At 46.6% G+C, this 265,853-nt stretch overlaps 1 protein-coding gene across 1 annotated transcript; it reads right to left on the bottom strand.

Annotated features, from left to right (window-relative positions):
* Nucleotides 1-53,685: 53,685 nt before the first annotated feature.
* Nucleotides 53,686-232,888, bottom strand: XKR6 (XK related 6). Its single transcript, XM_064709946.1, has 3 exons — nucleotides 232,161-232,888; nucleotides 75,180-75,376; nucleotides 53,686-56,469 (listed from the first exon to the last, which is right to left on the bottom strand). Exons 1-3 carry the CDS (start codon nucleotides 232,886-232,888, stop codon nucleotides 55,505-55,507), a joined length of 1,890 nt encoding a protein of 629 aa, XP_064566016.1. The 3' UTR covers nucleotides 53,686-55,504.
* Nucleotides 232,889-265,853: the final 32,965 nt, after the last annotated feature.

Below are 265,853 nucleotides of genomic sequence, written 5' to 3'. Positions count from 1 at the left end.
TTCTTCCCACCTCGCTCAGCCCTGAAAACACCATCAGGATTAAGAGGAAGAAGTTGAGGATGACCAGACAGAATCCTGTGTTTGAATGGAATTTATGCATCATGTAGGAAGTGTACGAATATGCAACAGGCTGTTGTTTTTAAGGGTCAATCCTCTGTTAATGTGTGTCCTTTTTCAGGCTTATTTTTCCCAGAAAAAGGTACCTGGACATCCATAACTCTTTGTTTCTATTGTCTCATATTGTCCTAATCCAAATTGTCCAAATTATTATTACTCTAATTATATTACTATTTTTATAACCATTTTATTACTATGAAACTTTAAAAATTTTAAAAACAAGTGATTGGTATTTTTCACATAACAAATATCTCAAAATGCATCTTGGCTGTTTCCAAGCCAGGGGAAGGGGATGAGCAGCAGTCGCTGTGTGTGGTTGGAAATAAGGTGCAGGGTGAATATTCCAGGGAATTTCAGGTGCGGATGAACCTGGAGTTCCCCAAATTTCACTGTCATGGGAGGCAATTGGGGATAAATACACAGAGGCATCTTGAGAAACATCCCCTTCCTGCCTTTCTGTGAAATGCGTATGTGGTGGGGAGAAAAAATATTTTTTTCATTTTTGCCACAAATGTATTTGAGGAGGGAAGCAGCCCCTCTGATGAGTTCTGAATCAAAGCACTTCTATACAGAAATCTTTTTTTTTTTGTAGTTATATTCTTGAGTCCTTGGTCTTTCATATTTTCTGACTTTTAGTGTGAAAAATGTCTATTTTATGATTGGCTTTTCTCAAATATTAAAATGAATACTGTATGTGTTATATTAGAAAGTTATGCTATATTAATTCTCTTAAGTAGTGTGGTAAATATAGTTTTGGGTTATGACATAAAGTTAAAATATAAATGATGCTATGTCAGATATTTTTTAAAAGAAAGGACTTGCAGCGAGATAGCAGCCACAGGACACCTAAATCTTTCAGAGAAAGAGAATTTATTGCTCTATTATCAGAAGAAATGAACTTCTTCCTGCCTTGCTCAGCCCTGAAGATACCGTCAGGATTAAGAGGAAGAAGTTGACACTGACCAGACAGAAGCCTGTGTTTGAATGGAATTTATGCATCATGTATGAGATGTATGAATATGCAAAAGGTTATTGTTTTTAAGGGTTAATCCTTTGTTAATGTGTGTCCTTTTTTGGGCTTATTTTGCCCAGAAAAAGGTACCTGAAAGTCTTTAACTGTAGCCTTTCTTTTTATTGTCTCGTATTGTCCTAATCCAAATTGTTCAAATTATTATTACTCTAATTATATTGCTATTTTTATAACCATTTTATTACTATTAAACTTTTAAAATTTTAAAAACAAGTGATTGGTGTTTTTCTCAAGGGAGATGCTCCAGGGCCTACCCTATCCTTGTTGCTGGGCCTGCTCTGGGAGCTCCATGTCTCTCCTGCCCTGAGGAGGCCAGAGCTGGACACAGCACCTCAGATGCACCTCACAGGGCTGCGCAGAGGGGCAGGATCACTCCTGACCTGCTGGAAATGCTCTTCTTGGTGTACTCCTGGATCACTTTGGTCTTCTTTGCCCTCTGGGCACTGCTGGTCAAGGACACCTTCCACTATCCCAGCTTGCTCCAACCTGGCCTTGGACACTTCCAGGTAACCAGGGTCAGCCACAGCTTCTCTGGACAACCTGTGCCAGGGCCTCACCACTCTCACAGCCAGGAATTCCTTCCCAATATCCCATCTATCCCTGCCCTCTGGTAGTAGGAAGCCATTCCCTGTGTCCTGTCCCTCCATGCCTTGTCCCCAGTCCCTCTCCAGCTCTCCTTCAGGTACTAGGAGGCCACAATTAGGTCACCCCAAAGCTTCTGTTCTCCAGGCTGAACAAGCCAAATTCCCTCAGCCTTTCCTCACAGAGAGAATCAGGACAGATTTCCCACTGCTCTTTCTCCATCCATCCTCCCATCTGGATGGCAGCTGGGTTGCAGCTCCCCAGCTCTGCTTTTCCCACTGCTTTGCCGCTGTGCCTTTGGATTTATGTTACAGTTCCCTGTTTGTTTTGGGAACACTGTGCAAGCCAGTTTTTGCAAGATTTTTTGTCTTTTCTTCATAGACAAAGCAAACAAACATTTGTATCTGTGTCTGTTCCTCTCAAAGACCCCTTCTGTCTTTCAGCAAAGTTGTGGTGGAGCTTGATCCTGGCAAATATCTAACTTTATAATTAGCCTGGTGATTTATTTTTAATAGTTCATATTCAGGTCCTATTAAACTGGCTGCTCTGGCTGCCCCACTTCCTCCTTTGAACAAGAGTATTGAACTGGTCCTTTTATACTTTTCTGAGGCCATATCCCACTGCCAGGAATCCTCACAGGGTTTGCTCTCCCTAGACGTTATTGCCATTTATTGCCAGTTCTCTGCACTTTCAGGTCACATTCATCAGGCTCGACTGATGTGAAAACAAATAAATACTGCCCACACCTTCACTTTGTGGCAGAGAGATATTTTCCTCTTCAAAAGTTTCACTTAACACTTTTCTCCAGGAGGAAATCCTTGGAGATCAGAATCAACCATAGAAGAGCCCTTTTTCTGTGTTCATAGGTTGGAAAAGGCCTCCAAGATCACTGAGTCCAACCTGTGACTGATCCCCACTTTGTCATCAGCCCAGAGCACTGAGTGCCACATCCAGACCTTCCTCAGACACCTCCAGGGATGGGGACTCCAAACCTCCCTGAGCAGTCCCTCCAATGCCTTACCACCCTCCCTTTCCATGGAGAAATCCCTCCTGATGTGCAACCTGAACTGAAATAGCAGTCTTTTTGAGTTAGGTTTTATAAGCTTTTGGAGATTTGTTTCACATTTAAGATAGCTTAGCTACTTTAGAAGGCATAAAATTAATAGGATGGCTTTTGTGGTAGTGTTGGAAACAAAAAGGTTTTAGTAAAAGGCAAAATAACAAACTCTTTACAGAGAAAAACCAATAGGTGCAAGAGGCCCTCTTGCCCCTAGTAAAACACCTCACAAAAGTGATTTTAATTTCTTTAAAAGTGATTAATTTCTTTATTCTCTTCTTTTTTTTCTAGTAAATTGCCTAGGTGAGACTTTTTGGCTTCTGTCCAATTAGCTATTCTTAATTTTGAGATGAAGTCCACCAAGTCCTACGAGGAGTCTTTTTCACCTCATTGAGGAGAGAAAATTTTAGGCTTATTTCCTTTTTAAGGGGACAAAGCATGGTTTTGTCACTCCATCAACAAGGGGCACATTCCTGTACTGAACCTCCCTGGCACAGCTTGAGGCCATTTCCTCTCATCCCGTCCCTGTTCCTGGGAGCAGAGTCCGAACCCCCTGCTTAGAGTGAAAGTGCTGGGAAAGTAAATGTCTCTTAATTTCAAGAAATAATTGTGTTTGCTGCCCTTGTGCTTTGTTATCAACAACCTCCTGGGAGTAAAACATCTCAGGGACTTCTCCACAGGGAGAAATACTCAGGAAAAACCATAGAAATTCACTTTCGAAGCTGTGATTGAAAAGAAGGGCAGCTGCTCAGCTGGGGAATGTCAGATCTGCTGGAACCCTTGAACCAGAATCACTGAGGCTGGAAAAGATCTCCAAGACCACCAAGTCCAGGCATCCCCCATCACTTGGGGACATGGCTACCACTGAGCCATGTCCCCAGGTGCCACATCCACAGGGCTCTGAAGTCCCTCCAGGGATGGGGACTCCACCACTGCCCTAAGCAGCTGTTCCAATGTCTGATCACCTTTTTCATGAAGGATTTTTTCCCTCATGTTCAGTCGAAACCTCCCCTGGCAGAACTTGAGGCCACTTCCTCTGCTCCTGTCCCTGTTCCCTGGGAGCAGAGCCTGACCCCTCTGGCTGTCCCCTCCTGTCAGGAGTTGTGCAGAGCCACAAGGTCCCCTCTGAGCCTCCTTTTCTCCAGGCTGAGCCCCTTTCCCAGCTCCCTCAGCCCCTCCTGGTGCTCCAGCCCCTTCCCCAGCTCTGCGTCACTCTCATCTGCTTTCCAGTGCTCACAGGTCACTCACCAGCATCTTCACAGAATCACTCAGGTTGGAAAAAACTTTAAAATCCAACCATCCCCCAGCACTGCCAAGGCCACCACTGCCCCATGTCCCCAAGGGCCACATCCACATGGATTTTAAATCTTCTCAGGGATGGGAGGAGCAGTGCCTGGGCAGCCTGTTCCAATGTTTGACCACCCTTTCAGTGAAGAAATTTTCCATTGTATCCAATCTAAACCTCCTCTGGCACAACTTGAGGCCATTTCCTTGTCCTTTGAGGGAGTTGTAGGAAGTCTCCTTGTCCTCTTCCACCACACCCAGGCACTCTCTGTAGTGGTCACTCTTTGCTGTCATTTGGATCTGAAATAAAAGAATTTATCCCTCCCTTAACCTTCCACCTGTATTCCCTGATCCACGTTCCCTTCCTGGCAGCAGCAGCCATTTCCGTGAATTATACCTCTAAGATCTTTTTTACATCAATGAAACTGTACTGTGTGTCGGGTGTTTGGATGGTCACTTGTGTGATCCACTTCACACCAGCCAAATTCTGCTCTGGTTTTAGTTTTGGCGAGGTTTAGGTCTCCTGGCTGAAAGCTGAGTGCTGTATTTGATCGCTCCAATAGGGAGCAGCATTCCCCACGTTTGGAACAGTTTCACTGTGGTATAAAGACATCACTGGAGGTGGAAAATGTGAAGTAATTTCTGTTAAAGGATGCCTGGAGGTTGAGATTTTTTTCTCTTGTTTGGTTTTGAAACTTAATATTCGGCTGCATCAGAGCACTTCTGCCTCCAGAGCTCTCACTCCTGGCTGGCAAAGAATCTCGACTGCAAACACAAAGGAGGTCGTACTTGATTTAATTATTATTTAATATTTGCTTAATGGGAAGCTTGAGGTCAAGGTCCAAATTATCTGACACGGCTCTTGCAAATTAGGAGTTTATAAAACAATTAAGTCCACGAATATGCATAGGGGCAGTGAAATTAGGCAGAGAAAAGGTTCCATCCAGGGGCAATGTGTGTTTCCCAATTACATTCCTAACTAAAAGCTGATGTCACAGGAAAGAAAAATATATGAATGTTTGAATATATATTTTTTGTTATGGGTTATTCTAGCCCTCTGAGAAAATACCCTAAAATCCTGTTTTCAGTGTGCTTGGGGAGGTTGAGATGTAGCTCTGCTCTGGAAAATAAAAGGATAAAGATGCCTGGTGGGCATTCCGTTTGGAGCTCTTCCTTGGAAAGAGCTGTTTCCCTAGAGCCAGCCCCGCAGGGATCACCCAGGGCTTGGAGTCTGAGCAGGGAATTTTCCTCCCAGCACGTCCTTACCCATTGCTGTCAGCTCCAGAGTCCCTTCAGGCTTTGGGGAATTCCTTTGGTGCTGCTCCCAGGTTGGACTGGGGTCACAGGGAAAGATCCAGCTGGGATGAAGAATCAGCAACATGGGAATTGAAACAACAGGAAAGTGAAGGAGGGTTGGAAGCACTTCTGAGCCTGATACTCACCTTGCCCTTTCTACCTGGGGGAGACCTTTGGGAGGAGAGAATTACATTTCCCAGAGCTCTGTGCCCTGCAGAAGGGCCCCATTCCAATGCCCCATAAACCAGGGAGGTGTGAGGAGGGAGAGGTGGTCAGGAAAGGAGAAGTGGGGAGGAAAAGGAGGAAGAAGAGTCCCTTCAGGCTTTAGGGGATTCCTTTGGTGCGACTCCCAGGATGAGTTGGGGTCGCAGGGGAAGATCCAGCTGGGATGAAGAATCAGCAACATGGGAACTGAAACAGCAGGAAAGTAGAGAGGGGTTGGAAGCACTTCTGAGCCTGATGCTCAACCTTTTCCACCTGGGGGAGACCCTTGGGAGGAGAGAATTACATTTCCCAGAGCTCTGTGCCCTGCAGAAGGGCCCCATTCCAATGCCCCATAAACCAGGGAGGTGTGAGGAGGGAGAGGCGACCAGGAAAAGAAAAGTGGGGGAAAAAGGAGGAGGAAAGCCAGGAAAGAAATAGGATATGAGTCCAGACTGTGCAACAAGTCCTTTGTGAGGCAAATCAGCCTCTGATATGAGGAGAGAGAGGTGGCCAGGAAAAGAAAAGTGGGGGGAAAAGGGAGGAGGAAGAGTCCCTTCAGGCTTTAGGGGATTCCTTTGGTGCCGCTCACAGGATGAGTTGGGGTCATAAGGGAAGATCCAGCTGGGATGAAGAGTCAGCAACATGGGAATTGAAACAGCAGGAAAGTGGAGAGGGGTTGGGAGCACTTCTGAGCCTGATACTCACCTTGCCAACCCTTTTCCACCTGGAGGAGTCCCTTGGAAGGAGATAATTACATTTCCCAGAGCTCTGTACCCTGCATAAGGGCCCCATTCCAATGCCCCATTCTTACTATGATATTTCCTGAAAAATCCCTTCGCCAGGATTTTTTCTCCTGGGAAGCTGGGAAGCTTCAGCCTCTCCATGTTTTACTGGTTTGGAATGTGATTTGGAGAACGGTTTATTCAGCATGTGAATTGTTTTAACTTAATGACCAATCAAAGTTGGCTGTGCTGGACTTTCTGAGGAGTCACAGGTTTTTTTATTATTCATTCTTTTCTAGCCTTCTGGTGTATCCCTTTTCTCTGTTTCTTTAGTATAGTTTTAGTATAGCATTCTTAATATAATATATAAAAAATCATATCTATAAAATAATAATAATAATAATAATTATTATTATTATTTTTTAACATAAATCAGCCTTCTGAAGAACATGGAATCAGATTCCTCATCTCTTCCCTCATCCTGAGGATCTCCAAACACCACAACCAGGGAGATGTGAGGAGGGGAGAGGCGACCAGGAAAAGTGGGGGAAAAGGAGGAGGAAAGCCAGGAAAGAAATAGGATGTGAGTCCCGGCTGTGCAACAAGTCCTTTTGTGAGGCAAATCAGCCTCTGTTGTGCGATAAATGGCCTGAGGCCAGGCTGGAAATGCTTATTGAGGGAGTCCTGGGAGAGGTGTGATGGAAGCACAAGGGACAAGGACTGCCTGGAGACCTTAAAACGACAAGACAGCTTTGATTTCGGACACTGATTCGAGGGAGCACACGGATTAGAGGTGAGCTCTGGTGGGAGAAGCCGCCCATCAAGCGCCAGGCAGGGAGCAGGAGATTAACAACGTGTGACCCACGGAGCAAAGGATGTCACAACGAGTGCCCACAGCCAGGAGACACGAGGGGTTCAAGGAACAGCTACTGGGGCACTGAGGAGCACGAACAGGCTCAGGGAGAGGGGATGCTGTTCCTGGAAGTGCTGCCAGCGCAGAGCTGGGCAGTGGCTGGCTGGGAACGCTGGAGGGATTGTGGTGAAAGAGGCAGCAGAGAGGAATTCTGATGATTTTTCTTCTGTTTCATGAGTGCAGTGTGATGGTGTTCACAGGGGTTCTTGGATAAGGTAAGAGACGAAGATCTGACTCCATGGTTCAGAAGGCTTGATTTATTATTTTCTGATATATATTACATTAAAACTGTACTAAAAGAATAGAAGAAAAGGTTTCATCAGAAGGCTGGCTAAGAGTAGAATAGCAAGGAATGATAACAAAAGCTTCTGTCTTGGACAGAGAGTCCAAGCTAGCTGACTGTAATTGGCTATTAATTAGAAACATCTCTATGAGACCAATCACAGATCCACCTGTTGCATTCCACAGCAGCAGATAATCAATGTTTACATTTTGCTCCTGAGGTCTCTCAGCTTCTCAGGAGGAAAAATCCTAAGGAAAGGATTTTTTCATAAAAGATGTCTGTGACAGTGCAGTGTGTTTATATTCTTATGATTGCTCTTGTTGTTTCATCAGCCTGGGCTTTATGGGATCATGGAAACATGGGGTGGTTTGGATTGGAAGGGATCTTACAGCTCATCCTATTCCTCCTCCTGCCATGGGCAGAGACATGTTCCACTATCCCAGGTTGCTCCAAGCCCCATCCAACCTGGCCTTGTTCTCACCTTGATGCAGGTGAGGAGGTGAAAAGCCCATAAGAAGCATTGGCAGGAGACTGAAGGCTTTGAAGATTTCTTGTTTTCAGTTTTTACAGTGAAATCTGGAGTGAATTTAATGGTGAGGGTTTGGGAGTAGAAGAAAATTGATGTATCCACTTGGAGGTTTGTGACTCAGGGAAAGGTCAGCCTGGAAATTGTGAGAACTGTTGTGTAACAGCCTTTGAATCAGTAATGATCATACTGGGAGGAAGGGTGGTGGAGTTCAGGGAATTGTGGAGGAGCCACTTTGCCTCCAGTCCCTGGGAAAACCCTCCAGAAGTTCTTCCATAAATGGTTCGATATTTGTGCACTGGAGAACAGCAGAGTGTTGAAAAACACCTGAATAATTCACTGGGGACCATCCTCCATAAACCAACCCAAGTTTTGTCTCTGACCATGATAATGCTGGTTTTGGTGACTAAGGGTCAAAAGGAAGCAAAACGTTTCATGTGGGCACCAGCTGAGTTGGGAAAATGGGAATGACCAAAAGGCACCAACACTGGAGGGAAATAAAAAAGGAGGAAGGAGTAAAGCTTGAAAATAACAAGTGAAATGAAAACCTTTAGTAGAAAAAACTGATGCAAAAGAACAAATTCCTTTCTGGACTCATTACTTGTGATGGAAGAGGATAATTGCTCCCAGTCTTGGAGATGAAAAAGCCCCTGTTCTTGGAGATGAAAACACCACTGTTGTGGTGTTGTGAGGGTCCCCAGGGTGAGGTGAGAGATGAGGATTTTACTCCAAGTTCTCAGAAGGCTGATATTATATTATATTATATTATATTATATTATATTATATTATATTATATTATATTATATTATATTATATTATATTATATTATATTATATTATATTATATTATATTATATTATATTATATTATATTATATTCTAAAACTATACTATAGAAAGAGAATGGAGACATCAGAAGGCTTAACAAGAATAATAATAAAAACCTATGACAGACCATAGTCCTGACACAGCTGGACTGGGATTGCTTATTAAGCTAAAACAATTCACATGCTGGGTAAACAATTCTCCAAATCATATTCCAGAGGAGCAAAACATGGAGAAGCTGAGGCTTCTCATCTTCCCAGGAGAAGAAATCCTGGAGAAGGGATTTTTCATAAAATATCACTGTGACACCCCAGAACTGTAACAATGTGCCCATATCTGGCCACTGCACTTCAGGAAATCAGGGATGAGCCAGGGATGGAGCAGACAGGAGAGAAAGGGACACAAGCAGATGATTGAGAAAGATGGTCTGGGGAAGAACTTGGATGAACTGGACTTCTTTGATCAAGAAATGAAAATCACACAGGTGTCGGAACCCAGGACATCCCTCTGGCTGTCCTGAGCAGCCAAGACCCCTGCCAGGGGTCTCAGAGACCCTGGCACACAGCCCAAGACACCTGTGGTTTGATTATGACCCATGGAGAAAGTTACCAACCTTAGATGAAGATCTGCAAGCCACGACAATTTAAGTAGAATGACCGTGAATTTATCACAAGGTGAAAAAGGAGATTTTTTTGTTTTTAGAATGGGGTTCAGGGGGGCAAGATGGAGGGATCTGGGTGTGTCCAGCCTTCCTCCTTCTTCTTCTTGGCCTCCATCTTCTGCTGTGATGTTGGCACTTTTGGATTGGTTTAGAGTAGAAGCTCGCTGTCTACAATAGGTGATAGGTATTGGAAAGTAATTGTAAACATTGTATATGTAACTTTTAATATAAAGACATAACACCACCCCAGTGGTGGGCAGAGTGCCTGGACTGTCTTGCTGAATAGACCTCAGCTGGACAGGAGAAAAAATTTTATAGATAAGATACAATAAACAACTTTGAGACTGAGAACTGAAGAGCTCTGACTCCTTCTTCGAGCGCCAGGCTGGGAAAAGAGACTTTGAAACTCATTTTGGGGTCACTGTGACCAGTGAGAGGCCCCGAGACACACAGGAGCTCCAGCAGTGCAGGCTGCTAGGAATGGATGGGTTTCCTTGTGCACTGGCACCTGGACAAGCAGGACCCAACATAACTGGGCATGTTGGACAGCAGGCAGGGTACAGAGCACCTGGGAATGGCCAAGGGGTGCTGGGAGTGTCTTTTTGATGGTCACATTTGTCATGGATGCAGTGTTTCACCTGAGCACAGAATGGGGAAGGGAGATAGGTGGCTGCCCAAAGGCTCCTCCAGCTCTCCAGATTTTATCACTTTGTGAGTTAATTCAGGAAGCCCTCTGAGAAGGCATCTTCCCTCAGGCCTGATGCAATGGCTTAACCACAAAACCAACCCTGAGGTAATTGCTCCTCTGTAAAGTGCAGCTCACTCTGCAAAATAAAGTGTCCCATTTAATCCCATGAAGCACTCACTTGCTTTGCTCTGAGATGGGAAAGGAAGGAAAAAAAAATTATTTCCTGCAGATGCTGGTTCAGATTTCAAAATTAATCCCTTTCCACACCATTGTGTTCTTTTTCTGGGAAGCAACCAGGCAGCAAATTTCATTTGCACAAGACATTTGTTGCCAGAGGTTTGAGTGTTATTTACCACACATGTGAGATAAGAAGAAAATGGCACTTTTGTAGAGACAGGAATCATGGTCATGAAGCACAAAAAGAAATTTTGAGCAGCACAAAAGCAATGCCAATGCTCACTTCAACAGAACCCACAAAAAATATCAGGAAGAAACTGGTAAAATAAAACAAACCATCCCTGCCCCAGATATCTTTCTTCTTTTTTTTTTATTTGCAGACAGTTGCAAGGAAAGTTCATTGCTTTCCACAAGGAGGAGGAAATGCCAGGCCCAGCAGAGCGTGTTTGATATATTATTCATAAGGAATTATGTGCTGAAGACTTGTCAGGATCCAGCACAGCAAACAGAGGTCAGCAGTGAAGAAAGCAAATAGACCTGCAACGGGTTTTAAAGGGTTTTAATGCAGCCAATTTCCAGCCCCTTTTATTCATTAGCCCTGGTTGTCTGGGATGTTCTTGTGGCAGGATGGAGGTTCTTTCTGAAGGTTTCAGAACCAGCACTGCTCACAGTCCCAGCAGGGCTCAGCTTTGTAAACACAGCAAATTAGATTTAGGGCTTTTGAACAGAAATAAAGAGGGAAACCCACAAGGACATTGCTCACTTTTCAAAGTGGAGCTGCACTTTCAAGGCTGACCCAGTACTGTCATTTTGGGGCTGTTTGAGCAACCACTGGAAAATAAAAGAGCACTAAAAATAGCCAAGATGGGCTCATTAGCTCTTTAATTACACATTGGTTTTCTTGTCTCTCATTACGCTTTGTCCTGTGAGCTCCCCATTGACAGTGACTGGGGAATGCCAGGTCTGGGGACATCACTGTCATTCACTGCCAGCCCAGGTCCCTGTCCTTACCTTTTCCACACATTGGAAGAACAGGATTCCCTCATGAAGCCCATGGAAGCATCACAAGCATCAAGGAATGATGCTGGGAGACTTGGAACTGTTCATAATAGGGAAGAGAAACCTTCAGAGAGACCTCAAAGCTCCTTCCAGTGCCTAAAGGGGCTCCAAGAAGCTGAGGAGGGACTTGGGACAAGGAATGGAGGGACAGGACACAGGGAATGGCTTCCCACAGCCAGAGGGCAGGGATGGATGGGATATTGGGAATTAGGAATTCTCCCCTGTAAAGCAGGAGCTGAGCTGGAGCTTCCCTTTGCTCACCCATCGTGCGGTCAACGAGGCAGGGAATTTATTGTGGCACACTTATCCATCCCACAGACACTTCCAAATCCACAGCTAAAGGAAGCAGCAGCACTACCAGTGCCTGTAAATACCACTGTTTGTTTAAGGTTCTCTGGAGCTCTTGGAAAAGTGCTCAGCTTGGGAAGAAAATCTCCACTTTACTGCAGCACTCTGGTCCTGGCTTGTTCTAGGGAGAGAGAAATTCACAAACAGGTGAGATGCACATGCACATGTGGTCAGAGGTTTTGTAAGGCCAGAGGTTTTGTAAGGCCAGAGGTTTTGTAAGTTGTAGGCAGAGAACTGGAAAAATCAATTTAATCTATTTAGGGGTTCCCCTAACAAACCCTGGAGCAGTGTCCCCTTTACTGCTGACACAAGGCAGGACACTGCCACCCACACCAGTCCTGCTGAATCATATCCAACCCCTTCTTCACCTCCACTTGGGAATGCTCAGGTCCCACCCACAGAACCTCCCCAGTGTCCTTTTATCCAGCCAGGAGAAAGCTGCTCCTGCTGTCTCACCCCACATTTCTTTTGAACCATTTCTTGCTCCTTTTCAACCCATTTCTTTGTCCTGAATATTTTGTTTTCTAGTCTCAGCATGCAGTTTGGGTGTGGCCATGCTGACCCACTCCATGAGTTTTCCTACAAAATCAAACACTGGCAAAGTTTCCAGGAAATTCCCACTGAATATCTGCTCTAGGTGGAGGCAGCTGCTACCTACCTTGTGCTGTAACGTGGCAGGAGTTCTCTCCTCAGGCAGGTGAGGGACAGCATAAAAACCAGCCAGTTTGTGGGCTATGCTGCAGTTGTCCTCTCCAGAAATTATTCATTAGCAGCAAAACAGGGAAAATTATTAGGAAAAGTGCTAAAATGGCAGCTGGCAGATTGATGGAAGGGAACAGGGAGCCTGTTTTGCCAGAAAGTTGTCCTGGGATGGGTGTTAGCAGGAGAGAAGTAATTTGCTGTGTGAAGTAATTTCTTCACTTTTTTTTTCCTCCCTCAAATGGGAAAAAGATGTTTTTTCCAGGATTGCTGCTCTGCTCTGGTCCTGGTGCTGGTTGAAATCCCTTGGAATTCCTCCCTTGGAATTTATTTCTGCCTCCCTTCCCACTCTTAAGGAGTTCCTGGCTGTTTCTGTCTTCCCTCAGGTTCCTTCTCAGCTTCTCCCACTGTTCCAGGACCTCTTCAGCCGCATCCCTATGTTCTACTCCTCTTCTCTCCCTTTTCCTCCACGTCCCAGCCTCAAAGACCCCATTGCAAGAGCATTTGGATATGTTTGTGCCCCAGAGTTGCCATTTTATGTGGAAAAGTGCAGGAATCTCAATACTCCTGACACATCTGGGGAGTCAAGGGCATGGAGGGGTAAGAATTTTTAAATTCAGGGCTCATCCCTCAGCCTCTCCTGGTGCTCCAGATCCTTCCTCAGTTCCATTCCCTTCCCGGCACGTGCTCCAGACGCTCAATGTTTTCCTTGTTGGGAGGGTCCCAGAGCTGTCCCCAGGGCTGGAGGTGCCCCAGCAGTGCCAGCACAGAGGACAGCACTGCCCTGGCCCTGCTGCCATCCCAGAGCTGGCACAGCCCAGGTGCCATTGGCCTCCTGCTCACCTGGGCACACCTGGCTCATGCCAGCAGCACCCCCAGGGCCTTTTCCAGCTTTCCAACCACTCTGCTCCAGTCTGTGTTTGTTGTGACATCTCCAGAGAGAGAAATTTGAGTCAGAATAAAGGACACTGTGTGCAGTGAGTGCCCACACTCACCTGGTTTTCTTCCAGATGCCTCTCCATAACCCATGAGCTCTCTTCTCTGATGGCTCTCAGGTGTGACACTGAGGCTGCACAGCTTCCCAGCCCTTCCTCCTTCCTTTCCCACTCAATATCTCCCAGCCCTGCCTTCCAACCAAGCTTTGGTGTGTCCTGAAATCCAGATCCTGCCCAGAGCATTTGGGAAGCACAAAGATGTTTGGTTTGAGCTCTTGTTGTGTATGAAACACCTCCTTTCCTACTTTGTATTCTTTGATATGCAATGAAATACTGGACCGTCACAGCTGTGGGGTCCTGCCTGCTGCAAACTGGGAGAGTTGTGGTACAAAAAGTTCTTTTGGGGAGTTTTTGAAGATGAAACTGGTAACTTTTGGGGAAAATCCCCAAGATTTTGGGACATTGCTGTACCAGAAGTCCTTTTTCCCAGTCACCTCCCAGGATCAGGTATTTTGCAATGGAACTGGTACCAAACTGGCAAATTTGAGGAGAAAATTTCCTGGAGTCTGTACCAGACATTCATTCTGCTTTGAAATATAGGGATGGAGCAATTTTGGGTCCATATTTCCACTGCCACAAAAACCTCCACCAGAGGGAAGAGAACAGCAGTTTCTTGAGGGGAGCAGCTTTGTACTTCAGTCATGGAGAATATGATCTGCTTTTTCTGAAAAGACCCAAAACCTGCCACTAGAAATCAGCACCCAGTGGGCTCTGCAATGAATGTCCCCCCTCCCTTGTTGTTGTGTGCTTTGGTCCTCACTACTTGTATCTAAAGCAAAAAAAAAAAACCAATGCTGGTTTCCAAACACTCCTGAGCAGATTTGGGCCAGGTCACCTGGAAATGTCCCAAATAATCCTTGGACTTGCCTCAGGAGTTGGAACAGACCATTCCCAATGGTGGTTTGGATGTGACCCCTCCCCTCCTCTGGAGTTTTGGGGGCATGGACCTGGCCAGAGGTGTCTCAGATCCCAGGATGGAATCAGCATTTCTCTCGTGGTCACAAAAGAATTTGCTCTTCACATGATACCAACTTCCAGCACCTCACCAGTAGGTTCCTGTTCTCACAAGCAGCATGTCCTGGGTGCCCATGGACAGGAGTTACCAGGACATGGCAGATCCAGGTGTGAGGGAGGACAGCTTCCACACATTGCTTAATATGTGGGTTTTCCCTATGGAGTGATGGACTGAGGAGTCAGTTATCATCAAATGTGTATTTGGGTTCAGGAGTGGGCTGGGAGAAGGACCCAACAGGAGACACCAACTGAGGCTGGAAAACTGGAGCAGAAAATCAAGGAATGGTTTGCTTTGGAAGGAACTATAAAGATTTTCTTGTTCCCCCCTCCTACCGTGGGCAGGGACACCTTCCACTGTTCCAGGTTGATCCAAGCCCCATCCAACCTGGCCTTGGACACTTTCAGGGATCCAGGGGCAGCCACAGCTGCTCTGGGCACCCTGTGCCAGGGCCTCCCCACCCTCACAGGGAACAATTCCTTCCCAATATCCCATCTAACCTAAATCTCTCCTCTTTTAGTTTACAACCATTCCTGTTTGTCCCACCACCATCTATCTGTGTAATAAGTTGTTCTTCCTCTTTTTTACAAGCTCCCTTTAATTACCACAGTGGAGTTGCCCTGGATCCTTCTCTTCTCCAGGTGAACCCTCCGAGCTCTCCCAGCCTGGCCCCAGAGCAGAGGGGCTCCAGCCCTTGGAGCATCTCCGTGGCCTCCTCTGGGCTCTCTCCAGCAGCTCCAGATCCTTCTGCTGTTGGAGCACAGAGCTGGGTCAGCTCTGCAGGTGAGGTCTCACCTGAGTGGGACACAGGGGCAGAATCTCCCCTCCCCTGCTGCCCCAGGACTTGGGGGGTTTCAGGAATGGGTCATGTCCAGCTCTCACCCACCAGCACCCCCAAACCCTTCTGCCAGGGCTGCCCTCAGTGAGTTCCTCTCCCAGTGTGTGCTGATGTGGGATTGCCCCAGGACAAAGGACAGAGAATCCAAAGCACAGCTCGTGGGGAGCAGCAGAGATGTGTCCCCCTGTGTGGGTGAGGGGTTTGTGCACCTCCCTGGGCAGGGGCTGGAGGAACAGCAGGGAACAAAAGAGGAATAGCTGAATTTGGTGTAGGAAAGGGTCAATCCTTACTTCGGGATTGAGTGAGTGGGGATGAGGAGGGCCAGGGCAGGTGTCAGACACTCAGTCCCTGTGCAAGTGGCTCTGCTGGGTCTCAGTGCAGGGACCACACTGCTGCCAGAGGATGGAAATGGGACATGTGGGGTGATGGTGGTGCCATTCCCTGTCTGGGGACTCCACAGGGTGTCACATCACCCAGAGCCAGCAGCAGGCAATTGGATTTCCAGCTGCATGTGGGAACCCTGGACTGTTCCTATGCCCAGGTCCTCTGCTCTCTCAGGAGACCTCATCCCATGGTCTGACCCAGTGCCTGTTTGGTTCTCCTGGAGCATCCTGCCCAGGACACACTTGTGCTCTGGTCTAAAAACCCCTCAGGATTGTCAAGATCTAAAATATTTCTTTTGGTTTCATAATCTCTCTGTTCAATGTGGAGTGGAAAGGAAAGAATAAGAAGACACAGCACACTGCAAACATGTTATTAAAATGAACTGTTTATATTATCTCGGTTGAGTCAATACATTATAATGTATTAAAATGGAAAGGTACAAAATTGAAATAAATACTTTCTGATTCATGTATAAATCTTTTGTCAAGATGACATTTTGTTTCTTTTTTTTTCATTTTTTTTCATCAGTACATGTTTCAATAAAACATTTAAAATGACAAAATATCATTTAAAATATGGTTCATGGAAGAAAAGGTTGAAATCAAACAACTTTTGGCTTGTTTTGGCATGAGATCTTGACACAATCTGGGTTCCCCAAAACCACGTAAATGGTGGTAAAATATAAATGCTCAAACTTATTTAAAAAAATAAACAGGCTTTACAAAACCCTCTGATCCTTGACTTAGCCACTTTTCTGTATAGTCTGCACTTACGATATATACATTCATTATTGTCCAAGGGAAGACAGCCACTGACGTTCACTTAAAGAGCTTGGTGGAGAGGCTTAACAAACATTTTTGCAGCTGACAACAATTAAACACTGGTAAAGAAACTCCTGACAGTGCAAAAAAGGAAAAAAACAGCTCAGAAACCAAAGCCTACAGATGGGACAAGGAAGAGGCAAGTGCACCAGCCCAAGATCTGATGCAAAAGCTCCAGGCCAGGTCTAACAAAACAGCTTCTTTTCCAAAGGGGAACACAGGCTTGGAGATCAGCCCTGATGAATTTTGGGGCTCCACTGCAGCTCCCAGGGGTGTTCATGATGCCAGGAAAATCCCCCCTTGGCACACAGGAACCTTCTGCAGACTCCTTCCTCGCTGGTGGTGAAGCAAGAGCCGAGCTCAGTGGAATATCCTGGAGCAAGCCTGGCCTGGGAGAGGGGGCTGATGTTGAGATGAGAAATCACAGAGTGAGAGGAGCAGAGGGGGAAGTGTGAGTGTGGGCTTGGGACCTTGGAGGAGAGGCAGTGGGGAATTCCCTCCTGGGCAGCAGGTTTTATCAGGATTGCAGAGCAGGCTTGGAGGTGTGCTTTAATCTCAAGTGTGCTTTTTGTCTTTGTCACTGCAGCCAGGGGCTGCCGTGGTCCCTCTAACCTCTACCATGTGCTTATCATTCTGGGCAATGGGCAGGGTCCTGCTGGGGGCTGGGTGTGGGAGAATGGGCTCCCCTGATGGGTAATGGTGACTTCTTCCCAATTTCAGCATGCCAGGAACTCTTCGAGTTCCACTCAAAAGGGCAAAAGAAACGTGGCTATGTTAAAACGGAATTAAAGAGAATCTTCCTGCCAACCTCTGGATTAAACTTCTCAAGGCTTGGGTTGTTTTGCTGCCAGCCAGTGAAACCACAAAAAGAAGAGGGTGGATTTTCTTCGTTTGCTTGGTTTGAAGGCAGTAGAAGATTTTGCCACCTCAGAAAGGAGGGACAGCCCCATCCTGGCTGGGTTGAAGGGCAGCCAGGACTTGAGAAGGTGCTGCCTGTGCCGTTCTTGGTGCTCCACAGTCTGATGGGGATTAGATCCTCCTGGAAAGCTGGCTGTTCCCATCCTGTGAGGAAGGAGCTTGTGGCACCAGCTGTTTGCAGTGCTCTGGATGTTTCTGCAAGCTCTCATATCAAAGGGAATCCCGTTGTAAAAAGAACCCTGTAAATATGTGATAGATGGTCAAGATTTGTGAAGAAAAATTGTTTTCTCTCCCTCCACAAGAAGCCAGTGAGTCACAGTTAAAACTTCTTGGGAAATGCCAACTTCAGGCCTTTTCCTGTTGGAAAATATCACATCCGTTGGGAAAGGAATGACGTGATTTGAAGCTCTTGGAGGTCTTCTTTGACATTTTCCTTCAGTTTGTTTACTTTTCATTTTAGAAAAGCTTTTGTTTCAAAATGCAGGATAATTTATAGATTAAATTTAAAAAAAAGAGGATGCAAACAGGGAAAGATCAAAACAATCTCCCTCCATGATAGCCAAACTGTTTTTGTTGGCATATACATTGTTTTGCATGTTTTTGTTTCATGTTTGCTGTTAGCCTTGAGGTTTCCATGTCGGTTGGAAAAATAAATTCACAGAAATTCTTAAGGGATGGAACAGTTCTTTCCTGTCCAACTCCCCTGTGCAGAGGACTTGATTCACCTTATCTAAAGCCCTCCTCTTCTCTAGTTTTGAATTCGTGACTCCGTTTTCAAAGGCAAACAAAGCAGAAGTTCTCTGGGTGCTGCTTTCCAGTGGGAGGGACCCACTCAAAGCTGCTCCAAGAACTTCCACATACCAGTGTGGCTGGAAGGAGGTCATTTGTCCTACTGTTTTCCCTGAATTAAACTCTTTTTTGTGCTCCTTTTCCACCCCTGAGAGGGCATTTTGCTCTTTTTTCTTTAATTTTTTACCATTTTGTTCCCTAATCCAATTTTCTTGCGGCTTTCAAAAGTCCACCTCAGTGGAGCTCTTGAAGGAGCTAGCAGAAATTCTGAGCAGAAATTCCTGCACTTGAACAGAATGGTTTTCACCCTGCTAACCACTCATTCTGATTAAGATTAAACTTGAGATAAAATAGCATTTTTTTTTCTGACTATGGGGTAGGCTAAGATGGTGACAAAGTTTTCCTCTCCAGCACCAGTTGCTGGGATTCATGTCCTAAATCTTGTCTGTTGGAGCCTGAATTCATTGACTGAAGTGTTTACAGTCAAGGAGAGGCTGGCTGAGGGTGCTAAACTCCTGCCAAAGCTGAGAAATTATTTTAAAATTATATATTCCTGCACATCCTTTCAAACAGCAACCAGCAAACATTTCCTGAGCTGCTCCTGCAGTGCTGTAGGACAGCCTGGACTGTGGCACAGAAAGCACTGGCATCATTTATACAGACAAAATTGCACTTGCACCATTCTTCAGTGAGTTTTGCAGTCCAAAGGCTGAGTTTGTGGTGGAAAGGATGATTTGGTTGTTGGTGGTGGCTTGGGAATGTGGAACTAAATCCCTTTGTCCATGGTTGTGTTGGAAATTTTATGGATTTCAGGAATAAGAGCAGGAATTCCCATATCTGATCTCCTCTACATCTCACATCTAGCCTTGCCTGTGGGATGTCAATAGAAATGCCCCAAATTTTGGCATCAGATGAAAGGAATGAATAGAACTCCTGGTTTTTGCCAACAAGGATGTGTCAAGGCAGAGTTTGGGAATGCTGATGAGCTGATCCATGAATGGTGGGTGTTCCTACCCCAGACAGGGGTCTCGCAGCAGCCCTGTGAGGTAGATGGTGGGCAAATGGAGTCACACAGAGAAGAAGGAGGGAGAAAGTGTGAGGAAAACCTACAGCAAGGATCCAGGGATCCTGGATACTAGCCTGCTGCTCCAGGGAGATGAGATGGGTCTGTCTGCTGGAAGGTGGGAGAGACACAAAAGGAACTCTTGGGACAAGGTTCATTTTCCTGTTTTAATTCCAGTTTTTGGCTTGTTAATGGTCAGAAAAGCACACGGCATAAGACAGTGAAAGAGGGAATCCAGAAGATTTGGGAAGTCAGGTTTGTAATGGGGACAGGAAGAAAAGCACTTCCAAAAGGCTGCTCCAAAGGGACATCTGTGGGGTCTTCACACCCTCAAGGGAGCTTTGGGGCTATGATGGAAAGTGCAAAGGGATTTGATTTCACAGATTCCAGTGGCTGCCAGTGGAAGCTCCTCGTCTCACAAGAAAGAAAGAGGAGGAAGGAAAGAAAGGCAAAGAAGGAGGTTGATAGAGCAAGACTGGGGAAGATATTTTTAAAAAACAAAGACAAAGAAAAATTTAAAAAAGAAGAAAAGAGAAACAGAGAAAAATGAGAGAAAAAAGGAGACACAGAGAGAAAGACAGAGGAAGAGAACGACAAAAAAGAAGGAGAAAGAAAGAGAAAAAAGAGAGAAAGAGAAAAAAGTGAGAGAAAGAGAGAGAAAGAGAGGGAAGGAAGTGGCGGAAGGAAGGAAGGAAGTGGCGGAAGGAAGGAAGTGGTGGAAGGAAGTGGCGGAAGGAAGTGGCGGAAGGAAGGAAGTGGCGGAAGTGGCGGAAGGAAGTGGCGGAAGGAAGGAAGGAAGTGGCGGAAGGAAGTGGCGGAAGGAAGTGGCGGAAGGAAGTGACGGAAGGAAGTGGCGGAAGGAAGTGGCGGAAGGAAGGAAGGAAGTGGCGGAAGGAAGGAAGTGGCGGAAGGAAGTGGCGGAAGGAAGGAAGGAAGGAAGGAAGGAAGGAAGGAAGGAAGGAAGGAAGGAAGGAAGGAAGGAAGGAAAGGAAGGAAGGAAGGAAGGAAGGAAGGAAGGAAGGAAGGAAGGAAGGAAGGAAGTGGCGGGCGGAAGGAAGGAAGTGGCGGAAGGAAGGAAGTGGCGGAAGGAAGGAAGTGGCGGAAGGAAGTGGCGGAAGTGGCGGAAGTGGCGGAAGTGGCGGGCGGAAGGAAGGAAGTGGCGGAAGGAAGGAAGTGGCGGAAGGAAGGAAGTGGCGGAAGGAAGTGGCGGAAGGAAGTGGCGGAAGGAAGTGGCGGAAGGAAGTGGCGGAAGTGGCGGAAGGAAGGAAGGAAGTGGCGGAAGTGGCGGAAGGAAGGAAGGAAGTGGCGGAAGGAAGGAAGTGGCGGAAGTGGCGGAAGTGGCGGAAGTGGCGGAAGTGGCGGAAGTGGCGGAAGGAAGGAAGGAAGGAAGGAAGGAAGGAAGGAAGGAAGGAAGGAAGGAAGGAAGGAAGGAAGGAAGGAAGGAAGGAAGGAAGGAAGGAAGGGGATTAAGAAAATGAAGAAAAAGTAAAGAGAAAGGAAAAGAAAGAAAGAAGCATCATTTCCCGATTTGCAATCTGCAAAGGGGGTGTTTTCCCTTCCAACATTCTGCAAAGTGCTGTGAGGCAGAGACAAAACAGGGAGACTGTCCCATGCAGAAGGTTTGGGAGATAGCACCTGGCACAAGGTTTGCTACAATAACTTGGTTATTCTTTATTGCGTTGGAAATAAAACAGTCATGGAAAGTCCTGCATAAATCCACAGCCATGGCCTGCAAAATCCCCACCTCATCTTGACTTTGCTGAATATTTTCAGGGTTTAGGGCTTGAAGATTTTTGATTTTTTTTTTTTAATTTTGTTTAAAGGATGGAAATTAGAGCTGGTCATGGCATTTGTTCTTCTGAGGGCAGGAAGGGCAAATTCTGTCTATACAGAGAGATTCTTCTGATGTGTTTCTGGTGAGAGTGAGCGAAGTATGTGCCCAGCCTGTAATCCAGGTCAATATTTTTAAGAGGATTTTTATTTTATCCTGAAACATGTTCCTGTTGAGCAAACCAAAGCTTAGTGGACAACTGGAAGATGAACAGCTGTGGAGAGCTGTGCCATGAGATATTTCTGTGGAATTCTGGTAATTTATGTCAGATCTATGGTTAATTAATCAAATGGAAGCATTCTCATGCTGGCCTTGGGACAGGGAAGGAGGATGGGCTGTTGGAGACTGACTCTGCAGGAGGCTGCTCTAAAAGCCAACTCCTCTTGATATCTGTGGGACCACAAAGAGGCAGATGGGCCAAGGGCAAGGAGACACTACAGGTACATAAATCTAGATGGCATCTCTCAAGGAATAAACTTTTTCCTAGCAGGGCACAGCTCCTTCTCCCAGATGTGCTGGAGATACAGAAGGCCAGCTCTGCAGAAAGAAAACTGATGGGAAAAGCTCTTGTAAGGGATTGAGTGCTGATGTTCTCCATCTGAGAAGGCTCCATAACCCTGAGGGGTCTGGAGCAGCTGAGCTCACAGCCTTTGAATGCAAGCTTGATTCCAGCACCAGCTTTTCTAAATAAAAACCTCAGACTTGGGATCAACTGAATTACTTTTGAGGGGAAAGATTCACCAAGCACCACACCTCGAAACATCAACCAGGAGATCTCCTCCTTTCTCCAGAGAGCCAGTGTTGAGGCATTTCCACTGTTTGACTGCAGTAGCTCTGGACCTGGAACAAAGGAAGAACAAAGCTTACCAAGCTGGGGAGATGAGCACCACGAGCAGCTTTTCAGAGATGCAGCCAATCCTGCAACAAATCACAGGATTTGCAGTCAGCGGCAAGGCCAAAAGCCGGCATCCATCGAGCTGTAGAATTTGGCCACAGGACAGTGCCTATATCTGCATGCCAAGCAAGGATTCCTGCCAGTGCCTAGTGTCAGGCTGTTTATTTCTGTCCAGATTAAAACCAATTAGAACATCAAGCGGCAAAATCAGAGTGCAGCTGTCGTTTAAAAGATGTGGTGGAGATCAGGGAAGACTGGATGTTAATTGGTCAATGACTAGAAGGAAGGTAAGCAAAGAGAGAGGTATGGAGTTGTTCTATTTCTGGAGCTGGGAAGGAAATATTTGTTCCCTATCCTCCTGTGTGAAAAGAATATTTTAAAAGCTTTCAGGAAGGAAAAAGCTGATGAAAGCAAACTGGAAAAGTTTAGCTTACTTGGACCGCTTGTGGTGTGAGGACAGAAAAGAAGAGGGGGACTGCTCAGAAAAGAAAAACTAAATGAATCAATCTGTCCTCTTGGGTCCCAGCATGGGTTTAGCTGGGATTTGTGCATGTTATACCTTTGCCAAGTCCCCCCAAGGGTGTGATCCACACCTCTTGCACCAGACTGTTGCATAGAGTGGCCGTGGGCTGGCGGGGTCACCCCAGAGGTGGCTGCAGGTCGCTAACAGTGCTCTGCCACTTTACAGGCTGCACGAGTAAGATCGTGTTATGCTGGAAAAGCCCTTGGAGACCCTCTGGGGTGAAGGACTTGAAGAAGTTGGATAGATCTATATATTCAAGTCTAGCTTTGTCTTGGTTTTGGGAAAGGCCACCGGAGATTTTTCAGGCATTGAGAGACAAGAAGACCTGTGTTGGCGTTGACCAGCACAGGGAGGGCAGTCACGCAAGCCATTAATAGTCAATAGCAAATTTTGTTGTTTCCTGCTGGAGGCTTGGAAATGTCCCCATTCTGGTGATTCAGCAGTAGCAAAGCTCGGAGAGAACGGGGAAGAGGTGTGGTGGGGGCAGGAGATGTGAAAACGAACCATGGCCTTTGCCCGTGTGGTCGCCTCTTGGATGTTTGGTCCTACTAACTGTCACGATGTCCATCAGCTCTGCAGGATGCAGAGCCAGCTCCTCTGGAACATGGAATTTGTGCTTCTGGAAGGGAACATGGTGCTTATTGCAAGTGCTGAAAGCTCATTGTGTTTCTCATGGTGGCAAGGGCTGGTTGTCCACACTCCGCTGCTGCCGGTACCCTGTGATTTCAGCAGTGTGGAACGGCTGCCACAAAAGCCAAATTCATCCATTAGAGAGCTGGGAGAAAGCCCAGGGCATGCCTGCTGTGATCCTGATAAAACACGTGCTGCCGAGAGGAAAAACCCAGCTTTGGTGGTTAAGGATGGACCAAATCCTGCCCTCAAACCCCTCCGTGGTCAGAGACCACTGGGCCTGGCGCTGGTGTCCCACTGGAGCCACACCCTCGGATCCTCCTGTTCCCAGTGGCACCTGCAGCCCGGCCTGGAGCATCTCCCCGCCGTCAGATCCCAAGGGAAAGTCAAACCTGGACTTCACAGCAAATCAAATGGAACGCAACTGAACCACGAGCGTGATGCGAAAGATCGTTTTGGCCGGACGGAACGCAGTTTCCACAACCTGGTTTTAAGGAACAGTATCACACAGAAATAGATACACTATGCTAGGTCTGGAGGAAAGAAAAGAAACCAATATGCTAAATAAACTAAGACATACAGTATAGGGGATATTCTGATCAACGAACCAATCACCATTAGAATCAAAAAGTAAACCAGCCTTTCACTTAGGACCCTAACAACATTTCTCAATGCACTAAGTACATTTTAAACCATGCAAGTTTACACAAACATCTTAACTAGGTTTTTTTTTGTTTTTTACTTTTTAAAACACCAACATTATGCATTTCTTTGTTAGTTATATTGGTTAAAGTTGCAGCCGTTCACTGCCAAATATCAGATACATCATATACATATTTTTATACAGAATCTGGACAACACAACATTACACAGCCTAAATAGAGAAAAAAAGATTATTTGTTCCTTTGTTTGTTTGTTTTTTTCAGTTTTGTAAAAAATATGAAATGGTGATAGGAAGGAGGGAGAAGGTGTGGGAAATCTTCTACCAAATTAAAGGATTATATCAAAATAATTCCCAAATCACAGTACAACAAGGAAAAAAATGGTTCGAACTCAGCTCCACATTTAAGATTCTCTTAGCTAAGAAACAAGACTTTACACACAGAATGTATCAGTATTTAAAAATAGAAAGAATTGCAACACCATGCTGTGATTCCAAATACATCTTAGTTCGAAAAAATGTTCAAAAGGGGAAGGTTAAAAATAAATAAATAAATAAATAAATCAGTCAACAAACTCAGTGATTGCAAAGTTATCTGGTTGGTTTGGATTTCCTACCTACTCGCGATGCATTGCCGTGGGATGGAGCTGGACGGCCACGGCGGCCGGAGCAATGCCAGGATAAGAAGGAATGACTCAGGAATCGCTTGCTGGGTTCTGTTGGGGCAGCTGGAACTCGAAACGGGATCTGAAACCATCCCAATGGTTTGGGGGGGTCTTTGCTTTTCCTTCTACTGAGCTCTGAACAAGAGCGGGGCGGGGACCCACGTGGCTCCCCCACGGCCATACCCTGCCCATCCACACGGAGCAATGCATGGGTTGGATTAGACGGAAAGGAAACGGAACCTGGAAATCAACCGTGGAGGATGCTGTGGTTGACATGGCAAGTATACAAAAATGCTAAAATTTCAGATATAATCAAAGATACAAAATCAGTTCTGACAAGAGGTTATTTTTTTGTAGTTTTTTTTTTTTTAATAGCAACCATTACAGTGCAAGGTTTTAAAAGTTATTATTACAGTAAAAGGTGTGTATCTGGTTTTACAGTAACTGTAGCACTGATTTTTGTTGTGTATAGTAGGTCCCTGATGTAAAGTGTATGCACCAGTTTGAGAGAAAACCCCGCACAATAACGGCTCTTTAGCTTTAAATACATTTTTCTTTTTTTTTTAACAGATACAAAATAACACATCAAGTTCACAATTTCACAAGCACGGACTTTTGCCTTAATAAAAAGCATGAAAACTTGGTTGAAACCCCAACATTTAAAGAAATGTAAAAACCATTCAATGAGGGACGCGAGTGTGTGTTTGAGTCACGGCTTTCTGCCACCCCAGCTCCTGGATGAGTCTGTGCTGTCCAAACTGCTGCTTCTTGCTCACCCACCAGCTTTTTTTTTTGGCCAGGCAAAATGGTGTTCAGCTTCCCACAGCTGGGATTTGAGTTTGTGCATTTAACATTATCAACAATCTATTTTTTGAGTGGATGAGTTCTGAAAAAGAAGGATCATCCACAGAGGGTCTGCGACTCCAGGCCCCAGGTTTATTTGGAAAGGGCTCTTTTTTGGAATGATCAGGATGAGATGCAAATGACTGCAGCCCTGCAATAATTCTTGGAAACTGGTTGGAAAAGACCTCTACAATCATCAACTCAGCACCATGTTCACCATTAAACCATGTCCTCAAGTGCCACATCCACTCTGGTCTCACTGCACCCAACTTTGACTTTTCTGAGTTAAAGAAGCTTTAGAATCATAGAATCACAGAATATCCTGAGTTGAGAGGGACCCACAAGGATCATGAAAATCCAGTTCCTGGCCCTGCACAGGACAGTTCCAAGAATCCCACCCTGTGCCTGAAGCGTCATGGTAACTCACTGATTTAGTCAAACACATTGATTTTACTTCACAACCAACCTGACTTGTCTGAAAGCAAGAAAACAGTAATCAGAAAATAGCCAGGAAAATCTGATAATGCAGTTTAAACCCCAGCTCCAAGAAGAGGGATCCAGCTGACATCATAACCACCAAAAACACAGGCTTCCAACAGAAATGTTCCTGTCCCTCACCAGTGTTTCAGGAATTTATTTATTGCATGATTTTACAATTTCTACCTTCTCAAGTTGTCTTTTCTCAGGTAAATAATATATTTTTCATCTGAGTTCCAGTAATTGAAGGACCCAGAAAAGTGGTGGGGAATTCCTCTCCAAAGCTGCACATCTCCTTCCACTGATGGTAGAGGAAGCAGATGCAAAAAACTCAGACCAGACTCTTTAAGGGAGAGAAAGTTAAGTGGGATTAATCCCACTTTTGACTTCTCTCCCCACTCCAAATGGATGGGTAAGTAAATATGCCATACTCAGGTGGGAAAGGCTGCAGAACTTCTTAAAAGGAATGTCTTATACAAAAAACCACCAAACATATTTTGAAAATTGCATCTGCAATCCTTAACAAAATGCAATCCCAGCCAGAGGCTGGAGGAGGTTTGATGAACATTGTGAGCTCAAAGGGGATAAGAACAAATGTTTTATCAAAGTTCTTCCATCTCGGCCTCCCTTTAGATTTTATTCTGGACATTTGAGGGACTTTTAGAAGCAGCAGGAGTCCAGCACAAGACTGGGATGCCCTTGGCTGTGTCAGTCACTGTGTTTTAGCTGTCTGACACTACATCCTCCCAGCAGATTTCTGCAGTCAGCTCCACCACTGCCCCTCAGCTCCTCCTTGCCAATTCTGTAGGAATTCCAAGTAGGAATCCCTCCTTTCCCACAGTACACCTGCACATTGTCCTGAGGAGCTTTTCCCCATGGCAAACCTGCACCTCCGTTTCCCAATTTTTAAACACTGCCTGCTTTTTGAGGAGAGCCTGACTCTGCTGGTGGGATCTGCCCAGCACTGAGGGAGCTCACAGCAGTACGGCTCATGGAAAAGTAAAGAGCTTGACAAAATCCCTGGTCGGGAAGATTCATCTCTTTAAATAGGAAAGTTTTCATCACAGTGCTGCTCTATCCTAGTCTTTAATTAACAAGACATTCTCTGGAAGCTTGATGGGCCAGTGGAAGAGCAATCCAAGCACTGAGGCCTGTGGTAAGCCAAGAATCCAAGCATGGAGGCCTGTGGTGTTGTGTGGTGCCCCACAGCAGGAGGGATTTCTTTATGGTCATTTTTCTAAAGCAAAAAATGCCTTTAACAGACTAATTCAACAAAAACATCTGCAACCTTGTCAAAGGAAAAGCATGACTCCTTCCAAACTCTGAGCAACAAGGCGGTGAAGCACAAGCCTAACTACAAAAAGCTGAAAAGTCAGGAATTCCATGAAAACTTCATGGCCTGCCCAGAAAATACTTGGACAATTAAAGCACAATCTTTCAAGCTGGAAAAGAAGTGGTGGAAATCAGATAAGCCAAGTTGCTTCTATCAAACTATGTCAAGGTTTGGGATCTGAGACTGTGAGGCTTTTTGAGAGGGGTAGGCTTTGATTATTCCAGGAAACAATGAAGATCCCTACTTTTTTTGTAGTGTGATTTTGCCCCTTGGTGTTAATGTCTGAACTTCTCTGATGAATTGCAGATGGAAGAAGGACAGCAGGAATGTTGCCTCATTCCTACACAAAGGAATTTGCTACATGAGTACTGAAAATGGCCTGTGATCTCTACATTGTGTTAGAGGATCACTCCTTTCTCCTTCTGTAGTCAGTGGAAGGAAATTGGCATTTCCAGAGCTTGATTGATCTCTCCTGCTTTAGATATCTCTGCTAAGAGGGGTGAGTGTTCTTCTCCAAGGATCAAAGACAAAGTTGAGCAGCACTAGTTAGAGTTTGGGGAGTTAACTTTTAGTTATCTTAGTCAGATAAAGTGAATTTTACCAGCAATTCAGTCTTAAAGGTTTGTGGAGGTCTGGATTTTTTAAAGTACCAACACATTTCCATGCTGGCTTATTCCATCCTGAATTTATTCATCCACATTGGAGCAACAGCCATCTTAAATTTATGTTCCTTCATTTCATGCCAGGACAACAGAGCTGCTTTTCCCCAGTGTTGTCAGCACAGTTCCTCTCATCCCACTGCACCTGTAATTGTTTTCCCACTTGGGTCTCCCATCTGCAGCCCTGGCCAGTGGCTTTGGGAACTGAACACCTCTTGTTCTTTGAGTCATGCAATGGTTGCTGGAGCATCCCACAGGGTCCAGATTCCAGAGAGATGTTCACAAAAAAATCAACAGGATCTGTGCTTTTTGGAACATGGGAAATGCCTCAGCACTGGCTCATTGACATTAATACTCTAAAATCTCTTTGGAAGGTGGAAACAAATGATGCCATTTGTTCTGCCAGAGAAAAGATGTCAGCTTTGAGCAAGAGATGTGGGTAGACTGAAGAGAAGGATTCCTTCTTCAAAAACAAGGTACCAGACATGGCAATTCAAGCCTCTGAATTGTTTTCACATGTTGCAATAAAAATCTAGAAGAGGAGCTGCAGGACCTTGCAGTGTCCCTTTGGAGGGGCTTGGCAAGCTGATCTTGTTCAAATTTATCTGAATTCCCAAAATGAGCAAAATTGGCTGTGGCCAAATCTGGACAGAAGACCGACAGTGAAAGCAGCTTGAGATTTTCAGCAGGTAATACATCTCTACTGATACCCTGAGCTGGGGAAGAAGATGAAAATGTGGTTGTTCGGGATGAAAATGAGATTGTTTGGAGGTGCTGCTGTATAATTACGGTGTTAAGTGACCATTAAAGTTCCAATGAGATCTTTTACAGAAATCAAACTTTTAAATACTATCAACTTGAGCCACAGTGTCAAAAGTGAGAAGTTCTTTTCCTCCCATAAAGATTGGAAGAAACAGGAGATCACCTTGACAGGTGAGCAGTCTGCAGGGCACACTTTAAAAATTGATTTGATCTTGGGACACTGGGAGCCTCATTATCTGAACAAACAGAGATCGATGCCTGTGTTTGAGTTGGTATCTCAGACTCCTTCTAAAGTCATGACAGATGCAGGCATTTCTAGGTCATGATTCACCTGACAAAGTGCAGGCAGCTGCTTTACAATGACAGGAATTGCATTCAAGAAAGGCACACTCCTTCCTAAATGTGGCATCCATTCATTAATCTACACAAGTGGGACAACCACGCTGTAAATGTCTAAAATTGGGTGAGTCAAATTTCACCTTCATTGCAAAGTTATTTCACTTTTTTTTTTTTTTTTTCCTCCCAAAGCATCCAGGATATCATGGAGCAAACACAAATCTCAAGGACCAATCCTATTTCTATGGGGACAGTCAGAACCCTTAAAACTTGAGAGATTCCTGCTGCAGCTCTGTGGGAGACAATTTCTGGAAAAAGAGCAAGGGGAAGAAATAAAATTGCCCTGAAAGAATGACAGGGAATTATTATCTTGCCTCACACACCCATCTATGGTGTACAGGGGTGACAAATGGTCACGGGAATGTAGATGAAAGATACCTTAATAAAGAGCAGAAAACAAACCATGTGCTAAAATCTTCTGTTGCTGCTGTTAAGAGAAATTTTCAAAGGACAAAAACAGCTGGGTATTCTCACAGGTTTCTACAACTATCCCAAATTCCTATAGTGATAACCAGGTCTGGACACACCTGGGGAAGGACATCTGGCTGCTAAAGCCTACAGGTTTAGGGATTTATCTTCTGGAACTCTTCAAGTAGCTAAATAAATTAAAATGTAGCCATGAGATGTGAAAACAATCAGATTTCAATTGTTGTTTAAGTATTTCCAGATTATACCAAATGAGAAATGAGGACAGAATAGTTTCTTTCAATACCTGGTGTCATTTTTAATACCAGATTGATTCCAACTCTTTTTGCTTCATGCAAACCAACTTCTTCTTTTCCTGAGAAAACAACTGAGCTGCTCAAATAAAGGGTTGCAGGTGATCTCAGCTGTTTGAATTACCAAATTTTGGCTGATGTGGATGGAGGTTGCTCTTGTCATAAGAAGATGCAAATACATTTGTTTTTTCTGCTAAAATGTGACATTTTTATAGAAAACCCCTAATATTGCAAAATAACCTGATGCACTGAACACAGGAGCTGATGGAGCCAGCACAGAGGTGATCCAGAGAGTTGTGCAGCCAAATCTGATTTACCAAATCTGTAGACTTTTAACCCAACCTGAAGTTGCAAACACCTCCCCAGGCCTCACTTGATGCAAATTCTTTCGGTGCTCTTGGCTGTGAGTTTTAAGAAAGCCCAAGGCTGAGTCCTTAAAGTGAGCATCAGAGCTGGGGAATCAGATCCCCCATCAGATTTGGGCAAGAAAATGAAGAATCTTATTTTAAGTCAGTTTTGGACTGCAGAAAAGCCAGAAAAAAAGCAAGAAAATCTCCCCCTAGCCTGAAAAATAAGGAATTATTGCAGGGAAATGTAGCCAGCTCTGAAGGTGCTGAATTCTGCAGAAATATCTCACATATTGAAGGGAAATGGACATAAGCACAGCACTATTAAAACTCAGGCAGCACTGTGGAGTCGTTATTTTTTTAAAAAAGCAAATGTAACAAGGCCATATGCTGTCCTTGAGGCACTGCTGGCAGCATAACAAAGGGAAGGCATGGACCAAAAAAATTCTGGGCTCTTCTTGGAACATTCTGATCTCTTCAGCTCCCACAGAAAGCAGGGATGGTATTTTGGGACTTAATAAGAAACCTTTGGCACCTTGTAAAGTTGAAGCCTCTTGCTTTGGTGTGGGATAAGAACAGGGTGCAAGTCAGAAGGATGAAATGGGCCACAAAAGTTTGTTAACAATAGAATGACAACACTGGGATGAAAATGCATTTTTAGACATTTCTGAGCACTTTCCAGTCACGTTTTGGGATCTGGCATAGTCTGAGGTGATACAAGATGCATGGTTTGAAGGGGGAGGTATTTTAATAATAAAATATATATTTCTTGTAAAAGATATGACCTCTTCCCCAAACCTTGGCTCTCTCTTATTAAGCAGGAACTTGTTTTCAGGTTCAGTGTGATATCACCTCCTCTTGACTTTTGCACTGTTGCCTGTCATGACATCGAACTGAAAGCTGATAAGGTTTGTGGTGACTTTATCCATAATAAATTAAAAAATCACTGTGACAGTGGTTCTTTCTCCATGTGACAGTGTCCCTGACCCTCCACCAAAGGGTGCCCACAACCAAAGTTATCTCCAGACCTGCTGCTAAATCCTCACAGGGGTGAATCTCTGGGTCAATATTCACTGACTGCAGCCCAAAATGTGACAAAAACTGAAAAACTTTTGACAACTGAGTGCCACATCCTGCTCTGTGCAATTCCTTAGTGTGAGTGGAGACAAGGAATGCAACAGGAATGGGAGAATAATCTGGGTGTCTTATTAAGTTTAGAGTTTTTGCCACTTCAAAGCACATCCAAAATGTTACTCAGCCCCTCATCCTGCATCTCAGGGATGGTGATGAAGAGACCCCAAGCAATTCCATCAGGGAAGGAGTTTGGTTGCTCATCTTGAAGACTGAACTTGGCTGGGCAGTGAAACTCTCATCTGGTGCTCAGGAAGAGCTGTACCAAATTCCCTGCCAAGTGATGTCATCGGGGCTGAGCTAATGATCCAAAGAGGGACTGGCACCAAGAGCTGAATGTCCTCACAGCCAATGCCATTAACACCTCACAAAAGTCACTCAGGGTGCATTTTCAAGACTGGAGCCAGCCTCGGAGATGGGGCAGGCACCCTGAGGAGGAGGAGGAAGATCATCCTTTGAGTTTCTACCAGCCTTACACCTCCTCCTGGCATGCCTAGTCCAGGCCAGGCAGCACTGTGTGTTGATGGTGAGACTGCTTTGGTGAGTGCAGGCTAGTTCTCCTCAGCTTCAAGATGATCCATCACTTGCTTGAACAATTATCTTTTCCTGACAGGAGAACGAACATAATTCACAGTTGCCCCATCAGGCATTTTGTCCTCAGCCTCCATTGCTGAGTCTGTATTTCAGAGGATAATTTCATTGGGCTAAAATTGCAGCACTTTTTCTATAAATGTTAAGTTCTGGTATCTTTTGTAGGATCTTCTGATGGTGCACTGATCTGTCCTTCTTCATGAGAGCCTGGGCATGCCCTGATGCCCAACCCTCAAACCATGGTTTCACCCTCATGCCTTGGACAAAATTCTGTTTCTTGACTTGAGCTGAGGAGTGAGTGAGTCAAATCTGACTCTGTGCAGGGCCCTATGCCTCCAAACCTCGGTAGTAACACAGAGAAAATAAAACTGAGTACTGCAGCCTCTCTCACTGTTCTGCTGCCTAAAGGATCTCAGGAAAAACCTTGATCCAAATCAAATGACTCTTGGTTTCTGTAAGAGCTCCACAGTCAGAACGTGCTCAACATTTTACCCAAACCTTCTCTTTAGTAGGTGAGACAGCAGAAGACATTCCCAGTGCTGTTATATCCACTTGTTGTATCCCATCTGTCATGCAGCAGGCAACACAGAGGCAATTCCTGCTCAAACAGCACACCCTGCTCACTGATGGGGGCTCTGCTCTAGGCCAGGATAAAAGCTGGGTCAGCTCCATGGAAGCTTTCCCACATTTAGCAAGGTGGAATAAGAGGAAAATTTTGCTCAGGAACCAGCTTTCAAAACAAAAGGGATCTTTATAGAAATTAACACTCCTGAAACATGGAAAGGAGCAGATAGCCCAGCAGTGAGCACGAGGCTCCTCCACAGAGATGGAAGAGACACAGGAAGATTCTCAAAAAAGCAAAGCTGATGCTCCAGAAGGACCTAAAACCTCAGAGTTGGCATTAGGAAATCATTGCAATATGACCACAGTAACAAACCAACCAGCTGGGACAAGGAAATGCTTCCATGACCAAAACCAAACCATCCCATCAGCACCAGTGGAAATCATTGTGGAAATAAGGGAAGAAAACCTGAGCTCCCTTCAAAGAGATGAAGAAGAAGGAATGCTGAATAGTTCCCCAGTTCATCAAACCACCACCAGCCCTCTGAACATTTAAGGACACTGTTGATGCTGCTTCAGACATGAAGTTCATCCAGCACCTGCAGCTCTGGAGGGCAGAGAGGATCCACCAGGAACCTCGTTAACATTAATTAGTGTGACCCAATCAGATCCACAACCTGGCTCTTCCCAGAGCACATTTCACTGCAGATGAGAGGAAAGCCACGCTGTCCCTTCCATTTACTGCACAGACTCTTTGCCACTCAATTAAAAGGAGACATTTTTGACTTCACAGCAGGGATTGAAGGCAATAACCACAAAGTACAAAATCCAACCCTATTTCTGAAGCAAATAAAGAACAAATAAGGCCAGGAATTCCATGTGATTTCTGAACAGAAATTAAAAAGCTGCATCTCTCCCTTCTGCCTAATGCAAGATGATTAATGAACAGATTGAAAGGATTGCGTATTTTATGTCAAAAATTTGGGGATTATAATAGGCAAAGATTGAACTACCATAATGGACCCTCAATCAAATTATAGCAGTTTAACAATAAATTGTGCTTTTTGGTATCTCAAGCTCTTCTCAAACTTCAGAAAGTCTCATTATCTCAAAATAAACCTTTCAAAAAGCTCAGTAGAATGACAAAATGCCCAAATTCAAACACACACATTGGAAGCATACTTTTCATATAGGTATTTTTCTCATTGTTAGGTTAATTCTTTTTCCAATTCAACTCCAACCTGTAATTCCATCTGCTATACAACTTCATGAACACATCTGTATTTCATTCCAGATAGACAAAATACTACACCATAAAAATAGAAATAGGTGGGAACAGGCAACAAAAATAATCAAACCGAACCAAAGAACAAGCCAGATTTGTACAGACACCAGATCAGAATGAGGAAAAAAATTGCTGTTTGTACTGAACAATTGTGCCAGTTTTAGAGAGAAGACTATGCAGAAGGGGTCTCCTGAAACCCAGTCTAAATCTGTGCTTTGCAGTCCTGTCTTGTGCTTTAAGTGAAACCCAACAACATTTTCTCCACAGAGATTTATTCATCTTTGGGTTTCATTTCCTGCTTCTTTCTTTATTTTATTTTCCTTTCTAATTTTTTTAAAAATATTTTTATTTCCTAATGGAACAGCTGGATTTATATTCAGTAATAATTTTTCTCCTTGCTCTTAAAAAATATGTCATATTCCATTTGCGTCCAATCTGTCTGGTCACTAATTTTTTGTTTGCTTTGACAAAGCAGTGGGGGAAAATGTTGCATTCCCCACCATCTGGTGTAAAGGAAATGGAGAGGATTCCCCCTCATTTTACTCCCAGTAAAGTGAGTTACTGATAAATATTTCCTAACCAAGCTAAGAATCCCAGTATTTGGGGGCTTGGTGCTTTTTTTATTTTCTAATTCCAGTCTGTGGAAGCGGTGAGGACATTGCAAAAGAATTGCTCTGGACAGTGTGTCCTCACATTTCTGACAGGAGGATCAAGCTGTGAGGCTCCTAGAAAGGTTTTCCTGGGAAGAAACAATTGAGAGGTCCCATCCACCTCAGCAGCCCTCTCTAATGCTCCTTCCCACTGCCAGAATTTCAGTGCCAGATGTTGGTCATTGTGGCGTTCCTGGCTCCAGGGTCCAAGGACATTTTCCTCCAGATAAGCACAGGGCAAAGTCTTCCTCACTTTGCCAGGACCTCCCACATTCCTTGGGTTTCTCTTGGGCTCCCTTGTGCTTCCATTGCTGGAGCACGAGGATCTGTGTGGCTCAGAATGATGCACGTGACCAAAAAACGAGGAGTTTTTCACTTCCCAGGATATTTGTGCTCTGACCATGGGAATTTGGCTTTAGCTCATCAAGGTGAGATATCCAAGATGAGCCTCAAGTCCTCATTTCCAGCCATACTGAAGGAGATGCATCCCATATGCCTTTGCCAAGTGGTGATTTGTCCTGGGGAATTCTTTGTCTCTCTCCACTCCCACAGAAAGGACCTGGATTAGTGACTCTGGGTCAGTGGCTGCCATTGGATGGACAAATCTTTAATGAATGTGGTCCCATGGCTCGGGAATATGCCACATTCCAATTATTTCATATAATGGACCCCCTCTTCACCCAAATGGAAAGAGATGAACATATTTTTCCTCCATCAGCCCTAAAAGCCCCTCTTTGTCTGCTCCCTGTCTGCCAAATTCAGTCTTGAGGTCAGACAAACCAAAATTGAAAGATCAGGACTGCAAATAATTTTCTTTCAATTTTGCTGTTTGATTCCAGTTACAAACAGTCTGTATTTGGGGAAAAGAAAAATAGTAAATTCATGTTTGACAATTCTGGTGTCTATCTCACATCTCAAAAACATCACTTCAATGGAAAAGGAACAGAAATAATAACCATTCACTCATGAACACAATATCGATTCCAGTGTACAGGAAAATAGGATCCAGACAGGATTTTACAACTAAGAAGGAAACATTACAATAAAGATTATGACATTTTATGAATATTCGTGTTATAGCTTTGAGCTTTATTGCAAAGCAAAAAATATATATTTGTATATATATATATATATTTTTATCTACATATCACCTCTGACATTGTATACAACACTTAATCACAAGAAATCAAAGAAATCATAGTGAGGTAGATACAAAACAAAGGGATGGTGAAGAATCCAGCTGCTAAATTTGGCTTAACGCAACTGTCATTAACATCTGTATATCCACCACAGCAGTGAGCTTTGATTCACAGCTTGATCAATGGATCCTACTAACATTGATATTGATATTAGAGCCCATTTAGGAATGATGCCATTTGGGGAATGGGGAGGAAAATAAATCAGAAGCGTTTCCTACAAATCAGTCGTCTCCGAGGGAAAATTTTCCATTGATTTTTCATGACTTTTAATGTTGATAAAACAGCTCTGAGAAATAGCCTGTGATCTAGGGGTACTGGTAGTGCCTGAGGGCAAAGAGGGAGGACTCTCCAGCAGGGGAATCTACTGGGGTTGAACATAAGCAAAAGCAAAATAAACTATTCTCCCTTTCTTTCAGGTGGCTGAGAGGAAACAGCACACCCGGGAATGCTGGAGGCTGCATCCACAAAAGCGTGCTCGGGAATATCAGCTTGGACTTGTTGATGATGGCCAACAAGGCTTCAGCAGGAGGGCAGCCCCTGGATGGATCCTGCTGCTCTTTTCAGGCAGCAGCATGTACGTGGCAAGAAAATTGGTGCCACTGAAGTGACCGGCGCTGGTGGGACCGGTGCTGGCACCTGGTGGGGTCTGGCTGCTTGCTCTGCATTCCCACAAGGAGACTTGTTAAGGCACCTGGATGACTTATGGGGCTCTATGGGTAATTCTCAGCACAATATCCCAGAATGGATTTGGGACAGCCTTGGGCTTTTAAATTTAGTCTGTCAACCCATGCGACATGTACCTGGTGCTTCCTTCCATGAGTGGAAGGACAGATAGGAGAAGCTGTGAGTTTAATGTTAGCCAGGGGAAACCAGTCTGGATCCAGGGAAAGATTTCCAATGTGTTTCCAGCACAGGAATGGTTGGTAAAAGTTCTCTAGGCCATTGTACCACCTTCATCCAGGGGTGGCACGTGCAGCAAAATAGAGATATGGCGCCCTTATCATACAGTAGCCATGAATTATCAGTGGTGTAAGGAGCTCTCAGTGCTCTATGTCCAACACAGACAAAAGCAAGTTGGATTTTCTGGACTAGGAAGCCCCTTTGCTGCTGCCCAAACATCTCCTAATCTTCTTGCAAAGGGAGGAAGTAACACCCTGGAAGAAGCACGATTCCCCAGCTCTCATGCAAACAGTGGCAATGTGAGCTTGATTCTTCTATCATTTACAATGTCATGGCTGGATTAAAGAAAATGAGGAGAATTGACCAGAACAAATTGCAAATGAGCAGGAGGAGAAGCCAGTGTGACTGCTACCAGCTCTCTGTGTGAATTGAACAAGACACTGACAGAGAATGACCTTATCCTTTAGGAAAACACACAGAAGGTTATTGCTTGTGCATTCATTTCCAAGAGATTTTTCGGGAACCCCTACAGTGACCAGAAGAGGGTCACAGAAAGTGTGCAGCACTTAAGAAAATCAAATTCCCCCATTTCTTTAATTCCCCCATACCTTTAGTCCTGTCAGGGGAATGCCTGATGTGGATGTGCCACTTTGGCAGGGGCTGCAGAGCCAAATTCCTGACTCCAGAGCTGTGTTGAAGGCGATAATTTTGAATGCTCATTAGCAGAGTACAAAATTCTCATGAGAAGCTGTGGTGGAGAGTGTCTTGGAAGCATGGTAAATCCTGTCCAATTTGGATGTGATTCAGCTCACCTAAACATAACCAAATAAAGGCCACACAACAGATCTGAAATCAACTGGGATGAATTCCTACTTGGCAGTGTCCCTTGAGAGAATGGATCTTGATAACTCATGGGATACCCAGATCTTATGACTACATTAGAGGATTGGATCCCCTTCACATAAAACCAAGGAACTTTGGACAAACCTCCTTATCTGAGGGAATCTGTCAAAAAATGCACCCTAGTCTTAAGCTCTGGAAGCCCGAAGTGGCATTATACTTGTCCACAAAGTGAATTTCTCCTGTTCTTTCCCAAAGATGCTGCTAAAGATTGGGGCTTTCATGTCACCAAAAAAAGCTATTTGGAACTGAAACATGGGTGTACTTTTATTGATACTCTAAAGGGTGCCTTGCTTTGATTTCAAGAGGCTGGGTAACACAGAAGGGAAAAAAGTATTGCCAAGCATCTTCCATTCCAAGCATTTCTTTTCCCTAACAGATTTTCTTGGTGAGTCATGGAACCAGCAGCTTTTGCAAGTTACTTCCTTGAGGAACTGGAGTGTTCTTAAGTATGAACTTGAAATATTTTAGCTGCAGTATTATAGATTGAGTCAAACTTACCTTCCAGGTTCCTCTGCTCACTGAATTTAGCCATTAGGAAAGTCTCCAAAATTTTTTCCTTAAAACTTTAGAAGAAATTGGGGCAGAGAATGACTCCACTTGACCTCTCAGCACTGCATTTTCAGGAATGGAAATTCTAACTTAAAGTGAGCTGGGGAGGGGGGGAAGTACTCTCTTTGAAAAATACTGATTAATCATGAATTAATCATTAATAATCATTAACACAAACTGCAGATACTGGCATCCACCTTTTCCACTACAGTTGTTTTCAGGTAAATGTGGCTGTCGCTTGAGCAGGAAGACTCACACCAAGTTCTTGGTGAGGAACCAAATGCAAGAAGATTGGCTTGAAGAAGCACCCTTGAAACCACAGAATGATGTGAGCACTTGTGTTCCCACTGATACATGGAAGAGATGCCACAAATCCATTCCCTTCATCCTCCCCACTTCAGAAAGGGCCCTTTCTGTATCTACAGCTGTTCCTTGGTCACGTGGAAGAACTTCACTAAGTTAGGTGCCCAATGAGTCAGAAATGGGATTTTATCTGTCCCACCCCAAGAAGTTCAAGGTCACAGAATCATTGAACTACAGAATATCTCAAGTTGGAAGGCATCCATGAGGATCCTGACCATGGGGTCTGTGTGCAGGGTATAGGATAAGAGCAAGTTGACAGCAGCAATCCAGGATTTTGCTCTCAGCCAAGCTGTGGATGAAGAGAATCTGATAAAGGGATTTGAAGAGTGTCACCACAGTGGGCCACGACTCCCAAGGATGGGGAGGCCTTGAGAGGAAAGAAGAAGAAGCACAGCCAGAAGATAAAGATGAGGTGATGAGGGAAGCAGCAGTGAGCTTTGAGAACAGAAGAGAGCTGGAGGACAAGGGGCAGGTTGGTGAAGAACTCACCATAAACTGGCCCGAATCGCCTCCCGCTGGCACGGAGAGGGACCCCGCAGGGCGTGCCAGGGAGGACCAGGAGTGCAAAGTGCTTAAAGGCTTGGTCAGCAGTGGCAACCCCCATGTGACAGGCACAGAGAGGTGGGAGTGACGCGCTCAAAGCCGCAGGGGAGCCGGTGGTGGGCGTCGGGGGACAGGGCAGCCGCCTCTGGGGCTGGGGCCGCGTGCGGTTTCCTGAGCTCATCACTGGACGACCCTGTTTCCTCACCAACGCTCTCTCCGTGGCAAACTGGGGTGGGGGAAGAAAAGTTATCAAGACTGAATCAGTGAATTCCCCTCCCCAGGAATGTTCACTGTGGATAATGGGTCGATTTTCTGCCTTTCACCTAAGGACAGGGGGAATTTTACCCAGTAGACCCAGGCTATTTATTACAGCTGAAAGAAATACAGAACCTCTGTTTGGATGGTGTAGATGGGTATGATCCTGGGTTTGGATGTGTGTCTATATTATACACACCCTCATGTGGACATAGGCTATTATATATTTCTATAATATATAATATAGTATATAATACACACACACACACACACACACACGCACACGCACGTGAGATACTCAAACACCTGAACTCCTCTTAAGTCATGGAATCAAAAGGCTCTTCTTTGAGGGGGACACTCACTACATTTTCTATATAGACAACTTTGTACATACAAGTCGTAAAGTGCGTTAAAAAGCGCGTAAAATTTTCTATGTAGAAAACTATGTACATATAGCACACACATGTACTAAAACACTTGGAGTTAAGCCAAATTTCACCTTCATCTTCACATCCCCAATACCTACAATACGAAACCAGAATTAAAAAGAAAAACCAAAACAAACAAAAAACAAAAGGAACCAAACAAAGAGAAAAATTTCTAAAACCCAAGAGAGAGAAATGAATCAAGAAAGGAAACCAAACCTGAAAAACAGTCAACAGAAGCCTGGCACATGTAGAAAACATTGATTCACTTAGAGAACATAAAGAGGGTCATGTCCGAACCTCCTTTTTCTTAAAAACAAAACCAAACCCCTTTTGTTTGTCTGTTTGTTAGCTCTTATTGTTTGAGAAAAGTCACAGTAGCACTCTCACCTTGAACCAGAGTTTGGAACTTTTTGTGTTTCTTTGTACAAAAGAAAAAACGGTTTAGGTTATGGAAAATAGTTGGGAAATTTGAGGTTGGAGAGAGGAGATAGAGAGAGAAACTGGAAGATTGCATAGTTGTGAACAGTGGCTTCTCATCAAGGTGAAAAAGTGCATCATCTGATAAAATAGCATTTGATTATTATTCTTTTTTGTTCGGTTCCATACTTTTTTTTTTCCTCAGTCAACTGTACATGTCACACATGAAAAGGTATTTACAGCACACACACATGCTAACATTAAACGTCTGACACTGAAACAGCCATTCTTTAAAGGTTCCATCAGAGTTTGTTCCATGCAAATTTGTATTCTTTTTAAATACATTTTTTGCTACATCCTAAGACCACAGACTTGTCTAAGCCCATCTCATGTAATTGTGATCATTAGCAACACAAAAAGGGGAAAAGCACCAAAATGGCTCGGTTTGATCACCAAACCTCTGCTTTGACTTCTTTCTCTTTTCATTTTCATTCCTTCATCACTGCTGGTTGTTTGCTTTTTAAATTTTTTTTCTCTTTGTTGTTGTCATTTGTTTACATTAATTTTCCAGAGATGGGAAAAAACAATTGACTTTTTCTTTTTTTTTTAAAGTTTTCTTGAGGTAAGAGTTATGCTCAGGACCTGGGGCAGGCAGCAAAGCTTTCAAAAGCATTTGAGAGATGAGGTGTGAGGCCAAACACTGCCACCAACATTGTAAACTAACAATGAAATAAAACAAAACAAATAAAATTGAGATGAATATTCCAGGTTTCTGTCCCAGCTAAACCTCCCACCCTCTTTCAACCCTCTGTCCTTTTCCAAAAAACCACAAATGGAATGAAAAGGAAATAAAAGCAACTTGGCACATTCCCTCTTGCACCAGCCAAACGAAAAAAGACAGGTGTTGTGCATTAAAAAAGATACTTCAAAAGCTTTTCATGCTTGCTGCCTGTCTCAAGTGCATTTTAATATATGTCTGATCATTTACATTTATATAGGAAAGTCATATTTGTTACACTTTATACAGAATCACTTCATTTTTGTCCTTTTTAAACCTTTTCACTTTTTTTTTTTTGTCTTTTGGATAATGAGTTGGTAACAATCTACAGTAAGGCTGCACAGGAAGAATACTGTGTGGTTTATTTTTTTTTAATCTCTAAGAACCAAAGTATATAAAATGAGGTTTGATTCTAGCACCTTTTACAGTATTATTGGTGTTGTTCCCTTTAGGAAAAAAAATACCTTCACTCCACATCTGTTTTATCATCTCTCTTTAGTTTCAGCAATACTTCAAAGGTAACAATAAGGGGGTGATTGACCCAAACCAGCAGTCCTTTGACAAAAAAAACCTCTCCCCCCTGAAGTCAGGCAGAACTGCTCATATGAGCAAAGCCTTAGCCAGCTTCCCTCCTGCCTGCCAGTGAGGGCTGGGGCAGCAGTTTGCTCTGAGCAGCACGGAAAACCGAGCATCCAAAGAGGGGAAAAAACCACACCAAGTTGCTGGGGCAGCTGAGATGGAGAGGCTCGACAGCAGATGGTTGTGCTCGGGGTGGGGGCAATAACACTGCTTGCCGCAAGGCGCAGAGGATGCTGCCTTGGGATGCTCCCCTGGGATGCTGCCCCACCGACCCCATCGTCCTCCTTCCATGGCAAGGGGAGTCCTCCCCATCCCGTGTGAGGAGGAAGATGTGGCCTGGCAGCATCCACTGAGGAGATTTGGAGAAATTTTTGTAAATTTCTATGATGTGAAATAGCATCTTTCACTGAGAGCGTTTCTGGGAGTTGGGAGGGGAGAAGGAAGCTGGAAAAATAAAGAACAAACCATGGGAAAGAGAAGCTCCTTGCCAAGGTTGTAATGTTTTACAGGACGTTTGTTGGTTTCATTCGAGCAGTGTTAATCCTGCAGAGGAATGGTCCATTCCCCTGACAGTGGCATCAGAACCTCAATTATATATATATATAATTATAACTATAGCAATCTATCTATCTAGCTATCTATCTATTTTTATTTATATAAGTATACATTAAAGTCTGTTACTGCACTGGCACCTAATACAGAGGAAAAGTACTGGCGTTGCTGCTGGATGCAAGTGGTTGCCTTGACTGAAGTCCTGTGAAGGGTGAGCACCACAAGGAAAGGCACCACGAGGCTTTGAGAGTTGAAATGTTGCTGCCCTAACATAGCCATCATCAACAAAAATAAAGAGCTTGGTGGAGTTCATGAGGGCAGGTGGGGCCAGACTGAATTCTGGCCTCGCTGATGACAGAAAAAACAGAGTTATCCCAGAAAAAAATACTGGGGTTTACACAGGGTGGCTGACGGTGAAATTGAGACCAGAGTTTGGTCTTTTAAGGGGCACGTTGATTTTGCGAGCTCTTATGTAGCACTTTGGACACTTTTTATCAGCTTTCCTAAATTCAGACAACCTCTTTGTGCCATGTTCAACACATCTTCACCAATGGAAGGAAAAACAGGATGGAACTTTGAGCACTCAGGGAATAATCTAACACAAAGAGGGCACAGCCTGCCGTGGGCTGCCTCCTGGGATGGGCTGGATGCCTTCAGCTCCCACTAAACCAGGGGAAGTTGAAGGTGCTCAGTGAGTCAGATCTCATCCCTCTGCGTAGCCCTGTCCTGAATATCTCAATCCATCACACCCCAGGAGCTCAGAGAATAAATTGTCCTGGACACAGGCAACAATTTTGATGGGTTGGCAGAAGTCCTGCCAGGCTGAGGCAGAGATGAAACCTGCATCTGTCTGGTTTTCCGAGGTCTTAGCCTGTGCTTCTCATTCCCTTCTTACTCAATCAACATTTCCGCTGTGCTAAACTTTTGTGTTGGCCCTTGCTCTATTTCTTCTGCTCATAAACTCAAGCACATTGCCCTGCAAGATGTAGAAAACCAAGGAAGAGCTGGGAATAAACCAGAGCACATCCTCAGAGCCCTCCTGCAAAACGAGAAGTTGCTGCAGACACTGCCCATCCCCAAGGGGCTCCCTGTGCATAAGGTCATTGCTTGGTGATCGAAAAAGAAGAGACTCGCAGGCACTCGATGCCAAGTTAAGAGCACAGGTTTTGCATCGTGTTGACACCTGTCAGCCCATCCCATCTGAAAATCCCGAGCTCTCCCGACAGCTGCCCCCGCTGTCAGCGGCATCGGGCCGAGGCAAGGACAGCACCGATGAGCTTGGTGGAAATTCGCCCGCTGGACAGAGAGGAGGGGCAGGACTGTCCCCAGGACTGTCCCTGGCCACTTCTGGCCAGCTTAGAGCAAGGGTGGGTGGCAACCCCATGTGAACCAAGCACTGTGTGTGTGGCTTGCTGGAAGAAGCCAAAAATGGTGTTGGGAGACCACTGTGGGGGACTAATGGAGTTGCCTGCGGCAGGACGTGACATGGTTTTCCTTGTTCATTCAGGTAAACTTTTGGGCATCTGATTTAGATCCCAGTCTTTCTAGAATCCCAGGAAGGCTGGCTCAGGAGCAGAAATGACCTAGGAAGAAGCCAGCCTCTCCCAGATGAACTGAAAATCCTTGATCCTAACTTGGATGGATGGGCATCTTCACCTGCAAGCCACGCTGGGTTGGAATGGCACCGGAAGGAAAACTTCAGATGAAGGACCTGGGTTCAGAATGGGCTGAGTTTGGTTTATAAGGCAAATTCAAGGCATGGGCATGACCAAGTTTCAAGCTTAGCTGACAAAAAATGTACTTTTTACTAGGAAAGCTTAGGCCATTATTCCTGACTGACGCACCTGATCGAGAGGGTCTGGAGTGAGGAGAATTCTTTGGAATTTTTTCAGCCAGGCAGGATTTAGGGTGGGAGAATAAGACACAGGAGGGATGCCTGTGGGATGAACTCTTGGGAATCCACTTGAGGACCCATGTGCTCTCTCCACCTCTGCTGTCAACACCCCCATGGCCCAACAGGACTGTGCTAAATCCTTGGTTTCTCAGTTGACTTCCTTGGATGCTTTCCATGGGAAAGAGGGGAATTTCAGAGGATGGAGAAAAATGCCTCCCAAAATCTTATTGTGACGTTTCAGAACGATCTGCCTGTTTATGTCTGCTGAACCAAATGGGGACAAGAGGAAGGTGATATGATGGATTTGTCCTGCTCTGCTAACCACCACCATGGTCCCACAACACTTTTGATATTAAGGACTGGAAGCACATCACCAACATTGTCTAAATAATCCTCTCATCACGCTTGTGAGGGAACCTTTATCCCTTCCAGTTTACAGATGAAACATGGAGCAAAAAACCCCCAAAACCCCCAGGTTAATCCTGTAACCCTAACAACTTATTTTTACCACTTTGTAGTGATTGTGGAATTTGTTCTCCTTGAATAAGATTTATTTGAGGAATTAAGTGCAAGAGTGTTTTCCAGGTTTTGAGTGTTAACGTGTTCCAGTAGTGATTAGTTGAATTTCAATGTTTATGGGAAAAGTGGCACTTCTGCAATGGAAGTATTTAAATTGTGCTATTCTCTGTGGCTGTGCCAATTTTCCAGTACTATCAAAATTCACTAATCAAAAACTCTCCTAGGATGACAGCTCATTTGAGAGTTTTCCGTAGACTTTTAGGATTCCTTTCAATCAGAAGAGCTTTGCAAGAAGTAAGATTGACAAAGATTTTTAAATGCACATTGCAACACCTGGGGTAAACGTGGCAGAGATCCAGGGATGGAGGTGGCATCAGACTGACCATTCCCATATCACATGCCCTGGAAAACAGGCCAAGGGCACCAGGGAACATCTTACACCTGCCAGCAGACACAACCCTAAAATCCTCTTTGACTTCCCAACCAACAGCCCATGGCAGAGATGGAGAGAGAAAGTGGATCTTCAGGCACCATGATTTTCAAAATAAATCCAAAAATATTCACACCACAGGAAGGGCATTTCCTTGCAATCAGAAAGTCATTCAAAGCCTCCAGAATACAGAGCCTTCCTGTGATAATCCTGGTTTTAGGGGAACAGCTCCACCATGGAATATGCTGTTAGATTCCCAAAGAGATTCCTTGGTCCTATTAGTCTGGAAGAAGGAACACACAGAAAACCAAGCAAGAATGTCACCCCAACTGTTATCTCATACTCTTTTTATAATAAGTGGCCACATCAGATTTAGTGGAATGGTCCAAACTTGGCCCAGTGACAGGAGTCACCAAAGTGAGATGTGAAATAGTCCTTCCCTGAGTAAATAAAACACTTTTAAAATGAATTCCCATTCCTCGTTGGGACAAAAGGCTGAAATGGGAAAAGTTTGCAGAGCAGAAACCATTTTTTTTTTTTCTGATAGGAAAATATTTTCTGTGGAAACCCCCTCAAGTTTTTGATCCATTTTGGGAAGGGACATATTTTGTAGCTAATGGAAAATTGTGATATTCAAGGTAAGATCTTTTCCTTCTCACTCTCCCTACAAAGAAAAGATGGGAAACAAAGGGATTTGTCTGTGATACCTATTTAGACCCTCCTTCAGGAAACACACATCACAGCTCTCCTCCAAATGACTGCAATTACATCAAATTTAAGGCTTATTTAATTGCTCGAGTAGTTCTGGGAAGTCTATGGATAAGTGCAAACCAGTCCACTTTCCCTACTACTTATCCATCATGAATTTGTTGGCTGATACTGAGACTTCAATAATCATTGAAAAAAAAAAAAAGGTTGTAGGGGTATGGTTTGAAATTGAAATAAGTTGAGGGGAGCACTTTGTAGTTTCTCCCACAGTGTCAGGTCATAGAATCACAAAATATCTTGAGCTGGAAGGGACCCCCAAGGATTATGGAAGTCTAACTCCTGCATGGGACAACCCCAAGAATCACCTGGTTGAAGTCAAGAGGTTTCTTCTTTAAGCTGCTGAAATTCCTGTGGGTGTGTGTCCCTGTGTGCACTTGCATGCCCTCAGAAACTGAAACCAACCCCTCAAGAGAACAGATTGCAGGTGTAATCAGCTGGCATTTGTCCTGGATTTTCCCTAGTTAGGAAGGAACAGTGTTTGGTTTTAGAGTGGAAGAAGGAGAGGAAAGGCGGGGGCGGTGTGCAGGTGGCGTTCAGCTGGGGCTGAGGGGAGGAGGTTCTGGCACTGGCAGCAAGTTTTATTGGTAAATACAGCTAGAAAGGAAAATATGAGCTGCTTGTCCTTGTGACTGATGAATGGGAATGACATCTGGAGGCAAAACAATAATCATTGCCTTTGAGTGGCATTTGGCATTTGAATTTTAAGGGCTTGAAATCAGATTTGGAGGGTTTACTCCCTGCAAAGGAGGGCCCTGTTTGCTGCGTGTGTTGACAGGGCTGCTCTCATTGCTGTGCTGATACTGGTGAAAGGAGAAACCATCTCTTCCTCTGGTAATGCCAGGGACTACAAAGCCCCCACAGAGATCAGGGATAGTCTACACTCAGATGGCTTCTCTTGGAAAGATACTCCTGCTTTTGCCCAAGTTTTGCCTGGGTTTTGACAAACCCTACAAGCTGAAGCATGAAATCTATTGTCACAGTTGAAGGAAAAGACCAATAGGGCCCTGTTTGGGCTCCCCATACCAGTAGAAATTGGTGCTTTTAGCATAGATAGTGTAAGGAGGCACCTGGCCATCAGTGGAGCTCTATTGATTTATCCTGATGCTGTGTTTGGCCCTCATGTTTTGTCAAATTTGGTTTCCAAATTTCTTAACAAGTGGAAGATAGGTGGGACAGCATTTCCTCAGGACCTTAAGCTTCTGATGGTCTTTTAATTTAAAAACAAGAAAAAAAAAAACAAACCTACAAGGAATGTTTATTTCAACCCTGCTTGCAAATCCCAAATTGCTAGCACCTCTCACCAGGAATGACCTTCCTCATCTCGAAAAAGCCCTTTGGAATTCACAATGTGTTCATATATATTAAAACATATATACTGCTGCAGTAACATGGCATGTATGCTCACCTATATTTCCACGGGACTGGGGATATAGACTCAGACATACATGTTGATTAATCCCTTTAATCCTGAAAATTCATAGGCACCCTCTTCACTTCAGGCTTAATATATAGTAGGAAGAATTCTCTCTCTTCCTGCTGTTTTACTCTGACTGCCAAAGTGGGTCATACCAAAACAACAGGGTGCAAGTACAGCCAGGTGGTTTCCCTGTTAAACAGAGCAATTTCAGGAGAATTAAAGGGTGATTTATCAATAACGTGAACTTCTTGTCTTTTTTTTAAAATATATATATATATATTATAATGCCCTCAATACCTTATAGGCTATATCCTATTTAATTCCTCGAGGTGGGCAACAACGAGCTTTGAAAGCAGTCTGCACCAACATCTTTTTGCTCTACCAGATACACATGAGACTTTAATTGCTTTCAAAACCACACTTGCCCTCTCTCAGCCCTCTCAGTCCATCCCTGTTCAAGACACAGATGTGTGGTGCTTTTTAGGACAAAGAGGGAATATCAGTTTGTTGGCCAGCATTTGGTTGGGTCAAACAAAGCAGTTAGCATAGCACCGAAGGAGTTACATTGCTGTTTTTTTTCCCAACATCAATCTTTTTTTTTTAATTTTTTTTTTTTTGAACAGAAGAAGTAAAAAGAACCCAGATGCACCAAGCTGAGTGCTTAAAACAGGGCAAAGAAACAGCTGGGGAGAAGGACGGGGAAGAAGCAGACCCAAAGCCGATGCGGATGAGCAATGGCCCATCTGCAGGAGTGGGGCTTCTAAATTAGCTCTGCCCCAACAGGAAGATGTGCAGCTGCCTGGAAATTCAGGTGGAAGAGCCTGGCCCCTGTAGCCAGGAGATTTTGAACCCCCTCCCCATGGTGGATACGGGGAAGGGACAGGGAAGGTACGTGGCAGACCAAGCCAGAGCTTCCTTCTTGCTCCATGCAAGGCAGGTCTTGGGCTAGAGAAGACAATGGCCACTGAAACTCCTCCCAGTGATCCCAAACAGACCAGACTCCACAGTCCTTACTCAGGACAGAAAAGGAGACCCAACAACAAAATCCAGGAGTTTTGCCTGAGTAAGGAGTGCGTGAGCAGACTTCACAAAACTTCTCCAAAAAAGGGAGCAGGGAGTCCTGCCTGGCATTGCATTCCCACAAGAGACATCATACAATGGTCAGGACACTTAGACAATAAATAGACAAAAAAACCGCTAAACCCCAGGCTTTCTATCACACGTTTTTCCCTTCTGAATCATCTGACCAGTGGTGACATTTGGAGCAATGAACTGGATCCCTTCCCTTGTTCTAAAGAAAGTTATCCTGGCTTTCACCCACGTGGCTTGGGGCTCAACCAGGGACGAATCCACCTCGATGGACATGGAACCAACAGCCAAAACTCCCACAGGTGGCAGAGGAAGTTTTGCCTGCAGGAGGACGGTGAAGGCAGCCCGGTCTGGTCTCTCTAGGTGTGGCACAGGTTTTTTCTCCAGGAAAGCAGGGACTTCGGGAAGAGTTGCACGGGAGCAGCGTTGGGTCTATTTTATCCTTTCACATCCCACCTTCGCCCTTTGCATAAGGAAACAGTTCAAAAACCAAAAAAAAAAAACAAACCAACAAAGCTACTGTACAACCAAGTAAACTGCAATTTTTGTGCTGTCTTAGGCAGTCAAGGAACTCAAAAGGCAAAAACAGAAAGAAAAAAAAGATTTTTTTTCATGTGTTTATCAGTTGAGACACTAGTTTTCCCATGCCTACAAGAGTCCTCAGCAATACCAGCCTCCCAAATAAGGTCCAGGCTATTCCAAAACAGCGTGAGCAAATTTTTCACTGTATTCAGATGGAAGCTGATGACTGAAAGATTAGTGCACATTTAACCGTGGCTGATGAGAGCAACTTTTAAAGAAATTCAAGTATTCATCAGTAATCTGTTCGGTTCAGAAATACTTTTGTCATCTTTAGTTTCAAGTTTTCAGAAACAGCAAGGAAAAGGGAAAGGTCACCTGTTGTGTAAGAAAATAATATTGCAAATAGTGCTGTTACATTTGACCAGGAAAGCAAGGCTGTTCAGTTGGCGCACAACAATTTTCTCCGTTCCTTGCTTTTGGGGAGAGAAAACACTTCAAATCACTTTCTCAAGGCATGCACTAGCAGGTTTTCCTTCTGCATGTTGTAACCCACCCCTTCACTTCTCATCCCCCACAACAGCACAAACCCAGCAAGAATGAAATTTTCACGGCGCGCTTCAAGCACCTCTCACACGCGTTAACTTAAGCCTCACAACACCCCTGTGAGGTAGGTTAATATTATTATACCCATGTACAGATGGGTAAACTGTAGGCACAGAAAGGTTAAATCACTTGCCCAAGGTTACACAGCAACTTCGTGGCAGAGCTGGGGTCAAAACCCAGGAGTACTGTCACCCAAAAATCTGCAATGACTTTTAGACCGTGGCCACTTTCTATGCTCTCTGTAAGAGACCATCTGACAAACACAGCATTGCACAAATCCAATTAAATTAACTCCGCGGATTACAAAGTGCCTGGCTTTCAAACAGTTGCCTTGCTGCATGTGTCCCAAAGGAATGGGGAGGGCACAAGAAGGTTTCTTCTCTCAAATAATTGTTTTTTTCAGTTTGCAGGGCTTGGTTTTGTTTTCTTTTTAGGTTTTTAATATAGGACTGGAAAAGGTATCCACATTGTTTTATTGACAACATCACTTTCCAATTGGGTTCTGTGCATGTCTGAATATACATTGAGGTCCAGATGGTTTATGCAGATTTATTTTAATAGTCACCAGTTGCCTCCCTCCTCATCAGCGAAGAGCCAATGGAACATATGCAGCGATCTGTCATCTCATTTTCCCATTTTTCTCATTATCCCACTGTCTGAGCTTCAAGTAAGGAACAAGGGTTGAACACAGGCAATACCCAGCACAGCAGGAAAGCTCCTCCCTTTCTTCACATCACACCTCAACAGGAAAGAGTCACCACATCGTTATTCCCAAGTTCAAACACAACAGAACAATGAAGCGATTCTGAACGTGCTCATGGAGAATTAAGTGGATTGCAACAATCTCTAGCGGTACCCAAAGGTCTGGAAATGCGTTCTGCACACAGTGAAAGGTTTGCCCACGTCTATTTGGGATAGCCTCAAATCTCCTCGTTCAAACCAGGCTGAGATCCTCTGCACCAGAATACACCTGAGCTCCAAGGAAAAATAAAACCAGCAATCATAACCCTGGGAAAGCACCATTCCCAAAGCCCCCAGGGCTTGAGACAACTGCCAAAAGAACAGCATGCAAGCTCCAGCAAGCAAAGGGTCCACAACGGAGTTCACATCATCCCTACCGTCCTACATCAGCCACCTCAGCTTCTATGGGGATTGGCATAGACCTTATTTTGTCATGGTTATTTGGGTTTTTTGTTTTCTGGTGGGTTTTCTTTTGCAGGACCACATTCGATCTGAGCAGAACCCAGAGAAAAGCAAACCCAGTAAAAGGAGGAAAAATCCTAGGAAAGCCTGTCTCCACAAATTTCCACCGACTCCGGCAGCTTCCAAATTGTCTCCTGCCCAAGCTGCCCAGCAAGCAGGCACTAAAAGGTTTTGCAAATGCACAGTAGTAAGTTTTCCTTTTCAAAGCACCTCTGAGCTTCAATGAAATCATGCTGGACTAACCTCAGACCACATTTTCTTCAGGAGGTTTAGTCATGCTGCAGGTGTGCAGGTGACAGGTGCGACATGCAGGGCCAGGGGTGGGATAAATTGTGAAGTGAATCTTGTGTGTACAAAAATATATCTATAGAGCACGGGGTGATTGCACTCTGAAAGTCAATAGTGATGCTCCACATGTGAGCTAGGTTTTAGCAGACGATTCACTAAAGCTTGGAATTAATTTTGCCATTTCATCCAGTCAGCTTGAAATAAAAATACATGCAAATGACTGCTGACTTTTGGCAGATGCACAAAAGGACAGGGTGAAGCAGAGAAGTAGCTCCACTGAAAATATATATATTTACACTTGAAATGGGTGTCTCACTTGCACTTTGGACTGGTAAATATTCACCATTGGCTCCTCTTCTACAATTCAGGTTGGATTATCTGCAGATGAAAAATGCCTCGTGTGGGTGGCAAAGCATGACAAGGGCATGGGCAGGGACCTTGTAATTCCTGTGTTTCCACTGTTGATTTGCTCTGGTCCGAATGATTCCTGTCTCTGAATTAGCTGCCTATGGATGTGTAACACTATCACAGTAAACATGCCATCCATCTGACATAGATGGAGGGATGGATGGGTTGACATCCGAACCATAAAAGTGATGCAGTTTGCAAAACAACCTCAGCAAAAGGAACAAAGTGAACTGAAAAATAACTTGTCCATTGAATCAGGAAGAAAACAAAAAAATGCCAGATCGGAGCTGACGTTCTCCACCACCTTCTGCATCCTGGTCTGTGGCATGGAGTTACATCTTTGTCAGGAAATTAAGCACTTCCAGGATCCATTCTGGCCACGAAGTCTACTGAGTAGTGCTGGCCCCATCCTGAATCCAAAAATCTTCCACCCCTGATATGGAGCAGCTGCGTCCAAACTGCTGACTGGGGACGGTCTCTGGCCAGTGCCAAAGCCTGGGCAAGCTGTGCCTGAGCCCAGGACTCCTTGGAGTGGATCAAAACCATGCCAGGGGAGGTTTGAGCAATAACAGTCGGGATGGTGGAGCCCTCATGCCTTGGCATTGCCCTGGCATGGCACAGTTGGCTGGTTTAGATGATCCCAGGGTGAATCAAGCACCACAAATGTGCCAGAGAACTTGCCCACCGGTCTTGTGAATAGATGCAGGCTCAACCCTCTCCATGGCAGTTTGAAAAGCTCCTCACGCAGCATCTTCTGGCCAGAAGGTGGGATATGGTATAAAAAAGGTACCGGGGAAAAGCTGAGGAGTTAAAATCAAAGTGAAACCAAAAGAAGTTGCTGACCATCCTGCAAAAGTGCACACCAAAAAATCAAAGGGAAAAAGATAAAACAGGAGGAGAGGACGAGACTCTTAGCACTGGGATTAGAACCAATAAAAGGTCTGGGGTAGTTTTCCACCCTGAGCTTTTGGCTTGGCAAAAGGCGCTGTTTGGCAACAAGATCACAGGTAATCCCAAAAGGAAATGGTCACCACCCCAAACTGTCCAGCAGGAACATGTTGGGAGTAGTGGCAGAGCACGTGCTTTATGTTAAGGCTGTAATGAAGTCCTGGAAAAAGAAATAGTTCTTCAGGGAGGACACAGGCTCTCCCTGGAAATCCTTAGCTAAATGAAGATGCTGATGGATATCATTCAAAGAAAGGAGAAGCAGAGGCAGAAAGTTTATGCAAGTAGTGAAACAGTCTGAACTCGCAGTGGAGGCACCTGCCTTTGTTGTTATCCACACTACGAGCCACGAAGGAGGAGGACTTTGGAACAGGGACGTGTCAAGCCCTTGGTTAAGCTGGTTTGGTTGTGAGAAGTTAGCACTGCATTGAGAAGTAAGGACACTTCCAGAGTGTTTTGCCCCTCCACTCCTGGCGCGGGGCGGAGGCGACGGCTGTTGGTGTGGTGTTGTGGAATAAGATCCTGTTCCTGAGGGAAGGCAGGCTGGAGTTGCTCTTGAGAGGCAACACTGAAGGGTCTCCTCCTCCTGGCACCTGGTGACTGTGCCTTGGCTCGTTGTCACTGTCCTGGTGGGAAGGGTCTGGCTGTTCAATGGGGTCAGTGATCAGCACCACATTTCCAGACCTCAAGGTTGATGAGTTTGGGGAGCAGAACCTTCTTAGGGTGCTTTAGAAAACAAGAATGCCACCTCCTGGAAAAATGGTCCCCTAGGAACAGCAGGGCTGTTTGCCATCCATTCCTTTCTCATGCTTTTGCCATGGAAATGCAGATGTGAGGAACAGAGCTCTTCATGCAAGGACCAAGGGGAGCCTTTACATGGGGAATTAGATCAAGATAAGTCTACACTAACATTAAAGGCAAGTCAAAAGAAAGTTCTGGAAGGAGAAATGCACGCCTGTAGCTGGAGGATGGGCACCTCTGTGTTTTAAGGACTCAGTAGGTGGGGACAGGGAGTTCACTTCACAAATTACCTCTTTTTATGAAGACTGCACATTGAGGGGAGAAACAGGGTGAAATGTTAGTAGAACGCTTGATAAGGAACTGGCTGTGGGGCACAGACAATGGAGAAGGGAAATGAAAGCTTTTCACAAATATATATCAGTTCATGTATATATATATATACATATATGTCTTTATGTGCACAGCAAACAAGAGACTGGGGAGTTAGACAGGGGATGACAAGACCAAATCCCTCCCTTTGCTTGAAAATGTGACCATCACATTGGTTGTAATCAGAGCCCAGAAACATCTGCCTGAAATGGAGTTTGACTGGGAATTACAGTACCACTGACAATTTGGCTTTGTATAAACTTTGCCGTGTGTCTATAGTTTGGCGTGAAGGAGTCCTGCCCTCCTTGAAGGGGACAGACACCAGTTGAAAGTTTCCTTTACAAAACAAAATAAAACAACTGAAGAAATCCCAACGTTTTCTCAGAACACTGCAAAGGATCACTGATTGAAAAAAATGTTTCTCTTCAGGTATATTCAGGCGAAGAAAGCATTCAGCTTCTTTAAACTGTTATATAAAATTGGTACTAGTTTCTTTAAATACTATCATAATTAAAAAAACCAACTGATTCCTGAAATTAAAAACAAATAATAATCATAATTAAAAAATATCCCTCCATGCTGATCTTCTCTTCAGAATAGGTCAGCATGGGAGTTTTGCACCCTAGACAGTTACAGTATTTCTGGAATAAAAAATTGCAATTACACACAGAAAATACTACAGCATTCACTTAAAAATATCTCATTTTGTTGTTGTTGTTTTTCCCCTCCCAAGTAGAGGGATGGTGGGATTGAAAAGATGCCCTGAAACGGGAATATTCCTTTAAAGGAGCAATACTCTCGAAACGGAAAAAGGGTGTCGGATAGACGCAAACCCGGTGATTTAACTCGAAAAAAGAAAAAAACCCAAGATATTCCAGCACAGAAACAGAATCCGAGAGAGATGAGAATGTTCAGACACCGAGCGGGTTATTTGGAAATGTCAAGACAACCCCACAGCTTTGCCAGCATCGGAGGTGGCAGCATCTCCTGGTGGTGGAAGGCTAAGCTAAACCACGGCGCTCTCGCTACGCTCTTGGGTTTCCTCTGGTTGTTGTTTCTCGCCATGTACTTACAGTAGAGGGTGACACGAGACAGTTTTTATCAGCAGTTCCCCACACGTAACCGAGTCGAAGAATTTTTCTCAGCTAAATCACAACAACAACATCAACAGAAATAACAAAGCACCAAATTCATCTCGAGACGTGAGTCAGTTTTACAGGTTATTACCGTTTGAAGAAGTTTTGTTGGTTGTTTTGTTGTTGTTTGTTTTTTGTGTTTTTTTGTGTTTTTTTTTAATCCCGACTTTTCATGTTTTGTTTTCCTTAAAAACAAAACAGAAACAAAACAGAAAATCAAAACCCAAAAATCCCCAAAATGGAACAAAGGATGCTTTACAATCACTTTAAGGCTCGCACTGAATGAGACATGACAGGTCTTACACAAGATTACAAATAATACATGTATGCCTTTCACAGCCTTAAAATGATACAGTAGGTCAAATTATTTTGCCAGTCACTGATCAAGTATTGTGCCTTTAAATTGACTCGCTTTTTGCTACCATGCTGAGTTTTATTATTACTGAAATAATTATTAGATATGTGGAAATGTACTTTCAGATCATGTTTTTTTGGTTTATAATTTTGATAATTTTCACATTTTCCAGAAATCAAGGTGGCAGGCCTTATTCTGGGCTCAGACTGTTGGTATTTCCTCCACTGGAGACAGTGGGGCTTTAGCATGAGCGGTTGTTGGGAACAAGATCAGATCCTGTGTTTTCACTCTGATTTGTTACAATCCCACCTTTGTACAGGGTCCATTTCCTCGAGGAAAATGGTCCCAGGGTGGGGTTGCCTTTATAACACGACTCGGTCAAGGCTTGGCCCAATGGTGTTATAAATTCCTTGCCAAATTATCTTACAGACCTGATTTTGTCTTTCAGCTGTTGGAAAAATCAAACTCCACTGGGGTTGTCTTGGCTTTGCTTTCTTATCTTTTCTTTCTTATCTTTAGACATTTGGAGGGGTTTTTTTCTGCTAAATCCAATATGAGCAACAGGACTTTTTTTTTTTTCATACATTTCTCTCTTTTTGTTGTTGTTAATTTTTTTCTTTTTTAATTTAAAGGTTTGCATTTCAGTTGGATGGTTGGTTTTTCTTTTGTTTTTTTCCTGGCATATAATCATCAAAGAGTTTTGCATGAGAAAGGTGACAGTACTTAATGAAACTCAGCACCTAAGGGCATAAGGCAGTTGTAGGTTTGTTTGTTTGTTTTTTTTTTTTTATTTTTCAATCAGCACCAATCCCATAAATAATGTTCTACACTTGGTGTACGGTATAAAACTGATGTGGAGATGCCTCCTTCTCCACCTGTGAATCCTAGGTGTGGAAGTTGAAATACTGTTTCTTGTGTGTAAAAAACAAAAGAAAAGTTTTTCTTTTTGTTTTTACTTACAAAACATAGAGAATATCTTTTTTTTTTTTTATACATACAGCAACCAGAAAGAAAGCTTATCTGAAGGTTTGTGTTTGTTTCATGATCTGTGTTTACCGTAAACAAAAATAAGGTCCCCTCTTTTACTTTTGCTTTAAGGAGCTTTAAAGTGAAGATTCATATTGTAGCAACTCATATAAGAGAGGTCCATCTCTATACCTAATACCTACAGCTGTGGGGGTGACATATTGGAGGATGTTGATAGTTCTTCTTAACCTCCTGTCTACAAAATGAGCATCCCAGGCAGGATATCTTTTTCTTGGGATGTCAATCTTAATGAGAGGCCCCTCGGGGGGGTAGGGTCGCCCAGATGGAGTAGATGGTACCATTGCTCTCACCTGGAAAACGGGCAAGCAAGTGTCAGCTGTGAGTTCCTCCTGTTGCTCCGTGACCGCTCTGGTGGGCGTAGCCTGGGCCCCCCGGTACCCAGGGGTTTGGGGCGCCATGGGCTCAACATCGGGGGGCAAAGGAATGCCCCAGAGCAGCTCGGCGCAACAGGAGCTGGCAAAGATCTTAGCTCTTGGCCCCATGGGATGCAGCACACCATAATATAACAGCATCAAAGCTATCCCAGCAGCAAAGCTAAGAAAGACACAACACAGTGCTGGCACGGCATAGGAGTCAGTGGTGTCAGGATCTCTGTAAAAATACCAAAGGAGCGTCAAGGCAGCGTTCTCCGTCAGGACCACCGTGTAATACGCAAACATTCGGTATCGAGTCCGCCCTTCCTTGACATTAAACCAGCAGAAAATGTACACAATCCCTACCACCATGTTGAAGAGGATCTCCTCCCACTTAGACATGCAGAAATCTGTCCCACCATGGATGATCCAGAAAGCCATGGCACACCAATGGACCACTACAAAGATCCCAAAGTAGAGCTGGAAGATGGAAGCAAAGAGAGCAAAAGAAATAACTCGGGATGAGATGGTGAAGAGGCGCCAGAAGAGATGGATGAGGGCCCCTCTGTAGCTCATACTCTTCTTGTCGTCCCTAGAGTCCCGAAGAAGCTTGTGATAGGAGGCTAGCACCCAAGCCAGGGACATCAGGGAGGCCACAGAGGACACACCTGCCGGAAGACACACAGATCCACTGAGTTAGACAGGAGCTTTGGTGGAAAACATCATCTGCTCACTAAATTATTGCATCTGGGGCAGGCTCTGGAGCCTGAAGGTTCAACTCACGTCAGGTTGTCCTTACAGTCTGGAGGAGAGAAATACAGAGATATCAGTGCGGGAATTGGAAATGGTATCCAGGAGTTCTCTGACTCCTTGTCCTTATCCTCCTGTGCCACTAGATCGGCCACCCCACCCTGGTAGTTCCAGTAGGGAACAGCCTCTGTGCTCATCCTGACTGGATCCACATTGGAGAGTTTGAAGTCCAGATCCCATCTAAATGCTAAAGCCCAAGTGTGAAAGTTACTTTCTTGGACAGCAGAATCTCTCTTGGAATGCACCAAGGCAAGAGCAGGACACCTGTATTTCCTGCAACTGCTTGGGTTCTTTTTAATCCTAAAATACTATTATTTAAGTGACATTCCCATTGATTTGTATTACTCAGGGTTCCCCATTTGTATTTGCCTTTCAGAAAAACAAGGTTTTTGTCCCATGCAGATAAATCCAGGGAGCATCAAGACTCATCAATACCCTTGAAAGAGTCCCAAAACAAAGGATCCGATCTCTCCAGCAAATCCCTGCCTTGTTTCTGGGATGGATCCAAGACCTCTACTGGAGGTAGCTCTTCTCCAGTCTTGCCTCCTGCCTGGAGCACAAATCCAAGTGACAGTCATGTCAGAGAGGGCACAGCCTTCACTGGGGTCACCTTTAGCCCCCAACACATCCTGCTGCACCCTGACATGGGGCAGAACACCCCATGATATTCCAAAGGGACCTGGTCTTATTCTCCATCCTAACACTTACACGATTTATTTCCTCCAGAAGATAAAATTGTGGGCCCACCACACTTAAGAGGCTTTTAAAAATATAATTCCATTGATTTTCACAAGGGTAGATTAAATAACTCGTGGAGCAAAGCATCACATTAAAAAAATATTTGAGAGATTCCTGGGAAAAGAAAGAGGTGCTGGCATCTTATTCCTTTGCCCACACTGCTGCTCACTGAACAACTGTTCTGCAGGTGGGGACACAGATGATGAACCAAAATCTGTATTTGGGAAGCTCAGTAATTTGGTAGATATGGGTGGTTTGGGCCTTAGCCAAAGATTTATCTGGGAACATCACCTTTAAAGTCCAAAGGAAAAACTGCTAATGGTTCCAAGCAAAACAGTGAGAAATGCCCCTCCATCTCTGATGTGTAACTGGGTGATAGGTCCAGATCTTACTTGGCTTTTACTTCTTTAAGAAAATGCAAGGAAGATCTTGCTGCAGCTGCTCAGAGTTAAAAAGGTAAAATGCCTGAAAAACCTAAATTTCTACATCTCCTGTTTCCTTTTCTCTCTGCTCACAGGGGCCTGGCTTCCATGGGAACGCAAATAAGGTTGACTGACTCCTCAGATCTCACTCTGTAGAATTTATCTTGGTTTTGAGGAGCCCACCCCACAGTGTGGCAGGGTTAGATTTCCCTCCTTCCAATCTATCTGTGTCTGGAGGAGGGATGGTGGAGAAGAAGGTCAGGAAGGATGGCAGACTCCAACTCCACCCTTGCTGGAATTCTCACAGCCTGAAAAGTGCACCAAAACTACACCTTTTAATTAGCTCTCAGGTTTCCCTCTGAATCCCTTGCATTTGGGCTCAAATGGACATTTGAATTTCAGAATGAACTTTGAAAAACAGCAAACAGCAGAGCAGTGAGAGCAGTGGCCTTATCCAAGAAGGAAGCTTTAAGCCACCAACTTTAAGAAAGCCACTATTTCCCTTGAGTTCTAAGTCCACGCTAAGAAACACTTGCACATAGGACTTGGGGATTCCAACCACAGACTCACAGAATGGTTGGAGTTGGAAGGAAGCCCTGGAGATCGTCCAATCACTCTGTCAAGGTAGGATCACCTGGAGCAGGTGGCACAGGAACACATCCCAGTGGGTTTGGAATGTCTCCAGAGAGGGAATTCTTTGCTCTCCCTGGGCAGCTGTTCAGTGCTCTGCCACCCTCAGCTAAAGAAGTTCTTTCTCATGTTGAGGTGGAACTTCTTGTGGTTTATTTTATGGCCACTGCTTCTCATCCTGTCACTGGGCACCTCTGCAAAGAGTCTGGCACCATCCTCTGGCACCCCTTGTAGGTATTTATACGGATTATTGAGATCCCCTCTCAGTCTTCTCCAGACTGAAGAGGCCCAGCTCCCTCAGTCTCTCCCCATTATGGATGAAAACTCTTAAATATGAACAGCCTCATACTCAAGCAGATGTAGATTAGATTCATTTTTAACCTACAAGATGAGCTACATTATTGGTAGACTATTAACAGTTTTGGAAGGATGAGTCATGCCACAAAGTTTTGTTATGTGTATAAGTACTGTTTGTTGCTTTGCCTCTTGGCTATTCAGTTTAAAAACTTTCCATGATAAGCAGAGAAAAAATATGTCACTTATTGCCTTATTTTAGTGCTGTTTTACTAGAAACTTGTTCAGCATTAGCTGTACCTGTACAGCGAAACTCAAGCAACACCAACCCACAGGAGACAGATGTGTCAGCCTGGATTAAACATGTTTCTATTGGGCTCATTTATTCCAGAAAAGAGAGAGGAATAAAATACACCCAAAACAATCCCCCAGTTTGCACATAAAGGCTTTACCTAATGTTTTCAGGGCAGAACCCTCCACTAATCACAGCCCTTGCTGTAAATTGCTCAGAGTGCGTGCGTTGAGTCACTCGCACGGCACCCGGGCTGCTGACAGTCATCTGAACGTCTCCTCCAGCCAGCAGAGAGAGGCAGACACCCCCAGAAAGTGATTCAGCCTGTCCTGACACCCGTGTGTGGGACAGGGAGGGGTTGACTCATGCTCCCAAGGTGTCTGACTCCATCCCTTGCCAGGGCACTTGCGAGCACCAGCAGTCAGGCGGGATGAGCCCCCCCAGTACAGAACAGCTCATTGTCTCTTCATCTGCACCGAGATCTGAGGGAGGCAATGAAGGATCTTTGGGCAGTTTGACATATTTTTGCTGTTGTCTAAAAGTTCACAAGCCTTGTGTTGAATGTGAATTTGGGCACCCTGGTGATGAGCAGGATCTGGACCTGGGTGTGAGGGGGGAGATCTGTAGGTGGACGTCAGCAGTAACTATGGAGTAGTGTTAAGACTTTTACATCACTCTTACTTACTGCCACAGAAACTATTCCCTAGCTCTTTCATACAGACCTAAATGACACAGCACTTTTGTCATCTTGACCACAAGTTTCCCATTCCCAACTTCCCCTGTGACTTCTAGCCTGTGACATCTTAATGCAGTTTACAATTCTCACGGATGGTGAGATAAACAATCCCTTTTTTTCCTCTCAACTTCTCCAGACTTTATCTCTAAGCAACTTAAGACATCTCTTCAATTATAACTAAAACAAACAGTCCTGAAAAGTTGGATCACATGAGCAGTCATTTTTTATTTTGATTCTGACTCTTGCATGTGGTAACTGATGCACCTTGGTGGAGCATGAGTAGGTTTCAACTCCCTTCTAATGTTTGTTTATCAAAGAGATGAGGTTGGGTAAACAGTGAAGTCACTTCGAAAAAAGCCCACTCCCACTCTTCCCACTCTGTTCCCAGCCTTGGGAGTGGAACATCCCCACCATGCACAACTACATCTCTGCAGGCATTCTCAAGTCAGGTGCAAATCAGCTCCTGTGGGGCTGGAAGCTCTGGGATCTGTATCCCACCTGCTCACAACGAGTCAGACTGGCACAGACTGGGGTTCTTTTCAAACCTCTCTGCCCTATGAAGCCATGGGTGACACACAGGCCAAAGTCAGCACTATCAAGAAGTCAAGTCCCTGTGTCTTGAATGACACAGCACAAGAAATAATCCCCCAGATTCCTTTAGGGATGAACCCTGAAGTTCTGGCAGTGAGACATCTGCTCACCTACATTCAGCATGAGGAGGCAGAGCTCTACAATGTCCCTTTTGACAGATGAAGCACCAAGATTTGAAGGATTTACCCAAGATCTCATATAAAATCCAAGCTAAACCAGGGAGTAGTTCTCCTTCACATCACAGTGAGCTTGACAAGACATTTCAGACAGGATTCAGCTCCTACTGTGGAGACTCACCCCAGGGTGTCCTTGGTTAAATGATGTCTGTTTGCTCAAAGGAGGATCAAAGCTTAGTGAAACCATCACAGGTGGGAATCCAGCAATGTTTGAGGTGCGTTGGGATATTCCAGACCACCATGTGGAGCTGGCAGGTGTGACAAACTTGCATGCAGAGGACAAGAACATTTCTGAACTGGGAGCTGGGGTGAAGGAAGGCACTCAGAGCATTTCAGATGACACCAGCTGAGACTCAAAAAATTCTGTCTTTCTCGGGGGAGCTCATGATCCCTCTTCAATGATAAACACATGTGCATCAGGAAATGGCACAGAGAGTTGAGAAAGCAGTGGGAAATAAGGCAGGTGTATAAAAGTTAAATTTCTGAGAATGTCAGGCAAAGGAATAGATTCTCTGAGAAAGGGAAACAAGAGCTGTTGCTTTGGATCATGAAAGCCTGGTGGACTTGAGTACAATGTAGACAGTGATCTGATACCAGAGGAGAAGAGCCTGAATGACTCTGAATTCAAGGGAAACTGCAGAAGCTCACAGGAACACCCTGAATTTCATCCTGGTTTGGTTTTCCTCCTCTGGTTCCTACCCATAGTCCAGAAAAAGCAAAGGTCATCTCAGATTTGTAAAAAGGCTCTTTGGGAAAAAAAACCAATCCATCCACATGAAACAATCAAAGCAATGACTCCCCTGAAATTGCCATTGTTGCTTTTAAAGCCTGGGAACAAAAACAGTGCAGGGAAAGCCATCCCTGTCTATCTGGCCTATTCCTGCTATGCAGGGTTTTACAACCACTCTAATGGAAAAAAATCACACACACACACACACACACACACACACACACACACACACAAATGAATATTTAAAATGAACAATACACCCATTCTGGCCTTACTCAGTGCTGTCCAGCTGAGGAGAAAGGATTTTCACTAGGGGTAGGTACAGTTTTCGTCACAAATCCAGCTGCAGGTCATTGGCTGCCCATAATTTGGATGCAGTTGCTGTAGCACATTCCCTGAGCATTTCCTGTGGTGCCTGCCCCTTTAACGCTGAAAATGATGCCTGAACAGTGCTCTATTTCTTTTTTGACATTAATTCTCCTTAAGACTCCACTAAAACAAAATGGGAAGATACCAACATTTCTCCCGGGTGAGCGGGATGGCAAATATTGAGCGTGACACGAAACCTTCCCTCAGCCCCAGTGCAGAGGCAGCTCTTGCTTAATGCCAAGTGCCACATTTCAGTTCATCCCCATCCCTCCCTGGCTGCTCAGGCCCCTGTGCTGTGAACCCTGTTATCCTGTTTTCCCCTTTGGGTGGCACGTTCCTCCCTGAAGCTCAGTAGGAGACGAGGAGCAGGCTTTCATTTTGATGCACACGGAGTGAAAATGCATTTATACACAAAAGAGATCAAGGCAGATCCTGCTTTTGTAACAACAGGGCCTGAAAGTCACTCTCCCTCATTTTCTAATCAGATTTAATTTGTTTGTGTCAGAGTAAAAGGGGTCAGAATCAGACCCCAGGTCTGATTTTCATTGTTTCCTGATGGATTTTGATGCTTGATCTTTCTTAATTCTTTCCCATCAGAGGAGGGAATGACTTTTGTTTTTTCCCCTTTATTTTTCTTCTTTATTTGTCTCCTTAAAGATGGAAAAATACAGAACATTGCTAGTATATAAATAATAAAGGTCTGCACAGACTATTTTGCCTTTCATTTTCCTCACTGGATTTCAGGACACTTCCTTAAACAGTTACTCCAGTGTGCCACCATTCCAGTATGGCAGATGGGAACTGTTCCATCTATTGTGAACATGATGCAAAAATCTGACCCAGGAATGGCCTCTTCCCGTTTATGTGACACCTCTGTGCTCTACTAAGAGCTGGAATTACCAGGGATGAAAATCCAGATCTTTACACTGGGGAGACTGGGAAGAAATACCACACCAGTGTCCTGCCCTTTGCTCTTTTCTCATGGAAAATATTTTGGTTTCATCAGGTGAGGGGTGAGTTTCACATCCTCAGCACCTGCTCCCTTCCTAGGGAGATCCTCTGGGACCTTCCTCCACGGGGTATCACATCCCCATTCTCCAGGATCCAGCTCACCTGGACATAGCATCACCATTCCATGAGAAATAAAAACTGCTGATGACTGGGAAAGGCAGGATGCAAAGGTAACTCCTTTCAGGGACAGATTTCCAAGTAGGTCTGGATAACAAGAAAGTCTCCTAGCACCAAATCCCACTGGAATGCCACACAAGGCTTGTGCTGAGTTTCTGTACAGGATAGTCCATGTCCAAGCTGGCACAAGGAGAGCTCTTGCACATTAGACCAGAGGCACATCCATGTTCCCAAACCTTTCTCTGTGAGAAAATCCATGCCAAGGCAACTCCACAAAAGCTCACTCACATGGAGATTTGCCCTCCTGCCCCTCAACAGTTAAAGTCTGGCTCATGTCCTGAAATGCTGCTTCCTTTTGCTAAATTAAGATGTCCTTGGTGACCCCAGAAAAGCCGAATCTCTCCTTAGTTCCTCCCCCAGCCCACGCCTCAGCACTGCCTTGAGGAAGCATCCATGGGGTCACCAGGGATTGTGTTTCCAAAGGCCTTGCCTTCCTTGCCCTTTCATCCTGCTGCCTCTCAGCTGTCCCCAGTGCCCCTTTTCCCTGCTGCAGGAAGGGGTGTCCAGCCACAGTCATCTGATCTGGGCTCTCATTATCTCGGCTGCTTCTGTCGTGTCTCCTCCTATTCATGTTCTCTGTGAACTCGGGCACTCCAAACCAGCTCCAACCCTGCAGCCATTGAGCCTTGGATCTCCTCCTGGATGCAAGCCAGAGACTGATCCTGCTGTGGGAGGCACGAGCACCCCAGGCCAAGCAGAGATGGGATAATCCACCCTCTGTTTGGGATTGTCCTTGAACAACCTCAGTGAAGTGTCAATCTCCTGTTCAAAATGTTGGCTCACCACATCATGACTGGCAAAGCTTCCCCACTGTTCTAAAACCCTCTGTATGAAGATGCCCTGTCCATCATGGGCCTCAGTGTTTATTTCATGCCAGGAATGCTGTCAGACATGGGATGAGCTGTCTGGAAATGCCTCTGTCTCTCCATTGACTCCTCCTGGTGAATCATGGAATGGTTTGAGAGGGAAGGGTCCTTAAAGCTCATCTCATTCCAACCCCCTGCCATGGGTACAGACACCTTTCACTCTCCCAGGTGGCTCAGCCTGGCCCTGAACACTTCCAGGCATGGGGTTCAAACTGAAATAAACAAAGAAGAACATGGTAAGATGAATAGTAGGTAACAGAGGTTTGACATCCACCAGCTCCCCACAAGAGCTCATGGGGGAACACTGAGTCTCAGTGAGGTGAAGAGAGGAGAAAGGAGGATTGCTGAGACCTGTTCCTGGCTCCAGGATGAGCAGAACAGCCCACAGTGACTCCTGCAGAGCAGAAGCTGACAGACCTGACATGATCTGGGCATATTCAAGTGACAACACAATGAATTTATACCACTGAAGGCCAAGCAGGCAAAACCAGCCCCCAACACCCTCCTGATGTGAGAAGGGTGCCATGGTCAGCCAGAGGACATCCTAGAACAGCCAGACAGAGTTACCAACATCCTCAAGGGGTAGAAGAAAGAGAACATCCCTCTGTTACATCACTGAGAAGAAGGCAGGTCTCCAACAGGCCTGGTGTACACAGCCCTCAGCAGCATGAAAATTCACTTTTTGCTTTCCATGACAGCCTTGCCCCTTTCCCAGGATGCTGACTGCAAGTATCTCAGGTTTTACCTATCTATGTAGGGAAAGAAGCTGCTGACACCTTTTCCAGAGCTGGAACATTTCTGGCTGGGGGAAATCTCAATCCCTGTATAAGCAGAGGTCCACAAACAAGCCTCAACTCACTTGGCTAACTGGGTTCTGTGATCCTGTGTGGTGAATTGTCACCACAGATTGGCTCATAAAAACCAGCAGAGAGGAGAAGGACACATGGGAAGAGAACCTGGTGGTGGTGTCTGAACCCCAAATGAGAAACAGGATTATTTGTAGACCCTGAGCCCAGCTGGCAGAATCTTCCATGCCCATCCTGTTAAAATCCCTCCGGAGTTGTGTCCAACCTGCCCAATGGGAATGGTTCCTGGACTATGTGAATTTGTTTTCTCATGCCTGGGAAAGCTTTGGGAAAGGGCTGGCAGGCAAAACTCTACCACAGACCAATTTAGCACAAACACCTGAGTGCCAGTGCTTGGGCTCCAGCACTGTTTGTGTTACAGGTATAGAGAAAATCTGATCACAGTTCTCTGTTTATCACAACCATGGTCGTATAATCTTTTTCATAATGTTAAAAATAACGTGGAAGACCTTTGGCTCAACTCCTCAATGCCTGGAGATAAAGCTTCTCATATTATCAGATTTTCCAGGCTGGGCAGAGTAAATTAGTCCAGGTGGCTGCTGTGTCTGGACAGCTCTGGGGAGCCCAGGCATGGCAGGTAGAGCTTAGGTAAAGTGTAATGCAGATGTGGGGACAGCTTTCTGCCAGAAAAATGTTATTGTAACAGGACAGGGTAATCCTTCCAGGAATCTGGTGTCAGCTATGGTCCCAAAATTATACCTGAGGAAAATGTCAGTGTGAGTCCATTGCTAGAGACAAATCCTGCCTTCTGCAGAGCAGCCTCTTCTGCAACAGCTCCACCAGAGCCTCTGATGGGACTCTGATGGTAGAGTTCAAGGAAATGACAACACATAAACTCACTTTTCAGGGGGAACAACGCATGGCAGATGTCTAAGAAATCCATTCAGGAATTTGGAGTGAATTTGGTGATTTGGCTCAGTCCTAAAGAAGCTGGAGGCAATCAGGGAGCAGAGAGACACACACAGTCTTACTTTTGGAGTTCCTGTTGTTGTGGCATAAATGATATTAAAGTATTTATAACAAAACACTATTTTGTTTGAAATGGCTCTTCCATTTTGAAGCTTCCCCTAAATGTTAAGAAAATGATATGCAAAGGATTTACTGTTTTTCTTTCAGCAAAAGCAGATTTTTTTTCTCACTGAAAGAACCCCCACTTTATCAGATGCTCCTTTGAGGGTGTTCATGAAGAACAGTTCTTTCCTTTGTGATTTTTGGAATCAGAACTCTCATTAATCCTGCTGAAGGTGTTTTCAGTGTCAATGTGGGGCTGTATGGATGGTGTTTCCAATTAGAAGAGCTGCTGTTGTCACATAAATTTGGGTTAACCCACATTGCAGCAGCAAGGACTCAAGTGACAAAACCTCTCAAGGATCTTTCCACCATGCCTAATTTCACCTTTTCCCAGTGCATCCTCCAGAAATCCTGAATCCCACAAATCCCTGACTCTCAGGTGGGCAGGGATGGCACTGCAGCTGATAGAGACACTCAGAACCAACAACCATGTGCATCCTTGCCTTCTAATGAGCCACAGACACGAAGGAGAGATGGTCTGCCCTGAGCTTGGTCTAAATCCCTCCAGGCACCAATCACCTGGGTTAATTCTGCATTAGAAATGTGCTGGGAAAGCAGCAGCCAGGATTTCCCGGGCACAGATTAGCTTGTTTGGAAATAGAGCATGAGAACTGCTCTTCGTGTCTATTTTTGTCAAAAGCTGCATGGATTGCCACTCTTTTCAGGCCGAGGTGCCCTCTGCGCAGCCACCACTGTAATTATAAAGACTGTTGAGTTAAATCCATGTTAATCTGAAGCCTTTAAGTGCTGTCTCAGAATGACGCTGACAAAGAACCCCACCTGAGACCCTAAAAGTGAACAGCCACACACGAGAGGATGCAAAGCTCCTCAGGAGACCCCAAGAGGTTTCTTTGGAAATGCTCCACCAGGATGCTCTGGCAACACCTCCAGCAAGGACAAGATTTAACTCTGTGCAAACAGAGCAAAATCCCTCTTTGTAGCGTTAGAAGGCAGAGCAGTCACAGAAACCTGGCTCAACCTGACAGGAGCACAACCATCTCTAGAAACTTCCACTGCTATTTCCTGTTGAGAACTTAGTTTTTGTCCCTTTGCTAATTAAAATTGTCTTTCTAGAACAACAGGCATAAAAACCCCACCCCAAACATGGTTACTTCAACAGGTAAGAATAAGATGGCAAAATCCAAGAGGGGTTATTCTTGAAGGAAAAAATCACATTTCACATTCAACAGCTGGTTCTTTGTGAAGGGCACTTTAGTTACAACTTCTAGTGGCCAATTGTTTGCTAAGATTTTCAAGTATAGCAAATCCAGCAGAGCTGCTTCCAGTTTGAATCCTGAAAATATCAGAAGGAGCCTCCTACACTGAGATTTTTCAGATCTAATTATATTTGAACTTTACTGTTAGGAACCCTTAGAAGAGAAACACACCTAAAGGAACCACTTGCATGCACTGAAATGGTGAAAAAAAAACCCCAAACAAACTGTTTTGCTAAAAAAAACAACACATGGCTCCATTTAGCATAAAATCTTTTCTCACCCATTTCTATGAGTAGGGATGGTTGTCATGAAACAGTAGGAGTCCACAAACACGTACAATATATGTGCATTTCAACACTGCAATCTGACATCTGCTACAGCATCCCTAGCCTGTCACTCCTTTTCTTTTTATTTCTCTTTTAATTTGGATGAGGACCGCAGACATTGGGAAACATGCAAACCTGCCTACTACAAGTTGAAAGCATCCTGTAATTCTACAAGTAGGGGTTAAAATAGTATGAAAAAGAGAGGAGCATCACCCCAGTGCTGGAAAGGAAAGCCCAAAGAGTTCCACTGTCTGCTCTGGAGACCAAACACAAGGATCTCTTTTTCCTTAGCCTAGATCTGGGGCAGCATTGCACCCTGCACCCAGAAATCAGCAACTAAGCCAAGCCTAATTCTGTGGACTGCCGAGTTCTGTCCCAGCCTTTGAAACCGGATGGCCCAGAGTGCTTGGTGGGAATTGTTCTTGCCATCACCTGAGCCAAGCATGGGAATTGTTTGGGTTGGTGTTGGCTGCCGGGAGCTAAAAATGTGCCAGGGACTGATAATTGAAGCAGAGGATGAACAAGAACTGGTGGCTGTGCTCATGTTCTGATGTGTTTTGGTTTATCAGCAGGGATGAAACCCAACAGACTTGTCCCAGGATTGGGAAAGCAACATTTCCTGGCAGGGTTTTGTGAGGGAACTTCCTGCTGAAAACAGCTCCCACGGGCTGTTCCTTGGGGATGAGACAACATCAAGGCAATGCTCAAGGTCTGTGACAGCACCAAACAGGGATCCTGAAAACCTCCTCTGGTAGGTGGCTGGGCCTGGATGCAGAAAGCCTGCAGGCAATTAGGGAAATAACTTCATCCCAGCTCTGGGAATGATTTTGGCCTGATGGGAAAGAGGAAGGGACCCAGTTTGGATCACACTCACTGGCCAAAGAAAGAGGTGTGTCAGCAGTGCACACTTTGTAACCTTACAGTTTATAAACCTCTGATGTTGTGCAGGGGAGCCTTTGGTGGAAATGCCTCAGCATAATCCCAGCCGAGGGGACTGGTCTCTGGAAAAGAAGGAGCCTCTCAATATTCCTGGAGAGTACATAGGGCTGACATCAGTGAGGCAAGTCTGGCAGAGTGTTCCTGTGAGGGGGAGTGACTAAGTGGCAAAAACGGATGTGGTGCAGCTGGTGCTGTCTCGCAGTGGGGTACTGAAGGCACCAGGGACACTGATTTCCAAGGATAACAGCAGGAAACGCTTTCTCCCTCTGCTTCCCACGTTTTGTATGCTCTGCAAAGACCTATGTGACAGGTAGCAGGTCACAACTTGGTGTCCAAGTTCTCCAAGGGCCTGGAGTGACAGGACAAGGGAGAATGGCTTCAAATGGAGAGAGAGAAGGTTTAGACTGGATTTTGGGAAGAAATCCTTATTGTGAGGGTGGTGAGGCCCTGGCACAGGTGGTCCAGAGAAGTTTTGGATGCCCCTGGGTCCCTGGAAGTGTTCAAGGCCAGGCTGGATGGGACTTGGAGCAGCCTGGGATGGTGGGAGCTGTCTGTGCCGTGTCCTTCACACATTAAGTCATGTTCATCCTGGCTATGTCCTGGGTGTTTTTGCCTTCTGCAAATATTTTTGGGACCCCAGTGTGCACTAGACAAGGGCTTCTGTGCCTGGTGGCTGTCCCCCCTCAGTGACCCTCTGTGTGAAGACATGAATGTTCTGAGGGCACTGAGAGCATGAGGTTGGTCAAATGCCAGTTGGGACAAAAGTAATTTCAGGAGATTTCTACTGACTCAGTAATTTTGCTGCATGCACAGACTCAGAACTGTCACCCCAAGCTAATCATTAAAAAACCATTAATGGTTTCTGAAGTGAGACAATTATTTCCTTCAAAACTCAATGATTTTGAGTTGCATCAACCTGAACTGCTCCACCTCTATCAGGGGTAGAAGCACAGAGTAGTCCCTACCCAGCAGAGCATCTTTTCCATGTTTGTCTGCACATCCCAGAGCCTATGTGCTCATTGTTTATCTGTGCTCTCCTAAATGCCTGACAAGAATCCCACACTAGAGCAACCTGAAGCTAAAAATAATTGTATTTCACTAACCAACAGCAGCTTTTCCTATGATTTTATCCCAAAACTCCCAGAAAGCCTGCAGCATGGAGTCACCCAAAAAAGTCTGAATTTCCTGCCTGGAATCTGCTTGACAAGAACCCAAACTTCTCTCCATGCCTCGGTTTCCTGGCTGGCCCCCAGCTCCCGGGAACAGCATGAGCTAATGCTGTTGTAGTGCTCTGATGATGTAACCCTTTCCCAGTGATTACCACAGTCTGACAAAGCCTAAAATTGGCAGCATTGGCCCCCTGCCAGCTCTGTCCCGTGAATGGTGACTCATCTTTCCTGGCTGTGCCGTGTCCTGTGTGTGACGGCGACACGTGGTACGGAACAGACGGGGTTTTATCAGCACTCCAAAAATAAGAGCCAGAGACATGGTAAGGTGGTGGACAGAGAAGCTGCAGGTGGGGATGGGTGAAGGGATGATGTCTTTCTTTGGGCTGGCTCCAAACCCTGCTGGAAAAAGAAAAAATAGCTGTCCCTGGCTCTGAAGGCTCCTGGATCCCACCGCACCGGGACAATACGACTGATGATGGGACAAGCTGTCCCATGCCAGCGTGCCTCAGGCTTGGCCTGCTCTCAGCATGCCAGAGCAAGGCGTCCTCAGTGCCGCTGCCAACTGTGGAGATGGCTTTTTGATGCTGCTGGGAATTGGCCGGGCACCAGAGGCTCCTTTCCAGCAGGGCACCAAATTGCTCCCTGTCATCCGGCTTTGGTGGGAAGGAGGGGAAGGCAGGAACAGAGCCATATGCCCCAGTCTGGCAGAGCACTGGAGTCATATGAGTGGCCTCCCAGGCGAGCTGCTTATGAGTTCAGAGCTATCTGGGCCTCCTTGGGCTGCTGGTGAACATTTAAAGGGAAACTGTGGTGGAGTAAGGACAAATTTTCAGGGCAGATCCTCCAGGCCCAGCAAGAACATCCCTTTCCCACATGGCAATGAGCAACTGCTTTTCTCCTTGTGCTTCTTCTGTCACAGAAAACAAGGCCTGGGTGATGGAGACGTCTCCTACTTCTTTTAATCCCCAAGGAATGACATGAGAAATAAGGAAAAAAGAAAAACTGCCTTTGGGCAAAGTTGTAGCATCTCTTTTTTCCTCATGACCTGTCACAGAACCTGAGCTAAAGCCCAGAATGTGGCCCTGGTAGATCTTGTCCCCACCTCATCTCCTGTTACTGAGGACTTTATAAGGCAAAGACTTCTTTAGAAATACAGTGAAGTTCTCTTGGTGGATCTCAGGAAAAATGCACCAGTCAGGAAGAGGATTTCTGCTTTGCAGACATAGGACTTTCCCCCACAGAATCTGCAGATGCAATATTGAATTTTGCACTGATCCCCATGGGATCGTGTAGAATGAACCCTGGTTTATTTATGAGGTTATGGGACTCTGCACAAATGGGGACAATTTTGTGTTGTGAGGTCACAGAGATTGAGTTTGGGGGTTTGGATTCCTGTTTGAACATTGTTGGACACACCTGTTTGGCCTAGGCCAGCATGAAGGGTCGTACACTAACTTTGAGTGCTCCTTCAAGTGGTGAAAAGGATGAAATTTCAAATCTCATGAGTCTTTTTTTCACTTTCACTGGAGCCCTGTGGATTTTAGTCTCCTCAGTTGTGTTCAGTTTTGATATCACTTGAAACTCACATTTTTGAACACCTACAGGCTGAAGGTCCCTTTCTAACTCAGTTGACCAACTGAGTCTTCTAAACTAAGTGACAGGAAAAATGATCTTTAGTTCACCCCTGCAAAAAGGAATTATAAATGATTATAAATGGTCCCCAGACATGGCACAGATGAGGGAGAACGTGATTAAAGAAATAGGAATTCACTTTGGGAGGAACCAGATGATTTGCAAACTCCACCAGGATAACTCTGCAGCCAGCACACATCTGTATCTGAGATGTCTGAAATCCATTTTAAAGCCTAATTTGTATCACTCTGCTTAAATAAAATGACTCCCCCAAACCCCTAAGTTAATGTTGCTTTTCCTTAAATACATGAGCAGCTTCAGCCTATTTTTGAGGGCTGTGGAGAGTGCAAACACCTCCCAAAATCCCAGAGACTCCAGGAGGACTTTGCAAAAGGAAGGCTTATGCTGCTTATCTCTCTCAGATCAACTGTAGGGTTATCAAGGAGATGGACACAGCATCTGTGGAGAGATGTGGGGTTTTTTGGAGGGAGAGACCCTGTGCTGAAAACTGCAGCCTCATACAGGCAGAAATCTTTGTTTAAAGAACTCGTGACATGAGTGGAAGGACGTTGGTGCTTCAGCTAAATCTCATTAAGCTTTAAAGAAGCCATGTAAAAAAAAAATTAAAAATTGAGTGGAAGCAAACCTCTTTAAGAGGAGATTTATGCCAGAAAAACTGGAATGCCTCTCACCTCCCTGTCTGTCTAGAGGCTGAGTGTCTCCTTTAAGCTGGTTTGATCTGCTCCTTCCCACTTGGCACGGAGGAAGCAGCACCTCTGTGGGGTGAAGGGGTTAAGGATGGTTTGTTCTGCAAGGAGTGAGGTGGATTATCTGCTGTGAGTGATTATGGAATGAGGATCTGGGTTGCTGAGTTTTTTCTGTTGTTAATGCTATGTTTTCCCCCTGCAAATACATGATTTAATTAATGGGGAAGCCCTCTGGCCGTTGTTGCCCAGGAGTCTGAGGATGGACACCCTTTTATCTTCTCCTAAACCTCAAACACAGTGAGGGTGACTGAGGGACAATGCTGCATCCCCTCCAGCATCCCTTCCCCTCCTTCAGCCTGACCCCAAGGATAGGTATAAATGCATCAGATTCCCTGGAGAAAGGGGCTGCTGCCGGTTGAGCATCTCATCCCACCTCCTTCAGCTGCTTTGGGCATGAGCTGTTCCACATGTTGGATCCATCCTTATTCCCTCACCTTCTCTTGACTCTGCTTTGGGCTCACCCAGCTGTGGTTGTAGCAGATAAATCCTCCACAGAGGGGCTGCCTACCAACACCAGCTCCTTCCACATGGATATTCAGGAGCTGATGTTGCTCCATTTGCTCCACCAAGCAAATAATTCCAGCTCAGGCTCTCAACATTCACCTTCCACTGCCCACTTGATGGAGTTCTCACCTCTTTTCTCTCAATGCTCCCTTCTGTTGTTCCTCAGACAAGGGCAGCTAAGCTGGGATCTGCTCTGTCTTGTGCTGGGGATATGATGAAGGAATGAATCCTGACACTCATGAAATCCCAGCTTGAATCTTGTCCCAAGTTTTACTGAGGCTGGGTCTTGACCTCAAATTCCAGCCCCAGCACTTCTGCTGCTGGACATTCTCACTTTTGAGTGAAACTCCTCTGTTCTTTGGGTACTGAAGGAACAACAGACACAGGTCCCACCCAACCCTCTCACACAGGTACCTCTGATGGTCAAAAAGCTCTTGCAAGGCATGATGAAGTTTTTCTTTCTTTCTTTCACCCATCCAATAGATTGAAACCCAGGAAATTAAGCATTATCCTGGTTGTATCACTTCCTACTCATCCTTCCAAGATCAGCCCTTTCTACCACCATGCTGTGTGGCAGAAATGCTTTGGAGGAGATGCTCTGGATGTGAGTAAAGACACCCAATCTGTTCACCCTTCTTTCCTCAACAGCTCCCTTAACACAGGAATTAGGAGACAGAAGCAAAACCTCCTGATAGCCATTCCAATGATTCCCTTTCTAAAGCTCCTTAAATAGAAGTTGTTTGGGGAGAAGTGGAGCCTGGACTTGGCATTACAATCCAAAGAGCAGGGAGGGCTGGGGCTTGGAGGAGGGATGTATGCCACAGGAAATGGTGAACTGACCTTGTCTGGCACTAAATGAATCCATAGGAATCTGTGGGGGAAGTATGGAAGCAGCTGGAGTCTGGACACATCAGCAGGGACAGTACCTGGGCTTTTAAGCCCTTCCCTGGGCTGTTTTCTCATTCCTCAGGGATGCAGCTGATGCTGTCCCTGTTTAAAGGCAGAACTGGCCCCTTCCTGTGACGAGCCACGCTCCCACAGACTCGGTGAGCCAGGAGAGACTCGATTTGATTTTTAAACACACTGCCTTCCTAACAGTATCCATCTCCCTTCACTTTTCCCCTGCTGGAAGTGAAAATCTACGATGCTCCCTTTCACAATGGCTCCTCTCAGCATTTAATTTGCTTTTATATAATTATGGACTGGCTGCGAGGAGGAGAAGGAGAATGAGAAGGAGGAGGAGGAGGTGGAAGAAAGAAGCACTGAACGTGCATGGAGGAGCTCTAGGAATCCTTGCACCGGCGGAGTCAAGGAGTGCTGAGCAAGCTCCGCTGCTCTCATCCATCAGCGCCCGCATCCCTGGCACGGGCGGGGAGGGAGGCAGGGAGAGGATGCACTGGGGACCTGGTGAGCTCGGCTGCTGGAGCGTGGCGAGCAAAGAGCCCTCCAGGGCTCGGGGAGGCAGGCGGGGACGTGCGCTGCCTTGGAAGAGAGCGCTGCCTTGGAAGAGAGAGCGCAGCCGGCTCGGCGCGCTGGATGGAGGAGCGGAGGAACTGCAAAGCCCAGGAAGGGAGGGGAGGGGGATGCTGGAAAAAAAAATTATGCAGCTCGTTCAGTGGATTAGGCAGCCGTGCCTGGAAGTGGCAAAGTGAAAGAGCCACGGATTTGAAAGCCTGGAGGGATTATTCTCCCGCGTTGTCTGACTCGCGGCACAACACAGAGGCCAACAAACTTCACCCGGCGCTTTCTGCGGCGAGCCCAGCAATCTGCAGAACGCCCTGGCAAACCTCCTGGGCTGTGATTTCTGCATTTTCAGTCGGGTTAATAACGTTGGAAGCAGCAGGAAAAAGGGGGCTGGCAAATGTGAGCCATTCTAGCAGGAGTTGTAGAAAGGCATATTCATCATGTCAGCACTTTGGAGGCCTGGAGAGCTCGTGATGAGAGGTTTCAAGAAAAGACTGCATAAATAGGAGGAGGGAAGCTTCTATAAACAACTGTGATGGACATGCTGGCAATACAGGGGAAAGGGAGCGTGGCTGGCCTTCCTTGATGCTGTAGATAGTGGTGACCTTGGCAAAACCAGCAAAATTTAAACCCCAAAGGAAATTCCAATTTCAGTTCCTGCCTCAGCTCCAAAAACTCCTCAGAAATGACAGGCGTCAACCAGGCTGTCTTTGGGAAGCTGAGTGTCACCCTATGGTGCACGAACTGAACAGAGGCTGAATAACCAAACAGCTCCACTGCTGGTCCTTGGAAAGGATGGTTGTCCCTCAGGCTGGTCATGCCAGGGCTGGGACAGGGCCATGTCCCCCTTAGCTGGGACAGATGCCCCATGCTCAGCACATCACAGTGGTGGACACTGTGGTGGGCACCAGAATTGGCAAAATATTCCCTATGGAGGCTTCCAAGCCTCCTCTTATCATTTAATTGCCTTTCCAACTAAACCTCCATAACATCCTTGTCCCTACACAATCCTCTCCACTGCCTTCCCCTTCTCTTTTCCTGGGCTTGGTGAGAACCATGGTACCAATGATAAGACCTTTAACTCCTGGGCACTCATCAGAAAAGGCCCTACAGCATTTAGCTGTTAAACCCCCCTTTTATACACTTAACACCATCAGAGCATTGCATAGGCATTGAACCATTTGTCCTCAAAACACAAACTCAAATCTGGCCAGTTTTATCACCCTACTTATGTAAGGAGGGAAACTGAGGCAAGGAATGGTCGTATTTGCCCAGTGCCAAGCGACAAACGAGTGGTGCCACAGCAGCAAAGCCTGCTTGCCTCCTCCTGACACCACCATCATTCCTTTAGCCTGGACTGGGTGTGGAAGAGCTGAATCCCATCTTTTCCTTGACACTGACTTTTTTTTTTTTCTCCTCAGAGGAAACGAGCAGAAATTTTACCCAGCGAACTCAGCAGAGATTTGTCACAAAGCGGCAACCCCCAGCCAGGGTGGGAAGTGTGCAGCACATCCATCAGCTGCTGGGCACTGGGAGCAGAGGGGAGAGGTTGGAAAGGTGGGGAAGAGAGGGACCACTTACATGGTAATGTTTCTGCACGGTTCTTTTGGATCATTATGCAGAGCTGTAGCACCAGTTGAGGGGCGCTCTCGAGGAACGTTTCCAGGAGGCGCAGCATGTTCACGTCTGCATATTCGTACATCATAGCCCAGTAGAAACGCCGCTGGTGTTCCTTCCTCCTCTGGCTCTGGATCCCCAGGTACATTGTTCGGATATACCTGCAGGGAACAGGAGGGAAAAACTGGGTGTGAGATGTTGGAGTTGCAGCAAAATCTGTTTCTGGGTTTCTGGGGAGACATTGGGGTTTGCGTGGTTCTTCCACTCCTGTCACTGTCATATTTTCTGAGAAATCCCCTTGCCCAGGATTCTTCTCCTGGGAAACTGAGAAGCCCCAGAGGAAAAGAAAAATATTATCTCATTTGCTTCTCCTTTATTTGGAATGTGGTTTGGAGATTGTTTATCCAATATGTGAATTGGTTTTATTTAATGACCAATCATGGTCCACCTATGTTGGGACTCTGGAAGCTTTCATGAGTTTTAATTAGTATCTTGTTAAGCCTCCTGTATGTATCATTTCTCTATTCTTTAGTATAGTTTCAGTATAGCATAATATAATAGAACATAACGTAACATATAATAAAATATTATATAATATATAATATATAATATATAATATATAATATATAATATATAATATATAATATATAATATATAATATATAATATATAATATATAATACATAATATATAACATATAATATATAACATATAATATATAATATATATTATATATATAAAAATATATAAAAATATATATAAATTAGCCTTCTAAGAACATGGAGTCAGATTCATCAATTCCTCCTTCATCCTGGGACCCAGCAAATACTACATGCTCCCTCCTGTCAGATCTAAGGAAAACTTTTATAATCTGATTAATCATTAATGTTAGAAAAGACCTCCAGGATCATCAAGCCCAGCCTTAAACTGGTTGCCACCCTGAGAACAAGACATAATGAGGTGCATTTGCTGTTGCAAGGGTAGAAAACTTTAACTGCTACCACCCAAACATGAAGCTTGGGAGTAGGAAATGCTTTTGAAACACAAGAAAACAATCCCTTCACCTTATTTTCATCACAAGAAGAGAACCCACATAAAAAATACTGATCCTAACTCTTGGAAGTGTCTTGACAGACCATCTAAACCCCCTCAGCACTCTGGTAAGGAGCTTCTTACAGACTCCAGAGCTCAAGAAGTGTTTGCACCACGCTCTCAGGCTCATTGTGGGATTCCTGAAGTTGTCCAGGAGTTGGAATCTGACAATCCTTGTGGGTCTCTTCCAGCTCAGGATATTCTGTGATTCTATGATTTGACCCTGTTTCATCATAGGTGGAGCAACGAGACACCACCTTCACCTGCAGCATGTGTGTGACCCACAGATGTGAAAGGCCACAGTTTGTCACTGGTCAGCTTTGAGACTTTGGGCAATGTTGGAGTACAAGGAGGTGTCTCATGCATGGACAGGCACAGCTCTACCATTGCCTCTGTCTCAGGACTTGTGGCATTTAAGAAAAAATCCTAACAGAGTCCTTTTTAATGCCTGTTGATATCACAGAATCCCAGAATGGTTTGGGTTGGAAGAGACCTTAAAAATCATCTTGTTCCAGTTCCCTGCCATAGGAAGGAGCACCTTCCACTATCCCAGGTTGCTCCAAGCCCTGTCCAGCTCAGCCTTGGACACTTCTAGGGATTGACAATCCAATATTGTGCCTTCTTCCTTCTCATCCTGAATGGTGGCTGTAACCCCGTTTGGGATGGGAACCATTTCACCTAATGCCGACCCTAAATCTGCTCATCGGAGCCAGTCAGTCGTCGGAAATGTCCCCTCCCGGGACTGTTCATCTGTCCCAGCTCGGCTGCCAGCGCGGCAGAGGGATGAAACGCCTTCTGGAGGCTCTGGGAGGGGCTCCCGGCACAAGCTTTGGGGTTTGGCCAAAACGATTAGATCATCCCCTGCCTCTCGGGCGAGACTGCACAGCCGGGCAGAGCAGGAGGGAAGGGCGAGAGCCTGGAGAGCCTCCGGATCTCCGAATTGCACCAGCAGGGAAGGGGAGCTGGGAGAGAAACAGGGGCAGCTCTGCGAACCCTGTCCTTCATCCAGCATCTTGTCCTTCCTGACCGGCACAGGAGGCGAAAAAAATCCCAAAAAGAGGGACCGCAAGGACACCAAAAAAATGACGCAGGAAAGCCGCCAGATGGGGCTCGACACTCGAGAAAATGCTGCGCCAGTCATACGACACTGGTGACACTGGTGTGACATCCACAGCAGACCCCGATGGGACGGAGATGGCCATGGGGCACCTGCTCTCCCAAAATGTTCAAATCCACCACCTGCATTTGGAATTTCCATGGAAAGACCCCAACCCCAGGAGCTGCAGCATGACACAGGAATCCTGCCTTCCCTTCAGCCAGGAATTAAATAAATGCAGTTTAGCTGGAAAGGCAAAGTCAGGGCGAGTGTAGTGGCTCAAGGAGAAAGCAGAGAAAAGGAGAATGCAATGGTTTTTGTAATGTCAGTGACACAGGGACAGCAAAAACCAAGTGGTGGTGCCCATAATGTGCTGCCCACTGGCAAAAGCTCCATAACCTCTGCCAAATTCCACCAAATCTGTCCTGTAGTCCTGGATGGTTTCTCCCTCCCCATAAGCTCCCATTCCTGCCTGTACACAAAACCAAAACTCCTTTTCAGAAGGTTAAACCACTCATTTCTCATCACCTCAGCCACAGACAAGAAGAATTTGTTGCTTTTCACCCTGCAGCAGTCTTTTACCTGTTTGCACATAGTTGCCATGTAAACCTTTCATTTCTCCAGATTAAAAAAAAAATCACAGTTCCATAGAATCATAGAATTATTAAGGTTTGAAAATATCCCTAAGAACATCGAGTTCAACCATTCCCCCAGCACTGCCAAGGCCACCACTAACCCGTGTCCCCAAGTGCCACATCCACATGGCTTTTAAGTCCCTCTCCCTGACCAGCCACTTCCAATGCTTGATAACCCTTTCCCTGAAGGAATTCTTCCTGATGTCCAACCTGAACCTTCCCTTGTGCAATTTGACGCTGTTTCCTCTCATCCTGTCCCTTGTTCCCTGGCAGTAGAGCCAAATCCTCCCAGCTGCCCCCTCCTGTCAAGAAGGTCCCCCTTGAACCTCCTTTTCTCCAGAAAAGAAATTATTTCAGTGCCTTCTCACAGTTCCTATTTCCTACCCCTCTACTCTCCCACACTGCTGTTCCCAGCAGCTGTCTCCACTTTTGGGTTATTTTTAAGACCATCTTTACTTTTCCCAGCCCCCCATTTGGCTGAATCAAGCTGCAACAATGACACTGGGCCAGTCAAAAAGATCAGGAGGAAATTATCAGAAGGGACACAATGTTCTGCAATGACTTCTCCTGGATCCCTGGGGTAAGGGTGAATCTCTAGGGATTCACCACCATCCACAGTTTAAGCACAGATTTTTCTTACTGGCCACAGAAAGAGGATATGACACCAACCCATGGAGGCAGAATGCATGGGAAAATATTCAAATTCATGGGATTGACACAGTGTCCTGATCCTGTCTCCATCAGTGGCAGTGGCACAAACACCAAGTTCTCCCTGACTGCTGAGCCCACAGCCTTCAGCAAAGGTCACCTGCATTGTGCCTCTTTCATGGAAATTGAGCCAGAGAGCACCAAAGAGATGCTCTCAAAGGTTTTTTTTTAGCATCAAACCTCAGATCTTTTAGTGCTGTCCCCTGCCTCCACATGAGTGGAGCACAGCCCTACCAGCTGATGCTCCTCCATCCAGAGTGGACATAATTCCTTCCCAGCATAAATCCCAGCCCTGCCCAATCTGACCCTAGAAGACAAATCTGTCCCTATCCTATGGGGCTGTGACTTCAGGAACCCCTTGGCAAATGTTGGGCAGTGTGAGCAAAGCAGCTCTGAGGGCCATTTGCAGCAAAAAGTAAATTAACTTCATTTTTCTTCCTCTTCGGTCCATGAAAAAATGTGGTGCTCTGTCTTCAGCATCCTTCAGCCCCAAATCTGGCAAAGAGAGGAAAGGAATGACTGAGATCCCGTTCCTTCCTCATGCCAGTGGGTTGTGATAAAAGTAATAAAGTAATATTTCCACCTTGTGGGCTTTCAGCATGTAATAAATACCTACTTAATTTCTACTTAATTAATCAACATTAAATTTCACCCAGCTCCAACATTGATAATTCTTAACCCTATTTCCAAACACCAATGTACAGAACTGGTGTAAACAGTTTTATTCCAGGTCATCTGTTTCCTTCTGTTATTTTATTTACTTGAGGGTCTTTCAAACCTTTCCTAGCATTGGTTAAGTGAAGACAACTTAAGAAGAATTAAGAAAAAAACTAATCAATGTCATTTCACCTGAAATTCATTGTTCCCGGTCAAGCTGGTGGCAAACAGGCTTCTATAATTAGACTTTAAAATCCATATTCAGGCCTGATCTTCAATCTTTAGCAACATGATGCTTCCTCTTATGTCAGTGAAAACCATTCACTGCTCTGTGCTTTTGAAAATCAGGCTAATTTATTTATTTAAGAGCTTAATTTTGGATACAGGAGCCTAACTTTGGGCTTTTTTTTTTTTTTTTTTTTTGAATGCTGGTTATTTTTATATAAGAGTGTGTGTATTTGTGTGTATTTTTAGTTCTAAGTCTCATCACTTCAAGAGATAGAACTAATTTGGGGTTGGGAGGGGGATTGGGGTGATGGTTTTTTTTGTTGTTTTTTTTTTTTTTTTTTTAGTGCACAAAGGATTGGCTGTCCCCTCCCTCCTGGCAGGGCTCCCAGAATTCCTGTTGGTATAATTACCCTCACTCTTATTTACTACACATGTCACAGCAGCACACGAACTGCTGGGGTCAAAGTCACTGCTGTCCCCGCTCCAAAGTGCCTTTTTAAGGAGCCAAATCCACCAAATGTGGTCAAATAACCTTTGGAAAGAGCTGCAGGAGCCCACCAGGAGGGAGAAGAGGAGATGCGATGCTCCTGCTGTAAAAACACAGCCCACCCTGAGCTCTGTGGACAAAGCTGCTCCATGGGGATGACAGGGGATGGATTCTGGAGGCTCTGGTTTTGTAGCATGAAATGAAGCAGTCCCCGGCCAGCTGCAAGGCTCAACTCTGTGTGGCTACATCCATCTAGTTGGCCCTGGCCAAAACTTCCAGGGTCTGTGTTGATAATTTTACAGGGTGAACTATTGCAGGGTCGTGCCTGAGCCTTGGCAGGGTTGGATTTGCTGAGGTGGCACCAGGAAATGTAGGAGGATGCCTCTGGCAATGGGCTAGTTGAGGGGAGGAGGATGAGTGTCAGAACCCAGGAAATTCCTCTGGGGGGAAAATTCCCAGGAAATTCCTGTCCAGGGACTCAGAGACCCTGGCCCAGAGCCCAAGACCCCTGTGCCTTTGATCTCGACCCATGGAAAAAATTACCAACCTTATATGAAGAATTACAAGCCATGAAAGTTTAAGTAGAATGATAGTGAATTTGTCCCAGGGTGAAAATGGATTTTTTTGGGTTTTTAGAATGGGGGTTCAGGAGGCAAGATGGAGGAATCTGGGCATGTTCAGTCTTTCTCCTTCTTCCTAGCCTCCATCTTCTGCTGTGATGGTGACACTTTTGGATTGGTTTAGAGTAGAAGCTCATTGTCTAACATAGGTGACAGGTATTGGAAAGTAATTGTAAATAATGTACACGTAGTTTTTAGTATAAAAAGATTCTGAGAGATGAGGATGTGTAAAAGGGTCAGAGCTCTTTTGGGAGCCCAGAAAGGCACATCAGGACAGGCCCTGGGCTGTGCTTTGGGGGCAGGAGAGTCCTGGTGGCCTGTCCCACACAACCACAAGCTGACCAAGGACAGGAATCTCAGGCTGTAGCAGTCTGATCACCTTTCCTGAGGCCAACAGGCCAAGATGCAAGAAATGAGCTCTCTCATCCTCTAAAACCAGGAAACTTCCTCCATATACAGCATTGGGAATGATTCCTGGCCCTTGTAGACTGCTGAAACCTGCACAGGTTGTGACGACTTGGGACAGTCTGAATATGACTGGACCATTCTAATGATTATATTCAGATTTTGGCATGGAATCACAGAACATCCTGAGTTGGGAGGGACCCACAGGGATCACTGAGTCCAACCCCTGGCCCTGTACAGGGTGTGGTGAAGTTGCAGTGCCCATGAGCAGGTCTTGAAATGACCTGGTTTATTGGTACACGTACATGGAAAATGGATTTTGCTCGTGCCCAGCCCTCTGTTGGGGTGGAATGCTGGAGAGACAGCTCTGATGATGTGATAGCCAAAACATTGGGGTGTTACCAACACCTTCCCAGCTCCAAATGCAAAGCACAGCAGTGTGGGGGCTGTTGTGGGGAAAACAAACTCCATCTCAGCCAGACCCAGAGAGAGAATCACACAATCTCTGAGGCTGGAAAATATCTCTAAGATCAAGTCCACCCAACATGTCAGCATCATCATGTTCACCACTGACCCATGTCCACAAATGCCATATCCACACTTCTTGAACACTTCCAGGGGTGGTGGCTCCACAATGTGATGGTGATGCCACAATGTGTCACAGCTTGAGGGCGTTCCCTCTCATCCTGTCCCTGTTCCCTGGGAGCAGTGCTCAAACCCCTCTGGCTGTCCCCTCCTGTCAGGAGTTGTGCAGAGCCACAAGGTCCCCCCTGACCCTCCTTTTCTCCAGGCTGAGCCCCCTTTCCCAGCTCCCTCGGCTGTTCCTGGTGCTCCAGCCCCTTCCCCAGCCCCATTCCCTGCCCTGAACACTCTCCAGCCTCTCAATGTCCCTCTTGTCATGAGGGTGCCAGGGCTGTTCCCAGCACTGGTATCAGATTAAGCCCTTTTCTGACCCAGAGATGGGACAACTGAGAGGCATTTAAAAAACTTTTATTCCATTTTCAGTCTCATATGAAGGGTGAGACAATACAGATGTTATAATTCATGCTATCACAATCTCTACAAATCCATTTCCCACACACTGGAAGTGCCCCAGCAGTGCCAGCACAGTGGACATTCACTGTCCTGGCCCTGCTGGCCACACTGTTCCTGGATATTCCAGACAGGAACCCCTTGGGTTCTTGGTCACCTGTCACTCTGCTGTTCAAAAATGTCCTGTGGCACTACAGGACCGTGGTTGTGACCTTGGTGACGTGGCAGCAACACCCATCATATGGATGGGTACCATCCCATGGCACCAACCTCCTCCATGGTGCTCCCTCCTGGAGGAAGAGGATGGGAATGGGGATGGGAACGTCCTTCAGCTGAGGGCTCACCCTCCTGCCACCTCATCTGCCTATCAGGATTTTTTTTTTTTATTTTCTCAGTGTTTTCCCAGGATTTCCTTGGAATTCAGTGTTTTTCCCCTCAGTGATGACCCCTAGCACAGCCCTCAGCCCATCATCCCCTTCATGCTGAGAGCTGGCTCCATGCTGACTTTCCCTTTGCCCTATAGAGATTTTTAGGATTTTCTCAGGATTTTTCTCAGATTTTCTCAGGATTTTCAGGAGATTTCCCATATTTTTCCCTGGAATTCTGTGTGGTTTTCCCCAGTGATGACACGGGGCACGGCCTTCAGCCCCTCATACCGCTTCATACTGAGTGACAGTTCCCTGCTGATCCTCCCTGGGCCCTATTGGGGTTTTCGGGATTAGATTTTCATTGAATCGAGGTTTTATGGATTGGATTGGGATTTTTGGGGGATTTTCTCAGGATTTTTCCCAAAACTTTCCTGGAATTCAGTGTTTTTCCCCTCAGTGATGACCCCAGCATGGCCTTCAGTCCCACATCCCCTTCACACGGCGTGATGGCTCCTTGCTGATCCTGCCTGTGCCCTGTTGGTTTTGAGATTACATTTCCATTAAATTGCATTTTTTGGGATTAGATTAGGATTTTATCAGGATTTTCTTGAGATTTTACCATAATTTTCCTGGGATTTAGGTGTTTTTTCCCTCAGTGATGACTCTGGCGGGGCCCTCAGCTACTCGTCCCCTTCACATTGAGTAACAGCTCCGTGCGGGTTCTCCCTGGGCCCATTTGGGTTTTTTTGGGATCAAATTGGAATTGGATTGGGGTTTTTGGGATTAGATTGGGATTTTTGGAGGATTTTCTCAGGGTTTTCCCAGAATTTTCTTGAGATTTTCCTGGAATTCTGTGCAAGGGACCTCGTGCACTGGAGGGTGTTCCCAGATTAAAATCCCTCTCGTTGGAGGGGAGGAAACCAGGCCATGAGTAACTGCTGGGAGCAGAGTCTGCCTGAACATCCCCTTACAATGAGGTTACGTGAGGGCAGATCTCAGCTGGAGCGAGCTGGCATCCACAGGGCTCTGGCAGTTTACACCAGCTGCGGCTTTGGCCCGCTTTTTTAATTTTAATGAATTATTTTCATTCTAACTGATGTAAAAGGAATGGGAGATGCAGCACTGGAGCAAAAGGGGAGTAGGAAAGTGAAATGCTGTCTATTAAAAAAATCAAACTCAAACTTGGATTTGCCTTCACCATTAATGTGCTCAATATCAACATTTGCTTGTTATTTTCTTTGTTATAATGTCACATGCCAGTGATAAGGATTCACAGATGGATTGTTATTGTTCCTAGTTTGAGTATCAAAATAGGAATTACAGGGTCTCATCCAGGTGCTGATATTCCACAGCTTTTTCTGGCTGCTCCCACAGCATCTCACTCCTCCAGAACAAGGGACTGTATCCAAGCTGTCTCTAGGGAGTTTTTCCTGGTCTGGTCTGAACCTTGAAGGGTGTGCAGGATTTGTTTTCACCAGTGCTGGTTGTGTTGGGTCAAAACCATGCTAAACTGGCAAAAGATCACTTTTCACCTCAAAATCAAGAAAGGGATCCTTATTTCTGCACAAACTCTAATCCAGCCTCCTCACAGGTCATCCCATCCACATACACACCTAAATAATTATTTTGATGACCTTCATCAAGGCCCTGATCTTCAGAACTGGGGTTCTTGATGCTTTCTGACAATTTTGGGGGATTTTCTTATATGGTTTATATCTAAAAAGTCAATAAAATGCAACAAAAAGTGTGTTCATCAAGGAGTTTAACCCTTCTGCCTTGCAGTTTCTGATCTAAGTCTTATCTACTTGTTTCTATCAGCTCCCATTAAAGAATTAATAATTTGTATTACAAACTCTCACTTTCTGCCAAATTTGCAACTGAAATTTCTGTTTGAAGGAGTGATTGCCTCAGACTTCTGCTGCACAGAAGAAACTGTTACAATTTCATATTCTAAGCCAGTCTGAAGCTGTTTTAAAGCACAGATGGCTTTACTACACACAACCGCAAAAGATGCAACTGATTTATAAAACTTATGTTGGGAAGGATCATATTGTGGAATCACAGAAGATTTTAGGTGGGAAGGAGATTTTAGAGGTCTGTGGACCAAGGCTACCATCCAAGCAGAGATAACTGAAGTTAGGGAAGGCTGGTTATGGTCTGGTGCAGTTGAGTTTTGAAAATCTCCAAGGATGGAGATTCCACAGCCCCTCTGGACAACCTGTTGCAGCATTTAACCCCAATCCCTGCAGAATCATGGAATCATTCAGCTTGAAAAAGACCTCTTGAGTTCAACCATCAACCCAGCATTGTGGGCATGACCAAACCATGTCCTCAAGTGCCACATCCACTTTTTTTTTGAACATTTCTGGGGATGGTGAAATGATTTCCAGCCCAAGATCACTTCCACTACTTGAAGAAAGTTTACAAATCAGCCCCTCCTTGGAAAAAGTAAATTTCATCCTTTAGATGGAATTTAAAAAAACAAATAAAAGCATGACACTGTAGCATTTTTAGGATCTGGTTCCAACAGCTTTGGTATTTGCAGGCTGATTTAACTCATGATAATCTGGGGATTCTGATACATAAAACAGGGCTCTGTGATTGATAATTCCTGAGCAATGTCCCCAGCTCTTCTGAAATTATTGCTGGTGAAAGGGACATAAACCTACACCCCCTCCTCTGGGGCAGCACTCCTGGTCTTGGTTCAAATCCCTTTTTCCTGATGGTTCAAGTGGGTATTTGGGACTGTGAGAGCACAGGCAGAGCTGCAGGTGTGATTTCATCCTGCTGACAGACACTGGGGTCACAACCTCCAGCAGCTGCACAGGGCAGGAAAGTGGGGCAAGGGCATCACTGCAGATAAAACTCCAGAGGCCAAAGGTGCAGGAGCTGCTCGTGCTGCTCCATCTGGGAGATGTTTCTGGGATTTGTTTCTGTGACTGCTCTCCTTCCTCAGCTGCAGAGAAATTTTCTCTGACTCACAGGCTGAAAGATCACAACCAGAAGAAGAGAAACAAATCATAAAGAAGTGCTAGCCCTAAACAGCCCCACTTTTTGGCACTGATTTGTCACTCCTTCCCCAGCCTGGCTGTTACTGAACTATCCTTGCTTAGCCAGAGCCTGTCCAGTGTTTCTTTATTTGCAAAGATAGCCATGAATGTGTTATTGACATATTCCAAAACCCTAGTTTTGGAAGCAGCCAGGCAGCCTCTCCTTTCTGCATCCCCATGGCTGAAGGGTTCCCCTGGATATCCAGGTTGCAGAATCCCCATTTCCAGGTCTCTGCTCAGTAATTCAATACAGAATCAGAGAATAGCTTTGCAGCAGCAGCTACCATTGTTTCCACCCAGACTCCTAGAAATCATGTTTGTGTTTTCATTTGTTAATTATTTTCTGAGACATAGAGCTCTAAAACAGGAATACAAACCCTAAGACCTCTCCAGCACCATGGCATGAATGCCCTTTTTTAAAATTTCAATGTGGAAACCATCTCCATGCTGCATGAAGGAGGAGGCAGAGCAGCGGGGGCTGCCAGAGAGGGTATCCAAGTGATGGGTGCTACAGAGACATGTCACAGCATCTATCACACGTGGGATGGTCCTAGCACTGAGCCAAATGCTCTCTTTTATCATGGATTCCCCCTCTAAGTTACTGATGAATTCTTAAACCCCAGTCCCTTCCCTATTTTGCACATGCTTATTTGCTTTAAGGATACTCCAACACTTGATGCTGTCGCCTCCGGCAAAGCCTTCTGTTTTAAATCAAAGCTGTTAAACAGCTTTACACGGGGACCAGGAAGTTGGACTCACACTGAGCTTTTGCTTCAAGTGTGTGTGTGAAAATAAGGTTTAGTGTCAGGGCTCTCCTCGTGGAAATGAAGACGGTCCCAGTCCAGCCAGTCCTGCAAGAGCAGCTGAAAGCCTTGAAAGGAAGCAGGGATGTTTCTAAATGACTTGTCTTGGCTCCAAGCAAGGGAAATTCCCTGAAATGCCAAAGGAAATCCCAAGCAAATGCCTGAGAACACCCAAAATGTGATCTCAGGGGCACACGGGAGCAGTCACCTCACCCTTTGAACAGGATGGGTCACGTTACAGTGTTTTAACCCAGATGGTCTTCAGAAGAGATTTGGGCATCACCAGAGCCATGGGGTAGCTCAGGGGAGTAGAAGTTGGCATTGCTCTGGGATACCAGTCAGTGACAGGGACACGTCTTCATCTCCTCACAGAGACCCCTTGGTGGGGAATGCAGAGCAGGAGAGGGGAAAGAGAATTTTTGCTATCAGTAAGTCCTTGGAGATGGACATACTTGTGGTTTTCTCGTCCAAGGTTTTCTCACTTCTTGGAGGGTTTAACAGAGAGCTGAACAGACACTGCAGATTCCCTGTGGTCTGCACCCTCAAAAGCCAATGTGGACCCCAGGATCACAGTAACAAAACTGGGAGTTTGTTCCCTCACTCAGAGGGAGACATTTCCATTCCCACTCTGGCTGCTGGAAAAGACAAGGGGGTCACCTCTGTGTCTGGGAGATCAGATATGGATTCTAGGAGAGCATTCACTGAATTTACAGTATTTACTCTCTCCCCAGCCATCAGGGTGACTGATGCTTCAGCAGGACCTGAAGTCACCAGACAAGCAAAGCAAAGCCTCTCCTAACCCTCCTTTGTAGAGCTGAGGAGGTGGACGCTCCAGGATTTTCAAACAGCATGCCAGAAAAACAGCAGCCAGGAAGGGTTTAGGGGAAAAGGATTCTGCTTAGGAAAAGGAGAACTGGTTCTTGAGGAGCTGGTGCAGCTGCAAAGAAGCTGCTGCAGAGCTGCCAGGGTCAGAGCTGTGGCTCGCTGCCAGCTGCAGCGCGCTCTGCCCGCCGCTTGCATCCAGAGCACCAGGGCTCCCAGAAAATCCTCAGGATGCTGTTCAGCAGCTACCAGGCATTCCCGAGCCCTTCAGAGAGCCAGGAATGTGCCTTCAGCAGCACATCCCCGTCTCCCCTGTGCTGCAGGGGTCAGAGGCATCCCTGGAGCAAAGCTCCTTCGCACGGGGGCTACGACTGTCGCCTTGGCTTTGCCATCCCTTTGAGGAGAAGGAGCTAAAAATTGGGTGAGCGCCTGTGAAATCCTGGAAGAACAGCCTCAGATCGTGGCTATTTTTAGTTCCACAGAAGCTGCTGCATACATTAGTGAGGGCCTGCCTTCCTCTCCGGGCTCGAGAAATCACACGGTGTCCTCCCAGCCTGCCAGGAAAGAGTTTAACCCTTGTTGTCCCACCACAGTCAGCCCCAGACAGCTGCACCGTGATGGGGACCAGAACAAGCAGGAGAAAGGTTTTCCTGGGCATTTTGGCTCTTGCAAAGTAAAGGAAGAATGTCTTTGTCCCATGGGCCTTGTACCATCATGTGTGGTGGGAGGAGCAGGGACTGGAAGAAAATTCCAGCACAGAAATGGGATCTGCCTGCCACCACCATCGTCCCTGTCTGAGGAGCAGCCACACTCCGGGCTGAGAGGGGCAGGGAGCAGCTCAGAGTCTGCAGAACTTGAGAGTTCATTCCTCAACTCTGGTGACCTCTCATGGTAGCCAGGACAGGTGACATTCACGAACTGCCACGTGTTGCCTTCAATTCACCCACCACAGCATTACAGGCTCACAGAATGTTTTGGGTTGGAAGGGAATTTAAGGAAATTTAAGCCTCATTTTGTTGCACCCCCTGCCACTGGCAGGGGAACATTCCAGTATCCCAGGTTGCTCCAAGCCCTGTCAAACCTGGCCTTGGACATTCCAGGGATGGGGAAATTAGGCAACACGAGCTACTTAATCCAAATCTGCAATCTTTTAGCCACACAACCTCCTGGGAAACGAAACCTCATCACCACACAGGCCCCTCAGATCCTTGGTGTCGCATCTCCTTCCTCCCACTGGCTGTGTATCTGCTGCTCCAGACACATCACACCAGGAAAACCATGGCTGGGACACAGAAAGGAAATGAGGCCAGGGATGAGCTCACCAGCCCGCTGGAACTGTGATGCCTTTCAGCGCACAATTAACAAAAAATAATTGCAACGCTTATTCCTCCACTTTTTTCTCGGAGGGATGAGGAGCAAAGCCTGATCCCTGCACTTCACACCCACAGTGCCTGTCAGCTCCGCTGCCCGTGCACTTCCACATTTTTCCAGCTCTTTAATATTTATTACCTCTGCTGCTTTGTATTACTCATCAGCTATTCCTGGCCAGAGGAAACGATGTACTGGTGGGTTCTGGAGTGTGCACGTTCCCTGTTCCTCGAGGGGGCTGTGAGTACAACAGCACCTCTTAACTCTCACTCACTGCTGGGCCAGTGCAGCCTCCCATGGCTATGGAGGGTGGATACTCAGACAAGCCTAGCCATCCCATCACAAGTGGCTTTCCAAAGGCCACCAGGATGTTTTAGGCCATCAGCAGAGGAGACACAGCCTTTTTGGGAGGTACAGGAACCTTTCCATGGGTGTATCCTGCTGATCCCTGCAGGAACATCCCTCAGGAAGTTCACCTGCGCATCCTTCCCTTCTTCACTCATTGTTCTTTTCCAAGTCTCCTCCCAACCCTGTGGTTAACCACGGGCCTGCCAGCCCCTTTGCCTGCAGGATTTCTCCCATCTGCTGGGGGCTCTAAGTAAGGATATGTATCATAAAACTCAGCAAGTCAGGCTGTGCAGGAGCCTGTGTGTGGCAGCACTTGCAGTTGTTCCATTTAACAGGCAGCTCAGGGTTAAGACTGGTTCTAAACAATATCGCAAAGAGGACCATCTTCTAGTGGTCATGTTCAGGAGAAGAACCAGCCCAGGCACTGCACTACCCAGTACAACAGCATTTTTACATTTTATCTGTTCTCCTACTAATTTAAAATGAGCTTTCTGCTTGAAACTTAATAAAAGTGAAGCCACCTGACCACATCCTTGCTCCACCACCCTCCGGGTGCAGCTGAGTCCTCTCGTGCCAGCAGCCAGCTCATCCAAGTGACACAAATGAGGTCACAGGAGCTTTCTGCCAGCGAGCAGCATCTGGGAGGTGAGGTGTGGAGTCCTGCAGCTCAGCCCAAGGGAGGGATGTTCATGCACAGTTAGGTGCAGAAATGGAGGCAGAGAGGTTAAGTGACTTCCCCTGGGCAAGTGGTGGTTGGTGGGGTTTAATTTAGAATGGGATGGGATGGGACGGGATAGAAATAGGATAGGATAGGATAGGATAGGATAGGATAGGATAGGATAGAATAGAATAGAATAGAATAGAATAGAATAGAATAGAATAGAATAGAATAGAATAGAATAGAATAGAATAATTTCAGATGCAAGGACTCTGCAATGACCATCAAGTCCAGCTTCCAGTTGGGGAGGCCCTTGTCTCTCTCTGCCTGCTGGATGGGCTCCTTTTGGAAGTGCTTAATCCAAAGGAAAGAAAGCCTTTCATTTTCACACACGTTCCTTTCAACCTCCTGCTGCTCCAAATGCTTTCCCAGCCCATTTGGATGCCTCTCACACACCTGCTCCAGCCCAGGCAGCTGCCCTGCCCTGTGTGGAGGATGTTTGCATTAACATTGACTGTTGAAGCTGCTTGGATGAGATCTATCCCAGAAGCACCAATAAATTGCTGAATGCATTGATCCAGACGTGACTCAGGAGCCACCACTGGATAATCTCCCTCTGCACCTTCCCCTGGCTGAGCCTGGGCAGAGTTTCTGCTCCCCTCAGCAAAGCAGTGGAGGACTCTTCCATCTTTGCATTTCTCCAGGGGCAGGCCTGCTTCAATGACACGTGGGGGTTATTGATTTCTGTAATGAATGGATGGATTTTCCCCTCCTGCTCTCACACCTCCTCCCTCTCCCACGGAATAATTCAGTGCCTCTGTCATTTACTGCCCAAATGCCTCTCCCAAGCACAAACATGCAGCCTTTCCCTGCTGGAATTGTGTGCTGCCTCCAAAGCTTTCACTGTTTTCTCCTGATCTCCTCTGATCTTGCCTTCAGGAGGGATGATTTAAAGCAGTGCAGGTAGGCAAGGATACCAGGCAAGGAGAACAGGAAAGTTTTCCTCTCCAGAGGGAAGGTGTGTGGCCAGAGTGGTTGGGAAAGCTCAGGCTGTGAGTTGGAGGTTGCAGAACTGGCTGGGAAAGATGGTGGAGATGGCTGTTGGGATGGAGCTGAAGGAGATTACCACACTCCAGGGATCTTAAACAGGAGCACAGCAGATGTTTTAGTTGTTGAGGAGATGAAGGAATTGCAGGTGGGGATGTTGTAGTTGTGGATTGAAGAAAAACTCTGGTGTCTCTGGGGTTAGCTGAGAAACTACCCAGAGAAGTTTGGGATTCTCCATCCCTGGAAGTGTTCAGAACCAGGATAGATGGAGTTTGGAGCAATCTGGAATAGTAGAAGGTGTCCCTGCCCATGGCAGGGGCTGGAACTGGATGATCTTTAAGGTCCCTTCCACCCCAAACCACTCTGGGATTCAACGAGGGTCTCACCCCTAGCCCAAAATGCACATTCCCTGCTTCCTTCAGTTCCTCCCTGGATATCCCCCTCTCATCTTTGAGTTCTCCCCAGCCAGGTCCCTGCAGCTCATCTGAAGTGCCACAACCCATCTCCTGCTTGTGGGACCCTTCTCTTCTTGCCACTCCACCTTCAAGTGACATGTCCTGCATCCTGCTGCTGGTGGCTCTTGGCCACAGCTCAGGGGACAGCTCTGCAGGGGATGGACATGCCAGCTCACTGTGCACATGTTCCAAGGAGCCTGGCACTGCCTGTCAGCCCTCCTGGCCCTACAAATCCTGCCTGACCCTCCACAGGAGCCAGGACCTCAAATATCACAGGATATGGCATTTGTCACCTCCTACATTTACAGAGATTTGGAAAGACCAGCAGACCGGGCTGGAATGAGGTCCAAGACATGTCCTGCCCATAAACCTGGAATTGCATGGGGAGCTGGGATTTGACATAACTTCTGCATTGCAAACTCCCAGTCTGGCTCAGGTTGCCCTTTTCCTCCACAGCCTCACCAGTTAAAAATTTGCAGGTGACTCTGAGCATGTCAGCCCAGGACACAAATTCTTCCAATCCTGGTCTAAAACTTCAGGTATTTGAGCCCTAAAACTTTAGATATTTGAGCCCTAAAACTTCAAGTATTTGAGCCTTAAAACTGCAAGTTTTTGAGATCCTTCAGCAGGTAAGCCATGGCAGGCAGGCACAGGAAGGCCTGGCCAACACCAGTGACTGTCCTGAACCACTAAAAGATTCGTCATTTCATTTTCCATCCTTCCCTGCCTCCAACAGACCATCCACCATGTTAGCCCAGACCTCAAAACCCAACTAAGATCAGTGTCTGAGTGCCCTCTCCTGCACTCAGGAAGGTGTCCAGATGGGTTCAGAGCCCTTTTTTTAGGTTCAAACTCCTTCCTATGGGTTCAAATTTCTTCTTGTGGATTCAAACTCTTTATTGTAGGTTAAAATTCTTTATTGTGGGTTTAGATCCCTCCTTGTGTGTTCAAATCCCCTTTTTATTGTTTCAAATCCCATCCTGCGGGTTCGAACCCCTTTCTGTGTGTTCAAATCCATTCTTGTGGGTTCAAATCTGCTTCCTGTAGATTCAAATCCTTTCTTGTAGATTAAAACCTTTCTTGTGGGTTCAAATCCCTTTTTGTGGGTTCAAACCCCTTCTTGTGGGTTCAAATCTCTTTTTGTGTGTTCAAATGCCTCCTTGTGTGTTCAAATCTCTTCCTGAGGACTCAAATCCCTTCTTGTAGTTTCAAACTCCTTCCTGTAGGTTCAAGAGTCTTCTAGGTTCAAACCCTTTCTTGTGGGTTCAAATCTTTCCTGTAGGTACAAATCCCTCCTTGTGTGTTCAAATCCCTTTTTATTGGTACAAATGCCTTGGTATGGGCTCAAATTCCTTCTTGTGGGTTCATACCCCTTCCTGTAGGCTCAAATTCCTTCTTGAGGGTTCAAATCCCTTCTTATAGTTTCAAACCCCTTCCTGTAGGCTCAAATCCTTTCTTGTAGGTTAAAAACCTTGTGGGTTCATATCCTTCCTGTAGGTGGAAATCCCCCCTTGTGTTGTACCAATAAAAAATCCCTTTTGTTGCAATCCTTCCTGAGGTCAAATCCCTTGTGTAAACCTTTCCTGTAGAAATCCCTCTGGGTTCAAAATCGTATTCAAACCTTTCTTGTAGATTAAAACTCGTTCCTGTGGCTTCAAATCCTTTTTTGTGGGTTCATACCCCTTCTTGTAGGTTCAAATCCCTCCTGCTGGATTCAAATCCCTTTTGTTGGTACAGATCCCTTCCTGTGTATTTAAATTCCTTCCTGTAGTTTCAAACCCCTTCCTGTAGGCTCAAATCCTTTCTCATAGGTTAAAAACCTTGGGTGTTCAAATCATTCCTGTAGGTGCAAATCCCTCCTTGTGTGTTCAAATCCCTTTTTATTGGTACAAATCCCTTTTTGCGGGTTCAAACCCCTTCATTTTGGTTCAAACCCTTCTTTGCTACACGTGAAGGCAAGAGCTTGACCTTGGCCATCGAACACCCCAGACAAACCCATCAACCCCCCCTGAGCCGGCCGAGGAGACAAAGCTCTCAGGTTCCCGTGTTGGGGCTGCTGGGCAGGATATCCAACACTGGAACACCCCCTGGGACATGGCAGAGTGTCAGGAAGGCTCTTCTCTGCTGGCTCCAAGGGTGGCCTGGTCTCGGGTTGCTGCTGATAATTGCTGCCCCGAGATGTGCAGGATGTCTCTGCTTTGGCCCGTGCAACTGAAGAACGAGTCTGGACTCTTCACTTTTCGGTCTTGAGATTGTTTATTAATTCTTATGTATAAAATTTTCTTTCTGCTCAGCCGAGATCTGCTCAGCAAGGCAGCCACAAGCACTCTGACCGCCCCTGAGGTGGTGTTGTCCTTTTATACTACAAACTACGTACAACATATTTACACTTAATTCCCAATACCTATCACCTATGTTAGACAGTGCACTTCTACTCTAGGCCAATCCCAAAGTGCCAACATCACTGCAGAAAATGGAGACCAAGAAGAAGAAGAAGAAAGGCTGGACATGTTCAGATTCCTCCATCTTGTCCCCAAAACCCCCATACCAAAAATCCTAAAATCTACATTTTCACCCTGTGATTATTTTGTTATTTCACTATTCAAACCTGTGTGACTTTCATGTCCTCATACAAAGTTAGCAACTTGTTCCAAGGGTCAAAATCAAATCCCCAGGTGTTCTGGGCAGCATGCCAGGGTATCTGAGCCCCCCAGCAGGGTCCTTGGAAACTCTGGGTACCCGGAGGGATGTACTGAGTTCCGACATCCCGGAGAGGATTTTGCTGGGGCTCGATTCCCTGCCGTTGGAAACGCTCCCTCGGCCGGGAGCCAGCGGGCCGGGTTTCCACCCTGGTCTCATGAGGACACTCTGCTGGAAAGAGGATGCTGCAGGCTTGAGTCATCTCCAGGCTCTGGAGGGAATTAAAGTCTCCACCTCCCACCCCCCTGCCTGCGTGTCCTGCCACTTGAGGTGACAGAGCCAAAAGCAGGACACGGAGCCTGCGCGTTTTAAAGTCGCTTTGGGATTGAGTCCCTTTTCCCGTGCTGTCCTGGTGCAGCCTTTCTTCTTGGCATATATGGAATATTTTGTGTCATATGTTCCCCCCCTCTGATACCCCAGGCCCCTGGTGTGGCCCTGGATGCTCCAGTTGTTCCCAGATTTTTTGTGAAGCTCAAGCTCGCATGATTGGAAATCCTCCTGGAGACACCACAGTTGACCCAAGTCCCCTCAGATGAGATTTCCATTCCTCATCTGTTGAAAAATGGGAAAGCTGATCCAAACTCATCATCTCAATTCCCTCTTTTATCAACAGAGAGAAGGAGAGAGATTTCCAGAAAGCCACTCATCCCATCTCCAGATAAGTGTCTGCAACACCTCCCACGGATTTCCTGTCTCCTTCCCTTGACTACAGAAGGGTCCAGACGACCGACTGAGAGCTGATGGCTGATACCAGATGTCTCCCATCTCCTTGGCATCATTTCCCAATCAGATGCCTCTCACCTCCTTGCTGTCATTTTGAGAAGTCATTTTAAGGAATCACTTGTACTTCCCCCATGGAAAAGATCTGGGGGACATGGAGGCTGCGGTAGTGCTGTGCCAACAGGTAGGAAAGGAATTTTCCTGTGGGAAGTAAAGTCCATGCTAAAATGGAATGCATTCCCATCTGACAGCTGGAATGGGAGCTCCCAGAGCTAGCTGGGATTTCTTTTGTTCACATCATCTCTTAATTTGGCCTGTTTTTTCTCCTTGCGGAGCAAAAGCACAGCTGTGTGTAGGTGACACATGCCTTGAGTAGTTCTTGTCTAGAACAGAACAGATTTTATCCCATAGTTTTTATGTCCTTCCCACCTGGAGGAGTGGTGCTGCCTTTCAAAGGAATCCCAGTGGAGATCAATCCCATGCATTATCGTTGAATCATGGAATCTCTGAGCCTGGAAAAGTTCTTAAAGTCATTAAGTCCAACTGTTGACCCAGCAGGGTCAAGTCTGCCACTGCCCCGTGTCCCTAAGTGCCACATCCACGCATCTTCTAAATCCATCCAGGGATAGGAAATCCATCCAGGGATGGGGAGTCCACCACTACCCTGGGCAGCTGTGTCAGGGCTGGAGAGCCCTTTCAGTGAATAAAGTGTTCCAAATATCCAACCAAATCCTTCTATGCCTCAAATTGAAGGATTTGTTTCCCTTTGTCCTGTCCCTGTTCCCTGGGATCAGAGCCTGACCCCCCTGGCTGTCCCCTCCTGTCAGGGAGTTGTGCAGAGCCACAAGGTCCCCCCTGAGCCTCCTTTTCTCCAGGTTGAGCCCCTTTCCCAGCTCCCTCAGCCACTCTTCACCAGAGTTCAGTGCTCCAGCCCCTTCCCCAGTCCTGTTTCCATACTTTGGAAAAGCTCAAGCATCTCCTGCTGGCTTCTCCAATCCATCCCTGAAGATGATGGAGATCAGGGGCAAGAGTCACAGGCACCTTAATTTGAATTTGAATTTTTCAGAGAATATCAAAGAGGATATCACTGTTTCAGAGGATATCAAAGATATCCATGGACTGCTGGCAGGTGGGATACAGGGCATGAAGAAGACCTCTGCCCTTCTAGGCCCACACCTGAGGGTGCACTGAGCTGCCAGAGCATCTTGAACGGCTTGGACAAGGGAATGGAGCTCCTGAGTCTCAGTCCAGAAGGGGAATCTCTAAAGCAACAGGACATGGAGCCAGGCAGGACAACTGGCACCATTTCCTCCTCTTCCTCACTCCAGTCATTGCTCCATCCACAGGTTTCCCGTGGGAATCTTGCCCTTGCTGCCCCAACCAGCTGGAAGAACCCCTTGCTGTGAGACTGACAGCACAGTCTGCATGTCCCTGCAAGCCACAGCTACTGGGACCTTCTGTCCTTGCAGCCTCCAGAGCTGCTGGTCCCCCTGTCACCAGCTCAAAGATGTCACTGCTCAGTGCTTAGAGGAGGGGACAGCACCCAAAGGGGGTTTGGGAGCTCCCTTGGTGGGTTTGTAGCAGCAAAGAGGAGAACATGGACAGAGTAAATGTCCCTGGACAGCTTTGCTTGTTATGGGAGCAAATGGAGAAGGCAGAGGAGTGTGAAGGAGCAGGATGACAGTCATAGAGTGGAGCCAAGACACTTCCCATAAATCCTTTGCTCTGGTGTTGAAGCAGTTCTATGAGTAAGTGCAATGCCTTCCATTTTTCCTTTAGGACTTTTTATCAGAAAGCCAAATCTAATTCATATTATTTATTCCCAACTGGCTTTTCAACTCTTGCACCCCATAAACCCCACCTTAAAGTCATTCATAAATAGATCCTGTACTCCTCAACTTTCTGACCACTATTTCAGACAGTCTTTATTTTAGAAACAGGTCAAATAAACTCATCCCTGGTTTCAGTGCAGGGTTGAGACACCCAGACAGAGAACCCAGGAGCCCTGATTCCCAGGTATCACTGATATTTATAGGATAGCAATGTTAAAAGTCTTCTGCTGAGATCAGAGTTGGATTGTGCCGAGTCTGGAGCGCACACAGAGTAAGAGACAGCTCCTGCCCCAAAGGATTCACAATCTAAACTGACAAGGACAGAACCACAGCAAAGGAAAGGATGTGTTATTAACAGCAGGGGACCCAGGCACTGAGATATGCAATAAATTGCCTGCAGTCACATGGGCAGCTTGTGGAGGAACCAAAACCTGACCCTTGGTTTCCCACCGACGCTGCCTTGTCTCAGCCATCAGGGAAGGAGCACACTGGGAATCTGGGTGAGTTGGGAATTCTGCTGGTGAGTCAGGTGAGGTCAGGAACCCTGCCAAAAGACACAGCCCCTCACAAAGGCATTCTTGTCCCTGCCCCAGCTTTATTTGTGTATGGCTGGGAAGGAGGAGAAAAGCCCTTTCTGACACCACCGCCCCCAGTGTCATCATCATCCCAAACTGGTTTTGTTCTCTCAGACAGGTCCCCTCCAAATCCTCAGGGCTGAGGCTGATAAATCACTCCAGGTACTTTTACAGACTGGCAGTAATCACAGAATCATGGAATCAATAAGGTTGGAAAAGACATTTATGAATGTCAAGTCTAAGTGTTAGCCCAGCCCTTGCACACCACTAAACCACGTCCACACAATTTTTGAACACTTCCAGGGATGCTGATTCCACCATTTCCCTAGGAAGCCTCTTCCAATGCTTTACAACCCTTTCTCTCAAGAAATTTTTCTTAATGTCTAATCTAGGAAGAGGAAACTGAAATCACTTTTCCTTAGAGGAAATTTGCCAAAAAGAGTGGGCTTCAGGGGACACCTGTGTAGAGTGACCCACAGCAAGTTTGCTCTGTTGGGCATAAAACTGGACTGAAACATGTCGGTAATTTCTGGGTCAGGGCATCTCAAAGCACAATGAGATTGTCCCACCTGTCTATACACACCTGCCCTGCAGCATTCCATGTCCACACACCTGAGAGAAAGCACGTGAGGAAAAATAAATTTCCTCTGTCCAATTATGCATAGGCTCCTACTACATTTGTCATGGCCTCAAGCTGTGCCAGGGGAGGTTCAGGTTGAACATCAGGAGAATTTTCCTCATGGAAAGGGAGGTCAGACATTGGAACTGTCCAGGAAGGTTTGGAGTCCCCATCCCTGGAGGTGTCCAGAGAATGCCTGGATGTGGCACTCAATACTCTGGTCTGGGTGACAAGGTGGGGATCAGTCACAGTTGGATTTCATGGTCTTGGAGGTCTTTTCCAACCTGAGTGATGCTGTGATTCCATGATCTTTGAGATTTTGGTCTGACATAATTTCCTGTACCATTACGTAGCCTGCCAAAGCTCCTTAACTCTCAGGGATGGATTTGATGGTTCCTACCATAGCAGTGACACACAGGAGACTTCTACCATTCAGTGGAACCCCCAGATCTGAAGAGTTTACGATTAGGTATAGCAGGGTTTGCTTTCAGTTGAAAACAAACAGTAAATTTAGGTTCTTGACTCACCACATCCAGCTGTGTCTCATTTAGGTGCTTGTTTACCATTCCTGGTCCATTCCAGATATTTGGTTGTCATGGAGTCACAGAATCATTTAGATTGAAAAACACCTCTAAGATCAGTCAGTCCAACCATCCACCTAGCACCACATGTTCACCACTCACCCATGTCCCCAAGTGCCACATCTACACAGCTTTTAAATCCCTCCAGGGATGGAGAGTCCAAAAATTCCCTGGGCAGCCTGCACCAAGGCCTGACAACCCTTTCAGGTAAGAATTTTCTTCGTAATATCCAATCTAAACCTCCCCTGGCACAGCCTGAGGCCATTCCCTCTCCTCCTGTCCCTGTTCCCTGGGAGCAGAGCCCAAACCCCCCTGGCTGTCCCCTCCTGTCAGGGAGTTGTGCAGAGCCACAAGGTCCCCCCTGAGCCTCCTTTTCTCCAGACTGAGCCCCTTTCCCAGCTCCCTCAGTCCCTCCTGGTGCTCCAGCCCCTTCCCCAGCTCTGTTCCCTTCCCTGGACATGTCATGACACTGGTTTCTGTTCTGAAGCTGTATCCACCAGGACTCCACTCCTCAGACATTTAGGAAGATTTCCCCAAGATTTAGGAAATCAGGGTAAATTGCCCAGGGTCTTGCACAGCAAAACCCATATGTTGGGAGATCACCCTACCTTGGTCACAGAGTCATCTTTTTGTGTAACTGCCTCCTTTTCTCCCTTTCCCAAGAAACCAAGCTGGATTAGAAATGGTTTTGATATCAATAAATGCTTTCCTGCTGTGGGTGCTCACAACATCTGCGTGTGAACCCTCAGATGCAGCCACGGCAACAGAGAATTCAAATGTTCTGTCTGATCTCATCCTTCTCCTTGCAGGAACAAACATTCCCATGGATTACTTGTATCAAATCCTGGAGTTTCCATGTGCTCCTGAGTACAAACAGGCCCTCTCCTTACAGGATATTTATGGAGCAGAACCATCAGGTGAGAAATGAGCAGTTTTAGGGCTCATGTCATTTACTTGTCCAGGAAAAGGAATTGTTTGTAGCATCAAGCTTTTTTCCAGTCTCTGGGATCTCATATAAAGTAATTAACCGAGAATTTCAGGGTCAGTGTGTGGCCCTGAGGCCAACAGGAAGAATCTGCCCACATCCATGCTACAAAACACTACAAGCCTTCAAAACCAGGTGGGCACATCCAAATCCTGCAGGGAATGGGATGAGCAGGGTGGGTGTGGGCATCAGGGCAGCTCCTCCACAGCTCTGCTCTCATCAGACAGGGAGGACAGGATGTAATAATGCCTTGTGCTGATTTATTGTAAACATTTCATATTGCCAGTGATCCATGGGAAACCACCTCTGGTGCCATGAGCTTCAGGCAGTCTGAGAGAGCTGCTGCCTCTACAAAGCCTTAGTCCTGCACAGGATCCTGTCCCAGGGCACTGAGAGCCTGCACATCCCTGAAGAAGGGTAAAATCTTCAGGATGTGACCCCACAACTCATTACTGCTGCTTCAAGAGGTCCTTGGGTCTAGTTTTCATCACAATTAGGCTGATTATTTTGTGTTTTGCTTCTGATTCATCCCAGCACCAAAAACATCGCCTTGGCTGAAGCAGATTTTTGTGTTTGGGTTTTGCAATCTGCCCCCCTCCCTCTCTCCTGGCCTCCCTTGGTGAAAGTTAATTTAGGACGGCAGCCTTAGAGTGAAAAATGGTGTTTTTCGGGAAGCACCAACTGAGGGCAGCTGTCCATGCAGGAAGGGGCAATCCTTGCTTTTAGGAATATCAAGGACAAGTCCCCAGGAGGCAAAGTCATGCCTGAAATTCCTGCTGTTTTCCTGATCCAAGTCAGGGAGCTTCTTGGTGATTGCCACAGCACCATCCCCACCAGAATCTTTTAAAGAAAAAAACAATAAATAACCAACAGTAACACAGCTTTTCTTCATGGATCAGATTGTTCTCAACCCAGAAAACATTCCCTAATAACAGGATTCCACCATGATGGTGTCACCAAAGCCTGGCAATGCCACTTGAGAGCCCCTGATCTTAAATAAAGTATTTTCCTTCCCAGCAGTGAAAACTGCAGTGCCTTCACCCACTCCTCTGAATAATGGGAGTGTTTCTGCAAGCTTGCCATGGTAATTTAAAATCAATTTTACTTTGGTTTCCCATTATAACTTTTGCTATAGGAAATTAACACTTTAGTAAATCACCTATCGCCTGCAAAAACAACAGAGTGCAATAAATGGTAGTGCCTGTGAGGTTTGGTTTGATTGCAATGAAAAAAAAATCCCAATGGATATAATAATATAATGATGTGATAATTAAATATGTATTTTGGTAGAATCAGAGAATCGTTTGGGTTGGAAGGGGCCTTTAAAGGCCATCCAGTGCCATGCTCCTGATGTGGGCAGTGACATCTTCAACCCAGATTGCTCAGGGCTCTGTCCAGCTTGGCATTGGGCAGCTGCAGGATGGGCTGTACCCTTTGGATCTACCCTTTGGAGGAGCCAGCATGATGAAAGCATCATCCCTGTGTGTGCAGGATAGTCACCAGCCCCACAGACAGTGCTGGGGTGGGATCTGAAGGTGATTAATAAAACTTACTCCAGCCTGTGGCCCAGCAAATAGTTTTGGAGAATATCTGAGCCCAGGCCTTCTTGCTGTCTCAGTTGGCTTCACCATCTCATTACAAGGTACAGCAGAGGATCCTGTTCACCCTCCTGTTTTTGGGAAATGATGCTCAACCCCCCTGGTGATGCTGTTGTGAAAGCAGAGCTGTATCTCCCATGGCAAATAAACTGCTCCATTTCTTCTGGAGTTATGGGGCTTATTTTCTGATGGTTTCCTGCCTGTTTTCCCAGCAGTGAACAGGAATTACAGAATATACCAGCTAACTCCAGCTCTTCCCATGACTACCACTTCAATAAAAAACCATGCAAAAGAGATTATGAAGAAAAAAAAAAAAACCCCACAACTGTTTCTGAGTTCCCCATTTAAATTGTTACAGCCATTCAAAAGCAGGTGATTCCTGCCATCCAAACCCACAGATTATCCAGCCCAGCTCTTTAAATGCATAGGACAGGGAAAAAAATATGTTAGGCTGGGCCTTCATCTCTTCTCCTGATGATTCCTGCTTTCAGCCCTTGCTGTCAGCAGTCCCCTCCCAGCACCAGCAGAATCAAAGGTGGAACCAGCTCCGACAGGAGGAATAACAAAAGCGCCGGCACCGCTCGCGAGTCATTTGGAAGTTCCTGCCTCTCTCCCAGTTGCACGTTAATGAGCACAGGGAGAGCTGGGGTTGGTTTGGCTCTGTGTTTGAGAGCCTGCTCAGGAGCTGGAGCTCGCTGTTCTGTGGCTTTCACAGGTAAAACACTCTCCTCCCAGGCTCCAAAAATCCTTGTCAAAACTGGCGTGTATAGGCGGATCCAGAGGATGAAGATGGAGGATGGATGGGGATGGATGATGGATGGCTTCTGCAGAGACAGGCTGCAGAAAGCCCCTCTGATCTCTCCATGTGTCTCCCCTCATTTCCTCTGAGGCATTTTGGGGTGGATGTGTGAATTTTAAGTGTAAAACATCTTTGGGATTAACACCAAGGGTGCAGAACACAAACAACAAATGGACAAGCCAGGGTGGATGTTGAGTGTGGGCTTAAGAAGAACCTCCTCAAAGGTCTGGAGAACCTGGATGGGATAAAGGGTCTGGTTTTTCTTTCTCATCTTAGGACTCCTTATAAAATAAGGGCCAGAAGGTAAAATTGGGACAGAACGGCTACACCTACACAGGCAAATCTGCCTTCCAGCTGTTGGTCTCCCTCTTCTCTGGACATGTCACCATGGTATGGGACACCTCATCCCTGATGGACATCCCCAAGCTTTGAAGATGCAGTATGGAGACAGAAGACCATCTTGGTCCCAAAATAAAACACTTCCCATGAATCCCAGAATCACAGAATGGCTCAGGTTGGAAGGGATCACAGAGAGGGGGTGATGTGGTCCAACCTCCCTGCTCCAGAAGGGCCATCTCAGAGCACAGGGCACAGGATTGTGTCCGGACAGTTCTGGAATATCCCCAGTGAGGAGACTCCACAGCCTGTCTGGACAATCTGTTCAGTGCTTGGTCACTGCACTGCGCTCCTTACCCAGAGGGAGGAGCCAAGCATTCCTACCTGGATATAATCTGGAGATTCTGGAACACCAGCATGGCTTCTCCACTGGATTTCCCAGAGGAACAGCAGCTGCCTCTTCCACTGGATCTTCAGAGGAAGACTACACCCTTTTCTACAGGATCCCTGCTCTAGCAGAACCACACCTGACACTCTAGGAGGGCTGCAGCCACATTTCCAATTGGATTGCTACCAACACCCTGACCCACAGGGTGTCAGGTTGTGTTCTGATTCTGTCAGTGTTGTTCTAGTTTACTTCATTGTTTATTTTATCTTTTTATTTTTTCCCTATTAAAGCACTGTTATTTCCTCCTCCCATATTTTTGCCTGAGAGCCCCTCAATTTAAAATCTATAGCAATTCGGAAAAGGGAGGGCTTTCACATTTTCCATTTCAGGGGAGGCTCCTGCCTTCCTTAGCAGACATCTGTCTTTTGAAACCAAGACCTTCAAGAAAAAACCTTCAAGATCTAAGCCCAACTAGAAAGTTAAGACAACCAGGTCCAGCACTAAACCATGTCCCTAAGCACCACATCTGTGGGACAGTTCTCAGTCCAGCTCATCCACTCTTCCAGTCCACATTTCCTGAGTTTACCCAACAGAAATTATGGGAGACGGTGTCACAAGCCCTGCTGAAGTCCAGGTACACAAAACCCACTGCTCTCCCCTTGTCCATCCAGGTGGTTGTCTCATCGTGGAAGGCAATTGTGTTGGTCAAACATGATTTCCCTTCAGTGAATCCATGCTGACAACTCCTGATTGCCTTTCCTGACACTGGTGTTTTCCCACTTACAGCATTTCCTTTTGACAAATGGGCATCTCCCTTCGGGGGACAGCAAACAGAGTCACTGGAAAATGCCTCCCTTGTGTTAATGAGCATTTTGCAGATGTGCAGGGACCCTCCCAACCCGTGGGGGAGAACACAGTGATGCTCTGAGAGCTCTGCAGAGCCTCCTGGGAGCTGGCAGGATCTCTCCCAGACTTCCTGGTGCACAGCAAGTCCTGTGGGATTGCTCGTGCCATTCCACACCACTGTGGAGTTGGATGGACAGGCAGGTGGAGAAGGAAAAGCAGGAATAAATTAAACCTTCCTTGCCCCATCCTCTCTCATCCCAAATCAGTGAGAGGCTGCCAGTGCCTGGGGTGCCACGTCCAAGACAATCACAGCTGACAGTGCCTTCGAGGGACGCTGTCAAAGACTTTTAGGCTCATCATTCAGCAATGGGAAGATTTCCTGACCGATTTCATGGGAAGGAGTCCCTTTGCAGACACGCTGGGAGTGCCACCTGCAGCCGGTGTGGCTTCAGCCCTGCTTCCCAGAGCTCCAGGATGGTGCCACCACCCCTGAAGGTGAGGGCTGGGTCACAGGAGCAGGAGGAGAGGCGTGGTGAGGAGCCAGGGATGAGGAGGTCTCTGTGGAACACTTTTGATGGGTGGATGGTGGCCATACCATGGTGCAGCCACACCTGGTGGGATGGGGAGATGCCCTTTGCTTCTTCTCCTGGTCCATGTTTTTGTCATGGTTTGAGGACTACAGGTATTGGCAGCACCTTGGGATTTCTGAGGTGTTGATGCTCACAGCACCAGGTAATTCCTGTCTCCAACACCAGATGTCTGATGTCAGATGGGAATACTCTGAGATCAGGGAGAGAAAGGGGCAGATGCAGAGGGTGACACATGTGACACAGTCAGCATCCCACAATGTCATCCTGTGGAGGAATTGCTCTCTGGGATGGGGAGAAGGAGGATGAGGTCGGACATCTTCCACTATCCCAGGTTGCTCCAAGCCCTGTTCAACATGGCACAAGTTATCCACAGTTTCTCTAGATAACCTGTGCCAGGGCCTCCCCACCCTCACAGGAAACAATTCTTTCCCAATATCCCATCTATCCCTGCCCTCTGGCAGTGGGAAGCCATTCCTTGTGTCCTGTCCCTCCATCCCTTGTAAATGATCTCTTCCCATCTTTCTTGTAGGCTCCTTCAGGAACTGGAAGGCCACAATCAGCACATCCCAAAGCTTTCTCCAGGCTGAACAATCCCAGTTCCCTCAACCTTTCCTCACAGCTGAGCTGCTCCATCCCTCTGCTCATCCTGGTGCCTCCTCTGGACTCTCTCCAGCAGCTCCAGGTCCCTCTGATGTTGGATCTCAGATCTGGAGGCAGCTCTGCAGGTGGGATCTCACCTGAGAGGGACAGAATTCCCCCCTCCCCTGCTGCCCACACTGTGGGATCAGCCCAGGGCATGGGGAGGTTGGGATGGGTCATGTCCAGTTCTCAGACCCCTACCTCAAGCTGAGATAAATTATGAATTAATTTATGTTAAATACCTCATTGGAAAATCTCTCCATTGCCAAAGTACCAAGTGGGGTGAACCCCCACACTTCTGGTCCAGCAATTCTTCTGTTTATTAAATACCCTCCATATTCACCCAATTTCTTTTTCCCGCACCAGACCCTTGCACCACTTTCACCTTTTCCAGGATTTTGCCCACAAACCTTTCTACTTAATGATTCTGGATTTAATTTTTAAACAGTTTTGATATTTTCTTTTTACATTTATGACTGCCACATTGGACAATGCATTCCAAGGAAAAATGCATAGTGAACAAACACCCCATATAATATATATAATCATACCTTAATATATAAATTTCATCTATAAATATACATATAATATGTAAATATAGTAATATATAAATATATAATATATAAATTCATACCTTAAACATAGACATAGGTGCATATTCATGTGCAAACCTATATGAATCTATGGCTTATTTATTCATTTGAGGTGCATATACCTGTATATAGAGAGGTGTGTGGCATATAGAAATAAAAGAAAAATGTCTGATTTATGAGCTATATATTTATATAAGTAAACCATATATGTTTATATATATCATATATATGACCACATTCATGGTTTATTTATTCATTTCTACATCTATATGGACAATCTCTTGCTGGCAGAGAGTTGAAACCAGGCAGTGCTGTCTGATGCAAAGATGGGGATTCAGTTTTGAGGTCAAACTGGAGTAAATAAATGAGTATTTTGATGGTTTTGTGTAAAAAACCTTTGTAACTATTCAGAAAAGCCCTTTTTAGAAATGTAGGGAATGTCACTTCTTGGCAAAACTGTTCTTCCTGGTTGTATCTTGTTTTTTTAATCTTCACATTCAGTGCCTGTCATTTGTAGTGACCCATTACTGTCTGACATACTATCATGGCACAATAAATCATAAAAGTACACAAAATAAAATAAAATAAAATAAAATAACAGTAAAATAAAATAAATGAGTATAGCTTCATACGGGTGTCATTATTGTCATTGGAAAGCCAAAGGGTTTGCTCACAGATGATGCAAGGAAGCAGCTGAAGATAAGGAGAAATTTGCTCTTTCAGGTTGCTGCTCCACATGGAGGCATCAGGAAACCATGGCCAAGCTCTCTCTGTCCTTTCCCCGTCCCGACATTCCCGGAGACGTTACACGAGCTGAACTTCGCTCAGATTCTGGCATCTCCCTCCGTGCTCCCATTCCCCCCTGCCTTTCTCTGGTTTCCCTCCCGAGCTGCAGACGGCGGGTCTGGGCAGCAGAGATCTTATCTGTGCTCCTGGATGCTGAGAAGGAGGGAGGGAGGGATGGAGGAGCCTCTCCCGCCCTGGATGTGAGATGGGATCAGTGCTCAGCCACTCCATCCCCGCATCCCATCCCTGCATCCCCTTCTCTGCCACTCCCATCCCCCAGCCTTGGCTCTGGGAGGAGGTGTAGCTTTAAATTTGACCTAAAAAGAGCATTGAAGTGACTCACTGGATTATAGACAGACCCACACGTGGATCCCGGGCTGAGAGGAAGGAATCTCGCTCACATCAGTTCATGAATCCAAGCTCAGATGCCGATCTGACAAACTGTGGGTGAGGAGAGGTTCCCCTCCTGCCACCCCAGCCCTGGGATTTGGTTCAGATTTTGATAATCTCAAGACTAACAGGGCAGAGGGGGGATTTTATTAATGCATTGGTGTTTGGGGAAGGGGGAAAGCAGCCAGAAATCACCAAGTGCAAATCAGGGCAAAGAGGAAACATTATCCACCATGGAGATGTGGCTGTGCCACCCAGGAGAGCTGGAGGATGATACCATGGGAAACAGTGAATATCCTGCTGTGGAGGGAAGGGAAAGAGCCAGGATCCAGCCCTTTGCCTCTCCTAGAAAATCACTAAAGCAAGCAATAGTAATTGGAGAGCTACTTGTAAGCTGGGCATCTTCTCCCCTGCTAAAAGCTTTGCCTGTAGCGCCGAAGGAGCGGCTTGTGATAAATATATATATATTAAAAATATCTGCTCTGACAAGCGTGAAGCTGGAGAGGCAGAGAGGCAGGGGAGGAGGTAAGGCGGGTAGGAAGCATAAATCAAAATGTTTTGCTGCTCCTAATTAAATCCATCAACCTGTTTGAAACAAAACCCACTCTTGGTCAAGGGGAAGATTGGAGGATGAGGAGCTGACAATGCTTGATGGCCACGGTGGCCAACAACTCCCTGAGCCTCATGTAGGAACAGGGGGGAGTCCTTACTCTAGGATCTGAGCTCCAGGAAAATCTCCAGCCATCTGTGCCAGAGGAGGCAGAGCAATCACAGCCAGGCAGGGAGGAGAGGGGGGAAAAGCAGTGCAGGGAGGGCTGGGAACCTTCTCAGTGCTGCACATCCTCTGCAGCCAGACGCCTGCAATGTGCTGCTGCCAGCCCTGCAGCCACCACGGCCTCTGCAGCTGGGATTGGGTCAGGAAGAGCAAAATGGGGTAAAAGGGAGGGCTGGGAAGGGGAGGAGGGGGACAGGGAGTCGTGCTGCTGCTGCTGCACTGTCCAGGATGTGCCTGCAGTGGGCTTGTGGCCCTCACTCCTCTCCCAAAGGAGGTGCAGAGCAAGAAAATACTCAGAGAAGGATGGTGAAGGAGACTGGGGGGGTGGAACGGTTTCTGTGCATTCAGGAATTGTTTGGGTTGGAGGGGACATTTAAGATAATCTCATTTGCCCCCCTGCCATGGACAGGGACACCTTCCACTATCCCAGGCTGCTCCAAACCTTGTCCAACCTGGCCTTGGACACTTACAGGGATCCAGGGACAGCCACAGTTGCTTTGGGAAATCTGTGCCAGGGTCTCACCACCCTCATAGGGAACAATTCCTTCCCAATATCCCATCCATCCCTGCCCTGTGGCAGTGGAAAGCCATTCCCTGTGTCCTGTCCCTCCATGCCTTGTCCCCAGTCCCTCTCCAGCTCTCCTGGAGCCCCTTTAGGCTCTGGAAGGGGCTCTGAGCTCTCCCTGGATCCTTCTCCTCTCCAGGTGAACATTCCCAGCTCTCCCAGCCTGGCTCCAGAGCAGAGGGGCTCCAGCCCTTGGAGCATCCCCATAACATCCTCAGGACTCATTCCAGCAGCTCCATGTCCTCCTTCTGCTGAGGACTCCAGACAAATGTGTCACAGAGACCAAGATTCTTCAGGCCAGAAAAGGGAGAGTTGATGTCATTCAAGAAAAAGAGCTGTGAAATCCAGAGTCCCCTGCAATGAAGGATTTCCCTCTGTATGGGGTGGTTGGTAACAGATCAAACCCTGCAAAAGAAAGGCTCCTTTTTTCTATAAAGCACAGCTGAATTGGGCAACTCCTTCTCATAATGCCAAGGATTTAGGAAAAATGAATAACAGAGAAACTCAACCACCAAGGAACACTCTGTTATTAAATCAGCAGCAGCACATCCATCTCAGAATCATCCTGGGATGCATCCCTGTGTGCTTGCCTTGTTCTTGCACCCACCTGTTACTCAACCTGCTCCTGGTGGACTTTAAACCTGGCCCAGCATTACTGTTGGGTTTTTTCAGTCCCAAACATGGCCCATTTCAATTTTTTTCAGCAAATTCCACCCAAAAGTTGAGTTGACAACTGCAGGGCAGCCTGAGCTGAGTCTGGTGCTTGTGACTGAAGGAAATTACCCAGTGCCCTGAAATCCTGAACAGGGATGGTTTTGCCCTGGCTTTCCCAGGGCAACATCAAAATCTGCCCCAGCTGAAGCAGGTTTGGCACAGAGTTGGTGAGAATGAAACTGTGTGGGATGATTTCTCTCCATCCCACATCCTGCTTGCAAAGGGCATCACAGACCTGATGTGTTTTGGGGCCACCTGCTGTGATCTCTTCATCAAGGAGTGGTGCAGCTGCTCCAAAATCTTATAAACAACCTACAGCCCTTCCCACTGTCCTGACCTTGCTCTATGCCTTGCAGTGATGGTTTCCACAAGGGGAGTTTTATGGGGAGTGAATGCTCTTCTAGGGCTCATATGAACTGTGAGTGGAAATCTGCTGAGCTGTTGGGAAGAGAGGGGGTAAAGGAGCAAGCTCTGGAGAAACACAGAGGCTGCTCCTGCTCTTCAATCCAGCCAAAATTAAACACTGTGAAAATCCCACAGGTTGGTGGAGGTGCTAAATATTGCTGTGAAGTGGGCAAAGTGAGAGTGACAATTAGATACTTAATAAGGGTTTGTTTTATATTTAAGGGTTTATTTGTTTCTTTGAGGATGCATGGAGTGGGAGGTGATGTAACAGGTCAGGAATGAGCTTTGGTGTGATTTCCCTTAGCATCTGGGATGGGGAATTTCACATGAGAAATGCCATCAGACCTCTGGATTTGGCTTCCAGAGCTATCCAGGTTTGATTTATCCACACAAATAACGGAGCAAAAAATACCCAGGGTCCCTGCTGGTGATTTGTTCCCATTACTGCCTTCCCACGCTGCTGGAAGATGTGGAGCTTGTTCCAAGCTGGAATTTGACTGACATCCCTCTCCAAACACTGGAGCTCACTGGGTGATTTTATCTCCTGCACAGAGCAGAGATTGCCTTGCTGAGGGTGAGTAACCAGTGGTGCCCATGGCAGGAGTGACTTCAGTGCTTTCAGAAATCAGAGTTCACCCACTGGGCCTGTTCTGACTCGGGAGACAGGAGCCATGGGAACCATTGTTAGCATTTCACAGGAGAGTGGGTTGATATTTTTTAATCAACATTTGCATGCTTAAAACTTCGCCTCTATTTTATTTTTATCCACCTCCTTTCTCCTTGTACATTTTCCAGCGCACAAAAAAGAAGGAAAGAAAGGAAGAGAACTTTTTAATTAAACTTTTGAAGAAAACTACAGTACAAAGCTGTTCTTTATATTGCAGGAGATAAATCACTGCAAACATTTGGAAAAGCCCAGGCTTTGGTGCATTGTGCCAGTGAAATCACACATCAGGAATGATCTGAGGCCCAAATTTGGCTCCTGGTTGAAGGGGCCACTAAATGAACTTGGTTGTCACTGCTTATCAGCTAAGGCACCAAGGGAATGTGATGCTGGACATGTCTTGGCCAAGCTGGATGGGGCTTGGAACAACTTGGTCTGGTGGAAGGTGTCCCTGCCCATGGCAGGGGGTGGAACTGGATGAGATTTAAAGATTCCTTTCATTGCAAGGCACCTTTAAATAAGCAAAATGCTAAAGCTGAAAAAGCAGCAAGAAATGAATAATGTAATGAGCTGAGCTGAACTTTAGGTGAGTAAAACATGTGCCTGGTTCTGAGGTGTTTGCTCTAGATCCTTCCAGCTGGGATAAATCCATTTGTGTCCTTCAGGCACAGGTGTCCTTCCATAACTGTGAAGGAAACTCAAGGGAATGCTCAGAAATGTGTCTCCATTTTGGAGATTTTCTTCTGCTAAGGTGACTCTTGTTTTCCTTGAGTCCAACCATTAACCCAGCACTGCTGTGTTCACCACCAAGCCCTGTGACACCTTGTGACACCTTCTGGACACTTCCAGGGATTCCAGTGCGGATTCCACCACTTCCCTGGGCAGCTGATCCAATGCCTGACCCCTCCCACTACACTGGAGCTTCTGCCTCTGCTCTGCTGTCAGTGATGGACCAACTCTATCCACACAAATCAATGGCATGCAGGGTTATAACAACCTTAAAGAAGGATTTTTTCAGGAGAAAATGAACAGGGGGAAAAAAAATCCCTCCACTCTAGACAATGTTTCCTCAACCCCTCCTCAGCTGGCTCATTTAACACAATGAACTCTCAAAATATCCCTCCACTGGTTCCAGTGAAGCTCTGCTCCTGCTTCCATGGACTTTGGAGCAGCATTTTTGTCTCCAGACCCAACTCCCTGAGCAGTTTGGCAGCAGCCAGTGCAGCTCATGGGCAAGGCAGGGAGGGATGCACCCCTTCCACACTCTGGCTCACACACCAGCTTGGGTTGATATGGGGGCTGCAAAGGTTTTCTGTCACACCCTTGGCTTTTGTAGTGCAATATTCAGGTGGAAAAGCAGATATCCTGTCTGGTTGGGGTTGCAGAGAATCAGAGAAGTATTGAGAAATCTGGAGGTCTCCGTCTGACCATCACCTGATTGGGTCAGCCAGGACTTGGCAGCATCCATGACTCCAGAGCATGCACAAAGATGGAGATTCCCCCACTTCTCTGAGTGCCTCTTCCAGTGCTGCACAATCTCCTGTGAAAAAGCCTTTCCTGCTGTTCCATCTGAACATCCCAAAATCTTGGAGAAGCAGTCATGGAGTCCCAGAATGGTTTGGGATTTGGGTTTGGGTTGGAAGGGACCTTAAAGATCATCCAGTTCCACCCCCTGGAATGGGAAAGGACATTTCCCGCTATCCCAGGTTGCTCCAAGTCCCATCGAACCTGGCTTTGGACATTTTTAGGGATCCAGGGGCAGCCACAGCTTCTCTGGGCAACCTGTGCCAGGGCCTCACCACTCTCACTGGGAAAAATTCCTTCCCAATATCTCATCTAAATCTCTCCTCTTTTTAGTATCCAACAATTCCTTACTAAAAAAAAATGACTGAATGGAAAAAGGGAATTTTGGTATCAGTTTTGCATTAGAAATAAAATGGCACCAAAGAAAGAGCAGAGAAGTGCAAGAATTTTAGACTGACATTTCACAAATCAAGTGTTTCAATCTCCCATGTCAGCAGTTAGCTCAAAAGAAAATGGAAAAATTACCCTGAAACAAAGGAACTTTTTTTTTTTTAATATCCTAAAGCAGAGTGTGAGCTGCACTGGGAAGGGGAGGGTCTGCCTGCTGAACATGGAGAGAGCAGGAGCACTTAAAATCATGTAGTAAAATCAGGGATGGATCCCTCTTCCTCCAGGTTTGCTCCTGGATTTTCACCGTGCTTGAATTCAGCCTTGAGCTAGACGTGGGTTTGCCTCTCTCCACGCTGCAGCCCAGCAGCAAACCAGGAGTTCAGAGACCACAGCAGGCATTATGTCATCCTGCGAGGAGGAGCTGGGCAATCCTGCAACCACTTCTTTCCAAACCCCTTCATCCAATCCCTCCTCCAGCAGCATTGCTGAAAACTGAGGGGAAAAAAGAAAAGAAGCCTGGCCCCGGGGGATGGGTATGACAAAAGGAGATCCCACATCAGGATGTCCCGATCAGCATCCCAGAGGGGGAAGAGCTGCGGTGCTGGGTTGAGAGGGGTGGAAGTGCCTCCCTGGCTGTTGTTCACCTGCCAGATCCCTCCTGCTTGCAGGAAAATCTGTGTGCAGCAAAAGGTGATGTCATCCCTTCCCCGCTCCTGAAATCCAACTCCTTGCTGAATGTGGCTCAGGGCTGGTGTTATTAACACTGTCTTTGACACATCCTGTGCTCTGATTATTTCTTGCTTTCTATTTATTTTATTTTACATTTTATTTCTATTTATTTTATTTCTATTTTTTATTTTATTTCCATTTATTTTATTGAATTTTTAAATTTCTAGTTATTTTATTTTATTTATTTTTATATTTTATTTATAATTTTATTTTATATTTTATTTTATTTTATTTTTAATTTATTTTTATATTTGATTTTATTTTATTGATTTTATTTTATTTCCATTTAATTTATTTAATTTATTTTATTTATATTTATTTTTTAAATTTTATTTTTATATTTTATTTTTTATTTTATTTTAGTGATTTTTTAAAATTTTTTTTAATTTTTTTTTTTCATTTTCCACCCCTCTTTTCCTCCTCTTGCTGCACACTGACCAGGCTCCTGAGACTCAGGTTGATTAAATTTCTATGCCTTGCAGCTTCCCTGGAGTCCACATAATTTATGTAAATACGAGAGATAAGAAACGAGGGGGAATCACAAGAAAAATGGAGCATTAAGCCGCCAAGATCCATTAAATTCTCCATCACCCTTTTCAGAATCTCAATGCTCAGCCGCACCCCCCCCCCATGTTTTCCCTCTGCCACAGCAGCGTGGATCAAATTGACGCTGTTGGGATGAGGAAATCCACGGGATCATTCCCCACTCCTGCCTGACACCGGGGTTCTGCCCTGCCTGCAGTGGATCCATGCAGGGAACCAGCCCTGCTCCTGTTGTGGTGTGTCCAGGTTGTCCAGAGAAGCTGGGGCTGCCCCATCCCTGGAAGTCTCCAAGGCCAGGTTGGACTGAGCCTGGAATAACCTGGGATAGTGGAAAGTGTCCCTGCCCATGGCAGGGGGTGGAACTGGCTGAGCTTTAAGGTCTCTTCTCATTCCAGGATTCTATGATTCTTTACCAAAGATTTCTCATTTTTAGTAATTTATCCACATTCTGCACCCAGCTGTGCCCAGCATCACACAATTTCAGCCAAAATGGACCACCCTGGTGCTGCTCATTTCCAGCACAAAGTGCCCTCCTGTGTTCTGAAACCTCCTCCCCTCCATTCATCCCATTTTATCCCCACTTCTGTTCATCACCAGCCACAACCAACAAGGATCAAAGGGGCTCCAGAGCCATTATCCCAAACTCCTTATCCTATCCTCAAACTCCTGCTTCTTATCCTTATTATCCCCTCGATGGCAGGGATGCTTGTCGTGGTGTGATTTCAGGGTTTACCTCAGAAATCTGGGTCTTTCCCTGATACTTCCCTTCCCAGGTGTGCCAGTCACATCTCCTTTCTCTCTCTGACCCCTCCCAGCACTGTCTGTCAATCCTGGAATCCCAGAAGGGCATTGAGTGATTGACAGATTCAAAGGATGCCCTCTACCCCCAGGGGGACATTGGGCCATCCAGGTGTCCTTTGTCCCTTAAGATCTCCTCTCCTGTACCTTGGTGGGATCCCTACCCCTTCCCTCCTCCTCTCCCTGGGGTTAAAAGGAACAGCAACCACACGGTTTGGGGAGTTCTGTTGGAGGAGTTGCTGGATTCAGAGGCCTGTGGGCCAGAATAAAGCTCTGGATCCAAACCCTCCATCAGAACTGACTCCTTTCCTTCACCACCACCTGTGGGAATTCAAGACATCCCTCTGGCTGTCCTGAGCAGCCAAGACCCCTGCCAGGGGGTTCAGAGACCCTGGCACAGAGCCCAAGACACCTGTGACTTTGATTATGACCCAAGGAGCAAATTACCAACCTTAGATGAAGATCTGCAAGTCACAACAGTTTAAGTAGAATGATAGTGAATTTATCACGGGGTGAAAAATAGATTTTTGGGGTTTTTAGAATGGGGGTTCCTAGGGCAAGATTGAGGAATCTGGGTGTGTCCAGCCTTTCTCCTTCTTCCTCTTGGCCTCCATCTTCTGCTGTGATGGTGGCACTTTTGGATTGGTTTAGAGTGGAAGCTCATTGTCTAACATAGGTGATAGGTATTGGGAAGTAATTGTAAATAATGTACACGAAGTTTTTAGTATAAAAACACCGCCCTGGAGGCAGGCAGAGTGCCTTGGACTCTCTTGCTGAGCGGACCTTGGCTGGACAGGAGAAAGAATTTTATAAATAAGAAACAATAAACAACCTTGAGACTGAGAAATGAAGAGCTCTGACTCCTTCTTCGATTGCTAGGCTGGAAAAAGAGACTTTCTAACACATCCTGGGGTGACTCTGACCAGCTAAAGTCCTGAGACCCCCCTAAAAGATTCTCTGCCAGAGGGAAACCTGAGGAGCAGTCCCTGTTACAGGGAAAGCTCCATCCTGCAGCCACCAGAACTCCTGAAAGCCTGGACTTGCCTCCATGCACCCAGCTTCAGCACTCAGCCAGCCAAAAGTGTCTCTGGGGTGAAACACCACAGTTGCCATTATTTGATTCAGCACCAAGAGCCAGACAAGCACAGGCACAATATTGGTAATTACTCCAATGTGCTCCAGAGGCAGGTGGAGCAACAGCCTCCCTGCCCAGCTCTATCCTGAGCAGCTGGAGCTCCCTCCAGGAAGGGATGTCACATCCCAAGAGACAGAGTTATTCCTGGGTAAAGCAAGGTGAGCAGGGTGATGCAGTTTAGGATGCTCAGGAGAGCTTCTGCTCTCCCCACATCCTTGGGCAGCACAAGAGCCCAGCGAGGGCTGCACCCAAGATGGACTCAAAATGGTCACCAAATGGACAACCAGTCACACTTTTATAAATTCTGGTTCATTTGCATATTGGAGTTAATTGTCCAATTATAGCTTTAGGTTATGAAGGTCTCTGCACAGGATGTTCCTGTGCTGTCAGCTGAGCACAAGGGCATGACCTGAACATGGCCCCAGATCAGCCTTTCAACTCCAATTCCTGGAAAGTTGTATTGGGAAGGAGTAGGGGTTGTGTCAGCAGCCTGTTGTCCTTCTTTGTACTGCCTCTGCCTTGCCTAAGTCCCTTCCTAACCATCCTGATAGATGGAACCCCCTTCTCCAGCCTGTCCATCACTCAGCAGGGTAGGTCAGGCTTCCGAGCCAGTAAAGATCTCCCTGGAATAATTCCAAGGAAATTGGCACTGCAGTTTGGTGATCTGGCTCATTAAAATGTCTGTAGAATCGTGGAATAGGTTGGATTGGAAGAGATATTAAAGATCATCTCATTCCACCCTCTGCCATGGCCAGGGACACCTTCCACTATCCTGGGTTGCTCCAAGCCCTGTCCAGCCTGGCCTTGGACACTTCCAGAGATCCAGGGGCAGCCACAGCTGCCCTGGACAACCTCTTTCCTGGCAGTATTTTGGCCCCTAACAAGGAGCAAAACCCAAAAATTAATCCTGAGGTTTGTCTGGGAGGTGTCCTGGAAGGGAGACAGTTCCCAGTTGGCAGAGTGGATGGGAATGCTGTTTTGGGAGGGATACAAGGACATGAGGGATGGGAAACGTGGCAGACAGGGCATGGCCAGATTGCACCAATTGGCCTCAGAGCCAGGAAACACCCCTGGGAATCTGTTCTGAAGGTGCACAAGCAACTGGTAAACCCTGTCCCAGGCCTGGCGCAGGCACCTACACATGTGATGCCTCAGGTTTTAGCTTTTATATTATTTAGATTCTGCACTGCTTTAGTGTGTAATTCCGAGCTTCATATTAAGGAATGGTGAGCTCTCTTCACAGAGCAGAGAGATAAAACAATTACTTTTCTAGCTTGGGACCAAGGACAACTGATCCAAATCTCAGGCCCAAGAGCATAAACAATGTGGACTGAAGAGAGAAAAACAAGAAGGATGGTACTTCATAACCTAAAGCTATAACTGGACAATTAACTTCAATATGCAAACGGACCAGAACTTATAAAAGTGTGAGACCTCATGACTGGTTGCCCATTTTTGTGACCATTTTGGGTTCATCCTGGGTGTAGCCCTGGCTGGGCTCTTGTGCTGCCCAAGGTGTATTCATTGAGGCCTTTTAATAAATCCCTACTTTGTTCTTTAACTCTGTCCAGTCTCTGTTCTAGCTCAGCCTTCACAAGGCATCACATGGACACACACATGGACACCTCTGCCTGCTCCCAGGCCCAGCTCAGTCACCAGAGCCACAACACTCCCAGTCAGCAGCAGGGCTGGAAGGGCACCTGCCCCCACGAGTGACAGCTGAGACCTCTTGTGACAGCACCAGGAGCCTCGGGGCTGTGCTGTCTGAGACTCACTCAGACCCAGAGAGCTCCTCTGAGACACAGCCTCCTGCTTCCCCGGGACTTCAGTCCTGCACAGAAAGTGCAGTTAACCCCAGCTCCTGGGAAACCTTTCCCTCTGCCAATGGATGGCATTGGGAATAATGACATAGATTTTTTTTATTTAAGTTTTGAGCTCACAGGTACTTCTTGAACTGCTTTTCTTAAGTGTGATGGAGAGAAACACCTCTTTAATGGAAGCAGAGAGTCTCCAGCAAAAATATTATTTCGGGATGCTGGAGCTTGAGAAAAAACCCACAAATCCTGAGTGGTGATGGCATCCCAGGAGCAGAAGTCACTGGCTGTCCCTCAGCCCTGTCCCTAACCTGGATGCTGTAGCAGTACCGTGGGTGTTTCTGCCTTCAGAGCTCTGCAGAGTCAATCCTTGGTGCCTGTGCCCAGGGCACAATTAACTACTCCAATAATCTAATATCAACTTATAGATCTTTCAATAGTCATCCAGGATCATGGTCTAATTAAGACTACAAATGAGTTAATCATGTGTGATGAAGTCTTCTAAGAAAATTACACCCAAGACTTCCATTCTGCTGGAGCAGCAGATACTTCTGACAGAGCTCCAAAGCAGAGACTAAAAGAGTGGTGATTAAATGGAGTGATGGGCATGAAAAAAACAAAGCTTTGTAGATTTCAAAGAAGGAGGCTACCTATAATCTGCAGCTTGGAGTGCTGAATTATTTGAGACAAATTTGATTTGGCAGATTCTCTTGAAATATCTGATAATTTTACAAACCACTCAGTGACCAGCAGTTAAAAGAGACCTATTGAGTCTCTCCCACTGGAGCAAAATATCTAATTTTGAGAAGTGGGGCAATGAAACACAGACCAGGACCACCAGTGATCATAACCAAGAAGGGCCAAGGAGAAGTGACAAACTTTTTGAATCTCCAAACCAGCAAGGGGAGCGACCCAGCCCCTGTAAATAAATGGGTGCCTGACATTCCACAGGGTTTGAAAGGTCTGTGCCTTGGCCTCATCCCATGCCATGGATGCATCATTTGCTGTGCTCTCACGCTAGAAATGACTGCAGTCATTAGGAACAATTTATGCTCAGGGAAATAATTATGGTCATTAATGGGGCTGCAAAGCAGAGGCTCTCAGGGAGCAGGAGTGGAGCGGTGGCAGCCGCCTGTGCGTGCGCCGGGACTGATGGGCACAGCAATTATGGTGTTCCCAGGATTGGGCATCCCAAATAACTCAAATCCAGCCTCAGGAGGCAGCCAATAACTGATTACTGCAAGGGGTGTTTGGGGAAATCCAGTGGGATCACAAGAAAAGCCACAGCAGTGCCTGGGAGAGTTGGCTGGACGCAGAGCAGGGGTGAGTCCCCAGAAGTCACCACTGACCACAGCTGGCATTTTTAAATCTGCTGATAATAATTAGTGAGTGGTGATAGTGGCTATTAATGAGGTCATGTCTGGCTTTTGAACCACAACTTTGCAGAAATACAGTCCAACATGGAATGGGAAATGTTTGCAAATGTCTGCAAAGAATCCTAAGCTGGGTTCCCAAGTCTTTGAGGCAGCTGATGGCATAGGCAGGACCCAGCTGTGTGGAGGAGATGGCTCATCCTCTGGGATAGCTTTCCCAGTGGAAAATAAAGGTTGGAAGAAATCTGGAAGCATCCAATGGTAATGACATTTTCAGGTCAGGTCACACAATGTGACCCAGGGAACGCTGATCTAAGGAAATCAGTAAGAACAGGAGGAGCCAGACTTGATGATCCTAGTGGGTCCCTTCCAATTCAGGATGTTCTGTGATTCTGTGTGTGATTTCCAGGAAAGTCCTGCCTGGATTTCCTGTTTCTGTGGAAAACACAGGATTATTGGCAGTTAGCTAATAAAGCTCATTTGGATTGTCTGGACAGTCTCCTAAAGATTTAATACATTACTTAAAAGAGTGGATTTGGAAAGGGGCACTGGTCAGTGAAATGGTTGATTGATAACACAAATATGTTGATCAATAACACAAATATATGCTGTATTCACTGAGACCAACTAGGAAAGGAAGTTTAACCCAGCCCATGGCAGCTGCTATTTAAGGCAAATCTCTTCCATCCCCTGAAAATGAGCCTGAAATCAGCCTTGCTGGGCACTCTGGCCACAGCTATGAGTTTCAGACCATCTACACCCCTTGGTGACCAAGTTATACCCTTGGGGACCAAACTCCCAGCTGCTTTTAGAGCCAAACTGAAAAATATCTTGTTTCTTCAGCAGAGAAATGACTGATCCTGTTTGTGTCCCTGTGTTGCTTGCAAGTTCCTGGTCCTGCATTGACTTCCAGGCTGAATTTTGCCAATTCAGCAGCTGGGATCTTGTTGTGATTGAACTTGATAAATTAAGCAGCCTTTTAGGGCAGGGGATGTCCCTGGTGTTTATTTAGTGAGCCAGACTAAATCAATCCATGCTGTTGTACACAAATGGGGAATTGCACTGTCCCCGCTTGCCTTGGGATTCCCCTTGGTGACAAGCAAGGTGTGACCAGAGGGAGAAGCAAACAAGCAAGGGTTGGTGGGGAAAGAAGGGGCTAAAATCACCACAAAAGGTTATGTCCTGCCAAACTTCCCACGTGGCTGAATTAAACAAAATTAACGTAAAAATAAAATACCAAAAATTAACAAAAATTAACTTAAAAAAATTAACTGGCTTGAGAATGATGGTGTTGTGGCCACTTGTCTCCAAGGGCTCCTTGGTTGGGAATGAAGGACCAACAACATTGTCCCACCTTCAGTAAGATCCTGAGTGCCAGTAGGATTAATTTATTAATATAAACAATAATAATAATATAAATAACATAATAATATATGTATATTATTATATTAGGTATGCAAAGTGCTCAGATGTTACCAAAATACAAGAGGTGGTGCCTCCAGCTGCAGGATGACCAGAGAGGAGGGGAATTACCACTGTGTGGTAAAACAGGACACAGAGGTTATGTGGCTTCTCAGGCCTTGGTGTTGCCTCCCAGGCTTCAGCATTTCTCTAAATAGTTCATTTAATAAATAGATCTTTTGGTTCTGGAGGACTCTCCCTGCTGCATTCCAGCAGGTATTACATGAAACATGGTGGCAGGAGGCAGCATGGAAATGCCTAATTAACAGGGAAACCACCCAGCAGCCAGGAAGGGAATCTGAAGAGGCAGCGTGGAGAGATTAAGGCAGCCAGGATACTGCCAGGGAATCAATCCATACAGGCATGGGAAGAAGAACTGAGGCCAACTGCAGAGATGAACATGGATGGTAATGATCACAGAGTCACACAGTGGTTACAGTTGGAAGGGACCATAAAGATCACCTCATTCCAACACCCCTGCCATGGGCAGGGAAACTTCCACTGATCCACATGCAAGGAAAACACACATATTTTTATCCCTGCATTGTTGGGAACAAAGTGACACAGCACCTGAGTAGGAGTGGTGCCAATGGCAATTCCCAAGCCACACCTATTTGGTGACTATTTGGGACTAAAATTAAAATTGGGGGAGTTGACTGAACAATCTCCTGAGGGCCTTTCCAAATTGAAATCCTCTGCAACTCTGGGAAATGCCTGCAGTGGGGAAGGCTGTGTCCAGTCAAAGCCATGCAGTCCAAATCCAAATGGGAATGTGGGCTCCAGGAATCCCTTGCAAAGAGAAAAGCAGGCAGCCCTGCTTGGAAATAGTGTCAAAAGTTTGAGAGCAAGGGCAAAATGCAGAGAAATTCCACAAACTTGCTTTCCACATGGATTTGGGCACCAGCTCAGGAGAAAGGCTGAGAAACAAGACTCTCTTTCCCCTGGAGGTTGGTTCCTTGCAATGTGGCCACAGCATGGATAGTCCCCAGGAGCAGGGAGGAGAAAGCCAAACCAGCCAGCCTGGCATTAAGAACTTTGGCCCCTGCAAGCCAAGAAAAATATCCAAATGGAAAGATAAAAATACAAAAAAATAAAACATGAAAAGGAGAGGTGTAATAGCCCACATGGAGCAGAGGAAGCCAAGCTGCAGACGCACAAAGTATCCTAAGGCTGTTTTCCCTGCCCGAGGCAGCAGAGCTGTGCTCACCCTGGCTGCCCTGCAGAGAATGAGTTTAGGGCTGAAACTGTTCCATTTTAGGAGCATTTTGCTGTGCTGGTGCTCAGGGCAGAGCCGGCACTGGCCCTGGCTCTGTTCATGCTCCCAGGGCCAGGTGGAAGTGGCATCTCCACAATCCCTGCGGGCAGCGAAAGTGGGTGAGGCTCCTTCCCTGTCCCCTCTGCTCCTGCCACCATGCAAGGAGTGGGAGGCAGGATGACCTACTTGTGTCATGCCCTGGAAGCCTCTTTTTGCTCCAGCCAAGGCATCTCCACGCTCTGAGGCTCCTGCTCTGCCTGTTGGAGCTGTCTGAAAGGATTTTTTTACTCACTTCTTCCCTCCCCTCCTGTCCCCCACCCGTCCCCTTGGCTCACCTGGGGCTGGAAGGGCTGAAAAAGCATTTTGAGAGATGCAGTAGGAACAGAAAGCAGAAGCTGGATTGTTTTAATCCCATAGTTTTGCTGTGGGAGGGGGAGATGTGGTGGAGGAGCATCCCTTGACATTGCATTCCTGAGAAATAGGGATCCAGGTTCTCTCCTTGATGAGAGATGTAAATCCATTGGTATCATTTGTGTCCCTCCAGGCTGAGGGCAGGATTATGGAAATCATTCTCTCCTCTCTCTCCATGAGGAAGGATGGGAGAACTGGGCTTTTGGGGATATGACTTTATTTTTTTTTTTTGTGGTGATATTTATTTATTTGCCTGCTTAGCCAAAAATACATGAGCGATGAGCATTTCCCAAGCTCTCAGAATCAGCAACTCTGCTTCTTCACTGATTTTGGAGGTATTGCCCTTGTTGACTTCTGTGGGAGCCGAGGTAGCCCAGCTCTGCAAAATTCAGCCCCGAAAGTATAGTATAGTATTATATAATAATATATAATATATAATATATAATATATAATATATAATATATAATATATAATATATAATATATAATATATAATATATAATATATAATATATAATATATAATATATAATATATAATATATAATATATAATATATAATATATAATATATAATATATAATATATAATATATGATATATGATATATAATATATAATATACAATATAATATATAATATATAGTATATAATATATAATCTTGTATTATATTCTCTTATATACAATATATTATATTAATCCTTATTTTTAAAAGATTTCTATAAAAACCATTACCACACACATTATCACAGGTTTTTGGCCCAGCCCCTACAAAACCAAAGACATTTTCACTGCACCTTGTGAGGCAATCATAAAGAATCTACTGCCTGTGTTACTGAGCTCTCAGAGATATTTCTTGGTCCTTTACCTGCAGCTGTGGCCTCAGAGCTGTGACAGATTTCATTTAAGGCCCTCTATTTCCAGCTATGTTCTCATTTAATCAACCTTGTCCACCCCCCTTCCCACCTTCCATGTGGGAAGAAGCTGCTGCTGGAGCTGGGAGACACAAGGAGCAAACCCCACAATTAGACAGACAGGTAGTGACATTTTCCCTCTCCCATGGGTGAAGAGTGTTTGTCATATTGATTCCCTGAGGAATAGGCTGGGGGACCTGGGGGTGTCCAGCCTGGATAAGGCTCCAGGAAGAGCTTAAGGACATTCCCAGTACCTAAAGGGCACTTAGGAAAAGAGGGAGAGGGACTTTTTACACAGGAGGATAGTGTTAGGATAAGGGGCAATGATTTTAAACTAAAAAAGAGAGAGATTTAGGTTAGATGTGAGGAAGAAATTGTTCCTTGTGAGGGTGGTGAGGCCCTGGCACAGGGTTTCCAGAGGAGCTATGGCTGCCCCTGGATTCCTGGAAGTGTCAAAGGCCAGGCTGGACAGGGCTTAGAGAAACCTGGGATAGTGAAGGTGATGCCTCAGGTTTTAGCTTTTATATTTTTCAGATTCTGAACTGCTTTAGTGCGAAATTCTGAGCTTCATATTAGGGGATGGTGAGCTCTCATCACAGAGCAGGGAGACAAAACAATTCCTTCTCTAGCTGGGAACCAAGGACAAATGATCCAAATTTCAGGCCCAAGAGCATAACCAATGATGGACTGAAGACAGAAAAACAAGAAGGATGGGTCTTCATAACCCAAAGCTGTAACTGGAGAATTAAGTCCAATATGCAAATGGATCAAAACTTCTAAAAGTGAGAGAGACCTGTTGTCCATTTTTGTGACCATTTTGGGTTCATCCTGGGTGTAGCCCTGGCTGGACTCTTGTGCTGCCCAAGGTGGATCCATTGTGGCCTTTTAGTAAATCCCTACTTTATTCTTTAGCTCCTTCTAGCCTCTGTTCTAGCTCAGCCTTCACAAGGCATCAAAGGTGTTGTGGTTGGAATAAATTCTTTAAGTTTCCTTCCAACCCAAACCATCCTGTGATCCTGTGGCTCTCTGCTGTTGAGTTTTCCCTGGACAGAAGTAGCTGAACACTCTGCACACCTCCCACTTCCTCTGAAAGCGTGTCTGCCTGGGGATGGGTCAAAATGGAGATGCCATTCAAGTTTTGTCCACTTACTGTCCGCTAAGACAAGGCCTTGTGACAAGATCACCTGTGCTGCCCTTCAGGACACGTGCTGGGAGAGGGGCCCTGCCGCTCAGGATTGTGTCCAGATGGATTTTAATAATCTCCAGGGAAGAGACTCCACTGGAAAAGACAAGAGGAAACTAGTGTGTGGCACTGAGAGCAGGATCACAGTCAGACCATCCCACCTGGTCACTGATGCCTTGAGAAGGCTGACCTAGAACAGAGGCTGGAAGGGGTTAAAGAATAAAGTAGGGATTGATGAAAAGGCCTCAATGGATACACCTTGGGCAGCACAAGAGCCTAGCCAGGGCTGCACCCAAGATGAACCCAAAATGGTCGCAAAATGGACAACCAGTCACGAAAATTCTCACTTTTATGAGTTCTGGTCCATTTACATATTGAAGTTAATTGTCCAATTCCAGCTTTAGGTTATGAAGTCGCATCCTTCTTGTTTTTCCCTCTTCAGCCCACAGTGTTTGTGCTTTTGGGCCTGAGATTTGGATCATTTGTCCTTGGACCCCGGCTAGAGCAGGAATTGTTTTGTCTCCCTGCTCTGTGAAGAGAGCTCACCACCCCCTAATATGAAACCCAGACCCACACACTAAAGCAGCACAGAATCTGAAACATACAAAATCTAAAACCTGAAGTATCACCACAATCACCTTATGCTGTGAAGTGCCCAGAGATCCTTGAGGAAGAGCATCCCTGAGAGGTGGGATCCCAGCACAGCAAGGTAAATTTGTAGTTTCTGGGGGAAGAGCTGTGGTCTTGCCACCACCTGGGGATGCTCCATCCATCAACACCTCCTCCCTCAAAGAGTAGAGCCCCTCTCCTCACTGCAGACCTGGCTGAGAAAGCCTGGCCAGTGTCTACACATTAACATCATCACCACAATGATTCCCCCTGGGAGCACATCAAAAGGAAGTTAATGTGAAGGGAAGGGCCTCACCATCATCTGTTCCAGAAGTGACAATGATCCCTGGTCAGCCTGATCTCGGGGGGACTCAGTCCCGCAGCCCAAGGGTGGCTGTGCAGAAGGTCTGACCCTGCTGCACTCCAGGAGCTCACCCCAGGCCACGTCAGTGCCAGCCTCCCTGGGGACCTGAGCTGTCTCACTTGGTCACATCACAGGGGCAGCAGACAGATGATTTACAGAGAGTTCCCCTCCCTAACTTCATTTATTTTGTATTTCCCTAATCTTGGTGCTGCTCCAGAGCTCTCTGGGTAGTGCAGCTCCTGACATTTCTCAGAGCAAAGCCTGGACTGGGCTTCAAAGCATGAAGAAACATTTTCCTCATGAGTGTCCCACCACCCAATCATTATCCCTGCCCTGTGCTAATTCCAAAAGTGCTCCTGGGAATCACCTGAGCCAATGCTACCAGCCCAAAATCACCCCCTGGCACTGCCTAATCCATCCATCCAGCTGGAGTCTGCAGGTGGCTCATGGAAATGCTTGAACAGCTGATATCTCAAGCCACTTTCAGGCACTTTTAAGGCTTTCCTCTCTCTTTTTTTCACCTTTTTTTCCCCCTAAAAGCAGAGTGATTTTCTTTATGCTGCTGCAGAGTTGGAAACCTCTGGGGTAGAGCAGGGGGTTCTGTGCTCCAGCACTCCAGATCAGTCACTGATGGGACCTCTCCTTTCTCCATCAATAAATCAGGACTATCTGCTTTCCATCTCCTCTGGGAATGTCCAAAAAGCCCCTTCCTGCACTCAGGCAGGAATTCTGTTTAATTCATGCCAGTGGGGAATTTCCAAAACAACAATATCACAATCCCATCAAGCTAAAGAAAGGAAAAAGAAAGGGAAGACCCCCTCCCCATGATGGAGAGTACGAAGTCTCTTTGACAGGTCCAAGCACACCTGATGCAGCATCAGGGAAAAGAGGGGTTCACTACCAGCATTTTGGGTTCTGCAAGTTAAATATTCCACAGAAAATATCCAGTTATCCCTTGGATACCCAACATGTGTGCTCCACACTTTGATCTCTGGAATGATGCACACACACAAGAAGTGAATTATCACTGACCCAAACAAATCCCCAAATCTGCACCACCCCCATCAGAGCTCAGACACTCCAGGGTACTTCGCTAAGGCAGCTTCCACAAGGAAAATGCATGGAAATGTTGGAATTAATCCAGAGGAGGCCACAGAGATGCTCTGAGGAGTAGAGCCCCTCTGCTCTGGAGCCAGGCTGAGAGAGCTGGGAATGTTCACCTGGAGAGGAGAAGGATCCAGGGAGAGCTCAGAGCCCCTTCCAGGATATAAAGGGGGTCCAGGAGAGCTGGAGAGGGACTGGGAACAAGGCATGGAGGGACAGGACACAGGGAATGGCTTCCCACTGCCAGAGGGCAGGGATGGATGGGATACTGGGAAAGAATTGTTCTCTGTGAAGATGGGGAGGCCCTGACAGAGGTTCCCCAAAGCAGCTATGACTGGACCTGAATCACTGGAGGTGTCCAAGGTCAAGGCTAGATGGGGCTCGGAGCAGCCTGGGATAGCAGAAGGTGTCCCTGCCCATGGCAGGGTGTGGGACTGGATGATTTTTAAGATCCTTTCCAACCCAAACTACTGAATCTCTGATTATACCAATTATGTAACATCATTATTAAACAGACTCCTTTATTGTGTGTATATTTTGGTTTTTGTTGTTTAGGTTGTTTTAGATTTTTTTGTTTGGTTGGTTTTGCATTTTTCAGTTTTGGTGGTTCTTAGTGCTCATGGTACCTCCGATGAAGCTTCTTGTTTGTTTCAAATTTTAAAATTCTTCAGCTTTAGGAAAAAAAAAAGTAAAAATAAAAGAACACTAAATTAGTGATTAGTTCAAATCATACACCAAGTGGTAAAAAAATAGATAAACTCTCAGAACTGTGCCCAGAACAAAGCTCTCCCAACTCCTTGTCCCAGTCAGGCTACTCATCTATGAAATCTTCCGTGCAGATTTATTTTCGGGAGGAAAAAATCACTCTGGTTACAGCAGGAATAGAGTTTAGAGTAGAATTGCTATTTCCCAGTGGTGCTGGGGGCTCTTACACTAAATCACATTACTGCAATTTAAAATACAACTGCACATCTGCTGAGGCTTGGGTATTGCTCACATGTGTGTTTTTCAGTCCGAGGCAGGTATTTTTACGTGGATTTTTTCCTCCTCTCTGGGATGTAAAATGAATTCCTTTACATTTTCCATGGATTCTCCTGCCTATCCAGCAGGTTACCAAAGCTCAGTTGCTTTGTGCTAATTTCTTAACCTGGTTTTGTGGCAGGGTCCCAGGTGGATTGAGCTAATTTGGAATAAGGCGTGTCTGATTCTGGAATAGGAGCATCAACACAGGGAATTAATTATGAACCACTAATGTCAGGTGCACAGTCCAGAATAAGTCCTTGGATAGATGAAGCTTAAGGCCATCATCTCTAATTTTTCTCAAAAGCAAATTTTTTTTTTCCTTGTCTGTCTCTTGATCTGCCTATCAGGAAATAGGGTTGGAACTGGAGCGGGGGGTTTGAAACTGGATAATCTTTAAGGTCCCTTCCAACCCAAACCATCCTGTGGTTTTTTGGCTATGGAATGGTCACCCAGATGTTTTGTCCTCACCTCATTCCAACCCCTGATCACTCAAGATCAGCTCTGTGAATGGGGTGCTCAGTGTGTAAAGTCCTTCCTATGCTCAGGGCTTGATCTTGGCCTGGAAGTCACTGGGATTACTTGTCTAAAATGTTACTCAGATCACAGAGCCCACCTTTATCAGAGTTCAACCAAATTCAGATCATAGAATTCCAGAATGGTTTGGGTTGGGAGAGACCTTAAACATCACCTCATTCCAACCCAAACACCTTCCACTATCCCAGGGTGTTCCAATCCCATTGCAACCTGGTCTTGGACAATTCCAGAGATCCATGGGCAGCCACAGCTTATTTGTGCCAGGGCCTCACACCCTCACAGGGAAGAATTCCTTCCAAATATCCTAACTATCCCTGCCCTCTGGCACTGGGAATTCATTCCCTTCTTGCCCCATTTAAAGCTTTGTTTAGCTTTGGGTGTAAATTACAGCACCTCCTGTGCAGCAGCTTAAGGAGGTAAAGTTTTAATACAAAAATCTTTCTTCTCATGAAAACCTTGGGTTGTGGGTGTGTTGGCTGACAGAAACTACCCTTTTATCCTGGGACCCCCATGCGCTGCATTTCCATGAGATTTCCAAAAGTCTTTTCCAACCCCTTCATTCTCTTCTTAGAGCAACCACTGTCCTGCAACCTGAAAGGAATTTTCCACTCTGGTTCTCCAAAATCCTCCTTGTTCTCCTTGAGAAACTTCACACCTGCAGGTGGCTGCCATGAATGCACAAAGTTGCTTTTCTCAACCTCCTCTCACCATCCCACCTCAGCCCCCAGTGGCTGAAGGACAACAGCCCAGGACTGTGACCTTAATCAACCCCACCAGGCACTTCCACAAAACTGAGGACAGCAAAAATTCATCAGTCTTAGCTGTAAATTCCTAGAAACAGGGAAATCCTGAATTTGGCTGTGAATTCTCCCACCCTAAGAAATCTGCAAACTTTGGATTTTCCTCCTTTGTGTTAACCCCATTTTCTTTTGGGAAAAAAAAAAACTGAAGGAGCTTAAAAAGATGAATTACCTGATCTGCATATTCAATGGAGCTCAAACGCTCCATAAGCGCGACATGAGTTTTAACAGTATTTAATGGTTTGCATTAATTAATAAGTCTTTAAAGATGTCAGACATTTGTAGGTTTAAAAACTTTATAACTTTCAATAAATTCAGTGGGGCTTAATGAATTCCTGCCAATTTACACAGCTTTGGAAATACACTCCCTCTCAAACAACATCACCAGCGTTTGTGATTTTAAGAGACAGGAAGAAAGACAAGGAGGAAAAAAGAAAAAGAATGGGGAGAAAAAAAAGACAATTTATTATGTTGTGATTTACTATGAAACAGATTTATTTTTCATTTCAATATTTGGTTACTTGATTGATTTTTTTGAGCAATTCTCTGAAGAACTGTTGATGCAATGAGGTGTGGGGTGCTCTACAAACCTCCATGTCTCTGTACACAGACTCAAAGGATCATTTAGGTTGGAAAAGACCTCTGAGACCACCCAGTCCAACCTTGGCTGATCCCCACCTTGTCACCAGCCCAGAGTGCCATGTCCAGACATGAACACCTCCAGGGATGGGGACTCCAACACCTCCCTGGGCAGCCCCTTCCAGTGCTTGGCAACCCTTATCAGGAAGAAATTTCTCCTGATGCCCAACCTGGTGCAGTTTTAGGTTCTGTCCTCTCACCCTGTGCCTGTTCCCTGGGAGCAGAGCCTGACCCCCCTGGCTGTCCCCTCCTGTCAGGAGTTGTGCAGAGCCACAAGGTCCCCCCTGAGCCTCCTTTTCTCCAGGCTGAGCCCCTTTCCAGCTCCCTCAGCCCCTCCTGGTGCTCCAGCCCCTTCCCAGCTCTGTTCCCTTCCCTGGACACCCTCCAGCCCCTCAATGTCATTCCCAGAGCTGTCCCCAGGGTTGGAGGTGCCCCAGCAGAGCCAGCACAGGGGACAGCACTGCCCTGGTCCTGCTGCCACCCCAGAGCTGGCACAGCCCAGGTGCCTTTGACCTCTTGTCCTCCTGGGTTCATGTTCAGGCACTGTTGACCACACCACCAGCACCTCTACTGGGCAGTTTTCCAGTCAAACATCTCCATATCAGTATCTGGATTTGTATGCATACCCACACAGCTGTGCACACACACACACACACACACACACACAAAAATATATATATTTAATATCTAAATTTTGCTGGTATTTTTTCTGAAGGAAACTACTCCAGAAATCCAATTCCACACACGTATCCTAAAGGTCAGCTTCTTACATCCATTTGGGATGAACACAAAGAGTGGATATTCCAATTCCTCCCCACACCTTTGGTAATTACAGATTTCTGAGAAGCTCTTTGCCCAGAGGGAAGCAAAGTGAGAGGCAGGGGCAGGGCTGACAGCAGAGCAGGGGGAGGAAAGAGAGCATAACTCATCCTCATGGGTGGCATATGTGTATGAATGGGCTGGGATTTATCCTAAAACAACTTCCTGTGCTCATGACGGAAGAAAGACAAGAGGAATCATAAAAACAATGAGTGCAGAGAGGGGAATGAGCCTTGGCTCTGGCTTGTACAGGGAATTCTTCTCCCAGGCATCTCAGCAGCCTTCTAGTGAGGATCAGTCATCCCACTCCTACACACTGGATGTGAAAATACCAGGAAATAGTCCCTGGAATGCTGTCCCTGACTTTGTAAAGGCCACTCCATGAGGGATGAGAAGGAAATGCCACAGGACCTGTTGGCTGCTCTCAGGTGATGGGGCTGGGGAACAAATCACAGAGGGGAATCACTGCAGGTTCCACAGGGTTGGCGCTGCCTTTTCTTACTCATCATCACCACACAAAAATCAGAGCAGAGGCCCCACAAGGAAATGGGATGGTGCCAATGCACGTCAGGATCTTCCCACAGATTCACCAGCAGGAGCATGGAACAGGTTGTCCAGAGAAAGTGTGGCTGCCCCATCCCTGGAAGTGTCCAAAGCCAGGTTGGACAGGGCTTGGAATAACCTGGAATAGTGGAAAATGTCCCTGCCCATGGCAGGGGGTGGAACTGGCTGAGCTTTAAGGTCTCTTCTCATTCCAGGATTCTATGATTCTTTACCAAGGATTATCTCATTTTTAGTGATTTATCCACATTCTGCACCCAGCTGTGCCCAGCATCACACAATTTCAGCCAAAATGGACCACCCTGGTGCTGCTCATTTCCAGCACAAAGTGCCCTCCTGTGTTCTGAAACCTCCTCCCCTCCATTCATCCCATTTTATCCCCACTTCTGTTCATCACCGGCCACAACCAACAAGGATCAAAGGGGCTCCAGAGCCATTATCCCAAACTCCTTATTCTATCCTCAAACTCCTACTCCTTATCCTTATTATCCCCTCGATGGCAGGGATGCTTGTTGCGGTGTGATTTCAGGGTTTACCTCAGAACCTCGGGTCTCTCCCCTGATACTTCCCTTCCCAGGTGTGCCAGTCACCTCTCCTTTCCCCTCTCTGACCCCTCCCAGCACTGTCTGTCAATCCTGGAATCCCAGAGGGGCATTGAGTGATTGGCAGATTCAAAGGATGCCCTGTACCCCTGGGGGGCATTGGGCCATCCAGGTGTCCTTTGTCCCTTAAGATGTCCTCTCCTGTACCTGGTTGGTGGCTCCCTACCTCTTCCCTTCCCTCTCCCCGGGTTAAAAGGAGCAGCAACCACATGGTCAGGGAGTTCTACTAGAACATGTAAAAAGATTGGCTTTTCACAAACATTAAAATGAATATTATATGTGTTGTGTTAGAAAGTGATGCTGTATTAATTCTCTTAAGTAGTGTGGTAAATACAGTTTTAGGTTATAACAAAATGTAAAATAGAAACTGTGCTATGTAGGATACTTTTTTTTTTCTAAAGAAAGGACTTGCACTGAGATAGTAGCCACAGGATACCTAAATCTTTCAGAGAAAGAGAATTTATTGTTCCATTATCAGAAGAAACGAACTTCTTCCCACCTCCCTCAGTCATGAAGACGCCCTCAGGATTAAGAGGAAGAAGTTGGCACTGACCAGACAGAATCCTGTGTTTGAATGGAATTTATGCATCATGTATGAGGTGTATGAATATGCAACAGGCTGTTGTTTTTAAGGGTTAATCCTTTGTTAATGTGTGTCCTTTTATGGGCTTGTGCTGCCCAGAAAAAGTTACCTGGACATCCCTAACTCTTTGTCTCTATTGTCTCATATTGTCCTAAGTCAAATTGTCCAAATTATTATTACTCTAATTGTATTACTATTTTTATAACCATTTTCTTACTATTAAACTTTTAAAATTTTAAAAACAAGTGATTGGCATTTTTCACAGAGCAGTTGCTGGATTCAGAGGCCTGTGGGCCAGAATAAATCTCTGGATGGAAAACCGACTCCTTCCCTTCACCATTGCCTTAAAGCTTCTCCATCAGGGGTAAAAACCTGAGGAGCAGACCCTGTTACAGGGGAAGCTTCATCCTGAAGCCACCTGAGCTCCTGCAAGCCTGGACTTCTCTCCACTTGCCCAGCTGCACCACCCAGCTAGCCAAAAGTGTCTCTGGGGTGAAACACCACAGTTGCTGCTATTTGGTTCAGCAGCAAGGGCCAGACAAACCCTTGGTAAATATTCCAATGGATGCTCTTCCCCCCTCCCCAGCTTTGGCAGGACCCTCTGTCCAGCAGGCAGCAGGAGGCTCGGTGCCCATGATGGAGCTCACAGGGATGCTGCCCATCCATATGGAGATCTGGGTACGAGATTTGGGTACAAATTGCTGACGTGCTGCTGCCTCCGCTCATCCGACAGACCCCGGCTGTGCCCCTGGCCCCATCCTGCCCTCATTTGCTGACAGGGATCGGCTGCTTGGACTGGCAGCATCCCGGGAACTTCCTGGCTATGGGCTTGGCTGGGCACGCTGAGTTGGGAGACTGACAGAGGAAGAGTGTGTAATTGCAACAGAGGGGAAAGCTGCAGGGGAGTTTGTCTCGGGATGACGAACAGGAGCTGGAAAGGCTGAGGGGAAGGGGGTGAGCAGTCACGAGAGTGGCCTGGCCTGCTTTGAGGCACAGGAGACAGCCAGGAGAAGGGGATGCATATCTCTGTCTTTGTCCCTGAACTGATCCAGCAGCACCAAACATGCTGCTGTGATCACCAACTCACCACACCTGTGCATTTCAGAGCCGGACTTGAACTGATGTTGAAAAAGGTCTTGCCAAGACCAGAGCAGCCTGATGGACTTTGGTAAATAACCACTAATTAATGTCTAATCTGTGGGGCTGTATCAGAGCTGTGCACTCATGGGCTGCTGGGTCTGTGAGCACTGGGAAACTGAGGCACAGAGCAGTGACCAGTTTGATCACAGAATCACAGGATTATTGTGACCACTGAAGGTCCTCTAGACCAACATCCCTGCTCAAGTAGAATTCCCTAGAGCAGGTTACTCAGGGTTGTATCCAGACAGTTCTGGAATATCCCCAGTGAGGAGACTCCACAGCCTCTCTGGACAATCTGTTCGGTGCTCGGTCAGTGCAAAGGAAAGAAGTTTTGCCTCCTGTCCAGGTGGAACTTGCTGGGATCAGTCCCTGCCCGTGGCTCTGGTGCCATTGCTGGGCCCTGGAGCAGAGCCTGGGCCCTGCTTTGAGCCCTCCCTGCACACAGAGAAACCCAGGGCTGAGGGCCCCTCTCAGCTGTGTCTCCTCTCACCCTTTCCTCATCAAGAAGACACTCCAGTCCCTTCACCATCTCCATAGTCCTCCACTGGACCCTCTCCAGGAGCTCCATGATGATTCCCTGAAGGAAATCAGCCTTTCAGGGGCCTGTGGGAAAGCACAGCAATGCTCTCCCAATGGAAACACAGAAATTCTGCTCCCTGGAAACATCACATACTTCACCTGCCAGCTGCAGCTGGACACCAGACTGGCTGGTTTGGCATCACTTCTCTTGCCCAAGTCCAAAGGGAACATCCCAAGGCAACACAAGTGGTTGGAAGCACCAAAAAATGGAAAATTTGAAGAGCTTTTGGGAAAGAGATAAAAATTTTCTTTCAGCGCCGCCTTCTGCCCTGTGTCCCTGGTCCTCCTTGAAGGTTTGGGAACTTGCTGTTCTGAAGCTGGGGTGATAAAAAAAAAAAAAAAAGCCTGTGCCCTTTTTGGATAATGCAATAAAGACTTAGATGCTTTTCGGACGTCAGCTGCTGCCAGTAATCAGCGCTTCGCAGCTGCTGAGTCACAAATAGCTTGAAAAATATTTCCAGTCCTTGCTCTCCTGAGAGCTAATCCCAGAACGGGCAGTCATAAAAAACCATAAATCCCCAAATTACCAGAATGGCCCCAGAAATCTCTTTTAAGGCGATTAGTTCGATGTCGGTTCTGGATTTCTGGATTGTCTTTACCTCGTTGTTTCTCCTCTATGTTCCTCTCTCCTCCCTTTTCCCTGGACATCCCCACATGCCTGGAAAAGGTCATTCCTCTGTCCCTCTTTGTCCAAACACTCCCTAACACCTTATATCTGTTCTCCTCCTGGCATGGACTCTGTGCCCCCTCCCCACACCTGTCCTGTCCCCTCTGTGTGTGTGTCCCTGCCAGAAGATGAGATAAAACACTAAGAACAGAGAGATTCTTTTTATGGGGGTTTTGGGGGTGTTGTTTTTATCATTTATGGTGAGAACAAAGATGTTCCCTTGTGGGCTTGTCCACAGATTTTTCACCCTTCAAACCAAACATAAACCTTTGCCACGGCTTTCTGCAGGAGACCTTACCCTGGTGTCCAAAGGGCTCCTCCAAGTCTGTATTTATATTTCAAAATTGCTTTATCCATTATTATTAAGAAGAAAAAGAAGAAATAACAGTGTCCTTCATGACACTTTTTTATAAGGGAATGCCAGGCACGCTGCAAGAGTCGTCACCATTAATTAAGCAGAAGAAAGGGCAGCTGAAGCCCACGCGAGCGTGTCCATGCAGCTGTTGGCATCATGTTAGATAAGCAAACATATAAATATAAAAACTACACCAATTTCATAGAAATTCATTTCTGTTTATTTATTTTTTAATATATATGTATAAGTGGGTTGCAGAGAAGGCCATGGAGATGCTCTGAGGCCTGGAGCCGGGATGGGAGAGCAGGGGGTGCTCACCTGGACAAGAGAAGGCTCCAGGGAGACCTCAGAGCCCCTTCCAGTGCCTAAAGGGGCTTATGAAAAAGAGGAAAAGGGAGTTTTTGCACAAACAGTTGGTGATGGGACAAGGGGGAATGGTTTTAAACTAAAAGAGAGGATATTTGGATTAGATATTAGGAAGGAATTTTTCCCTGTGAGGGTGGTGAGGCCCTGGCACAGGGTGACCAGAGAAGCTGTGGCTGCCCCTGGATCCCTGGAAGTGTCCAAGGGCAGGTTGGACAGGGCTTGGAGCAACCTGAGACAGTGGAAGGTGTCCCTGCTTATGGGACACTTTATAGGCTTATAGGTGGTTGGAATGAGATGATCTTCAAGATCTCTTTCAACCTAAATAATTCTCAGATGTGGCAGAGGATCAGGAAGCATCAGGTAATCCTTGTCAGATAAGTTCTTTTGTAGGGACATGATGTGGTCAGATGTTGACACTATCAGTTTGAAGCCATTCCCCCTTGTCATTCTATGTCCTTGTCCCAAGTCCCTCTCCGGCTCTCCTGGAGCCCCTTTAGGCCCTGGAAGGGGCTCTGAGCTCTCCCTGGATCCTTCTCCAGGTGAGCACCACCAGCTCTCCCAACCTGGTTCCAGAGCAGAGGGGCTCCAGCCCTTGCAGCATCTCCATGGCCTCCTCTGAAGGGAGGTGGCTGTACCCAGACACTTTTGTGGCCCATCAGTGCCAGGACAAGGAGCTGTGCAGGCAGTGGAATGCAGACCCCATCAGGGTCCCAGCACTGCTGCATTTACTGATACAAACTTTCTGTGGCTCTCCCTGCTTTACCCTGGGTGCCCCACTTCTCTCTCCCTCTCTGCCTGTGACCCCAGGTTGGGGCATCCTCAGTTCCATAAATCTCGTTCCCCTCCCTTTCCCAACGACTCAGTACTTTATGTAAGAATGGGAAGACAGGATCCATCCACACTGAGACAGCCTGAGAGCAGCACAAGCCTCTATCACTCAGCAGAGAATATTTTTAACATTAACAATAATATCCGGGTGGCCTGGCCTACAAAACGCTGCTGCTCCAGGGCATCCATCCCAACGTGGCAGCGTTCCCAACCTGGCTGCTGGGACTCTCTGCACTAAGTTTAGCCCTGAAATGAGCTCAGACCCCTGGCTGAGGTCTCTGACTCGTGCTCCCCTGGCTGGGGAAGCTTTGCTGCTTCCCCTTCCATCCCTTGGCACTGAAGATCCTTTGCCACGGGTGGCTCGGCCTGCGCCAGCCGAGAAGACGCAAATGCACCCGTGGGACATGGCAGGGACACGTCACTCCCGTGGTGACAGCACCAGGCCCTTCCTGTGCTGAGGGCTCCAAGGCCTCAGCGGCTGCCCTGGGTTGCTCCCTGCTCTGGTTTTGGCTTTGTTCTCCTCCTTGCTGCTCCTCACCTTGAAATAAAATCCCAGGGACAACATGGGAGTGTTTCGGCCTTGCAGGGCCTTGCAGGATCCTGCCCCAGGGTCACAGCAGCACCCAGACTGGAGGAGACAGCCAGGGAAGGGCTCTGAAATTCACCCCGGGTGCCCTGGGTTGCTCCCTGCTCTGGTTTTGGCTTTGTTCTCCTCCTTGCTCCTCCCCACATGAAATAAAACCCCAGGAACAACATGGGAGTGTTCCTGCCACCAAGAACTGCAGCATGGCCTTGCAGGACCTTGTGCCAGGGTCACAGCAGAATCCAGGCAGGAGGACACAGCCAGGGAAGGGCTCTGAAATTCCCTGGGTGACATCCCAGCATCACCCCGGGTGCCCTGGGTTGCTCCCTGCTGTGGTTTTGGCTTTGTTCTCCTCCTTGCTGCTCCTCAACAAGGAATAAAACCCAGGGACAACCTGGGAGTGTTCCGCAACCAAGCCTGCAACCAGCCCTGCAGAACCCTGGCCCAGCCAGGAGGAGATAGCCAGGGAAGGGCTCTAAAATTCATCCCGGTTTCCCTGGGTTGCTCCCTGCTGTGATTTTGGGTTTGTTCTCCTCCTTGCTGCTCCCCAACATGAAATAAAACCCCAGGAACAACATGGGAGTGTTCCTGCCACCAAGAACTGCAGCATGGCCTTGCAGGACCTTGTGCCAGGGTCACAGCAGAATCCAGGCAGGAGGACACAGCCAGGGAAGGGCTCTGAAATTCCCTGGGTGACATCCCAGCATCACCCCGGGTGCCCTGGGTTGCTCCCTGCTGTGGTTTTGGCTTTGTTCTCCTCCTTGCTGCTCCCCAACATGAAATAAAACCTCAGGGACAACCAGGGAGTGTTCCTGCAACCAAGACCTGCAGCATGGCCTTGCAGAACCCTGGCCCAGCCAGGAGGAGACAGCCGGGGAAGGGCTCTGAAATTCCATGGATGACATCCCAGCATCACCTCAGGTATGGGGTCACCCACGCTGTGTTTGTCACCCCATGGCTGCCCTGATTGATTCTCCCCCCAAACCCTTCCCCTGCTACAAACACAATGGTCAGAGCTGAGCCTGCCCCCCCTGTGAGCTTTGCACAGACCAAGAGGCCTTCAAGGACATTTTTACAAAGTATGATGTGACATGGATAATGAGGAAATAAATAAGGAATAAACTGGGGAGGGAAAGCACCCTAGGAATCTCAGAGCCACCACTGGGGCTGTGCACGGGCACAGGGGAAGGAGGGGCAGTGAGGAGCCAGCTTGCTATTTTAAGGACAGGCTCCAATAGTAAAGTAATCATCTCCCCAGCAATGCTATTTTCTGGATCCGTGCCCTCAAGTCAGCACGAAGCCACCGTGCTTTCTATTCCGGTCACAGCGAACGCTTCCCACCGATCTATCCATCTTAATCCCGGCAGCCGCACAGCCCCAACGGGGCCGAGGGGGGTTTGGAGCTGGGTGCATCCCTGCCAGCCCATCCCTGGGCACACCGGACCATCCTCTCCATCCTTTCATCTGCATCCTCACTGCTGCTGCTGCTGGACAAAATGCCTCCCACGTAATCAGCTCCCATCCTCTTTCTCTTCCTCCTCCTCCTCCCCCTCCGTGGTTCTCCTCTCTCCATCCCCTCCTCTGGCGCACCGCGGATAAAGGGATCGGTCCTGCGGCGCTGGGGTCATTTCAGGAGCTGTCGCCGCTGGGGTGGCGGGGCTTTGCACGCACAGAATTACAGAATTACAGAATTCCCGTCCCCACTGCAGCAGAGGCTGGGCATGGGCAGCCGAGGAGCTGCCAGCATCCTTCACCCGAGTTGTGCACCCACATCCCTGCTCGGGGACATCCCGACCCGTGCTCCGTGCCTGCCCCTTCCCCTCCTCATCCAAAACGGATTGCTGGGCACGGAGACACCGCACAAAAGCTGCTTCATCCCCTCCAGGATCACCACATCCCATCTCTGCATCCCATCCCCTCACCCAGGGCATCCAGACCACAGGATCACCTCCCTCTCTTTTATTTTTTTCCTTTTTTTATATCGGTGTGATGAGGCAGAAGCTGCACTTCCTGCTGCAAGGATTTCCCTGCGGATTTCACCTTCAAAAGCACCGGGTCCCCAGAGCCCCCGAGGCGCGAGGTTTCCCTCTGCTGAGCGCTAAGAAGTGGTCAGGAGCTTGGGGTTTTGGTGCTGGTCCCTAAATAGAACATCCCTTCAGAAGCCCAAAAAGATTAAAAGCTCAGCTGATTTCCAGAAAAAAATTATGTTTATACAGAGCACAACAGGATCTGGAGTTTAAATGTATATATATTTACACAAACACTTACATAAGGACCCTCCTAGACACAAGTTAACCTCCAGTTATGCTTTGGGAGGAAATTTTCCCTGGGATTTTGGTGTTTTTTCCCTATCCAGACAATTCCCAAGTACTAGTCACTGCAATAAAAATACACTGCATTGTAAAGCCTAAAAATTGTCTGGTTTTGGTACTTTTTGCTCACAGACTTGGATTTGAATTCCTTTTTTTTTCCATCAGAGTGCTCAAAAGCCCTGAGCTCCAAGAGGTGCGTCCCTCTGTGCCTCAGTTTCCCCAATTTAGAAAAGGTCCCCACGCTGGCCAGGTGACACTAAAGTTTATTACATGTCCAAGACCTGTTTCTGATAGAAAAATCTACTGCAAATTAAAAGTCAAAACTGAGAAAGTGCTCCAGGGAGGCAGGGAGGATGGTTGGAGTTTTTGAAGGTGGGAGAACATTTTTGAGGTTTGGGGTTTTTTTGAGAATTTTCTATAAAACAGCACAATCTAACAAAACCAACCAAAAACAAACACAAGAGACCCAAAGCTTTAAAATGTGACCTCATAATTCTTCCCTAAACCACAAACCAGCTCAAATAGGAGCATTAATCAAGTTCCATCACCAAGAGATTTGCAGTCCACAGATGACTCAGATTTAGTCTTTACTTTGATTTCCTCACTCCCATTTCCCCAGTTTGCATTTTTTTCCTCTTCCCACCCTTCTGTCTCAGCTCAGCACAGCATTTAACAGGGCAATACAATTTAAATATACTGATAAATAAATATTTATTTATGTGTTTAGTGAATGAGTTTGGGTGAGTGAGGCTGAGGAGGAGGAGGAGATGGGATGGGATGGGATGGGATGGGATGGGATGGGATGGGATGGGATGGGATGGGATGGGATGGGATGATAAAGAATGGCCATTTTCAAGGGGCTGCACCAGTGTGGGAGATACACAAATATATAAATTATGTCTCTAAAAACACAGATATACATAACTACCCAAACCCAGAATTTGTAAGGGTTTTTCCCTCCCTGTAAAAAGGTAAGGAAAAAAATATAAAGAAGAAGCAAAAAAAAGACAGAACAAGCCCAGTCCTCTAACAAAAATAACAATAGGATCCTGCTAAGGAGTAATTCCAGGTCTCCTGGACTAAATTGCAGCAGGTTCCCAGGAGTCAGCAGAGAAGAGGCAGAGTGCTGCAAGAGCCAGTCACACACCCTGCAGCTGGCAAAATAATAATAACAGTAATAATAATAATCAGCCATGTCCAATCAGCCCTAATATCCATTACCACCATCAGGTTCAGTGCAGGATTAAGAACTGCAAGTGAATAAATATGCCTGTGATTTCCACCGTGTTTAGAGGCTGATTGGAAGTCCCAGTGGAGGGGTGTTTGCAGCCATGGATGCATTTTCCAAGCTGGGAATGCTGTTGCTCTCTCTTGGCTGCACTCTTGATTCTTGACACCCTGAAATCCCGGAATGGTTTGGGTGGGAAAGGACCTCAAAGATCAGCTGGTTCCACCCCCTTCCACTATCCCAGGTTGCTCCAATCTGGTCTTGGAGACTTCCAGGGATGCAGGGGCAGCCACAGCTTCTCTGGATAACTTGTGCCATGGGCTTACCACCCTTGGTGTGGGAACACATATTCCAAACCTGGATATGGATTCATTCCTCAAGTTGGCCAAAATTTTGAGTTGAACCCACAAATAAGACCTTGCGCTGCTCTTTGTGCAGTAAATGTAATATTGCTTAGGTACCTCCTTGTCACCCATACCCTGCTGTGAGGACTTTTAACCTCATAGTTAAGGAATAAGATCACAGAACTTCATTTCCTCATGGTGGTCCCATCCACTCTCCTAGGAAATTAAATTCCCTCACTTCACCTTCTGTTACTCACACACCCACCTGCAGATTTCAGTGCCCTGCCCCAAAATAGCATGGAAAGTGATGGGAACATCCTCATCAATGCAATGTAGGTGAGGGAAGGTCTGGAGAAGCTGGGCTGGGGTGGTGTTCACAGGGGTCTCAGGATGAGGGAAGAGATGAGGATCTGACTCCATGTTTCAGAAGGCTTGATTTATTATTTTATGATATATATTATATTAAAACTATACTAAAAGAATAGAAGAAAGGATTTCATCAGAAGGCTGACTGAAAATAGAAAAAGGAGGAATGATGACAAAGGCTTGTGGCTCGGACAGACAGTCCAAGTCAGCTCACTGTGATTGGCCATCAATTAAAAACAACCACATGAGACCAGTCACAGATGCACCTGTTGCATTCCATAGCAGCAGATAATCATTGTTTACATTTTTTTTCCTGAGGCCTCCAGCTTCTCAGGAGGAAAAATCCTAAGGAAAGGATTTTTCATAACAGATGTCTGCAACACTGGGCCATGAGGGGGATCTTGCAGAGGAGTCTCATACTCCACCTCAGCCATGTGGCAAGAGCCAGTCCTGAGTTACTGCCACACCTGTAGGATCTGATTTGATTTTCCCACCCAAACCTGCTAGAGCAACCCTTGGCACAGCTCATAGCAGCCCAGACCCAGCCATGCCTGACCCTGGGGGTGAGCAGAGCCCTGAGGATGCCCCAGAGTGCTGTTCCCAGGGTCACAGCATGGGTGCAACGTGGAATTCCCTCCTGATGTCCACATGTGAACCTCTGCTCTGTGCCACTGTCACCCCTGAATCACAGCCAGACTCAGCCTTTGGTGACTTCCCCAGGGTCTCCTTGGGGGAAACCAAACATCCTAATGGTCAACAGAGTCCCGGGGAAGGATGGAAAAGGGACAGAGGCCCCCACACCAACAGCAGGACTGTGCCCTGCCCACCATGGCCATGGTCCTGCGTCACCTCCATGGTGTTCCACTTCTCAGAAGCCCCTGAGGAGGAGCAAGGAGGGGACCAGGCTGTTTTTGGGGAAGGCAGAGGGAGGAATGGCTGTGATTGCCTCAGAGCACTCAGGGGATGATGGATGATGCTCCATCATTGGACCCTTCCAGTGCCACCCTGCACAGAGGAATTACAGGGATGAGCACAGTGAGGATTCAAAGCTACTCCTCTTCACACCTCTGGATTCTCTTTCTTTCCTCGCTTTCCTTTTAATTCCTCTTTTTCTTTCTTTCCTCGCTTTCCTGCTCCTTTTAATTCTTTTTTTTTTCTTTGTTTTCCTAATTTTTTTTCTTTCTTTCTCTTTCTTTCTTTCTTTCTTTCTTTCTTTCTTTCTTTCTTTCTTTCTTTCTTTCTTTCTTTCTTTCTTTCTTTCTTTCTTTCTTTCTTTCTTTCTTTCTTTCTTTCTTTCTTTCTTTCTTTCTTTTTTTCTTTCTTTCTTTCTTTCTTTCTTTCTTTCTTTCTTTCTTTCTTTCTTTCTTTCTTTCTTTCTTTCTTTCTTTCTTTCTTTCTTTCTTTCTTTCTTTCTTTCTTTCTTTCTTTCTTTCTTTTTCTCTCTCTCTCTCTTTCTCTCTCACTTTCCTCATTTTCCTGTTCCTTTTTATTCTTCCTCTCTTTTGTTGGTGGCACAGGGAGGAAGAGTTTCAGGAGCAGTGCAGACAAATCCATCAACTCCAGCGAGCAGGAGCCGAGCAGGCAAGCTCTCGACAGCAGCAGGGAGACGTCTCTTCCTTGGGGGAATCTCTGCATGGAGGAATGATGGGAGAGCCCCTCCGCCCTCCCTGAATCCTCCGCACTCTCGGCATCCCCTCTTCTCTCCGCCTCCTCCCCAACTCTCCGGTTTCCGTGACAACGCTTGGCTCACAGGAGCCTCTCCATTGCAGAGCCCAGCTCCACACACAGCTCCTGGTGCCTGAGCAGCCCACGTGGGGTTCAGAGGGTTCAACAGCAAGCAACAGCCTCGGGTTGAGTGCTTGGAGGAAGCTCCAAACACGGATTCTTACAGGAGAAGGCTGCCAGGTTGGGGATTCTCTTTGATCCAGCTCCCAGCAATGGTTGTTGTGAGAGGTGGTTGATGAGAGAGGTTGGGATGCAAAGAGGGAAAACCCTCACAGTGCTCAGGTCAGAGCTGATCATGGAATCAAAGAGTCACTGAATGGTTTGTTTTGGAAGAGCCTTTAAAGCTGAACTTGTTCCATCCCCTGCCATGGCCAGGGACATCTTCCACTATCCGAGGTGGTTCCAAGCCCTGTCCAACCTGGCCTTGGACACTTCCAGGGATCCAGGGGCAGCCACACCTTCTCTGGGCAACCTGTCCCAGGCTCTCCCATCTTCACAGGGAAGACCTTCCCACTATCCCATCTATCCCTGCCCTCTGGAAGTGGGAAGCCATTCCCTGTGTCCTGTCCCTCCATCCCTTGTCCCAAGTCCCTCTCCAGCTCTCCTGGAGCCCCTTTAGGCCCTGGAAGCGGCTCTGAGCTCTCCCTGGATCCTTCTCTTCTCCAGGTGAACACCTCCAGCTCTCCCACCCAGCCTGATGCTGAGGTTACACCTCCACAATAAATCCATGCTGGAGCCTGATCTCCATCCCTGAGACCATTAACTCTTCCCACCCTCCTAAAGGCAGTGCCTGCACCCCAACCATGTGTTGGGGATGATTCCTGGCCTGTGCCACCTTTTGAGTTGAGACAGGGATGGTTTGGCTGAATCTGAGTATCTGAGTTGGCCAGGGCTGAAAATGCTCTGGGAAAGGCAGCAAAAGCAGAAAGGTGAAGGTTCAACCCCAGCCCTTGTGTTCTGACTCTGTTCCACTCACCACTCACAACAATCAATCACCCAGCCCTGGCAGGGCCTGGGCAAGCCTGAGTCCATGTACTGGCAGTGCTCTCAATCCCTCTGTGCCCCAGGGATGTCACAGCAAGTGCCCAGAGCAGCAGCAGTGACTTCCACCAAGGGCTGGACCCAGAGGGGGACTCCCAGAACCCTCTCAGGTGATTGCCCCCTGCCCCAGGGGAGAGAATCAGACTCTAGTTACTTTGGCTGAACAGTCACCAGGGACATGAAGCCACCTTGCAGAGACCCAGACAGTGCTGGGAGTGTTTGCAGACAGCAAGGGCTGTGCCCAGGAAAGAGCCACAGAGTGGGAATAAAGGGCAGGAACCATTTAGAATTGTAAAATCACAGACTGTCCTGAGCTGGATGGGACACACCAGAATCATCCAGTCCAACTCCTGTGCACAGACACCCCAAAATCCCACCCTGTGCATCCCTGAGTGTTGTCCAAATGCTTCTGGAGCTCTGGCCACCTTGGGGCTGGGCCTATTCCCTGGGGAGCCTTTTCAGTGCCCCACAACCCTCTGGGGAAGAACCTTTCCCTGACATCCAACCTAATCCCAAAATAAGCACAACTGGTTTAGTTGTGTGGATAATGGTTGGTAAATAACAATCAAACAAAACATCCAAACTCTTGCAAGTTTTTTCCACACCCCAGTGCTTGGCAGGATGTGGGGAGGACTCTGTTTCCTTGGCACAGCCTTGGCACAGACTAATGAATGCTATTCCAAATTGTCCCACCATATAAATCCCAAAAAGGACACAGGACCAGTTGCTCCACAGAGCTAACACTAATCACAGAATCACAGTCTGGGTTGGAAGGGTCATCTAGTCCAAACCCCTGGAATGAGCAGGGACATCTCCAACTAGGTCAGCTTGTCCAGCTGACAGGCTGTCCCCTTTAGTTCTGATCTTACACCCTCACAAATATCACAGTGAGTAGAAAAGAGAGGGGTATGATGATTTCTTCTCCTCATTCCCATGAATCTGGGCAAACCTGATCTGAAGGCAGGATCCCTCTGCTTTCCAGGACTTAGGGCTGGCCATGAGCAAGGACGGAGTTCCATCCACTGTTGCCTGCCCTGGCCCATGGAAATAAACCAGTGGAGAGGAAAACACAGCCCAGAGTGAACCTCAGACTGTGGAAGGAAGAGTGAGCTAATTACCCGAAGAGAAGAGGAGAGGAGAGAAAAAAAGAAAAGAAAAGAAAAGAAAAGAAAAGAAAAGAAAAGAAAAGAAAAGAAAAGAAAAGAAAAGAAAAGAAAAGAAAAGAAAAGAAAAGAAAAGAAAAGAAAAGAAAAGAAAAGAAAAGAAAAGAAAAGAAAAGAAAAGAAAAGAAAAGAAAAGAAAAGAAAAGAAAAGAAAAGAAAAGAAAAGAAAAGAAAGACACAGCACAGTCATTGCTGAAATTTGTTTGCCAGCCACTTTTATCAATGACAAGAGAAAGGCAGCTCTGCTCACTAAAAGGCATCTCCTGTGGGGTGAGATCCTCCTGCTTCCAGCTGAAGTTCTTCCTTAACAGGACCCAAAGGTGATGGAAATGTTATTTACAGGCAGCCAAATTCCCAGGAAGGGAATGGCAGGGGCAACTCTTGGGTGTCAGGTGGAATCATGTTTTAACTCCTGGGAACAGAGCCCACTCCAAACTCTGGACTCCTGGTTTTGGTGGGAATTCTGGCATCAGCTGAATGTGGGGTTGTCCTCTCTGACATTGAGAAGCCAGCTGAGATTCCAGCTGCCAGAACAAAGGCTGAGGAGCTGTGTTTAACAGCACGAGGGCCCAGCTCTACATTACACACACAGACGCACACGCTGAGCTGTCCCCAGCATTAAAATTTCATTACAAGGAGTGCACCAGGAATAACCATTATCAATTATATATTACATACTGCTTTAGTCTAAAAGAAATCTGATGGCTTGGGGGTTCTGCTGTGAGAAGGAGCCTCTCTTGCAGGCTTTGGAGCTGGTGGTGTGGTGGAGCTTTGTGATTCACCATACAATTCCCACTCTCCCAGCCCCGTGTCCTCATGGTGGGAATATCCATTCCTGGCTGGCTGTTTGTCCCAGTTCCATGCAGGTCATGCTGGGTTATCACAGAATCACAGAATGGTTTGGGTTGGAAGAGTTCCAGTCACACTTTCCACTGTCCCAGGTTGCTCCAAGCCCTGTCCAAGCCAGCTTTTAACATTTGCAGGGATGAGGCAGCCACAGCTTCTCTGGGAAACCTCTGTGGGATGCCCAGGACAGGTCAGAGACTGAGGATTGGATTTTGTGGCTTTTTGCAAAGAGCTGGCTTTGCTATCTGGATAAGGCCAGGAGCTGCTTAGGTCACTCACTTGGTCACCTGAGATGTCACCTACAGCCCTGGGTGCCTCCAAAGGTGCTGTCCCTGTGTGTCTTGGACACCTCTCATGGGTGGGACAACTGGAGGTGTCCCCACTGCTGACAGAAGGTTCTTTGGCGGCCTCAGTGTCCTCTTTCAGATACTTTGGTCTGAGAACCAGAACCTCACCCACATCCCAGAGCTGGGGTTTCCATGAACTTGCCCTGTGCATTTTCCTGGGACAGCACTGACAGCTACCCCTTCAGTGTCTACAGCACCCAAATCTCCCCTTTCCCCCAGCACACCAGGCCGGAGGAGCTTTTAAACATCAAACCCACAAACTCTTCCATTCTTAAGTTGCTCCTCATCCCCACCCTGAGCAGCCTTGGCCCTGCGAAAAATCCACTTCCATTTCTTCATTTTGAGGAATATTGGCATTATCTGAAGGTTTTCCTGTAAAATGATCCCCCCCCAATAGATGGCAGACAATGAACAACCCCAGATCCTGACAGATGATACTGACAGGGACATTAAGAAGTGATGGGGTGGAGGGAGGGGATGTTGAAGGGTGCTTAAGTCTTTACACTGATATTTTAATCCAGTTAATGCCTCTGTGTGTGATGCCTTAGGATTTTAGCTTTTATATTTTCATATATTTGTAATCCTGCAAATTCTTTAGTGTATAACTCTAAAGTTGCCTGTCAGCTGCTGTTCTCCCATTTTATTCAGACCAAACAGTTCCTCTCTAGGCCCAGGACTCAAGGACACCTCACTGTCTCAGGCCCCAAGAAGTTCAAACAAAAGTAAGTTTAGGGGAGAAGCAAACCGGGAGTTTATGACTTCATTACCTGAAGCCGTAATTGGAGGATTAATCCCTGATATGTAAATTGACCAAACTTAAATCTGTATGAAAAACTGGTGACCATTTCTCCCAAGGTATATGATTTAGATTCGATTTTAAGAAGAAATTGTTCCCTGTGAGGGTGGTGAGGCCCTGGCACAGGGTGCCCAGAGAAGCTGTGGCTGCCCCTGGATCCCTGGAAGTGTCCAAGGCCAGGCTGGATGGGGCTTGGAGCAACCTGGGATAGAAGAAGGTGTCCCTGCCCTTGGCAGGGGGTGGGATGGGAGGATCTTTAAGGTCCCTTCCCATCCAAATAATTCTGTGACTAAACTCCAGTGGACCCCACATTTCTTTGCTGCCAACAAGCCCATGGCTGCACTTTGAAATCCTTATTTCCCTTTCCCATCCAGTGGATCGTGCCTGAGAAAATGATTTCTCAGGATGCAGATTAAAGCAGAACAGCAGAGAGCCTCCAGTGCAATTATGAAAAGGAAGTCATAAAAAATAGTAATTAAAAGTCATATTTCTGCTGGGTAAATGCCTGGGCAGGGCTGGGAGTTAGAGACAAAGATGCCTGAAATGCAGAGGATGCAGCAGAGGTAGGGGTGGGACAGAAAGGTTTTGTCTGTGCCAGTGAAGGAAGCAGGGACAGGGATTGCACCACTCCTGCTGTCACCTGTTGGCACAGTCCCTTGCACAGTTTCAATCCAGAAAACAGCCCTGTTGGGCGCTGGTCTCTGCTGTCACCTGCCTGTGACTCAGTTTCCTGCTGGATGAGCCAGGAATGATGAATGCTTTGGTCTGTGTGGATGGTGGGACACACAGCATCCCAGTGCAGCTGCTGAAAAGGAGCTGGGGAAAAGCAAAGAAATTTGGGTTGGGTGGAAGAGGTTTTACTCACTGAAATGAAAACACGGGCAGAGTTTTATTTGGTTCAACCCTGAGCTGAGCCCCTTTGACCTCCTGGAGTGGCGCAGCCTGAGGGCATCTCAGGTGGCTTTTGGCACCTGGGGAAAAACTAGACAAAAATAACATTTGTATATGTGAAATACCCAGAGCCTCCTCTCCAAGATCCTGAGGTCTTTTCCTTGGCCTACCCAAACTGCAAATGCTCTTCCAGCTCCTGACTCAGCAAGGATTTACACCTCAAAGATCCTGCACCCCTCTGAACATGGAGTCATGGTTTCCTTCTGCCTCTCCCCAAACCTCTCAGACCTGGCCAAAACAAGACCTCTGAGCTCACTGGTTGGCAGGAGATTGAAACCTCAACACCTGGAAACTCCAACCACGCTCCTGCCATGGATGTTCACCCAGGAGAAGATGCCAGTGGGACAACTGGGATGAGACCTTCCCAGGAAAGTCTTCCTGCACCACCCATCAGCCCATTTCGGCTGTGGGGACATTGGTCCAGCCCTACAGGCAGCAAATGAGACCCCAGCCAGGGGGAACATTTCAGGAATTGCTTAAAAAACCCTCTAAAGGCAAAACCCTAGAGGTCAGAGGAACTCTTTGCCTTCCTGCTGCTGAATCACCAGAGGGGAGCAGGAATTAAACAGAAGAAAATAAGAATATAAGGGGAGATTGTAAACACAGACCAGATTAAAAACTTAATGGGTGTAAGCAGGCTCTGGAGGTGGGAGAGAGAGGGGCTGGCAGGGAGGGGAGGCTGGTGCTGCCTGAAAGGGCTGTGAAAAGCTCCAGCAATCCCACTGCACCCAGGGGAAAGGAAACATGCTCTGGAATGGGAGCTGGAAGTGCAATCACTGGTCAGGGTTATTCCCAAGAGCTCAGGGGACAATTGGAGGGACAAGGTGGACACTCAGGACTGCCACCATGCCAGCTCCTGCTGAGGTCCCACATGGGGTGTGGGACAGGGATGGGGTGCAGATCAATGGAGGCTGTTTGATGGGTGGTGGGAATTTGTGGATATAAAGGAAGAAAAGCTTTTTCAGCCATCGGGCAAAAGGGAGATGGGCAGATGGAAATCAGCCTCCTCAAGTATTAAATTAGGAGGAAGCTCAGACCAGCCCAGGATGAGCCTGGTGGTTGAAGATACAGAAGACTGAGGCTCAAATCCCAGTTCTTGCAGTATCCCAGGGTTCAAAACACCTTCCTTTTCCCATCTGCCTCCCAAATTTTTCCTTTACATGCTCCAACATGAAATCATATCCAGATCTCTCCTCACACTACAGTTAAGAAAATAAGTTTCTCTGTGAGTAGAGGAGCAAAGTTAGGTTGGTTTCTAAGGGATGGTGGATTCTCCAGCATCCAGTAAAGAACAAACTCCAATGAAAGATTTACCCAAGTCTGTGAAATTCATAAAATTTCTCTGATGGGTGGTTTGGCTGGAATTTTGGAGGGAATATAGTCCAGGGGTGCTTTTTCCTTCACTGAGGATACTGAGGTTCAAATTCTCTTTCCACATGCCTGTTTGTGTGAAAGTTGAGGTATTTATCCTCTGAAAAATCTCTGAAAAATCAGTATTAAAAGTTTTGACCCTCTGTCCCTACATAGGTCTGGTTTCTTTAGGAAATAAATGTAAAGCTGTGGGGAAAAACTGCCCAAAACCAAACAGGAAAACTTTGGAAACAGAATTTTGCACCTCCCAGGCAAAGAGAAGCATTTAAAATGTCTCTGAGGTGAGGTTTGATTTCAACATTTTCCTCCAGGCTCTAACACCTGAGGGGAAAAAAATAATGACGAAGAAATGGAATGCCCATGACTTCCTCTCTACTTTCCTGGATTTTAAATCAGGGAATGACGCAATCATTTGGGTTGGAAAAGACCTTTCAGATCATCATTTTTGTTACTTTCTGAGGGCTTGGTGTGTATCTTGGAGAGCCTGAGATTGGCAATGCCTTAGCTGGAGCCAGTGAATTTCAGGACATTGGGAAAAGAGCTGTTTGATCCCACCAGTGATCTGAGCTGCAGATGGGACAGGAACCTTGTCTGATGGCTCAGCAACCATGTCCTGGTGCTGGTGACCGTGTCCCCTTCCTGCTGTGCCCATCACCCCAGCCAGTCTCTGAGACAGCCATGAGAAAGCTGTGGCACCACACAGAGCTGAGCTGAATCCTCTTTTTGGGCCTTCCCTGCGTGAGTCACCCTCTCATGTCCTCCTCCAAGAAGGAACCACATTCCTGCATGGCTGCCCCTGGGGAGAGGTACAGGATGGCACCTTGTCCCAGCAGGCACGTGCACCACCACGGAATCATCTCAGGTTTCTATGGTTGAGATGACTTTCGAGGTGTTAGAAAGTCTTTTTTTCCCAGCCCCGTGACTGAAGAGGAAGTCATCAGTCTGCTTTTCAAGGTTGGTTATTTTCTCTTATCTATGACATTCTTTCTCTGACCTGCTGAGATCTGTCCAGCAGGTAGGTTGAGGCACACTGACCATCCTTGGGGTCGTGTTAATTTTTATACTACAAACTATGTGTACTTTATTTGCAATACTTTTCCAAAACCTATCACCAATGTTAGACAGTTTGTCTCTACTCTAAACCAATCCAGAAGTGTCACCATCACAGCAGAAGATGGAAGACAAGAAGGAGAAGGAGGACAGGACAAGCCCAGATTCCTCCATCTTGCCTCCTGAACCCCCATTCTAAAACCCCAGAATTCTACTTTTTCACCCTGTTATGAATTCACTACCATTCTACTCAAACTCTTGTGGCTTGTAAATCTTCACACAAAGTTGATAATTGTTTCCATGGGATAAAACTGAAGGCACAGGTATCTTTGACTCAGTGCCAAGGTCTCTGAGCCCCTTGCCAGGGTCTTGAATCACCCAGGGCAGCCAGAGGAATGTCCTGGGTCCTGACACAATGAAAGAGAGGTTTGGGTTGGAAGGGAAAGTAAAGCTCATCTCATTCCATCCCCTGACATGGCAGGGACACTTCTCACTATCCCAGGTTGCTCCAAGCCCCATCCAACCTGGCCTTGGACACTTCCAGGGATCCAGGGGCAGCCACAGCTCCTCTGGGCACCCTGTGCCAGGGCCTCCCCACCCTTAGAGGGAACAATTCCTTCCCAATATCCCTCTATCCCTACTCTCTGTCAGTCTGAAGCCATTCCCTGTGTCCTGTCACTCCTGCATCCATGGAAGTGTTCCAGAGGGTCCAAGCAAACCCTTTCCAGGCAGATCCCTGAGGCACTAACCAGCAGTCAGGGGATCCTGCAGTGACTCAGGATCTGACAAACCCTTGATCCCATTGATAAAAGCCCTGGAGGGTTCTGGCTCCTGGCCAAATCCCTCCACTTCATTCATGGAAAAGAGGAACAGGGAGGGAAACAGGCTGGGCTCGGGTCCAGGGAACAGAAGCACAGGAGGATCTGGCCATTGCACAGAGTCCTCCTATAGCCATGGATGGAGGCCAGGGCCAGGGGAAGGAACCACAGCCATCCCTGCACAAGGAGGCTCCAGCCAGGAAACAGCAGGGTAGCAAAATCCTGGCCAGAAACTCACCTTGGGGGAGGGAGGAGGAGCAGATCCTTCAGGAAAGCTCTGTTCCTAGGGAAGGTCATGTCCTTCTGGAAAAATCCCTCCAGTGGCACCATTAACCTGAGTAGTGTCATTTTCCCAGCTGGATCTGGAGCCAAACTCCAAAAACACCAGCAAAACCTTAAACATCAGCAGGACAGGTGAGAGCTAGTCCCTGGGTGTTTTGGGATGAAAATATTCCTCATGCAATCCCTCATGCATCCACATCTTTTTGTGTGCCCACGGATCCTTCCAGTGTTGGAAATTACTTATGTTTCTCACAGATTTTTTCCTGACTGCTGCTGGAGATGAAAAGGCATCTAGGGATTTGTAACAAGGTGGTCTTTAAGGGCCCAGCCAAAACCATCCAGTGATTTGGTGGGATACTGGAGCATACCACACCCACAGGAACACCAATAACAGAGGAAAAACCTGCAAATAGTAACCCCTAAAGAATTCCCTGATCACCAGAGTATTATTTCAGAGGGATCATTCCTGCGGAGACATTACTGGAAAAAGCACCTTCCTAGAAAAGGAATTTTTTTTTTGGCTGAACTGGTGTTTTCCAGCAGGGAAAGGAAAGTTTGCCTTGAGAAATTCCTAGAAAGCTTCCTCAGGAGATTCATACACTCATCAAGCCACAAAGGTTGGAAAAGCCCTTTAGGATCATGGAGTCCAACTGTGCCCCCAGCACTGCCAAGCCCACAACTGATCCACATCCCCAAGTGCCACATCCCTCTTTTTAAGGACTTTTAAATCCCTCCAGGGATGGGGAATCCACCACTGCCCTGGGCAGGGAATGAGTTGTGCCTCAGTGCAATCTGCTTTGAAAGGGCTGCTGAAGAGGCAGGAAACCCTCAATGGGTTTCAAGTGTCAGGCCACCCTCAGAATATTTTAAACATGGGGATAGTAATATTTTTATTATGTTTAGATAATAATTATCAATAAATTAAATAACTAAATAATTTTAATTATTTTTAAATAATATTTTAAGCCACAACCCTCTCTCAGAAGGTACATGGAGGAGCCAGGCTGGGACAGGCTGGACATTTCCCTCCAGTTTCCACTGATTTCCATCTCCGGGTCTTAGGGATGAGCTGCAGGGAGGGACAATCTGTCAAAGACAAAAAGATTCTTCAGTACGACCCCAACTGGAGTTTGATCCCCAGCCAAGCCTCTTGTAAGGGAGAGGGGGTGGCTGGTTTGCTTTCAGTGGCTGCAGGCAGTGCAGCCCCCAGCCTGGTGCTGGATTAGTCTCACCCCAGTGCTTTAATGTGCCTGAAAAGGTTCAGAGCTCACTCCTGGAGGTGTCAACCACGCCATGGGGCTGTGCTGGGAGGGAAAGCAGAAATGACAGCTGGAAAGCAAGCAGAGGGAAAATTCAGGGGGGTTAAGAAGAGCCTTATGAAGATAGAGATGTTGGCCTGGGGGTCAGTGCCTGGGAGGGAAGGGGATCAATCCCACCCCCAGTTTGGGGCTGATCATTGAAAACACGAGTCTAACACAAGGCAGAAGTGCAGCAGCAAGGCCAAAACATCTGCAGAGACCCCAACCCTGCTCCTGGGCCACAGGAAACCCTCAGAGAGGGATCCCTGTCACTGTAGGGGACGAAATAACGCGACACGCACACACTGCTGCTCTCAAGGCGAAAAAAGGGGAATTTTATTTTCTGACTCCAACATTTATAGATTTCCAAAAGTGACAGTGGATTGGAGGGTGAAAGTGCCACCTCTCCAATGACACTGGATGAAACAACAGCCCATCAAATTTCTCCTCCTCCATAAAAGAATGCAAAACAATAAGTTATTTACAGAAAGTGTGCGAGAAAGTTTGCTACAAGAATGTAAACATCAGAAGGCTCAGAAAATCTTAAAAAATCAGGACAACAGATCCATGCCATCCCCCATCCCAAAATCACCTCAGAGCCTTGCTGCAGAATTCAGGGAAGCAAGCAGTGACTCCAGCAAGCAGGGAGGAAAATGAACATTTCAGTTGTAGCATTAGTCACGGGCTCCTGTGCGTGAGGGAAGTGGATCCCGGCCCGGTGCTCTTCCCACACGAGCAGTCCCATTGAGATCCAGAGCTACTCAAGCAGGGAGAAGTCAAGCAAAGTGAGGATGTGTGGGAAGCTCTCACAGTGCTTTTAAGGTAACGTTGGAGGTTGACGTCCATTTTTTTTTTCCCTCTTGAAATTCACTGAACAATTTTCTCCCTCTTGCAATCTTTTTTTTTTTTCATTTTTTTTTTTCTCTTTAAACCAAATCTACATTACAGAGAAAAATGGCAAGAAAGTGTAATTGTAGAGGAGGGGAGGGAATGCAGAGTTGGGAGAGGAGGCAGCTGTATTGACCATCTGCTATACCACTAAAAACACCCACTTAAGTGTCTGTTTACAAATCAAGTTGCCCGTGTCAGGAGAAACAGAGGCACTTCTTCAGCAGGATCAGATGACTGGCTGCCAGCATGCTGGGTTTATTAGGGAGCAGCCTGGGTCTGGGTGAAAATGTGTGATAGGAGAGGAACAAACCCAAAATCTGTCCCCAACAAGGAAATACTGAGAGGCACAAGGCAGGGAAAACCAGGGCCTGCAAGGAGCTGTAAAGTGGGCTCACCCCTGAGCCAGCTGCCATTCCTAGAGGGATCCCAAGATTTCCTGAATATGAGGTTTATCTCAAAAAAAGCCTCACAAACATTCAGCTCCAGCTTCATTGTTTGCCAAGGACGATGTCACAGAATCATGGAATCACAGAATGTTTGGGTTGGAAGGGACTTTAAAGACCATCTCATTCCACCTCCTGTCAACACCTTCCACTATCCCAGGTTGCTCCAAGTCCCATCCAGCCTGGCCTTGGACACTTCCAGGGATCCAGAGACAGCCACAGTTTCTCTGGGCACCCTGTGCCAGGGCCTCCCCACCCTCACAGGAATAATTTCCTCCTAAGATCTAATCTAAATCTATTCTTTTTTAGTTTAAAACAGATCCTTGCTGTCCTGTCACAATCTGCCTGTGTAAAAAGTCCCTCTTCATCTTTTATTATAAGTCCCCCTTTAAGATTAAGTGAGACCAACTCCTTTTCCCTTTTTCTGAATTCCAGGTAAGACCAACTCCTTTTCCCTTCTTTCCACTTTGGACAGTGCTATATCCTTCTTCCAGAAGAGCCTGGAAGCCCATCAGACAGCATTGTTTGGCACTTCACATCCATCTTACACAGAAATATTAAACAAAAAACTGCCAAACACTTTTCCAGAGGTGTGTTTAATCCCAGCAGGGATAATGAAGCATTCTGACCCCCCAGATGTCAGGTCATTGCTCATAAGTGCCTAATGATGCAAACGAAGCTTTAAAGATGCATTGCTAACTGATTCCTGCTTCCATTCCCGCCATCCTTGGGAAAGCAGGTGCAGGAGGATCCAGCTGCATTTTGGGAATCTGTACACACATCAGAGGCTGCCTCTGCTGCAGAAACCAGGGGCCCTGAGCTTCTGACACAGCCACCTCTCAGGTGATGCCCTTCAGAGAATCTGAGCTGGGTCTCCAGGGGCCACCTCACCTTCCCTTTCCACCCTAAAAAGATTTGAGGACACCAGGAATTTTTGGATAACCCAGCAATGATGTCCTGAAGCCAGCTGGGAGGAACAGCTTTCTCTGATAGTGGAATTCATGAGATGGGATTTAAGAAACAGGGAATCATGCAGGTAGAGTTGCCTTAAGAGTTAACTGCCCTCAACTCTCCCAAATCCAGTTCCTGGGATTCTGTAAAATCAGAAGCCAGGTGTTTGCTGCGTTGGAAACTCATCCAGCATGATCAAAGAGTCCCAGGAGAGGGAAGTTTTAGATGCCAGACATCAGCCAAAGAACTTTAAGGATTCCCCTGACTGCTTCCAACTGCTGGGCACACGTGGCAATGAGATCATGGAATCACCAGATTGATAAAGTTGGAAAAGACCTCTGAGAACACTGAGTCCAACCATTAACCCAGCACTGCCAAATCCACCCCTAACCCACGTCCCCGGGTGCCACATGCACACAGTTTTTAAATCCCTCCAAGGATGGGGATTCCACCATTGCCCTGAGCAGCTGTGCCAGTACCTGACCCCCCTTTAAGTGAAGAATTTTTCCCCAATATCCCATCTAAACCTCCCCTGGTACAACTTGAGTTCATTTCGTCTTCAATCCGAGCATTTCCACAATTGAGGATCGAGTGGCCCTGATGTTGGTGCCCAAGGCAGCCACAACTGTTGTACATCAAAGCTGCCCCACCAAGGTCACTCAATTTGCATTTTTTTACATCCATGGAAATCCTGGCTTGTATTCCAGCTCAGGCATGAGCAGGTGTCCAAGTGGGACTATAAAAACAGTGGTGGGGATGTCACAGACATCTTTTATGAAAAATCCTTTCCTTAGGATTTTTCCTTCTGAGAAGCTGAGAGGCCTCAGGAACAAAATGTAAACATTGATTATCTGCTGCTGTGGAATGCAACAGGTGGATTTTTGATTGGCCCAACTTGGATGTTTATAATTAATGGCCAATCACAGCCCAGCTGGCTTGGACAGAGAGTCTGAGACAGAAGCCATTGTTATCATTCCTTTTCTATTCTTAGCTAGCCTTCTGATGAAATCTTTTCTTCTATTCTTTTAGTATAGTTTTAATGTAATATATATCATAAAATAATAAATCAAGCCTTCTGAAACATGGAGTCAGATCCTCGTCTCTCCCCTCAACCCGAGACCCCTGTGAACACGGTCACAGTGGGGACACTTAGAAATTAAGTTAATGCAGATGGCACAGCTCCATCCCAACTCCTGCCTGCAGAAAGCCCTGGCAAACCCTTCAGGAGTCCTGGCTGACCTCTCTGCATCCACTGACCATTCCAGGCCGTGTAAAATCCCAGCCACATGACAGGGATCTTCTCCCTGACAAACAGTCCCACCAGAAGCCCAGCACACCTCTGGAGGAAAGCCCCACCAGCCTTTCCTCCCTACCCAGTAGTTTTCTCTCACTGAGGAGGCCAAGGAAGAAGTCCCCCATGCAGGCACAGCAATTTTTAAGATGCAGCCACATCAGAAAGGCAGCCAGGCCTCTCCTGCAGCCTGTGGTCAGCTGGCAAGGCTGCATGAGAGGCAGATCCAGGCAGTGCCAGCCCTGCATCTCCTGCAGGAGCTGGTGTTTATCGCTGGCTGGGGGCTATTTACAGATCATGAATGGGACAGGGCTGCTGTGGAACGTGCTTTGAGCTGTTTTATTTTTCAGCATCAGTTTCATCCCATGGATATGACAATGGGAAGATGCTAGCAGCTCACATCCCAGGCAGCAGAATTTAAGAAGAATTTAATGTTACAACTTACTTTATAAGTTTCTTGACCAATCACACAAAGCAAAAGCACATTGACAGTAGCTCTATCCAATCACCATAAGCACACGTACCTTTGGTTAAAACAATGCTTGGTTATTTTGAATAAAATACCTACTTGTAAGCCTTAAAACACAATGCACAGAGCACCATTATCAAGCTTTAACCTTCCCAATATCTTGCTAGATAAACTTTTGTGTAGCTTATTCTAGACAAGCGTTAATACACAGACCATTGTTCTATTCGTCCTTGCTTTTCTACAGTTTAAATAATTTTTCTGCTGACCAATCTCATGGCTGCTGCTTAGCTCTAATCACAGTTCTACTGTATCAGAGGCCTGCCTTTTGCAGCTTTCCCAAAACCCTCTGATTCTGTGGATTCCCACAGTGTTCCCTGTCCCTCTGAACAACTGCACGTTACCAGCGAGTCAATGGAGCAGACACTGCTGATCAGCTGTTAATGCTCACTCCAAAGATGAAAACATTTAACACAAAATCAGAGGATTTTTTTACTACTATTATTATTTTTATTCTCTCTCTCTTCTTCTTCTTTTTTTTTTTTATTCCCATCCCTTTTAATTCGCTCCTTTATCTTCCAGGCCTTGATAGTGTCAGGAACTGACTGATGACTACAGTACTAAGTTGCCTCTGGTTAAATCAAACACTGCTTCAAGCAGAGAGTTTCTGGCTGGGAGCAGTTCAGGAGTGACGTGGAGCAAGGGAATAAAAATGCCTCTTTGATGGGTGGAGAGAGCCACGCTCCTGGATTGATGGAGAGAGGAAGGAAACATCCCTGTGCTGGTTTATCCCTGTCATGTGGCACTCACAGGGAGGGTTCAGATCATTTGGGCAGCAGGGTAGGGGAGCATGGCTGTAGGAACAAAAGCTCACAAAAGGGACAGCAGCTTCCACTCAGAGGGGACAGAGGATCCTGTGCTTTGTCTCCTCACAGAGATATGCACGCAATAAAACCCCAATGCCTCCTGCTGGAGTGAAGCTCCACAGCCTCTCTCCCTGCAGGAGGAAATCAGTGGAAATGTTAGTCCAGGGACTCATTTTGCTCAGCAGCAGCTGCCTCTCCGAGGGTTGTTCAGCCACTGAACCAGCCCCATCCAGTTGTGCTTCCAGGTGCACACCCTGCTGCAAACTATTCCCATTATGCCAAGCAGCCTTTCCAGGGGCTCACAGATGTCCCAAATCTGAGCTGAGTTTTCCTTCAAGGTCAGTTCCTGCCTCTGCTTCCACCAGGTGAAGCTTTTCTAGAAAGCTGGTGAACTCCTCCTGCTCCACTTTGTGCCATTCTGCATTAAAATCAACATCACTTGGAGCAGCAAAGCTCTGCTCTTTATTCATTCAGCAGGGCTGCTCATCCCCCTCATGCAGATGAGCACCAAATACATCCTGGGAGCACCCAGGGAATCCATCCCCCACTTCAAAGAGCCATTCTGGCTAACACAGAAAGCTGCAAAGTCTAGAGAAAGGGGTTACTTTATTTTTAATTTTTTAATTTTATTTTTTGGTGAAGGCTGCATCTCTATGGATGTGTCCTGGGGGTGGAACACATCACCTTGGTGGCCAGATGGGGTTTCCAGCATGGCTCTGAAGTCACACAGCCGCTGGGATGTTGTCTCTGGGATATTAAGTCCCTTGGAGCTCAAACATTTCTCCTCCCAAGGCCCTGCCCATCCTTTTATGTGCTGTGCACTAGAAGTTGCTGAGGTGTCCCATACTCCAAACATCCATGAGATGTTCCAAGTGGGGTCACAAACCCAAACTCCCTTGAATCAAAGTTGGATCAGTTCCTGTAAGATCTCACAAACTGCTCTGCTGGGTCAGACTCCAAATTCTGTGGCTCCAAAAATCATCAAAAGCAGATTCCCAAGGAAAGGATGAGAATTGGGTAAGAGGAGAATTTCTCACAACTGTCCCAATCTCCAGCACTCTCCACATTTGGTGCTACCAGAGAAGGGAACAGATCTGGGGAAAGGGCTGGAGCACCAGGAGGGGCTGAGGGAGCTGGGAAAGGGGCTCAGCCTGGAGAAAAGGAGGCTCAGGGGGGACCTTGTGGCTCTGCACAACTCCCTGACAGGAGGGGGCAGCCAGGGGTGGTCAGGCTCTGCTCCCAAGGAACAGGGACAGGAGCAGAGGGAACAGCCTCAAATTGCATCAGGGAAGTTTAGATTGGATATTAGGGAAAATTTCTTCATGGAAAGGGTTGTCAAACCCTAGAACAGCTGCCCAGGGCTGTGGTGGAGTCTCCATTCCTGAAGGGACTCAAAAGCCCTGTGGATGTGGCACTTGGGGACATGGGTCAGTGGTGGCCTTGGCAGCGCTGAGGGAATGGTTGGACTCAATGATCTTGAAGATTATTTCCAACCTAAATAATTCTATGCTTCCACCTACACACATGGATAGTTGGGCTTTTTTTTTCTTTTTTCAAATTTCCCTTATTCTAATGAGTTTTTCAGTTATGTAAACCTCCAGAGTCTACTTCTCTCTTTCAGCAATGAATTCCATTAAGAAATGGATCATAGAGCCATAGGATATCCTGAGTTGGAAGAGACCCACAAGGATCATCTTGCCCAACTCCTGGTCCTGCACAGGACACCCCAACAATCCCATCCTGTGCCTGAGACTGAGATTATCTTGGATTGGATGAGTCCTTCTGAGCCCCAGCACATTTTTGCAGCACCCAGGTTCCTGACAGTGCTTTTGCCTTGATTTGCACTGCCCAAACCAGTCACCCACATCCAAACAGCACCTCCCTGGTGATGATTTCCAGAGTATGGATCCAGCATCTGCATCCTGTGGGGTCCTGGTAGCTCAGACAAGTCCTGTGCCTCAGTTTCTCCTGTGTTTTGACTGCAAATGATCTGGGTCTGTTTCTCCTTGGATGCACAGAAAACACTGGATGCTGGATTACATCACAGGTTTTCCAGGAAGGGAGGGAGCAGCCAGTGGGGTTTAATTCTCCCATTAACAGCCCCTAAAACTCCCAGACACCTGGCAAAGAGCAGCTCTGCTTGCAGAGCTTGATGAATCCAGAGCCTCCGGGCCACGCATCCCGAATCTCGGCTAAGAAATAAAATGGGTCAGGGCCAGTTCTCTGAGGGCAAAGCAGCATGGCACAGCTCACATCCATATGGACAAACTCTCCCGTCCTCCAAAGCAGGCTGGCATGGAGCCTGCTGGAAAACATCCCTGCTAAACCCTCAGGCACACCCAGATATTGTCAGGGAGAGGGGTGGTTGGTCTGGGCCCAGCCCGTGTTTGGGATCGTGGCATGGATTTAGTGCCAGGGATGATCCCAGAGGTGGATTCAGCCTCCTGCCCTTGCCCTGCCTGGTTTGTTTGATGTGGCCCTTGGGAGCTCTGGGCTCTCACACACAGATTGTACCTGCCAGGACCCAGCACCTGGGCAAACAGTGCAGGACCCGAAAATGTGGCATTGTGGACTGTGACGGCATTCACAGGGGTTTCCAGGTAAGGGAAGAGATGAAAATGTTGACTCCACGTTCAGAAGGCTTGATTTATTATTTTATGATATATATTACATAAAAACTATATTAAAAGAATAGAAGAAAAAGTTTCACCTCAGAAGGCTGGCTAAGCTAAGAATAGAAAAGAAAGAATGATAACAAAAGGCAGCTGCTTCAGACTCTGAGACTGCTCGACCTTGATTGGCCATTAATTATAAACATCCAAGATGGGCCAGTCAAAATCCACCTGATGCATTCCACAGCAGCAGATAACCATTGTTTACATTTTGTTCCTGGAGCCTCTCAGCTTCTCAGGAAGAAAAAAATCCCAAGAAAAGGATTTTCATACAAAGTTGTCTGCGACAGTGGATAACTCTGCTCCAGAGTCCAAGTCTGGGGTTAAATTTGCTGGTACAGACAGACCCTCCCCACCTGGATACATCCTCCCTCTGCCCACCTCCCTGCCCATTTTCCCCAGGAAAAATCAACTGAACAGGCATTCTTGCAACCTGCAAGGTGCTGAAGGGGAAAATGCCCCATGTGGGCAGGGTCTGCTCCCACCTTGAGTCATCCCAATCCCCAGAGAAATGAAAAACACAAGTATTGCAAAATGGGGAATCAGAAAATCCTACAATGGTTGGATTGGAAGGGACCCTAAAGATAATTTCATTTCATCCCTATGACATGTGCAGGGACACCTTCTGCTATCCCTGGCTGCTCCAAACTCCATTCAACATGCCTTTGAATGTTTCCAGGGATGGAACATCCACAGGTTCTCTGGTCAGCCTGCTGCAGTGCTTTATCACCCTCACGAAAAAAAAAAATCTTCTTTATATTTAATATAAATTGACCATCTATTAGTTTAAAACCACCACCCCTTGTCCTATCACTACAGGCCCTAATAAAATGTTTGTCCCCATCTTGCAGGCCCCAGGCCTGGATCAGAGGCAGATCTGGAACCCTGGCTCTGTTAGGCTGGTCCTGGAGCAGGATGCTGCCTCTGCAAATCTCTGTCTCTCCATTGCAAACCCTATTTATCTCAGGAAGGGAGCAGAGATCTGAAATGTGGCTTTCCATTTGAGCCAATCATGGAATCATCAAAGTTGCAGAAGATCTCTGGGATCATTGTGTCCGACCATCAACCAGTACCACCCTGTTCACCACTAAACCATGACCCCAGGGGCCACATCCACACATTTTAAACACTTCCACAGGTGGTGACTCCAGCACTACCCCGGGCAGTCTGTTCCAATGCCTAACCACCCTTTTGGTGAAGAAATTGTTCCTAATATCCAGCTTAAATCTATCATAGCACAACTTGAGGGTGTTTCCTCTTGCTCTATCACTTGTTCCTTTGAACATTCCTATTTCTTCTCTTGCCAAACCCAGTTAAAACCAGGCTTGAGTCTCAGCCTTGACCACCCAGCTGTTTATGGCCTAAAATCCTGTAAAATAGATTTTTCTTTCAAAAGTTTTAACAGTAGGAACCTTTACACTAAAACCAACTTCAACTTGCCCCACAAACACATTCCTGCAGGAATTAAATTATTAAATCCCATAGAAATGTGATGGGGGAAAAAACATTAATTTATCTGCAGAACGACCCACTTTGCTTGGGGTTTTTCCAAAATGATAATGTTAATGTCCTTAATGCCAAGAGATTTAGAGGTTTAGTGAGGATTTGGCCTTAAAGAATAAAATAATGCAGTGGAAGGGATGCCCAAGGGTCATCAAGTCCCACTCCGGGTCCTTCACAGAACAACCCCAAGGATCACATCATGTTTTCCTGGAAGTCTGAATCCATGCCAGCCTGCCTGGAAGAGGAGGGTGAGCAGAGGCTCTGAGTGCACCCAGGGGGAACAACAAGCATTGTCCAGAAATCAAAAACTTCCTCAATTCATAAAAATTCCAAGGATGCATATTTCCCACACAGAGGAAAATTAGCCACTGTCACAATTTACCCAGGAACGTGGAAAAATCCTTGTTTCCTGCTGTGCTGAAATGAAGGTGGATTTCCTTCTGAAACCCCCTCCTTGGGCCTAGATGGGGGTACTTAGAGTGGTTACTTTTGATTCAAAACCTCAGATCCAGCTGATCCCAGAATCACAAAATTGTTTAGGTTGAAAAAGAACTCCAAGATCATGGAGCCCAACCATTCCTTCAGCACCACCACATTCATCACTAAACCTTGGCCCCAAGTGCCACATGCATTTGTTTTTGAACAATTCCAAGAGATGGTGACTCCTTTACTTCCTGACCAGCCTGTCCCAATGCCTGAGCACCCTTTCAGTGTAGATTTTGTTTCTAACATCCAATCTTTCGATTTTAGGCTCCTCCAAGTCCCCTGAAGGTGGCTCGGAACTCTTCAAGCTGGTCTGGTTCAACTTTATGTGCTTTGAGCTTGTTGTGTTCCTGCCCAACAAACAACACTGTGCATGGAGCATCCACTGCTTGTTCTACAAGGCTCCAAGCAGAATCCATGGCAGGGGGTAGAATGAGATGAGTTTAAGGTCCTTTCCAACCCAAACCATTCTATAATTCCATGATTTCTCTGTGTCCTTCATCACACAACTTCTCCTTCACATCCTCTGTGGTTTTCAACAAGAGCTTCCCCTGTGAATGCTCCAGCTTTGCTCCCGTGCCCTGGCTCCTCAACACATCTCAAAGGCTCTGAGTCAATTCTGAGGGGACATTCATCATTACAGCTTTCACATTTGGATTTTTAACCTCCTTGAGGGCTTCCCAAGGATAGCCAGAGGAGGGATCCACTTTTAGGTGCATGAAGCAGATGAAAAAAAACACCTAATTAGCACTTAGTGCATTTAACAGACTGGCAAGTGTGACAGTGTTCACAGGGGTTCTTGGAGAAGGCAAGAGATGAAGGATCTGACTCCATGTTTCAGAAGGCTTGATTTATTATTTTATTATACATATTACATTAAAACTATACTAGAAGAGTAGAAGAAAAGGTTTCATCAGAAGGCTAGCTAAGAATAGAAAGGAAAGAATGATAACAAAGGTTTGTGGCTCAGGCTCTGTCTGAGCCAGCTGGGCTGTGATTGGCCATTGATTAGAAACAACCACATGAGACCAATCACAGATCCACCTGTTGCATTCCACAGCAGCAGATAATCAATGTTCACCTTTTGTTCCTGAGGCGTCTCCGCTTCTCAGGAGGAAAAAATCTAAGGAAAGGATTTTTCCTGAAAGATGTCTGTGACAGGCGAATGTTTGATCTGATCCTCAGGTTGGAAAGGGTTGGATTTCCTAGGGCAGAAGCCAGACAGCATTTTCTACTCCCAAAACAAATTTTGGCTCCAGCAGCAGCCCCTCACAGGCTGTGGTTTCAGGGGATGTTTCCAAGAGCTGGGAGCACATGCCTGCCCCGTGTTAGGTGAACACACACAAATGGAAATTGCACAAACAAATTCCCTTAATTCTGAGTGGAGGGGCTAGAAAAGCTCCAGTGCACCCTGGAAAAATGTTAGGAATCCAAACTTGCAACATCAGGTGCTGCAAGGAGCTTAGGGACAGACTAACAGCCCGTGCAGGATGGTGCTAGGCGCTTTCTGCACGCAATCCTTTCCTGGCAGGGAAGTGCTGTCAACCCTGAAGTGTTGGAAGTGCAAAAGGAGGTGGGAACTGTCCCCAAAGACAGCCAGGAAGTCAGGCATGGAGGTGTTTCTAAAGCAGAGGGCATTGCCCTGTGACCATAGCAAACCCCATGGACTCCTAAGTGATGGGATGGATCAGCTCCATCCAAGCTCCCTCAAAACCTGCTGGGAATTCCTGTGTTTCCCTCCAATACAGCTGTGATAGAGGGAGGGTTATAAGCCAAGGGGCTGGAAGAGATAATTTTTTTGATATTTCGTTTTGGATATCAGTCCTTTACCCCAAGTAACAAATGACAGAACAAGAGGAAACAGCCTCAGGTTGAGCCAGGGGACATGTATATTGGATATTTGGAATAATTTCTCCACAGAAAAGTTTGTCAACACTGGCACAGCTGCCCAGGGCAGTGGTGGAATCAGAACACCTGGAGGGATTTAAAAGAAATGTGGATGTGGTGCTTGGGGACAGGGACTAGGGAATGGTTCTGTTGGCAGCAAGTGGGGGATCTGCCTTGGGAGAAGAACCCAAAAAGGAAATTATTGTATTGGTTGGTATAGAATTATAGAATTGTTTAGTCTGGAAAAATCCTCCAAGATTGAGTCCAGCTGCTAACCCAGCACTGACAAGGAGGTGGCAGCTGTCCTGGTGGGGCTTTGGCCATCCCAGGGTGTGATTTAAAAAAGCCATTTAACCCATGGGTACACCAAGTTCAACCCTTGGGATCAACCTGTGCCAGGTTTCCTTGCCATGATCCAACCTGGGGTCAAGGCACAGAAGTCTCCTTGCTGGTGGCTCCAAGACCCAGGATGCTTCCAGCTGCTGCGCCAAACTCCTCCTGTTATCACCCCAGCTGATCAGTTTGGGATGGTTGGAAATAGATCACAGAGCCATGGAAAAGTTTGGGTGGGAAGGGAATTTTAAAGGTCACCTAGCCCAACCCTCTCCTCTGAACTTGTCTCTGAACTCTGCCCAGTTTTGGATTCTGGACCCACCCTGGATGTGCCAGGAATACCAGAAATGGGAGCCAAGTTCCAGCCCGGGCTCCAGGATCAGATGGGATCAAGCTGGTCCAGAGACACTCCTGATTCCCCCATTCCTTTCTCCACTCCCAGGCTACATGTTCCACATTGTGATCAGTCCACGCTGGGTTTTTATTTGTGTTTCCTGCCGTTTTCTCCACCTTGGCACAGTGAGTCCACCTAGCCCATGTGCCCAACTCCACCTGCTCCACACCCCGCTCCTCAAAGCCACCCAGGCTCATCTGACATCTCCCTGCTCCCCTCTCTACATGGAGGGCATGGCAGCCCCAGAGCCAGGTCTGGAGACCAACCTAAGCCTTGTGGAGGCAGCAGAAATAATCCCATTAGCGTGAATTCCCAATAAATCAGGTCTTTGTGCAAGACTTTCCATCTCTAACCAGTAATTCCAGTATAATTTGTAATACAAAATGCTTTTTGCAGCACAGCATGTGCCAGTTCCTGCAAGAAGAGCAAAAAGAGCTGCAGCAGCTTCTGGGAAAGCACCTGGTTTCTCCTGGGATGGGGCATGTGCTGGTGATTCCTCTTTGGAGCAGGGCTGGAACCTCCTGCTTTTTGTTCTGAGTGAGTCAGAACTTGTGCAAATCTTTTGCATTTCCACTTCTCTCTCCTGCTGAAGCTCTGCTCATCCTGAGCTCCTGCAGCACATGTACTTTCTCAGAAAAATGTACATTTCACAAGCAAAGATCCTTAGGAAAATGAGATACTTGATGAAAAGCTTTCCCTTTGCCTTCCCTCCCAATTATTTTTTAAGTACTATAGGTATGAAATAAAATATTTTTTATTAAAATGTCAGCAGGCAAACAAAAAAAATCTGACAAGATATTTCACAGCAAAGCCAAAATCAACTCTGAAAAATGACTCAAGCAGAAGGGTTAACCCTCAGCCTGTAATTTCCTTCCCAGGGAGACAGCAAATCCTCTCGAGTTCTCTGTACAGAGGGACTCCTGCAAAGTCTGGCATTATTTGATTTTATTGTTTTCTGAGTAATAACAGCCCTTCTCTAAGGCTGGGGACTGGATTTGTCCTTATGAAATGACCTTTTTGTAGCCTACAAGTAGTGACAAAAAGACAAACTGGCAGAAAACTGACGAGATCTGTGGCTTTCTGCTGGTGGAAAGTCAGATTTTATCCACCCTCAGCCCTGAGCCACTCCAGAGACAGGAGTGTGGAGATCTCTGTTATCCCTTGGGATCTGCCATTTCCAGAGCTCCTGGAAACCATGTCCACAATGTGTTCTTATTTTTCCTGCAATGGTTGAACAATTCCCCCCTCATTCTTTGGAGCCTTTTCCCGCTGTCAGTTTCTCTACAGATGCCAACAGTCTTCCTGTGACATCATTCCCTCTCCCAAAATCTCACTCATCCTGTCCAAAACCAATGTTTTTGTCTCCAAAAGCAGAAGGAATCATGATATGCTGGAACATCCAAGTGCTGCTGTTCAGGTTAATCTACCCAAAGTCTTTCAAATCCTGCAAAGTCCCTGCCAGAACACCACAGAACAAAACAGAAATTTTATTCCTCATTCCCCTGATTGGATTTTATCTCTTCTGGTCAACTCTCCTTCATCTCCACTAAGAAAAGCTGGGAACACTTCTCTCTCTTTGGAAGGTGCAGAAGCAAAGGAAAATGGCCAAACACTGAAAAAGGAGGATAGTTTGCTTCCTTGGGTAGATCAGAGCAGGCTGGTCTGCACAAAACCCACCCCTGCACACAGAGCTGAAGTGAGGCGCTGCTGAGAATCTTCATTTTCAAACCCACATTTTCGATGGGGCTACAAGGAGAGGGAATGAGTCAGATGACAGATAGTGAGTGAGGAAGCATGAAGACCATCCCAAGCAAACCATCTGGGCCTGAAATGTCAGGCAGATCCTTCCTGGAGGAATCAATCAGGGCAGTCTTTCTTGCAGCATGCGCGCGAGTGAGTGAGCACCTCAATTACGGCTCTGTGTTCCACTGCACATTGACCTTAAGAGCTCAGTGCTTTATAGGAAGGAGATTAATTCAATTAACACACCCAGGGGCTTCCAGCCAGGCTCAAACTGACCTGCTGGCAGCAGGCATTGGAAGGAGCATAGGGCACTGCAGTTCAAATGTCCCATCTTCCCCTGCTTTCCATCTGCAGCCAAGAAAAAGGGACATCGGTGACACCACGAAGGTGGGGTTTGTTTGAAAATAATCCCAAGGGTCTGGGGTTTTATTGTAGTTAAAGGCAAGGCACTGAGAAAAGCCTGAGCACATCCACTTCTTGATAGGATCTGGCATTGTTCATGAAGTTTGGCCAAATTGGGAAAATTGTGAGCAGCAACTTGATGTCCTAAAATCCTGGAATGGTTTAAGTTGGAAGGGACATTAAAGATCATCCCATTCCTCTTCCTGCTGTGCACAGGGACACCTTCCACCATCCCAGGCTGCTCCAAGCCCTGTCCAGCCTGGCCTTGGACACTTCCAGGGATCCAGGGGCAGCCACAGCTTCTCTGGGCACCCTGTGCCAGGGCCTCCCCACCCTCACAGGGGGGAATTTCTTCCTAAAATTTCACTGAAATCTCTCCTCTGTCAGTTTAAAATAATTCTCCCCTGTCCTGTCACTCTCTGCCCGTGTAAAAAGTCTCTCTCTCTTTTTTTATAAGCCCCCTCTAAGTACTGAATTGAGGTGTCCCCAGAGCCTTCTCTTCCCAAACTGCTCTGCCATCAGCAATCCTGTTTTCCTCTTGGCTGTGTGAATTTCAGCATTTCTTATGGGAAGAGGGAGGGAGGGAGGGAGACCTTGTACAAGCAAAGTCACTTGAGCATCAGAGCATCTGCACAAGGAACATTTTCTCTCTCCCCTATCCTATCAAAGGATGACTTGAGGGGGAAAGCAGTGTTAATCCTAACATGGAATACCAAATTCCATCTCATTCTAAACCAAGTTTTTTTTAAATCCCTCAATCTTTATGCAGGTGTGTTTTTCTTCTTGAGGTGAGAAAAGAATCAGAGAATCATGGAATTGTTAAGGTTGGAAAAGACCTTTAAAATCAACAAGTCTGACCATCAACCCCTCGCCACCACCGTGTCCTCAAGTGCCACATCCACAAATTTTTTTAACATTTCCAGGGATGGTGACTCCCTGGGAAGTCTATTCCAGTACTTGACAACCTCTTCTGTGAAGAAATTATTCCTAATATCCAATCTAAATCTCCCCTAATGGAGCAAGTCAAACTGGAAGATCCAAACTTTTTGAAACATCAGTGATGCCACCAGCTCTGTCAAAGCACTGGCTGTGCCCCACTTTTCCAGCCAAGACATGGATAATTCTGCAAACTTGGACAAGATTTGGTGGCTTTTATGGTGTTCATGTGAGTGGTCATTAACGCCATGTACCTTCAGCTTTGCACAGCATCCCACTGGCTGAAAGCAAGAGAAGGAGGCAGCAAAGATCCCGAGGGGACTCAGGGAGAGGGGGAATTGCTGAGGTGCACCCAGAGGGATGAGCAGAAGGGGTTAAATCAGGAAAGCTTTGAAAACTGGGGGCTGGTTCCCAGTGCTTTTGCTCCGTGGATTGCAAGGGAGCACGCCTGGAGAAGCAGGGGCACCGACAGCTCTCCTCCTTCTCCAGGGTATCTCAGAGCTGCGGGGAAAAAAAATAAAAAAAAAATAGGAGAAAAACCATCCAGCGACCTCACTGAAATTAGAAACTTAACAATGAACACGCTCCACATACAACTTGCCCGTCTCTGTCGTCATGGAGACGGGTACAAATCTGTGTCAGCTGCAATCCGCTCTCCAGTCCCGAAAATTTAAACGAAAAAGGAGGGAGAGCGGGCTGGGAGGCGGGAAGAGGGAATTCCTCTGCTCTGCTTGGCTTTGATGTGCAGCACGTTTAAAGGCACAGGGGATTATCCGAGCCCGGTGCCGGAATGAAGCGGCAGCCGTGCAGCAGCTGATGCGTGCTGGCCGCGTTTGCCTCCAGCAGAGCATCTCCCCAGCCTGCAGAACAGCATCTCCACAGATTCCAGGACATGATCTCCCCAGATTCCAGCAAAACATCTCCCCAGATTCCAACAGAACATCTCCCCAGATTCCAGGGCAGCATCTTCCCAAATTCCAGAAAAACATCACCTCAGATTCCAACAGAGCATCTCCCCAAATTCCAGCAGAGCATCTCACCATATGCCAGGACATGATCTTCCCAGATTCCAGCAGAGCATCTCCCCAGATTCCAGCAAAACATCTCCCCAAATTCCAGCAGAACATCTTCCCAGCCTCCAGCAGAGCATCTTCCCAGATTCCAGAATAGCACCTGCGGAGCCTTCAGAGCAGCATATCCCCAAATTCCAGGACAGCATCTTCCCAAATTTCCACAAAACATCTTCCCAGATTCCAGCAGAGCATCTTCCCAGATTTCAACAGAACATCTTCCCAACCTCCAAGACATGATCTTCCCAAATTCCAGCAAAACATCTCCCCAGATTCTAACAGAACATCTTTCCAGATTCCAGAACATCATCTCCACAGATTCCAGGACAGCACCTTCCCAAATTCCAGCAAAACATCTTCCCAGATTCCAGCAGAGCATCTTTCCAAATTTTAGTAAAACATCTCCCCACATTCCAACAGAGCATCTTCCTAACTTCCAGGACACAATTTTTCCAGATTCCAGCAGAGCATCTTCCCAGATCCAGCAAAACATCTCCCCAAATTCCAGCAAAGCATCTTTCCAGCCTCCAGGACAGCATATCCCCAGATTCCAGGGCAGTGTCTTCCCAAATTTGTGCAAAACATCTTCCCAGATTCCAGCAGAGCATCTCCCCAACCTTCAGGACATGATCTTCCCATTCCAGCAAAATATCTCCCCAGATTCCAACAGAACATCTCCCCAGCCACCAGGACATGATCTCCCCAAATTCCAGCAAAACATCTCCCCAGATTCCAGCAGAGCATCTTCCCAGATTCCAACAGAATACCTTCTCAGATTCCAGGACAGCATCTCCCCAGCTTCCAGGACATATATTCCCAGATTCCAGGACAGCACCTCCCCACATTTCAGCAGATCATTCCCCCAGACTCCACAGGGGCTGTGTGGAAACCTCCTGGAGCCCAGGATGAACCCAGCCCCACGGCATTCCCAGGAGGATACAGAGCATCAGCAGCACCCTGCAGGCAGCAGGATGAGGCAGCACCCCAGAGAGGATGGAAGGACTGGGATGAGACTGGGAAAGGAGCATCCCAAGGGTCAGTGGAGGTGTTCAGTGGGAAAACAGCCAGCAAGGAGGTTGGTGGTGTCTTCTGGGCAAAAAGAGCAGAGTCAGACAGGAATTCCTGCTGCTGGTGTGGCAGGAGGGAAGATGAAGCAAAAAGGAGAAAGATGGGACCTGAGATTTGTTTGTGGTGGGTTCAGAAGTCACAGCTGGGATCTGGGGCATGGACACCCTCCATGTTAGGCGGCTACACAGAAAAATCATGGAAAATGGCTCTTCCGGCTAGGAAAGAGCAAAGCCAGGGGATACAGGATGGTAAAAGTTGGAAGGGAGCACAGTGGGGTCATCTGGTCTCACCTCCCTGCTCCAGCAGGGTCATCCCAGAGCACAGGGCACAGGATTGTGTCCAGAAGATTCCGGAATATCTGGAGACTCCACAGCCTCTCTAGGCAGCCTGCTCCAGTGCTTTCCAGTTCTTCCCAAAGGGAATGAAGAATAGTCACTCCACAGACTTTCCTGGAGAAATTCTCTTCCATCTTGGCAACTCAGCCCCCACCTCTGACAACTCCTAGGATTTGGGTCAATTTTTGTATGACTGGAGGCAGTTATTGGCCAGAAATTCAGGAAAATGGATCAAAAGCAACCTAATTTCCTCCTGCATTCATTTCCTGCTCCACCATGCTCCCACTAATATTAAAGGGACATTTAGGATGGATAGGGTGGAGAAATGAGAAGTGACCTAACAGGAGAAGACTCCTGGGACACTGTCCCTTGGGCACGGATGCAAAGCAGAAATACACCTCACAGTAACTGCAGTAACAGAGACACCAAAAAATCCAAACTCAATAATCTCTTTTGTGAAATAAGCATTTTCCCAACAGGGGTGGAGTTACCTTGCTCACTGTGATGCACTATCCAATATGTAACCACTGGATTAAGATCTACAACGTGCATGGAGGATTTGCTGAAATGGTGTCATTTGCTGCAAAGCAATTAATTAGAGATACATTTCCAGCCAGGTATGTTTTTAATGCTATCCAGAGAATAAGGCTTAAAAAAAAAGGAAAGAAAAAAGGAAAAATTAGTTTTAAATTAGTTAAATCCATAAATTAAACACACCAGTGTAACTCCTCTTCCTAGAACACAGATGCTTTGTTTTTCCTTTTTGAGAAAAACCCTCCAGAAGGCATATTTGCTGAATTTTGGATTTTTCCAAGCAGTGAAGTGCAGCTGAAACCAGAATTTAGACTGGAAGGAGGGAATGAACAGGAGCACTTGTTGAACAGAGCTCCATCAACACCCCACCCTGAGCAATTAGCAGTGCCTCGTTATGTGCACTGCAGCAACTCCCCAATTAATTCCTTCCTCTTTGCAGAGCCATTGCAGGAGACAAAGCATTAAATATGGATGCTAAATAAAAGGGAATAAATAGCAGGCACCACTTGGCTCTCCAGGTTTCCAGGCCCCACCAGTGGGGACGTTCTCTTCCTCCTTAACTAAGGCCTGTAAGTGCATTATTAATTTTTCAGCAGCATCTACCAGACATAATGAAGACACAGTTACTCTGGGCATGAGGAGTCTCCCCAGAAGAGCTTTAAAATCTCCAGCCTTGTGGCTGGAAGGGTCAGTGCTGCTCTGCATCCCAGCCAGAGCATGGGCCAGGCATGGAGGAGTGACCCCTTGGCAGCCAGGAGAGTTCCTGATGCTCATTTTTGTTTTCTACCATCCCAGTTTGCTCCAAGCCCCATCCAACCCAGCTTTGGACACTTCCAGGGATCCAGGGGCAGCCACAGCTTCTCTGGGCAACCTCAGGGCCTCCCCACCCTCACAGAGAAGAGGTTTTTCCCAGTATCCCATCTAAATCTCCTCTCAGTTGGAAGCCATTCCCCCTCATCCATGACACATCTCTGCACATCCTCCACAAGATCCCAGCTGAAACCAGGCCCTGGTGACCAGCAGGACCCTGCAGAACTCCTCTTCCTTGATGAAGGCTCTTTGAAATCAGTTTCTACACCACAACATCCTTGTTCTGATCTTTGCACTGATGAATGAGAAAAAATAATCCTGTCTTCAGTAAAAGCTTGAACGAAGGATTTAAGTTCAACCCAATGGCTCTCAGAGGCAACAAAAGACACCCCTGCTATGAGGGTATTGGTGGAGATGGCCTCTTTCACAGAATTCCAGAATTGCTTAGGTTGGAAAAGACCTCTCAGACCTCCTGTGACCAATCCTTGTCACCCAGCCCAGAGCACTGAGTGCCATGTCCCATCCTTTCCTGGACATCTCCAGGGATGAGGACTCCATGACTTCCCTGAGCAGTGCCCTCCAATGCCTGACCACCCTTTCCATGGAGAAATTCCTCCTGCTGTCCAGCCTGAACCTCCCGTGGTGCAGACTGAGGCTGTGAGGACACAGAATGATGTGGAGATGCACCTGAGAGCGGGACACCTCGTGGAAAGGAGGTGATCCCAGTCTCTCCTTTGCTAACTCAGAGGGAATGTCAGCCTGAGCCAGCATTGCCTGTACTTCCAACCATAAAACAGCACTAGCAGGTGTAAGACACCTTAAATTCAGACAGAGAAGTCACCTCCATCACTTGTGGATCTTCCACAGCAGCCCAGACCTGTGGGCAGGCCTCCAGAGAAGGTATCATCTTCCTGAAATCCATCCCCAAAGCACCTCTGGGTTCCCCAATCCTTCCTTCCACTCCCAGTGGAAGGTGATCACAGCAGTGATCACCCACTGCTGTTTCATCACTTGTGATGATCAGGGGGCAGCATTCAAAAGCAAGAAATCTTCTTTGCATGTCCCCCCTCCCAGGCTGCAGGTGCTGAGGGGACAGGTTGACAGTCTGTGCACTCAGCTGGTGTGTTCCCTTGCTTTAGGATTACATCAATTATCCCTATTTTTAGGCTTGAGGGCACAGCCCTGTAGACCACAACAGAGGCAAAATGACTCCCAAAGAAAAGGTATAAACATATCTTTATATTCCAGTCTTTGTTAAGCTCCATGAGGGATCCATCAAGAACAAGAAGCCTACCAATTTCCAAAGCCTGGAGTATTTCCAGGACTCAGTTCTGCTCCAACCCAGCTGGGATTTTTCCCCCTTTTCCTTTTCTTTCCTTGTTCTCTCTATCCGTGGGAGTTCATTTGCCTCAGAGTACCTTGTACTTGGTTGAGCTTGTGCCATTATTATCCTCCCTGCAGAAATCCTTGGATGAGGGGGGTTTAAAACAACATTTTTTTTATTTGGGGCCTCATCCCCATTGCAATCAGCAGCCAGAAAATGCAACCCCTTATTGGAATTTTCTCTTTGATTGAACCAATCCTTGCCAATTTTACCTCGAGAAGAAAATCATTGAAGGGTTTGGGTTGGAAGGGACCCCAAGAATCATCCAGTACCTAAAACACCATTTCTTCATTTGGGGCTTCATTCCTGTTTCAATAAGCAGCCAGAAAATTCACTCCCATTGGAATAAGCAGCCAGGAAATTCAAGACCTCATTGGAATTTTCTCTTTGATCGAGCCAATCCTTACCAACCTTGTCTTGAGAAGAAAATCACTGAAGGGTTTGGGTTGGAAGGGACCCTAAGGATCATCCAGTTCCCCCCCCTGCCATGGGCAGAAACACCTTCCACTATCCCAAGCCCAATCCAACCTGTCTTTGAAGCTTTCTTGCCCAAAACTGCTTATGCACATCTTATTTTTCAAGACATAATAATTAACTTGCACAAGCACTGTGGGTTCTGTGCTGGACACCACACGACAGAGGTGATGCACAAGCATCAAGCAGAGCTGGAAAACTCTAAAGCATGCTCTGGACTCTTCACACCCTCCTTTTGGTCACTACACCACCATAGCACAGGATTTGGGGTTATGCAGTGAACTCCCCACTCTCCAATGTCACAAGGAGCTTTCTCGAGCCTCCACCTCTCCTCCATGACATCATTTTTGCCTTTCAAGGGCAAGGAGCAAACAAAAGAGGCTTTTGAGCCCCTGCACCACCTGGCTGCTCTGGCTTTGTTTCCCCAGCCTGTGTGACAAGGCAGCTCCCAGCAGAGAGGGAACAGCAGCTGATACAAAGCTGCCACTTCAAGAGCTTTTGGACATCCACCCTCCAGTGCTGCAGAGGCTGGGGACAGTGACAGGCCCTGAGCCACCACAGGTTTGTTATTCCCATTTGGAGGCCAGCTGTGAAGTGGGACAGGGCAGCAGGAAGGTCGTGGCTGGAAGTGGTGTGGGACACTTGCCTCAGGAAGGGAGGAGGGATTTTCTGCCAGTCCCTTTCCCTGCTAAAGGTGTGTTCACCAGCAGAGGCACCACCTAATGAAGGTTTCACCTAATGAAGTTTTAATTTAGGATTCTACTCAATGGAACCTGTGGGTTTTAAGGAAAATAAGGCATTCTAGGCTGCAGGTCAGTCGTTGATCAATATCCCCCTCCACAAACAGGGAAATGGAGAAGGGTTGGAGGGAAAGGGTGGCCCAAAACACAGCCAGGGTCAACAAACAGGAGTTCGTCGATGTTTTGAAATTTCCACCTAAAATGTGGAAGTGATGCTGAAATGGAGCACAGGATTCATGTATTACATCCATTTAAAATAAATCTTACATTTAAGAGAAGGCCAACATACCCCTGCAATGGGAAAGAATTTACATAAGAATAATCATGGAATTTTAAAATGGTTTGGGTGGAAGGGACCTTGTAAATCATTTAGTTCCACCCTCTGCCATGGGCAAAGGACACCTTCCACTATTCCAGCTTGTTCCAAGCCCTGTCCAACCTGGTCTTGGACACTTCCAGAGATCCAGGGGCAGCCACAGCTTCTCTGAACACCCTGTGCCAGGGCCTCACCACCCTGCTCACAGCCAGGAATTCCTTCCCAATATCCCATCTATTCCTGCCCTCTGGCAGTTTGAAGCTACTCCCCTTTGTTCTGTCCTTCCAGGTCCATGTTCCAAGTCCCTCTCCAGCTCTCCTGGAGCCCCTTTAGGCCCTGGAAGGGGCTCTGAGCTCTCCTTGGATCCTTCTCTCCTCCAGGTGAGCACCCCCAGCTCTCCCAGCCTGGCTGAGCCCTGCCCAACTCCAGAGACAGGAGAGAGGCAGCTCTGGGGTTGGGTGAAGGCTCTGGAATCCCAACATCTCCTGTGTTACATGAGCCTGAAGATGAATAAACCACCGAGTCACACTTAAAAGGGCCCTGATAGACCTTCCCCTGCTACCTCCAAAACCCTGTAGACAGAGTTATTTAACACAGCTACAAAAATAGCACCCAGACTGCCCTGCTGTGCCAGACAGAGCACAAACATCTGGCAGGCAACAGATCTTGTCCCCAAAAAACTTAGCAGGAAGTTAGTGGGTAGCTCAATTCTAGATCCATATGTCCCAGGACCCAGGGAAGTATTTTATCCTCTCTTCAACACTGATCCTCCCAGCAATGTGGGAAAAGCTATTCCTGCCCACAAAATAAGAGGGCAGGAATTTCTAACTCAGGAAAGCACAATGCCCAGCCTGGCTTTTTGTACTCAGATGTGGAGAATCACAGGCTGTACACAAGAGTCACAAATGACACTGCTAAAAGGGAAATTCATATTAAATACAAATGCAAAGCAGCCCTTGGAGTGGAAACAAGTCCTGGTGTGAAAGGAAAGTGGAGGCTGCGCCGTCGCTGAGCTGTCTCGGCACTCACAGCTCCTTTTGAATTCAGTGTTGGTACAAAAACACACTCCCACCTGGGACTCGCTTCCCCCACGTCTCTCCCGCTCTGGGAGGCTCCCAAAACCCTGGAGAGCCTGCACAGGTAATGGGATGTGAGTGGTTTCCATGGGATGTTCCTGCCTTTGCACTGGAGACCTCATTGCTCTGCCATCTATATCCATCATGGAATCATGGAAATGGTTGGAGTTGGAAAGGACTTTATGAATAATTTTATTTCAACCCCCTGCCATGAGCAGGGACACTGCACTATCCCAGGATGCTCCAAGACTTGTCCAACCTGGCCTGGGACACTTTCATGGATGGGGCAGCCACAGCTCCTCAGGGCACGGACGATGCTTTGTGGATGTGGTTTCATTCCCAGACCACCAAAAGGCAGGTATCCACATCCAAGCCTCCTCCCCAGGCTCCCACTGCAGCTCCTGGTGAAATCTCCAGCAGCCAGAGGAGGCTGCAGTGGTTTTCCCCAGGAGCTGCCTCCCACGTGTGGCTGTAGGAGGAGCTGAACACAACCCCAGCCTGGCTGTTCCTCTTCCCTATCCTTATTCAACCCCTCAATTCACACACAGCTCCTGCTCTGGGAGCTCTCCTCAGCTGCTCCCTGGCCTGCCTGTCCTGCTGTGGTGTGGAGATGGCTCTTTGGGGACTGTAGCACTTGCTGGGATCACAGGAGGACAGAGCCATGGATGGCGTGCTGGTGCCGAGGGCAGCCGGGGGCTCTGCAGGCGCGATGGGATTTCCCCACGGAAAACAAACATTTTAGTGCAGGGCAGAGGTGGGGACAAACACCTGAGCACAGCAGCTCTTCTTGCAGCAAAAGCAGTGAGATCAGCAAAGGTGGGAGCTGGGCTCCCACAGAGCTTCTCTGAGTGATGGCTCTCAAATTGCATTAGCGAGTGAGATTGTCCCCAGAGGCCTCAGAGTGAGGAAATGCTGGAAGTGAAGGCACCACAGGGACCAAAATCCACCTGGCAGCTCGCTGACAGCTGCACTGGCTCTGGGGCACAGCCTGGGAGCTCCTGCAAACTCAGCTGGAGGCTGCTGAACCCAAACATAATCCAACACCTCAGCCAGCACTGCTGGGAAAGGGGCTCAGCCTGGAGAAAAGGAGGCTCAGGGGGGACCTTGTGGCTCTGCACAACTCCTGACAGGAGGGGACAGCCAGGGGATGGCAGGCTCTGCTCCCAGGGAACAGAGCAGAGGAAGGGAACAGAGACAGGAAAAGAGGAAACAGCCTCAAGTTGTGCCAGGGGAAGTTTTGGTTAGATATTAGAATATTAGGGAAAAAAATTCTTCATGGAAAGGGTAGTGAGGCACTGGAACAGCTGCGCAGGACAGTGATGGAGTTCCCATCCTTGCAGGGATTAAAGAGCCCTGTGGATGTGGCCCTTGGGGACATGGGCCAGTGGTGGCCTTGGCAATGCTGGGGGAATGGTTGGACTGGATGATCTCACAGGACTTTCCCAACCTCAGCAATTCTCTGCCTCTGTGCTCTAATGAAGGAATTGAGGTGTTTCCAAGCTGTCAGGAGCACTTTGGAGCTCTCCTCCAAGAGGCTGAGCATCCCGACTCTGCTCTCAGCACCAAGAGCCCATTCTGGTTTTCCTCACTAATTCCAGGTCCCACACACCCTCATGTCTTTATCTGCTTGGCTGGAGTTCTGCAGCTGGGATTCAAAGTGGCTGCACAAGGTGACATCAGGACATTCTGGTCTCTCCCTTTAATAGTCTCTTTTTTTCTTAATGAACAAAGAGTAAGCTTTGTGGCACCTACAGATTAAATGGTAAATGCTGGTTGCTGCTTTCTGCAAAGACAATACACAAAATAACAAAATCTGGGGAGGCTTACAAGCTCACTGTGTTGAACTGCAAACAGAAGGAAAAATTTTCTCTACAGTTGGTTCATATTTGATGAAATGAAACCATAATATTTTGTAACGTAAGCATCTGTGTTAAAGAACTTGAAAACTGTTTATCTTGAGAAGAGGCAAACAAAAACACTCAGGGCAAGATAGGACAAGAGGGCATGGCCTCAAGTTAGGCCAGAGGAGGTTTAGATTGGATATTGAGAAATATTTATCACCAAAAGGGTTTGTGAAACATTGGAACAAATTGCCTGGGAAGAGGTTGATTCACAATTCTCTCAAAGTGGCTGCACAAGGTGACACCAAGAAATCCTCCCTCCTGCCACCCTGCCCAGTGGTGCTAGTTTTCTTAGAAGTCTCTGAGAATTTCACCCCAGGAATTGGTATTTATTTATTTATTTGAAAAAAACCCTGCCTTTTATAAATGGACAGAAATCATCCTGCCCACACACAAAGAAATAGACCTGCAAGCTGAAAGCTGCTGCTCCTGGGGGTTTCTCCCCAGGTTTGGGTAGGTTTTTTTGAAAATAAAAAGCACTTTTTTTTTCTTTTGTGGCCACAGAACCACATAATGGGAGGGTTCCTGCATCAAATGAAGATCCATTTAATAATCACATTTGGAGTTTGCAAAGCAATTTATTGGAAGTATTGGTTGGAAGGGACATTAAAGAGTGTTGCATTCCACCCCCTGTGATCAGCAGGGACACCTTCCACTATCCCAGGCTGCTCCAAGCCCCATCCAGCCTGGCCTTGGACACTTCCAGGGATCCAGGAGCAGCCACAGCTTCTCTGGGCACCCTGAGCCAGGGCCTCACCACCCTCCCAGGGAAGAAATTATTCTTAATATCTAATTTAAATTGTTTAATACAGAAGATCCAGCCTGACCTCAGTGTCTCTATGTGCTCCTGTAACTGCTGTGATTCCCACACAGAGCCTGGATTTCTGCAGCAATCAGACTGGGCAGCTCCAAAATGTCACAGGTGCTCACAAAGGGAATGACTGCACCTTGAAAGCATCTGAGTAACCATGAGAGCCATTCAGTTCAGAGAAATGGCTGATATTTAAGCTACAAATGGAGAAAAATTATGTCAAGAGCATGGTTCAAAACCACTGCACAGTTTAAATAACCTCCTCCAGGCAGCTTTGGTAAACACAATGCCATAAAGGAGCCCTTGTGCTGCCACGGAGAGCTCTGAAGGCAGCAAATGACAGTGGTGGGTCACAGGGACTCCTCTGCTCCTGCTCCCTCCTCTCATCAAGGGAAGCTGCTCAGGGGGAGCACAGCCTGATCCACTCCTGATCCAGGAAAAAGCTGCTGTAAAGGGAGGATTCCTCCCTGGAGCAACTTGGGAGAGTGGAAGGTGTCCCTGCCCGTGCAGGGGGTTTGGTGGGATGGTCTTTAGGGCTCCTTCCCACCCAGACCACCCTGTGCTTCTTTGAATTGAAGCTCAGGCCTGCACATAAAATGTGCAATAACCTTTAAGTGATGGTTAATCCTCCCGTCCTCTCAGCCCCTTCATTTCTCTTTTCCTGCAGACCAGAAGCTCTGCAAACAGAATCCTAGAATGTTTTGGGTTGAAAAGGACCTTAAAGCTCAGCTCATTCCACCCCCTGCTATGGCCAGGGATTCCTTCCACTATCCCAGGCTGCTCCCAGCCCTGTCCAACCTGGCCTTGGACACTTCCAGGGGCAGCCACAGCTTCTCTGTGCCAGAGCAGACCTGGATGCACTCCCTGGTCCCCATAAAGCCTCACCTCAGCCTCGTTAGCTCCAGCATATCATTATCATTTTAATTGCCCAAACCTGAGTGCTTGTAATACCTTTATTAGATTGCACTCATCCCCCAGTGCCAGGCACAGCCTGATTTAACAGGTCCAGTGCTGCATTTATGAGTACAGCCTCTTTCATTACTGTCTGAAGGTAATTCCTCTTGATCCAAAACTTCCCGTGGCCTGGAGTGATACCCTGGGAAAGGAGAGAAGGGAAAACTGCCAGGCAAGTCAAAATACCCAGCTGGGGAGCTTGGAGCATTCCTGCCCTGTCCTGGAGCTCCCCACCTCCACCAGAAGCAGCCAGAGGGAGTTTGGGAGACTCCCAGACACACAACCTAAAGCAACAACTCTCACCTGCCCCGATCTTTGCAAACCAGATCCCAAACTGAGGTGGACTGAGCTGCCTGATGATGTTGAAGAGCCTCCCTGGCTCTCCTGTGCCCACATGTGCAGCAAATGTTTGGATCCTCAGGGCAGGGGAACCTTCCTGGTGTGGAGATGGTGCCTGGGGGGATTGGAGGGTGTTTGAGGGGGAGTTTTAACAACCCATGCAAGGGGAAAACAAGGTTTAAAGGCCAATATCTTGGTCAACTTGTGATTTGATATTTGTAAAAGAGAAGAGGGAAAGGATTCTCCACACTGGATCCTCCACCTCTGATTTCTGCTCTCTGTGAGCAGGAACAGGACCCAGGAATGGCTGAAGCTGTGTCAGGGGAAGGTTAAGCTGGATATTGGGAAAAGGTTCTTCCCCAGAGGGTGTTTGGGCACTGAGCAGGCTCCCCAAGGAGCTTGGGACAACCTGGGATACTGAGGGTGTCCCTGCCCATGGCAGGGGTTGAAATGAGAGGAGTTTTGGGGTCTCTCCTCACTCACTCAAACCATTCTGGGATCCTGGAACAGCATCCCAGTTTTTCAAGGCACTACAACCTCAGCATCTTGAGTATCTGAGGCAAACACCACAGGCAGTGTCTATTTTAGACCATATTATTCAGTCTCAATACTTCTCAACACCGATTTTCTTCCTTTTTAATTGCAACTCCACCTTTGGGATTAGTGATTTTATTTTATGATGGGATATTAAGAGTAGGCAGCCTGCTTTTTTTCTTTTCTAGTCCAAGCCAGTATTTAGAAGGAATAGCTTAAATTATTAAATACACACAAGCACAGGAAACACAGGAAACTCTCAGCCATTATCCTATGAAGACAATGCCAATGCAAACACTGTAATAAAATATTCTTCACTGAAATCAACACTAATTTTCCCAGGCAATCAAATCCATCCCTGTGATCCCTCCTCCTAGGGAAAACAGCCAGCACAGCTAAATTCAGATCTCTGTGGCTCCATGCTTAAATTTGGCTCAGACACACTGCAAATCAATGACTCCAGAAAGGTTTTCTAAGGAAAAAATTCCCAGTGGGCAAAGTTTGCTCCAGCCCACAGCAGCTCTCCTGACACAGCAGCAAAGAGCCCGGGGCTGCATCGATCAGGGAATCCAGGAAGGCTGAAACTTCCAGTTGTGAACTTGTTGAGGTCACCACTGTTGGGACACGGCTCCTGTGCCCAAGGGGACAGTCCCCAAGGACAGCTCAGCCATGAGGATGATGCACCAGCAGCCCTGAAACAGCACCGAGTCTCTACAAGCTCCTTCCTCATCCACCCACAGTGAGGATGAGGATGGGATGGAGAAAGGGATGGAGCAGGTCTGGTCAGCGCCTGCCAGCTCAGGAGGATGGGGAGAGGACATGTGACTGGGAGTATTTTGGGTTGGAAAAGGCTTTTAAAGGCCTTTCAACCCCCTGCAGTGAGTGGTGACATCTTCAACCAGATGAGGCTGCTCAAGGATCCACCCAACCTGACCCTGAATGTTTTTAGGGATGGAGGAACCAGAGCTTCCTTCCCCAGCTGTGGGAAATCTGTGGATTGCCCATGTCCAGGGCTGTTTCACATGACACTCAGAAAACACCATTTTCTTGTCTCCAGAAAGTGTTGGTGCCTCTCTTTGATGTCCCTGAACTCTTACTCAGCAAGAGGATGAATAAATGTTCCACCGAGGTATTGTATGGTGGGTGCAAACCCTCCATGACTTCTTTAAGGATCTTGCAGCACCTTGGCCTCAAGACCATGGCAAAATAACACAATCATGGAAGATCAACAATTTCCCAGCACTGCTAAGGCCACCATTAACCCACGTCCCCAACTGCCACATCCATGTGGCTTTTAAATCCCTCCAGAGATGGAGATTCCACCACTGCTGTGTCAGGGCTCAGCAGCCCTTTTGGGGAAGAAATTATTCCTAATAAATAACCTTATTCTCTCCTGGGGATCTTGAGGCTGTTTCTTGTCATCCCTGGGAGCAGAGCCTGACTCCTCTGGCTGTCCCCTCCTGTCAGGAGCTGTGCAGAGCCACAAGGTCCCCCCTGAGCCTCCTTTTCTCCAGGCTGAGCCCCTTTCCAGCTCCCTCAGCCCCTCCTGGTGCTCCAGCCCCTTCCCACCTCTGTTCCCTTCCCTGGACACTCTCCAGCCCCTCAATGTCTCTCTTGTCAGGAGGGTCTCAGAGCTGTTTCCAGCACTGGTGGTGCTCCAGCAGCTCCAGCACAGGGGACAGCACTGCCCTGGTCCTGGTGGACACACATTTCCTGGAACAGCCCATGGGCCCTTGGCCTTTTTGGCCACCTGGGCACACCTGGCCCTTGTTCAGCTGCCTGTTATCCATAGCATGGAAGTTCCAGCCCCACCAGACCAGAGCTGGAGCCTCTGTCCAGCTTTACAACACCCCCAGCCCTGTCCCAGCCTGTCCCCCAGTGCTGCAGAGCAGTGATGGTGACAGTCCCTTGGCCAGGCAGCCAGAGCTGTGTCACCAGGCTCAGACACAGCCCAGCACCAAAGTGACAGAGGCTCAGTCATTTCCCCTTCCATACCCACGGCCCAGGATCAATGAACCTCTGCCATGGCTCCTCCTGTGAATCACTTAAGAAGGGGAACAGTGAAACCACTTCATAGGAAGCAGCTTTAAAAATGTCCTGCTCTGCATAAGATGAGTTTGCCACAGAGAAGGGGGGGAAAAAATTCAAGCATGTTCAGCATCTTATAGATTAATCCTAGGCCTAGAGCCAGGATAATTACTGCCAGAAGGAATAAAAGTAACATAAATATAGGTTAACACACAAAGGGTCCCGTTTGCAAGGTTTTACACATCACCAGCTCACAGGCGGATTTGTAAATTTAATTATAGAAAGATTTATAAAAGCAGGTAATACTCAAAGGATAATAAAAATAGTTTTACTACAGTGAAGAGAACAAAACAAAAATTTAAAAAAAATAATAAAAAGAAACTCCAAACATTTGAAATTAAGTAGGGCATCTGATGGATCTCCTGAAGCACTTCCACAGGATCCAGCCCAGACTGCAGAGCTGCATCCGCCACGGCCTCCCAGAAATGCCATTTCCAGAGGAGAGCAGATAAGTCACTCTGACAGCTTTGTGACCTTCCAGAGCTGATGTGTTTAAAAAAAAAAATTTTTTTTTTTTTTGTAGAAGGTGCTCCTGGTATGGTCAAAGCCTTGTTAGGATGGGGGAGGACAACTGCAAACCACCTTTGCAGCAGGAGTGCCATGAAATGCCTGGAATTGCTGGTTCCCACCAGGATTAATGGTGTTTTTCTGCCAAGGACAGCTTTGGGGGAGGAGGATGGTTCCCTGTCCATGGCAGGGGGTTGGAATGAGATGATTTTTAAGGTCCCTTCCAACCCAAACCATTCTGTGACTCCGTGATTAAATATCACTGGGATGGATTAGGTTCTGAAGGAGATGCTGCCCGTGAAGGAAAAAGCAGGAGCAGGGGCTATCCAAGGAACTCAGCATGGAAAAACAGGGATATTCTCTGGCACCATGCTACAAGAGTGTTTAAAACTCTCTCCTTTTATGAATCCTGCATTCTTAAGAAAAATGAAATATTGTTACAAGGTGAGTATGAAAGGAAGGCACAGGGAGGAGAACTCCATTCTGGGATCTCTTGAGCTTCCCACAAAAATACAGCCACTCTTAGAAACCTGAAAATGTTACCTATAAACCCCATTTTTGGTGTATAAACCACGTTTCTGACCTATCTGGTGATTTCTGCTCCAGGAGGCACTTCCTGAAAGATCCCTGGGAGTGATGCAAATGCTAAACCAAGCTTTTGCCCATCCAGCAAAACACGCTGTTACTTTTAAATGCACCTTTTGGGGACTTCAAACAGCTCCTGGCTGGAATGCTCTGCTACCCCCATACTGGTGTGTGTGTAAGGAGAAAATGTTCAGGATGCTGAATGCCTGTAAAAAAGCATTTCAAAGGATCACAGACAAGGATTTTTTCAACCTGAAAATACACATTTATTAGGAAGAAAACTTATGGGGTTACAAATATCATAAATAAAATGTAGTGTGATATAAAAACCCCTCAGGACTGAGCAGCAAATCTCTGGAAAATGGGGACAGGACCCTCCACTTTGCCACGATCACCATCAGCTCTGCACAGGTGGCTCTTGGAATCTCATTTCACACCAGTTGTTTCTGTGCACAAAGATCCAGGCTGGACATTCCAAATTCTTTTTGTATGTAAATCTGTTCCTATAGTTTGAAAACCTCCACACAGGACACCAGAACTGTTTGTAGTTTAAATATACATCAATGTGTATTAATGGAATGAGCACCCAAAACAGCACGGGGAGGGTAACAATCCCTCTGCCTTGGGAAGGCTGATCCCAAAAGCAGCAGCAGCGTTATGGGATGGCACAGGATGGAATGGGATGCAGTAATGGGAATGCAAATTGAATCTCAGTATCAAGGAAGTGCCACTAAATCAGCAGACAGAGCCAGGAGGAGCCTGGTCCCCCCAGGCCGTGTAAAACTGGATTAGGTGTGAACTTCAAACCCAGTGTGATGTGGAATAATCCTATGCTGGCAGAAAGGGATCAAAGCTAATTTCTCTAACTTGCTTAATCTTCTGCGGAGATGTCTGAACTGGGGAGACACAGCAGGCTGGGGGTTAAAGCCCTGCTCTGTCAGAGGGTTCAGCAGGGGCTGAGGGAGAACAGAGCACGTTAAAAATCCTGGGAGTGGAGGTGTTTCTGATGAGCTTTTAGAAAATCAGGAAATCACAGGACTGGGTTGGAAGGGACCTTAAAAATCATCTCATCTCTTAAAATTCCTCCCTGGAAATGTTCAAGGCCAGGTTGGATGGTGCAACCTGGGATAGTGGAAGGTGTCCCTGCCCATCGCAGAGGGGTGGAACAAGATGGGATTTAAGGTCCCCTCCAACCCAAACCATCCTGATTTCATGATTCTCTATCTCTATATCTGGATCAGCTCTGCTGACGTAAAATTCCAGAAACTTCAAGTAACCCAACCAAAAAACAGCCAAAAAAAAAATCCACTCCTTCCCATATTAAATAAACAGATTGATCCAAGCACTGGAACATCTCAGCACACATAAAAACCTTTCATACCTAAAAAACAAAAAAAAGAGAAAAGAATAAAATTAAATAAATAATAATGCTTAAACCTTAACTAAAAAAAAAAACATTATTGATCAATTAAAGCTTAAATAGTGAAATAAAAATAGGATGTTCAGGAATCCCTGATGGGGTGGCAGAGCTCATCCCACCAAAGGTTCAGAGTCTGAGGTGCAGACACAGTCAAAGGTCAGGATTTCTAGGAGAGGACACATGGCAGCGTCAGTGACTGAGGGAGCCAAGACCAGCAGCTCTGACTGAGCACCTCACTTGGAATCACTGAACCTTTAAGGTTGGAAAAATCTTTAAGGTCATTGAGCTCCCCCAGCACTGCCAAGGCCACCACTGGCCCATGTCCCCAAGCGCCACATCCACATGGCTTTGAAATCCCTGCAGGAATGGTGATTCCACCATGGGCAGCCTCTTTCAGTGCCTGAGCACCCCTTCAGTGAAGGAACAGATAAACAAAGTCAGATGGAATAAAAAATCCCAGCAGTGTAAATTAACCATTCCAAAGCCTTTAAGAAAATAATTTTACAGGTGGGTTCCAATTAATTGGTAACTGCACCTTAAACTGGGACAGGAATTGGGATTTCTGGTTTGGGATGAGATCTTTCCACACTCAGTGCTCCCTTTATGCTGCTAAAAGGATGCTGGTAACAGATGAAACCAGAGCTCCAGGAGAAAAAGTCTACTTTGAGGTGTAAATCAGCTCTTACACTGCAATTTACAAATGATTCTGCTGGATAAAAAGCACAAAAAATTAAGTACAAAGAGGCTCAATCACCTCAAATAACGATTAGCCATAAGTGGATACATTATACCACAGACATGTCTCTGCTCTGTTAAATATTAATTTAAATGGACACATTTTAAAAAGACATATAATAGGGATAAGCACTTTTTGTTAAAGGAGAGCAACTCCTGTTAGTGAGTAAGAAAGGAACAGCTCAGAGGAGAGCAGAAGGTTTCAAGCAAGAACAGTCCAAGCAAGGATAAGGAAAATATAGGTACAGTAACCTGATACAATTATATGCATGTAAACATGTGCATTCAGTGCAGCTTTTCTGCATAATTCCTTAAAATCTTGAATTGCAAGCTAAATAAGATAATACATTGCTGATCTCCAAATCTGTGAGATCATTCAGCTTTCCAGAATGGAGTAACACTGAGCTAAAACACACACAGAGCTGAAACCAGCCCAGCTTTGGCTGCAACTCGAGGCAACGTCAGCAGCTGCCACTGCAAAATGTGCAGAGAGCTCTCTCCAAGCTTCATCCACACCCCCTAAATAAATCCTGTGCCAAAACACAGCAAATACTCTCTGTCAGAGACCAAGCTGCAAAGCTGTTTGGCTTGGGGTTTTTTTTGCTTCTTTAAGTTCCAGCTTGAGGAGTGCTTGGGAATGCTGTGACATGGGAAGGGAAATAGCCTGAGTATGTGCCGGCCTTGTTTCCTCCACTGTTGATATTATGATATTACGATATTATTATATATAAATTTTCTGGTGATAATTAACTGAGAAATTTGGTACACTGGCCAATTACCTGTCAACACAAAACTTTATTTCATTCTTAGTTATGGAATCATAGAATCACAAAATTACAGAATCAGGGAATGGTTTGGGTGGGAAGGGACATTAAAGCCCATCCAGTTCCACCCCTGCCATGGCCAGGAACACCTTCCCCTACCCCAGGCTGCTCCAAGCCCCATCCAGCCTGGCTTTGGACACTTCCAGGGGCAGTCACAACTTCTCATGTAATTTTTGGCTTTGTACAATGCTGCCTAAGCTCCCCTCTAGCTCCCAAAGCACTTTTGGGGCAATTTATGGGATACCCAGGACTATTTGCAAGAGGAAACCCCATGGAAAAGGAAAGAGAAGCTTTGCAAAGCAGCAGAAGTTGTGGCTGAAGACAAGAACAGAGAATGACAGCACACCAAAAGCCTTTCTTGGTCTCATTACCATTTTGTTGGAAGTTTTCCAGAGCGTTGGTCTCCTACAGCTCCTTCTATGATGGAACCACGTGATGTCAAAATAACCCAAATTCTGCCTTAGTCCTTCTTTCTCTCTGGTTTAAGCTAAAAACAAAGACACACATGGATGATTATGGAATGGAAAACACAAGAAAATGAAAATAATGTTTTTTTGCAGGACTCTGAATTGTCATGAATAGTGAAAATAAATAAATTAAATATAAACAAAGAACAAAAATGCTTTATCTTAAACAATGGGTATAATGTATATATATTAAAATATACATACATTGGAATAAAGGGATGAAAATAACAGGTAAGAAATCACATTGTGTTTGCAACAGATGACAGAAATGAACAGAAATCTGTTTACAGGAACTGAAAACACGCTGCCACGGTGCAATCCTGACTTTTTTCACCACTTAGCCAGCTGCAATTACCATCACCTCAGCCACAAACAGCACATCTGGGGAGGGAGGGGGATTATTAGGGGCTCCTTTGTCATCCCGAATTACCTGCCCTCCGTGTGTACACAAGCACTGGCTTAAACATTCAAAGGAATTTGCCTCCAAGAAAAGTCATCCTTATTGTCATTGTCCCCAATTTCACGGCCAGAGCAGCGACACAGCCCAGCTGTGTGTCAGCACAGCCCCCAGTTTGAGGAATCCACACTGACACGACAAGAACTAATCCTATTATTTCCTTAACGGCATCTGAATAGGCATTTTCCAAGTCCTGCTTCTTATTGTAAGTTTAACCCATGTGTTAATTCTCTTACTGAGATCTCAAGCTGCTTTCTCTAGAATCAGGGATTTAAGGGAATCAAATCCCTTCTATTCAATTTGCTACTTAAGAGACAAACCTTTCAAAATTAAACTTGCAGGCTGTTTGCCTGAAAAACATCTCTTCTCTTTCCAAGGAAAGTGTCTCTAAAACTTGTTTTAAGCACAGAAAGAAGAAGATTTTAGCACAACTCAAGTTTAAACCTGACAACAGCTGCCTTGAAGTAAGAACCAGGAGGGCAGAAATTCATCGGAGGAAAGATTTTCAGTTTATTTTAATACCAATTTGATGAGTGAGCAACCAAGCAGTGCTTTATTTGAGTAAATTATTTTCTGATATTGTGATTTTCATCCAGTAAACCACAATCACAGAATGGTTTGGGTTGGAAGGGATCTTAAAGGTCATTTTGTTCCAACTCCCTGCCATGGGAAGGGACACATTCCATAATCCCAGGTTGCTCCAAATCCCATCCAACGTGGCCTTGGACACTTCCAGGGATGCAGGGCAGCCACAGCTTCTCTGAGCAATATTCTAAGGTGATCAAGTGGGGAAAGAAATTAGCAAAACCCAATTCCTTGCAGACACTTAATGTGGCTGAAAAAATTTTTGAGCACATCATGCTCAGGGGAGTTTTCCTTTCTGTAATCAAATATTAAACTATGAAGCCCCATGAAAACAAACACCTCACTCTACACACACAGAGACACTTTCTGTGCTTTCCAGCAAAGCCACAACAACAGATTTGCTGTGGGCCTGCAGGAACTTATAGGTAACATATTAAATATTGATTGAAAATAAATCCAAATAATTAGGCTTAAATTTTAATACCCGTGTAGGTTTCTCTATAATTCATGATGAACGGCATTTTCTGAGGTTCCACGAGAGGCTCTGGGTTTAATTTTAATTATGCATTTATTACATAATTCACCAAATTCAGTAATGTGCAGTGAGTCTCCCAGCCATTGAAGTGAGTAACGAGATTTATCAGCCCAGTTTGTCACACAACAAACAGGATTCAGAGCCTTATAAAGGCGGGTGATGAAAGATACATAGAGGGAGGGAAGAACCAGCAGCAGCTTTATTTCCATGTAATAATGCTAATAATATGCAAATAATTCCCCATCTTAATGAATACTTCAGATGAATGCCACGTTCCAAGCGGGGATGGCACAGGGAGGGGAGGGAACTCAGCTGCTGGGAGTGTTCAAAGCTCTTTGGAAACCACAGAGTTACAGCTGTGGGTAAAACTGAGCTTCCCTTCTCCCCCCCAGAGGGAGGCTGGACACTGGAACAGCTCCCCAGGGAATGGGCACAGCCCCAAGGCTGCCAGAGCTCCAGGAGGGTTTGGGCAATGCTCTCAGGGATGCACAGGGGGGATTCTTGGGGTGTCTATGCAAGGCCAGGGGTTGGATCAATGATCCTGATGGATCCCTCTGAACTCAGGATATTCTGTGATTCCACGATCCTCACAAACTCACTGTCACATGGCAGAAGGTTCCTAAGCTCCTCAAGCTCCTTACATACTGTTTTTAGCAGTGACAGTCACATCAAAAATGTGGATAATTTTCAAAACAGGCAGGGATGCACACACACCCCTGTAGGGATCTCCACCCGGAGCCTGGAGCACAGACAACACTTTATAGACCCAAACCTCCAGGGGTCTGTGACCTCTCTCCTAAATACTTCTGGTGATTCTTCAAAGCTGCATTTGGAAAATTCTCCTGAATCCCTCCAACTGTTGCTGTCCTTTGACAAACATTGCAATGTATTTTTTTTACAGTTTCTGAAGTTTTTGCAAACTTCCCCCCTTCCAGCAGGAATCATCTCCCCTGGGACACTGGCCATGTGCTCAGAAGCCAGTGGTATCAGGTACTTGCCAGGCTGTTCTTTCAGCCTCAAACATCTTCAGGGAACTCAAATATTTAAGTCTTACAAGCTCCTCACAAAGCCAAGCCAGCATTCCTTCCCACGTTCTCACTTGAAACCCACATTTCTTCAGTCCTCTTTAGGCATCCCTTTCATTCAGCTTCCCATTCCCACACATCCTCTGGGATTTCCAGTCTACCTCCTCTCTCAACAAAGTGTTAGGAGAAGCAGGAACCTTTGGGGGGCCTCCTCCATCTGCAAGAAGAAGCTCCTAAGCCTCCTTTTCTCCAAGTTGTGCCCCATAGCTCCTTCAGCTGCTCCTCACAGGACTTCCTCTCTAGACCCCAAATTCCTGTGGAACAAAAAGGCCTAAAATCCCCCAAAAGTTCGCCCTGATGATGAATGGAAGTGGTGGATCCTCCTCTATGCTCATCCTTGGGGGAAAAAAAAGTGTGAACCTGTCACTTCTCAGGCACCAAAGGATCTGCAGAGAAGAGAGAACCCTTTAAATGGCACAAAACCTTCCACCAATTCTCTGAGATTCCCCCTGGGTCCCAGAGCTGTGAGACAGAAACCCCAGGACACCAGGCTTTGTTAGGTCTGGCTCTCACAGCACTGCTCCTGGGATATCCCAACTGGAAGACAACAAAACCTCCCTCTGTGGAATCTGCAGCTCCAATGCTATGATAGGACTTGACTGTGAAATATTTTGCTTATTTTGACCTCAGAGACTGAGGGGAATCTGCTGCTCTCACTGTCAGGTGGGACCAGCAGAGAAAGAAATTTTCAATGTCTGATCCAGCACCAGCAGAGCTCATTGCTCACCAAGTGCAGAAACACTCTCTGAACTGAAAAATAAATTCAATCCTCACCTCTGCTTAAAGGATGCCCTCAGACACCAGCTGACAGTGGGCTGTGACCGGGAATTTACTGCAAGATATCAAAGCTCCTGCAGGAATGAGGAAACCCAGAGCCAGAAAAGACACAGAGACTGTGCTGTACCCAGTGAAATGCAGTGTTCCCAAAATAAAGGGTTTCCATTTGACACCAGGAACACAGAATGGTCTGGGATGGAAAGGAACTTAGATATCATCTCTAAACCTCTGCCAAGGGAAGGGAAACCACTCAACAGCCACTGCAGCTCCAAGCCCCATCCAGCCTGGCCTTGGACACTTCCAGGGATCCAGGGGCAGCCACAGCTTCTCTGGGTAACCTCTGCCAGGGCCTCCCCACCCTCATAGCCAAGAATTCCTTCCCAATATCCCATCCATCCCCACCCTCTGGCACTGGGAAGCCATTCCCTGTGTCCTGTCCCTCCATCCCTTGTCCCCAGTCCCTCTCCAGCTCTCCTGGAGCCCCTTTAGGCCCTGCAAGGGGCTCTGAGCTCTCCCTGGAGCCTTTTCTTCTCCCAGAGAAGACATTCCCAGCTCTCCAAAAAGCAGAGGCTGCTCAGGGAAGACACCATCTGAGACCAAAACTGGACAAATTACACTTCATTGCTCCTTTTCCACGTATTTCATGGAGAACACAAGTGTGAAGAAGAGGAAATCCTCTTCCAACTCTGAAACATTTGGCTCTAATAAAAAACAGCACTTCCAAGTACAGCATTGTGAAATTATTCAGATTTCAGGTAGCATCACAAATTTGCAATAACCACAAAGCCTTAATTCTTCCCAATAATTTTGAGTAGATCCCAGCACATAAAGGAAAACAAGCAGGAAGGAATGAGAGAGTGACTTTTCATGGGCTGATAAGGATGGGACAAAGGAAAAAGGAGGAGAGATTTAGATGGGACATCAGAGAATTCTGCCCTGTGAGGTGGGAGGCCCTGGCACAGGGTGCCCAAGAAGCTGTGCTGCCCTGGATTCCCGAAGTGTCCAAGGCACGTTGGATGGAGCATGGGACAACCTGGGACAATGGAAGGCGTCCCTGCCCATGGCAGGAGGTGGAAGCCTTGCAGCAGAACTGTTCCAACCTGTTCACTGATTATGGAATCTAAATAAAATAAAAGAAGATGGACAAATAAGCAACCAGAGAAGCACATCTGAGCTCCCAGGTGGGGAAACATCACTTAATAAGGGAATTTTGTGGGCAGCAGCACCAGAGCTGGAAACCTTTATTCTGGCCTCTACAATCAGCACTTGCAGCACTTTGTTGACACAACAGAACATGGCTCAATTTCAAGCACCGTTGAGGTTGAGTAATTTCAAACATCTTTTAATGTTTGTAGAGAGTCCAGAGGGAAGTTGGTTGAAAAGATCTCCAAGGCAGCCACGTGGAAATAAGATACAAACCCCTTCAAATCACTGCAGCGCCAGGCAGGAGGCAGGAATGGAGACAGAGCAGGGAAAAGGGGAAAGGTCAGGATCCACACTTCCAGCTAAACTGCTTAAAGCATTTATTTATGTCCAGTGGCTCCATTACAAGTTCACAGTGTGCCTTGGGGAGCAGTAACAGACCAGTTCCATGAACACAGATTGGTAATTCAGAAGTAAACTTTTAAATGTAATCTGTACTCCTATTTCTTCTCTTTTTATTCCTTTTAGAGGGAGGTCATCCTCTTATAGGTACCAAAATTGTGCATGCGAAATCAGATAAGGCATGAATACAGCTGGATTTAACTTGAGTATTACACACCAGGGTATTGGTGCTTTTAATGAAAATCTGGGAAAGATTGCTGATAAACCTGAGTTGGGAGCAATGACAGTGAAAATAGGCTACCACTCATCTACAGAGCTTCCCCTAAACTTGTGAGATCAAGGGAGAGCCCTTTGAAAGTCTAAATTAAATTTACAAAGGCCAAAATCAGCTGCTCACTGTTGGTATTAGAGCATTTTTCAGAGCAGGATCCAGCAGCAGTATCCAAGCAAGGAACTTCAGGATAACAAACAGTAAATACAAACCAACACCTAGGGTTTGTGTGGTTTTTTTGGTCACTCATATTATGATGATTCAGAATAAGGAAATCTGTCCTGAGAACATTGAGGGACACACAGCTCTTCAGGATGCCCTATCAGAACCAGAATGCCCTGCAAAAGTGTCTCTGGAATGATCAGCAGTGGAGGATGTCAGGGAAAACAGGAACACACCTCCAGCAACAGGCGAACACTCTGAGGTTGGAGGGTCCACAGCTAAAATCTGCTCAAGAACTGCTGGCAGCTCTGGTTTCCTTCTGACCTTGTACCTCCATGCACAGGCTGGATTATCACTGCTCCAGAGGCTGGAGTTTAAATCTGGCAGCAGGGAAAAACAACCAGGGCCACAAACAGCCGAGAAACCCTGAGGCAAGGTGCAGAGATGATGGGTGCAGAGCGCTCCATCTTCCTCTGGCTGAGCACAGAGTCTCTGCTTCTGCTTCCAGCAGCTTTCTGGGAGTGCTCAGCGCTCTTGGAAGCTAAACCAGATGTGAATGTCAATGAAATGGTGCCCACAGCACTCCTGTCACATCTGGAGTCACAGAATGGTTTAGATAGGAAGAGGCCTTTAAGACCACCCAGTACCAAACCTCTGCCATGGACAGGGACACCTTCCATTATCCCAGGTTGCTCCAAGCCCCATCCAACCTGGCCTTGGGCACTTCCAGGGATCCAGGGGCAGCCACAGCTTCTCTGGGCACCCTGTGCCAGGGCCTCCCCATCCTCACATGAAGAATTCCTAAAGTCTCTAATTTAAACCTATTCTTTTTCAGTTTAAGCCATTTCCCCTTGTCCTGTACCTCCATCCCTTATCCCAAGTCCCTCTCCAGCTCTCTTGAAGCTCCTTTAGGCACGGAAGGGGCTCTGAGGTCTCCTTGGATCCTTCTCTTTCCAGGCTGAACATCCCCAGTGCTCCCAGCCTGTCTGCATGGGACATTTTATGTTTTTATATTACAGCAGCAGGACTGTCAGATTTGCTGTGAAATCAGCAATGGGGACAAGGGTGCAGCCTCACCCTGAGCCCTGGGACAGCTGCTGTGCAGGTCTTCCTGCTTCCACCACATCCTGCTGCATCTGCCACTGCTGAGCACCTCTGGCAGCACCACTCTTAGAGGAAAGCCAAGTTAAATCCTTCCTGTCCATTTGCTTTCTTCAGGACAGGATTCAACTCCTTGCACAGATCCCCACAGTTGTCCCAAATTTCATCAGGATGGATTAAATTCTTCTCTAAGTTTTATGATTATTCCAAGGGTGAAGAAAGAAAAAAAAACCTTCTCCTAGATCACCTCAGAGAAAGCCTCAGAGACACCAGCAGCTGCTGAAATTGCTCCTTCCAAGCCTGTCCTGACACACAAAAACCTGAAGCCTTTTCCTGAAGGAAGATTTTTCTCAGTGCAGCACCAGCTACACTGCATCAAGCCCCATTTAATTTGCCATTTGCTCCTACCCAGCAGAGGTAAGGAGTAAATCAGCACCTCTGTGGCTCTGTCACAGATGCCACAGCATTTTCCAGCCAGACAGACAGACAGACTGTAAGTGCTGCCCTGCTGGGACACTGCATGCCACAGCACTGGCACATTAAGAGGATCATGATCCCAGCATTAGCTGTGGGAACACTCCCAATAAATAGCTATTTTTCCAGCCTGATTGTTCCAGCTTCCATCATTTCACATTTTAATGCAGATTCTTCCTGTGAGCAGACTCATCACTGTCCAGCTCAGTCTGTCCATCCGGCCCAGACACCACATTTTTTCACACAAGGCTGTGGCATATGGATTTTTCCTTCAAAAATGAGGAGTGTCAGCATTTTCCTATCATTCTTCTGGAGCAAAAGTGATCTTAACTACACCCTCTTAAAAGCTGGAGCACATTTCACGAGAACTCCACTTTGTCAGGCCGTGGTGAGGTCACAGATCAGGCTGGCAGGTGGAAAAGAAGGTTTAAATGTGTTTTTAGGGTCACCAGAGGAGGATCCCTCAGCCATTTGGGTTTTTCAGCAGCTCTCTACTGCCTGAATGCAAAGCAGCCTCAGCTGAATTTCACTAATTCCTTCAAAGGCTCTCTTACACTCATCTGCACAGATTATGCAGTAAATACTCTTTAAGAAAGCACTCTTTAACCCCAACAAGGCTATTCAAAAAATAAGGCTTAACCAGCTGACCTCTGATTATCTTCAGCAGTTCACCCATCTGTCTCCAATACACAAATTCCAGCCTCAAAGCAATGTGTCTGAACTGGATCTTAACAATCACAATGCTCTTCAATGAAATGGTGACATGAAAGTGTCCAAACTGTCCCCAGAAAAGCTCAGTGAGGGCTGTGAACACTTAAACCCCTCCTAAAAGTCACCATAACCCAGGCACAGGACATTGAAGCAGCATTTCTGCTCTCAAGGGACACATCAGGACCAACCCATGAGGATCTGTGCCCCATTTCACACATGGACAAGATCAGCCCAAATGAATTGAACCCAAATCCTTCCTTCCCACAGTGGCTTTGGGAAGAAACCTTCCCAGTAGCTTTGCCTTTTGTAGTGACAGTGTTTACAAAATTTGGGAGCTGTGAAGAAAACTGGGATTGCTCAATGGCAGCTTTCATGAAGTGCTGCAGACTGCAAAGTAAGTGACATTTGAAGCTAAAAATTAGTGAGTTATTTTTCTAGAGTTGGAGCACCTCCTTCTTCTCCCTGGACACCTCTGTTACCATTCCATAGGAGCTGCAGGAGACATGGCATCAATCAGGAAACTAAAGGGTTATCCCAAACCTCCTGGGGTATCACAAACTTCAATTTTCCCCTTCTCCCCAGGTTATTTTGACGTCTCAGCCACCTTTAACTGCAGCCAGGAGCTCACTCTGCCACCAGTCATGGAACACAGAATGTTTGGGTTGGAAGGGACCTTAAAGATCATCCAGTGCTACCCCCTGCCATGGGCAGGGACACCTCCCACTGTCCCAGGTTGTCCCAAGCTCCATCCAACGTGGCCTTGGACACTTCCAGGGATCCAGCGCAGCCACAGCTTCTCGGGGCAATCCATGCCAGGCCCTCCAGATGCTGCCACCCTCCTGATGTCTGTGAACTAAGAGAGCAATTTCAGCTACTCCAACTTTCTAAAAGTGGTGTTTGACCCTTTCCAGCCTGGATTCCAGCCTCTTTAACATCCAATATGGACACTGTAAGCAGCTTTTGAATTTGAAGGGTTTCCACTGAGTGCATTTTACAAGTTAAGTCTCTTCAGGTTCAAATTTTTCTCACAGTGCATTTGAAACCACCCAGAAAAATCCTGATCCTGGCAGGGCTTAGGGATTGTTTTGATTACAAAAGAGAAAAAAATACATCTTAAAGAAAGGGGGAGATGGAAGAGGAGCTTTCAAATGGATGCAGCTTTGCTAGAGACAAGAAAAAAATCACAGGAAATAAGGGAGCACTAGTCTGGAAAACAAAAGATCTGCAAGAGGCTGATTATGGCCTTGATTAACAGCCCCCGCTCAGGGCTGGGGCGACAGGAGCAGCAGTGGGCAAAGCCACCCCTGGGAAGAGGTGAAGGAAAGCAGGAGCTGCTTTCCAGGAGAACTGAGCTACAGGGACTCTCCACACCCCCGTTATCCATGAGGGAACAGCCCAGGGCACTTCCCATGGAAATGAATCTTGGCTCTGGAGTGAGATAGAGCTGTGAGAGAGGAGGAAGCACCCACACCAAATTTTCCTATCTCTTTCCTTTTCTATCTCCGAATAGATCAATATTTTATTACCTTTCATGCTGAATATTTAGAGGGTTGTTCATTTCAGGAGAAAAGGAGGATGCAAACCCACAGCAATGCATTGTGGGGCACCCAGCTGGCTCAAAAAGATACCTGGACCTGATCTTGCACCTCCAAATTCCTATGGTGCAGCCAGACTGAGGACACTGCAAAGCTCATGAGATGTCACCTCTCAGCCTGAGGCCACCAGGAGTGTAAGAGGGGCACTGGATGCACTTGTAACCTGGGTTTATGCAACAAAATTCTCTGCTCTAACTCACCATGTGTCCTCCTGTAAAAAACACTGTGCAGAGTGTAGGTTTAGATGGGATATTAGGAAAAAATACTTCCTTGTGAGGGTGGGGAGGCCCTGGTGCAGGTTTCCCAGAGAAGCTGTGGTTGACCCAGGATCACTGATGGAAGTGTTCAAGGCCAGGCTGGACAAAGTTTGGAGCAACCTGGGATAGTAGAAAGTTCCCTGGCTATGGCAGGGGTTGGAATGAGATGAGCTTTAAGGCTCCTTCTAACCCAAACCATTCTGTGATTCTGTGATATAACAGAGCAAATTCTCTCCCTTCATCTCAAATTAAATCTAAGCATGAAGCAAAAGCAGCTGCATTTGTGTAGTGATACATGAAAGTGTCTGCAAAGCATTTTAGGATCCTTCAGGAAAAATGCTAAATATCTGTTCTATAATTCAATGAATGTTAATATATTCATCACAGATTTCCACTCTTCAATTGCATGGGAGAAAAACAAGAAAATTGGTGCTTGTTGCAACGTTACGATGCCAAGGGATGGAAGCAGTCCAGGGCCTCGGAATATTCAAGTTCTGTGTGGGATGCAGGGAAATCCCCCATGAGAACACAAGCAGAGCCTGTGTGCTGTGGGATGAAGAGTGAAGGCACACTCAGGCTGGCTTTGACCTCCAGAACCAGATGTTGTTTTACCTTTCTGTGGTTGCCAAAATCAAACCCAAAGCTGCCTCTGTCCTCACACCGAGGGCTCTGGTTCTGCTTGCCAGGCAGAGCCGGGTGAATCATTCTCCTCGCTGGTTTTTCACTTTGTGCCCTCCTAAAAAGCTCAACCTCAGGTGCCTTCCTGCGCCAGCAGCTCTTGCCTGACACGACCTCGACCTGGTGAGGACAGAGCTGCAGACCACAAAGGCAGAGCACTTGCCCTCCTTTTCCCAGGCACGCCATTCACTGCTACTCCAAGGTATTTTTGTTCGCTGCTTGGAGCGACTCTGAGCCCATAACTGCCCTCCTTTGTTCAGGCTCTTCAACAAGAGAACCCACGGCTTTTGCAGAGTGCTCAAACATAAAGACTCTCAGCAATACCATGTGGTTTAACCTGGGGCTATTTTAGCATGTGCTAAATTAGGGGAGTGTTTGTAATGCGCTCACCTAAATGATCAGTGCTCACACACCTCCTGCTTTTACTCCTAGGTGGAAAAAACTAATCCCTGCTGCGCTGAGTCCACATGGGAATAAGCTCCTCTGTGGTCTCCCTGCAATTTCCCAAAACATCCTGCTATTCATCTTCTCCCCCAGCATCCTGGGCGTGTCAGTGCTCATTTAAGAAAGTCACTTCAGAGGGTTGGAGTTCTGTGCCTGAGACTGGGAGAGCTGGGGGTGCTCACCTGGAGAAGAGAAGGATCCAGGGAGAGCTCAGAGCCCCTTCCAGAGCCTAAAGGGGCTCCAGGAGAGCTGGAGAGGGACTGGGGACAGGGGATGGAGGAACAGGACAAGGTGGGAATGGTTTTAGGCTGAAAGAGGGCAGAGTTAGATATTGGGAAGGAATTACTGGCTGTGAGGGTGGAGAGGCCCTGGCAGTGTGAAAAACGCCAATCACCTTGTTTTTAAAATTTTAAAAGTTTAATAGCAATAAAATGGTTATAAAAATAGTAATACAATTAGAGTAATAATAATTTGGACAATTTGGATTAGGACAACATGAAACAACAGAAACAAAGAGTTACGGATGTCCGGGTATCTTTTCTGGGCAGCACAAGCCCAAAAAAGGACACACATTAACAAAGGATTAACCCTTAAAAACAACAGCCTGTTGCATATTCATACACCTCAAAAATGACGCATAAATTCCATTCAAACACAGGATTCTGTCTGGTCAGTGTCAACTTCTTCCTCTTAATCCTCACAGCATCTTCATGGCTGAACGAGGTGAGAAGAAGTTTGTTTCTTCTGATAATGGAGCAATGAATTTTTCACTTTCTCTGAAAAATTATGTGTCCTGTGGCTGCTATCTGGTGCAAGTACCTCATTCCTTTCTTAAAAAAATATCTCACATACATAGTTTCTATTTTAACATTATGTTATAACCTAAACTATATTTAACACACTACTTAAAACATAAATACAGTGTAACTTTCTAATGTAACACATATAATATTCATTTTAATATTTGTGAAATGTCAATCATAAAATATGCATTTTTCACACACAGGGTGCCCAGAGAAGCTGTGGCTGCCCCTGGCTCCCTAGAAGTGTCCAAGGCCAGGTTGGATGGGGCTTGGAGCAATCTGGGATAGTGGAAGGTGACCCTGCTGACCACAGGGTGTGGAATGTGATGCTCCCTAAGGTCCCTTCCAACCCAAACCATTCTCTGATTCTATAACTTTTGCCCCCAGCCCTGTTACAAAGCTCCTCCCGTTTTTCTCCCAATAATACCTCTCATCCTGGCAGCTGGAGCACCTCAAAGTGAAGGAGGATTATTCTCCAGCAGCGGAGCACCCTTTCCTCCAGCCTGGAACCACAGCAACCCTTCCTTTCCCCTGCTATCCAACAATTTCCTCCCCCTGCTGTGTTTATGAAAGGCCCGACCCAAAAATCAGCCCTTAAAACAACGTCAGCAATTTTTAAACCCCACTAAGCTGTGCACTGGAAGGAGGAGGGGAACAAACTGGCCCCAAAGGCAAACTCCAATTCAGCTCCATTCAGCCATAGAAACTAAAATGTTAAAATAAAATATGTGTGCACAGTGGTGAACCCCTGAGCTGGCAGGTCACAGGGTGGGCAAAGCACAAGGTGTGCTGGCAGGGGCTTGGAGCAACCTGGGATAGTGGAAAGTGTCCCTGCCCATGGAAGGAGGCTGGAACAAAATAAGCTTTAAGGTCCTTTCCAACCCAAACCATTCTGTGATTCCAAGAAATACAGCAGGGTTACAATACTTTTAAACTGGTTACTTTTTGATGTTATTCTCAGAAAATATTTGCAAAATGGCCATCCAGCATCTCATCTTGATTATCTCAATGCCATCAAATCCACACAGATTTTGCCTCGTACTAAATGCAGAGTATAATATTTAGGCATTTTAGAGTTTCAATGCTGGAAAAGCCATTTCAATCTAAAGAGCCTCAAGAAGCAATAAATCATAACAGCTCAGACAGGAGTTGTTTTTGACTCAGTATTACTGAGGTAAATTACTTGTAGCATTACAGAAGAGTAATTCTGTGTGTGAGAAGCGAGCAGCAGCACTTTGGTGATAAGGTTAGAGAGATATTTGTGCTAACGAGGAAATTTAAGCTCCATTTCAAGGCAGACTCCGGAGCCTTCAGTGGTGTCTCCTGCCTTTCTCCAGGGACCAACTTAGTATCACTCTCACATCCTTCTCTGGAGTGATGAAAGCACATTATAGGCTGATAAAGGCAATCCGTGGTATTTCTTACAGGTCTCCAAAGATCAGCAATTTATTAAAAAGCGCTTTTCAGGAACTGGGCAAAAACAAAACGTTCATCATCACCACCTCACACCGAATCCATCTTGCCTTAAATAAATTCACAGCTCTGGCAATACAAACTCACTCCTCCCTAATTGCTGCTGTTCTACATTTGCAAATTCCAAGTGGTGATGCCTCTCTGCTTGTCAGCAGAGATTTATCAACCCTGCTCCGTGTCCAAAGGTCACACTCAGAGTAAATCTGTGCTCTGAGCAGGAATCTCTCTCTGCTCCTGAGCTGTCCCATCCACAGCAGTGCACAGACCCAGGGTGACACAGAATACAACAGCTTAAATAATTAAAACCAAATTGATAATTATCAAATGAAGGAGCAAAGCAGCTCTGATACACAACGAGCTTTGCTTTGCTTTATCCTCCCATGACTTATTTGCAACAGGTTTCGCAGGCTCTGCTGAGAATTAACAGCAATGAAGGGATGCTCTGGGGCTTGGTTAAAGGCTACTGCACCCAGCTGTTCATCTGTCATCAAAACACAAAGAAACCACCAGAAAATTGAAGGTCTGAATCTCACTTCCCACTTAAAACCACCCTGGCAGTGCAAACATGAGAATAAATTATACTCCTCCAGCAGCAGCGTAAATGAGCTGTGGTGGAAAGGCTGATCCAGCTGAAGATTTCAAGTTAAAAACTAAAGCAAACCCAAGTACAGATGTTTTGTATTCTTGTGCCTTTTGCAAATGCTGCTTTCAGTGTGTGCTGGAGCTGCTCAGCTCTCCTCTTAACAGCACCTGGGAACTGTAGTGTCATGTCAGACACTAAAACCAGGCACGGAAATGCCCAGTAAATGAACCATCCAAAAATTTCTTTTACTCTTTCTGCACCTTCACTGGTATCAAATCTCTCTCCAGCCCACCTGCTGCCATGGAGCTCTTTGATTCATCCCCACAGCTGAGAAAAGCTTAAGCCAAGCCCCTGTGTGTGAAATCAGGGGAAATCAGTTAAATCAGCCAAGTCAAGTGGAATAACCAGGCAGGGAACTGAAGTATCCTTATCCATTGTGGGTCACACTGCTGGAATTCAGGTCTGTTTTTCCCTTGGCTTCCCAAAGCTCTCTGCACACAGAGTGATACCCAAAAATCCACCCCTCTAGCTCAGAGCCAGCCCAGCAATGAGGGGCTGCCAGGGATGTAGGACACCAGGGTAGGAGAAGCCTGGCACAAGCCCTGGTGTGTTCCCAAAGGTGTTTGCTCCAGGACCTGGCTGACCCTGACTTCAGTGTTAATATCATTTTCCATGCTGTCTCTTTTTTAAACAAATACGACTAAAATTGGAAGATGTACCTGTGTGGCTCAGACACAACCTGCCCTGACAGGGGGGACAAGGTCAAGTAACCCTTTGATTTATTGACTCTGGGATGTCTGAGTCACAGAATTACAAAATCACAGAATCACAGAGCCTGGCTAGAAAAGATCCCTGAGATCACCATGTCCAACCAACCCAGCACCACCACCATATTAACCACTAAACCATGTCCTCAAATGACACATCCACACACTTCTAGAAAGCTTCTAGGGATGATGACATGGATACCCTACTCTGAAAACCACAGAGTTATCCAACCTTACAGTCCTTATTAACCTTATTGGGACCTACAGTCCTAATAAAACCTTATTCTCCTTTTTCTCCCAAAATTCTGAGGGTTCTGCTTCACCACTTAGACTTCAGAATGTATCACATGAGTCTGTTATAGGGCACTGAAAGCAGCAAAATTGTCAAAATACACATCCCAGGCTGATACTACCAAACTGAATTGGGTGAGGTCAGAATATTTTGGTAGGGAATGATTTGAGCAGCTCATTTTTCTAAATTACACTGCGGTGCTGAAAGCAAGCGGCACTCAGTGTTTCGCTCAAAGCCTAATTCAATTTTACTCTGTCTCAGAACAAGAAAACAGCACATTAATCCCAAATCCTGTAAACACAGAGTTGTAAACACTCCCCAGCACCCTCCCCACCCATGCTGAGGAGGGCAGGCCTGTTTTCCAAGCCTGTGTGAAAGCAGATGGCAGCCACCTAATTCGGATTCGGTGCAATCTGTTGCTGGTGAGGAAAAAAAAGGAAGATACTTGACTGCTTTTCCTTATAAATGTAAAACCTGGGAAGTTCAACCCACTCTGTAGTTTTGTGAGATGTTTGGTAGCAGTTTTGCCAACAGAAGCAGCTCTGCTCAAGGAGAACACATGCTTCTTGTTCTCAGCCTGAACTCTGCAGTGAAAAATCCCCTCGGATCATTTGGGAAAGGAGAGTTGTCTGTGGGCTCAGTTCTTACTCTGGCTTTGCACCCTGCAAGTGCACCAATCATGACAACATCATGATGCACTGAGACACCTTATCTACCTCATTTTTCATCACAGCAATGAAGATCTTATTGAAAACAGAAATATATTACCGCAGATATAAATGCTTCTTGTGTCCAAACACCCCACACTGTTGGCCTGATGGTGAATCCCCTCTGGTTCAGAGAAGTTCTTCTTATTAGGCACAAAACTGTATGTGGGATTTTGTGTATGACCATCAAAGGGGGTCAGGTCACTCCTCTCTTGTGGTTGGGCTCCTGTTTAAACAGCCTGAGATGCTGCTGGTGTGTTCCCATTTCTAGGAAGGGTACAGAACTGGGGAATGGGGCTGGAGCACCAGGAGGGGCTGAGGGAGCTGGGAAAGGGGCTCAGCCTGGAGAAAAGGAGGCTCAGGGGGGCCCTTGTGGCTCTGCACAACTCCCTGACAGGAGGGGACAGCCAGGGGGGTCAGGCTCTGCTCCTGGGGTACTCCTTCTTTCCCTGCACATGCCTAGAAATTTGTTCAACTTGTTCATCCCACAATTTCTTCAGGAGTCAAAATGGAGATAACTGCCCTGTAGCTCCTTGGATTTGTAGCCTTAGGAAGATGGGGGCAATATTTACCATTTTCCCATCATCTCCATGGATTTTCAGAGTGGCCTTGCTTTGACACAGCCACCTCTCAGCACCCAGCAGGTCTCATGGATCTACAAGTGATCCCTCACCCCACCGTTATCCACTGCTGATGTTCCTCTGTGGCTCAAACCCTTTTGCTCTTTGCTCATGGCAGAGACTAAAGAACACAAGCAGAGGATCATGGAATCATTTAGGCTGGAAAAGCCTTCCAAGATTATTAAGTCCAACCATTCCCCCAGCACTGCCAAGCCCACCACTAAACCATGTCCCCAAGTGCCACATGCACACAACCTTTAAAAACATCTTGCTCTTTCTGACAACTCCTTGCAAGCATCAACTGTAGCTGAGTTCTGGCTTTCCTGACACAAACCAAACACGCCTGGACAATGTTTAAACCTCCACTCTTGCAGCCAGACTCTGCTTCTTTCTCCTGAATATTGCTTTTTTTGCATATTGAATGCCAAATGAACCCACTGCCCTGTTGTGCCTCTAGCACAGGTCACAGCACGATGCCTCAAAGTGAAAAACCTCTTCAGCCCCACTCAAAACTCAGGGCTTTGATAGCTCTTCTCTCCAAGCATGAAAAACTGGATAATGCTGCCAGTGATTAGTTAAACCCCTTCACAGCAGCCTGTAAATAACCCTGGCTTGACATAAATGCCAGTGGTCACAAAGCTTCAAAGTCCTTTTTCAAAACTGGCCGATTTTATGTGACTGGGTTTCTCCGCGCAGGAATGAATTTGAGAGGTTGATTCTATGTGATACAATCAGGATGTTTTAGTTCCTGGAGATAAGTTGACACTTCTCCTCCTACCCACAGCTATAGACTTGAGAAGCGTGACACAGATTTCCTACAAACTTACAAATGTTTGCTTCGCTGTTTCAGCAGCCTCAAAGTGCCTTAACTGCATTTTTTTTTTTTGGTTAAAAATAAAAAATTGCTAAATGCTGAAGTTACAACATTTCTGTCATCCCTGATGTTTATAAACATTAAATGAAGCTTTCAATGAGCATGTTCATGCTGCCACCAGCACAGAGCTGCCTTGCTTAGCTTTTTGTCTCCTGAGGAGAAATGCAGCTGTGAATTCTCCTATCCAAGAGTAACAGGAGAACCTGGACACCAGCTGGTGAATCAGGTTGAGCTGGGAACTTCATTGGAATAATGGAAAATGTACCAACACACAGGACTAGAAAGCTCTACTGGTTGTTCTTGCTCTTCGTGGAACTATTTACTTAAATTCCTGCCATTTTTTCCCTGATCTCAGTACCAACAATGCCTTTCAATACTTTGGCCTAAAAACTCCTCCCATTATTGCTACCATCAACTCTTCACCTAAATAGCATCAGGGATGAGGTGATATTGGAACACTCTTCCATACACTTGATGCATTTCCTTGGAGCATTAATCCATCAGACAAACAAACTGAAAGGGGGGAGGTTTAGATTAGATATTTTAGGAAAATAAGCCTCCTGTGAGGGTGAGGCTCAAGGAGAGCTTGCCCAAAGAAGCTGTGGCTGTTCCTGGATCCTTGGAAGTGCCTAAGTCCAGGCTGCATGGGGTTTGGAGCAAGCTGGGATAGTGGAATGTGTCCCTGCCTGTGATCCTACAATACTAGACCAGTCACCCACCTTGGAAGATGTGCTGCCTTTGTAAGGGACAAAAACCCTTCAGGAGATGGCAAAAGGACCAGCCCACTCCTTCCACTTCCCTCTGTGGAGAACAACTACCAAAAACTGCCCTGCAGCTTGGAAGAGGAGTCAAAGGAATTTGCTCCTGACTTGCTCCCATGCTAAAGCACAAAGCCTTTTTAACCCATTTGGAATCATAAAATCACTCCAAGACTTCTTCTCTGACACTTCAAAGAGCCTCAAGGCTGCCAGAGCTCAAGGAGTGTTTGGATAATGCTCTCAGCACTGGGTGGGATTGTTAAGGTGTCTGTGCAGGGCCAGGAGTTGGACTCCTGGTGTGTTACTTTGTTTTTCTTAAGTTTTTCTAAGCCTTTTGATGTTTACAGTTTGGTAACAAACTTTTTCACACACTTTATGTAAATAACTTATTGTTTCGCATTCTTTTATGGAGGAGGAGAAATTTGATGGACTGTTGGTTTGTCCAGTGTCATTGGAGAGGTGGCACAGTCACCCTCCAATCCACTGTCACTTTTAGAAATCTATAAATGTTAGAGTCAGAATTTAAAAGTTCTCTTTTTTTACCTTGGGAAATCTATGTGTCCACGTTATTTCATGTCCTATAGCAACACTGGTGGGTCCCTTTCATCTCAGGACATTCTGTGATTCCTCCTGAGAAGCTCCAGGGTGAGCAGAGTGAGAACATCTCTCCTCAAGCAATGCAAGGTTTGGTGTTTCCCACCTGCTCTGCCTTGGAGCAGCTGCTGTGGCTGAAGCTCACCCAAATCTGCTCTGCTGACAAAGCAGCACCGTTGTACCCCGGCCTCCTTCGCTGCTGCTTGGCCCAGATTGGGAACTCTGGGGGCAAGACCTGAGGCAGCAGCTGGCACAGATGGGACACACCACACTGAATAAAGGAAGGCTGGTCTCAGCTGATGCTGCTCCACTGCCAAAACCACTCTGGAGAAGGTCTGGCTGCTTCCCTTGGGTTCTAAGTCACCACTTCAGGGCTGACATGAGATGTTGGACCAATGTCCACCCTCAGGGTCCATCTGTGTGCATCAGTTCAGTCCCTGGCAAAACAATCCTGTACTAAACTCAGCTCAACCCTGTCACACCATGGGCTTGGAATTATGGGCTGGCTCTTGACCTATCAGGTTCTCTGTTAGCTGATAGCAAGAGCAGGGGCTGAGTTTTAGTGCCCTGGAGCCAAGAGACTCCTCTCTGTCTCTTGGCAGTGTAATTTCACAGAATCCATCTCTCCAGAGGTACTCCTGCTCACTTTAAAGGTTACAGACGTGGTTTCACAAGATTTATTTTCATGAAATGGGACTTTTATACTCCTTTTTATAAATCATCTGATCTCCCAGTATACTTCAGCTGTGATATTAATTGTAAAACCCCCACATAACCAGACAGAAATGTTAAACAGGGAATGCTCAAGAACTGGAGAATTATATGAGGGATGCAGAAGGATGCTCAGTGCGAGGGCAATCCAGCATCCTGCTGAGAGCAGAAGATAGGCACATGCAACCACCTTCCACTAATCATGTGAAAAAACTTTGGGAAAGATGAATAAATCCAAGGGATAATTAAGAAGGGACTGTTTTTGAGAAGTGAACTGCATGAAATGTGGAGAAGGATGTCAACACTTTGTTTTAACACCGCCTCCAACAAAGCCTTCCACTTTCAGCCTCTGCCATGCTGTGTACATCAGTACTCAAATCTTTTAAAGCAGAGTGCAGCTCTCCAGTCTTACACTACTTCCAGTATATTGATCCCAAGCATGCAAAAAGCAGCAGCCATAATTATTATGTATTTTGGAAGCAGCTGCTTTGTGGTAACTTGGACAGAAATTACACATCAGTGGGAAGTAGGTGAGATATTGTTGCACCTACTTGGCCTACATAGTAACAAGTCTGTGCGTCTGTAGCAAAATGGGGAAGACCACAGTTATCTAATAAGAATGTAATTCACTGGCTCAGAATGGAAGTTTTGGCCAGGTCTTAATGCTGTAAAAATTACATTTGTTTCAGCAATCAAGTCTCCCTCTCATTACTTCACTGCTATCAGGATTCTGATATAATTGACATGATCACTTTCAACAGGAAAAGTTTGGATTTCAGAACAGACAATCTTGTCTTTTTTTCTGTAGTATTTACACTCATCCATTTATACAATCAGATTTTTTTCCATACTCCCTTCTAGAAAAATACATCCAAAACAGTTCCAATCTCCACCTAATTAAGAATAGAAGCAGAGTGAAAGACACAAAAAGAGTTTCTAAAGGGATGAAACCTTTTCCTTTTTTATTTAAGATGACCAGGCTTCCTAATTATTTCTCTCCAGGTAAGAGCTTGTCCCTAACATGGTGACACAGAACAAATATTATGTGCCCCTCTGAACATTCTCATTCACACCTGGCTGTCCCCACCTGCCCACAGCTGTCCCCTCTCCAGCACAGGTCAGGGATGTGACAGCCCAGGCTGTAACCTGTCCTGCTGAATTCTACCTCCAGAAACCCTTCTTGATGATAAAACTGATTTATAGAATAAACTTCTCCCAGTGCTGAGAACAAGGCTGCCTGTTGTAAAGTCCTGTCCTGCTACCAAACAGTTCTGACATAAATCATCCTCTGCAGCACCTGAGGCAGGGGAAATCCTCCACAGAATCATGGAATGGGTTGGGTTGGAAGGGAATTTTAAAGATCTCTGTGTCAAACCCTCCTGCCATGGGCAGGGATATAAACTTGCCAGGGCTCCATCTGATCCAACCTTTAATTTTTGCAGGGATGGGGCACCCATGGTGCATCATTTATGATGAGGGTGGTGGGCATCCCCCAACACCCTCATAATAAAAAATGTCTCCTTTATCTACTCTCATCATAAAAAATGTCTCCTCATCACAAAAAATGTCTCTTTATCTACTCTGATCATAAAAAATGTCTCCTTTATCTACTCTCCTATCTATAACTGTTGCGACTGCCAGGTCCTCTCTGCACAAACTCCTCTTCCCTGGGATTTTCTCATTCCTATCCCTTCCTCTGTGCTTGCACTGCTCAAAACCTGGCTGGCTGAAAAGCCAAAAAAAAAAAATCCCTAAAACAAAAGAACCTCAAGCTTAGACGCCTGGAATTTCCTCTTAACACCTCTTCAAGCATTCACTGTTCACTGAGCCTTTCATTTCCTTCTCAAATAACCTCCCACTGAGTTAAACCAACACAATCGAACAAAATCTCTGTAACCAGGCCAACACACGGAGCTCCCATAGATGCAGGGAACACGTGGAGATCTGGCACACCCCCTCCCATAGTGCCGGGAGCCTGAGCTGGGATCGGCAGCTGCAGGAGGAAAAGCAGAGCCCTGGGATCAGATTATGGCATCACTTCTCCCAAAGATTTACCTGCAAAAGAGGAAAGACCTTGGAGATTGACAGAGATAGGAGCAGAGGAGTGATGAACTCGGTGAAAAATCAACACAGAATCATTTAGGTTGGAAAAGAACTCTCAGATCACCGAGTCCCACCTGAGACTGATCCCCACCTTGTTAACTGGAATAATTGTGTGTCCTGGTAAACTCACAAATGTGGCAGCTTTTACTCCTTTGGACCTCTAATAGGTTTTTCTCTCCCCTCTGTTTTCAGGGACCCAGCAACCATTTGTGATCGGAAAAATCTGCACTGAAAACTTCTGGTTGAAACGGGTCAAATTCAGAAGCTACCTCAGGGGCAGGCTCTGTGTGTCCTGCACACATGGAAAACACCACAACAAGGATCAAAAAATTTCACAAATCATAGAAGGGTTTGGGTTGGAAGGGACCTTAAAGCCCATCCCATTCCAGTCCCTGCCATGGGTTCCACAAGCCCAAGTTGCTCCAAGCCCTGTCCAACCTGGCCTTGGACACTTCCAGGGATGGAGCAGCCACAGCTTCTCTGGGCAACCTTTGCCAGTGTTTCCCCACCTCAAAGCAAGAATTCCTTCCTAATATTCAATCTAAATCTAAAATATTCAAAAGAGCCTAATTATCCAGTGCTTTATGCTATGCTTTTTCATGATTCAGATGCTCTGATTTCATAATTCAGGACATCAGGAAAAGAAGCTAAAGATCACTATGGAAAACACTCATCATGTCTTCTCCAAAGTTTTTTGGTAAGTAGCATAAATACAACCCCTATTTCTTCTTAACCACCCTTTTGAGGAAAACTCAGTTAAAAGTGGCACACTTTAGACATTTTTTTATTTCACTTTGATCACAACATCCTCCTCTTCTGGCTTCTCCACCACAGTACAGACACTTTCAGGACTTCCCCATTCCAGATCCCTCTCTGCCCCAAATCTTGGGCTCAGCTCTGTCACGTATCCTTCCCCACGCTCCAACTTGTGATTCCTTCACCATTTACCTCCTCAGGAACATGATACCTTCCAAGTGCTTATTTTAAACTGCTCAGAAGCTGTTCAGATCCATAGAGAGCAGCAAATCAACTCTCTGCCACCCCCTGCTTCAGTTTCTCCACCAAACTGGGGCATCCTTGGGATCTGTGAAGGGAGCATGGAAGATCCCACCTCCTCCCCTTGGCCTCCATCCTCCTCCTGAACTTCTGGCTTTCCTTAAAGCTCACACTGCCAAAAAGGACACCTCTCTCTTGAGAGAAGAGTTTTCTTTCCTCTCCTGCAGCCTTCAGGGTGGCAAAAGCGAAACACGAACATTTTTGTTTCCTTTCTAGTGAGAATTCCCTGGCTTTACATTCAGAGCAGAAAAACACCAAAGTTGGAAAAAACTGGCTGTTCCTGAGGAACAGATACTCCCTCTGTGGGAAGGGATGTGCTGTGAGCCTGTTCCCTTCCCACAGGGATGTTCAGCACTTTCCTAAGTGATCAGAGACATCCTGTGTCAATCAACATCATCCCTTAAAATACAACCACTAGACTATTTTGGCCCAGCACATCAAAATCAGGTACCAGAGAATCAATCATGGAATTATAGAAGAGTTTGGATTGCAAAGGACCTTTACAGATCCTCTCATCCCACCCCCTGCCATGGGCAGGGACACGTTCCACTGTCCCAGATTGTTGCAAGCTCCATCCAACCTGGCCTTGGATATTTCCAGGGATCCAGGGGCAACCACAGCTTCTCTGGGTAACTTGTGCCAGGGCCTGCCCACTCTCACAGGGAAGATGTTTTTTCTAATATCCATTTCAAACCTATTCTCTTTTATTTTGAAACCATTCACCCTTGTTCTGTCTCCCCAGGTCATGGTAAATAGTCTCTCTCCATTTTTATTATGTGGCCCCCTCTTGAGGGGTCAATTAAGTCACCCCAGAGCCTTCTCTTCTTCAGGATGAACAATTTCAATCCTTTCAGCCTTTCCTCATGGGAGGGGTGCTCTTCTCCCCTAGATTTACCTCCAGGTACAACTCCTCTGCAGTTTTCCTGCTTTTCTCCCACCCTAGAGATCCACTGTGGATTATAAGTGAAAAAATACTAAGTCCAAGATAAATCAGTGACGACAAGGCCCAGATCTACTGAAATAACAAATTCCTGTTCTGGCTGCAAGGTCAGCACATCCACAGGCTCTGGACACTGCCAAGACAACACATGGATATCACAGGGACCCTGACACAGGCTGACAGAGACCTTTTCCTTAGATCCTCTGCCAGGTCTCTTGTGTGCCAGATTATTCAACCACCTCCATCCCCATCCCTGAGAAAACACCCCCAGCTCTGCCTTACCCTAATCCATGGACAAGATCAATCTGCAGGACAGAAAGCAGCAGCTCAGGTGATGCCAACCAGCCAAGGTGGTTTTTATTTCAGTTTTCCCATGCTCTGGAGTGGTACCTGATGGCTGCTGAGCCAAACCTGCAGAGCCTGGCATTAGGAGCTGTGTTTTGTGCTTCCTCAGAAAGCCAGCAGTTAATGGCATTCAGGCTGCCTCCAGAATCATGAAAATATCTTTATTAAGCATGTCAGGAAACGCAGCAAAATGCTGTGTCGAACAATTGGCCGTAGCAATGCTACTCAGCTCTGCAAAGTGAGTCTGGATCACATCTGATGTGCTACATAAAATATATGTCAGCATTTTCCTGGCAATAACAATAGAGCACTTGCTGAAAAAAAAAACCTTAACACACTGCAAATAAAATATTTGGAAGTGTGGTCACTGCAGAGCTTAACACACTCAGCTGGAGACTCACATGTCTCAATCCCCTTAGAGGAGAGCTGAATAAGCCCAACTTTTGCAGGTATATTTAGACACACTGCTGTGTCTAAGGGCTTCTTATATATTTCAGGTATAAAAGGCATTTTTACTTAGCCCTATCTAGGCTTTCCTGCATATAGGAATATGACCTGAGGGGGAAAAAAAAGGAGATGAAAGCAAGAAAGTAAGGCCAGTGTAAGGAAGGAGGTGCAGGCAGAGAAGTTTTTTATGAAGCTTGAAAACGGCTGTGCTTAGTCATGAAGAAAATCATGAAATATAAAATAAGAGGTAGAATAATAAAATATGCTGAGTTGGAAGGGACCCATTAGGATCACAGAGTCCAAGTCACACAGACACCCCAACAATCCCACCCTGAGGCTGAGAACATTGTCCAAGCACTTCTTGAGCTGTGACCACTCCTGGCAGAAACAAGTAAAAAATCCAAACAAATGGGGAACTAACTTTTAAGGAGTTTTAGTATTGCCTGGAGGTCTTAAAAGAATACCAGGAGCAAGGAATTTACCCTCAGAGATCATTTAACATTGAATTTCTGCTGGGGACTCTGTCCATTCCATCATTTTGTGATTATGAGTAAAAACCCGTCCAGGACAACAAAAATACAAGAACAAAATTCAACTTAACCTCAAAAGTCCCACACAGGCAATGACTAAATACAGGTTCAGATTAAATTCAGCATTTCTTGAAACTCCAAGACTTCTCAGCTTTTCTCACTGTAATATTCCAGGATCATCACTTACTCAGGGTACTGAGTAAGTGATATTCACTTACTCCAGAGGAAGCTCTGCAAAAGAGGCGTGCACTGATATCCAGCCCGTGCACTGATATCTCCAGCTCTGTGCACTGAATCCAGCCCGTGCACTGGATATCCCAGCTCTGTGCACTGGATACTCCCAGCTGTGCACTGGATATCCAGCTTGTGCACTGGTACTCCAGCTCTGTGCATTGGATATCCAGCGCTGTGCACTGGATATCCCCAGCCCTGTGCACTGGATATCCCAGCCCTGTGCACTGGATATCCCAGCCCTGTGCACTGGATATCCCCAGCTCTGTGCACTGGATACTCCCAGCCCTGTGCACTGGATATCCCAGCTCTGTGCACTGGATACTCCCAGCTCTGTGCACTGGATATCCCAGCCCTGTGCACTGGATATCCCCAGCCCTGTGCACTGGATATCCCAGCCCTGTGCACTGGATATCCCAGCCCTGTGCACTGGATATCCCCAGCCCTGTGCACTGGATATCCCCAGCTCTGTGCACTGGATATCCCAGCCCTGTGCACTGGATATCCCAGCCCTGTGCACTGGATATCCCAGCTCTGTGATGCTCTGAGAGGAGCAGGACTGGGCTGGTGGCTTTGCTGTGCTTCAGGTACCTTTGAAGAGACTGACACCAGCAGAAACAAAGCACTTGCCTTTCTGTGAGTGCAGTCATCCCAGGAGAGCACTTCTGAAAGGTTTAGGAAGCCTTTTGATTAGAGGGGAAATTGGAAATCCTAGCTACAGATCCTAGCACATAATAGGCCAAAACCTGCTGTCACCAAAACTACCCATTTAATTTTTTTTCCCCACAGCTCTACCAGAAAATGAGTTACACAGAAAACAAGATTAAGGGGAAGGAAGAACAGAGAGGGCTGTGAGTGTGATCTTCCCATCACCTCCATGGATGATCCCTGCTTCAGGTAATTCCAGCTTTGTCCAAACTACCACAGACAAACCCCTGTGCTCACCTATTTTATCTGAGATTTCTCTTTAGAGATGACACACCTGGGGGCTAATTTAATGCATCTCGATATCTAACAATGCTCCTGATCTTACAAGTAGTGCAAGGTGCCCTTCCCACCCTTTCCAGCCATCATTCTTCCTTGAAAATCTGCAGCAGACAAGGATTTAGCCCTAATCCCAGCAGTTTAAAGTAGTCATTGTGCCACTGAAGGATGGTGCCCACACGTTTGGTGGTGGAGGGGTTAAACATCAGCAACAGTCTCTACATATTGCCACAAAAAAAAAAGGGAAAAGATAAGTAGAAATTGGGCCAGTCTTGAGCCAGAATTGAGCAGCTGATCCTGCTCACAATTCCTGTCTGTAAGGATTTGCAGCAGGGGACACAGGACCCACCCCACAGGATGTTGGGATGTCCTTGTGCAAAGGAGAGAGCAGATCCCAAACCTGGCTGTAGCATCCTGGGACCTGACAGGCCAGGTGAGATACAGAGGCAGAGAAAAAAGCCTTGAGGAGGCAAAGTTTTACAGGAGCTGCAGGGTGGGGAGATCTGGCAGGCCCACTGCAAATGTAAATTTGCTTTTCTTAGATTATTTAGGGTCTCCCCCTAAATCTTCCTTGGCCCTGCCTTGTCTGAGGCTGGCCCTGCCAGAGACACTAATTTTCCCTGCCCCATCTGTTTGGATTTGCTTACTTCCTAATTTATCCAACGCCTAGCTCCATGGTGGCTAAGCATTTTAATCACAGTGATTAACACACTGAGCAAGAACAAAACAAAAATGGTTAATCAAATGCTATTAGCAGTGTTTGAATGTCTAGACGCCGTTTTACACATGAATGCTGGTTAACGATCATCTCCCCAGAACGTTCCCTGATTTATTCCTTCCCTTGCCAGCTCCACAGTTTGCCACCACCACGGCAGAGATTTTGACCCATTTGGCACCAGGAGAACACAACACTCTCCTGCAGGAAACACTCAGGCTTTTCAGGCTGCCTGAAGTGCTTCACACCACCAGCAATCTCCAGCAAGGGGAAATCCTCAGCTCCATCCTGCATCCAGTGGGATGGAGATGAAATCCACCATGCTCTGAACTCCCTGTGCCTCCAACATAAAGAGGATCCTTCCCAAATCGAGGAGGAAGAGCCAAGAAATGTCATTATTAAATGCACAATGTCTTAACCAGTGTTTGTCACACTCAGGTATTATTTATGCATGAACATAAATGGGTTGGGGATTAATAAAAGCCTGGGTTTGCTCCTACAACCCTGGGTGTTCAACTTTCCACCCCAAAATTACTCCCAAAAACCAGAGCCCAGTGCCCAGCTGGGAATGAGAACTCCCTTGGGTGAAGGCATGTCTGTCCACAAAAAGGCTCTGGCTCGAGGATACCTCACAGGGATACACAAGGAAAGGAAGGGATGCCCTAATACCTGGAAAAATCATTAATTTAGGAAGCCCAGATCTCTAAGAATGAGTTATGTGGGCAGGGAAAGTGTCTTATCTGTGTTTGCAAAGCCCTGTGTAAATTAACAGTCTTGCACAAACAGGATTTAAAACAAAAATACAAGTGCAGCAACAGGGTTTATGGCTTTAAATACATCTCCAGTGGTTTAGGCTGTGAGCACAGCTCTCAGTGGTTTATTTATGAGTCACAGCAGCTTCAAGTAAAGCAGAACTGTAGGTTTGTTGGCTTTTTTACAGTTAATACAAATAAAAACAACCAAAAAAGTTTGGCCACTTTTAATTCCACTGTCTTCAACTGGTCCTTCTGTCACTGAGCTTTCTCTGAGGTCCCTTTGGCCAGGTAAGTGTTATTTTTCTTGTAAAATAAGGTCCCACAGCTGCAGTACTGGGCTCTGGGCAGGCTCTGGGTTCAAAAGGCTCCAGTAAAAGCTGAATCGTGGGTGAATCACAGAACCATTAAGGTTGGAAAAGATCTGTAAGATCTTTGATTCCAACAGTTAACTATGATAGCCATGATAACCAGTAAAGTTAAAAATGCTACAATCCCATACCAGCACACACACAGTCATCTCCCTCAGGATAACAAAGGTTTAGTTGGTGGTAAACTGGAAGGAAATGGACAAGGAATTACCTTTATTCTACCCAGATTTTTACCTCCCTTTTCTAGCCAATCATCAATCATTTTAGCTCAATCTTTCCCTTCCTTGGAAGGGTATGTTCACAGGAAAATTGCTATTTTGGAGGGTTTATCTCTGATGAAATCCTATGAAAACACCTATCCAAAGTCTCAGTGCTGTGCAAAAGGGAAGAGGCATCTCAGGAGAAGATGGACCTCAATTAGCTCAGTCAAACCACGTCTCCAGTCACTTAAGTCCCTTAAAACAGCATTACCAGCCACAGGAAGCAATAACCCCACTGAATCTGCACATTAGTGATTTAAAAAGCCTGGCTGGTAGATCCTCACATTGACCATCCCAGCTTTCCACCAGTTCTACTCCACTGTTGACTGTTTATTTATAATTTACTATCCAGGTGTCTCTGGGACAACTTAATACACTGTGATAGTCTCTCATCTCTTCCCTGCTAATGAAGGCAATAAATAACTACAGTAAGCATTGCAATCAATATTACACTCTGCTCACATCCTGGAGAACACGAGGTCTGTGGCCTGCAATCCTGCTGGAGATGAAAAGTCTCCCTGGGATCTGCTCAGAGCAGGTGGATTAGCAGCACAGGGCTGGGGTCTGTGTGCTCCAAAGGGCTGGGAAGGCACCTGCAGCTCACAGCCTCACATTTCACGTGAGATACAAGAATGGTTTTAAACTAAAAGAGGGGAGATTTAAGTTAAATTATAGGAAAAAAGTCTTCCCTATGAGGGTGAGGAGGCCCTGGCACAGGGTGCCCAGAGAAGCTGTGGCTGCTCCTGGATCCCTGAAGTGTCCAAGGCCAGGCTGGAGCAACCTGGGATGGTGGAAGGTGTCTCTGCCCATGGCAGAGGCTGGAATGAGGTGATCTTTAGGTCCCTTCCAACCCAAATCATTCCACAGTTGTATGAAGAGACATCAAAGTTTTATGTACTGAGTAACCTCTGTGAACAATCCTAAAGATCCATTTGTGATTTGTGAAAATAAATTAATTTAATGGGAAAATGGCATTAATTGCATGAAAAGAAAAGGCTGCAACTGCTTGGAATTTTCCTTCCTACAATGAAAAATCACAGAAAACTCTTGTGATTCTGAATTTAAGTGCTTTTTCCTTTCATCTCCTCCCCTTACAAAGTCATAACTTCCTGCTGCCTGTTGTTGAAGCAGTGATATTCGTCCATTCATCCACCAGCTTTGCACCTTCTCCCTGAGCTACTCCAAGGCATGAGCCAAACCACGTTATCCAGCGGCTGAAATCAGACATGAGCTGTTCTTTCCAAACCATCCCCTCTGAGATCTGTCATTATTACACCCCTTGGTACCCTCCCAGGAAATATTTAGCCAAGCTATCTCCTTGCAATTCCCACTCTCCCTTCTCAGTGCTTGCTCCCTTCCAGGATTTTTCCTCAAATCCGGCTGTACATATCAGAACCGGGATCACAATCTGCTGCAGAGAAATCTGCAGGGACCAATTCTCCCCAGAGCCTGCAGGGAGTTACTCCAAGTGGTAAAAGATGAGAAAAAGGAGAGAAATGACAACTAATGACTCATCTCAGAGAGGAGCTTTGCTGCTAAAGCTGTTCCTGGTGTAAAATCACCTCTGTTCATCAGCATGAGCATCCCATGTGGGAGACAGGATTTGATCTGAAGGGGGTCCTGTTTTCCTTGGGTCTCCCTCCTCTTCACAGCTCAGCTCTCTGTGTAGAGAGCACAGATATTTTTAAAATGCAATTTTACCTTCTTGAAAGGTGTCCCTGCCCATGGCAGGGGGCTGAAACTAGAGGAGCTTTAAGGCTCCTTCCAACCCAAACCATCCCAGGATTCTATGATTCAATAAAATACTTCTCACTAAAACACCCTTTGACTGCAGAGTAAATAACACATTCACACTAAAAATTCTGACAGCACAGGAGTATTTTCTCTATACATATTCCCAAAGTCCAATACACACAAAACATAATTACCCAGTAAAAATATCCTTGAATCCAACTGTCAACACTGACACCACACTGAAGCTGGAAAACTGACTTTGGAATATTCAGTACCTTGCTTCACTAAAAAATAAAGAGTATCCACAATTAATCTATGGAAAGGTTTTTGTTGCACAGGTATTTTCTGCACAGGGGCAGAAACTCACTCCACTGGTTTCAGTTCCTCAGGATAACCTGCAATGGTTAAAGCTCAAGTAATCCCTGTTCCACAGAGGAATCTGTATGAAAATAAACCATACTTCCCCCAAAAAGCCCCAGATAAAACAACTATCATTGTCCCACTCTCAGTATTTGCAGGAAAACAGTTTCAAGCCCTCAGAATTCACAAAATCATCAATTGGAATGGTTTGGGTTCAAAGGGACCTTGAAAATCCTTCATATCCAATCCCTTGCCATAAGCAGGGAATCTCCCACTAGAAGATCCATATTTGGGAATCTTCCTGATGAAAAGAGCAAGAAGACACCAAGCAAAGCAAAATTTTAAAAAAATAAAAATAAAGAAAGTTTTGCAAAGCTCCAAAACCCTTCAAAGCATTCATCGTGGGCTGTTAAACACACACCACCTCCTGCTCAGGAACTTATAAAGGCACAAATGCCAGATGATGGCCTGAGAACCTGGAGGAAAATCAGGATGTACCTGCCCAGATCCAACCCCTTTTCCTGGGCCAGCTGTGCTCTTTTCTGCTCGCCATCAGAAAGCAGATAATGAGCTGCACGGTGCTTTGGCCTGAGATCTCTGAAGGTACTTTCCTATACTGCCAGAAAAGCTCTTTCAAGCATTGTGAACTGTTTTCAGTAACTGATAAAGTTCAAAAAAAAAATTAAAAAAAGGTATTTTACACTTAAATCAGAAGTACTTTAAAAACGCCAAACATTGCTGCTGCTCTGTGGTTCCTTCCTTTAATTCCAGCAGTTATTACAGATCACAGGGAGCTGTGCACAAAAGCTGGTTATCCCTGTCACCCTGAGCTCTGAACCATTCAGGACATGCAGTTACTTCTTTAATTCACCAAAGGCACAGTGGAACAAGTGCAGGACACCCCAGGAAGGGCCCCCATCAAAGGCAGAGCAGAGACAGGTCGGGAAGGACGGCGGAGCAGACAGCCTCATTTAGATAATCCCACTGGTTTGACCCAAAGAGACACAACTTTATCAGGTAACAGAACTCCTGTGGGGGGGAAAAAAGAGTGTGAGATCATAAACTGACAAAAGCTGACTTTGCTGACTGAATCCAGAGGTTTCAGATGTATCTGACACTTCACTGCTGTGGCTGAATGGGGAAGTGCATAGAGGAAAATAATGGTTATGCCACAGAACTGGGTAAACAGCCTCATTTAAAGCAGGAATTCTTTATTCTAATTCTATTCCTATGATTAGAAGGAGTAATAGATACACTTAATAGGTAAATAATTTCAGTGTTATCATGAGAATCATGGGCAAAAGGATGTGGGAGCAAATTTTATGTCTGGGATGGTGAATTTTCATGGTCATTCCTTGCTCCTGTGAGGAAGCTTTTCTGAAATCCAATAACAACATTTTCAGTAAAATCAGCTTTGGTTTTTTGGGCCTTTAAGTTGCATTTCTATTAGGAATCTTGTCTTTTATTAAAAAGCAAAAGGTACCCAAGCTCCAAAAACCTGAAACTTTCTTTGGTAACCCCAGCAGATGATGCTTGAAGGGCAGGGAGAGCCAGCTTTAGACAGGTATCCCATTTCTTAGGTGATCCAAGAGAATTCACATGGATCAAGGGAAACTCTGAAGCCTGAACTACCTGACAAGAAGTTGTCACAGGTGGGGGTTGGTCTCTTCTCCCACATAACAAGTGACAGGATGAGAGGAAATGGCCTCAAGTTGTGCCAGGGGAGGTTTAGACTGGAAATGAGGAATTATTTCTTTACCTAAAGGGTGGTGAAGCTTTGGAAGGGGCTGCCCAGGACAGCAGGAGTCACCATCCCTGGTGCTACTTAAAAGCTGTGTGGATGTGGCATTTGGGGACATGGGTCAGTGGTGGCCCTGGCAGTGCTGGAGGAACTGTTGCACTCTATGATCTTAGAGAGCTTTTCCAAGCTTAGCAATTCTCTGATCCTGTGGTTAATAAAATGTTGCAGTTCCTGTGTTTCTGCCACTCAGTTCCATAAATGCAGTGAGCAGCCCAGCCCTGGAGACACTCAGTTTAAAAGCAACAATGACCACAGCAACTCAAGACACTGATTGCACAGAAACCCTGGGTTTGGGGGAAAAAAAGAGTCCAAATAAAGCATATGGACATCAGGAAGAATTTCTTCACTGAAGGGATAATCAGGCATTGGAAGGGGCTGCCCAGGGAGGTTTGGAGTCCCCATCCCTGAAGGTGTCCAAGGAATGACTGGATGTGGCACTCAGTGACAACGTGGGGATCAGTCACAGGTTGGACTTGATGGTCTTAGAGGTCTTTTCCAACTTTAATGATTCTATAATTCAATAATTCTGCAGAAAACAGATGAGGGGCAATGCCAAGGGACGAGGACAGGACACACCTCATCTCAGAGCTCTTTACAGTGTCAGAGTCCCACCTGCCTCACAAACAAGAACACAAACTTGCCCTCAGAGTTAACACAGATTTAGTGTCCTACTGAAAGGCTTCCTCTTGGAAAAAGAACTGGAAGAGAAGTGAGTATATTTAAAGGAGTCTGATCAGTAAAAATGTCCAGTTTTATGATGGTGAAATTGTTCCTAAGAATGCAGACTCCTATTCTGAGTGCCTAACAGATGTTTCCATGGAGGATTTAGGACAGAAAAAATACAAATGCACTGATAATGGCAGCCTAATGAAGCTTAGTCCTCAGTTAATTCACACAACCAATTAATCCTATATCCAGTGGAAAGTGGCAGCAAGGCAAGGACCCTTTGCTGACCATAAGGAGCAGTGCTAGGCAGAATATCCACTCCAAATATCATGGAATTATGGAATGGTTTGAGTTGGAAAGGAACTTAAAGATCATAAATATGTGCATTTTCATTCTTAATTAGGGCTGTGGTCTTTTATGAGCCTCACAGCAGCACACAAGCCCAACAATTCCCAGCCTGGCTCCTCCAGCAGTCAGGATCCTTAAACAGCTTTCTGCTCCAGTGAGACCCATATTCCATGTGGGAATTGGTTCTAAACAATAATTTTTCAATTAGTATATCCTCACTGATCAATTCCTACTTAAAATTCCTCAGCAGAATTATTCCAAAATAAATATTCAAAATTAAAAGCATGATTTCCTCACTCTTCCCCCCAAAAATCAGTTTCAGGATGGCAAAAGCAGTTCATTCAAAGTAAATGGAGGAGGTGTAAACCCGGTGCCTCAGACACCTTTGTCAGGAGTGCTGCTTCACAAATAAATCCCCTAATCTCCTGGAAAAAGGGAGAAATAATCTATTCCCAGGCAAAGAAGTTGGCAAAGCCACCAGAAATGCAACTTAACCCCTGAATTCAAACTCCCCGCTGCAATTATGCAGCTCCTGACAATTGCAGGAAATTGGAAAAATTGTATTTTTTTTCCTCTCAGAACACACTTAAATATCAACAAAAAATAAAAGAGTTAGAAATAATTTGCCCTCACTGATAAAAAAATTGGTCACTTCCCAGGAATGTCAAAGATCTGATTCCCAGTGAAAGGAGCAGCAGGGAATTAAAGGGAGATCTGTGTGTTCAAACAGAAAATTCAGTGGTTCGTTGCAAGCAGAGCTTGATCACAACCAAAAAAAAATAATGAGAGCCTTTAACAAAGCTCTAATTGTGCAATAAGCCATACCAGGGAGAAAAGAAACAACAAAACCCCAAATGTTTTGATAAATGGGATTATGAAACTCCAGAGCAGTAAAACAAAGACTAAAACCACAAATGGTAATAAAGCATCATTAAAGGTGCTGTTTTGAAGCTCTGCTGAAGCGCAGGTAAATGTCAGGTTACCCAGGCAGAGTTTTAGTACTCAAAAGCAATGTTTAATCTGATTTTTTGCTCTCCTGAATTTCTGAATGGAAGATATTCCCCTTACTGAGGGATAATTTTTATTTTTCTATGAGGATATGTGGATTTTTTCAGCCCCTTCAGAGACATGGGGCACTATGAGAAAAGACCAAGACTAAGACGAACCCCACAGGGGTCATTTATCCCTTTTGTTCACTGCCTGACAAACAGATTTCAAACTGGGCTTTGCATCCCCATCAGAAGATCCACACCAATCTTAGAGCAAGCTGAGGAAATGCTGAAGAATGCCTGAATTTAGGGATGCCAAGATTTTCCCACAATAAAAGCGGGGCAGATCAACCATAATTTTTTGCAAAATTATAAATGACACCTGAAGTCCTGGCTGGCTTCACCTACTGAGGGATGATTAAGCTGCAAATCTACAATTACTTTTAATCTTAAATAACTGATAGGATTTGAACTCCCAACATACAGTAGCTCAAATGTGATATTACTGGGAGCTTTTTGAAGCCAATCAATAACTATTAAAGCTGGATCCCATCAGCTACCACCAGGTATTAGCCACTTTCTCAATATTTCAAGGATTCAGTTATTCTTAGCTACAGTTAAAGTAGTAAAATGAAGTGGTCTCATACTGACACTGCGATAAATACGAGATTAAATATAGAACAAATTTATTACTCCCCGAAGTCCTACTGAGTGTCCTGATTTTTTTTCCTTTTTTTTTTCTATATCCACAACAATCTGGTTTACTTTGATGTTTTATTATCCCAGATCTAAAGCTCAGGATTGAAAAGCAAAGCTTGAGCTGGTTCAAAGAACCCAACGCCGGCCACGCCGGGGGAAGGGAACAAATTCACAAATTCCAAAGGGAAGGTGGGGACGGCAGAGCCGGCCCTGTGACAGCCGTCATGCCCCACTTAGAGCAAGTGGCACTCACAGGCGAGTGATTTGTGACACTGAGCGGGTGTGACACGGCACAGCACCCCTGGAGTGCCTTGGGCTGCCAGAGGATCGTGCCTGCAGGAGCCGACTTTTCCTAATACCCCGCGCTTTGAAGAAAGCAGAATAATCAACCCATTTTTAAAGCCCTGGTTTGAAGGGCTCCGAGGAGTTTTAAAGGAAAGCAGTTAATTACTTGGCTCGCTTTAAAAATAAATTAACCCACAAATTAGAGTCTGGGTGATGATGGGTGACCCCAGAAGTGTGCATTTTTGGGTTGCTGCATGTCCTGAGCTCCCAGGGATGATCCCAGTTTAACCCCAGAGGGTCTTCCCTGAGGAGCAAAGCACTCCAGAAAACTGTGGGAGCAACAAACCACATCCTCCTCCACCAGCATCTGAGGGGGATGAGTCCACAGGGACATGAGTGTTTGGGTCTCAGCTAAATTCCCTGGAAGTGTTCAAGACCAGGGCTTGGAGCAACCCAAGACAGTGGAAGGTGTCCCTGCCCATCAGAGGGGACTGGAACTGGATCAGCTTTCAAGTCCATTCTGTCATTCCATGATTTATGACATATCCAGGCATTTCTCTGCTCTCCTCACCTGGGATTCACCCCTAAGCAACAATTCCAAAGTGGCCCACTGAATATAACCCTCCCAAAGATGACAGTGACAATCTAATCCAATGAAGGGATCTGGCCTCCACTACTAGTGCACACATAAAATAAATTTAGTCCCAAACAGGTAAGTCTGGTGGCCATGTCCAAAAGCTAGAGGTGGATTTTGTTGGAGACTCTGACAGGCTGGATACACCTTCATCAGCTTGGCAAAACAAGCCCATGGTCTCATAAGAAAATAAAAATTAACCGTAAGTAACAGGAATATTTTCCTTGTGTTGCAAGGATGTGCTGCGTGCTTCTGGGCTCTTCCTTGTCTACTATGCAGGGATGTTGTTGCCTTCAAGGCTCAACCAGCACAGGATCATCCCTGGGATGATAATCATTCCTACAAGCCCTCACCTCAAGAAGCACCACCAGAACCGTTCCCGGCTGGCATCCTGGAGGCACTCACCCTCTCCCAAAAGCCAAGAAAACTTAACATGACAGAAACAGCCATGCTGTGCTAGCCCATCTCAGGGTCAGAGGGCAAATCCTGCCAGTACCAAGCAGCTAAGAGGAGATGTGGCCACTGAGGATGAGTTCCTGGCAAGAGAGATGAAGAGGGCTCTATCCTTGATCAGTGCACGTGGTTGGACTTTGAGATGGAACCACAAAAGGGGAAAAGTGTCCCTGCCCATGGCAAAGGGTTGGAATGAGATGATCTTTAAGGTCCCTTCCAGCCCAAACCATTGTGAGATTCACTGAAGGGCTCTGGTATCATCACACTTGGAGCTGGAGCCTTTCCTGGCGTCAGCGGCACGATGCATTTACGTCAGCGTGTGACAAGGGGCCCGGAGTGACAAGGACTAAGGTAAGATTAAGCATTCAGGAGCAAAGCGTGTCCTTCACTGGAACAAGGGCGCCGGAGCCTTATCGCGCTGCCTTTCGGCACAGCCACGTGCCCAGGCACAGCCTCAACCTCCAGCCCCGGATCGGATGCACATGACTTGGCAAGGCACTGCTGCAGCTCCTTTTTCCCAAGGAAATCACTCCTTTCCTTTCTCCCAAGGAAATAATTCCTTTCCTTGCTCCCAAGGAAATCATTCCTTGCCCAGCCCAGCCGTGACAAATGCTGGGAAATAAAGCCCCAAGTCAAGCTCCTGCTGCATCGCTGATGTGTCGGCGTGACAGACGCTGTGTGGTGACTTCACACCCCAACGTGAGCGTCTTCCCTGAATTTGTGAGCGTTCCACGAGGGAGGAACTGATGGATTTCTGCAGCCAGTGATGCTTGGAGAGCTGTTGGTGCACGCTGTTCCAAATTATTTCCATTTCTAATTAATATTCATAAACGAGCCACAATACTGCGCCTTCCATCAGCCGTCACACACCACCCACGCTAGATGAAAGGACAACTACACGAGATAAGCAGTTTATTGGATCAAAAGTCCCCTTTAGACGAGGAGACAGCTACTGCAACAGCCTCCAACTGATAGCATCCCATCACATGGAGGGAGTATCAGCAAATCTCCCTCTTTAAACCCCAGATTCAGCACACGGAACGCACAACGCAATTATTATGTTAATTTAGCTGCATTTCACTGCCTGCTTGAGGCTTGAGCTGGAGGGAGGAACTTCTGGTTTGAAGAGCTGCCACTGAAAATGGCTACTTCAAAAAACTCAACTGACACCCAATTATACCATCAGCTGTCGAGTTTAATCCCCTTTTGTCCCTGTTGGCAGCAGGGCTGCCTCACCTGGCTGGTTCTGGGCAAGGACTCTGCCCTTCAGCTTTTGCCTTTACCAACCATCTACATCTTGTTCCAGCAGGATCCTGAAGGAGCTTTACCTGTCCTCCTCCCCAAACTCAGTTTAGGTGACAGAAAGCAAGGATCTCATCTGCTTGCACAGAACATGGCCTGGGAATAACAGCTGTTATTGTGAGGTCCTGGCACAGATCTCCCAAAGAAGCTGTGGCTGCCCCTGGATCCCTGGAAGTGTCCAAGGCCAGGCTGGATGGGGCTTGGAGTAATTTGGGATAGTGGAAGGTGTCCCTGCCCATGGAAAGGGGTTGGAACTGGAAGATCCTTAGAGTCCCTTTGAACCCAAACCATCCCAAAATTCCATGATTAAAAAGAGCAGAGGAAGGTGCATTGCCCACTGCTCTCCAGAGCTGTTCTGCTCCTCATCCATGAGGGACCCAAACAGTCTGCCCAAGAAAAAGCATATTTACACCCATTGCCAGAGAGGGAAAGTATAAATATTTCCAAAGCTTTATGAAGGCTGGTACTTACAGTCATGCTTTGAAAGGGAAAGAATAAAGCAAAATATTCAATTAGAAAAAATTACTATAATTGCAGGTTCTATTTTATCCCTCCATTAAAGCAATAAAGTGCCTCGAAATATTGCTAAGCTGGGATACAGAGCTTAGTGCTACTTAACATATTAATATACATCCAGGGGGGTTAATTTAATTTAGATCTGCATGAGGGTCTTCCCTCTTCCCTGGCCCCTATGGTCTCCCCCTACACTTCCAGCTGGATATCCATGCATGCTTCTCCCCCATTCCAAGGGATGGACACACAATGCTGAGGCTGGACATAAATTCTGACATGTGCCACACACCTCTGGAGCCAGAGGAGCCATCAAGCACATCCATGCACAGCTCCACACACACAGATTCCCAGCTTAAACCATGTTTGCCTGCCCCTCAAAGCTCTGATGTCTGAGTATTTGATTTTCTGCTGGACGAAAATGTCCAATTCCCGCTCTCTGAACATCAAACAAAATCCTCTTGGAAATGTAAAATCATCCCATTTTGCTCTAATAGCACATAAATCCCATGGGAAGGGATTTGCTGTTGAAAGTCACCGAGCAAGGAACTGCTGAGGCTGAAGAAGGGGCTCTTCCTCCCAGCCTTGGCTCTCTCCATGCTTTCTCCACACTACGGTGCCACGAGCTGCAGTCTTCCCAATATAACCTCGCTCTTCCCAGCTACAGAAGATAAGTGAATCTTATTTTAGGGAGCCCTTCATCCTTTTAATTAAACAAATTTATATCACTTCTCCGTATCTCATAGCCTCCATTATCTTTTGTGAACTCCTACAATTCTGTTGTAAAGATATATTGAAAAGCGCTAATTGAGATAATCTCTGGAATTCAAGAGTTGCTGTATTTTTAGCCATGTTTTAAAACTATTTTCCCTTTGTTTCTGGAATGCCTCCCATCCTTCCTCCCATGCCAGACTGTTTACATTATTTAAATGCCTTCTGCTTATACCACTCTTTACAATTTTTACTTCAACAACATCGGCCTCCGTTGCTCTTTTTTCCCTCGCTTAGACATAACTGGGATGAATTCCAATCCCAAACTCAAAACCACTCCTGGTGCTTCACTGCTGTCTTCTGTGTTTGGTAGATCAGGAAACGTATTTCTGCCATCCTGTCATCCAGGGCTGCCTGTGTGGGGGATCCAAGCATGAGGAGTTAAACTGATCTTTTTTTCATAAGAGAAAATGAGAGAATGGTGAATTTCCCAGAGACTGGAACTCTTCAAACTCACAGGGATATGTGACACGTCCCTGCTTTAGGAGATGATCCTGAGCCACCTCACTGATAGGATGGGGGAGGTCATGTCTCCTGGATTTTTTTTTGAGAGTTGTGATGACCAGCATCCATCACTGAAGCAAAATATGGTCCTGCTCCGTGCCCCTACAGAAAACCCCACAGAACCCCATGAGCTGAGGGAGGTTCTGGCAGCTGGACATGATCCCCCCTCACTCAGGTTTGGGTTTTTCCCACAGGTTTAATTAGCAAAGTGATAAAGGCAGCTCCAGCTGCCAAAGCCTTTCACATCATGGCTCCTGAAGAGTTTTTAATAAGAGTTCTGCCAAAATGGTGGGGGTTTTATGGGAAACTTCTCCCACATCAAGCAGACCTGGGAAGGCAGAAAAGATGATGTAGCTCAGCAGCTGACAGGAGTTTTCCAGCATGAGCTGAGACCTCTGCAGTGTCCATTTTTGTGTTTGTTCACAACAGGCTTGGTTTTCCTAGCACTCATTCAGTAACCATCTATAGGGCACTGAGAGATTCCTGTTTGAGTCCTATTTCCCACAGGGTTTTGGGACAGGGATAAGATGCCTATTCCCTCAGCCCATCCTGAACAGAGGGGGGTAGTTAAACAGGGTGCATAAAAGAGAGGAAAAGTGACTTTCTACGTGGACAGATAGTGATTGGACAACTGGGAATGGTTTTAAACCAAAAGAGGAGACATTTAGGTCAGATATGTGGAAGAAATTCTTTCATGTGATGGTGGAGAGACCCTGGCTCAGGTTGCCCAGAGAAGCTGTGGCTGCCCCTGCATCCCTGGAAATGTTTAAGGTTAGGTTGGACAGGGCTTGGAGCAACCTGGAATGGTGGAAGGTGTCCCTGTCCATGGCAGGGGTGGCATAGGATGGCCTTCCAACCCAAACCATTCCATGACATGATTCTATTCCATGATAACATGGGAATATTTCTTTGGGATACCAAAATCCGGCTGCAGGTAAACCAAATCAGAATGGAGCAGAGGAAGAGGAGATCATGATAAAGGCTCTGGGCTTGAACACAGAAGGTTTCAACAAAGCTGCCAATTCTGCAAAAATCTTCTGTGCAGCTGAAGTCACTTAAGGACAGACTGTGAATATTTCAGAGGTGAACCTGAGCTCTCACAGATTTCCAAAAAAAGGAGACATGAGGAGCAGCACAGTCTTCAGGTCCCGTTATAGTTTTGGGGACACATTTGAGATGGCCTTTTGCTCTAGTTTTTTGTCTCTTGGCCAAGATTTGAACTTCTTCCTGGTTCAAGATATGGAAGTAAGGAATAAACTACCCATTTATACTGAAATAATGAAAATCCATCAGTGAAATTTGTTCAGGGATGGGCAAACAGCAACTCCTGAGGCTCCTCCTCAGCACTGTGAATGTGGTTCCTCTGCTACAGCATTTCCATATAACCAAACACAGGCTGAAACTGGAATACAGGATGGTTGGAAATGTAAATCCCAAGTGGATAGAGTGACAAAAAAAAAAATAAAAAAATCCGTCCATGGAGAGATGCAGTGGACTGCTCCTGGGACACAGCTAAAATGCTCATTCCCACAATCCAGAAGATTTTGGGGAGCATCTTTGACACTGAAGCCTAAAGGATATGGGATGTGCCTGCAAAGATCAAGCAATTCCACTCCATAGGGTTAAAAATACAAAGTATTCCTCCCTCCATCAGATTGCTGCTAGGTTGGAGGATTTTCTAAATATCCTCCTCCCCTGGAAAGCTCTTTCCCCATTTTCTTGGGATCCTGTTTGGAAAAGCATCTTGGTGCCCTAAAGCATTATGATAGGCTTGGCCATCATTCTGAATGCCAGCACATCAGAAGGAGGTGGGTCAATGAAGTGACAATATTTGGCACATGTTCTTTGCTTACACCTTTAATTACAATTTAATTTTCTCTCTAGCAAAGCTTTACTCTGACTCACAATTCCTCCTGCTTAAAAGCTTCCAGGTGTTAAAACACTGCCTTGTACTACTGCTGATTTTCACTACAGTCAGGTGCTAAAAATCAAGTCAGGATTCAAGGGAAATAAAACAAAATGAGTAGAGAGCGGAGTTGTGTGAGGGATCCAGACTTTTCCACAGGCTCACCTTCATTTCCCAAGGAAAATTACAAATTTGACGTCCCATTTCTGCTCCTTGCAGTCTCAAGGCAGAGCAAGCAGCTCTCCTCCAAAGAGATGCTTTATCACCATCAGTTCTTCCTCCATCCTTTTCATTAAAAGAAATGCTCCCTGAATAACCTACATTTGTTCAGAGAGGAGAACCACTGCAAGGAATAAAGCTGGCTCAGTGCAGCTGAAAGCAAAATGGAAGTGTCTGGAAAGGTGGAAAATACAGAGCCTGGAATTTTAACACATAAAAAATGGTGAGCCATCTTTCCCTCCTTCCCTTGGCACCCTGCCTCCCCTCCACCAGGAAAGGCACTGTCAGGCTGCCACTGGCATTAGAGATAAAGCCATAGGGAGAGTGGGAAAAAAACAAACAGCTGTTTTTCCTGGAGTTCAGCTTGAACAGCTGAAAAGGGATGTTGTGGTCAAGGTCCACATGGGGGGAGCATTTAGGAAAGCAGCCTGCAGCCCAGCTTCAAAGCAGTTGGGTTCCCTTCCAGTTTTTGGACTCCTGGAGATGCTGTCCCCAAAATACCTTGCAATGGTGTCTTCACCTTGAAAATCATGGAAATTTTATGCTGGTTCCAGTAAGAACTAAGTCAGGTCACCCAAACAGTTCTGCTCCCCTTTTATCCCCCCCAAAAACCAGGGTAGGGGGGTGATGAGCTGCTGTCACTGCCCAGCACACGTAGCTCTTCCTCAACAGCATCCAAGAGCAAACCAAACTCCAGTTTCTCCTCCAAATCCCATCCCCACCTGCCCAAGCCATGCTGTCTCTGCAGAAACACCGGGTTGCATGGGAAGGGGAGTTCCCAGCAGCTCAGGGCAGGATATAATTTCTCCCAAGGAAAGATTTGGAGAAATCTCTGCCCTCCCAAGGCTGGCCCAGCAGATCCGCTCCAACATCTGTGGTTGGACCCCCTCTAGTGGGAACCACTCAACAAGACACGGAGCATCACCACCAGCAGCCACCCATGGAGACCCCACTCAAGGGATAAAGCCCTTTTTCCATCGTTATTATGATTATTATTATTATTTCCACTCTCTCAGAAGCTACATGCTCTGTAGATGTTGTTGGACCTCTACACCCACAGCCCAGCACTTCCTTATGGAGATCCTGCAGAAATGGGGGTGGAATGGGTAAGTTTTTTGAAAGGGAGAACAACCTCGCTGGAAAAAAAATATAAAAAGTTAAACCCCAGACCTGATTTTGTAGGGAGAACATATTTATCATCTATCCCAGAATGTCTTCCCTCTGCCAACTTGTCAAAAACTGACAAAACTCCATACTATAAAAGCAAGCTGTTAAAACTTGGCTAAAAGGAAAAACTCAGCTGCCAGACAAGCTAACCAGAAAAGGCTGAAAAAAAATATTCCAACGTGCCAAGGAAGGCAGCAAATTTACAGAAAGTCTCTACAGAGCTGAACATCCCAAACCAAGACAAGGAGGCAGCACTGGGTCAGCAGCTTCTGGTTCATCTGCTGTTTGACAAGCAGATGGCTTCCACTTTGAGGGATTCAGACAGAGAACTCCAGAGTCGTAGCTGCCTGTATTTCTAAACTATTCAAAATAACGTGTCTCCAACTCAAAAAGTTCATCCCAGACAAAGTATTTTAGGACAGCCTGAACCCACTCAAACACAAAGTCATTAAATGCCACATATTCCATTTAAACCCATTGATTCATCCTTCCACCTCCAAAGATGAACAGCTCACAGATTTGGTCTTTCCACTAATAAAAAAGATGCCAGCTCTCTGCCTAAACATTAGAAATTTCTCACCATGTACGTACACAAGACAATTTTTAATGTCACAACAATGACAAGGTTTGTTGTGGTTTGCTGGGGTTTCTTGTACAGAATGTTTTTCTCCTAGATCTCCTAGATTCAAATCTGTTTTAATAACAAACCCCACAAACAGAGCACATTCATGTCCCAAAACTCACCATCACTGATGGTTTAACACACACAGAGATATCCAGCTGGTCAGCATTCATTTTAGCTCAGCTCCACATCCCGTTAATCCAATGGAATCCAATAATGTTTGCTTTAATAGCACGGCACAACGCAAGGGATCTGACTTTCCACTCTAAAACCCCCATGCCAGGGCAGCATCCATGACCCAGTAACCCACTTCCAGCAGAGGTTAAGGAAAGGTACATCAGACAGGGAAGCTCACTCCTGTCATTCATACAACCTGTGCAACTACTCAAGATACCAAAACTTCTGCTTCTCCTGAATTTACATGGCTGAACAGCTCTAGCAAAAGAACAGCCCTGTCCTCACCCTGTTTCCAGCAAAACCATAGCATCCCTCCTCAAGGAACAGCCCTTGGCAGCTTGCACTGCAGCACCTCTATAATGAGCATAACGTGCCCCAACTGGCATCCTTCACTTTTTGGATAGTCTGGATGAATTGTTCAAGTCCTCGAATTGAGAGGAAAGGTGAATATTGTAGGTTTATGAAGGTAAAAACCCCAGGAGCTGAGCTTTATTGGTGAGAATGGCATTGGAGATCAGACTACTGGCATCCATTTGAGATCAGACTACTTCCAGCAAGAATTCAAAATAAATGTATCTATACACACACACATATGTTTTTACTATTTTTCCAACAGCCACTACAGACAGACAGTATTAACACATCCTTCAGATCCCAGCTGAACTAAAAAAAAAGCACAAAAACTCCAGGAATATCACTAAGTGCCCCCTCAGCAATCGCACTGCCCCCTCAGCCCTCCTGCCTGGTCACGATCCACCCTCTGAGTACAACACAAACAGACAAAGCCCTCATCCAGACTGCTCCAAAACAAGCTCCTTCTCCCACAATCCTGACAAAATGAAGAGACAGCCTTGCTAAAATAAGATCCCGATGTATATTTATATTTCTGCCATAAAATGCTATTTATTCACCATCTTATTGGCGAGTCTTCCCAGTATTTACGAGAAGAAGCCGCCACAGGAATTGTGTCATCCCTCAAAATCCAAACGCACATTTACCTAACGTATTCAGGATGAGAATTCCTCTACTACTCCAACCTGCCCCCCTCCAATTCTCCACGGTTTCGTTCCCAGCTGCTGAGCAACACCCACGACATCCCCTACGTAAGGTACGATCCCAATTACGCTCCGTGCAGCGGCAGCGCGGATCTGTGATCCCACGGGAGAGCAGGCTCGGAGCATTACGCACTGAACTTACGCTGTCCCAGGTTTTCCTCCTCCATCCCCACGCCTAAACTTCTCCCCAGCAGGCAGGGATTGTGCTGCAGGCAAAGCTGGCCAAACCAGTGTGATCCAGTATTAGCCCCATCACCGCATCTGAGATTAATTTTAATGGCGTTGGCAATAGCTGGAGTGGGAATGCAAAAAGACATCCTCGTGGAGGCTGCTCCACAGATCCCAGGAAGTTAATTCTGGCTCTGGTCAGATATTGGGAGTCAGCTCCACACTGTCCAGCATGCCTTAAAGAACGGGAGCTGGGTGCTGGTGGGATTAGAGATCAACAGGAGAGAAAGCTCCCTGATTTCACCTGACATGATCCAGGCTGCAGCATTCCTTATCAGTCCCCTTTGGCATTCCCAGCCCTGCACAATCTCAGAAGCAAATGTTTTTCCTCTGCATTACCCTAGCAGGGAAAAGTCTGGGCAACTTGAGCTCTGTTTCTTCCTATTACCCAAAAATCAGCCCCCTGCATGAATCCCCTCTGTCCCTGCCAGTATCACTTCGGCATCCCCCTCCCCACACGCTCACTCGAGCATGCCACGGCATGGGGTGTTTGTGCACAGCTAAAACACAACCATTTCTTCTGCCTGACTCCAAGAAAGGAAAAATCCAACTTGCCAGAGGAGCATCTGCATTGAGAACTGCTTTTGCTGATGGGATCAGCATTTGGGAGTACCAGGGGAAGCAGCAGAAAGGGTCGCGGACCAATTCATCATCCTCGCACGCACCACCCGCAGACATCCCCCTCCCGCCACCCCCCAGCCCAAATCCCGGCCGTAAAAAACCCATAAAAATAGAATAAACCCCCAAGCAGAAGTTGAGAACAAATGTGCTTTGAACGCTGCACAAATGACATTGAAGATGCAGAAGAAATATGTATTTGCTGTTGCACTGCATGATTGCATGGGCTTATTTCCTACGTACACATCTCACGCACCCTTCCCACACAGATCCCCTCCCCTCCACCCCCGCGGCTTCTTCAAAAAAAATTGGGAAAATAAAAATCTTGGATCCCTAAGGATTATTTGAAAAGCTACAAACGCTGAGGGACCCCCATCTGGAGCATCTTCCCTACAGCCTAACCCATCCATGGTGTGGAGGGGGTGCAGCCACCACCCTGTGACACAATCCAGAGCTGTCCCTCTACCCCCACCCCAAATCTCACACCCCTTCCACGTTCCCTACCCGCGCCCCAGCTCAGAGGATGCTGGGCCACGCCGGGTTTTTACAGCTGTCCTTACACCACCTCTTTCGGTAAGCCCGACATCTCTGTGGCAGTGTTTGCATCCACAGGCTTTCATCCTGGAGAATCCCTCCCTGCCTCCTCCCACCTCTCTTTTTGGGGAGGATAACGTAATTTCCAGCTCGCACTGGAGGATGTTTTTTTATTCCTGCCGAGCCCGAGGTCACTTGCCAGACTCGTCCTCTGGCCAGCGTCTCCTCCACCCCAGGACCTCTCCCTCCGGCAGGGAAGAGTCCCTTATCCCTGACCTTCAGGCTGGCACCGGCAGCCCCACGGCCGCCGCCGTCCCCACCGAGGAGGCTTCCCCTTTTTCCACAGCCACAGCCGAGGCATCACGCTGCGTTTTTCCACTCCCACCACCCGCTCCTTCGGTTCAAGGGGAGTCAGCGAGCCAGCAGCTCCCGCTCTTCTGGCTGGGGGGAGGCTCTCGGGGATGGATGAGACCCTCACCCCTCATCCCCACGGGATCTGTGCCAGGAGGAAATCAACCCTCTGGAACCAGCATGTCCCAGCGCTTGGCACCCACGGGTCCATCCCCCTGCAGACCCTCTCTGGAGCAGCCCCTGCGTTCTATAGGGGCTTTTTCTCATTGCCCCCTGGCTCCAGGAGGGGCGTGATGGGGTGAGTCCCCTCCAGGGACACAGGACCTCCCTCTGCAGTGCTGCCACTGCCAGGGTCACCCCCAGCCCTGGGCTTGTCCTGGAGGGAAGAGCAGCTCCATGAGCTCCCTCCCAGTCCTGCCCCATGTCTGTGGAGCACCATCTTATTCCCACGGAGCTAGAATCCCTTCCATCCCACACCATGGGGGGCACAGAACTGTGTCCCCTCCAATCTGTGAGGTGACAGCAGCCCTATTCCCCTCTCCTCAGCCCCACATGCTGCATCTCTGCTCCCTTTGGGGCTCTTCTCAGTGAAGAAGGGGTCACCCCAAATCTCCACGTGTGGAGCACCAATCTCATGTCCTGCTTGTACCAACCAATGCCACTCCTCCCACCTCAGCCCCACAGACGTATTTTGGGTAACTTCTCTTCCCCTCAAATGTTTCCTCAGCACAAGGCGGCCCTTGACACCTCCTCCACTGTGGGGAGCACTGGCAAGGGTCCACCTCAGACAATGAGGTGACAATGAGCCATGTCCATCTTACACCACAAGACGACAACAACCCCCATCTGCCCTACCTCAGCCGGGGACAGTGACCCATGTCCACCTCAAATGATGAGGTGAAACTGACTCCCATTGGTCCCACCTCAGCCAGGGGACACTGATCCACCTCAAGCCATGAGGTGACACTGCCCCACGTCTGCCTCAAGCCATGAGATAACAGCAATGGCCATCTGGTCCACCTCAGCTAGGGGACAGTGAGCCACATCAGCCTATCGAGGTGACACTGACCCCCATCTGCCCCACCTTGTCCAGGGGACACTGACCCACACCAAACCATGAGATGACACTGACCCACCTCAAATCAGGAGGTGACACTGACCCACGTCCACCTTGGACCACAAGCTGAGAGCTCTCCACCTCATCCAGGGGACAGTGACCCATTTTAAACCAGAGGGTGTCACTGACCCATGCCCATCTTGGACCACGAGCTGACAGTCACCCACATCCGCCTCAAACCAGGTGCTGACAAGCACCTACAGCAGCACACTGACCCACGTCCACCTTGGACCACGAGGTGACACTGTCCCCGTCCATCTCAAACCAGGAGGTGACACTGTCCTCGTCCATCTCAAACCAGGAGGTGACAGTGCCCCACATCCCCCTCGGAGCAGGGGCTGACGCTGCCCCCCGTTCCCCTCGCACCGGGCGCTCGCAGTCCCCGCTCCCGCCCCTCCGCCGCCGCGGTGCCCGAGACCCAGCGCGCCGCCCGCCCCGCCGGGGGCACGGCGGAGTCCCCGGCCGCCCCTTACCTCCAGACCTGCCCCATCTGCAGCAGGTGGATGACGGACTGCCAGACCCAGACGGAGATCCTGCAGAGGCGCTGCGCCCCGGGGGTGGCGGTGCCGCCGGCTCCTCCTACCCCGCCGGCGGGTCCCCCACGCCGGCCCGCGGTCCCCCCCATCATGGGCGGCCCGCGGCTGCTGAGCCCCTGCACGGCGCCCAGCCCGCCGCCCGTGTAGTCCTGCACGAACCAGCGGAAGCTCAGGATCTGCACCAGCACCGAGGGCAGCAGCACGAAGGCCAGGGTGAGGCCGCACCACAAGTAGTCCCGCCGGCCGTAGTGGTGCAGCGCCAGCCACAGGTCCGTGCCCACATCCCCCAGCAGCACCAGCAGCGCCAGCACGATCCACAGGCAGTCCAGCCACGGCCGCTCGGCCGCCTCGCCGCCCTCCGGCGGCCCTTCGGCGGCGGCGGCGGGGGGGCGCGGGGCCAGCGGCTCGGCGGCGGCGGTGGCGGCGGCCCGCCCGAAGAGGTTCCGCAGGCAGGCGCTCCGGCAGCCCCAGTAGCAAGACGACGTGTTGCAGCAGTGGCAGATGTGCAAGGAGCTGCTTGCGCCCGGCTCCTCCGCCACCTCGGCCGCCGCTGCCCCGACGCCGCCGCCCGTGGCCGCCGCCGCCTCGTCCAGGTTGTGCAGCTGGGCGAAGCCGCTGCCGCCGCCGCCGCCGCCGCCGCCGCCGCCATCCGACTTGGCCGCCATCTTGCTGCCGCCGCCGCCGCGTCCCCGGCCCGTTCGCCGGGCGCTCGCTCGCTCTGCCCCCCCCGTGCCCGCTCCCCCCGCCCGCCGCTTCCGGGGGCGGCGCTTCCGCGGCGCGCGGGACGGGCCGGGGCCGCCTGGCGGCGACAGCGACCGGCGGCGGGGCCGGCGCGGACGGGAGGGAGCGGCGCCCTCCACACGCCGTGCCCGGGCACGGACAGCGCCCGCCGCAGCGGGATGCTCCGTGCCCCGTCCCGCCTGGCCCGGGAACTCACGGGGATGAGGCCTGGAGAAGGGGAGGATGAGGGGGGACCTCAACTTGCTCGTATGGGAGAGAGGAGGAGCAGGCGCCGGGCTCTGCTCGGTGCTGACCCGGACAGGAGCCGAGGGAATGGGCTGGAGTTGTGTCAGGGGAGGGTTAGGTTGGATACTGGGGAAAGGTTCTGATCCCAGAGGGTGATTGGGCACTGGGACAGCTCCTCAGGGAATGGTCACAGCGCCAAACCTGACAGAGCTCCAGGAGCAGCACTTGGACAGCGCTCTCAGGCTCAGGGTGGGATTGTTGGGGATGCTCTTGTGTGGGGCCAGGAGTTGGACTGGATGATCCTTGTGGGTGATTCTCTGGACAACCTCTGCCCTCACAGGTCTTGATACTCTCACAGGGAAGAATTTCTTCCTAAAATCCCTTCTAACCTTGCCCTTTTTCAAATTAAAACCATTCCCCTTGTCCTGTCACTCCATGCCCTTGTCCAATGTCCCTCTCCAGCTTTCTTGGAGCTCCCTTACAGAATTAGGTTGGAAAAGACCTCTGGCATCACCGAGTCCAGCTGTTAAGCCATGGACATGATCACACCTAAATTGTGTCTCCAAGTTCTACATCTACACGTTTTGGAAACCTCTAGGCATGGAGATTCCACCATCAGGTTGCCTTGGGCAGCCTGTTCCATTGCCTGACACTCTTTCCATGAAGAATTTTTTCCCAAATATCCAATCTAAACTTACCCTGGTACAAGTTGAGATCACAGAATGACAAAATCATTTAGGCTGGAAAGCACATCTGTAATCATCAAGTCCAACCTATGGCCAAACAGCACCTTGTCAACCACAGCAGAGATCTGAGTGCCATGTCCAGTGATTCCTTGAACACCCCCATGATGGTGACTCTAAAACCTCAATGGGCAGCCTCTTCCAATGTCAAATCACCCTTTTTGTGAAGAATTTCCTCCTAATGTCCATCTTGAACCTCCTCTCCAGCCATGTAAGACCTAGGCTCTAAGATCTCCCCAGGGCTGTCTTCTCCAGCCTGAACAACCTCAGTTCCTCACAGCCTTTTCTCATAGGTGTTTCATCTCTTTAGTAATCTTGAAATCACAATATCTACACTGAATCATAGAATATTCTGATTTGGAAGGGGCGCACCAGTCCAACCCCTGACCTTGCACAGGACACCCCAGCTATCCCATCCTGTGCCTGAGAGTGTTTTCCAAAGGCTCTGACAGCCTTGGGGCCCTGCCCATTCCCTGGGGAGCTGTTCAGTGCCCTATCACCCTCTGGGGAAGAACCTTTCCCTGATATCCAATCTAAATCTTCCTGACACAGCTCCAGCCGTTCCCTGGGTCCTGTCTCTGTCACTGGGAGCAGAGATTGGAGCTGCCCCTCGGAGGAGCTGCAGCCCCCAGCAAGGTCTGACCTCCGTCTCCTCCAGCTGAACAAACCCAGTGACATCATTTGCTCATCAAATGCCCCCTGAGATCCTTCACCCTCTTCCTGGCTCTCCTCTGGACACTTAAAAAGTTCCATTGTGCTTCTTCCCCCAAGGCCTGGTGCTGACACCTCCATTCCCCAGACCAGCCTTGGCTGGAGCCCCTTGTGCTGACCCCATCCTGCCCCAAATCAGCTCCCCAGTCCATTGTCAACTGCCCTGTCCCCGCTCAACCTCAAATCCCAGGATCACCACTCAGTTCATCCTCAGCCAGGCTGCTTTCCACCTTCCCACCTCCAGCAGCTCCCAGGTCCCTGGCAGATCTGGAGCCTCCTCTGGGTTTCTTTTTGCCTTTTCCCTTCCCATGGTTGTGCTGGGGAAGGGGGGCTCCTGTCCCTCCCCATCCCACAGGTCCCTCTCCTGTACTCAGAGGGTGGTGGAGCTGTGGTTGCCCCATCCCTGTAAATGTTCAAAGCCAGGTTTGATGGGACTTGGATAACCTGGGATAGTGGAAGGTGCCCCTGCCCATGGCAGTGGGTGGCACTGGATGAATTTTAAGTTCTCTTCCAACCCAAACCTTTCTGGGATTCATTCTCTGTTGGTAACAGCTCTCTCCAAGCACACCTTGGCACCCTGACCTGACACCACCTTGTTGCCTTCTCAAATCCCCCACCTTGGTGTCTTCCTGTCCTTCTAACACAGGGATTCTCCATCCCCTTACCTGCTCTTTGTCACTCCCTTACCCACTTTGGGGAACACTGCTTTTCTCACCCCATACTTAGAGTCAGGCAGACTCTCCAGGGGCTCAGCTCTGTGCTGGAGAAACCTCTGGCAGGCTGAGGAAGCAGCTCCTGGCTCTGCTTTTGGGATCTGCTTGGAGCTGAGCTGCACCCCAGGCAGCTGTTTCACCAAAGGACCCACTGGCAGTGTGGGAAAGCCAAAGTCCAGGTCCTTTCCCCCCAGTTCCATGTCACACATCTGTTCATTCATCATATCCATCTTTTCTGAGCTGTCTTGTGCTGTCCTCTGTAGGTTACAATCTCTCCTCTTTTCTTTTTTTTTTTTTCCCCTCACCATTCAATAAGAAGACTCCTTCCAGATGCTCCTTCTCCAGTGGCTGCTTCTGCCTCTTTCTGTGGGAGTTTGGATTCTATCTTTTCTCCCTTTTTTTTTTTTTTCCTTTAAACTGTGTCAAAATATCAGGACTGAGAATGTCAGGACTCCAGAACTGGCTGAAAAAGTTGCTGCTTTGCAGAGCCTAAATTGCAACATGGAGAAAAAAGAAACAGCTCCAAGAGGGTAGAAAAATGAGAGAAAGTGCAGATTAAATACTTTTTCAGGGAGGAAAAATTAATTTAATATTGAAGAAAAAGTGGGAGGACTTTCATGGATTAAACAGGCTATCTGGGAAAGGTGTATTTGCTGTTTCTGGGTGATGTCAAAAGAGCTGAAAAGTTTTGTGAAGTCTGAAAAAAATGCTGTTGGTTTTGAAATGGTTGGATCCTCCTGCAGCAAAGAAACAGAAGAAAGGGAGCAGAAAGCAAAGCTTTGGGCATGATCCACTTGGATGCACCTGATGCACACCTGGATGTGGACAAATTTCACTTGGAGTGAAACTCTGGCACAAAGTTCTCCAAAGGCACAAAACTGCTATTATGTATAATATTATTTAGTGGGATCAGACAAAACAGGATCCCACAGATCCCCATAATAACACATTCAAATGTTCAACATTCAAATGTTGAAGATATTCCCTTATTTTCTGCAACTTCAGCTATTACAAGAATATGGAAATAAATAAGAGCAAAACCAGCCCTCGACCAAATTACTTCATGTGCATAAGACATGTATAAATATAAATATATATATATAACTTCAACTCCCTCTCCTGATAGATACTTTCAAACCTAAATATGGCTGTTAATTCTCACAGCAGTAAGAAATAAGGACTCTGGGACCCATATTTTTGGGTGAGAAGCACCCAGATTAAGCTTCGACTTCTGATTTGCTGTATAAAGAGATATAAATGGAAACATCCCTCATTCCCTCAAACTTTTCTGTGTGGCAGATTTGCTACATATGATTAAAAGATTAAAAAAAATCTCCCAAAACCCAAAACAACAGAGAAGTAAACAAACTATTTCATCTCATTACTTATATAGAAGTGTAGGTGAACCAGTAAGGGGGCAGACGAGTCATCTGTTTTGATACAAAACCAACCCAAACTTGTTTGATGAGACATTCTGGTGGGAGAAGGCAGCAGTTGAGGATTTCAGCGTTGGCACGTGGAGTGAGAGAAGCAGCTGCTTGGACAAGGGATGACACAATGACAATACCCTGCTGGCACTGCCCCCAAACTCCTTGGTGCAGCTGTGGCCACCTGTGCCCAGCCCAGGAAAGGTGAATTCCAGCTGCAGGGAAGAGCTGGGTGTTGATCAGAGTGCAGGACAATCTGTCTTTTCTCCCGTGGACTGAAAGAATTTGACTTGTTTAGTTGAGCTAAAAAATGAGGCTGGAGAAGGAATATGTTTTCCTGCCTATAAATACATCCTGGAAAATAAATGTGAGCGGAGGGAAAGGCGTTGGGACACTGAAGGGCAACGGTGGAAAAGTAAATGAGTAGGAACTGGCCATGAATATTTTTAGCCTGGAAATCGGAAGATCTTTCCAGTAGGAGTATCGGAGACTGAAATAAAAAAGTAACTCATTTAACACATCACTTCCTGATTTTATCAAGAAAAAGGCATGCCAGTGTGGAGGGACAAACAGCTGGGATGGAAGCCCTTTAAAGGTCTTCCATGCCAGATCATCTCTCCTTGGAAAGATCCTGTCCATTTTGATGCACGGTACGCTACGTTCCTTCCTGCACCAGGGGATGAGTCATGGCTACATGACTCCGTGGGTGGCCAGAAGTGATATCTCCACCACTTACATCTTAATTCCTGATTATCCCATGATGTTCTCCAGCTCCTGCTCCCTCTCTCAGCACACAGCAGAGGTGTTCCCATGTCCCAGTCTCCCCACAACCCCCTAATTTCCCTGTTTCCCACAGCTGCTGCTGTGGGGTTGCTTTGGCCAAGGACTTGGGGGAGATCCTTTGCCCCTCTAGTCTACAAGAGCTCCCATTCCTCTGTAGTCCTGGCCCTCCCAGAGAGCCAGAAGTCATTGCTCAGAGCCTGTTTCTTTTATTAGCCAACACTCTGTATTTTTAGGGATTTTTTGGAAGTTGTGAGTGTCAATCACACCCATGATGAGATCTCTCAACTCATATTTTTGAGAGGAGAAATCTTTTCTTGGCACTCAGCAGCATCCCACGCTTCCATCACGCTGGAGGCGCTTGTGTCCGGAGGTCTGAGTAAACTCTGGGTGACCCCAAGATCTGCAAGTATTTATAAAACATGTTTAGCCAGGGTTTTCCTTCACAGAACTGGGAGCTGATCTGTCTGTGCCTTGCATTTTTTGTTCCTGCTGTTCTCCAGGAGCACCAGGGAGGCACTGGGAAGGGGAGGCGTGTTCGGTGCTCCAGCAGCACCCCAGCATGGGATCACAACCTCTTTGTGCTGCTTGGTTAAAGGCTTTTTTCATCCTGATCAATACCCTAATTGAGCTGTGTGGTCTTCCATCTTCCAGGCATTTATTCAGATCAGGGGAACAAACACTAAATATAGAGAGGTATGTAAGCCAGAATCAGAGTTGTGTGAATCTGGAGCTACCTCATTTAAATAACTGGGGGATGGATCCAGCTGAGTGTTTGGTGTACATGGAGTACAGATAATTACAATTAATGGGGATTTACTTTAAGCAAAGTAGGTCAGAAAAAAATGACATCTTATTGTGTCATTAGTTTCCATCAATTACTTCCATGTTGTTTGCTCAGTTCCCAAGTCAAACGAGTGTGGGCTGACAGCCTCGCAAGCTCAACTTGGTATTGTCTCTAAAAATCAAACTGCATTATTTCTGCCTCATGCATCATCACTAACAATAAAGCATTCACTGCTGGAATATAGCAGGTGGCTTTGTTATTCATGCATGAGGCAGAAAAAGCTCCAGCTTCCGTTGCCACAACGTTCATGTGTCCACAGGATCAAAAGTTGGATGTGTTGGTAAACTTAGTAGTTACTGTGTGAGCTGGACTTAGAAGACTCGCTTAGGCCAGTCCTTTTGTTGATTAACTTTATTAATTTCTATTAACCTCTTTGAATGCTGCATGTCTATACCAGGGGAGGATCAACAGGATGCTGCTTCTGCTGCCACTTGTCTCCCTCTGGCAGCACTGTCTAGAATCATGGAATGGTTTGGGTTGGAAGTGATTTCTTACAGTTTATTCTGTTCCAGCCCCCTGCCATGGGCAAGGACACCTACCACTATCCCAGGTGGCTCCAAGACCTGCCCAACCTGGCCTTGGACACTTCCAGAGATGGGGCAGCCACATTTCCTCTGGGTAACCTGTGCCAGGGCCTCACCACCCTCATTGTAAAAAACTCATTTCTTCTATCTAATCTAAACTGACCCTCCTTCAGTTTTAAACCATCAATACTTGTCGTTTTTGTCCCCATCTGTCTTACAGCCCCCCTTCAAGTACTAGAAGGCTGCAATAAGTTTTCCATGGTCCTTCTCTTCTCCAGGTGAGCACCCCCAGCTCTCCCAGCCTGGCTCCAGTGCAGAGGGGCTCCAGCCCTTGGAACATTTCTGTGGCCTCCTCTGGACTCTCTCCCCCAGGGCTGGGGCAGCTCTGCAGGTGGGGTCTCACCTAAGAGGGACAGAGGGACAGAATCCCCCCTTCCCTGCTGCCCATGCTGGGGGATCAGCCCAGGGCACGGGGAGTTTCTAGGGTGTGAGAGCACGTGGCCAGGGCATGTCCAGCTCTCACCCACCACTCTGTGACACTGGGCTCTCTAGCAAAGGTGCAGAAAGTCCCACATTTTCTCTATTGAAAAGCCAATTCAGAGCCATCATAAGAACTGCCTCTAAAACAGTGTGAGAAGTGTTTGGTGAACCTTTCCAATTCCAGCCCTTCTCTTTTACAGGAGGGCTTCATCTTTGAGTTTTCATTTTAGCACTGCAATTGACTGGGAAGTGATATCAGTGACTGCCAATAGTGTTAGTCCTTAATCATGGAATCACTGAATGTTTGGGGTAGGAAGGGACCTTAAAGACCATCTTGATCTATTCCCTGCCATGGGTTGGGAATCTCCCTCTAGACCAGGTTGTTCAGATCCTCATCCAGCCTGGACTTTAAACAACTGAACCTGGTTTGTTCTCCTAGCTGGGCCAGGTGCTTCACTTCCAGTTCCTTACAAGTCCCTGGAATGTGTTCAGGTCCTCAGGTGTTACATGGTAAAACCTGGATACCAATTCCCCACTAAATATGAAATTATATGAATCCCAAACTTGTCTCTATTGGACAGAAATGTTACATTTCAATCACTTTACACCTCCTGACAAGTTTAAGAATTAGTATGGTCCTGAGACGTGTGCATTAGCAAACTTCATCGTTCCTGTTATCTACATCTTACCTGTGGTGACAGGGTTTATTCAGCTCTCCTCAGGCTCCCTTTAATCTCCTGAGAGCTGCAGCTGTTTTCATTTATTACTGTGCATCAAAAGGAACCTGTCTGCTCTCTCTGCTTCCCCCAAAATGCCTCTGTGTGGTGCCATTTCAATGCCATCAGCTGAACCAGTGACATTGGATGCCTGATCCTGGGGCCACCTGGGGAGTGGGGATGGCCAGGAGAGGATGACCCCAGGATTTCCATCGTTTTTCTGGAAGTTCTTGCATCTTTCCCATTAAACCAAGCATGGGATAATCCCCTTGAGGAGTGTTCTGCTCCTCGAGGAACTCGTTACCCAGTAGGAAGGAGCAACGTGACTTCATCAGCCAAGGAAGGTGGTGAGCAGTGCAGGGAACTGTGTTTCTCCCCTTGGAAAAGCATTAACAGCTCAGGCCTCCAGTTTGATGGACTTGCTCGGTGCTTTTCCAAGCTGGGATTTAGGAAAAGTGACTACACAGCATTTCCTACTTCGCCCCATGGGATTCCAGTGATTTAATTGGCTCTGAAGGGCAGGGATGTATCTCATAGAGTAGTTGGCTGCTGTTGTCACTGTGCCATGCTGCTCTCCAGAGCTCAGTGAAAAATAAACTTATCAGGCAATGCTTCCCTTCCCAAGCAGGGTGAAGGTTGGCCCCTGTGCCAATGGGAAATGTGGGTAACATCCAGTTTTTCTGTTCTTCTGGGTCACTAGAAAAGCCAATGTGGAGCCATGGACTGTGGGAGGAAGTGGAGCTGGATTTCACACCTTAACTAAGGTAAGGTATGTTCCTTGTAAAATGATCCCCCTTCCCACAGTCCCTGATGCCTGGTTTTTTATAACTGATAATCATAGAATCACAGAATGGTTTGAGTTGGAAGGGACATAAAAGTTTATCCCCTTTCACCCCCTGCCATGGGCAGAGACACATTCCAGCTTGCTCCAAGCCCCATCCAACCTATCCTTGGACACTTCCAGGGATCCAGGGGCAGCCACAGCTCCTCTGGGCACCCTGTGCCAGGGCCTCCCCACCCTCACAGGGAACAATTCCATCCCAATATCCCACCTAACCCTGCCCTCTGGCAGTGGGAAGCCATTCCCTGTGTTCTGTCCCTCCATCCCTTGTCCCAAGTCCCTCTCCAACTCTCCTGGAGCTCCTTTAGGCCCTGGAAGGGGCTCTGAGCTCTCCCTGGATCCTTCTCTTCTCCAGGTGAACATTCCCAGCTCTCTCAGCCTGGCTTTAGAACAGAAGGAACCTTCAGAGCATCTCCACAGCATCCTCTGGACTCAGTCCAACAGGTCCATATCCTTCTTATGTTGGAGGCCCCAGATCTGGAAGCAGCATCTCAAGTGGGGTCTCATGATGTTGCAAACCTCCCCTGAACCTCTGAATGTAACAGAATATTTTTCTGTTATTTAACAATGTCACTACAGAATTGTTAATTAAATACATGACCTTTTATATCAAACCAAATTTTGACAGGAATGTAAAAATCTGAATGTACCTGGGTTTCCCCCTGGAAGAAAGTCAAGGAAAAGGTGACTGGTGACTGGTGACTTCAGCCTCTTCCATCTCCCTCTGGCTGAAACATCAGCCCAGCCATTGCCTCTTTCCATTGTGGGCTGCTACACCTTGGTGTCTTTCTTCTCTTCTTGGTCCTTCCTCTAGACAAAGTACTGCAGAGAAATCACCTTCCCCTGATTCCCTGATCATCTTCTGAGATCCTCTATGGCCCATTTTCCTAAAGCTCTGTGCACACCAGGTCTTCTTGCTTTTGTCTCTTTTTTCATCCTGAGGACAGAATTTCCATTTCCATTTCCATTTAATTCCTGTTGTTTATGGTGTGAACCTTGGAGTTGTTCCGTGCAGGGCCAGGTGTTGGATTTTGACGAACCTTGTGGGTCCCTTCCATCTCTGGATGTTCTTTAATTATGTGTTGGTTACACCTTTGCAGCCCTCCTCTTCTCCCCATGAACCACCCAGAATTCTGATTTTTGTGTCCTTTTGTACTCAGTAAATCTTCTCCCCCTGCCTTGGCTCCACTTCAGCCACGTCTACATTTATCCCACTTTGGTCCTGGGTGAGAATGTAGGGTCTCAGAATGGGTTGGAAGAGATCTGAAAAAACATCTAATTCCAGTCCCTTACTAGGGATTTTCCCATCCCATGACTTTGTCCTCTCCTAGATCAGCTTCTCTTGGCAGGAACAGGCTCCAGTTTCAGGAAACTGGATTCAGCATAGAATTTTTACATGTTTTGGGGAAATCAATTGCCTGCCTTTGTCACTTGGCATTAAGTGTAAGGAGATGGGGCATAAAGACTATTTTTTCCATAATGGTGCAAAAAAAATTTTTTAGGAAAACAAACTATCTTTCTTTCTTTCTTTCTTTCTTTCTTTCTTTCTTTCTTTCTTTCTTTCTTTCTTTCTTTCTTTCTTTCTTTCTTTCTTTCTTTCTTTCTTTCTTTCTTTCTTTCTTTCTTTCCTTCTTTCCTTCTTTCCTTCCTTCTTTCCTTCCTTCTTTCCTTCCTTCTTTCCTTCCTTCTTTCCTTCTTTCCTTCTTTCCTTCTTTCTTTCCTTCTTTCCTTCCTTCTTTCCTTCCTTCTTTCCTTCCACCACTTCCGCCACTTCCTTCCGCCACTTCCTTCCGCCACTTCCTTCCACCACTTCCTTCTGCCACTTCTTTCCTTCCTTACTTCCTTCCACCACTTCCTTCTGCCACTTCCTTCCGCCACTTCCTTCCTTCCTTCCGCCCCTTCCTTCCTTCCGCCCCTTCCTTCCGCCCCTTCCTTCCGCCCCTTCCTTTTTCTTTCTTTTTCTTCCACCATATTAAAAGCATCACCAATCCCCCTTCTGTGTTTTTAAATGTTTTTCATTAATTTGGCTTTGCACAGGTCATTTAACAACTCAAGGGATGGATGAGATTTGCCCAGCTTGAAACGGACGCTGGAAGTCTCTCATCTCTATGGCAAAAAATAATCACGTGGCTGTTTCAAACAACATCTCAGAATTAAGTCTGGCTATTCTGAAGTCCTGGTTCAGGCACACTCTGTGCTTTCTGATATGTGCAATCACCAGCATTTCCAGCTTTGCCAAGTGCTCTTATCATTTCTTCCATCTGCCAGCGCACACAATATTTCTGAATCTGTTAATTAAGGAACTGAAGTTTTGCCCTGAGACACCAGAGTAACTGGTTCAGTTTCTTTGCAGGGAAAACTGATGCCTGCCTTGTCCGTAATTACCTAAATTGTAGAGAAAAAAAAATTATTCTGCTTTCATGTTGATTCACTTTTGTAATTTCATTGCTGGGGCTAAGTGTGGCGCCCATTTAAATTATCTCTTGCTCTCATTTTACTCAAGACATGTTATTTGCTAACAAAGATTCAATATGGAAAAACTGGAAGGTGACAACTACCTCCTTCATCAATGCAAATGACAATAATCTCCTCTCCTCCACCGTGTAAATATAAACACTGAATCATCCCAGACAGAAATACCCTCCTGCATTTAGAAATATGAATGTGCAAAGGAGGCACCTGCTCTCATTTATGGAGTCATAAACCTCAAGTTTATCCAGTGATTCCATGGCAAATCGCTCAGGAGATCAGCAGCAGTGTGGACACAAACTAAAACTGTCCCCAGACTTTATTCCAAGAATATGGGCATTCTTCACTCTTTGGTTACACTTGCACTTGGAAAGATAAGATTAATTTTCCTTCTTGTCAAATTATTGGAATTATTTATTTTAAAAACCAGCCCATACAATTCCACCATAATTTATTTTTTCTAATAGCTCTTTGATATTATTAATAGCCTCTATGGAGCTTCTAAAGCAACATCGAACCTTCCACAAGTGATCACCTCCTGGACTAAGTGCTGTTGGGTGTGCAGAGGCTTCTGCTGAGGATGACCTCAGGTTGTTGCTCCTTTTTGTCAGAAACTCAACTGATGGAAGAGCACATGGAAGTCTTTGCCATCAGACTTCCAGATGTTCAGTTCTGCAGCTGACAGTACTTGAGTTCAGCCATCAAATCCCAGAATGGTTTGGATTGGAGGGGAACATAAAGATCATCCCCTTCTACCCCGTGCCATGGGCAGGGACAGCTTCCACTATCACAGGGTTCTCCAAGCTCTGTCCAGCCTGGTCTTGGACACTTTCCAGGGCTCCAGGGGCAGCCACAGCTTTTCTCAGCAACCTGTGCCAGGGCCTCCTCACCCTCACAGGGAAGAATTTTTCCTCAATATCCCATCTAACCCTGCCCTCTGGCAGTTTGAAGCCATTCCCTCTTGACCAACATTTGAAGAAAATTATGAAAGTTTGTGACTTCCAGAGGATCTGTTGACTGCAGCGACCTCTTTGCCTCCTGAATCTTCATGAATCCTCTCAGTGGCACTGAGCAAACTTCACCCAAAATTGTATTTAACAGGAACATTGCAGACCTACAGCCTCCTGTCCCTGTGACAGATCCTGCACAAGAGGAGCATCCCCAGCGCTCAAACTTTTCTCAGCCCCACTTAGGGCTGCTGGAAGAACCCACAAGTGTGGGCAGCTTTGTGGGGTCTGGGTCTAAAAGGCATTTTGGTAGATGTGAGGGTCCTGCTGTGGTGCAAAACATCTCTGAGGAGCTGAGGATGCGAAAACTTGGTCAAAATTCTTGAACAAGAGGAGAAAACCCTGTCAGGAAATCTCCCTGGGATGGGTTTGACTTCATTGTGCCATAACCCAGCACAGCAGAACACAGGGGCAGTTCCTGCTGAGTTACTTTTTGCGTAAGAATATTAAACCTAAATGCATAAAATAGTACCATCCTTCTTCTCAGAGACTGTATCATAGAATCACAAAATGTTTTGGTTGGAAAGGACCTTGAAGATCATCTCATTACAACCCCCTGCTATGGGCAGGGACACCTTCCACAGACCAGCTTGCTCCAAGTCACTGTTTCCTAAACAAAGTTAATCAATAAACCTGCACATGGCTCCATGAGTCTTGCAGAAAAAACAAAAAGTTAACACCTCCAAAGGCAACCCTTCTCTCACCCTGCTGAAAATCCAAATTTTTCAGGCTCTGCTGCCTTCTCTTTTCATTCCTCCTCGTGCTTTGAGCCATTCTCTTCTCCACAAGGATGGGTGTTTAGATTCTCGCCTTCTAATCAGCCACAATTATAGTCTTTCCCAGGATCTTCTGCTGCCAAATTGGAGGGGGGAAAAGAGAGAAAAGGTTTTAAAAAATAAGAGAGAGAGGCTAATGCTTGCAAAGACATATGTGTTTAGTGTTGTTGGCAGATTTGTAAACTTATTAGTGCCTCCACACACCATGTAATTAAGATCTACTGGTAATTAGTCAATAGTTAAAAATAGGGGTTGGTATTGTGCTGCTGAAAACGCCTACAAAATAATGTGTTCTCTGCTCTCAAGATGCAGTTAGTGTCTCCAAAAAATGTTAATTTAAAAAATATGTATTCGTTGCAGAAGCAGATTTTTCAGCAAAGGGGATTTCGGTGAGTTTTTGTGTGTGCATCCAACCTATTTATCTTTCAACATTTCTGTGTGTTTGTGTGATGTCCAAAGAGCCTGACTGCATGTTTTGTCTTGGATAAAAATGTTAAGCTACAAAACTGCAGACTCGGCAGAGCTGTGGAGAGGGAATGGGAGCTGTTCTCATTTGTCGATTTCCATTGGAATAAACCTGCTCATCAAAGGAAATTGTTCAGAAATCCATGGGAATGGCAGATGTGCAGCACCATGGGGCAGATGTCTGGTGTTTGGAGAGCCGTGTGTGTATTTTCTAAATATTCAGGGATTACCACAGTCTATGGATATAATCCTTTAGTAACCTGGAATGTCAAAGACAACACAAAAGCTCTAATGCCTTGTAGTAAACAATTTGGCCAAACAGCCCTGAAAGAGCAGGTTAGGAGTCACTTGTCTTTATCCCATGAAAGAAGACCCAAAAGAGGTAATGTGGGTTTTTAGGATTTCTTAACTCCTGCTGTATAATGTGCTCCAGAGCTGTGAGAGTTGCTGGTGATGTTCTGAAAGGACGTCTCATTTGGCTGTCATAAGCAATCTGCAGTGATTTGTTGTGCAGACAGGCATTTGTCTCAAGTAATCCAAAGGGCTTATTGTGATTGCTTGCTAGATCCAAGGAACGTAGAGTCGACTCGATGGGGGATTCATTTATTATGCTCCCAAACCTCTCCTAAATCTTTCCTTATGTCATGTCAATGGATTTGTCAGGCCACCCTCAGACACCAGCGATGCACTGGTGGGGGAGATTTACCTTTGCCAAGCAGAGTTGGCTGCTGTGTTGATAGACCTGCTCCTGAAGCGCCTGTGGGGAGAAGAATTCTGCCCCAGGAAAGAAACTGGACTTTGTTTCTTGCTTTGGAGAGATGCACCTGTTGATGACCTTAAGAGAAAAAAACCCTACTCCAAATCCAGGCTAAAGTGGAAAAGACCAAGCCTGGACCACCCTACCAAGGACAACAAGTTATTTCATGGGTTGCTAATGATTCCACATGAGTTCATGGAGTCATAGAGTAATGGAATGGATTGGGAATGGAAAGGATCCTAAAAAACCACCCCATTGCAGCCCCCTGCTATGTGCAGAGACACCTTCCACCATCCCAGATTCCTCCAAGACCCATCCAACCTGGCCTTGGACACTTCTAGGGATGGAGCAGCCACAGCTTCTCTGGGCAACCTGTGCCAGGGCCTCAGCACCCTCACAGGGAACAATTCCTTCCCAATATCCCACCTAACCCTGCCCTCTGTCAGTGTGAAACCTTGTTCTGTCTCTCCAGGCCCTTATAAATGCTGATTCTCCAACTTTCCTGTTGGCTCCTTTTAGCCACTAGAAAGCCACAATTATGTCACCCCAAAGCCTTCTCTCTTCCAGGCTGAACAGTCCCTACTCCCTCAACCTTTCCTCTCAGAAGAGGTGCCCCATCCTCTGGTCATTTTGGTGCCTCTTTGGACTCACTGTCCTTCCTGTGTTGGGGACCTCAGGTGGGGTCTCACTTGACTGGGGCAGATGGGCAGAGTCCCCCCATCCCCTGCTGTCCATGCTGTGGGATCAGCCCAGACATGGGGGTTTCAGGGCCAGGGCATGTCCAGCCTCTCACCAGCACCCCCAAGTCCTTCTCCCAAGACTGTTCTTGATAGGTGACATCTGGAAAACCCTCTGAGCATCCCTGCTACCCAGACACCTGGCATTGTTACCTTTGAGTTCGCAGTAAGATTTATAGCAATGTTTCTTTGACGCTGAAAATGAATTTCAATGTCATTGTGTTCAACTGTGGCATTTATAGAGTGAGTTTTCTGCTCAAAAACCTGAGAAACATTTTCAAATAGCTTTTTCAGGTATGAATGTGTCCTTTGAATCCTCTCACCCTTTCCCAAGTCCTCTTTCCCTGGTTAAGAGTGGCAATTAACCAGCACATGGCAAATACTTTGGGAATGTCGTAAAGTTCATTGCACACAACTCATGAGTAGAATGATGTTATATGATGATTACTAAAATGTATGGATGCATATTGCGGACGCAGTTTGTTTCTAATCAAACAAAATCACTCCTTGGGGAAAAAAAAAGAATCCAAACAAATTACAGAATGGCAGAATTTGGGTTGGAAGGGACCTTAAAGATCATCTTATTCCATGAGCAAACTCTAGATGAGTTTGCCGAAAGCCCCATCCTTAAATCCCATCCCCAAATGAAGTGAAACCAATAATCTTTGAACAAGGAGTGGCTTTAAGATTTCTCTTCTTTGGGATCTGTGCCTGTCATTTCAGCTTCACCTGGGAGAAGACATTGATAGGATGTCTTTTGTCTCCTTGGGGTCTAGTAGAAACTGTTGGAAGAATGAAAAGACACAGAAAATTAGAGATGGGCACTCTGAGGGTGTGATCTTCCCAGCCTTTTTTCCTCAAGAAACTAGAAAAACATAAAAAAAACCCAAAACATTTATTCCCTCAGCTCTTTTCTTCTTCACTTCTTCCAGCTCTTTTATAAATCACCATTCCCAAATCTCACTGTCCAGCCTGGGCTCACTTGGGACTCAAACACATTCTGCAGCATCACCTTGGGGTAGGTGCACATTTCTCCTGGAGCAAATCTCCATTTACCAGCTGATCAGCTACCACTGGGGAGCACCAGCTGGTCCCCACTCATGCCAGAGCTTGGGAAGAAGTCACTGCATGAGAGCTGCTGGGGCGTGAGGACCTCTGGGACACGCGGCTGCCGAGGCTGGACAGTGACAAACCTCCCCAGAGGGACTCGGGACATCTGAACAGCCTGAAAAATCCTGCAGGACTTGAGGACTGGGAAAAGGAAACAACTGCTGCTCTGTTCCAGAATGTGAACTAAAAAGGAAAGCCCATTTGAGGCAAACAGCAATGAGTTCAAGGAGTCCTCTGGGGTGAAAATGTGTGGAAAGTAGAATTATTTAAGAAAATAAGTGTTTTCCTTGATCTTACTTTTTTAAAGGCTAATAGCCAACAGTAGGGAAAAAATGTGAGGTGAATCCTCGATTTCACAAAGCCATACAGGTTGGAAAAGTCTTCAAAGGGCATCGACTCCAAACTTGGACCATTTTAACAACTAAACCAGAGCATTCAGTGCCACTTCCAGCTGTTCCATGAACATCTCCAGGGATGGTGATTATACCATCTCGCTGGGCAGCCTGTCCCAATTTTTAACAGCCTATTTTGTAAAGAAAGTGCAAAAATTTGAAGCACTCCAGCTGCTGGGATGTTCCTGGGGCACCCTGCTGCCCTGGAAGATGCACAGGACCAGGATGGCCCAGGGTGAGGAAAGGCTGGAACAGCCCCTGTGCTCCTGTCCCTGCAATCCACAGCCCGTCAGGGTTTGCTGCCCAGCGACGTCTTTTCTTCTCAGTTTGGAGTTTTGCTTTGAAAGGCAGTTCTGGTGACTCTGATTTGTGCTGACAGCAACTTCAGTGGCATTTAAAGAGACTGGAAGGAAGAGATAAATAAGCTTGAAGATTGCTTAATAAAGCAGTGGAGGAATTGTTCTTCCCTGTGAGGTTCCTAGACACAAAGCCAGGCGTGGGAATTCGTCTCGTCTGATTTTAGCCATCTAGAAGTTGGACATCTTCCTTGTCCAAGCTGATCCTTCAGAGTTTCTCTGGAGGATTTGGAGAGCATGCCAGCACAACTGGAAGGCAATTCCCCTCCCTCTTTTAGGTACATATTTTGGGACAGGAGGAACCCTGCTCTGGAAGTGCCCAGGCTTTTTCTGCTGACTGCACAGAAATTTAACTTTTAGAGGGGTGAAATTAGGCAAGGGCAACCCAGACCAGACAGAATGGGAAGAACCTTGTTGAGAGGTAGATCCTTTGATTAGGTGACACTTTGAGTCTTGGTTCTCAGGTCACCAGAGAGCCAGGAATGGTGAGTTTGGTCTTTGAGAAGTGTCACAAATTGTTCCTTGTGGCATCTCTCATGGGAAACCCAGCCAGAACCAGAGAAATCCGCCTCAGGGGATGGGCAGTGCAGGACACAGGGAATCCCATGGAGGTGAAGCAAAGCTGGAGGACAGCAAGGACTCCTCAAAGGGAAGTGTGAGGAGCTCAGTTCTCTGCTGGTTAGGCTGATCAGAAGGGGCACGAGGGAGTCTGTGGCACAAATGCTCAGGTTGAGTCTCGGAGAGGATAACAAGCTCTGGCATTTTTAGGGCAGAATGGAAAGAAGATCTTAAAAAAAAAAAAAAAAGAAAAAAAAAAGCTGAAACAGCAGCAAACAATAACTCTTGATCTAAATCTTACAGATCACTGTACTTGCAGTGGGGCAACTGTCCAGATAAAGACTGCAAAACTGGGCCTGTTGAATGAGACCTACCTTGACCCAAAAAGTTCTTAATTGTCCTTCCACCACCAGCAGAGATTGTGCAGGCTTGACTAATCACTCTGCAGCACCTGTAATATTTCATCTTAAGAGAGGAAAGAATTCCCATTCCTCTGAGGCATTCCCATCCCTATCTTGTTGCTGTGGATTCCCTATCCTGGAGAAGTTCAATACCAGGCTGGGTAATGATCTCAGTGACCTGATTTAGAGGAAGGTTACTGGGGCAGGTTACTTGCTAGTGGAAGGTGTCCCTGCCCATGGCAAAGGATTGGAACTGAATGTTCTTTAAGGTTCCCCCCAACAGAAAACATTCTATGATTCTGTGATTCAATAAAGAGACTTCATTCATAGACCTGAACATGAAGAACAGTCCTGGGTATGGCAGTAGGAATGGTTTTAAGTTAAGAAAGGTTTGGTTTAGAGATCAGGAAGAAATTGTTCCCTGAGAGGGTGGTGAGGCCCTGGCATAGCTTTCCAAGAGAAGTTGTGGCTGTTTTGGATCCCTGGAAGTGTCCAAGGCCAGGCTGGACAGGGTTTGGAGCAACCTGGGATAGAGGAAAGTGTTTCTGCCCATGGAAGGGTCAGACTAGATAAACTTTGTATTCCGTTCCAAGCCAAGACATTCTGTGATTCTATGATCCTACTGATCCTTCTTAGGACTGGTCAGAAACACCCCCAAGAAATCTCCAGATGAGAATGGCACTCATTGCTCTTTCAAATCACCGCTGCTCAGGGTGCTGTGAGGCTGCAGCACGCCTGGAGCTGGCTGTTCATTGTTAACATTCCAGGGAGGAGCAGCCGGTTCCACTCCCGTGAGCAAGTTTCCCTCCTGGGTGTGGCTACAGCTCCCAGCTGCCAGGAGGATTTGGTGCAAGGTGGTCGGGCCAGCAGGGTGAGAGGCAGCAAACTCCTGTTTTCAGGAGCTGGGGTAGTGTTGTGACACTCGAGAGGCAAGCACACACCCTGTTCCTTGCTCCAGGTTTTGCACAGGGAATCCAACAACCTTGGATTGCTGTCACAATCCGTCCTTACAAACGGGTTTCATGATGGTTCGTGGACTGATCTCAGCAAAAAGAACCGACACGGCACAGGGGTTTTGCAGTGATAATCAAAACAAATGCACCTTTATTAAATGACCACAGCAAAATACGATCGAGAGATTAAGAGAGAAAAAAAGAGAGAGAGAAAGAGGGGGATATAGCTACCAAACGTAGAGATGAAGTCCTTTGGTCCAGTCCAGCCAAGGATCCACCTGTTACGTTAGGGAGATCTCAAAATCTCTAGCTAACTCAGAGGTTTTTATTATGATAATTCTATTGAAAATTGTGAGGGGGGGCCACAGATACAATAAGGAATAGATGTAACATGGAGTCCATGTTCTCAGCAGTAAGTGAGAGCCGTTGTCTTCTTGGTCCAGTGGTCACAACCTGCAGGCAAACATCTCGCTTTGGTCAGCTTGACTGCCCCCACACACCTCCCCCGGGTTGGGGGTTTCAGTCCCAGTCCTTGGAAGGAGCAGAGGGGCCTTTTCACATGGGGGTTCCATGTCTCAGTCCTTGATGGAGAGGCTTCTTACATCTCAGTCTGTTTATCACGGTGGTTGCAAAAAAGTGAGAGGGGTCTTCTGCAGGGGAAGAACCAGAACTCAGGAGAAGTCCAGCCAGACCGAGAGGTGGGACAGCTTCCAAGGCTTTTGTTGCAAAAAGGGCATGGTGCCCCCTTCTTTGGGCTCAGTGTAGCATACAGCAAACACACCTGTGAAAACAATAACTTAGCACTGTGCTCTGAGGTCTCAGGCCTGTGGCTTGTGTGACTTTCTCCTACAGAGAAGACAGTGGGGTCTTCTCTTCAGTGGTCTCCAAATGACAATCATGAGGCAGATGAGGGAAAATTTGGACAGACTCTCACAATTGCTCATGTGTGCTTGCAGGATATCATGTACAGCTCGCCTTCCATCTCCTTGTCAGCAGCTCTTTTATCCCTTCTTGATTAAACAAAGCATTTAAATCCCTATCCCTTATCATGTCTCGATCCTGAAACGTGTCTGTGTGGCAGAATATTCAAACCAGCTCCCAGTGCCACTTGTTTCAAGGAGCACAGATGGGCTTCAGGTTAATTTTAGGTGTAATATTTTGCTGAATCAGGATCTTCCCCTGCAAAGGACAGCTTCCTAGGTACAGAGAGGGCAGTGCAAGGAGACATCCCTGTCACTGCTGGAGACACAAGCTAACATTGTTTTTGTAGGAGAAAATGTACATGGAAGGACTTCACAGCTTCCTCCTGAGCCTGCAAGTCTACCTTGAATTGCTTAATGGGAGAGTTGATAGAGGGTGATTGGGAGCTGAAGCTCACCTGGGGGTCAAAGCCATGACAACCATCCAGCTTTAGGACGTATCTTGGTGTTTTCAAGTATATTCTATCCCTGTTGTCCATCCATCCATCCATCCATCCATCCATCCATCCAGGCTGTGCATGGGCCTCAGTCAATCCAGTCCTTGGATTTTTCATGCTAGATGGGGATGTATTTACTTCTGAATTCCCCATCTAAGGCACTTGAACCACAGCTCATGTCTCAACAGGTGAGTTGTGCACAAGCTCCTTTTGGAGGCATCACTGGGAAACAGAATCATGGAATCATGGAATGGTTTGGGACAGAAGGGACCTTAGAGATCATCTTGTTACAACACCCTGCAGGCAGGGACACCTTCTACTTTCCACTATCCCAGGGTGCTCCAAGCCCTGTCCAGCCTGGCCTTGGACACTTCCAGGGATCCAGAGACAGCCACAGCTTCTCTGGGCAACCTGTGCCAGGGCCTCACCACCCTCTGAGCAAATGGTTTCTTCCTAACTCTTCCCTCTGTCAGTTTGAAGCCTCTCCACTTGTCCTATCACTCCAAAATCCCTCTCCCTCTTTTTTATAAGCTGTTTTTAATTACTGGAAGGGGTCACAATGGGTTCTCCCTTTCCAGGCTGAACAACCCCTGCCTTTTCAGCCTGTTTTCCTAGGAGAGGTGCTCCAGCCCTCAGGTCATCTCTGTGGCCTCTTCTGCACTACCTTCCCAGGACTTCTTTTTTCCTCAGAAGAGCCTGGCCCCAAAACACTCTCCCCTGTGTGGATTTTGTGGACAGAGATGATAGATGGCTCTCACAGCACTGCAGCAAAGCCTGTTTTCCATGGTTCCCTCAGAGCTCAGGGAATTGTGGATCCAGGTGCATTTGACAGTGTGAAGGCAGAGTAACAGTCTGGCAGCTGGGCTCTGCTGGGAAATCCTGTGCCTGCCTGGTGCTGGCCCCTGATGTCAGGGAGCTGCAATCATGGCCAGAGGTGATACCTTCATTTCCAGGTGCTTCTGCTCTTTCAGCCATTTGCCTCCCCAAAATCACTCTTTATTGCTACGTGTGAAAACCTCCAGCACTGTGTGAAATTACTGTGGATCAGATGGGAGCAGATCCCTGGCACTGGTTTTCAATAGGATATTTCACAGCTCTCTGCTTGCTGGGAAACATCCATTTCTGCTCCAGCCTGTGCTGACCTGAAGAAATCACAGCTTTCACAGCCTCCTGATGCAGAGTTTGGGCCCTGTAATCAAAGATGCAGCCCCTTGGATGTTTAGGTTTGAAGGGCACTAATTTGGGGTCCCCTGTACCCCCACAGTGGGCATTTTTGTCTGAGCAGTTTTCTCATTATAGCTGGATGCACTTTTCTCCAAGATGCTGCTTGTCTGTGCCTTCTTCTTTCCTCCAAATATTCCAAAAAAAGAAATTGTTCCCTGAGAGGGTGGGGAGGCCTTGGCACAAGGTGCCAGTAGAGCTGTGGCTTCCCCATCCCTGGAAGTGTCCAAGGCCAGGCTGGATGGATCTTGGAGCAGTGGAAGGTGTCCCTGGCCATGGCAGGGCATTGGAACAAGATGACCTTTAAGATCCCTTCCAACCCAACCCATTCTATATGGGATTTTAGGAGCTCTGCAGTGCCTCTTTGGTTTTGTTTTTTTTTCCTCTTGCATATGTTGTAAATCTTAGTTAGGGTGGGACTACACAGCTTCTGATGTCCCTGATTTATCCATATAAATACATGTAGATCCCAATCCTCAGCCCCCATCAATGCACCCATCAGACTGTTATGTTTCCTTTCTGGTTTGCAGTAGAACCACAGAATATCCTGAGCTGGAAGGGACCCACTAGGACCATTAAATCCAACTGCAGTCCCTGCACAGGACACCCCAAGCATGGCTGAGCTTTCCATTGGCTTGTCATGGGTGGGAGGTCAGTGTTCCAGTGTTTGCTGAGGGTAGAATTATAGAATCACAGAATAGATTGGGTTGGAAGGACCTGAAAAACCATCTCATTCCACCTCCCCTGCCATGAGCAGGGACACCTACTATAGACCAAGTTTCTCCAAGCCCTCTCCAACCTGTCCTGGAACACCTCCAGGAATGGGGAGTCCACCCCATCTCTGGGCATCTATGAGGGCTCCTTCATCACCCCTCACTCCTGAACTGGGCAAAGTGTCATCTGCAGTCTCCCAGGATATTTCAGACTCCATTTCATAAATGCCCTGTGGTGCTTTGCTGACATTCCAGGCCAGGCTTTGCTGCTGGGGCGATCTCTGGAGCCATGGATTTCCCCGTTCACTGTAGCACACTAATCACACCCGGCCCCTTCCGTGATCTCCCCAGCTCCTGCACAGCAATTGCCATTCCCACTTAGACCACCAGCTCGTCAAACCCCCTTTCTTGCCTCTGGCAATGACCAAAACTGGAGGCTCCTGAGGTTGCCTCCATCACACTCCAAAGTGTCTGCACAGCTCTGGGTGTTGGGTGGAAAAGCTCTCCCCCGGCTGCTGCCCAAGATCCACTTATGCGCTGGAGCATGAGATTTGATTACCTTTATTACAGGATCTTCGCATGCAGAGCTGCAAATGTTCGTGGTCATGCAATTATCCAGTCACAGCAGTTGACTCAGTGACCTTCTTTAGCAGTGAAGTCCATAAATTGGCTTTACACAGTGGAGGGACCTCTGAATTCCTCCTCCTCCTCCATTGAACTTCATCTTCACCGAGTGACATCCAGTGACTTGTATTATAGAGGGCAGGGAAAAATGGAAAGACAGCTTTGGGCCTGTGGTTTTCTTCTCCTTTTTCATTTCAATATCCTAAAATCTTCTGTTGTCTTTACAAAGCATTTTTGGATTTTTGACTGTTTTCTTTCCTGAATAAAGATAAACTTGTGCAGCTCTTCAGGGTGTTCTGGCACCCTGGAGCACGGGTGAAGATCACCAATGAAATGTCCAACACATTCTTTGGCTTCTCAGGGCAAAGTTCTCATGTATGTTTAGGAAAATACACAAATAATTGTGGAATCCCACAATAGTTTGGGCTGGAAGGGACATTAAAGACCATCCAGTTCCACCCCTTGCCATGGGCAGGGACACCTTCCACTGTCTCAGGCTGCTCCAAGCCCCATCCAGCCTGGCCTTGGACACTTCCAGGGATCCAGGGGCAGCCACAGCTTCTCTGGCCAACCTGTGCCAGGGCTTCCCCACCCTCACAGGGAACAATTCCTTCCCAATATCCCATATAACCCTGCTCTCTGGCAGTGGGAAGCTATTCCCTGTGTCCTGTCCCTCCATCCCTTGTCTCCAATCCCTCTCTAGCTCTCCTGGAGCACCTTTAGGCCCTGGAAGGGGCTCTGAGCTCTCCCTGGATCCTTCTCCTCCCCAGCTCTCCCTGCCTGGCTCCAGAACAAAGGGGCTCCAGCCCTTGGAGCATCTCTGTGGCCTCCTCTGGACTCTCTCCAGCAGCTCCACGTCCTTCTGCTGTTGGAGCCCAGGGCTGGGGCAGCGCTGCAGGTGGGGTCTCACCTGAGAGGGGCAGAGGGGCAGAATCCCCCCTCCCCTGCTGCCCACGCTGCCCAGGACATGACCATGGCTGTGTCACTTCCAGCTCTCATCCACCAGCACCCCCAAATTTTTCTCCCCAGGAGAAGTCCCATTCCCCTCCAAGCCTGTTCTTGTGCCTGGGATTGCCCGGACCAAAGTGCAGGACCTTGCAGATGGCCTTGTTGATACTGATGAGGTTCACATGGATGATCTTGATGAGGTTCCCACCTCTCTACTTATCCTGGTCCCTCTGGATGGCAAAAGGCAAGGAAGGCCATTTCAAGGGCTGACACCATCTGAGACCCAGCAGAAGAGGGCATTCACCACTTTGCATTTCAGGGCAAATTGAAAGACAAGAAGAAACTCAGGGATTCCAAGCACAATTTGGCCAGAGCTCGCGTTTCTCAGTGAAAATGCACCAGGTATCACAAGAAATAGGGGAAACAGCTATTCAGGGAGAAGGAAAAAATGTTACTTTCAGGGGAAACAGTGGCACAAAATAACATTTAGCATCTCTTCCAGCACATGCTGCTGCAGCCTTGAGTGCAAGGAGCTGTAAAAGTGACTAAAGCAAGAGTCTCCGGCGCGGATTGCTCAAGTGAAAGGAAGCTGGGATGAAATGCCAGCCAGCCCCGTCGTCCCTCACCCAGCACTGCTCAGAAATGCCTGATGCTTTCTGACTGGGTAGCCAGGCCTGGAGTAATTACTCAGTTCCAGCATTTTTACTTTTAAAGAGAAAAAGAGGCTTCTTATCTTTGCATGAGTTACAATTTTGCCTTGTGTTTTATGAGCTGACACTGCTGGTGAATATTGTGGTGTTTTGAGGGTCCCCAGGATGAGGTGAGAGATGAGAATTGACTCCAAATTCTCAGAAAACTGATAGTATATTATATTGTATTGCATTATATTATATTATATTATATTATATTATATTATATTATATTATATTATATTATATTATATTATATTATATTATATTATATTTATTATATTATATTATATTATATTATATTATATTACATTACATTATACTATATTTTATTATATTATAATCATATACTAAAACTATACTAAAGAAAGAGAAAGGAGACATCAGAAGGCTGGACAAGAAAGAATAATAAAACCTTGTGACTGATCAGAGTCCCAGCACGGCTGGACTGGGATTGGTCATTAAGTTAAAACAATTCACATGGAACCAATCAAAGATGCACCTATTGGTAAGTAACCTCCAGACCACATTGCTTGGAATGTGTAATTATTTATTTGTTTGTAATTATTGTTTAACATTTCTTTTCTAAGGCTTCTCAGCCTCTCAGGAGAAAAATCCTGGTGAAGGGGTTTTTCAGAAAATATGGTGACAAGTGGAGGTCTTTGCTTCTGGTTTGCTCCACTCCTGGTCCTTGTGGCCACGTGGCCACTGTCCTACTCCACCCTACTGGAGTTAAAATCCCTAAGGCTGTGGCTACAACTGGAATAAACTATTTGGGGCACAGGGAGTCACCCCTACTGCTGAACTGCTTGTTTCAGCTCAGGTGGGACATGGGCTGGAATGACCTGGGAAGTTAAGGAGTTAACATGGACAAGGAACCATTCCCAATGGACCATCTGGAGGGATCATTCTGTTTTGAAGACTGAGAAAGTTTAATAGCAGATCCAGCCCAACTGGCCACTCTGTCTTGGCTTTGGGGCATGCAGGAGACCAGGTTTAAATTATGAATCTCTTAAGAGATTTATAAATCTCTGGAGAGAATCTGGCTGCTCTGAGGTGCCTGGTCCTACACACTAATTATGACTGGGGTCATTACTCATATTTAGGGACTGAAGGCCTGAATCCCCTCTCCAGGGGAATAGCAGGAGCTGGGTGTTGACTGCTGGATGATCCAAGTCAAGTTCAAGGCAAAAATGCTGAAAGAGCCTTCCCAAGGATTCGGGAAGGGCTGTTTGGCCACAGGTTGGGCTGGCAGTTGCCCCAAGACCTGTGGGGTGTGATTTTCCCTTCCAGTGACACCCAGGCCAAACCAGGTGCTGCCCCTGGATTATCTCTAAATCCTCTTGGTCATACAGGCACTGCACCCATTGCCTTTATTCCCTGACACCATTCCTCCATCCATTTTTCCCCTCTTGAAGCCACAGCTCCAGCACCTCACCATCCCTTTCCTGTGACAGATCCTGGGATGCTGATGAAACAACCACATGACCTTGCTCAATGTAACCATTCCCTTCCTGTTCTCTGCCTATGCTCTGCTTCTGGAGCTCCCTCTGCCCACATCCCTCCTGCCCTTGTGGCCATCCTGCTTCCCTTCCCTCTTCCACATCTCCCTTATGCCTCATGCTGCTTCCCAAGGACCTTTCCTGCTCTCTCCCAGCCCTCACAGCACCATAAGAGCTGAATGTCTGGCCTCCAAAACATTGGAATTCCCAACACCAGGGGGATACCCCACATTCCAGCTGAAAAGCAGAACAGTTTTTGGGACAGTAGCATCACTTTGCCTCTTTTTCAGCTCTCCATGCAGCCCACAAGTAATTTTTTCCTACCAGACCACTTTTTGGAATCACAGCAATCAGCCTCCATGATCCTCTAAAACCTGGCATTGCTCAGCCATTGCCTATTTCTCCATCCCAGCCACCTCCCCCACGCTCTTTCCTTCTCTAGTATCCAAGGAGCCACAGCTTAGGAGCCCCAGCTTAGCATCACCTCCTCTAATAGCATAAGCCCTGCATGAATTAGGGCACAGGGTGTTACTGGAATTCCTTGCCTTGTTTCAAATGCTTGCGTCTTTTTTTGTTATTTCTGTGCTGGATATTCAGAGCATAGGAAGATGGGTTATTATTGGGATTTTAGAGTCAGCATTTGTTTCTAGAAAAGAAAATGGGTGCAGCAGAGGGACATATCATACATCCTCAGGAGGCAAAAACTGAGTGACAAGTTAAAGTCATCATCATAAAAAGTTCCCTTAAAAAAAAGAAAATCAGAATTCTTAGAGTTTGGACCAAATATTCCCAGTATTGGTCAGCTTGGTCCTCCTCCCATGCCTGCCAGAAATAAGCTTCAAGACAGTCACTTTATTTGAATTTGATGCTTGTTTTGGGTCTAGGTTAAAGGTTACAGCTTGGTCAGAGGTGGCAGGGAGGACAAACAATGGAGATGTAGAGCTGACAGGCATGTGGGGGTGGAAAATCCTGGAAGCGCTGGATATGTTGGCTCTGATTTTATTTGGGTTTTGTCAGGCTAATTAGAAAGTGCTGCACACTCATGCATTGGCAGATCCTAAACATTGTGGTGTTGGCTGGCTGGGTAAACACATATGGGATTGGAGGGAGAGGAGTGCTTTGGGATATCCTGGAGAGATGGAGCAGGGTGGAAAAATGAGGAAGAATTGGGGATTTTCTGTGGCTGTGCAGCAGAGACCATTTCCCTTTGTCCATGATGGGGTAAATTCCTCACTCCTGGAAGGGAGATGAGCAGACTGGTGTCATGGACATATTTTATGAAAAATCTTTTCATTAAGAAATTTTCTCTTGAGAAGCTGGGAAGTTTCAGCTTCTCTATGTTTTGTTGTTTTAGAATGCGATTTAGAGAATTGTTTACTTAGCATGTGAAATTGTTCTTACTTGATAACCAATGACAGCCACCTGTGTCGAAGCTGTGAGTCAGTCACATGATTTTATCATTCCATTCCATTCTTTGCTAACTTTCTGATGAAATTCTTTCTTCTATTCTTTTAGTAAAGTCTTAATATATTGTTTTCTTTTAATATAATATATATCACATAATAATAAATCAACCTTTTGAAACATAGAATCAAAATTCTCATCTCTCCCCTCATCCTGAAACCCTTGCAAACACCACTACAGACTGGAGGCACAAAATGGAAGGAAAACAGATGAGGCATCCATAAGAAACGCTTTGGAGTGGGGGCATAGCAGTGGTCCCAGCAGGAAGCCATTTATTCCTGGGATACTCACAAAGGGGCTTTGCCCAAGACATGTTTAAGCAGCTTATGGCCATTAGACAAATGTTTAATCTGCAGGAAAGTGGGCCACCAGGCAGGCAGGTGCTGGGATGCTTTTTGAGCCACGGAGCAGCTGGGCTTGGGAGAGAAGGCAGTGCAGGGGACCCTTGGGGACAGGGAACAAGAGGAGGGCAGGGTTTGCACCTCAAGGCAGGTGTGACCACTGCAAGTGCCAAAATACTTCCTATGGAAAGATGAAAGGAGTTCCTGAAATCACCTGAGTGCAGCAGGGATGGGCAAAGAGACCCCAAAAAGGCTGTCCCAAATGTCTCCCACCTGTGTGTGACCTGAGGCAGCCAGGTGGGAGGTGGTTCAAATAAAACTCTCCAGATTTGCAGCCCCACAGAGGCAGCCACCACTGAAAGCCACAGAAAGACGGAAAATCAGCGCATTCCCACATCTGATCCCAGTCTGCCCTAAATAAAGCCGTGGATCGGCCTGTGGGGGGCACGAGCAGAGCGGGAATAACTTCAGGGAATGCCCTTTGCAAGAGCAAGGCTGGAGCTGCCATCCCTGGGCTGCCTGAGCAGCATTTCCCAGGCAGCTGCCGTCGTTTTGCAGTTATCCAAGAGATGGCAGCCTTCCCTAAATCTTCTCCGGGCTCTGACCACGGGCCCGGCTTTCACCTTGAGCCCGACACGGCGGCAGGCACAGCCCGTGGGATCTCAAGCTGCAGAGACCTAAAAGCCACTTTTCCAGCCGTGCTGCCGGGATTTTCCTGGTTCCTGCCTGCAGCAGTGATGGTGGAGAAGGGATCTGGGTTTTCTCTTGGTTGTACATCACCCAAAGTTACCTTTTTAGCATCCCGGGCTGTTCCTGTGGCGTTCCTCACCATTCATGGTGCCTGCAGCAGCTTCTGTGGGAGGAAAGGATTGGGTTGGGAACTCCAGGAGGAGGTGTAGGAGCCAGAAATACACTGGTCTGGGCTCTCAGCTCCCTGTGATCTCTATTCCCGAACTGCTCTTCCCTGCAGAAGGACACAATGAGATGGTGAGATGAGCTCTACCTGCTGGTGCCTTTGCTGTGTGGCTTTGTGGTCACCCACCCACAAAATTCCAGCGGGTCCCATCAAGAAATTACAGACTCACAGAGTGGTTGGGCTGGAAAAGGCTTTAAAAACCTTCTCAGTCATCCCCTGCCATGGGCAGGGACAGCTTCCACGGTCCCAGGCTGCTCCAAGCCCTGTCCAACATGGTCTTGGACACTTCCAGGGATGAGACAGCCACAGCTTCTCTGGGTGACCTGTTCCAGGGCCTCCCTATCCTTACAAGATTCCTATCTTCCTCCACAGAGAGTTTGTTCTGCCTCAGTGTTCATTGCAGGAGCTCATCAAGATTGAAAATTATGTCCCCTTTATGCACCCATCTCATGCATCTCTGTTCTCCAGACTTTGGAAGTGGAAGATGAAAACACAAATATAAACCCTATTATTTTCCAAGCATCCTTTTTATCAGTTTGCCCTTCTCTCTACATTATATTTGTAGCCTGTGGAAAACTACAGATACCAAAGTACAAACACAAACCAATACCCTCAGCTCTGTTCCCCCTCCACCGTTTCCCTCAGCCTGCCAGTCCTAGAGAAAGAAGTCACACAGCCCTTTCCTGGCTCTGTTCCCGTGGCCTTGGACACTCTGGAGGTGTCTATTCCAGTCCATTAAACAGTGTCAGGGCCTGTTTGCTGGGCCTGAGGCCAGCTGGCATCACCTGGCCATGTCCAGACTGTCACTGGTGTGTGAGCAGCCCCCATCCCTGTTCCTTACTGGTGAACACCTTTGCTGTTGTCCCCACCTGGCTCTTGGACTGACACAATAGGGTCTGTTCATCCCTGTTGATCCCAGCCTCCCTAAAAGATGAAATTGTCACTATCCACAGTTCATTCTCTGTTTTTTTCAGATAAAGCTGTGGTGATCCAGTTTTTGAGTTTTTAATCCGTTCCCTTTGCTGTGCATTAAAACTGAGCAAAGCATGATTTCCTTACTCTCAAAGAGAGACATGGGAGCCCTTTCCTCTGGGCTTAGGATAACCTGGAGGTGCCATTGGGGGTGACAGTGGAGTCCACAGCTGAGGACATTGATGGGAATAGAAAGAAAATTGAAGGGAATTGATGGGAAATGAAGGAAAATTGATGGGAAACGAAGGAAAAACCAGCCTTAAAAATCTGCAGGAGACAATTCCCTGAGCCATGGTGAGGCTCTTCTCCAGGAATCCCACCCAGTCTCCCCCAGGAGCAAGGTGTAGTGGCAGCACAGTCCCTGAAGCAGGGACTTCCAACTGCTCCTCCTGGAGATATTAGAAGGAAAATCACAGTGACAAATGGGAACTGGGATCAGCAAGGCCTGAAGGTGATTTGGGTTTGTCTGTGCTTTGTTTCCCAAGGAAATGGTGAGCAAAGAAAAGCCCTAGATCACGGAATCACAGAATTTTTGGGGTTAGAAGGGACCTTAAGGATCATCTTGTTCCAATCCCCTGCCATGGGCAAGGACACCTTCCATTATCTCAGGTTGCTCCAAGCCCTGTCCAGCGTGGCCTTGGACACTTCCAGGGATCCAGGGGCAGCCACAGCTTCTCTGGGCGCCCTGTGCCAGCTGCAGCCCTGCTGGGTCAGGGGTCACTACCACATTATCAGATTTTTCTCCTTCAGGTGTCCCCAGAGGTGCCCAGAGATGCACCCTCAGCTGAGAAGGAGCAGCTGGAGGGCACCTTCCCCCTGCTGTGTCCTTGGAAGAGTCTCCAGGAATGCCATGGGCTGCTTACTCTATCAACTCCAAAAACAGGGCTCAATGACACATAAAAGGACAGAACTAAAGTCTTTCTGGGGACAAAACTTAATTATTGGTGGAAAATTTCAGATTCAGAATTGACAGCACAGTTTTTAGGCTGCACTAGCCCTGGCTGGATCCAATCTGTTATCTGAGATTGTGCTCCTCCCCTCCTGCTTCACCCTCCAGCAGCTCAATCCCAAGGATCCTGCACCTTCCAATATTCCTGTGGTACCACACAGAGCTGCTCACACAGCCATGATAATTTTCTCATTTCCAAATTATTTCCAGTGCAGGGGGTGAGGGTTGGAGCCCCTCTGCTCTGGAGCCAGGCTGGGAGAGCTGAAGGTTCTCACCTGGAGAAGAGAAGGGTCCAGGGAAACCTCAGAGCCCCTTCCAGGGCCTAAAGGGGCTCCAGGAGAGCTGGAGAGGGACTGGGGATGAGGAATGGAGGGACAGGACACAGGGAATGGGTTAAACTGGCAGTATTTGCATTTGACCACATCATCTCCATGAACAAGGACCTCTCTGGCAAGCCTGACTGGATTTTTCTTGGTCCTCTGTGTGATGGTGTTCACAGAGGTCTCAGGTTGAAGGAAGAGACGAGGATCTGACTCCATGTTTCAGAAGGCTTGATTTATTATTTTATGATATATATTACATTAAAACGATACTAAAAGAATAGAAGAAAGGATTTCATCAGAAGGCTGGCTAAGAATAGAATAAGAAGGAATTGATAACAAAGGCTTGTGGCTAGGACTCTCTGTCCGAGCCAGCTGGGCTGTGATTGGCCATTAATTACAAGCAACCACATGAGACCAATCACAGATGCACCTGTTGCATTCCACAGCAGCAGATAATCATTGTTTACATTTAGTTCCTGAGGCCTCCAGCTTCTCAGGAGGAAAAATCCTAAGGAAAGGATTTTTCATAAAAAATGTCTGCAACACATCTGCACCCAACTTTCTAGAACACAACAAACTGCACAGCACATTTCAGGGTATTTTTATTGAAAGGAGCAAAATATTTTTCCATCAAGGAAAACAAAACAAGGAAGGAAGAAAACAAAGAAGAAACAAAGTTTCTTCCAAACAAGAAGAAACTGCAGCGAGCATCACTTTCCATCCTCCTCTCTACTTCCTTTTCCTGTGTGTCAGGCAGCAGTGCATCCTCCCACAGTCCTCAGCGTGCTCCTCCCTCTCTCCTTTGCCACAGGTCCTGGAGCAATGTCCTCTGCAGCTCCTTTTTGGCTGGCTCTTGGCTGTGGGAAGAAGGAAAGATCTGCATCTACACTGACTAACCCCTCATGGTCACCAGCACGGTCTGGGGACCATGACTGGGCCCAGTTCCCATGCAGACCCACAGATGTTGGATGTCTAAATTTAGATGGGGTCATTCTGGAGCTGAGCTCCACTCCCAAAAGTCTTTTGAACCAAACCTAACATAATTCTCCTTGCAAGTCCCACCCACACCTACTTTCCTGGAAAACTTTTTTTACCTAAAATCCTGGAGTGGTTTGGATTGGAAGGGACCTTGGTCCAGTTCCAACCTCCTGCCATGGCCAGGGACACCTCCCACCATCCCAGGTTGCTCCAAGCCCCATCCAACCTGGCCTTGGACACTTCCTGGAACACTTTCACCTTAATTCCTTTATGGTTCAGTCTCATCTCTCATTCTGCTCTACACAATTTTCCACCTTACCTGGGGTGGCCATCAGGGCCATTAGGAAAACAGCAAAGACAACATAGATGACCCTCATGGCTGGATATTCACCAGGACCACAGCAGCTCTGGGATGGAGCCTTGCAGGGAGATCTTGCTCAGAAAAAGCCTGGAGACCTTGATATTTATAGACATTTCCTGACAGACAGGACAGAGTTAAGAGAAGCATGACTTTGCTGGTGCCCAAGGACACATTGTTTGCTGCTTAACGGGAACTTATGTCACTCCAACCCAGTGGCCATCTGACAATGAGACCTCCACTCTGTGCCCATTTGGCTCCTTGAAGGGGTCTCTTGTGCCCTGTGCCAGTGTCCCTCACAACCTGATCTGGCTTTTTTTCTGGTCTGGCTGCCAAACTTTTAGCACAGACAATTGAGACTGACCCCCTTTTGAGGGGATTTGGTGCTGGCTTGTAGGAATGGTTGGGGTGATCAGTGCTAAGGCAATGAGTTTGAGAGCCTTTTTTCTCCCTTTCCAAAGCAGAGGCCTGAGAGGATTGGTGCTACCCTGGCCAATCCCACCTTGGGATTCATTCCCAGCTGCCTGTCAATATCCAGACCCTCTACCAGAGCCCTGAATGCTGTGGAAATGGACAAGCAAGTTGTTATCAAGTTGGAATGTCTTTCCTATCAGAAGAACCCTCTGGCTGCCTGCAGATAAATTTTACACATAAATTAACAGAATGTAGCAAAATTCCAATGGCAGAGATGGCCAGAGTGGCTCAGGCCTTTGCTGCCCTCCCAAAGTTTCCTTCTACACAAACTGGGAAGAGTCAGAGAATTACAAAATTGTTTGGGTTGGAAGGGACCTTAAAGGTCATCTATTTCCAAACCCCAAGACAGGGACAGGGACGCTTTTCACTAGAGCAGGTTACTGGCAGAAGAACCAGAAGTCCTGGCATTTACAATTATATCAGGTTGTGATGGATGTTGTGTGATTCCTTTCCCACATTTCACTCTCTCTTGTGGAGAAACAAACAAATTCCTTCAGCACCTCCAGTCCAAGGAGAGGCTGAACCCAAGCAGAGACCCTGCAGGTTGTGTTCCTGGCAAAGGATGGATGTTTGAGCCTGAACAATGTTGGCACTGCCCCATGCTGCTCCCTCTGGAATGGCCTGGCAGCAGCCTGGGGCTGCCTGCCCCGGGGAGCACAAACTGGAAAAGCTCTTGCTCCCAGTGTGGCCACGTGAAGGGACTGGGAACAAGGGGCTCCCTTCCACATCCATCTGGATGTCACAGCTCTGAGGGGCTGAATGGATCCCAAGCCCTGTGGGTTTGCTGTTGTGCTCTCTCTGCTCTGAATGCATCCGTTGCATTGCAAGGTAAAAGGAGGAGAGAAGTAGAGAACATAAAGAGAGTGTTAAACTGTCCCAAGTGTTCCAAATGCACCCCTCTAGCTGTCCTTTCTCCAGATGGGAAATGATCCCTCAGCCCCTCTTTTGGTCCCTGGCTCCTCTACAAATTCCAGTTTGCTTCAGGGTGGATGTGCCACTGGATAAGACTGAG

This window comes from Zonotrichia leucophrys, chromosome 3 (genome assembly GCF_028769735.1).
Source record: "Zonotrichia leucophrys gambelii isolate GWCS_2022_RI chromosome 3, RI_Zleu_2.0, whole genome shotgun sequence".
NCBI classification, from domain to species: domain Eukaryota; kingdom Metazoa; phylum Chordata; class Aves; order Passeriformes; family Passerellidae; genus Zonotrichia; species Zonotrichia leucophrys.
The sequence above is the reverse complement of the archived record's forward strand: the minus strand, read 5'-3'. Positions and strand labels throughout refer to the sequence as shown.

Bases quoted from the DNA above. Each gene is read 5' to 3' on its own strand.
- XKR6 (XM_064709946.1), bottom strand. From the start codon at position 232,888: ATGGCGGCCAAGTCGGATGGCGGCGGCGGCGGCGGCGGCGGCGGCGGC. The intron at 75,377-232,160 runs GTAAGGGGCGGC...TGTTCCCTGCAG, and splicing joins CAGATGGGGCAGGTCTGGAG to GTATATCCGAACAATGTACC. The intron at 56,470-75,179 runs GTAAGTGGTCCC...GTCTTCCGGCAG, and splicing joins CCGTGCAGAAACATTACCAT to GTGTGTCCTCTGTGGCCTCC.